General features: G+C 42.8%; 4 protein-coding genes across 7 annotated transcripts; 2 read left to right on the top strand and 2 right to left on the bottom strand.

The window, feature by feature from the left end:
• The first annotated feature begins 41,801 nt into the window (after positions 1-41,801).
• Positions 41,802-56,870, top strand: LOC139390476 (T-box transcription factor 22). The gene is made up of 8 exons (XM_071137606.1): positions 41,802-41,958; positions 42,375-42,591; positions 44,074-44,175; positions 46,742-46,916; positions 49,762-49,926; positions 55,401-55,465; positions 55,553-55,626; positions 56,320-56,870. The coding sequence occupies exons 1-8, from the start codon at positions 41,802-41,804 to the stop codon at positions 56,868-56,870; spliced, it is 1,506 nt and encodes a 501-aa protein (XP_070993707.1).
• A 45,032-nt stretch (positions 56,871-101,902) lies between these two features.
• On the bottom strand, positions 101,903-120,821 carry LOC139390553 (non-histone chromosomal protein HMG-14A-like). 2 transcript variants are annotated; one of them, XM_071137749.1, is made up of 6 exons: positions 120,675-120,821; positions 119,682-119,711; positions 119,510-119,539; positions 107,982-108,035; positions 106,664-106,783; positions 101,903-102,676 (listed from the first exon to the last, which is right to left on the bottom strand). In XM_071137749.1, exons 1-6 carry the CDS (start codon positions 120,687-120,689, stop codon positions 102,629-102,631), a joined length of 297 nt encoding a protein of 98 aa, XP_070993850.1. In that variant the 5' UTR covers positions 120,690-120,821; the 3' UTR covers positions 101,903-102,628. The 2 variants fall into 2 exon arrangements, with proteins under 2 accessions (XP_070993850.1, XP_070993851.1); XM_071137750.1 differs by having other exon boundaries at positions 119,682-119,708; positions 120,675-120,817.
• An 887-nt stretch (positions 120,822-121,708) lies between these two features.
• LOC139390552 (SH3 domain binding glutamate-rich protein like) lies at positions 121,709-167,230 on the top strand. The gene is made up of 4 exons (XM_071137747.1): positions 121,709-122,226; positions 160,385-160,570; positions 162,876-162,956; positions 165,435-167,230. The coding sequence occupies exons 1-4, from the start codon at positions 122,182-122,184 to the stop codon at positions 165,468-165,470; spliced, it is 348 nt and encodes a 115-aa protein (XP_070993848.1). The 5' UTR covers positions 121,709-122,181; the 3' UTR covers positions 165,471-167,230.
• A 15,473-nt stretch (positions 167,231-182,703) lies between these two features.
• LOC139391109 (highly divergent homeobox-like) lies at positions 182,704-213,939 on the bottom strand. 3 transcript variants are annotated; one of them, XM_071138635.1, is made up of 12 exons: positions 213,410-213,550; positions 211,913-211,948; positions 209,984-210,396; positions 206,983-207,129; positions 193,852-195,057; positions 192,439-192,492; positions 192,182-192,328; positions 188,058-188,256; positions 187,898-187,977; positions 183,447-183,545; positions 183,213-183,335; positions 182,704-183,119 (listed from the first exon to the last, which is right to left on the bottom strand). In XM_071138635.1, the coding sequence occupies exons 3-12, from the start codon at positions 210,050-210,052 to the stop codon at positions 182,859-182,861; spliced, it is 2,385 nt and encodes a 794-aa protein (XP_070994736.1). In that variant the 5' UTR covers positions 210,053-210,396; positions 211,913-211,948; positions 213,410-213,550; the 3' UTR covers positions 182,704-182,858. The 3 variants fall into 3 exon arrangements, with proteins under 3 accessions (XP_070994736.1, XP_070994737.1, XP_070994734.1); XM_071138636.1 differs by lacking the exons at positions 211,913-211,948; positions 213,410-213,550 and adding an exon at positions 213,826-213,939 and having other exon boundaries at positions 183,447-183,542; XM_071138633.1 differs by lacking the exons at positions 211,913-211,948; positions 213,410-213,550 and adding an exon at positions 213,826-213,933.
• Between the last annotated feature and the right edge of the window lie 74,419 nt (positions 213,940-288,358).

The following is a 288,358-nucleotide window of genomic DNA, read 5'->3' as shown; positions in this document are numbered from 1 at the left end:
AGGCTAGTTGAGAACACCTTTATTTAACCAGGTAGACCAGTTGAGAACACCTTTATTTAACCAGGTAGGCTAGTTGAGAACACCTTTATTTAACCAGGTAGGCTAGTTGAGAACACCTTTATTTAACCAGGTAGGCTAGTTGAGAACAAGTTCTCATTTACAACTGCGACCTGGCCAAGATAAAGCATAGCAGTGTGAACAGACAACACAGAGTTACACATGGAGTAAACAATTAAAAAGTCAATAATACAGTAGAAAAAAGAAAAAAAAGAGAGTCTATATACATTGTGTGCAAAAGGCATGAGGAGGTAGGCGAATAATTACAATTCAGCAGATTAACACTGGAGTGATACATGATCAGATGGTCATGTACATGTAGAGATACTGGTGTGCAAAAGAGCAGAAAAGTAAATAAATATAAGCAGTATGGGGATGAGGTAGGTAAATTGGGTGGGCTATTTACCGATAGACTATGTACAGCTGCAGCGATCGGTTAGCTGCTCAAATAGCAGATGTTTGAAGTTGGTGAGGGAGATAAAAGTCTCCAACTTCAGCGATTTTTTGCAATTCGTTCCAGTCACAGGCAGCAGAGAACTGGAACGAAAGGCGGCCAAATGAGGTGTTGGCTTTAGGGATGATCAGTGAGATACACCTGCTGGAGCGCGTGCTACGGGTGGGTGTTGCCATCATGACCAGTGAACTGAGATAAGGCGGAGCTTTACCTAGCATGGACTTGTAGATGACCTGGAGCCAGTGGGTCTGGCGATAAATATGTAGCGAGGGCCAGCCGACTAGAGCATACAGGTCGCAGTGGTGGGTGGTATAAGATGCTTTAGTAACAAAACGGGTGGCACTGTGATAAACTGCATCCAGTTTGCTGAGTAGAGTATTGGAAGCTATTTTGTAGATTACATCGCCGAAGTCGAGGATCGGTAGGATAGTCAGTTTTACTAGGGTCAGTTTGGCGGTGTGAGTGAAGGAGGCTTTGTTGCGGAATAGAAAGCCGACTCTAGGTTTGATTTTAGATTGGAGATGTTTGATATGAGTCTGGAAGGAGAGTTTACAGTCTGGCCTACATTTACAGATGGCCTACAAGTGTGTTATTAAGGCACATTAAGGTTCACATGTTCCAGAAGGCATTTCTGCCCAAAAACTAAAACTAAAAAACAAAAAAATATATGTTTACATTCAAATGCCTCTCTTGTGAAGTAGTGATGTTCAACATACGCCTAGCTTCCTGAAGCTTCCTGGAATGGGTTATATATAAGTAGTGATGTGCAACATATGCCTAGCTTTCTGAAGCTTCCTGGAACGGGTCACATATAAGTAGTGATGTTCAACATACACCTAGCTTCCTGAAGCTTCCTGGAACGGGTCACATATAAGTAGTGATGTTCAACATACGCCGAGCTTCCTGAAGCTTCCTGGAATGGGTTATATATAAGTAGTGATGTGCAACATATGCCTAGCTTCCTGAAGCTTCCTGGAACGGGTCACATATAAGTAGTGATGTTCAACATACGCCTAGCTTCCTGTAGCTTCCTGGAATGGGTCACATATAAGTAGTGATGTGCAACATACGCCTAGCTTCCTGAAGCTTCCTGGAATGGGTTATATATAAGTAGTGATGTGCAACATATGCCTAGCTTCCTGAAGCTTCCTGGAACGGGTCACATATAAGTAGTGATGTGCAACATATGCCTAGCTTCTTGAAGCTTCCTGGAATGGGTCACATACAAGTAGTGATGTGCAACATACGCCTAGCTTCCTGAAGCTTCCTGGAATGGGTTATATATAAGTAGTGATGTGCAACATACACCTAGCTTCCTGAAGCTTCCTGGAATGGGTTATATATAAGTAGTGATGTTCAACATACACCTAGCTTCCTGAAGCTTCCTGGAATGGGTTATATATAAGTAGTGATGTGCAACATACACCTAGCTTCCTGAAGCTTCCTGGAACGGGTCACATATAAGTAGTGATGTTCAACATACGCCTAGCGTCCTGTAGCTTCCTGGTACGGGTCACATATAAGTAGTGATGTGCAACATATGCCTAGCTTCCTGAAGCTTCCTGGAACGGGTCACATATAAGTAGTGATGTGCAACATATGCCTAGCTTCCTGAAGCTTCCTGGAACGGGTCACGTATAAGTAGTGATGTTCAACACATGCCTAGCTTCTTGAAGCTTCCTGGAATGGGTCACATATAAGTAGTGATGTTCAAAATACAACTAGCTTCCTGAAGCTTCCTGGTACGGGTCACATATAAGTAGTGATGTTCAACATACGCCTAGCTTCCTGAAGCTTCCTGGAACGGGTCACATATAAGTAGTGATGTTCAATATACGCCTAGCTTCCTGAAGCTTCCTGGAACGGGTCACATATAAGTAGTGATGTTCAACATGCAACTAGCTTCCTGAAGCTTCCTGGAACGGGTCACATATAAGTAGTGATGTTCAACATACGCCTAGCTTCCTAAAGCTTCCTGGAACAGGTCACATATAAGTAGTGATGTGCAACATATGCCTAGCTTCCTGAAGCTTCCTGGAACGGGTCACATATAAGTAGTGATGTTCAACATACAACTAGCTTCCTGAAGCTTCCTGGTACGGGTCACATATAAGTAGTGATGTTCAACATACACCTAGCTTCCTGAAGCTTCCTGGAACGGGTCACATATAAGTAGTGATGTTCAACATGCAACTAGCTTCCTGAAGCTTCCTGGAACGGGTCACATATAAGTAGTGATGTTCAACATACGCCTAGCTTCCTGTAGCTTCCTGGAACGGGTCACATATAAGTAGTGATGTGCAACATATGCCTAGCTTCCTGAAGCTTCCTGGAACGGGTCACATATAAGTAGTGATGTTCAACATACAACTAGCTTCCTGAAGCTTCCTGGTACAGGTCACATATAAGTAGTGATGTTCAACATACAACTAGCTTCCTGAAGCTTCCTGGTACGGGTCACATATAAGTAGTGATGTTCAACATACAACTAGCTTCCTGAAGCTTCCTGGTACGGGTCACATATAAGTAGTGATGTTCAACATACGCCTAGCTTCCTGAAGCTTCCCGGAACGGGTCACATATAAGTAGTGATGTGCAACATATGCCTAGCTTCCTGAAGCTTCCTGGAACGGGTCACATATAAGTAGTGATGTTCAACATGCAACTAGCTTCCTGAAGCTTCCTGGAACGGGTCACATATAAGTAGTGATGTTCAACATACAACTAGCTTCCTGAAGCTTCCTGGAACGGGTCACATATAAGTAGTGATGTTCAACATACAACTAGCTTCCTGAAGCTTCCTGGTACGGGTCACATATAAGTAGTGATGTTCAACATACAACTAGCTTCCTGAAGCTTCCTGGTACGGGTCACATATAAGTAGTGATGTTCAACATACGCCTAGCTTCCTGAAGCTTCCTGGAACGGGTCACATATAAGTAGTTATGTGCAACATATGCCTAGCTTCCTGAAGCTTCCTGGAACGGGTCACATATAAGTAGTGATGTTCAACATGCAACTAGCTTCCTGAAGCTTCCTGGAACGGGTCACATATAAGTAGTGATGTTCAACATACAACTAGCTTCCTGAAGCTTCCTGGTACGGGTCACATATAAGTAGTGATGTTCAACATACGCCTAGCTTCCTGAAGCTTCCTGGAACGGGTCACATATAAGTAGTGATGTTCAACATGCAACTTGCTTCCTGAAGCTTCCTGGAACGGGTCACATATAAGTAGTGATGTTCAACATACGCCTAGCTTCCTGTAGCTTCCTGGAACAGGTCACATATAAGTAGTGATGTTCAACATACGCCTAGCTTCCTGAAGCTTCCTGGAACGGGTCACATATAAGTAGTGATGTTCAACATATAACTCATTTCAAGCCTTGTTCCTCCAGTTTTTCTGAATAGCAAATACATAAAATAAATATTTCATATTTTCATATTTGTATCATGTTATTGACTACACCTCAGCAATTTATACAAATGTATACAGACTTTTAGCTTTCTTAATTCAGCATTACTAGTTATTTTTTTATGCCCCTCTCAAAAAAAAGTTATTAAATTGGGGATTAAGTTTTTGTTTACATTTAAGATTAAGCTGTTAATAATTTAATAATTTAGTGTGAGTCATGACTCGTCAGGCTAATAATGTATACGTTTTAAGCTGCCCAGGGCTAATCATTGTTGCGGAAGAAGTTTCCCATCCTTACAAAGCCCTTTGGGAAGGATTATCATTCCCAAACCACACCCAGAATCCCAAATGCCCAAATCACTCTGCCTTTTTATCTCTCTATCTGCCATACTGAGCTGTGAGAACCTGGAGACATGCTGCTGGACTCTGTTATATACTTAGATCCCCAGTCTCAGTCTCATTATCAATTACCAGTGTTTTTGTTGCTCTGACCACAACCATTAACCATACTGCCAGAAGGGGGGAGGGGTAACGGGGGGGAGACAGAGGGAAAGGGGGGGAGAAGGAAGGAGGGGAGGAGAGCGAGAAGGACAGAGGGAGGGAGAGGAGAGCTCAGTTGATGGAACATGGTGCCTGTCACCCCAGCGTAGTGGGTTCGATTCCCGGGACCACCCACACGTAAAATGTTTGCACACATGACTGTAAGTCACTTTGGATAAAAGCATCTGCTAAATGGAAGATGTATTATATTAGAGAAAGTTGGAGAGACAAAAGAGAGCGAGGGACAGACAGAGAGAGGGGGAAGAAGGACATTTTCATCAAAAATAATTAGCTGAAAAAACAGTTGAGAGATGGATGTGTTATTAGACTACAGACAGCCTAGTGGAAACACTGAGGACAGAAGAAGCTTAATGTCTGTTAAAGTGAGAGAAGAGAGGAAATAGAGAAAGAGGAGAGAGAGAGAGTGGATAAAGAGAGAAGTGTTGGATGTGTTATTGGACTACAGACAGCCTAGTGGAAAGAAGCTTAATGTGTGTTAAATTGAGAGAGGAGAGCTAGAGAGAGAGAGAGGGGGAGGGAGAAAGAGAGGGAGAGAGAGAGAGAGAGAGGGGGGGAGAGAGAGAGAGAGAGAGGGGAGGGAGAAAGAGAGGGAGAAAGAGAGAGAGAGAGAGAGAGGGGGAGGGAGAAAGAGGGGGAGAGAGAGAGAGAGAGAAAGAGAGAGAGGGAGAGAGAGGGAGAGAGAGATAAAGAAAGAGAGGGAGAGAGGGAGAAAGAGAGAGAGAGAGAGAGAAAGAGAGAAAGAGAGAGAGATAATTCACAACACATTTGCGGTGGGTGAATGCGTCCTGGCACTCATAGCGCCGCAGCTCAAAGATGGGCTGCTGTTTCTTCTCCTTATTTCTCCTCTACTTCCTTTTCCCTTCTCCTCTTTCCTCCTGTACTCCTCCTCTCCTCTTGTTCAGGTTGAGACGCCAGTAAAGGCTGGATGCTATGAGCCATTACCCACACTGTGGGTAGACTGGCACTACCAGGAGAGAGAAGGAGAGAAGAGACAGCAAGACAGAGAAGGAGAGAAAATCATGATATCTTCTACAAAAGGTAGGTAGACCTGAGTACTCAGACAAGGCTCAATAACATCAGGTGCCTCGGCAACATCAGGTGCCTCGGCAACATCAGGTGCCTCGGCAACATCAGGTGCCTCGGCAACATCAGTAACATCATGTCATGGCTTTCTTCTGTTGAAGTAGAGGCGGACCGGACTCCCGGGTGGCGCAGTGGTTAAGGGCGCTGTACTGCAGCGCCAGCTGTGCCATCAGAGTCCTGGGTTCGCGCCCAGGCTCTGTCGTAACCGGCCGCGACCGGGAGGTCCGTGGGGCGACGCACAATTGGCCTAGCGTCGCCTGGGTTAGGGAGGGCTTGGTCGGTAGGGGTGTCCTTGTCTCATCGCGCACCAGCGACTCCTGTGGCGGGCTGGGCGCAGTGTACGCTAGCCAAGGTGGCCAGGTGCACGGTGTTTCCTCCGGCGCATTGGTGCGGCTGGCTTCCGGGTTGGATGTGCGCTGTGTTAAAGAAGCAGCGGCTTGGTTGGTTGTGTATCGGAGGACGCATGACTTTCAACCTTCGTCTCTCCCGAGCCCGTACGGGAGTTGTAGCGATGAGACAAGATAGTAGCTACTACAACAATTGGATACTACGAAATTGGGGAGAAAAAGGGGTAAAAAAATTCAAAAAAAACAAAAAAAAAGAAGTAGAGGCAAAACGCAGCGTGGTTATTGTGATACATCTTTAATAAAGATGAAAATAGAACAATATACAAAAAAAACAAGAAAACGTGAAAAACCGAAAACAGCCCTATCTGGTGTAACAAACACAAAGACAGGAACAATCACAAACCCCAACACCAAACAGGCTACCTAAATATGGTTCCCAATCAGAGACAATGACTAACACCTGCCTCTGATTGAGAACCATATCAGGCCAAACACAGAAACAGACAAACTAGACACACAACACAGAATGCCCACTCAGATCACACCCTGACCAAACAAAACATAGAAACATACAAAGCAAACTATGGTCAGGGTGTGACACATCAGGTGTCTCAGTAACATCAGGTGTCTCGGCAACATCAGGTGTCTCGGCAACATCAGGTGTCTCGGCAACATCAGGTGTCTCGGTAACATCAGGTGTGATGTCTCCCCCAATTCTAAAATCAGTAAATCGGATAAGTGTTGTTCCTCTTCAGGCTGGTTAGAGATCAGTGGAGCAGAAGACGACAACTTTGGATGATATTTGAATAACCAATCAAAGCCAAGACGAAATTGAGTGTGACTTCCAGTTGGCTGGCACGTCCAATTAACTCCAGGGCACAGAGAGACGTGATTGGCAGCCTGTTGACTCCTCATTAGGAGGCTTGTTAAGGAGAGGCGGAAGGGTTCCAATCAGGAGAAAGGTCACTATGACTTCAAAACAACTCCCACTCTCCCTCCACTCCCTCCCCTTCCTCTCTATCCCACCCTCCCTCTAACCCCTCCACACACCCTAGAGCTGTATACTGTACCTGCCACAAAAAAAAAGTGAAAAATTGTGAATCCAACATGCCAAACAAGCTCTGTTCTGTTCTTTATTTTATTTATTTTACCTTTATTTTACTAGGCAAGTCAGTTAAGAACAAATTCTTATTTTCAATGACAGCCTAGGAACAGTGGGTTAACTGCCTGTTCAGGGGCAAAACGACAGATTTGTACCTTGTCAGCTTGGGGATTCGAACTTGCAACCTTTCAGTTACTAGTCCAACGCTCTAACCACTAGGCTACCCTGCTCTAACCTCAACCCTAGTAGAGAGAGACCAGCCAGGCACTGTGCAGATATCTCCTAAAATCAGCCCTGCTGCTAAAGAGAGAGAGAGACCAGCCAGGCACTGTGCAGGTGTGTTTTAACCTCAGCCCTACTAGAGAGAGACCAGCCAGGCACTGTGCAGGTCTGTTTTAACCTCAGCCCTGATAGAGAGAGACCAGCCAGGCACTGTGCAGGTCTGTTTTAACCTCAGCCCTGCTAGAGAGAGAGAGAGACCAGCCAGGCACTGTGCAGGTATATTCTAACCTCAGCCCTGCTGCTAGAGAGAGAGAGACCAGCCAGGCACTGTGCAAGTGTGTTCTAACATTAGCCCTGCTAGGGAGAAACCAGCCAGGCATTGGGCTGGTCTATTCTAACCTCAGCCCTGCTAGATACAGAGAGACCAGCCAGGCGCTGTGATGGTCTGTTTTAACCTCAGCCCTGCAAGATAGAGAGAGACCAGCCAGGCACTGTGCAGGTGTGTTCTAACTTCAGCCCTGCTGCTAGAGGGAGAGAGAGAGAGACCAGCCAGGCACTGTGCAGGTGTGTTTTAACCTCAGCCCTGCTAGAGAGAGACCAGCCAGGCACTGTGCAGGTGTGTTTTAACTTCAGCCCTGCTGCTAGAGAGAGAGAGACCGGCCAGGCACTGTGCGGGTGTGTTTTAACCTCAGCCCTGCTAGAGAGAGACTAGCCAGGCACTGTGCGGGTGTGTTCTAACCTCAGCCCTGCTAGAGAGAGAGAGACCAGCCAGGCACTGTGCAGGTCTGTTTTAACTTCAGCCCTGCTAGAGAGAGACCAGCCAGGCACTGTGCAGATATGTCCTAACTTCAGCCCTGCTGCTAGAGAGAGAGAGACCAGCCAGGCACTGTGCAGGTCTGTTTTAACCTCAGCCCTGCTAGAGAGAGACCAGCCAGGCACTGTGCAGGTCTATTCTTACCTCAGCCCTGCTAGATAGAGATTGACCAGCCAGGCACTGTGCAGGTGTGTTCTAACCTCAGCCCTGCTAGAGAGAGACCAGCCAGGCACTGTGCAGGTCTATTCTAACCTCAGCCCTGCTAGATAGAGAGAGACCAGCCAGGCACTGTGCAGGTCTATTCTAACCTCAGCCCTGCTATATAGAGAGAGACCAGCCAGGCACTGTGCAGGTGTGTTTTAACCTCAGCCCTGCTAGATAGAGAAAGACCAGCCAGGCACTGTGCAGGTGTGTTCTAACCTCAGCCCTGCTAGAGAGAGACCAGCCAGGCACTGTGCAGGTCTGTTTTAACCTCAGCCATGCTAGAGAGAGACAAGCCAGGCACTGTGCAGGTGTGTTCTAACCTCAGCCCTGCTAGAGAGAGACCAGCCAGGCACTGTGCAGGTCTGTTTAACCTCAGCCCTGCTAGAGAGAGACAAGCCAGGCACTGTGCAGGTCTGTTTTAACCTCAGCCCTGGTAGAGAGAGAGAGAGACCAGCCAGGAACTGTGCAGGTGTGTTCTAACCTCAGCGCTGCTAGAGAGAGACCAGCCAGGCACTGTGCAGGTGTGTTCTAACCTCATGACTGCTAGAGAGAGACCAGCCAGGCACTGTGCAGGTCTGTTTTAACCTCAGCCCTGCTAGAGAGAGACCAGCCAGGCACTGTGCAGGTCTGTTTTAACCTCAGCCCTGGTAGAGAGAGACAAGCCAGGCACTGTGCAGGTCTATTCTAACCTCAACCCTGATAAAGAGAGACCAGCCAGGCACTGTGCAGGTCTGTTTTAACCTCACTCCTGGTAGAGAGAGAGAGAGTCCAACCAGGAAATGTGCAGGTGTGTTCTAAACTCAGCGCAGCTATAGAGAGACCAGCCAGGCACTGTGCAGGTGTGTTCTAACCTCATGACTGCTAGAGAGAGACCAGCCAGGCACTGTGCAGGTCTGTTTTAACCTCAGCCCTGCTAGAGAGAGACCATCCAGGCACTGTGCAGATATGTCCTAACTTCAGCCATGCTGCTAGAGAGAGAGAGACCAGCCAAGCACTGTGCAGGTCTGTTTTAACCTCAGCCCTGCTGGAGAGAGACCAGCCAGGCACTGTGCAGGTCTATTTTAACCTCAGCCATGCTAGAGAGAGAGAGACCAGCCAGGCACTGTGCAGGTGTATTCTAACCTCAGCCCTGCTAGAGAGAGACCAGCCAGGCACTGTGCAGGTGGTTTCTAACCTCATCCCTGCTAGAGAGAGAGAGACCAGCCAGGCACTGTGCAGGTCTATTCTAACCTCAGCCCTGCTAGAGAGAGATAGACCAGCCAGGCACTGTGGCGGTCTGTTCTAACCTCAACCCTGCTAGAGAGAGAGAGACCAGCCAGGCACTGTGCAGGTCTATTCTAACCTCATCCCTGCTAGATAAAGAGAGAACAGCCAGGCACTGTGCCGGTCTGTTTTAACCTCAGCCCTGCTAGAGAGAGAGAGACCAGCCAGGCACTCTGCTGGTCTATTCTAACCTCAGACCTGCTATATAGAGAGAGACCAGCCAGGCACTGTGCCGGTCTGTTTTAACCTCAGCCCTGCTAGAGAGAGACCAGCCAGGCACTGTGCAGGTGTGTTCTAACCTCAGCCCTACTAGAGAGAGACCAGCCAGGCACTGTGCAGGTCTGTTTTAACCTCAGCCCTGCTAGAGAGAGACAAGCCAGGCACTGTGCAGTTCTGTTCTAACCTCAGCACTGCTAGAGAGAGACCAGCCAGGCACTGTGCAGGTCTGTTTTAACCTCAGCCCTGGTAGAGAGAGACAAGCCAGGCACTGTGGAGGTCTATTCTAACCTCAGCCCTGCTAGAGAGAGACCAGCCAGGCACTGTGGAGGTCTGTTTTAACCTCAGCCCTGGTAGAGAGAGAGAGAGACCAGCCAGGAACTGTGCAGGTGTGTTCTAACCTCAGCGCTGCTAGAGAGAGACCAGCCAGGCACTGTGCAGGTGTGTTCTAACCTCATGACTGCTAGAGAGAGACCAGCCAGGCGCTGTGATGGTCTGTTTTAACCTCAGCCCTGCAAGATAGAGAGAGACCAGCCAGGCACTGTGCGGGTGTGTTCTAACTTCATCCCTGCTGCTAGAGGGAGAGAGAGAGAGACCAGCCAGGGACTGTGCAGGTTTGTTTTAACCTCAGCCCTGCTAGAGAGAGACCAGCCAGGCACTGTGCAGGTGTGTTTTAACTTCAGCCCTGCTAGAGAGAGACCAGCCAGGCACTGTGCAGGTCTGTTTTAACCTCAGCCCTGCTAGAGAGAGACCAGCCAGGCACTGTGCAGGTCTATTTTAACCTCAGCCATGCTGCTAGAGAGAGAGAGACCGGCCAGGCACTGTGCGGGTGTGTTTTAACCTCAGCCCTGCTAGAGAGAGACTAGCCAGGCACTGTGCGGGTGTGTTCTAACCTCAGCCCTGCTAGAGAGAGAGAGACCAGCCAGGCACTGTGCAGGTCTGTTTTAACTTCAGCCCTGCTAGAGAGAGACCAGCCAGGCACTGTGCAGATATGTCCTAACTTCAGCCCTGCTGCTAGAGAGAGAGAGACCAGCCAGGCACTGTGCAGGTCTGTTTTAACCTCAGCCCTGCTAGAGAGAGACCAGCCAGGCACTGTGCAGGTCTATTCTTACCTCAGCCCTGCTAGATAGAGATTGACCAGCCAGGCACTGTGCAGGTGTGTTCTAACCTCAGCCCTGCTAGAGAGAGACCAGCCAGGCACTGTGCAGGTCTATTCTAACCTCAGCCCTGCTAGATAGAGAGAGACCAGCCAGGCACTGTGCAGGTCTATTCTAACCTCAGCCCTGCTATATAGAGAGAGACCAGCCAGGCACTGTGCAGGTGTGTTTTAACCTCAGCCCTGCTAGATAGAGAGAGACCAGCCAGGCACTGTGCAGGTGTGTTCTAACCTCAGCCCTGCTAGAGAGAGACCAGCCAGGCACTGTGCAGGTCTGTTTTAACCTCAGCCATGCTAGAGAGAGACAAGCCAGGCACTGTGCAGGTGTGTTCTAACCTCAGCCCTGCTAGAGAGAGACCAGCCAGGCACTGTGCAGGTCTGTTTTAACCTCAGCCCTGCTAGAGAGAGACAAGCCAGGCACTGTGCAGGTCTGTTTTAACCTCAGCCCTGGTAGAGAGAGAGAGAGACCAGCCAGGAACTGTGCAGGTGTGTTCTAACCTCAGCGCTGCTAGAGAGAGACCAGCCAGGCACTGTGCAGGTGTGTTCTAACCTCATGACTGCTAGAGAGAGACCAGCCAGGCACTGTGCAGGTCTGTTTTAACCTCAGCCCTGCTAGAGAGAGACCAGCCAGGCACTGTGCAGGTCTGTTTTAACCTCAGCCCTGGTAGAGAGAGACAAGCCAGGCACTGTGCAGGTCTATTCTAACCTCAACCCTGATAAAGAGAGACCAGCCAGGCACTGTGCAGGTCTGTTTTAACCTCACTCCTGGTAGAGAGAGAGAGAGTCCAACCAGGAAATGTGCAGGTGTGTTCTAAACTCAGCGCAGCTATAGAGAGACCAGCCAGGCACTGTGCAGGTGTGTTCTAACCTCATGACTGCTAGAGAGAGACCAGCCAGGCAATGTGCAGGTCTGTTTTAACCTCAGCCCTGCTAGAGAGAGACCATCCAGGCACTGTGCAGATATGTCCTAACTTCAGCCATGCTGCTAGAGAGAGAGAGACCAGCCAAGCACTGTGCAGGTCTGTTTTAACCTCAGCCCTGCTGGAGAGAGACCAGCCAGGCACTGTGCAGGTCTATTTTAACCTCAGCCATGCTAGAGAGAGAGAGACCAGCCAGGCACTGTGCAGGTGTATTCTAACCTCAGCCCTGCTAGAGAGAGACCAGCCAGGCACTGTGCAGGTGGTTTCTAACCTCATCCCTGCTAGAGAGAGAGAGACCAGCCAGGCACTGTGCAGGTCTATTCTAACCTCAGCCCTGCTAGAGAGAGATAGACCAGCCAGGCACTGTGGCGGTCTGTTCTAACCTCAACCCTGCTAGAGAGAGAGAGACCAGCCAGGCACTGTGCAGGTCTATTCTAACCTCATCCCTGCTAGATAAAGAGAGAACAGCCAGGCACTGTGCCGGTCTGTTTTAACCTCAGCCCTGCTAGAGAGAGAGAGACCAGCCAGGCACTCTGCTGGTCTATTCTAACCTCAGACCTGCTATATAGAGAGAGACCAGCCAGGCACTGTGCCGGTCTGTTTTAACCTCAGCCCTGCTAGAGAGAGACCAGCCAGGCACTGTGCAGGTGTGTTCTAACCTCAGCCCTACTAGAGAGAGACCAGCCAGGCACTGTGCAGGTCTGTTTTAACCTCAGCCCTGCTAGAGAGAGACAAGCCAGGCACTGTGCAGTTCTGTTCTAACCTCAGCACTGCTAGAGAGAGACCAGCCAGGCACTGTGCAGGTCTGTTTTAACCTCAGCCCTGGTAGAGAGAGACAAGCCAGGCACTGTGGAGGTCTATTCTAACCTCAGCCCTGCTAGAGAGAGACCAGCCAGGCACTGTGGAGGTCTGTTTTAACCTCAGCCCTGGTAGAGAGAGAGAGAGACCAGCCAGGAACTGTGCAGGTGTGTTCTAACCTCAGCGCTGCTAGAGAGAGACCAGCCAGGCACTGTGCAGGTGTGTTCTAACCTCATGACTGCTAGAGAGAGACCAGCCAGGCACTGTGAAGGTCTGTTTTAACCTCAGCCCTGCTAGAGAGAGACCAGCCAGGCACTGTGCAGGTCTATTTTAACCTCAGCGCTGCTAGAGAGAGAGAGACCAGCCAGGCACTGTGCTGGTCTGTTCTAACCTCAGCCCTGCTAGAGAGAGACCAGCCAGGTACTGTGCTGGCCTGTTCTAACCTCAGCCCTGCTAGAGAGAGAGAGAGTCCAACCAGGAACTGAGCAGGTGTGTTCTAAACTCAGCGCTGCTATAGAGAGACCAGCCAGGCACTGTGCAGGTGTGTTCTAACCTCATGACTGCTAGAGAGAGACCAGCCAGGCACTGTGCAGGTCTGTTTTAACCTCAGCCCTGCTAGAGAGAGACCAGCCAGGCACTATGCAGGTCTATTTTAACCTCAGCCATGCTAGAGAGAGAGAGACCAGCCAGGCACTGTGCAGGTGTATTCTAACCTCAGCCCTGCTAGAGAGAGACCAGCCAGGCACTGTGCAGGTGGTTTCTAACCTCATCCCTGCTAGAGAGAGAGAGACCAGCCAGGCACTGTGCAGGTCTATTCTAACCTCAGCCCTGCTAGAGAGAGATAGACCAGCCAGGCACTGTGGCGGTCTGTTCTAACCTCAACCCTGCTAGAGAGAGAGAGACCAGCCAGGCACTGTGCAGGTCTATTCTAACCTCAGCCCTGCTAGAGAGAGAGAGACCAGCCAGGCACTCTGCTGGTCTATTCTAACCTCAGCCCTGCTATATAGAGAGAGACCAGCCAGGCACTGTGCCGGTCTGTTTTAACCTCAGCCCTGCTAGAGAGAGAGAGACCAGCCAGGCACTCTGCTGGTCTATTCTAACCTCAGCCCTGCTATATAGAGAGAGACCAGCCAGGCACTGTGCCGGTCTGTTTTAACCTCAGCCCTGCTAGAGAGAGACAAGCCAGGCACTGTGCAGTTCTGTTCTAACCTCAGCACTGCTAGAGAGAGACCAGCCAGGCACTGTGCAGGTCTGTTTTAACCTCAGCCCTGGTAGAGAGAGACAAGCTAGGCACTGTGGAGGTCTATTCTAACCTCAGCCCTGCTAGAGAGAGACAAGCCAGGCACTGTGCAGGTCTGTTTTAACCTCAGCCCTGGTAGAGAGAGAGAGAGACCAGCCAGGAACTGTGCAGGTGTGTTCTAACCTCAGCGCTGCTAGAGAGAGACCAGCCAGGCACTGTGCAGGTGTGTTCTAACCTCATGACTGCTAGAGAGAGACCAGCCAGGCACTGTGAAGGTCTGTTTTAACCTCAGCCCTGCTAGAGAGAGACCAGCCAGGCACTGTGCAGGTGTGTTCTAACCTCAGCGCTGCTAGAGAGAGACCAGCCAGGCATTGTGCAGGTCTATTTTAACCTCAGCCCTGCTAGAGAGAGAGAGACCAGCCAGGCACTGTGCTGGTCTGTTCTAACCTCAGCCCTGCTAGAGAGAGACCAGCCAGGTACTGTGCTGGCCTGTTCTAACCTCAGCCCTGCTAGAGAGAGAACAGTCAGGCACCATGTAGGTCTGTCTATGTTATTGGATTCAGATGAGCTTGCTGAGGTTGTGCCAACCCTGGTCACTATGCCACACACTGTATATACATATATATATATATATATATATATATATATATATAGACACACACACACACACACACACAGGTCCTCAGAGCTGCGCATTTAGCAAGAAAATTACTCTGCCATGAAAACATAGCTTCTGACGGTGGGCTTTCTGGGACCTTGTGTGTGTGTGTGGGAGGGGGGGTAGAGAGAGGGTGGCATGTTTGGGGGGGGGGGGTTGAGAGTGGGTGGCACGTTAAGGGACTCCTTAGTGGTGTTCATCCTGTCCCAAGGCCCCAAAGACAGACCCAACTCTACACACACCGCTCAGCATCACTATCCAACCTAAAACAAACCATCAGGAGCTGTCAGAACCACTCAGCACTGAGACACAGGCCGCCTGCTCTGTGTTTATAAACACACACACACACACACACACACACACACACACACACACACACACACACACACACACACACACACACACACACACACACACACACACACATGGCTGCGGCAGAGAGCCTGCCTGCCCAGGGAATGCTGCTGGACATGCTCAGTCTGGGCACGAGCCTCCCTTCAGCTACACACTGCTATGGTTACACACATGCATCCACACACACATACACACACACATCCACACACAAACATGTACTACACCATCATCATCATCACCCCCATTATCTTCCTCACCTTCGTCAGAATTGTAATGATCGTCAACGACAGTCTCCCTTGTTGACTTATAAACAACATAACTAGCTTATGATTGTAGGATAGTGATTGGAGGATAGTGATTGGAGGATAGTGATTGGAGGACAGTGATTGGAGGACAGTGATTGGAGGACAGTGATTGGACGATAGTGATTGGAGGACAGTGATTGGAGGATAGTGATTGGAGGACAGTGATTGGAGGACAGTGATTGGAGGACAGTGATTGGAGGACAGTGATTGGACGATAGTGATTAGAGGACAGTCAGCAAGATCACACCAGACAGTCTTCAGTATTTGTTTGTCCAGGTCCCAGGACATCGGGAGATGTATTCGATAACGTCCACTATGGCAAACCAAGCGTTTCAGCTCCTAGGATTGCGGGTTCAATCCCAGTGCTACACATTCTGTTTTTATCCTCATTCCAAACCTTAACCCTTACCTTAACCAGTCGGTATTAATGTATAAACTTAACCATCAAGTTGTTTCATAAAGGGAAACTGGCCCTAGAACCATCTTGTCTGGTTATAAAGGGAAACTGGCCCTAGAACCATCTTGTCTGGTTATAAAGGGAAACTGGCCCTAGAACCATCTTGTCTGGTTATAAAGGGAAACTGGCCCTAGAACCATCTTGTCTGGTTATAAAGGGAAACTGGCCCTAGAACCATCTTGTCTGGTCATAAAGGGAAACTGGCCCTAGAACCATCTTGTCTGGTTATAAAGGGAAACTGGACCTAGAACCATCTTGTCTGGTTATAAAGGGAAACTGGCCCTAGAACCATTGTGTCTGGTCATAAAGGGAAACTGGCCCTAGAACCATCTTGTCTGGTTATAAAGGGAAACTGGACCTAGAACCATCTTGTCTGGTTATAAAGGGAAACTGGCCCTAGAACCATTGTGTCTGGTTATAAAGGGAAACTGGCCCTAGAACCATTTTGTCTGGTTATAAATGGAAACTGGCCCCTAGAACCATCTTGTCTGGTAATAAAGGGAAACTGGCCCTAGAACCATCTTGTCTGGTTATAAAGGGAAACTGGCCTCTAGAACCATCTTGTCTGGTTATAAAGGGAAACTGGCCCTAGAACCATCTTGTCTGGTTATAAAGGGAAACTGGCCCTAGAACCATTTTGTCTGGTTATAAATGGAAACTGGCCCCTAGAACCATCTTGTCTGGTAATAAAGGGAAACTGGCCCTAGAACCATCTTGTCTGGTCATAAATGGGAACTGGCCTCTAGAACCATCTTGTCTGGTTATAAAGGGAAACTGGCCCCTAGAACCATCTTGTCTGGTTATAAAGGACCTATGTGGCATTGATAAGTCGGAAACATTCATTCTAGTCCAGAAATGTACTACAAAGTGTAAATAGGATGATTCTGGTCATAAAGTCAGTCTCTTCATGAAGTCAGTCAGTCTCTTCATGAAGTCAGTCTCGTCCAAAACTAAATTTGGAAGTGAGTGCGTCAAGATGGGCATGGATAGGTTGGTTTTATGATAATGCAGGTTAGGTAGCTCAGGCCCTGCCGGCATTCTGTCTGGACTGGGTGCCAGTCTTTTAAACCTACATGCTACAAATACGTGTCAACAAGCATTCAACATTGTAACATTACACAGCTGGTTGCATATGGTGCTTTCAAGACAACTGCGAACTCTGAAAAAACAAGGTCAAATCATGACGTGATCTTCCGGTCAGAAAGTCGGAGCTCTAGAGTTTGATGACCGTTCAAAACCATTTTTCCCAGTCAGAGCTCTAGATTTCCAGTCCCAGTCAGAGCTCTAGAGTTGGATGATCGTACAAAACCATTTTTCCCAGTCAGAGCTCTAGAGTTTCAGTCCCAGTCAGAGCTCTAGAGGAGTTCCAGTACCAGTCAGAGCTCTAGAGTTCCAGTCCCAGTCAGAGCTCTAGAGTTGGATGACCGTTCAAAACCATTTTTCCCAGTCAGAGCTCTAGAGTTCCAGTCCCAGTCAGAGCTCTAGAGTTCCAGTCCCAGTCAGAGCTCTAGAGTTCCAGTCCCAGTCAAAGAGCTAGAGTTCCAGTCCCAGTCAGAGCTCTAGAGTTCCAGTCCCAGTCAGATCTCTAGAGTTCCAGTCCCAGTCAAAGCTTGTTTGTTTCAGAATTCCCAGTTGTCTTAAATGCACTGAAGTTGGAGATTTCCGATTTCCCAATTGATTTGAACTGACAATAGGAACAGCCCCAGGGTCACTTGGCTGAATCTATTCTGTACTTACAGTCCAGGGATTCCGTCAGGAAGAAGATGTGACCAAGAAGATTTTAATTGACCGGCCATTTGAGAAATGTATTGGACCCACATACATTGAGTGCATAATCCATTAGGGATGACAGAATTACAAAAATCATAGGGCGTCCACCCACGGTGCTTAGAATGACAGAAATCACAGGGCATCAAGAACAGAAACAATAACGCCTGGGGAAGGAACCAAAGAGAGTGACAGATATAGGGAAGTTAATCAGGGAGGTGGTGGAGTCCAGGTGAGTCTGATGACGCGCAGGTGCACGTAACGATGGTGACAGGTGTGGGCCATAACGAGCAGCCTGGTGACCTAGAGGCCAGAGAGGAAGCACACTTGACAGGTGGATAGTTTCAAATTCCAAACTTATCGGCCTGTTTGGGAAGGCCGCAATAGGGCTGAGCGCGAGGCAATATGTCTCGCTGATTATTGAGTTGGTGACTGTTAGTGAAAAGCATCTAAAATATGAAGATAATGTGTCTTGAGTATAATTTAAAATGTTGAGACAAGAAGAAGGGGAGGGGTGTGTAATGAAGATATAGGCCAGTCTCTCTCCAGAATGACTCAGCTGTCTCCCACTAATTCTTGCACATTCCTTGTTTAATTGTTTCATTGAGTGAGTTGTTTTCCCTTTAAATGTTTATTTGTATCAATTCCCCATTACATATGTCACCAGTAGTAAACATATGTAAAGGGGGATTGATCAAAAGAGTAGCTCAAGACAAGACATATAGAAAGGGAGGCTGTGAGTTCCATGCTCTCATTTCCTTAGCCGCCAGTAGATCAGTGTATCACTGTGTCCACATGGTAGAGGCTCTCGCATTAGTACAATTTGAGATTTGAGATTAACATTTTAATTCAGATTTTTTTTTACTAATCATGTGACAATGATTTTGAGAAATGAAAACATTATTATTGAACTGAAACTGTTCCACGAAAATGTGCATATGAAAATCAGCAGATCAGCAGATCGGTGTAAAAGGTAGAATAAGCTTTCCCAAACCTGAAAATTGAGGTGCCGCCTGTGAAGTCCTCACAAAAGCCTCTACGTTTCCATGGTCAGGCTACATTGGCCTTATGATATGAAGTGAAACATTTAGGTTTCAAACTATTAAGTAGGCCTATGTTTTCAAAATGCATCCTGCCTCCAGCTGACATTGTAAAGTTATGGTGACTCGCTGATATGATAGCCTGTTGCCTACAATTGAATGGTGAATGGGACTAACGACAGGTTAGTGTGTTTGATTCCCAGGACCACCCGTAGTAAATCGCCAGGGTAGTGTGTTTGATTCCCAGGACCACCCATAGTAAATCGCCAGGGTAATGTGTTTGACTCTACTTTCCGGCTACCCGGATAAAGCACTAAATAAACTTCAGTTAGTGCTAAATACGGCTGCTAGAATCCTGACTAGAACCAAAAAAAAATATCATATTACTCCAGTGCTTGCCTCTCTACACTGGCTTCCTGTCAAGGCAAGGGCTGATTTCAAGGTTTTACTGCTAACCTACAAAGCATTACATGGGCTTGCTCCTACCTATCTCTCTGATTTGGTCCTGCCATACATACCTACACGTACGCTACGGTCACAAGACGCAGGCCTCCTAATTGTCCCTAGAATTTCTAAGCAAACAGCTGGAGGCAGGGGTTTCTCCTATAGAGCTCCATTTTTATGGAATGGTCTGCCTACCCATGTGAGAGACGCAAACTCGGTCTCAACCTTTAAGTCTTTACTGAAGACTCATCTCTTCAGTGGGTCATATGATTGAGTGTAGTCTGGCCCAGGAGTGTGAAGGTGAATGGAAAGGCTCTGGAGCAAAGAACTGCCCTTGCTGTCTCTGCCTGGCCGGTTCCCCTCTTTCCACTGGGATTCTCTGCCTCTAACCCTATTACAGGGGCTGAGTCACTGGCTTACTAGGGCTCTTTCATAAGGTCCCTAGGAGGGGTGCGTCACTTGAGTGGGTTGAGTCACTGATGTGATCTTCCTGTCTGGGTTGGCGCCCCCCCCTTGGGTTGTGCCGTGGCGTTGATCTTTGTGGGCTATACTCGGCCTTGTCTCAGGATGGTAAGTTGGTGGTTGAAGATATCCCTCTAGTGGTGTGGGGGCTGTGCTTTGGCAAAGTGGGTGGGGTTATATCCTTCCTGTTTGGCCCTGTCTGGGGGTGTCATCGGATGGGGCCACAGTGTCTCCTGACCCCTCCTGTCTCAGCCTACAGTATTTATGCTGCAGTAGTTCATGTGTCGGGGGGCTAGGGTCAGTTTGTTATATCTGGAGTACTTCTCCTGTCCTATTCGGTCCTAAGTGTGCGTTCTCTAATTCTCTCCTTCTCTCTTTCTTTCTTTCTCTCGGAGGACCTGAGCCCTAGGACCATGCCCCAGGACTACCTGACATGATGACTCCTTGCTGTCCCCAGTCCACCTGGCCGTGCTGCTGCTCCAGTTTCAACTGTTCTGCCTTATTATTATTCGACCATGCTGGTCATTTATGAACATTTGAACATCTTGGCCATGTTCTGTTATAATCTCCACCCGGCACAGCCAGAAGGGGACTGGCCACCCCACATATGCTCTCTCTAATTCTCTCTTTCTTTCTCTCTCTCGGAGGACCTGAGCCCTAGGACCATGCCCCAGGACTACCTGACATGATGACTCTTTGCTGTCCCCAGTCCACCTGACCGTGCTGCTGCTCCAGTTTCAACTGTTCTGCCTTATTATTATTTGACCATGCTGGTCATTTATGAACATTTGAACATCTTGGCCATGTTTTGTTATAATCTCCACCTGGCACAGCCAGAAGAGGACTGGCCACCCCACATAGCCTGGTTCCTCTCTAGGTTTCTTCCTAGGTTTTGGCCTTTCTAGGGAGTTTTTCCTAGCCACCATGCTTCTACACCTGCATTGCTTGCTGTTTGGGGTTTTAGGCACTTTGAGATATCAGCTGATGTACGAAGGGCTATACAAATAAATTTGATTTGATTCCCAGGACCACGCATAGTAAATCGCCAGGGTAGTGTGTTTGATTCCCAGGACCACCCATAGTAAATCGCCAGGGTAGTGTGTTTGATTCCCAGGACCACCCATAGTAAATCGCCAGGGTAGTGTGTTTGATTCCCAGGACCACCCATAGTAAATCGCCAGGGTAGTGTGTTTGATTCCCAGGACCACCCATAGTAAATCGCCAGGGTAGTGTGTTTGATTCCCAGGACCACCCATAGTAAATCGCCAGGGTAGTGTGTTTGATTCCCAGGACCACCCATAGTAAATCGCCAGGGTAGTGTGTTTGATTCCCAGGACCACCCATAGTAAATCGCCAGGGTAGTGTGTTTGATTCCCAGGACCACCCATAGTAAATCGCCAGGGTAGTGTGTTTGATTCCCAGGACCACCCATAGTAAATCGCCAGGGTAGGCTGTACGCGTGTAGTAGTTGTGTTGGCGAAGTAAGATGGGCTACGTGATGACTTACGAAAATATACACACAGCAATTTAACTCCACTATAGTATGCAAATGAACCTACACACCGATAAACATGGCGGTCAAATGTACATCAACAGATTTATTTATTGGCTTTTCATTTTTTTTAATCGGTCAAAAGTCGGCAATTGTCGGCTAACAGAAACCTTGTTGTTGTCACTCTATTAGCATAATTACTTCCAAACTAGAAAAGTTATTTTTCTTACTATATTTTTATTGAGTGATGATACTGTGCCTTCACAAAGTATCCATACCCCTTGATATATTCCACATTTTGTTGTGTTACAGCCTGAAATCAAAATGGATTCAATATTGTTTTTAATCACCAATCTACACACAATATCTCATTTACTTAAGTATTCACACCCCTGAGTCAATACATGTTAGAATAACCTTTGGCAGCGATTGGCAGCAAGTCTTTCTGGGTAAATCTCTAAGAGCTTTCCACTCCTGGATTGTACAATATTTGCACATTATTCTCTTAATTTCTTCAAGCTCTGTCAAATTGGTTGTTGATCATTGCTAGACAACCTTTTCTAGTCTTAGATTTTCAAGCCGACGTAAGTCGAAACTGTAACTAGGCCACTCAGGAACATTCACTGTCATCTTGGTAAACAACTCCAGTGTAGTTTATTGTCCTGCTGCAAGGTGAATTCACCTTCCAGTGTCTGGTGGAAAGCAGACTGAACCAGGTTTTCCTCTGGATTTAACCTGTGCTTAGCTCTATTGTTTTCTTTAAATCTTAAAATAGTCCCTAATATTTGATGATGACAGCCATACCCATAACATGAAGCAGCCACCACTATGCTTGAACATATGGAAAGTGGTACTCAGTAATGTGTTTTATTGGATGTGCCCCAAACATATTCAGGACAAAAAAGTTGTTGCAAACCGGGTGCATGTTTTGGAATATTTGTATTCTGTACAGGCTTCCTTCTTTTCACTCTGTCATTTAGGTTAGTATTGTGGAGTAACTTCAATGTTGTTGATCCATCTTCAGTTTTCTCCCATCACAGCCATTTAACTCTGTAACTGTTTTAAAGACACCATTGATTTCGTTCCTCTCTGGCAACAGAGTCCCTGTAGTGACTGGGTGTATTGATACATCATCCAGAGTGTAATTATTACCTCTCTACCTGCTCAAAGGGAAATTCAATGTTTGCTTTTTTATTGTTACCAATAGGTGCCCTTCTTTTCGAGGCAAAAACCTCTGGGTCTTTGTGGTTGAATCTGCCTTTGAAATTCACTGCTCGACTGAGGGACTTAATTGGATGTGTGGGGTACAGAGATGAGGTAGTCATTCAAAAATCATGTCAAATTAAACACTATTATTGCACACATAGTGAGTCCATGCAACTTATTTATTATTTTTTACATTTTATTTCACCTTTATTCAACCAGGTTGGCCAGTTGAGAACAAGTTCTCATTTACAACTGTGACCTGGCCAAGATAAAGCAAAGCAGTGCGACAAAAACAACAACAGAGTTACACATTGGATAAACAAACATACAGTCAATAAAGCAATAGAAAATAAATCTATATACAGTGTGTGCAAATGTAGTAAGGAGGAGGAGTCAATAAATAGGCCAATAGTAGTAAGGAGGTAAGTCAATAAATAGGCCAATAGTAGTAAGGAGGTAAGTCAATAAATAGGCCAAATGTAGTAAGGAGGTAAGTCAATAAATAGGCCAATAGTAGTAAGGAGGTAAGTCAATAAATAGGCCAATAGTAGTAAGGAGGTAAGGCAATAAATAGGCCAATAGTAGTAAGGAGGTAAGGCAATAAATAGGCCAATAGTAGTAAGGAGGTAAGGCAATAAATAGGCCAATAGTAGTAAGGAGGTAAGTCAATAAATAGGCCAAATGTAGTAAGGAGGTAAGTCAATAAATAGGCCAATAGTAGTAAGGAGGTAAGTCAATAAATAGGCCAATAGTAGTAAGGAGGTAAGTCAATAAATAGGCCAATAGTAGTAAGGAGGTAAGTCAATAAATAGGCCAATAGTAGTAAGGAGGTAAGTCAATAAATAGGCCAATAGTAGTAAGGAGGTAAGTCAATAAATAGGCCAATAGTAGTAAGGAGGTAAGTCAATAAATAGGCCAATAGTAGTAAGGAGGTAAGTCAATAAATAGGCCAAATGTAGTAAGGAGGTAAGTCAATAAATAGGCCAATAGTAGTAAGGAGGTAAGTCAATAAATAGGCCAAATGTAGTAAGGAGGTAAGTCAATAAATAGGCCAATAGTAGTAAGGAGGTAAGTCAATAAATAGGCCAATAGTAGTAAGGAGGTAAGTCAATAAATAGGCCAAATGTAGTAAGGAGGTAAGTCAATAAATAGGCCAATAGTAGTAAGGAGGTAAGTCAATAAATAGGCCAATAGTAGTAAGGAGGAGGAGTCAATAAATAGGCCAATAGTAGTAAGGAGGTAAGTCAATAAATAGGCCAATAGTAGTAAGGAGGTAAGTCAATAAATAGGCCAATAGTAGTAAGGAGGTAAGTCAATAAATAGGCCAATAGTAGTAAGGAGGTAAGTCAATAAATAGGCCAATAGTAGTAAGGAGGTAAGTCAATAAATAGGCCAATAGTAGTAAGGAGGTAAGTCAATAAATAGGCCAATAGTAGTAAGGAGGTAAGTCAATAAATAGGCCAATAGTAGTAAGGAGGTAAGTCAATAAATAGGCCAATAGTAGTAAGGAGGTAAGTCAATAAATAGGCCAATAGTAGTAAGGAGGTAAGTCAATAAATAGGCCAAATGTAGTAAGGAGGTAAGTCAATAAATAGGCCAATAGTAGTAAGGAGGTAAGTCAATAAATAGGCCAAATGTAGTAAGGAGGTAAGTCAATAAATAGGCCAATAGTAGTAAGGAGGTAAGTCAATAAATAGGCCAAATGTAGTAAGGAGGTAAGTCAATAAATAGGCCAATAGTAGTAAGGAGGTAAGGCAATAAATAGGCCAATAGTAGTAAGGAGGTAAGTCAATAAATAGGCCAATAGTAGTAAGGAGGTAAGGCAATAAATAGGCCAATAGTAGTAAGGAGGTAAGGCAATAAATAGGCCAATAGTAGTAAGGAGGTAAGTCAATAAATAGGCCAATAGTAGTAAGGAGGTAAGTCAATAAATAGGCCAATAGTAGCGAAGTAATTACAATTTAGCAAATTAACATGATGTGCAAGTTATTATGTGACTTGATAAGCAAATGTTAATCCTGAACTTATTTGGGGCTTGCCATAACAAAGGGGTTGAATAGATATTGACTCAAGACATTTCAGCTTTTCATTTTTTATTCATTTGACAATTTTCAAAAAATATAATTCCTCTTTGATGTTATCGGGTACAGCGGGTAGGTGTCACGACTTCCGCCGAAGCCGGCTCTTCTCCTTGTTCGGGCGGCGTACGGCGGTCGACGTCACCGGTCTTCTAGCCATCGCCTCTCCACTTTTCATTGTTCCATTTGTTTTGTCTTGTTTCCCCGCACACCTGGTTTACATTCCCTAATCACACTACATATCTAGGGTGGCAGGGTAGCCTAGTGGTTAGAGCGTTGGACAAGTAACCGGAAGATTGCAAGTTGACCGAGCTGACAAATCAAATCAAATTTATTTGTCACATACACATGGTTAGCAGATGTTAATGCGAGTGTAGAGGGATAAAGAATATGTACATAAAGGTATTTGAATGTGTGATGGTAGAGAACGGCATAGGCAAGATGCAGTAGATGGTATCGAGTAGAGTATATACATATGAGATGAGTAATGTAGGGTATGTAAACAAAATGGCATAGTTTAAAGTGGCTAGTGATACATGCATTACATAAAGATGCAGTAGATGATATAGAGTACAGTATATACATATGAGATGAGTAATGCAGGGTATGTAAACATTATATTAAGTGGCATTGTTTAAAGTGGCTAGTGATATATTTCACATCAATTCCCATTATTAAAGTGGCTGGAGTTGAGTCAGTGTGTTGGCAGCAGCCACTCAATGTTAGTGGTGGCTGTTTAACAGTCTGATGGCCTTGAGATAGAAGCTGTTTTTCAGTCTCCCGGTCCCTGCTTTGATGCACCTGTACTGACCTCGCCATATGGATGATAGGGCAGTGGCTCGGGTGGTTGTTGTCCTTGATGATCTTTATGGCCTTCCTGTAACATCGGGCGGTGTAGGTCTGATGCGTTGTGCAGACCTCACTACCCTCTGGAGAGCCTTATGGTTGTGGGTGAAGCAGTTGCCGTACCAGGCGGTGATGCAGCCCGACATGATGCTCTCGATTGTGCATCTGTAGAAGTTTGTGAGTGCTTTTGGTAACAAGCCGAATTTCCTCAGCCTCCTGAGGTTGAAGAGGCGCTGCCGCGCCTTCTTCACGACGCTGTTTGTGTGGGTGGACCAATTCAGTTTGTCCGTGATGTGTACGCCGAGGAACTTAAAACTTACTACCCTCTCCACTACTGTCGATGTGGATAGGGGGGTGCTCCCTCTGCTGTCTCCTGAAGTCCACAATCATCTCCTTTGTTTTGTTGACATTGAGTGTGAGGTTATTTTCCTGACACCACACTCCGAGGGCCCTCACTTCCTCCCTGTAGGCCGTCTCGTCGTTGTTGGTAATCAAGCCTACCACTGTAGTGTTGTCCGCAAACTTGTTGATTGAGTTGGAGGCGTGCATGGCCACACAGTCGTGGGTGAACAGGGAGTACAGGAAAGGGCTCAGAACGCACCCTTGTGGGGCCCCAGTGTTGAGGATCAGCAGGGTGGAGATGTTGTTACCTACCCTCACCACCTGGGGCGGCCCGTCAGGAAGTCCAGTACCCAGTTGCACAGGGCGGGGTCGAGACCCAAGGTCTCGAGCTTAATGACGAATTTGGAGGGTACTATGGTGTTAAATGCTGAGCTGTAGTTGATGAACAGCATTCTCACATAGGTATTCCTCTTGTCCAGATGGGTTAGGGCAGTGTGCAGTGTGGTTGAGATTGCATCGTCTGTGGACCTATTTGGGCGGTAAGCAAATTGGAGTGGGTCTAGGGTGCATGTGGGGACCGCAGACTGGGATAAGGATTGATTGAATATGTCCGTAAACACACCAGCCAGCTGGTCTGCGCATGCTCTGAGGACGCGGCTGAGGATGCCGTCTGGGCCTGCAGCCTTGCAAGGGTTAACACGTTTAAATGTTTTACTCACGTCGGCTGCAGTGAAGGAGAGTCCACAGGTTTTGGTTGCGGGCCGTGTTAGTGACACTGTATTGTCCTCAAAGCGGGCAAAAAAGTTATTTAGTCTGCCTGGGAGCAAGACATCCTGGTCCGTGACGGGGCTGGTTTTCTTTTTGTAATCCGTGATTGACTGTAGACCCTGCCACATACCTCTTGTGTCTGAGCTGTTGAATTGTGACTCTACTTTGTCTCTATACTGTCGCTTAGCTTGTTTGATTGCCTTGCAGAGGGAATAGCTACACTGTTTGTATTCGGTCATGTTTCCTGTCACCTTTCCCTGGTTAAAAGCAGTGGTTCGGGCTTTCAGTTTCACACGAATGCTGCCATCAATCCACGGTTTCTGGTTTGGGAATGTTTTAATCGTTGCTATGGGAACGACATCATCAATGCACTTCTAATGAACTCGCTCACCGAATCAGCGTATTCGTCAATGTTGTTGTTGGACGCAATGCGGAACAGGAACATATTCCAGTCCGCGTGATCGAAGCAGTCGTGGAGTCGTGGTCAGCTTTTCCGAAAGGAGGCGGAGGGCCTTATATGCGTTGCGGAAGTTAGAATAGCAATGATCCAAGGTTTTACCAGCCCTGGTTGCACAATCGATACGCTGATACAATTTAGGGAGTCTTGTTTTCAGATTAGCCTTGTTAAAATCCCCAGCTACAATGAATGCAGCCTCAGGATATGTGGTTTCCAGTTTGCATAGAGTCAAATAAAGTTTGTTCAGGGCCATCTATGTGTCTGCTTGGGGGGGGGGAATATATACGTCTGTGATTATAATCGAAGAGAATTCCCTTGGTAGATAATGCGGACGACATTTGATTGTGAGGAATTCTAAGTCAGGTGAACAGAAGAACTTGAGTTCCTGCATGTTGTTGTGATCACACCACGTCTCGTTAATCATAAGGCATACGCCCCCCGCCCCTCTTCTTACCAGAAAGATGTTTGTTTCTGTCGGCGCGATGCGTGAAGAAACCAGCTGGCTCTACTGACTCCGATAGAGTCTCTCGAGTGAGCCATGTTTCCGTGAAGCAAAGAACGTTACAGTCTCTGATGTCTCTCTGGAATGCTACCCTTGCTCGGACTTCATCAAACTTGTTGTCAAGAGACTGGACATTGGCGAGTAGTATGCTAGGGAGTGGTGCGCAATGTGCCCGTCTCCGGAGCCTGACCAGAAGACCACTACGTTTCCCTCTTTTACAACGTCTTTGTTTTGGGTCGCAGGCTGGGATCCAATCCGTTGTCCTGGGTGAAAGGCTGAACACAGGATCCGCTTAGGGAAAGTCATATTCCTGGTCATACTGATGGTGAGTTGACTTTGCTCTTATATTCAGTAGTTCTTCCCGACTGTATGTAATGAAACCTAAGATTACCTGGGGTACCAATGTAAGAAATAACACGTAAAAAAACAAAAAACTGCCTAGTTTCCTAGGAACGCGAAGCGAGGCGGCCATCTCTGTCCTCCTGCCCCTGAACAGGCAGTTAACCCACTTTTCCTAGGCCGTCATTGAAAATAAGAATTTGTTCTTAACTGACTAGTTAAATAAAGGTAAAATAAAAATAAATATATTCCCTCTGTTCCCCCCCATGTCTTTTTATGGAATTGTTTTGTTACGTGTTTACTGTTACGTGCCAGGCTGGTTTTTCCCTGGGTACCGTGTTTAGCCAGCAGTATGTTTAATTGTTAAACATCTGCATCAACGTGACTGTTGTCACGCTTTTCACTTTTGCCATTGGCTGGAGATTTTTTGATGCAGTTGCGTCAGTCTGTTGGTTTCTCCTGCTTCATTAAAGTGTGCTCCTGATCACTCTCTGCTCTCCTGCACCTGACTTCTATACCAGTAGATCACAACTGCTCTACTGCACCTGACTTCTATACAAATAGATCACAACTCTCTGCTCTCGTGCACCTGACTTCTATACCAATAGATCACAACTCTCTGCTCTCCTGCACCTGACTTCTATACCAATAGATCACAACTCTCTGCTCTCCTGCACCTGACTTCTATACCAATAGATCACAACTCTCTGCTCTCCTGCACCTGACTTCTATACCAATAGTGTATTCTATATGGGGGGACCCTGTGTATTCTTTATGGGGGGGCTGTGTATTCTTTATGGGGGGACTGTGTATTCTTTATGGGGGGCCGGTGTATTATTTATGGGGGGCCTGTGTATTATTTATGGGGGGGGGGCCCTGTGTATTCTTTATGGGGGGGGCTGTGTATTCTTTATGGGGGGACCCTGTGTATTCTTTATGGGGGGACCCTGTGTATTTTTTATGGGGGGACCCTGTGTATTCTTTATGGGGGGGCCCTGTGTGTTCTTTATGGGGGGACCCTGTGTATTCTTTATGGGGGGACCCTGTGTATTCTTTATGGGGGGGACCCTGTGTGTTCTTTATGGGGGGGACCATGTGTGTTCTTTATGGGGGGGAACCCTGTGTATTCTTTATGGGGGGGGGCCCTGTGTATTCTTTATGGGGGGACCCTGTGTATTCTTTATCGGGGGCTGTGTATACTTTATGGGGGGACCCTGTGTATTCTTTATGGGGGGACCCTGTGTGTTCTTTATGGGGGGACCCTGTGTATTGTTTATGGGGGGACCCTGTGTATTCTTTATGGGGGGGACCCTGTGTATTCTTTATGGGGGGGACCCTGTGTATTCTTTATGGGGGGAACCTGTGTATTCTTTATGGGGGGGACCCTGTGTGTTATTTATGGGGGGACCCTGTGTGTTATTTATGGGGGGACCCTGTGTATTCTTTATGGGGGGACCCTGTGTATTCTTTATGGGGGGACCATGTGTATACTTTATGGGGGGGACCCTGTGTGTTCTTTATGGGGGGGACCCTGTGTATTCTTTATGGGGGGACCCTGTGTATTCTTTATCGGGGGCTGTGTATACTTTATGGGGGGACCCTGTGTATTCTTTATGGGGGGACCCTGTGTATTCTTTATGGGGGGACCCTGTGTATATTTATGGGGGAACCCTGTGTATTCTTTATGGGGGGGGGACCCTGTGTATTCTTTATGGGGGGGGCCCTGTGTATTCTTTATGGGGGGGACCCTGTGTATTCTTTATGGGGGGACCCTGTGTATTCTTTATGGGGGTCTGTGTATTCTTTATGGGGGGGCTGTGTATTCTTTATGGGGGACCCTGTGCATTCTTTATGGGGGGACCCTGTGTATACTTTATCGGGGGGGGACCCTGTGTATTCTTTATGGGGGGACCCTGTGTATTCTTTATGGGGGGACCCTGTGTATTCTTTATCGGGGGCTGTGTATACTTTATGGGGGGACCCTGTGTATGCTTTATGGGGGGACCCTGTGTATACTTTATGGGGGGGCTGTGTATTCTTTATGGGGGGACCCTGTGTATGCTTTATGGGGGGACCCTGTGTATACTTTATGGGGGGGACCCTGTGTATTCTTTATGGGGGGGACCCTGTGTATTCTTTATGGGGGGGACCCTGTGTATTCTTTATGGGAGGGACCCTCTGTATTCTTTATGGGGGGGACCCTGTGTGTTCTTTATGGGGGGACCCTGTGTATTCTTTATGGGGGGCTTTGTATACTTTATGGGGGGACCCTGTGTATTCTTATATGGGACACCATATGAAGGGATGATGACTAACATCTACCATCAGACAATATGTTTATAGGTACAGTATCTGTATCAATGTACCACCAGACAACATGTTGATAGGTAGAGTATCTGTATCAATGTACCACCAGACAACATGTTGATAGGTAGAGTATCTGTATCGATGTACCACCAGACAACATGTTGATAGGTAGAGTATCTGTATCGATGTACCACCAGACAACATCTTGATAGGTAGAGTATCTGTATCGATGTACCACCAGACAACATGTTGATAGGTAGAGTATCTGTATCGGCTGTGAATGACAATAGAAGATGAAAGACAAGTGTAATATTCACACATTGTTATATTAGAAACGTCTCAAGGCAAGGCATTCCGCTAGAGGGACAACTTCTGGTGAATCTGGAGGGCGCGTAATTCAAAAACATAATTTTAAATTATGGATATTAAACATTTAGGAACATACAAGTGTCTTATATCGGTTAAAAGCTTAAATTGTTGTTAATCTAACTGCACTGTCCGATTTTCAATAGGCTTTACAGCGAAAGCATGCGAAGCGATTGTTTGAGGAAGGCAGGGAACCCCCCCCCCACATTCAGCTGCAAAGGTGGCGCAGGGAATGCAAAAATATTCTTTAGAAATATTTAACCTCCACACATTAACAAGTCCAATACCTCAAATGAAAGATAAACACCTTGTTCATCTACCCAGCGTGTCAGATTTGTAAAATGTTTTACAGGGCGAAAACACAACATATATTTATGTTAGACCACCACCAAACCAAAGAAAAAACGTAGCCATTTTTTCCAGCAAAAGATAAAAATCACAAAAGCAGGATAAAAATAAAAAAATCAATCACTAACCTCTTGAAAATCTTCATCAGATGACAGTCATATGACATGTTACACAGTACATTTATGTTTTGTTCGATAATATGCATTTTATATCCATAAATCTCGGTTTACATTGACGCCATGTTCAGAAAATCCTCCAAAATATCCGGAGGAATTATAGAAAGCTACGCCAGATAACAGAAATACTCATCATAAACTTTGACTAAAGATACATGTTCTACATATAATTAAAAAGATACACTGGTTCTTAATGCAACCGCTGTGTCACATTTTTTTTTAACGTTACGGAAAAAGCCTAACATTGCAATAATCTGAGACGCCGCTCAGACGTAACAATATTTCTCCGCCATGTTGGAGTCAACAGAAATACAAAATTACAACATAAATATTCCCTTACCTTTGATGATCTTTCATCAGAATGTAGTGCAAGGAGTCCTAGTTCAACAATAAATCGTTTTGTTTCATAATGTTCAATTCTAGTGTCCAAGTAGCAGCATTTGCTATCACTTTCAGCTCACAGGGCCAAAAAATGACTTCTGGTCCTGGATAACTTTGCATCAAAACTTCCAAAACTTCCAAAAGACATATTACAGGTCGAAGAAACTGGTCAAACTAAGTGCAGAATCAATCTTCAGGATGTTATAATCATATATATCCAATAGCATTCCAACCGGATCATTTGTTTTCATCTGGGGCTGATTGGAACAGCCGTAGCAATCAAAGACAAACGCGCCACAACAAAATGGCATTATTTTGCGACACCGACTACTTTCCTTCCCATTAGGTCAAAGTTCACAGCAAATGCTCCATTACACTTTCTACTGAATGAGGACATCTAGTGGAAGACGTAGGAAGTGTTTCCAGATCCATAACTTATTGGGAAGGGAGGGGGCGATGACGTCAAAGTTGCCCCAACTTTCAGGATTTCAAAACCTGTTTGGAAGATTGCCTGCCCTGTGAGTTCTGTTATACTCACAGACATAATTCAAACAGTTTTAGAAACTTCAGAGTGTTTTCTATCCAATATTAATAATAATATGCATATATTAGCAATTTAGGACAGATTTTGATGCAGTTCACTATGGGCACGCAATTCATCCAAAGTGGAAATACTACCCCCTATCTCTAATGAACTTATTTTCCACCATAATTTGCAAAAAAAATCATTAAAAATCTTACAATGTGATATTCTGGATATTTTTTTTCCTAATTTTGTCTGTCACAGTTGAAGTGTACCTATGATGAAAATTACAGGCCTCTCTCATATTTTTAAGTGGAAGAACTTGCACAATTGGTGGCTGACTAAATACTTTTTTGCCCCACTGTATATTTATATGTACATATTCTTATTAATTTCTTTACACTTATAAGGAAGTTGATGTGAAATTGTTAGATTACATGTTAGATATTACTGCAAGGTCGGAACTAGAAGCACAAGCATTTTGCTACACTCACATTAACATCTGCTAACCATGTGTGTGACCAATACAATTTGATTTGATTTGATCTTAACACACTGCTAGCCAGCCGTGTCGGAGGAAACACCTTCCAACTGGCGATGGAATTTAGCTTGCAGGTGCCGAGCCCACCACAACGAGTCGCTAGAGCGAGATGGGACAAGGAAATCACTTCTGGTCAAACCGTCCCCTAACCCAGACAATGCTGGGCCAATTGTGCGCCACCTCATTAGACTCCAGGTCAAGGCCAGGCTGTGACACAGCCTGGGATCGAACCCAGGGCTGTAGTGATGCCTCAAGCACTGCGATGCAGTGCCTTGGAAAGCTGCGCCACTCCAGAGCTTCCATTGATCATCCTTGAGATGTTTCTACAACTTGATTGGAGTCCATGGTGATGATTTGGAAAGGCACACACCTGTCTATATAAGGTCCCACAGTTGGCAGTACGTGTCAGAGAAAAAACCAAGCAATGAGGTCAGAGCAAAATAAAAAGTAATGAGGTTGAAGGAATTGTCCATAGAGCTCCGAGACAGGATTGTGTTGAGTCACAGATCTGGGAAAGGATACCAAAAAATGTCTGCAGCATTTAATGTTCCCAAGAACACCGTGATCTCCATTATTCTTAAATTGAAGAAGTTTGTAACCACCAAGACTCTTCCTAGAGCTGCCCGCCCGGCCAAACTGAGCATTTGGGGAAGAAGAGTCTTGGTCAGAGAGGTGACCAAGAACCCAATGGTCACTCTGACAGAGCTTCAGAGTTCTTCTGTGGAGATGGGAGAACCTTCAAGAAGGACAACCATCTCTGCAGCACTCCACCAATCAGGCCTTTATGGTAGAGTGGCCATACGGAAGCCACTCCTTAGTAAAAGGCACATGACAGCCTGCTTGGAGTTTGCCAAAAGGCCAAAAGGCACCTAAAGGACTCTCAGACCATTAGAAACAAGATTCTCTAATCTGATGAAATCAAGATTAAATTATTTGGCCTGAATGCCAAGCGTCACGTCTAGGGGAAACATGATACCATCCCTAAAGTGAAGCATGGTGGTGGCAGCATCATGCTGTGGGGATGTTTTCATTGGCAGGAACTGGGATTGAGGGAAAGATGAACGGATCAAAGTACAGCAAGATCCTTGATGAAAACATGCTCCAGAGCGCTCAGGACCTCAGACTGGTGTGTGAAGGTTCACCTTCCAACAGGACAACAACCCTAAGCAGACGGCCAAGACAACGCAGGAGCGGCTTCTGGACAAGTCTCTGAATGTCCTTGAGTGGACCAGCAAGAGACCGGACTTGAACCTGATCAAACATCTTTGGAGAAACCTGAAAATAGCTGTGCAGCGACGCTCCACATCCAACCTGACAGAGCTTTACATAATCTGCAGAGAAGAACGGGAGAAACTTCCCAAATACAGGCGTGACATGCTTGTAGAGTCATACCCAAAATTCCTCAAAGCTATAATCACTGGTGCTTCAACAAAGTAAAGGGTCTGAATACTTACACTACCAGTTAAACAAACTCATTCCAGGGTTTTTCTTTATTTTTACTCATTTCTATAATTGTAGAATAATAGTGAAGACATCAAAACTATGAAATAACACATATGGAATCATATAGTAACCAAAAAAGTGTTGAACAAATCAAAATATATTTTATATTTGAGATTCTTCAAATAGCCACCATTTGCCTTGATGACAACTTTGCACACTCTTGGTCATTCTTACAACCGGCTTTATGAGGTAGTCACCTGGAAGGCATTTCAATTAACAGGTGTGCCTGTTAAGTTAAAGGGATTCATTTCCGTAAAACCTCTCTGGGATATGTGGGACGGTAGCGTCCCACTTCGCCAACAGCCAGTGAAATTGCAGGGCGCTAAATTCAAACAACAGAAATCTCATAATAAAATTCCTCAAACATCCAACCACAGTCTCTCATTTCAAAAGGCTTTACGGCGAAAGCACACTTTGCGATTATGTTAGGTTAGCACCTAGCCACAGAAAACCATACAGCCATTTTCCAACCAAGAAGAGGTGTCACAAAAGTCAGAAATAGCGTTAAAATTAATCACTTAAGTTTATCTTTATGTCCAAATACCTCCTTTTGTTCACGCGTTTAATCCAGTAATCCAAATGCACAAGGCGCTGGCACTAAGTCCAGACGGAAAGTCAAAAAAGTTCCATTACAGTTCGTAGAAACATGTCAAATGATGTATATAATCAATCTTTAGAATGTTTTTATCATAAATCTTCAATAATGTTTCAACCGGACAATTCCTTTGTCTTTAGAAATGAAAGGGAATGGAGCTTGCCCTCACGGCAAGACTTAGCTAAAGGCTTTCAGCCAGACCCCTGGTTCAAACAGCTCTTATTCGCTCTTCCTTCATAGTAGAAGTCTGTAACAACGTTTTAAAGACTGTTGACATCTAGTGGAAGCCTTAGGAAGTACAATCTGACCCCATTTACACTGTATATTAGATTGGCAATCACTTAAATAAAACAACAAAAAAAGATTTTTCTCCGGTTTTTGCCTGCCATATGAGTTCTGTTATACTCACAGACATTATTTTTACCGTTTTGGAGACTTTAGAGTGTTTTCTATCCAAATCTACTAATTATATGCATACTCTAGCTTCTGGGCCTGAGTAGCAGGCAGTTTACTCTGGGAACCTTATTCATCCAAGCTACTCAATACTGCCCCCCCGTTCCCAAATAACTTATCGTGTTTGAGCCAATCAGTTGTGTTGTGACAGGTAGGGGTGGTATACAGAAGATAGCCCTATATGGTAAAATGGTAATACGTTAAAATACCAAGTCCATATTATGGCAAGAACAGCTCAAATAAGCAAAGAGAAACGATCATTACTTTAAGGCATGAACGTCAGTCAATACGGAACATTTTAAGAAGTGCAGTCGCAAAAAACTATCAAGCGCTATGATGAAACTGACTCTCAATGGACATTAGACCGGTGGAAATTTGTCATTTGGTCTGGAGTCCAAATTAGAGATTTTTGGTTCCAAACACTGTGTCTTTGTGTGATGCTATTTTACCAAGAAGGAGAGTGAAGGAGTGCTGCATCAGATGACCTGGCCACCGCAATCCCCTAACCTCAACTAAATTGAAATGGTTTGCAATGACTCTGTTCTATTCTGCTCTAATATACTGTGTTCTGTTCTACTCTACTCTGCTCTGCTCTACTCTGTTCTGTTCTACTCTGCTCTAATATTCTGTGTTCTGTTCTACTCTACTCTGCTCTGTTTTACTCTACTCTACTCTATTCTGCTCTAATATACTGTGTTCTGTTCTACTCTACTCTATACTGCTCTAATATTCTGTGTTCTGTTCTACTCTACTCTGCTCTGTTCTACTCTGCTCTGTTCTACTCTGCTCTAATATTCTGTGTTCTGTTCTACTCTACTCTGTTCTGTTCTATTCTGCTTTAATATTCTGTGTTCTGTTCTACTCTGCTCTGCTCTGCTCTACTCTGCTCTGCTCTACTCTACTCTACTCTAATACTCTGTGTTCTGTTCAACTCTACTCTGTTCTCTTCTACTCTGCTCTAATATACTGTGTTATGTTCTGCTCTACTCTGCTCTGCTCCACTCTGCAATGCTCTACTCTGCTCTGCTCTGTTCTGTTCTACTCTGCTCTAATATACTGTGTTCTGTTCTACTCTACTCTGCTCTGCTCTACTCTGCTCTGCTCTACTCTGCTCTAATATACTGTGTTATCTTCTACTCTACTCTGTTCTGTTCTACTCTGCTTTAATATTATGTGTTCTGTTCTACTCTACTCTGCTCTGTTCTACTCTGCTCTAATCTGCTCTGCTCTGCTCTACTCTGCTCTGCTCTACTCTACTCTACTCTAATACCCTGTGTTCTGTTCAACTCTACTCTGTTCTGTTCTACTCTGCTCTAATATACTGTGTTCTGTTCTGCTCTACTCTGCTCTGCTCCACTCTGCTCTGCTCTACTCTGCTCTGCTCTGTTCTGCTCTACTTGCTCTAATATTCTGTGTTCTGTTCTACTCTGCTCTGCTCTATTCTGCTGTACTCTACTCTGCTCTACTCTGCTCTAATGTATTGTGTTCTACTCTGCTCTACTCTGTTTTACTGTACTCTGCTCTACTCTGTTCTACTCTACTCAGTTCTACTCTACTCTGCTCTACTCTGTTCTACTCTGCTCTGCTCTACTCTGCTCTAATATACTGTGTTCTGTTCTACTCTACTCTGTTCTGTTCTACTCGGATCTAATATACTGTGTTCTGTTCTACTCTACTCTACCCTGCTCTGCTCTGCTCTAATTTCTGTGTTCTACTCTACTCTACTCTGCTCTACTCTGCTCTATTCTACTCTAATCTGCTCTGCTCTACTCTGCTCTACTCTGCTCTACTCTGTTCTAGTCTGCTCTAATATTCTGTGTTCTGTTCTACTCTACTCTGTTCTGTTCTACTCTGCTTTAATATTCTGTGTTCTGTTCTACTCTACGCTGCTCTGTTCTACTCTGCTCTGCTATAATATTCTGTGTTCTGTTCTACTCTACTCTACTCTGCTCTACTCTGCTCTAATATTCTGTGTTCTGTTCTAATCTACTCTGCTCTGTTATATTCTGCTCTGCTCTACTCTGCTCTGCTCTACTCTGCTCTACTCTACTCTAATACTCTGTGTTCTGTTCAACTCTTCTCTGTTCTGTTCTACTCTGCTCTAATATACTGTGTTCTGTTCTACTCTACTCTGCTCTGCTCCACTCTGCTCTGCTCTGCTCTACTCTGCTCTGTTCTGTTCTGTTCTACTCTGCTCTAATATACTGTGTTCTGTTCTACTCTACTCTGCTCTACTCTGCTCTGCTCTACTCTGCTCTAATATACTGTGTTCTGTTCTACTCTACTCTGCTCTTCTTGCTCTAATATTCTGTGTTCTGTTCTACTCTGCTCTGCTCTATTCTGCTGTACTCTAGTCTGCTCTACTCTGCTCTAATGTATTGTGTTCTACTCTGCTCTACTCTGTTTTACTGTACTCTGCTCTACTCTGTTCTACTCTACTCGGTTCTACTCTACTCTGCTCTAATCAGCTCTGCTCTACTCTGCTCTGCTCTGTTCTACTCTGCTCTAATATACTGTGTTCTGTTCTACTCTACTCTGTTCTGTTCTACTCGGATCTAATATACTGTGTTCTGTTCTACTCTACTCTACCCTGCTCTGCTCTGCTCTAAGTTCTGTGTTCTACTCTACTCTACTCTGCTCTACTCTGCTCTATTCTACTCTAATCTGCTCTACTCTACTCTGCTCTACTCAGCTCTACTCTGCTCTGTTCTACTCTGCTCTAATATACTGTGTTCTGCTCTACTCTGCTCTACTCTACTCTATCTTACTCTATCTACTCTACCTCTGCTCTGCTCTGCTCTACTCTACTCTGCTCAACTCTGCTCTGCTCTGCTCTACTCTACTCTGCTCTGCTCTACTGTACTGTGTTCTGTTCTACTCTACTCTGCTCTGCTCTACTCTGCTCTGCTCTACTCTGCTCTAATATACTGTGTTCTGCTCTACTCTGCTCTACTCTACTCTGCTCAACTCTACTCTACCATGCTCTGCTCTGCTCTGCTCTGCCCTACTCTACTCTACCATGCTCTGCTCTACTCTACTCTGCTCTGTTCTACTCTACTCTACTCTACCATGCTCTACCATGCTCTGCTCTGCTCTACTCTGTTCTGCTCTACTCTGATCTAATGTACTGTGTTCTGTTCTACTCTACTCTGCTCTACTCTGCTCTGCTCTACTCTGCTCTAATATACTCTACTACTCTCTCTCTCTCGCTCTCTTTCTTTATCTCTCTCACTCTCTTTCTCTCTCTCTGTTCTCTCTTTCTTTCTCTATCACTCTTACTCTCACTCACTCTCACATACACACACTCTCTCTCTCTCTCTCTCACTCACACACACACACACACACACACACACACACACACACACACACACACATCTTCTCAGAGGGCAAGGACCTTCTTGAGAGGTTGTAGGCCAGTAGGCATTACTCTAGTGTCAACAGGTTATTGAAATAGAGTTGGGCTGAATTATGAAGTTGCCTAGTAGATCCCGTCAGAACTAGTCAACCTGCCATGTGCCCCTGCAGGCCGGACATGATGGGAAAGACCAATTACAGCTGATCAGCCAAGCTCCTGGGTCGATGGAAACTTGAAGCATGTCTAAATTGGATTGGAGTTTCTAGTTTCCGCCAAGAGTGTGCACATCGAGCTAAGAGCGTGCACGTCGAGCTTAATAAAAGGAAACACGTGTGCCAAACATCCCGAATCAGACAAACCATGACTTGTGTTAGATTTAGAACCATAAAACAACTAGCGCCGCTTCCTGTGAACACACACACTCCGGGCCCTATCCTGTATGGTCGTCAGTCTGTTGACAGCCACATAATGTGATCAGGAGAGTTACGATCTGAACAGCGACACAGCTTTCTGCCCCGAGGACTGACATACACACACACATACACACAACTGCACACATTACAGGACAATTCACCAGTTGTTGGCTGGAAGCTAAGGAATTAAACTAGGAGTTTATTGTGTACTAAATTGATTTTTATCAATAATGGACATTATCCGTGACAGGGTGTAGACCCTGGTTGAAGCCCACAATAAACTCCTAGCTTCCAGGCCGACAGAGGAGCAGACATAATGCCACCACGTTTGTAATGCACTTTGTCACAGTAATTTATGGATTCAAATAAAGTTAAATAAGAATATGAAAATGAATAAAAGAGCAAGTCTCCAAAACAAGCTGGAGCCTAGCTGTACCGACAGAGCCCCATCTGAGTCTGGGTCCAAAACAGGCTGGAGCCTAGCTGTACCGACAGAGCCCCATCTGAGTCTGGGTCCAAAACAGGCTGGAGCCTAGCTGTACCGACAGAGCCCCATCTGAGTCTGGGTCCAAACAGGCTGGAGCCTAGCTGTACCGACAGAGCCCCATCTGAGTCTGGGTCCAAAACAGGCTGGAGCCTAGCTGTACCGACAGAGCCCCATCTGAGTCTGGGTCCAAAACAGGCTGGAGCCTAGCTGTACCGACAGAGCCCCATCTGAGTCTGAGTCAAAACAGGCTGGAGCCTAGCTGTACCGACAGAGCCCCATCTGAGTCTGGGTCCAAAACAGGCTGGAGCCTAGCTGTACCGACAGAGCCCCATCTGAGTCTGGGTCCAAAACAGGCTGGAGCCTAGCTGTACCGACAGAGCCCCATCTGAGTCTGGGTCCAAAACAGGCTGGAGCCTAGCTGTACCGACAGAGCCCCATCTGAGTCTGGGTCCAAAACAGGCTGGAGCCTAGCTGTACCGACAGAGCCCCATCTGAGTCTGGGTCCAATACAGGCTGGAGCCTAGCTGTACCGACAGAGCCCCATCTGAGTCTGGGTCCAAAACAGGCTGGAGCCTAGCTGTACCGACAGAGCCCCATCTGAGTCTGGGTCCAAAACAAGCTGGAGCCTAGCTGTACCGACAAAGCCCCATCTGAGTCTGGGTCCAAAACAGGCTGGAGCCTAGCTGTACCGACAGAGCCCCATCTGAGTCTGGGTCCAAAACAGGCTGGAGCCTAGCTGTACCGACAGAGCCCCATCTGAGTCTGGGTCCAAAACAGGCTGGAGCCTAGCTGTACCGACAAAGCCCCATCTGAGTCTGGGTCATCATCGCTAGTTCTCTGGTTCCCTCCTGTTGTCACACCAAAGTCCCAGGGCCTCCATCAGGCACCAAACCAACCATTCACCACAACAGAGTCCCGGGGCCTCCATCAGGCACCAAACCAACCATTCACCACATCAGAGTTCCTGGGCCTCCGTCAGGCACCAAACCAACCATTCACCACATCAGAGTCTCGGGGCCTCCATCAGGCACCAAACCAACCATTCACCACATCAGAGTCCCGGGGCCTCCATCAGGCACCAAACCAACCATTCACCACATCAGAGTCCCGGTGCCTCAGTCAGGCACCAAACAACCATTCACCAGACCAGAGTCCTTGGGCCTCCATCAGGCACCAAACGAAGCATTTACCAGACCATCATAAACACAGCTAAATTTGTTTTGCCTTCTGACCAATTATTTTCTGTGATTAAAAAACATTCTGTGTTTGTGTTGAATGGATATATTTCATGTCAGAAGGTAATGTAATAATCTCCAGCTGTCATTATGGCCCCGTTTTCCCGCACGCCAAACTCCATCTGATCCCTGTTATGAGAACCAGACAGCTCTCACATAGCACCGCAGACCCTCTCCCACACCGGTGCAGCGCGAGACACAAAACCGTTTTACTTACAGAAAGCCTCCAAATTAATAACGGAAATGTCAGCTTCAACCGAGAAGGAGAGAGAGTTTCAGGGATATATATTAAATAGGCTCTCCAGATGTTCCGAGTTTGTCTCGAGTCAAATATTTGTCCCAGGATTTCCCCCTGTCCTTTAAATAACATTCTATTACCACTCTCAACATTATGTTGCCACGCAGGCTGAAAAATATAAAATAAATATGGAATATGAAAGACTACAATGGGTTCGCTTAAAAAAATATAGGCGAACTATCTCATTTATTTTATTGACAAACTAATATCTCATTTATTTTTTTGACAAACTTACGTCTCGTTTATTTTATTGACAAGCTAAAATGGCATGTATTTGATTGACAAACTAACATTGAATTTCAGAATCTTTTTTTTATAAACCTGTTATTTTAGATTAAATATCACACGTGTAAATATTCTCTAATAGGCTGTTTTATTATGTATGATCATAGTTAAAACAGAGCAGGGCTTTCTATAACGGGAAAACTGTAAATACTGTTGTTCACGTTAAAACAAAATAGTAGTGTATTAAAAACATCTTTCGTTTAGCTTAAATCAATCGTATAGTTGGGTGCCTTTTAGGAACGAGTTATTCAACAAATAGATGTTGAATGTAATTTCACTATTTTGAATAATTGACAAAATACAAATTTAGAAACTGGACATGGAGAAGATGTAATTAAACCAACACACCAAACAAATGGAGCAATAAAAATTCATTATTCACTGTTTTTTCACCATTAAAATAATTATTTTCATAACTCCAGATTGTTTTGTTACAATCTGAAATATACAAAAAAAGCTACGGTTTGTGACGGGATGAGCAATATCTTACTCAATGGTGCTTTAACAGTTCACCTAATATGGCTGTCTAAATGTTTGTTTCAGTCAAGAGATGAGTCTAAAAGCTGTCCAAAAACCCAGACAAAAGGAGAATGCAGGAGTATCAGATGCATTAATAAAATAGAATGATGACGCTATTATAAACATGCAATTACCTAAGAAATACATAATGAGAACTGATAATTGCCGTCTGTCGACGTGAGTGTAATGTTTAGTGTTTATTTACGTTGTTTATTTACCGTTTTATTTATGTTCTATTCTATTTGCTTTGGCAATGTAAACACATGTTTCCCATGCCAATAAAACCCTTTGAATTGATTTGAGAGAGAGAGAGAGAGGGGGGGGGGGAGAGGGAGATGGAGAGAGAGAGAGAGAGAGAAGGAAAGCGAGGAGAGGAACAGAGGAGCGTGAAAAGGAGGAAAGGGAGGAGAGAGGCAAGCGGAAATCGCGGGGCCGTTAACAAGGATTTAGATGCATAGTGCGCGCGCCACGGAGCCATGGGAACTCGCCGGGTCAATTAGCTGCGTCGCATAGCCACATGAACAGAAGACAGATAGACGGACCGGGGGCTCGCAGAGGCCCTGGGTGAAGCGGAAAACGGAACAGCGCACGACAAGAGTGCAGCTTTCAGGACCCCAGAGAAAGGAGACTAACCGCCTCGCTCCAGGATGCAGGGTCTGAGCTCACGAGCCCACGCTTTCTCGGTGGAAGCGTTGGTCGGTAAAACGATAAAGAGGATGAAGAGGGAGAACGGGAAGGACTCGAGCTCACCGGGAGACACAGAGACGGAGACAAGCTCTGTTCGACAGGAGACATACGAGCACGGTCGGTCAACTTTAACCCGCGCGCATCTCTCTGTTTTACACACGCATTATTCTGCGACGAACTTGAATAAAAAGTCATTTTTTTATAAGACAGAAAATGTATATAATAATGTAAAAATAAAAACAGTACAGTGTATTGGAGTGATGTCTTTGCTTCTTCTGAGAAGCACTGTCCAAGTAGTAAAATAGAAAACAACAACATGTTTTGTGGCTTTGTGTTGAGTTTGTAGGACTACACATTCCTAGCGTTTTTCACTTCAATGGTTTGTCAAATTGATGTGTTTTAATTAAAGGAAACAGCTGAAAGCTTTACACTTAAATGGAATCAAGCCAGCAGCATTCCGCATGTTCAGGATGCAACAGTTCTAATTTATCAACAACATAGAATGTCTTAAACTGTTCCTTTACACAAAAAAGATTACCCAAACGACCAGAGGAGGAAGGCTGGTAACACGCCAAGAAGGCTGGGAGAGTGCGACTCTGAGCCGGGGAGAGAAGAAAGGACAAGGACGGGAGAAAGTGACTCTAACCCGGGTAGAGAGGAGAGTGAGGTCCGGGTGGAGCTCCAGGGGTCGGATCTGTGGACCAGGTTCCATGAGATCGGGACAGAGATGATTATTACCAAAGCCGGCAGGTAAAACTGACCCTTTCACACGCCTACCAAACTGTCAAATTACAGACCTTTACACAAGCTAGCTAAACTAGGTAAAACTCAGACCTTTACACACTAACACACAGTAGCCAATACACTACACTATGGACTTAACACTAATCAAACTGTTAATTCATCTGATTTACAGTATGAGGATAATACACATTGGTCAGGAAAGAGACACAATCGTATAGGCGTATAGGTGTGTTACAACAAGTCACTGATGTTGCACTTGCAAAAACATATTTTCTATAGCCTATTATGCAGGCCTATATTATGTTATACAGGCCTATAGGCTATTATTTTTTTATTTTTTTATTTTACCTTTATTTAACTAGGCAAGCCAGTTAAGAACAAATTCTTATTTTCATTGAACAGTGGGTTAACTGCCTGTTCAGGGGCAGAACGACATATTTGTACCTTGTCAGCTCGGGGGTTTGAACTTCCGGTTACTAGTCCAACGCTCTAACCACTAGGCTACCCTGCCGCCGCTATTATACAAGCCTATATTCTATTATACAGGCCTATAGTCTATTATACAGATTTATAGCCTATTATTCGATTGATGTGTACGAAATCTTTATGTAGGCTGTATCTACAGTTCGCTAATTGTATTTTCGTTGTATAAGATGACCGCCAAATTAAATGTACAGTTTACTGCAGCCTTTGAACTATTGAATGTTTATTTAATTTCACCAATAGAAACAACGTTTTTACACAGTTAAAACAACAACAGCAGTTTGTGTAGGTGGGGGAAAAATGCTAAAGAAATTGTCGAGTATTTACTTTACAGGGTCAGTGCTACCCCGTAAAAACTACTTGGGATGCTTTTTTATAATTTTATAAAGGCCATTGGAATTTTTTCAAGTATTTTAGGGTTGTATTTTTTCATAGTATTTTAGGGTTGTATTTTTTCATAGTATTTTAGGGTTGTATTTTGTCATAGTATTTCTATAACTTTATATTCTTTGACTCTTATCATATAATTAACTATGTACACGCTTTATTCCTCAGGAATTAGAGCTCTGTTATTTTGTAATTACATTTTGGGGTAATTTTGTCATTTTAATTTCTTTGCATATTCTTTCACATTTTCATAACAGTTTCATAAAAGCACATGTTATTCTACATAGCCTAAACATTTCATGACTTGTTGTAAATTCTATTATCTCTGTTGCTGCAAAGTTCTTTTTAAACATTTGATAGTCCTTTTTATGAGATGAGTAATGCCCTCGTGGCCTCAGAGATTCACCTTGACTGAGGCCCGCATTCTCTCTTTCACTGGTGTTACATTTCCAACGAATTTAACTGACGCATCAAAACACTAGTCTCTGTTAGTTTTATTAGTTCTCCACACTAGCTGATATTTAATAACATTATGGATTGAATTAAATACGCTTATTATATGATAACCATTTTAGCTCATTTGTCCTACTTTAAACTCTTTGTGTGTGTTTTCTACAGGAGGATGTTCCCGTCCTTGCGCGTAAAGGTGCGTAACTTGGACCCGTGCCAGCAGTACTACATCGCCATGGACGTTTTGCCCGTCGACTCCAAACGATACAGGTAGACCCTAAACGTATATGTAGCCTACAATTGTAAATTGCACGAAAGGAAATTGTCTCCTATTTTAGAAACGTACTTTAAAACCAGCGCATTATTGCATCAATAGGTATTTCCTTTGTTTTAAAATTTCTCTGAATGAAGCTGCAATTATACTATATTTTTATACTATAAATCAAACATTTTACCCAATATACACAGATTTAACGAGCACAGGGTGACAGTAGCGGTGCTTGGGTAAAATCACCGGGGAAGTCAAGCTAGGGGAAAAAGCCATATTACAACCAATGTGTTGTGATAAATGCGTTGTTTGCTCTATAACCTGTTAGTTCGCTCTATAACCTGAGACACTACATTTCAAGTTTTAATGTCACGTGCACAAGTACAGTGAAATGCAAATCTAGCAAACTCAAAACCCATCAATGCAATAAAGAATAACATTTTTTTTTTAAATACAAAAATAAAGATAATTCTGAATTAGAAATATGAAATACACAATAAAGTAAGTAAGTAAGTAAGTAAGTAAGCATACTATATCCAGGAAATATGAAACAATTCAGTTCCAATACCATATTTAGAAGACACAGTGGCAGAATAAATTCCACCAAACCTTTGTTTTATTACCAAACTGGAGAGCAAAATCTGCTGGGTGAAGTCCACAAAGCATATAGCATGTAACAGTTACATGACCATAGCATGGTCAGGCAAGTTCATATTTATAACATTCTTCAACTACTAAACAACTATTGATTGAGAACACAGAAGAGTTACCACAAGTGGAAAATAAAACAGGAGCTGCCTCTATTGCAGAACCACATCAACATCATCTAATCACCTCTGCATCGTGTAATACAGCGCCAACTAAAATATTTTAAAAACCATTCAGAAATCAATGTAAGCTATGTGCCTGTCCATGGTGCTGCTTGCTGTGTGTGTTTTAGTTGAAAAAACATGTTGACTCACCCTACTTGTAGAGAAACGCCAATGCCATCCTCCTGTCTTTCATGTTGGCAAAACGGTCTATCACTCTGTCATACAGGACACCCTTTTAGTTTTTGTTGTCCTAACCTACCTGACTAAAATGCTTGCTAGCTTGCCTAACTTCCTTTCATGGGCAACAATTAGCCAACTAGTTAACATTAGCCTCCTATGGCATAGCTTTGTCAGAGGAGAACTATGTGGTCACAATTCATTATTAGTCTTTTCATCTGTTGTTAGTGAAGCCAACTTGTCAACTCTAGGTGGACAATAGAGTTGAAGGATATTCTATTCTGATATTCTATTCTGATATTGTGTTCTGATGTTCTGTTCCAATGTTCTGTTCTCATATTCTGTTTTGATATTCTGTTTTGATATTCTGTTTTGATATTCTGTTTTGATATTCTGTTCTGATATTGTGTTCTGATGTTCTGATATTCTGTTCTGATCTTCTATTCTGATATTCTATTCTGATGTTCTGTTTTGATATTGTGTTCTGATATTCTGTTCTAATGTTCTGTTCTGATATTCTGTTCTGATGTTCTGTTCTGATATTCTATTCTGATGTTCTGTTTTGATATTGTGTTCTGATATTCTGTTCTAATGTTCTGTTCTGATATTCTGTTCTGATGTTCTGTTTTGATGTAATGTTCTGATTTTCTGTTCTGATGTTCTGATATTCTGTTCTGATATTCTGTTCTGATATTCTGTTCTGATGTTCTGTTCTGATATTCTGATGTTCTGTTGTGATATTCTGATGTTCTGATATTCTGTTGTGATGTCCTTTTCTGATTTTCTTTTCTGATATTCTATTATGATATTCTGTTTTGATATTCTGTTGTATTTAGGTATGTGATGTTCTGATGTTCTGTTCTGATATTCTGATATTCTGTTCTGCTATTCTGTTTTTACCTATGTAAAAAACTATGTTTACCTACCTATTTACCTATGTGATATTCAGATTTTCTGTTCTGATATTCTGATGTTCTGTTGTATTTAGTTATGTGATATTCTGATATTCTGTTATGATGTTCTGTTATTTTAAGGTATGTGATATTCTGATATTCTGATGTTCTGTGGTATTTAGGTATGTGATATTCTGTTGTATTTAAGTATGTGATATTCTGATGTATTTAGGTATGTGATGTTGTAATGTTCTGTTGTGATGTTCTGTTTTATTTAGGTATGTGATGTTCTGATATTCTGATATTCTGATGTATTTAGGTATGTGATGTTCAGCTGTTCTGTTCTGATATTCTGATATTCTGATGTATTTAGGTATGTGATGTTCTGTTGTATTTCGTTATGTGATATTCTGATGTTCTGTTCTGATGTTCTGTTGTATTTAGGTATGTGATGTTCTTTTGTGATATTCTGTTGTTTTTAGGTATGTGATATTCTGATGTTCTGTTGTGATATTCTGTTGTATTTAGGTATGTGATATTCGGATGTTCTGTTGTGATGTTCTGTTGTATTTAGGAATGTGATGTTGTGATGTTCTGTTGTATTTAGGTATGTGATGTTCTGATATTCTGTTCTGATGTTGTTTTTAGGTATGTGATGTTCTGTTGTGATGTTCTGTCATATTTAGGTATGTGTACCACAGCTCTCAGTGGATGGTGGCAGGAAATACGGACCACTCCTGCATCGCGCCGCGCTTGTACATGCACCCGGACTCCCCGTGCGTGGGCGAGACGTGGATGCGTCAGGTGATCAGCTTCGATCGGGTCAAACTGACCAATAACGAGATGGAGGACAAGGGACACGTACGTCACATCTCTCTTTGTGATCTACAATCATTTAATCTACTGTGTTCTATAACTATCTGACTGCTAATCTATAGGACTTATTAAACATGGCTGGAATGCTGTTTTAGCCAATCATCATCCAGGATCCAAACTACCAGGTTTAAAACTACTTTTATAATCCGGGTAATGTAGGTACTGGATGCTGATTGGATGGAAGCCATGGTATATCAAACAAGTCATTCTATTATAAATTGGTTACGAACATTATAAACTGGTTTCCAACATTATTAGAACAGTAAACAAGTAATTATATTATAAACTGGTTACCAACATTATAAACTGTTTACCAACATTATAAACTGGTTACCAACATTATAAACTGGTTACCAACATTATTAGAACAGTAAACAAGTCATTCTATTATAAACTGGTTTCCAACATTATTAGAATAGTAAACAAGTAATTATATTATAAACTGGTTACAAACATTATAAATTGTTACCAACATTATAAACTGGTTACCAACATTGTAAACTGTTACCAACATTATAAACTGGTTACCAACATTATAAACTGTTACCAACATTATAAACTGGTTACCAACATTGTAAACTGTTACCAAAATTATAAACTGGTTACCAACATTATAAACTGGTTACCAACATTATTAGAACAGTAAACAAGTCATTATATTATAAAATGGTTACCAACATTATAAACTGGTTAACAACATTATAAACTGGTTACCAACATTATAACATGGTTACCAACATTATAAACTGGTTACCAACATTATAAACTGGTTATCAACATTATCAGAACAGTAAACAAGTCATTCTATTATAAACTGGTTACCAACATTATCAGAACAGTAAACAAGTCATTCTATTATAAACTGGTTACCAACATTATCAGAACAGTAAACAAGTCATTCTATTATAAACTGGTTACCAACATTATCAGAACAGTAAACAAGTCATTCTATTATAAACTGGTTACCAACATTATCAGAACAGTAAACAAGTCATTCTATTATGAACTGGTTACCAACATTATCAGAACAGTAAACAAGTCATTCTATTATAAACTGGTTACCAACATTATCAGAACAGTAAACAAGTCATTCTATTATAAACTGGTTACCAACATTATTAGAACAGTAAAGAAGTAATTCTATTATAAACTGGTTACCAACATTATAAACTGGTTACCAACATTATCAGAACAGTAAACAAGTAATTCTATTATAAACTGGTTACCAACATTATAAACTGGTTACCAACATTATTAGAACAGTAAACAAGTAATTCTATTATAAACTGGTTACCAACATTATAAACTGCTTACCAACATTATAAACTGGTTAACAACATTATCAACTGGTTACCAACATTATAAACTGGTTACCAACATTATAAACTGGTTACCAACATTATTAGAACAGTAAACAAGTCATTATATTATAAACTGGTTACCAACATTATAAACTGGTTACCAACATTATAAACTGGTTACCAACATTATCAACTGGTTACCAACATTATTAGAACAGTAAACAAGTCATTATATTATCAACTGGTTACCAACATTATAAACTGGTTACCAACATTATAAACTGGTTACCAACAATATAAACTGGTTACCAACATTTTAAACTGTTACCAACATTATTAGAACAGTAAACAAGTAATTCTATTATCAACTGGTTACCAACATTATAAACTGGTTACCAACATTATCAGAACAGTAAACAAGTCATTCTATTATAAACTGGTTACCAACATTATTAGAACAGTAAACAAGTCATTATATTATAAACTGGTTACCAACATTATAAACTGGTTACCAACATTATTAACTGTTACCAACATTATGAACTGGTTACCAACATTATAAACTGGTTACCAACATTATAAACTGGTTACCAACATTATAAACTGGTTACCAACATTATGAACTGGTTACCAACATTATAAACTGGTTACCAACATTATAAACTGGTTACCAACATTATAAACTGGTTACCAACATTATAAACTGGTTACCAACATTATTAGAACAGTAAACAAGTCATTATATTATAAACTGGTTACCAACATTATAAACTGGTTACCAACATTATTAACTGATACCAACATTATAAACTGGTTACCAACATTATAAACTGGTTACCAACATTATTAACTGATACCAACATTATAAACTGGTTACCAACATTATAAACTGGTTACCAACATTATTAGAACAGTAAACAAGTCATTATATTATAAACTGGTTACCAACATTATTAGAACAGTAAACAAGTCATTATATTATAAACTGGTTACCAACATTATAAACTGGTTAACAACAATTTAAACTGGTTACCAACATTATAAACTGGTTACCAACATTATTAGAACCGTAAACAAGTCTAATAATGACAGTAACCAATTTATAATTACAATAAGGCTCCTCTTGGGTTGGTGGTACATGGACAATATACCAGGGCTAAGGGCTGTGTGCAGGCTGTACTCCACATTGTGTTGTACATAAGAACAGCCCTTAGCCGTGGTATATCGGCCATATACCACACCTCCTTATTGCTTAATTCTATTCCATCACTGTATTTTATGGTTTAAGAATAAACAGTTTACTGAAAGAGGCTTCAAACTATCTGAGATGAGAAATGTTTTGTTAGAAAAAAGGCTAGAGTCATGATGAAAGTTAAAATGGCTACTGCATGGTGATGGTGTCCGATAAGTCACATCACCTAACCCTAACCTCCAAAACACAACATACATGTCCAAAATGCATGTAATATCTATGTTGTGCTGATGGACATCACATTGACCTTGTTCTCTAAATGACTCTCTTGGTTCAGATCATTCTACAGTCAATGCATAAGTACAAGCCTCGCGTCCATGTGATCCGCCACAACCCCCGGCTGGACCTATCAAAAATCCCCTCGCTGCCCACTGAGGGTATGGCCAGCTTCTCCTTCCCAGAGACAGAGTTCACCACCGTGACAGCCTATCAGAACCAACAGGTACTTTCTCTCAGCCAGTCAGAACCAATAGGTACTGCCTTACCAATTAGAACTAACAAGCAATTACTGCGTCAGCCAATCAGAACAGCGAATCAGAACAGTCTATCAGAACCAAAAGGTAGTTAACTCAGTTATTGAAAATATGATTTTTGTATTAATGCTAACACAGTATAATGGAACAGGGACTATGGCTTCACTGTGGTCTGAACTAGAAAATCAGTATAATGGATCAGGAGGACTGGCTTCACTGTGGTGTAAACTAGATACTCCGTAGAATTAATATGGAGGACTGGCTTCACTGTGGTGTAAACTAGATACTCAGTAGAATTAATATGGAGGACTGGCTTCATGTGTGTGTGTGTGTCCATGTGACCGTGGTGTTGCCTGTGGTCCCTGCAGTAACAGAAGACTCTCGTGGATTGGCAGCAGCTCTCTTCATCAGGGTCCACTTCACTTCTGCTGGATGCATAATAATATAGACAGGCACACGCACACACACCATCTGTTCAGGACAGAAACACACACACCATCTGTTCAGGACAGAAACACACACACCATCTGTTCAGGACAGAATCACACACACCATCTGTTCAGGACAGAAACACACACACTCTGTTCAGGACAGAAACACGCACACCATCTGTTTAAGACAGAAACACACACACCAGAATGTCTATTTTTCATGTATGATGAGAGAAAAGTGAAAAATGTCCTAAATGGATGCTCCCTACCCAGCCGTGGAACCCTTGCACCCTCCTAAAGGCATTCAAAACCATTTCAATTTTTTTTTCCTGGTAACCCGTTTCAATCACCAGGCGCACGGCTGTCCATTTGCAATATGTTTCATTGGGCATTTACCATCACGAATTTGACATGCTCAAAAATACTGCAGAAATGCAAAATTTACTGGCTCGATGAACTCGGGATGGTCGGGCATTGATAGTGGTTCCTCTCCGTCGCTCGTTGTGTTGATTTTATCATGTCCATTTGGTGATGTTTTTTCACTGTTTAAACATATTGCAAATGGACAAATGTCAGCCAGCAAGTCAGCGTCCATCATTCAATTAAATATCATTCGGACACCAAGCTGATACAGACCGACACCAAACCCACTTTTTCCATCTCGTTTAGAAGCCAACTATCACCTTTTTCAGAGCAGGCCCAAAATTCATAGCGCCTTCTGTTTAACTTGCTTCTGCTGGAAGTGGTTTTGGAGGGCCGGTAGGAGGCACTCTTTCCTCTGGTCTAAAAAAATTGGGGACACTGCCCTGTGTAGGGTGCCGTCTTTCAGATGGGACGTTAAAACGGGTGTCCTGATTGTCTGAGGTCATTAAAGATCCCATGGCACCCCGGTGTCCTGGCTAAATTCCCAATCTGGCCCTCAAATCATCATGGTCACCTAATAATCCCCAGTTTACAATTGACTCATTCATCCCCCTCCTCTCCCCTGTAACTATTCCCCAGGTCATTGCTGTAAATGAGAACGTGTTCTCAGTCAACTTACCTGGTAAAATAATGGGAAAAAAAATGCATATTTTAGAGTGTTTTCTATCCTAAGCTGTCAATTATACAGTGCCTTGCGAAAGTATTCGGCCCCCTTGAACTTTGCGACCTTTTTCCACATTTCAGGCTTCAAACATAAAGATATAAAACTGTATTTTTTTGTGAAGAATCAACAACAAGTGGGACACAATCATGAAGTGGAACGACATTTATTGGATATTTCAAACTTTTTTAACAAATCAAAAACTGAAAAATTGGGCGTGCAAAATTATTCAGCCCCCTTAAATTAATACTTTGTAGCGCCACCTTTTTCTGCGATTACAGCTGTAAGTCGCTTGGGGTATGTCTCTATCAGTTTTGCACATCGAGAGACTGAAATGTTTTCCCATTCCTCCTTGCAAAACAGCTCGAGCTCAGTGAGGTTGGATGGAGAGCATTTGTGAACAGCAGTTTTCAGTTCTTTCCACAGATTCTCGATTGGATTCAGGTCTGGACTTTGACTTGGCCATTCTAACACCTGGATATGTTTATTTTTGAACCATTCCATTGTAGATTTTGCTTTATGTTTTGGATCATTGTCTTGTTGGAAGACAAATCTCCGTCCCAGTCTCAGGTCTTTTGCAGACTCCATCAGGTTTTCTTCCAGAATGGTCCTGTATTTGGCTCCATCCATCTTCCCATCAATTTTAACCATCTTCCCTGTCCCTGCTGAAGAAAAGCAGGCCCAAACCATGATGCTGCCACCACCATGTTTGACAGTGGGGATGGTGTATTCAGGGTGATGAGCTGTGTTGCTTTTACGCCAAACATAACGTTTTGCATTGTTGCCAAAAAGTTCAATTTTGGTTTCATCTGACCAGAGCACCTTCTTCCACATGTTTGGTGTGTCTCCCAGGTGGCTTGTGGCAAACTTTAAACAACACTTTTTATGGATATCTTTAAGAAATGGCTTTCTTCTTGCCACTCTTCCATAAAGGCCAGATTTGTGCAATATACTGATTGTTGTCCTATGGACAGAGTCTCCCACCTCAGCTGTAGATCTCTGCAGTTCATCCAGAGTGATCATGGGCCTCTTGGCTGCATCTCTGATCAGTCTTCTCCTTGTATGAGCTGAAAGTTTAGAGGGACGGCCAGGTCTTGGTAGATTTGCAGTGGTCTGATACTCCTTCCATTTCAATATTATCGCTTGCACAGTGCTCCTTGGGATGTTTAAAGCTTGGGAAATCTTTTTGTATCCAAATCCGGCTTTAAACTTCTTCACAACAGTATCTCGGACCTGCCTGGTGTGTTCCTTGTTCTTCATGATGCTCTCTGCGCTTTTGACGGACCTCTGAGACTATCACAGTGCAGGTGCATTAATACGGAGACTTGATTACACACAGGTGGATTGTATTTATCATCATTAGTCATTTAGGTCAACATTGGATCATTCAGAGATCCTCACTGAACTTCTGGAGAGAGTTTGCTGCACTGAAAATAAAGGGGCTGAGTAATTTTGCACGCCAAATTTTTCATTTTTTGATTTGTTAAAAAAGTTTGAAATATCCAATAAATGTCGTTCCACTTCATGATTGTGTCCCACTTGTTGTTGATTCTTCACAAAAAAATACAGTTTTTTAACTTTATGTTTGAAGCCTGAAATGTGGCAAAAGGTCGCAAAGTTCAAGGGGGCCGAATACTTTCGCAAGGCACTGTATGTATATTCTAGCATCTTGTCCTGACAAAATATCCCGTTTAATTTGGGAACGTTATTTTTCCAAAAATGAAAATACTGCCCCCTAGTACCAACAGGTTAATTGGTGCTGAAAATCCACTTTTTCCGGGCGTTGCTACGGGGTCCTTGGATGAGCTATCGGACAGAAATGTTAGGGTCTGTCTCTATGGGCTGAGGCGGTTTCAATGCACCTAGTCTTGCAACTCTGGGACTTTTCTAAATGTTGTCATTTTCGTGATGGTCAAAATGAATTGAAGTTATTGCAAATGTACGAGGCTGTTTCTCGGTCTGAGAACCTTCTAGAGCCACATAACTCACCACGAACTATCGAGCACTAGAACAGGTTTCTAAAGTTTCAGAGCTCTAGGTCTGATGGTTCTTTGATAGTTCAAATGAAGGTAACTACACACTGTGTCATTCCGTACTTGCTGTGTGTGTGTGTGTGAGTTTTTCTTGGAAATCTGATGGGAGAAATGACTGATTTACAGTTCATGAGGGTTGCCTAATCACACATATGAAGTTTTGGAAAGATGTGACCTTTTTAACCCTTTGAAACAACCCCTACAGAATATTGAGTTTTAAGTCTTTACGTAAAGAATTGAATTATTTACAGAAGGTTGAATGAGTGTGTGTTATTACAGAAAATCACAGAAATCTCGCAGAGCTCCGAAACCCACCTTAACGGATTCTTCTGAACAAGCTGCACCTGGATCTGTAACTTTTTTGGAAAAAAAAACACATTTCTTTGAGCATCACCAATTCTACATTGTACGATTTCTCGTAAATTACGATAGATAAATGTCTGGTTCTTTTTTACCGAACTCTGTAGGTTCATGTACTTTGACGTGAAGCGGTCAAATTATCGCTCTATTTTCGTTTTTGACCTTTAATCCCAGAAAAATAGCTTTGACTCAAAAAGCGTTGAGGCCTCGACGGAATCTTGTTTCTGGGCTAACAGCCAAAGCATCAGCTACTCTTCCTAGGGTTGAGCAAAATTAAGGCAGTTTATACCATTTTAAAACATTACAATACATTCACAGATTTCTCAACACTCTGTGTGCCTAGTCAAATAATTAACATCCAATCACATTAACCGTTACTCTCTCGCGGGAATTCCACTAACGGTCCATATGTAGCCAAACGTAGCTGCTACTCATTCCCTTTGCTCGAAAATGTATAAATGGTTACAAAAAGTAAAGCCCGCATGCATAGAGACACTTACCAGCTCTACTGGTAGTACTGCTACTACCAGCAGTACTACACCTGCACCTGTCAACAACACAAGCTGTTCTGCTTCCACGAGCACATCCAATGCCTCAGTAATTCTACATTACCTTACCCTTACCCGGAAAAGCACCAAACAACAGACAGGGACATTGGACCATCGAAGAAGCGCAAAAATGATGAGGACTACATTGATTTGGGGTTGACTTACACTACCGTTCAAAAGTTTGGGGTCACTTAGAAATGTACTTGTTTTTGAACAAAAGCAAAAAAAAATGTGTCCATTAAAATAACATCAAATTGATCAGAAATACAGTGTAGACATTGTTAATGTTGTAAATGACTATTGTAGCTGGAAACAGCTGATTTTTTTATGGAATATCTACATAGATGTACAGAGGCCCATTATCAGCAACCATCACTCCTGTGTTCCAATGGCACATTGTGTTACCTAATCCAAGTCTAGCACTTTAAATAGCAAATTGATCATTAGAAAAACACTTTTGCAATTATGTTAGCACAGCTGAAAACTGTTGTTCTGATTAAAGAATCAATAAAACTGATCTGACCTTTAGACTAGTTGAGTATTTGGAGCTTCAGCATTTGTGAGTTTGATTACAGGCTCAAAATGGCCAGAAACAAAACACTTTCTTCTGAAACTCGTCAGTCTATGCGAGAAAGAAGATCTCGTACAACACTGTGTACGACTCCCTTCACAGAACAGTGCAAACTGGCCCTAACCAAAATAGAAATAGGAGTGGGAGGCCCCGGTGTACAACTGAGCAAGAGGAGAAGTACATTAGAGTGTCTAGTTTGAGAAGCAGGCGCCTCACAAGTCCTCAACTGGCAGTTTCATTAAATAGTACCCGCAAGACACCAGTCTCAACTTAGACAGTGAAGAGGCGACTCCGGGATGCTGGCCTTGTAGACAGAGTTCACAAAGCTGTGACTTTGGAAACCATAGCTCCTACTAAACCATGTAGGTTATATTCCTAACCCTCTGTCTGTCCTGATTTGTTGTTTATGCTGTCAGATCACCAAATTGAAGATTGACAGGAACCCATTCGCTAAGGGCTTCAGAGACCCAGGACGGAACAGGTAAACAAACACAGCTATAAAGTGTCTATATCACACCATATTCTCCATGTAGTTCACTTAACACTTCTGTATGCTCCCTCTGTGTAGGGGCGTGTTGGACGGCCTCATGGAGTCCTATCCCTGGAGTCTGGAGTTCAAACCATTTACTCTACAGCTACAAGGTGAATGGCTACTGACAGACAAACACAGACCTATTCCGACACTCACTTATAAAAGTAAAACTAAGAACAATTCGTCTTCGAAGACTCAATCACAGACATTTACATTATATTGTTGTTAATCTAACTCTAGTTATGGTCGTTAATCTAACTCTAGGTATGATTGTTAATATAACTCTAGGTATAGTTGTTAATCTACCTCTAGTTATGGTCGTTAATCTAACTCTAGGTATGGTTGTTAATCTAACTCTACGTATAGTTGTTAATCTACCTCTAGGTATAGTTGTTAATCTACCTCTAGGCATAGTTGTTAATCTACCTCTAGTTATGGTCGTTAATCTACCTCTTATTATGGTTGTTAATCTATCTATAGTTATGGTTGTTAATCTATCTATAGTTATGGTTGTTAGTATAACTGTTATTATGGTTGTTAATCTATCTATAGTTATGGTTGTTAATCTATCTATAGTTATGGTTGTTAATCTATCTATAGTTATGGTTGTTAGTAAAACTCTTATTATGGTTGTTAATCTATCTATAGTTATGGTTGTTAATCTATCTATAGTTATGGTTGTTAGTATAACTCTTATTATGGTTGTTAATCTAGGTGTGTTTTGGTTATTAATCTAACAATAGGTACGGTTATTCATCTTGTTTTTAAACCCCTTCTGTTGTCTTGTTGTCTTGTCTCATCAGGAGGTAGCTGTGGGTCTCCAAGCAACTGCACTTCTCCTCTGAAGAGCCTTGTCCCTCTCTCCTGTCCTCTGACCTCTCACCCCTTCACCCTCTCCTCCTTCTCCTGCCCCGACACCAGCCTGCACTCCTTTTGTCTTCCCCTCTGCTGCAAGACCTCCCCCTTCTCCCCCATTTCCCCCCTGCCGGCCAGACCTTGCCCTTCCCCCCGACGCTACTCCCCCCTGCCACCCCTCCTCTCGGCCCTGCCGGGGAAGAAGGCTCCAGGCTTCAGTGCTCTATGTCTTCAGGGGGGCATTCCCGGACATCCTCCCAGCCTGCAGCCACACCCCCTACAGGCCCCTCCCTCTCACAGCTCCCCGCGGGGACCCGGCCCTCACTACCCTCACCGCTCCCACCCAGACCCAGCTCCCCCGTACTGTCTGTATCGCTCCAGTCTACCCAGAAACGCTCACCTCGCTGCTTTCTCTTGCCACGCCAAACTGGCTGACAGCACCACAGACTGTCTGCTACGCCAGACACCCTGGAACACCACCATCAACCACTGCCTCTGACCTCTAACCCTTCCTTACCCTTACCCTAACCTAGCAATAACAAGTAGCCCTTATCCTGGAAACCATAGCGCCAGGGAGATGTATCAGACCATCATCTACTAGAGCTGTATCAGACCATCATCTACTAGAGCTGTATCAGACCATCATCTACTAGAGCTGTATCAGACCATCATCATCTACTAGAGCTGTATCAGACCATCATCTACTAGAGCTGTATCAGACCATCATCTGCTAGAGCTGTATCAGACCATCATCTACTAGAGCTGTATCAGACCATCATCTGCTAGAGCTGTATCAGACCATCATCTACTAGAGCTGTATCAGACCATCATCATCTACTAGAGCTGTATCAGACCAGCATCATCTACTAGAGCTGTATCAGACCTCCATCTACTAGAGCTGTATCATACCATCATCTACTAGAGCTGTATCAGACCATCATCTACTAGAGCTGTATCAGACCACCGTTATCTACTAGAGCTGTATCAGACCACCATCATCTACTAGAGCTGTATCAGCCCATCATCCACTAGAGATGTATCAGACCATCATCTACTAGAGCTGTATCAGACCATCATCATCTACTAGAGCTGTATCAGGCCACCATCATCTACTAGAGCTGTATCAGACCATCATCATCTACTAGAGGTGTATCAGACCATCATCTACCAGAGCTGTATCAGACCATCATCTACTAGAGCCGTATCAGACCATCATCTACTAGAGCTATATCAGACCACCGTCATCTGCTAGAGCTGTATCAGACCACCATCATCTACTAGAGCTGTATCAGACCATCATCTACTAGAGCTGTATCAGACCATCATCTACTAGAGGTGTATCAGACCATTATCATCTACTAAAGCTGTGTCAGACCACCATCATCTACTAGAGCTGTATCAGACCATCATCTACTAGAGCGGTATTAGACCACCATCATCTACTAAAGCTGTGTCAGACCACCATCATCTACTAGAGCTGTATCAGACCATCATCATCTACTAAAGCTGTATCAGACCATCATCATCTACTAGAGCTGTATCAGACGACCATCATCTACTAGAGCTGTATCAGACCATCATCTACTAGAGCTGTATTAGACCACCATAATCTACTAAAGCTGTGTCAGACCACCATCATCTACTAGAGCTGTATCAGACCATCATCTACTAGAGCTGTATCAGACCATCATCATCTACTAGAGCTGTATCAGACCATCATCATCTACTAGAGCTGTATCAGACCATCATCTACTAGAGCTGTATCAGACCACCATCATCTACTAGAGCTGTATCAGACCATCATCTACTAGAGCTGTATCAAACCACCATCATCTACTAAAGCTGTGTCAGACCACCATCATCTACTAGAGCTGTATCAGACCATCATCTACTAGAGCTGTATCAGACCATCATCATCTACTAGAGCTGTATCAGACCATCATCATCTACTAGAGCTGTATCAGACCATCATCTACTAGAGCTGTATCAGACCACCATCATCTACTAGAGCTGTATCAGACCATCATCTACTAGAGCTGTATCAGACCACCATCATCTACTAGAGCTGTATCAGACCATCATCTACTAGAGCTGTATCAAACCACCATCATCTACTAAAGCTGTGTCAGACCACCATCATCTACTAGAGCTGTATCAGACCATCATCTACTAGAGCTGTATCAGACCATCATCATCTACTAGAGCTGTATCAGACCATCATCATCTACTAGAGCTGTATCAGACCATCATCTACTAGAGCTGTATCAGACCACCATCATCTACTAGAGCTGTATCAGACCATCATCTACTAGAGCTGTATCAAACCACCATCATCTACTAAAGCTGTATCAGACCATCATCTACTAGAGCTGTATCTGACCACCATCTACTAGAGCTGTATCAGACCATCATCATATACTAGAGCTGTATCAGACCACTGTTATCTACTGTTTTATATTTTCTCTCTTTTTCTACCCTGACCCTGACCCTAACCCTAACACTGACCCTGACCCTAACCCCAACCTTATCACTGACCCTAACTCTAACCCTAACCCTTCTACTTTACCTCTGACTGATTTTTTTCAGCTGCAATCCAAATGTTGTTTTCTACAAGCAAGCATTCAGGTTCCCTCTGAGCTGTGTATAAATGTACTCTGTGTGTGTGTGTGTGTGTGCTTGAGTGTGTGTGTGTGTGTGTGTGTGTGTGTGTGTGTGTGTGTGTGTGTGTGTGTGTGTGTGTGTGTGTGTGTGTGTGTGTATATCTCAGACCTAACAAACACCAAATTATATAAGTGTGATTATTATGCCACTTCATAAAATGCTTTAAAAATACTTTCTGTTGAATTATGGAATCAAATATTATTTTACAGCGCTGTTTAGTTGAGCTGTTGGACTCACACACACACACACACACACACACACACACACACACACACACACACACACACACACACACACACACACACACACACACACACACACAGTCAATTCAGTTTATCCCAAATGCAGTGACAATTTGTTGTCAGTCAACCCACCTCTAACAAAATGCAATCCCTTGCTCAGGATCTCCTCTATGTAAACTGTCCTTCCCTGATACCAGTATGGCTGAGTCATCAGCATAAAGCAGGACTTTACTGTATCTGGCATATCATTAACATATATTAGAAATGAGAGAGGCCCTAAAATGGATCCCTGTGGTACTCCACAGGATTTTTCTTTGGCCTCTGACATCACCAACATTACGTACTTGTGTTCTGTTGGTCAGATAAGATCTAAACCAATTCACTGCTACATCATTTAGACCCATGCATTTCAGTTTCATCAATTCATAAGCTTTCATGACCATAGCTGTATAGTTTCACTTCTCACTTTCCTGCTTAATGTGGTCAAAAAGGTGGATACGGCAAGTATCAGTGGAATGAGCTGTTCTAAAGTCAGACTGGAGTTCATAAAGAAGATTGTTCTCCAGAAGGTATCCTTCAAGTTGATTAAAAACTAACAACTTTGGATGAGGTTCTGAGGATTGACACGGGCCTGTAGTTTCCTACATTTGTTTTACTGCTCTTCTTGTGGAGTGGAACCATCCGGGAGTTTTGAAATGCTTGGGAAACATACCACTAGTAATAGAAAGGTTTACAATATGAGTTATAATTTTAGCAGTGACACCACCATTATCCTTTATGAATCTTGCAGGAAGGTTATCCAGCCCAGTTGCTTTGTTGGTGCTCATTAAGCATAGCAGATTGGACATTTTGTCCTCTGTTACCATGCACATCTCAAACAAATCATTAGTGATCCTTTGCTGTGGTAAAAGTTGATAATAAAGACTGGCCATAGTGTCCAGAGCAGGTGGGTTACTTCTTAACCAGAGATGAGGCTATAGTGGTTAAAAATGGGTTAAAGTAATTAGCAACCTTTGCCTGGTCATAACATGAAACATCATCAATATCCAGGCCAATACTACAGGATTTTACCGTTTGGGGAGCTTATGAGCCAATGTCTTTGAAAATGTTCCATATTTTACGAGGCTGATGTAAGGTGTCATTCACAGTGTCTATGTAATGTTAGGATTTGGCCTTATCTATTTTGTATCTTGCCTGGTTTCTACAGTTATTTTAACCATCATAATCTTGAAGTAGATTTGTCCTTCTGAATCTGGCCAGGTGGCTATTCCCTTTTCCTTATGAGGTCTAAGATCTTCCAAGTGATCCATTTCCCTGACCGCTGTTTGATTCTAATTTGTTTAATTGGAGTCAGAGAGTTGAGTGCAGACAGAAACAGATCTTTAAAAAGATACCAAGCTTGATCAACATCAAACTTTAATTTGTCACATGGCCGAATACAACAACCGTGAAATAGTGTGTGGGGGTACAGGTTAGTTGAGGTACGTGACATCACAGTACATGAGACCAATCCAAATTTCCAAGTCCTTCTACAAAACGTTCCATTGAGTATTGTGACATAAACCGTACCTTCATGTATGTTATTACCTGGCTCAAGTAGCATTTTGGATGCCTTACGGGTACAGCAGGATACCATATACTCACTAAAACCAATAGGAACAGAGGAGGAGTAGGATTAGGGTATGGCTAAATGCTATCAAAACTGGTCGTCTACTGCGTTGGGGGCAGAGAATAGAAGGAGCAGATTTCTGGGTGTGGTAGAAAAGATTCAGGGCATAATGTACAGACAGGGGTATGTTAGGATGTGAGTACAGTGGAGGTAAAACTGGGCATTGAGTGATGATAAGAGAGGTTGCATCTCTGGAGGCACTAGTTATGCTAGGTGAGATCACCGCATGTGTGGGAGGTGGGACAAAGGGGGCATCTGAGGCATGTTGAGTGGGACTAGGGGCTCTGCAGTAAAATAAAACAATGATTACTACCCTAAACAACAGTATACAAGGCATATTGACATTTTAGAGAGACATAAAGCAAAGAATAACACAATCACAGGTGTTGATTGGGAGAGCTAGCTAAGACAACAACAGATAATCAGCTAAGACAACAACAACAACAGGTAAAATGGAGATGAATGGGCAGAGAGGGTCTGTTAACTACACAAGGGCCTGAGTTCGAGGCTGGGGCCAACAGATAAACAAAATAAACCAAATGAATTGATTAAAGAACAGTCCAGCGGGCATCAGCTATGTAGCCAAGCGATCATAGGGTCCAGTGAACAGCAATAGATGAAACAGGGACGTCGCTGGGTAGTTGTTACTACGCTAGGCAAGCGGGAGACACAGCTTTAAAAAAAAAAGTTAGCAGGCCGGGGCTAGTTGAGGGCACAATGGATGGAATTACGTTGGCAGACCCATCGTGATGGAACGGCGGGGCTCCGTGTCGACAAAAGGTCCAGGCCAGTTGGCAAAAGAGGTATTGTAGCTGGAGAAATTTTGTTTGCTAGCTGGGAGATGCGCCTGGCTCGCGGCTAACTGGTGCTAGCCACTATAGCCACTCGGTAGCAGCTAGCCAGCAGCGATGATTCGATGCAAAGGTCCAGAGCATACTGGCAGAAATCCGGTGGTGAAGCGGATTCTAGTCGTGTTCGTGAAGAGTCCGGAAGGCATCAGCTGTGTAGCCGAGTGATCATAGGGTCCACTGAGCAGGCCAGGAGATGGGCCTGGCTCAAGGCTAGCTTCGGGCCTGGGCCACTCGGTAGCAGCTAGCTAGCTGCGATGATCTGGAGTAATGGTCCAGGGCTTATGACAGGAATCCGGTGTTGTAGTGGAGAAAAACAGTCCGATATGCCGACTGGCAGGCTGGCAAGTATTATCTAGGCTAAAAGCGGCTGGTGTCTGTGCTAAAGGTAAAGTCTGCTTGCAGTGGCCAACAATGACTAAATAGCTAATAGCTAATTAGCTGGATAGCTTCTGATGGCTAGCTTCTGATGGAGGTTCTGGCTATAAGGTCTAGAAATAGCAGATCCGTATCACATTGGGTGAGGCGGGTTGCTTGAAGTTATATTTCATTTAAAAAATGGAAAAAGAGATTGAAAATATATTGAAATATATACAAAAAAGACAAAAATACTACATTTACACGGGAGAACAACAAACAGCATCTGCACTGCTATGCCATCTTGGTCAACATATGACAAATGCTGGATATCTCCACACGTTAAGTGATCAAACAAATCACAAATATTGCAAGCCACCACTTTTTATTTCTTCCTCAATAAGGTCTTATCTCAGTGATGAAGCAGCCAGACCTCTAGCCAGACTTATTCTGTCAGTTTCCACCCCTGCCCGGTGATGTGAGCTCATTCAGGTCTGAGTGAGGAAGCTGCCAGTCCTCTAGCCAGGCTCATTCAGGTCTGAGTGGTGAAGCTGCCAGTCCTCTAGCCAGTCTGGGATGAGGCAGAGGGAGGAGGCAGAGGGAGGAGGCGCAGAGTGGAGGCACAGGGAGAAAGTACGCAGGAGGCACGCAGAAGGAACACGGAGGAGGCGAAGGGAGGAAGTGCAGGGAGGAGGCGCAGGGAGGAGGTGCGCAGGAGTCACAATGAGGAGGCACAGGGAGGAGGTACGCAGGAGGCACAGGGAGGAGACGAAGGCAGGAGGTGCACAGGAGGCACAGGGATGTGGTTTAAGGAAGAGGCTCAGGGAAGAGGCACAGGAAGCAGGCACAGGGAGGAGGCGCAGGGAGGAGACACAGGGAGGTGGCACAGGGAGGTGGCACGCAGGAGGCACAGGAAGGAGGCGCAGGGAGGAGGCACGCAGGAAGGAGGTGCAGGGAGGTGGCACAGTGAGGAGGCACAGTGAGGAGTCAAGCAGGAGGCATGCAGGAGGAGGTGAAGGGAGGAGGCACAGGAAGGAGGTGCAGGGAGGAGGTGCAGGGAGGAGGCACGCAGGAGGCACGGGGAGGAGGCGCAGGGAGGAGGCACAGGGAGGAGGCACGCAGGAGGTGCAGGGAGGAGGCAGGAGGCACGCAGGAGGAGGTGAAGGGAGGAGGCGCAGGAAGGAGGTGCAGGGAGGAGGCGCATGGAGGAGGCACGCAGGAGGCACAGGGAGGAGGCGCAGGGGGAGGCGCAGGGAGGAGGCACACAGGAGGCAAGCAGGAGACGCTGGGAGGAGGCACAGGTAGGAACCACGGGGAGGAGGCATTCAGGAGGGCCAGTGGGGTGGCACGCAGGAGACGTAGGGAGGAGGCACAGTGAGGAGGTACAGTGAGGAGGTGAAGGGAGGAGGCGCAGGAAGGAGGTGACGGGAGGAGGCGCAGGGAGGAGGCGTAGGGAGGAGGCGCGCAGGAGGTGCAGGGAGGAAGTGAAGGGAGGATGCACATGGAGGAGTTGCAGGAGGCGCAGGGAGGAGGTGCAGGGAAGAGTCAAGCAGGAGGCACAGGGAGGAGGCACAGGGAGGAGGCACAGAGAAGAGGCACAGTGAGGAGTCAAGCAGGAGGCACAGGGAGGAGGCAGTGAGGAGTCAAGTAGGAGGCGCAGGGAGGAGGCACAGTGAGGAGGTGCAGGGAGGAGGCACATCAGGAGGCACAGGGAGGAAGCACGCAGGAGGGCGAATGGGGGTTTAGCCAAGCTGTGGAAATGGCCAGTTTCCCTCCAAACCAACATCCAAAACCAAACAGTGATTTAGCTGTCACAGAGGGGCTGTCATGCCAGTGAACTAACGTTCTACTGCTGCTGCCTGGGGTAGGGAAATAGCAGGAAGGAGTTAATTGATGGGAGGCCCCAGTGCGTGCGTGTGTCTCATAGGTCAGGTGTTTGAGTATCCAACAGGCCCGTCTTTGTCCAGTAATCTGACACAGTCAACTCTACGAATCGATTCTAACCTCCTTGAAGGCTCATTTCATGATTCTCCTATTAGACTAATTGCTTTCATACTGTGGTCAACCTTGCAGGGCTGTGCACCTGTCTAGTGGTGTCTCACAGTAGAACTTGCCCAGAGCGTTAGTGTGATCAATCATGGCTCCTCTCTGAGTGTCTACCTGTCATGGATCCTCTCTGAGTGTCTACCTGTCATGGCTCCTCTCTGAGTGTCTACCTGTCATGGTTCCTCTCTGGGTGTCTACCTGTCATGGCTCCTCTCTGGGTGTCTACCTGTCATGGCTCCTCTCTGGGTGTCTACCTGTCATGGCTCCTCTCTCTCTCTCTGTCTGTCTGTCTCTCTCTCTCTCTCTCTTCCCCCTGGCAGTAAATAACACAGATTAACAGATCTGCTTTTCATTACGAGTTCACTTCCCCTGTTACACACACACACACACATCTTACATCTTACACATCCAAAACGGTATTTAACCTTGTTAACATTGTTGGTAATTTCTTACAAGGGCGGAGACCTCTGTCCTTTTTCACAAAAAGAAGCCAGATTTGTTGACAGATTTTTTATTTAATACATTTTTATTTCACCTTTATTTAACCAGGTAGGCTAGTTGAGAACACCTTTATTTAACCAGGTAGGCTAGTTGAGAACAAGTTCTCATTTGCAACTGCGACCTGGCCAAGATAAAGCGTAGCAATTCGACACATACAACAACACAGAGTTACACATGGAATAAACAAAACATACAGTCAATAATACAGTAGAACAAAAGAAAACAAAAAGTCTATATACAGTGAGTGCAAATGTGGTAAGTTAAGGAAATAAATAGGCCATGGTGGCAAAGTAATTACAATATAGCAATTAAACACTGGAATGGTAGATCGGCAGAAGATGAATGTGCAGGTAGAGATACTGGGGTGCAAAGGAGCAAAATAAATAAATAAATACCAGTATGGGGATGAGGTAGGTAGATAGATGGGCTATTTACAGATGGGCTATGTACAGGTGCAGTGATCTGTAAGCTGCTCTTACAGCTGGTGCTTAAAGCTAGTGAGAGAGATGCGAGTCTCCAGCTTCAGTGATTTTTGCAATTTGTTCCAGTCATGGGCAGCAGAGAACTGGAAGGAAAGACGACCAAAGGAGGAATTGGCTTTGGGGGTAACCAGTGAGATATACCTGCTGGAGTGCGTGCTACGAGTGGGTGCTGCTACGGTGACCAGTGAGCTGAGATAAGGCGGGGCTTTACCTAGCAGAGACTTGTAGATAGCCTGTAGCCAGTGGGTTTGGCGACGAGTATGAAGCGAGGGCCAACCAACGAGAGCGTACAGGTCGCAATGGTGGGTAGTGTATGGGGCTTTGGTGACAAAACGGATGGCACTGTGATAGACTGCATCCAGTTTGTTGAGTAGCGTGATGGAGGCTATTTTATAGATGACATCACAGAAGTCAAGGATCGGTAGGATAGTCAGTTTTACGAGGGTATGTTTGGAAGCATGAGTGAAGGATGCTTTGTTGCGATATAGGAATCCTTAGGATCCTTGAGGAATCCTTCGGCCAGCACCTCCTGGATGTAGACCTCCATGGCTTCGGTCTCTGCATGTGAGAGAGGGTAGATGTGCCCCTGCAGGAGGGTAGAACCAGGCATTAGGTCGATAGTGCAGTCCCATGGCCAATGAGGGGGCAGGTACGTGGCACGAGTCTTTGATAAAGCTACCTGTAGGTCCCGGTATTATAGATAGAGACGTCGGTGGCCTGGTCCGGATCTTCCACAGAGGAGGCACAGATAGACACAGAGAAACAGCTCCCCTGACACTCCTGCAACCAACCCAACAACCTCCTCTCTGTCCACAATATTCTGGGGTTATGCAACTGCAACCAGGGGAAACCTAAACCTGCGGGTGCGCAGGAGAGTTTAAGATGAGGAAAGTGATGTGTTCATGGTGGTTGTGAACAACTGTGAGGGAAATGGGAATCGTGGTCTGGCACACCAGTCCTGTTCCTAGGGGACGGTTGTCTAGGGCATGGACTGGGATAGGGGGTTGTAAAGGGACTAGAGGAATGCGTAATGATAAGGCCACTGACTGGTCTAGGAAATTGCCTGCAGAACCAGACTCCACTAGGGCAGGACTCAGTCCAGGATAGTCCAGGAAGGTGACAGGAAGGAGGACGGGCTGGGTGGACAGAGAGGAGAAAGGCACGGCCATGCCTACCTGGGAAGGTGCAGGAGCGCTCCTCGGCCTGTCGCTTCCTCGCCTGGTTGTCCTTCTCGGACAGGTGTTCCAGGAGTGGTCCGGAGCGGTGTTGATGTTCTTCTGGGGGATGGTGTGTCGTGCCCACCTCCATGGGCTCAGTCTCGCTGGATGTTCCTGGGAACGACCCTGAAACCCCCAGGATGGGTGACGACGGGCACGCAGGAGATTATACAGGTGGATGGCCAGGGTGATGAGCTGATCCAGCATGCAGTCCTCATCACAATAGGCCAGCTCGGTCTGGACGTCCACCTGTAGCCTGCTGCTGGTGATGAGTTTGGAGGGGACTATGGTGTTGAACGCTGAGCTGTATTCTGTGAACAGCATTCTCTCATAGTTATTTCCCCTCTTGTCCAGGTGGGAAAGGGCAGCGTGAAGTGCAATTTAGATTACATCATCTGTGGATCTGTTGGGGTAGGATGCTAATTGGAGTGGTTCTAGGGTTTCTGAGATAATGGTGTTGATGTTGATGTGAGCCATGACCAGCCTTTCAAAGCACTTCATGGCTACAGACGTGAGTGCTACGGGTCGGTAGTCATTTAGGCAGCTTACCTTGGAGCTCTTGTGAACAGGGACAATGGTGGTTTGCTTGAAACATGTTGGGATTACAGACTGGGACAAGGAGATATTGAAAATGTTATCTGGTCTGTGCATGCTTTGAGAACACACCCTGATATTCCTCTCTGGCCCATCGGCTTTGAGATTGTTAACCTGTTTAAATGTTTTGCTCACATTGACCATGGAGAGTGAGATCACACAGTCATCCGGAGAAACCGGCTTAAAAGGCATTTAGCTCGTTTGGGAGGTCTGCATTGCTAGGCAGCTCACGGCTGGGTTTCCCTTTGTAATCCGTTATCATCTGCATGCCCTGCCACATACGACGAGCGTCGTAGCCGGTGTAATAGGATTCCACCTTCCTCCTATATTGTCCTTTTGTGTGTTTGATGCCTAGTCGGAGGTCGTTGCAGGCTTTCTTGTATACGTCCATGCTTGTGTCTTGTTCCTTCTAAGCGGTAGCTCTAGCCTTTAGCTCAGTGCAAATATTGCCTGTAATCCATGGTTTTTGGTTTAGATACGCTCTTATAGTCACTGTCGGGATGACATCGTCTATGCACTAATTGATGAACATATCCCAGTCTGTACTAGCAAAACAGTCTTGTAGCCTCGCGTTTGCTTCATCTGACCACTTCCGTATTGAGTGCATCACTGGTACTTCCTGTTTGAACTTTTGTTTGTAAACAGGAAGCAGGAGAATGGAGTCATGGTCAGAGTTGCCAAAGGGAGGATGAGGGAGGGCTTGTGCTGTATATGTTTCTGTGGGTAGAATTAAAGTGATCAAAACAGAAAGAAGGTGCTCTCCCAGAAGCCTGGTGCATATAACCTGCCAATTCAGACAAACAAAAAGGTGTAATGGGTACACACTCAGAAATATCTCATAAAGCGTACTTCATTATTCCATGTTTTAAGTGTTTTATTGCATCAGGGATACCGTACACAGACATTTTGGCTTTACAGTATGTAGGTATAATATTATTTCATTCAAAACAGCATTTGTTAAGAAAAACCTATGAGAAGCAGGTGCTTCTAATCAGTGTTGCCACTCATCTGCCAATCAGTGACTATGCCCCTCTGGTCTACCTGTATACAAATTAGGCACATTATTATTTAACCTTCATTTAACTAGGCAGTTAAGAACAAATTCTTATTTACAATGACAGCCTACCGGGGAACAGTGGGTTAACTGCCATGTTCAGAGGCAGAACAACATATTTTTGCCTTGTCAGCTCAGGGATTTGATCCAGCAACCTTTCAGTTACTGGTCCAACGCTCTAAGCACTAGGATACCTGCCGCCCCAAGGCAGGGTATGGGAGCGAACACGAAGGGCAACTCACAAATCAATCACCCCAGGTGTCCGCTTACCTAAATACATCAATTCATGAGATCGCCCACCACAAAGGACATCAGGCACAGCCGTCATAAATATGTTGGGCCATAAACTATATGAGAAATCTGATATGGACAGTGTTCTTGTTTAACAGTCTAAATGTGGCTGGTAGAAAGGAGGTGAAATCTAAATCTTCATTTAAACCGTGTGGAGATATAGAATTTATTTATATATCCACAGGGAATTAAAGTGGTCTATTCGCTCTGGGCAATAGTCAAACGTAGTGCACTATATAGGGAATAGGGTTCCATAGGGTTCTTGTCTATAGTAGTGCACTATATAGGGAATAGGGTTCTAAAGGGCTCTGGTCTATAGTAGTGCACTATATAGGGAATAGGGTTCCATTGACTACATGCTGGAGCAGAGACCTGCAGCAGACTGACAGAGTGTAAATATACATGTTCCTCATTAGATTAACATACACACACACACACACTGGTCCATGCCCCATGGGCATGTCTGTGTACAGGCGGTGTTAAACACTGGTTAGGGTTAGGGTGGAAATGGACACTTTTCTTTGTAACAGTTTATTTATCAGGTCAGCTTAAAGGAGGTGACTGAGGAGAGCTGAAAAGATTGGTTATTAAGAAGGCTTCAACTGGTTGATCAGCATGATAATCTCTACGGCGCTCTACTGTTCTCTACTCTACGGATCTCTACTGTTCTCTACTCTACTGTTCTCTACTCTACTGTTCTCTACTGTTCTCTACTCTACGGATCTCTACTGTTCTCTACTGTTCTCTACCCTACTGTTCTCTACTGTTCTCTACTCTACGGTTCTCTACTGTTCTCTACTCTACTCTACGGATCTCTACTGTTCTCTACTCTACTGTTCTCTACTCTACTGTTCTCTACTGTTCTCTACTCTACGGATCTCTACTGTTCTCTACTCTACTGTTCTCTACTGTTCTCTACTCTACGGATCTCTACTGTTCTCTACTGTTCTCTACCCTACTGTTCTCTACTGTTCTCTACTCTACGGATCTCTACTGTTCTCTACTCTACTGTTCTCTACTGTTCTCTACCCTACTGTTCTCTACTCTACTGTTCTCTACTCTACTGTTCTCTACTGTTCTCTGCGGCTCTCTACTCTACTGTTCTCAACGGCTCTTTACTCTACTGTTCTCTATGGCTCTCTACTCTACTGTTCTCTACGGCTCTCTACTGTTCTCTACTCTACGGATCTCTACTGTTCTCTACTCTACGGATCTCTACTGTTCTCTACTCTACGGATCTCTACTGTTCTCTACTCTACTGTTCTCTACTCTACGGCTCTCTACTGTTCTCTACGGCTCTCTACTGTTCTCTACTCTACGGATCTCTACTGTTCTCTACTCTACGGCTCTCTACTGTTCTCTACTCTCTTGTTTTCTACTCTACGGCTCTCTACTGTTCTCTACTGTTCTCTACTCTACTGTTCTCTACTCTACGGCTATCTACGGCTCTCTACTCTTCTCTACTCTATTGTTCTCTACTCTACGGATCTCTACTGTTCTCTACTCTACGGTTCTATACTGTTCTCTACTCTACGGCTCTCTACTGTTCTCTACTCTATGGATCTCTACTGTTCTCTACTCTACAGTTCTATACTGTTCTCTACTCTACGGCTCTCTACTGTTCTCTACTGTTCTCTACTCTACTGTGCTCTACTCTACGGATCTCTACTGTTCTCTACTCTACGGCTCTCTACTGTTCTCTACTCTCTTGTTTTCTACTCTACGAATCTCTACTGTTCTCTACTGTTCTCTACTCTACTGTTCTCTACACTACGGCTCTCTACGGCTCTCTACTCTTCTCTACTCTATTGTTCTCTACTCTACGGATCTCTACTGTTCTCTACTCTACGGTTCTATACTGTTCTCTACTCTACGGCTCTCTACTGTTCTCTACTCTATGGATCTCTACTGTTCTCTACTCTACTGTTCTCTACTCTACGGATCTCTACTGTACTCTACTCGCCTGTTCTCTAATATACGGCTCTCTACTGTTCTCTACTGTTCTATACTCTACTGTTCTCTACTCTACGGATCTCTACTATACGGCCCTCTACTGTTCTCTACTCTCTTGTTTTCTACTCTACGGCTCTACTGTTCTCTACGGCTCTCTACTGTTCTCTACACTACGGCTCTCTATGGCTCTCTACTCTTCTCTACTCTATTGTTCTCTACTCTACGGATCTCTACGGCTCTCTACTCTTCTCTACTCTACGGCTCTCTACTCTTCTCTACTCTACTGTTCTCTACTCTACGGATCTCTACTGTTCTCTACTCTACTGTTCTCTACTCTACTGTTCTCTACTCTACGGCTCTCTACGGCTCTCTACTCTTCTCTACTCTACGGTTCTATACTGTTCTCTACTCTATTGTTCTCTACTTTACGGATCTCTACTGTTCTCTACTCTACGGTTCTATACTGTTCTCTACTCTACTGTTCTCTACGGCTCTCTACTGTTCTCTACTCTACGGATCTCTACTGTTCTCTACTCTACTGTTCTCTACTCTACGGCTCTCTGCTGTTCTCTACTCTACTGTTCTCTACTCTACTGTTCTCTATTCTACGGCTCTCTACTGTTCTCTGCTGTTCTCTACTCTACTGTTCTCTACTCTACGGTTCTCTACTGTTCTCTACTCTACTGTTCTCTACTGTACTCTATTGTTCTCTACTGTTCTCTACTCTACTGTTCTCTACTCTACTGTTCTCTACTGTTCTCTACTCTACGGTTCTCTACTCTACGGTTCTCTACTGTTCTCTACTCTAAAGCGCTCTACTGTTCTCTACTGTTCTCTACTCTACTGTTCTCTACTTTACTGTTCTCTACTCTACTGTTCTCTACTCTACTGTTCTCTACTCTACTGTTCTCTACTGTTCTCTACTCTACTCTACTCTACTGTTCTCTACTGTTCTCTACTCTACTGTTCCCTTCTGTTCTCTACTCTACGGTTCTCTACTGTTCTTTGCTGTTCTCTACTCTACTGTTCTCTACGGTTCTCTACTGATCTCTAACATTCTCTACTCTATTGTTCTCTACTCTACTGTTTTCTACTGTTCTCTAACATGCTCTACTCTACTGTTCTCTACTCTACTGTTCTCTACTCTACGGTTCTCTACTGTTCTCTAACATTCTGTACTCTACTGTTCTCTACTCTAAGGTTCTCTACTGTTCTCTAACATTCTCTACTCTACTGTTCTCTACTCTACGGTTCTCTACTGTTCTCCAACATTCTCTACTCTACTGTTCTCTACTCTACTGTTCTCTACGGTTCTCTAACATTCTCTACTCTACTGTTCTCTACTGTTCTCTACTCTAAGGTTCTCTACTGTTCTCTAACATTCTCTACTCAACTGTTCTCTACTGTTCTCTACTCTACTGTTCTCTACTGATCTCTACTCTACGGTTCTCTACTGTTCTCTAACATTCTCTACTCTGCTGTTCTCTACTCTACTGTTCACTACTGCTCTATGCTCTACTGTTCTCTAACATTCTCTACTCTACTCAACTGTTCTCTAACATTCTCTACTCTACTGTTCTCTATTCTACTGTTCTCTACTCTACTGTTCTCTAACATTCTCTACTCTACTCTAATGTTCTCTATGCTACAGTTCTCTACTGTTCTCTACTCTACAGTTCTCTACTGTTCTCTACTGTTCTTTACTCTACGGTTCTCTAACATTCTCTACTCTGCAGTTCTCTAACATTCTCTCCTCTACTGTTCTCTAACATTCTCTACTCTACTGTTCTCTACTCAACTATTCTCAACTATTCTCTACTCTACTGTTCTCTAACATTCTCTACTCTACATTTCTCTACTCTACTGTTCTCTACTGTTCTCTACTCTAAGGTTCTCTACTGTTCTCTAACATTCTCTACTCGACTGTTCTCTACTCTACTGTTCTCTACTGATCTCTACTCTACGGTTCTCTACTGTTCTCTAACATTCTCTACTCTACTGTTCTCTATTCTACTGTTCTCTACTCTACTGTTCTCTAACATTCTCTACTCTACTCTAATGTTCTCTATGCTACAGTTCTCTACTGTTCTCTACTCTACAGTTCTCTACTGTTCTCTACTGTTCTTTACTCTACGGTTCTCTAACATTCTCTACTCTGCAGTTCCCTAACATTCTCTCCTCTACTGTTCTCTAACATTCTCTACTCTACTGTTCTCTACTCAACTATTCTCAACTATTCTCTACTCTACTGTTCTCTAACATTCTCTACTCTACTGTTCTCTACTGTTCTCTAACAATCTCTACTCTACTGTTCTCTACTATTCTCTAACATTCTCTACTCCACTGTTCTCTAACATTCTCTACTCTACTGTTCTCTACTGTTCTCTAACATTCTCTACTCTACTGTTCACTACTGTTCTCTACACTACGGTTCTCTACTGTTCTCTAACATTCTCTACTCTACGGTTCTCTAACATTCTCCACTCTACTGTTCTCTAACATTTTCTACTGTACTCTACTCTACTGTTCTCTACTCTACTGGTCTCTACTCTACTATAATGTTCTTTTCTACAAACCTGTTCTCTACTGTTCTCTACATTGCTCTAATTTTCTTTACGCTTCTTTTCTCCACTGTTCTCTACTGTTCTCTACTATAAAGTTATTTACTGTATTGTTCTCTACTACAGTGTTCTCTACTGTACTGTTATTTACTTACTCTACTGTTCTCCACTCTACTGTTCTCTACTATAGTGTTCTCTATTATAGTGTTCTCCCATCTAATGTTCTGCACTCTACTGTTATCCACTCTACTGTTCTCTACTATAGTGTTCTCTACTATAGTGTTCTCCACTCTACTGTTCTCTATTATAGTGTTCTCTACTATAGTGTTCTCCCATCTAATGTTCTGCACTCTACTGTTCTCCACTCTACTGTTCTCTACTATAATGTTCTCTACTATAGTGTTCTCCACTCTACTGTTCTCTACTATAGTGTTCTCTACTATACTGTTCTCCACTCTACTGTTCTCCACTCTACTGTTCTCCACTCTACTGTTCTCTACTATAGTGTTCGCTACTATAGTGTTCTTCACTCTACTGTTCTCCACTCTACTGTTCTCTACTATAGTGTTCGCTACTATAGTGTTCTCCACTCTAGTGTTCTCTACTCTACTGTTCTCCACTCTACTGTTCTCTACTATAGTGTTCTCTACTATACTGTTCTCCACTCTACTGTTCTCCACTCTACTGTTCTCCACTCTACTGTTCTCCACCCTACTGTTCTCTACCCTACTGTTCTCTACTCGACTGTTCTCTACCCTACTGTTCTCTACTGTTCTCTTCCCTACTGTTCTCTACTCTACTGTTCTCTACTCTACTGGTCTCTACTGTTCTCTACTCTACAGTTCTCTAGTGTACAGTTCTCTACTGTTCTCTACTCTACAGTTCTCTACTGTTCTCTACTCTACTGGTCTCTACTCTACTCTAATGTTCTCTTCTACAGACCTGATGTGGATAGTGTTTCATCGTGTTGATGAGACAGTAACTTGTTGATCAGAGCGTTTTTAATCCCGTGTTCCATCTGTGACTGGGTGTTCCGTCTAGGGTCAAGGGTTTTGTTCCGTTTAGGGTCAGAGGTGAGGGGTCAGGCAGGTGTCAGTCAGGCATGTGTCCAGGGAGCAGGGGTCACGTGAGAAGGGGGGCAGGTGAGTCTGGAGGAAACTACTTTACCAGGTGGAGGTTGGTCGGTTGGGAGGAGGGAGGGAGAGGGGAGGATAGTGTGTGTGGCCTAGTTCCCTACATCCTCTGTTGGGGCCTCACGCTGATGGCACGTCCTCCCAGTCAGGTCACTAGTGATACAAGCTGGTATTCAAAGTCCATCCATGTCTGAGAACGTCGAGAGATGGCGTGGAAACCGGCTGCTAGGGGCAAAAGTGAGTGCTGTTACCGTCAAGTAAGTTTCGGATTTGCTAGGATGTTGTGGACGGGGACATCTGCCTCTGAAGCCAAAGGTTGCATGTTTAAATCCAGCGATAGAAAGTTGTTCATTATATTTTTGCTTCAAGATTAAAAATGAATGCCTAAACTTAACTTTAATGAAGCAAGCAGCCTTCACACACACATACACAAAGTGGGTCGATAAGCCTGTCAGCACTCAGTTCTGGACCAACAAACACCCTGACCCCAGCTGTCAATCACTGCAGGGTGTGTTCTCTAACATACGGTTTATCATATATAGACATACTATTCAACTGGGTAGGGGGATGAAAAAGACCAGAGAATTCTCTTTCTCTGTCTCTCCTTCTTTCACTCTCTCTCCTTTTCTCTCTTTTTGTCTCTCTCCTCTCTCTTTCTCTCAGGAATGATAACCTGTCAAACACAGGAAGCTGGCAGAGGAGAGGAGAATCCATCCATCTGTCCGAAACAGAGAGAGATAGGAGGCTCCTAAACCTGGTATATCGGGTGTTGGATGAAGGGTGTGTGAGAGAAGGAAAAGAGAACGTGATTTAGTAGTGGCCTGTGCTCTCCTGTCCTGTCCTGGATGCCCTGGTTCATTCAACTCCGGGGCCAGGGTCGCCCGGCGCATGCCCCAGATGGTGCTGTCTGTCTGGGCTGCTGGCGCAGGATGTGCCCCTCTCACCCCCACCTCCACACACACTCTCACACAGCTAATTGATTACAGGGGGTAGGCCTTCTCACTTCCATACACACACACCGCGGACTGCTGGTCACAGAGACACACACACAAACGTGGCCGGAGCTGGTCTGTCATCGCTAATTCTATTAGAGACGCAGGAGTGTGACTGACTGCAGAGCACTTTACCATCTGCAACACACACACACACAAACACACACACACACACACACACACACACACACACACACACACACACACACACACACACACACACACACACACACACACACACACAAATCCAGGTCAGAGAATTTAACATGTAGAGACACAACAACTGTCCAGTTTTGCAAACTGGTTGTGTATTCGTTAAAAACCTCTTGAAGCTAGGGGGCAATATTTTTATATTTGGAAAAATAACGTTCCCAAAGTAAACGGCCTATTTCTCAGGACCAGATGCTAGAATATGCATGTAATTGACAGATTAGGATAGAAAACACTCTAATATCAATCAATCAATCAATCAAATTTATTTTATATAGCCCTTCGTACATCAGCTGATATCTCAAAGTGCTGTACAGAAACTCAGCCTAAAATATATATAATATTGTCTGTGAGTATAATAGAACTGATATTGCAGGCAAAACCCTGAGAAAATTCTAACCAGGAAGTGGCTTCTATTTTGAAAACTCCATGTTCCATAGCCTCCCATTGCTCCTTTTAAAGGGATATCAACCAGATTCCTTTTCCTATCGCTTCCTCAAGGTGTCGACAGTCTTCAGACATAGTTTCAGGCTTTCATTTTCAAAAATGAGCCAGAAAGATAGGTGGTCACATGAGTTTTGCTCTCGCAAAAGAGTTCAGACAGCCATTTCCTTTTCCTTTCCTACTGAACAAGACCGTTGCGGTTGATATACAGTGGGGCAAAAAAGTATTTAGTCAGCCACCAATTGTGCAAGTTCTCCCAAGAAGATTGGGAGAATGTCATATGGTCAGATGAAACCAAAATATAACTTTTTGGTAAAAACTCAACTCGTCGTGTTTGGAGGACAAAGAATGCTGAGTTGCATCCAAAGAACACCATACCTACTGTGAAGCATGGGGGTGGAAACATCATGCTTTGGGGCTGTCTTTCTGCAAAGGGACCAGGACGACTGATCCGTGTAAAGGAAAGAATGAATGGGGCCATGTATCGTGAGATTTTGAGTGAAAACCTCCTTCCATCAGCAAGGCATTGAAGATGAAACGTGGCTGGGTCTTTCAGCATGACAATGATCCCAAACACACCGCCCGGGCAACGAAGGAGTTGCAAGGTCCTGGAGTGGTCTAGCCAGTCTCCAGATCACAACCCCATAGAAAATCTTTGGAGGGAGTTGAAAGTCTGTGTTGCCCAGCAACAGCCCCAAAACATCACTGCTCTAGAGGAGTGGAGGAATGGGCCAAAATACCAGCAACAGTGTATGAAAACCTTGTGAAGACTTACAGAAAACGTTTGACCTCTGTCATTGCCAACAAAGGGTATATAACAAAGTATTGAGATAAACTTTTGTTATTGACCAAATACTTATTTTCCACCATAATTTGCAAATCAATTGATTTTCTGGATTTTTTTCCCTCAATTTGTCTGTCATAGTTGAAGTGTACCTATGATGAAAATTACAGGCCTCTCTCATATTTTTAAGTGGGAGAACTTGCACAATTGGTGGCTGACTAAATACTTTTTTGCCCCACTGTATTATCGATTATATATTTGAAAAACAACCTGAGGATTGATTATAAAAAAACGTTTTACATGTTTCTGTGGACATTACAGATATTATCAGTGTTGTCGTGACCGCTCTATCCTGTGGATTTCTAAACATAACGCGCCTAAAAAACAGAGGTATTTTGGATATAAAAATAGTCTTTATGGAACAAAAGGAACATTTAATGTGTAACTGGGAGCCTCGTGAGAGAAAACGTCCGAAGATCATCAAAGGTAAACGATTAATTTGATTGCTTTTCTGATTTTCGTGACCAAGCTACCTGATGCTAAGTGTACTTAATGTTTTGTCATGTGATCGATAAATTTACAAACGATTGGATTGCTTTCGCTGTAAAGCATAATTTCAAAATCTGAGACTACAGAAGGATTAACAAAAGGCTAAGCTGTGTTTTGCAATATTGCACTTGTGATTTCATGAATATAAATATTTTTAGTAATAATATTTGACTGTGGCGCTATGCTATTCAGCGGTTGCTGATGACAATTATCCCGCTTAAGGAATGGGTAGCGTCAACAAGTTTTAAGAACAGTCCATTAAAATAAGGAATCTCTAAATTAACTTTATTTAAAACTAAACAGCAGTAGACAAATCAGACTTGTCTGTGCTCATGGTTCTCACAGGTGAGGTAATCTGCTATCAACCCACTGAGGTGAGGTGCTCTGCTATCAACCCACTGAGGTGCTCTGCTATCAACCCGCTGAGATGAGGTGCTCTGCTATCAACCCACTGAGGTGCTCTGCTATCAACCCACTGAGGTGAGATGATCTGCTATCAACCCACTGAGGTGCTCTGCTATCAACCCACTGAGGTGAGGTTCTCTGCTATCAACCCGCTGAGGTGAGGTTCTCTGCTATCAAACCACTGAGGTGAGGTTCTCTGCTATCAACCGGCTGAGGTGCTCTGCTATCAACCCACTGAGGTGAGGTTCTCTGCTATCAACCCGCTGAGGTGCTCTGCTATAAAGCCACTGAGGTGAGGTTCTCTGCTATAAACCCGCTGAGGTGAGGTTCTCTGCTATCAAACCACTGAGGTGAGGTTCTCTGCTATCAACCGGCTGAGGTGCTCTGCTATCAACCCACTAAGGTGAGGAACTCTGATATCAACACGCTGAGGTGAGGTTCTCTGCTCTCAACCCGCTGAGATGCTCTGCTCTCAACCCACTTAGGTGAGGTGGTCTGCTTTCAACCCATTGAGCTGAGTTTCTCTGTTATCAACCCGCTGAGGTGAGGTTCTCTGCTATCAACCCACTGAGGTGAGGAGCTCTGCTGTCAACCCACTGAGGTGAAGTGCTCTGCTATCAAACCACTGAGGTTATGTGCTCTGCTATCAACCCATTGAGGTGAGGTGCTCTGCTATCTCCCCACTGTGGTCTGGTGCAGTCCTACAAACACAGTGAGGTGAGGTGCTCTGCTATCAACCCACTGAGGTGAGGTGCTCTGCTGTCAACCCACTGATGTGCTCTGTTATCAACCCACTGAGTTGAAGTGCTCTGCTATCAACCCACTGAGGTGAGGTGCTCTGCTATCAACTCACTGAGGTGAGGTGGTCTGCTATCAACCCACTGAGGTGAGAGGCTCTGCATCAACCCAGTGAGGTGCTCTGCTATCAACCCACTGAGGTGAGGTGCTCTGCTATCAACCCACTGAGGTAAGTTGCTCTGCTATGAACCCACTGAGGTGCTCTGCTATCAACCCACTGAGGTGCTCTGCTATCAACCCTCTGAGGTGAGGTGCTCTGCTATCAACCCATTGAGGTGAGGTGCTCTGCTATCTACCCACTGAGGTGCTCTGCTATCAACCCACTGAGGTGAGGTGCTCTGCTATCAACCCACTGAGGTGAGGTGCTCTGCTATCTACCCACTGAGGTGCTCTGTTTTCAACCAACTGAGGTACTCTGCTATCAACCCACTGAAGTTCTCTGTTATCAACCAACTGAGGTGAGGTGCTCTGCTATCAACCCACTGAGGTGAACTGCTATCAACCCACTGAAGTTCTCTGTTATCAACCAACTGAGGTGAGGTGCTCTGCTATCAACCCACTGAGGTGCTCTGCTGTCAACCCACTGAAGTTCTCTGATATCAACACGCTGAGGTGAGGTTCTCTGCTATCAACACGCTGAGATGCTCTGCTTTCAACCCACTTAGGTAAGGTGGTCTGCTTTCAAACCATTGAGCTGAGTTTCTCTGTTATCAACCCGCTGAGGTGAGGTGCTCTGCTATCAACCCACTGAGGTGAGATGATCTGCTATCAACCCACTGAGGTGCTCTGCTATCAACCCACTGAGGTGAGGTTCTCTGCTATCAACCCGCTGAGGTGAGGTTCTCTGCTATCAAACCACTGAGGTGAGGTTCTCTGCTATCAACCGGCTGAGGTGCTCTGCTATCAACCCACTGAGGTGAGGTTCTCTGCTATCAACCCGCTGAGGTGCTCTGCTATAAAGCCACTGAGGTGAGGTTCTCTGCTATAAACCCGCTGAGGTGAGGTTCTCTGCTATCAAACCACTGAGGTGAGGTTCTCTGCTATCAACCGGCTGAGGTGCTCTGCTATCAACCCACTAAGGTGAGGAACTCTGATATCAACACGCTGAGGTGAGGTTCTCTGCTCTCAACCCGCTGAGATGCTCTGCTCTCAACCCACTTAGGTGAGGTGGTCTGCTTTCAACCCATTGAGCTGAGTTTCTCTGTTATCAACCCGCTGAGGTGAGGTTCTCTGCTATCAACCCACTGAGGTGAGGAGCTCTGCTGTCAACCCACTGAGGTGAAGTGCTTTACTGTCAACCCACTGAGGTGAGGTGCTCTGCTATCAAACCACTGAGGTGATGTGCTCTGCTATCAACCCATTGAGGTGAGGTGCTCTGCTATCTCCCCACTGTGGTCTGGTGCTCTGCTATCAACCCACTGAGGTGAGGTGCTCTGCTATCTCCCCTCTGTGGTGAGATACTCTGCTATCAACCCACTATGTTGAGGTGCTCTGCTATCTACCCACTTCGGTGAGGTGCTCTGCTATCAACCCACTGAGGTGAGGTGCTCTGCTGTCAACCCACTGAGGTGAGGTGCTCTGCTGTCAACCCACTGAGGTGAGGTGCTCTGCTATCAACCCACTGAGGTGAGGTGCTCTGCTATCTCCCCTCTGTGGTGAGATACTCTGCTATCAACCCACTATGGTGAGATGCTCTGCTATCTACCCACTTCGGTGAGGTGCTCTGCTATCAACCCACTGAGGTGAGGTGCTCTGCTGTCTACCCCTTGACGTGAGGTGCTCTGCTATCAACCCACTGAGGTGAGGTGCTCTGCTGTCAACCCACTGATGTGCTCTGTTATCAACCCACTGAGTTGAAGTGCTCTGCTATCAACCCACTGAGGTGAGGTGCTCTGCTATCAACTCACTGAGGTGAGGTGGTCTGCTATCAACCCACTGAGGTGAGAGGCTCTGCTATCAACCCAGTGAGGTGCTCTGCTATCAACCCACTGAGGTGAGGTGCTCTGCTATCAACCCACTGAGGTAAGTTGCTCTGCTATGAACCCACTGAGGTGCTCTGCTATCAACCCACTGAGGTGCTCTGCTATCAACCCTCTGAGGTGAGGTGCTCTGCTATCAACCCATTGAGGTGAGGTGCTCTGCTATCTACCCACTGAGGTGCTCTGCTATCAACCCACTGAGGTGAGGTGCTCTGCTATCAACCCACTGAGGTGAGGTGCTCTGCTATCTACCCACTGAGGTGCTCTGTTTTCAACCAACTGAGGTACTCTGCTATCAACCCACTGAAGTTCTCTGTTATCAACCAACTGAGGTGAGGTGCTCTGCTATCAACCCACTGAGGTGAACTGCTATCAACCCACTGAAGTTCTCTGTTATCAACCAACTGAGGTGAGGTGCTCTGCTATCAACCCACTGAGGTGCTCTGCTGTCAACCCACTGAAGTTCTCTGATATCAACACGCTGAGGTGAGGTTCTCTGCTATCAACACGCTGAGATGCTCTGCTTTCAACCCACTTAGGTAAGGTGGTCTGCTTTCAAACCATTGAGCTGAGTTTCTCTGTTATCAACCCGCTGAGGTGAGGTGCTCTGCTATCAACCCACTGAGGTGAGATGATCTGCTATCAACCCACTGAGGTGCTCTGCTATCAACCCACTGAGGTGAGGTTCTCTGCTATCAACCCGCTGAGGTGAGGTTCTCTGCTATCAAACCACTGAGGTGAGGTTCTCTGCTATCAACCGGCTGAGGTGCTCTGCTATCAACCCACTGAGGTGAGGTTCTCTGCTATCAACCCGCTGAGGTGCTCTGCTATAAAGCCACTGAGGTGAGGTTCTCTGCTATAAACCCGCTGAGGTGAGGTTCTCTGCTATCAAACCACTGAGGTGAGGTTCTCTGCTATCAACCGGCTGAGGTGCTCTGCTATCAACCCACTAAGGTGAGGAACTCTGATATCAACACGCTGAGGTGAGGTTCTCTGCTCTCAACCCGCTGAGATGCTCTGCTCTCAACCCACTTAGGTGAGGTGGTCTGCTTTCAACCCATTGAGCTGAGTTTCTCTGTTATCAACCCGCTGAGGTGAGGTTCTCTGCTATCAACCCACTGAGGTGAGGAGCTCTGCTGTCAACCCACTGAGGTGAAGTGCTTTACTGTCAACCCACTGAGGTGAGGTGCTCTGCTATCAAACCACTGAGGTGATGTGCTCTGCTATCAACCCATTGAGGTGAGGTGCTCTGCTATCTCCCCACTGTGGTCTGGTGCTCTGCTATCAACCCACTGAGGTGAGGTGCTCTGCTATCTCCCCTCTGTGGTGAGATACTCTGCTATCAACCCACTATGTTGAGGTGCTCTGCTATCTACCCACTTCGGTGAGGTGCTCTGCTATCAACCCACTGAGGTGAGGTGCTCTGCTGTCAACCCACTGAGGTGAGGTGCTCTGCTGTCAACCCACTGAGGTGAGGTGCTCTGCTATCAACCCACTGAGGTGAGGTGCTCTGCTATCTCCCCTCTGTGGTGAGATACTCTGCTATCAACCCACTATGGTGAGATGCTCTGCTATCTACCCACTTCGGTGAGGTGCTCTGCTATCAACCCACTGAGGTGAGGTGCTCTGCTGTCTACCCCTTGACGTGAGGTGCTCTGCTATCAACCCACTGAGGTGAGGTGCTCTGCTGTCAACCCACTGATGTGCTCTGTTATCAACCCACTGAGTTGAAGTGCTCTGCTATCAACCCACTGAGGTGAGGTGCTCTGCTATCAACTCACTGAGGTGAGGTGGTCTGCTATCAACCCACTGAGGTGAGAGGCTCTGCTATCAACCCAGTGAGGTGCTCTGCTATCAACCCACTGAGGTGAGGTGCTCTGCTATCAACCCACTGAGGTAAGTTGCTCTGCTATGAACCCACTGAGGTGCTCTGCTATCAACCCACTGAGGTGCTCTGATATCAACCCACTGAGGTGCTCTGCTATCAACCCACTGAGGTGCTCTGCTATCAACCCACTGAGGTGAGGTGCTCTGCTATCAACCCATTGAGGTGAGGTGCTCTGCTATCAACCCATTGAGGTGAGGTGCTCTGCTATCAACCCACTGAGGTGAGGCGCTCTGCTATCTCCCCTCTGTGGTGAGGTACTCTGCTATCAACCCACTATGGTGAGGTGCTCTGCTATCAACCCACTGAGGTGAGGTGCTCTGCTATCAACCCACTGAGGTGCTCTGTTTTCAACCAACTGAGGTACTCTGCTATCAACCCACTGAAGTTCTCTGTTATCAACCAACTGAGGTGAGGTGCTCTGCTATCAACCCACTGAGGTGCTCTGCTGTCAACCCACTGAGGTGCTCTGCTATCAACCCACTGAGGTGAGGCGCTCTACTATCTACCCACTGAGATGAGGTTCTCTGCTATCAACCCACTGAGGTGCTCTGCTGTCAACCCACTGAGGTGCTCTACTATCTACCCACTGAGATGAGGTTCTCTGCTAGCAACCCACTGAGTTGAGGTTCTCTGCTATCAACCCACTGAGGTGCTCTGCTGTCAACCCACTTAGGTGAGGTGCTCTGCAATCAACCCATTGAGCTGAGGTTCTCTGCTATAAACCCACTGAGGTGAGGCGCTCTGCTATCAACCAACTGAGGTGAGGTGTTCTGCTATCAACCCACTGAGGTGCTCTGCTATCAACCCACTGAGGTGAGGTGCTCTGCTATCAACCCATTGAGGTGAGGTGCTCTGCTATCAACCCATTGAGGTGAGGTGCTCTGCTATCAACCCACTGAGGTGAGGCGCTCTGCTATCTCCCCTCTGTGGTGAGGTACTCTGCTATCAACCCACTATGGTGAGGTGCTCTGCTATCAACCCACTGAGGTGAGGTGCTCTGCTATCAACCCACTGAGGTGCTCTGTTTTCAACCAACTGAGGTACTCTGCTATCAACCCACTGAAGTTCTCTGTTATCAACCAACTGAGGTGAGGTGCTCTGCTATCAACCCACTGAGGTGCTCTGCTGTCAACCCACTGAGGTGCTCTGCTATCAACCCACTGAGGTGAGGCGCTCTACTATCTACCCACTGAGATGAGGTTCTCTGCTATCAACCCACTGAGGTGCTCTGCTGTCAACCCACTGAGGTGCTCTACTATCTACCCACTGAGATGAGGTTCTCTGCTAGCAACCCACTGAGTTGAGGTTCTCTGCTATCAACCCACTGAGGTGCTCTGCTGTCAACCCACTTAGGTGAGGTGCTCTGCAATCAACCCATTGAGCTGAGGTTCTCTGCTATAAACCCACTGAGGTGAGGCGCTCTGCTATCAACCAACTGAGGTGAGGTGTTCTGCTATCTACCCACTGAGGTTCTCTGGTATCAACCCACTGAGGTGAGGTGCTCTGCTATCAACCCACTGAGGTGAGGTGCTCTGCTGTCAACCCACTGAGGTGAGATGCTCTGCTATCAACCCACTGAGGTGATGTGCTATCAACCCACTGAGGTGCTCTGCTATCAACCCACTGAGGTGATGTGCTATCAACCCACTGAGGTGCTCTGCTATCAACCCACTGAAGTTCTCTGCTATCAACCAACTGAGGTGAGGTGCTCTGTTATCAATCAACTGAGGTGAGGCGCTCTACTATATACCCACTGAGATGAGATTCTCTGCTATCAACCCACTGAGGTGAACTGCTATCAACCCACTGAAGTTCTCTGCTATCAACCAACTGAGGTGAGGTGCTCTGCTGTCAACCCACTGAGGTGAGGCGCTCTACTATCTACCCACTGAGGTGAGGCGCTCTGCTATCAACCCACTGAGGTGAGGTGTTCTGCTATCTACCCACTGAGGTGAGGTGCTCTGCTGTCAACCCACTGAGGTGAGATGCTCTGCTATCTACCAACTTGAGGTGAGATGCTCTGCTATCTACCCACTTGAGGTGAGGCGCTCTGCTATCAACCAACTGAGGTGAGGTGCTCTGCTGTCAACCCACTGAGGTGCTCTGCTATCTACCCACTTGAGGGGCTCTGCTGTCAACCCACTGAGGTGAGGTGCTCTGCTATCAACCCACTTGAGGGGCTCTGCTGTCAACCCACTGAGGTGAGGTGCTCTACTATCTACCCACTGAGGTGAGGTGCTCTGTTATCAACCCACTGAGGGGCTCTGCTGTCAACCCACTGAGGTGCTCTGTTATCAACCCACTGAGGTGAGGTGCTCTACTATCTACCCACTGAGGTGAGGCGCTCTACTATCTACCCACTGAGGTGAGGCGCTCTGCTATCAACCCACTGAGGTGAGGTTCTCTGCTATCAACCCGCTGAGATGAGGTTCTCTGCTATCAACCCACTGAGTTGCTCTGCTGTCAACCCACTGAGGTGAGGTGGTCTGCTTTCAACCCATTGAGCTGAGGTTCTCTGCTATAAACCCACTGAGGTGAGGTGCTCTGCTATCAACCCATTTGAGGTGAGGTGCTCTGCTGTCAACCCACTGAGGTGAGGTGCTTTGCTGTCAACCCACTGAGGTGAGGTGCTCTGCTATCAACCCACTGAGGGGAGGTGCTCTGCTATCAACCCATTGAGGTGAGGTGCTCTGCTATGTCCCCATTGCGGTGAGGAAGTCTGCTATAAACACACTGAGGTGAGGTGCTCTGCTATCAACCCAATGAGGTGAGGTGCTCTGCTATCAACACACTGAGGTGAGGTGCTCTGCTCTCAACCCACTGAGGTGAGGTGCTCTGCTGTCTACCCCTTGACGTGAGGTGCTCTGCTATCAACCCACTGAGGTGAGGTGCTCTAAAATCAACCCACTGAGGTGAGGTGCTCTGCAATCAACCCACTGAGTTGAAATGCTCTGCTATCTACCCACTGAGGTGCTCTGCTATCAACCCACTGATGTTAGCTGCTCTGCTGTCAACCCACTGAGGTGCTCTGCTATCTACCCACTGAGGTGAGGCGCTCTGCTATCAACCCACTGAGATGAGGTTCTCTACTATCTACCCACTGAGGTGAGGCGCTCTGCTATCAACCCAATGAGGTGAGGTGCTCTGCTATCAACACACTGAGGTGAGGTGCTCTGCTATCTACCCACTGATGTTAGCTGCTCTGCTATCAACCCACTGAGGTGAGGTGCTCTGCTATCAACCCACTGAGTTCAGGTGCTCTGCTATCAACCCACTGAGGTGCTCTGCAATCTACCCACTGAGGTGCTCTCCTATTAACCAACTGATGTTAGCTGCTCTGCTATCAACCCACTGAGTTCAGGTGCTCTGCTATCAACCCACTGAGGTGATGTGCTATCAACCCACTGAGGTGCTCTGCTATCAACCCACTGAGGTGATGTGCTATCAACCCACTGAGGTGCTCTGCTATCAACCCACTGAGGTGCTCTGCTATCAACCCACTGAGGTGCTCTGCTATCAACCCACTGAGGTGAGGTGCTCTGCTATCAACCCATTGAGGTGCTCTGCTATCAACCCACTGAGGTGAGGTGCTCTGCTATCAACCCACTGAGGTGAGGTTCTCTGCTATCAACCCACTGAGGTGAGGTGCTCTGCTATCAACCCACTGAGGTGAGGTTCTCTGCTATCAACCCGCTGAGGTTCTCTGCTATCAAACCACTGAGGTGAGGTTCTCTGCTATCAACCGGCTGAGGTGCTCTGCTATCAACCCACTGAGGTGAGGTTCTCTGCTATCAACCGGCTGAGATGCTCTGCTATCAACCCACTAAGGTGAGGAACTCTGATATCAACACGCTGAGGTGAGGTTCTCTGCTATCAACACGCTGAGATGCTCTGCTTTCAACCCACTTAGGTAAGGTGGTCTGCTTTCAAACCATTGAGCTGAGTTTCTCTGTTATCAACCCGCTGAGGTGAGGTGCTCTGCTATCAACCCACTGAGGTGAGATGATCTGCTATCAACCCACTGAGGTTCTCTGCTATCAAACCACTGAGGTGAGGTTCTCTGCTATCAACCGGCTGAGGTGCTCTGCTATCAACCCACTGAGGTGAGGTTCTCTGCTATCAACCCGCTGAGGTGCTCTGCTATAAAGCCACTGAGGTGAGGTTCTCTGCTATAAACCCGCTGAGGTGAGGTTCTCTGCTATCAAACCACTGAGGTGAGGTTCTCTGCTATCAACCGGCTGAGGTGCTCTGCTATCAACCCACTAAGGTGAGGAACTCTGATATCAACACGCTGAGGTGAGGTTCTCTGCTCTCAACCCGCTGAGATGCTCTGCTCTCAACCCACTGAGGTGAGGAGCTCTGCTGTCAACCCACTGAGGTGAAGTGCTTTACTGTCAACCCACTGAGGTGAGGTGCTCTGCTATCAAACCACTGAGGTGATGTGCTCTGCTATCAACCCATTGAGGTGAGGTGCTCTGCTATCTCCCCACTGTGGTCTGGTGCAGTCCTACAAACACAGTGAGGTGAGGTGCTCTGCTATCAACCCACTGAGGTGAGGTGCTCTGCTATCAACCCACTGAGGTGAGGTGCTCTGCTATCTCCCCTCTGTGGTGAGATACTCTGCTATCAACCCACTATGGTGAGGTGCTCTGCTATCAACCCACTGAGGTGAGGTGCTCTGCTGTCTACCCCTTGACGTGAGGTGCTCTGCTATCAACCCACTGAGGTGAGGTGCTCTGCTGTCAACCCACTGATGTGCTCTGTTATCAACCCACTGAGTTGAAGTGCTCTGCTATCAACCCACTGAGGTGAGGTGCTCTGCTATCAACTCACTGAGGTGAGGTGGTCTGCTATCAACCCACTGAGGTGAGAGGCTCTGCTATCAACCCAGTGAGGTGCTCTGCTATCAACCCACTGAGGTGAGGTGCTCTGCTATCAACCCACTGAGGTAAGTTGCTCTGCTATGAACCCACTGAGGTGCTCTGCTATCAACCCACTGAGGTGCTCTGCTATCAACCCACTGAGGTGAGGTGCTCTGCTATCAACCCATTGAGGTGAGGTGCTCTGCTATCTACCCACTGAGGTGCTCTGCTATCAACCCACTGAGGTGAGGTGCTCTGCTATCAACCCACTGAGGTGAGGCGCTCTGCTATCTCCCCTCTGAGGTGAGGTGCTCTGCTATCAACCCACTGAGTTCAGGTGCTCTGCTATCAACCCACTGAGGTGCTCTGCAATCTACCCACTGAGGTGCTCTCCTATTAACCAACTGATGTTAGCTGCTCTGCTATCAACCCACTGAGTTCAGGTGCTCTGCTATCAACCCACTGAGGTGATGTGCTATCAACCCACTGAGGTGCTCTGCTATCAACCCACTGAGGTGATGTGCTATCAACCCACTGAGGTGCTCTGCTATCAACCCACTGAGGTGCTCTGCTATCAACCCACTGAGGTGCTCTGCTATCAACCCACTGAGGTGAGGTGCTCTGCTATCAACCCATTGAGGTGCTCTGCTATCAACCCACTGAGGTGAGGTGCTCTGCTATCAACCCACTGAGGTGAGGTTCTCTGCTATCAACCCACTGAGGTGAGGTGCTCTGCTATCAACCCACTGAGGTGAGGTTCTCTGCTATCAAACCACTGAGGTGAGGTTCTCTGCTATCAACCGGCTGAGGTGCTCTGCTATCAACCCACTGAGGTGAGGTTCTCTGCTATCAACCGGCTGAGATGCTCTGCTATCAACCCACTAAGGTGAGGAACTCTGATATCAACACGCTGAGGTGAGGTTCTCTGCTATCAACACGCTGAGATGCTCTGCTTTCAACCCACTTAGGTAAGGTGGTCTGCTTTCAAACCATTGAGCTGAGTTTCTCTGTTATCAACCCGCTGAGGTGAGGTGCTCTGCTATCAACCCACTGAGGTGAGATGATCTGCTATCAACCCACTGAGGTTCTCTGCTATCAAACCACTGAGGTGAGGTTCTCTGCTATCAACCGGCTGAGGTGCTCTGCTATCAACCCACTGAGGTGAGGTTCTCTGCTATCAACCCGCTGAGGTGCTCTGCTATAAAGCCACTGAGGTGAGGTTCTCTGCTATAAACCCGCTGAGGTGAGGTTCTCTGCTATCAAACCACTGAGGTGAGGTTCTCTGCTATCAACCGGCTGAGGTGCTCTGCTATCAACCCACTAAGGTGAGGAACTCTGATATCAACACGCTGAGGTGAGGTTCTCTGCTCTCAACCCGCTGAGATGCTCTGCTCTCAACCCACTTAGGTGAGGTGGTCTGCTTTCAACCCATTGAGCTGAGTTTCTCTGTTATCAACCCGCTGAGGTGAGGTTCTCTGCTATCAACCCACTGAGGTGAGGAGCTCTGCTGTCAACCCACTGAGGTGAAGTGCTTTACTGTCAACCCACTGAGGTGAGGTGCTCTGCTATCAAACCACTGAGGTGATGTGCTCTGCTATCAACCCATAGAGGTGAGGTGCTCTGCTATCTCCCCACTGTGGTCTGGTGCAGTCCTACAAACACAGTGAGGTGAGGTGCTCTGCTATCAACCCACTGAGGTGAGGTGCTCTGCTATCAACCCACTGAGGTGAGGTGCTCTGCTATCTCCCCTCTGTGGTGAGATACTCTGCTATCAACCCACTATGGTGAGGTGCTCTGCTATCTACCCACTTCGGTGAGGTGCTCTGCTATCAACCCACTGAGGTGAGGTGCTCTGCTGTCTACCCCTTGACGTGAGGTGCTCTGCTATCAACCCACTGAGGTGAGGTGCTCTGCTGTCAACCCACTGATGTGCTCTGTTATCAACCCACTGAGTTGAAGTGCTCTGCTATCAACCCACTGAGGTGAGGTGCTCTGCTATCAACTCACTGAGGTGAGGTGGTCTGCTATCAACCCACTGAGGTGAGAGGCTCTGCTATCAACCCAGTGAGGTGCTCTGCTATCAACCCACTGAGGTGAGGTGCTCTGCTATCAACCCACTGAGGTAAGTTGCTCTGCTATGAACCCACTGAGGTGCTCTGCTATCAACCCACTGAGGTGCTCTGCTATCAACCCACTGAGGTGAGGTGCTCTGCTATCAACCCATTGAGGTGAGGTGCTCTGCTATCTACCCACTGAGGTGCTCTGCTATCAACCCACTGAGGTGAGGTGCTCTGCTATCAACCAACTGAGGTGAGGCGCTCTGCTATCTCCCCTCTGTGGTGAGGTACTCTGCTATCAACCCACTATGGTGAGGTGCTCTGCTATCTACCCACTGAGGTGCTCTGTTTTCAACCAACTGAGGTACTCTGCTATCAACCCACTGAAGTTCTCTGTTATCAACCAACTGAGGTGAGGTGCTCTGCTATCAACCCACTGAGGTGAACTGCTATCAACCCACTGAAGTTCTCTGTTATCAACCAACTGAGGTGAGGTGCTCTGCTATCAACCCACTGAGGTGCTCTGCTGTCAACCCACTGAGGTGCTCTGCTATCAACCCACTGAGGTGAGGCGCTCTACTATCTACCCACTGAGATGAGGTTCTCTGCTATCAACCCACTGAGGTGCTCTGCTGTCAACCCACTGAGGTGCTCTACTATCTACCCACTGAGATGAGGTTCTCTGCTAGCAACCCACTGAGTTGAGGTTCTCTGCTATCAACCCACTGAGGTGCTCTGCTGTCAACCCACTTAGGTGAGGTTGTCTGCTTTCAACCCATTGAGCTGAGGTTCTCTGCTATAAACCCACTGAGGTGAGGCGCTCTGCTATCAACCAACTGAGGTGAGGTGTTCTGCTATCTACCCACTGAGGTGATGTGCTATCAACAAACTGAGGTTCTCTGGTATCAACCCACTGAGGTGAGGTGCTCTGCTATCAACCCACTGAGGTTCTCTGGTATCAACCCACTGAGGTGAGGTGCTCTACTATATACCCACTGAGGTGAGGCGCTCTGCTATCAACCCACTGAGGTGAGGTGTTCTGCTATCTACCCACTGAGGTGCTCTGCTATCAACCAACTGAGGTGAGGTGCTCTGCTATCAACCCACTGAGGTGCTCTGCTATCAACCCACTGAGGTGAGGCGCTCTACTATCTACCCACTGAGGTGAGGTGCTCTGCTATCAACCCACTGAGGTGCTCTGCTATCTACCCACTTGAGGTGAGGTGCTCTGTTATCAACCCACTGAGGGGCTCTGCTGTCAACCCACTGAGGTGCTCTGTTATCAACCCACTGAGGTGAGGTGCTCTACTATCTACCCACTGAGGTGAGGCGCTCTACTATCTACCCACTGAGGTGAGGCGCTCTGCTATCAACCCACTGAGGTGAGGTTCTCTGCTATCAACCCGCTGAGATGAGGTTCTCTGCTATCAACCCACTGAGTTGCTCTGCTGTCAACCCACTTAGGTGAGGTGGTCTGCTTTCAACCCATTGAGCTGAGGTTCTCTGCTATAAACCCACTGAGGTGAGGTGCTCTGCTATCAACCCATTTGAGGTGAGGTGCTCTGCTGTCAACCCACTGAGGTGAGGTGCTTTGCTGTCAACCCACTGAGGTGAGGTGCTCTGCTATCAACCCACTGAGGGGAGGTGCTCTGCTATCAACCCACTGAGGTGAGGCGCTCTACTATCATCCCACTGAGATGAGGTTCTCTGCTATCATCCAACTGAGGGGCTCTGCTGTCAACCAACTGAGATGAGGTGCTCTGCTATCAACCCACTGAGGTGAGGTGCTCTGCTGTCAACCCACTGAGGTGAGATGCTCTGCTATCAACCCACTGAGGTGATGTGCTATCAACCCACTGAGGTGAGGTGGTCTGCTGTCAACCCACTGAGGTGCTCTGCTGTCTACCCACTGAGGTGAGGCGCCCCACTATCTACCCACTGAGGTGAGGCGCTCTGCTATCAACCCACTGAGGTGAGGTTCTCTGCTATCAACCCGCTGAGATGAGGTTCTCTGCTATCAACCCGCTGAGATGAGGTTCTCTGCTATCATCCCACTGAGGTGAGGTGCTCTGCTATCAACCCACTGAGGTTCTCTGCTATCAACCAACTGAGGTGAGGTGCTCTGCAATCAACCCACTGAGGTGCTCTGCAATCAACCCACTGAGGTGAGGTGCTCTGCAATCAACCCACTGAGGTGAGGTGCTCTGCTATCAACCCACTGAGGTGAGGTGCTCTGTTATCAACCCATTGAGGTGAGGTGCTCTGCTATCAAGCCACTGAGGTGAGGTGCTCTGCTGTCAACCCACTGAGGTGCTCTGCTATCAACCCACTGAGGTGAGTTGCTCTGCTATCAACCCACTGAGGTGAGGTACTCTGCTATTAACCCACTTCGATAATCTGCTATCTACCCACTGAAGTGCTCTGCTATACACCCACTGAGCTGGTGCTCTGCTATCTACCCACGGAGGTGCTCTGCTATCAACCCACTGAGGTGAGGTGCTCTGCTGTCAACCCACTGAGGTGAGGTGCTCTGCTGTCAACCCACTGAGGTGAGGTGCTCTGCTGTCAACCCACTGAGGTGAGGTGCTCTGGTATCAACCCACTGAGGTGAGGTGCTCTGCTGTCAACCCACTGAGATGAGGTTCTCTGCTATCATCCAACTGAGGTGAGGTGCTCTGCTATCAACCCACTGAGGGGAGGTGCTCTGCTATCAACCCATTGAGGTGAGGTGCTCCGCTATTTCCCCATTGCGGTGAGGAAGTCTGCTATAAACACACTGAGGTGAGGTGCTCTGCTATCAACCCAATGAGGTGAGGTGCTCTGCTATCAACCCACTGAGTTCAGGTGCTCTGCTATCAACCCACTGAGGTGAGGTGCTCTGCTATCAACCCAATGAGGTGAGGTGCTCTGCTATCAACCCAATGAGGTGAGGTGCTCTGCTATCAACACACTGAGGTGAGGTGCTCTGCTATCAACCCACTGAGGTGAGGTGCTCTGCTATCAACCCACTGAGGTGAGGTGCTCTGCTATCAACCCACTGAGTTCAGGTGATCTGCTATCAACCCACTGAGGTGAGGTGCTCTGCTATCAACCCACTGATGTTAGCTGCTCTGCTATCAACCCACTGAGGTGAGGTTCTCTGCTATCAACCCACTGAGGTGAGGTGCTCTGCTATCAACCCACTGAGTTCAGGTGCTCTGCTATCAACCCACTGAGGTGCTCTGCAATCTACCCACTGAGGTGCTCTGCTATCAACCCACTGAGGTGAGGTGTTCTGCTATCTACCCACTGAGGTGCTCTGCTATCAACCCACTGAGGTGAGATGCTCTGCTATCAACCCACTGAGGTGAGGTGCTCTGCTGTCAACCCACTGAGGTGAGGTGCTCTGCTGTCAACCCACTGAGGTGAGGTGCTCTGCTGTCTACCCACTGAGGTGAGGCGCTCTACTATCAACCCATTGAGGTGAGGTTCTCTGCTATCAACCCGCTGAGATGAGGTTCTCTGCTATCAACCCACTGAGTTGCTCTGCTGTCAACCCACTTAGGTGAGGTGGTCTGCTTTCAACCCATTGAGCTGAGGTTCTCTGCTATAAACCCACTGAGGTGAGGTGCTCTGCTATGTCCCCATTGAGGTGAGGAAGTCTGCTATAAACACACTGAGGTGAGGTGCTCTGCTATCAACCCAATGAGGTGAGGTGCTCTGCTATCAACCCACTGAGGTGAGGTGCTCTGCTCTCAACCCACTGAGGTGAGGTGCTCTGCTATCAACCCACTGAGGTGAGTTGCTCTGCTATCAACCCACTGAGGTGAGGTACTCTGCTATCAACCCACTGCGATAATCTGCTATCTACCCACGGAGGTGCTCTGCTATCAACCCACTGAGGATAGGTGTTCTGCTATCTACCCACTGAGGTGAGATGCTCTGATATCAACCCACTGAGGTGCTCTGCTATCAACCCACTGAGATGAGGTGCTCTGCTATCTACCCACTGAGGTGCTCTGCTATCAACCCACTGAGGTGAGGTGCTCTGCTATCAACCCACTGAGGTGAGGTGCTCTCCTGTCAACCCACTGAGGTGAGGTGCTCTGCTATCAACCCACTGAGGTGAGGTGCTCTGCTATCTCCACTCTATATATCCCCAACAACCCTCTGGGCAACATCCTGTTTAATCAATGCCGTTTACAAGTCATTGCAAACCAATATTCAAAGCTATGATTTTGAATTTACGTTCAAATCTAATCGGATTGGCAAAAAGTCATCAACATAAGGACATTTCATATTTTTGCACCGAACTTTTAACCTAAATCCAATGACATTGAATTTGTCTATTGATTTCATGTTGATTTCACAGAAGTTGAAAACTCAACCAAATTTAAATCAAAACTATATGTTGAACTTTCGTCTGGTCCCAATGGTACATGAACTAAGTTTGTTTTAGTGACTCAATGGAGATAGACAGGTAGACAGGTAGACAGAGTGGAGATAGACAGGTAGACAGAGAAGAGATACACAGGTAGACCGAGTGGAGATAGACAGGTAGACAGCACTCTGTGAAGTGACAGGAAACAATGCTCTGTGTAGTGACAGGTAAAGATGCTCTGTGGAGTGACAGGTAATAATGCTCTGTGGAGTGACAAGTAATAATGCTCTGTGGAGTGACAAGTAATAATGCTCCTTGGAGTGACAGGTAATAATGCTCTGTGGAGTGACAGGTAATGATGCTCTGTGGAGTGACAGGTAATGATGCTCTGTGGAGTGACAGGTAATAATGCGCTGTGGAGTGACAGGTAATAATGCTCTGTGGAGTGATAGGTAATATTGCTCTGTGGAGTGACAGGTAATAATGCTCTGTGGAGTGACAGGTAATAATGCTCTGTGGAGTGAAAAGTAATAATGCTCCTTGGAGTGACAGGAAATGATGCTCTGTGGAGTGACAGGTAATAATGCTCTGTGGAGTGACAGGTAATGATGCTCTGTGGAGTGACAGGTAATAATGCTCTGTGGAGTGACAGGTAATAATGCTCTGTGGAGTGACAGGTAATGATACTCTGTGGAGTGACAGGTAATAATGCTGTGTGGAGTGACAGTTAATAATGCTCTGTGGTGTGACAGGTAATAATGCTCTGTGGAGTGACAGGTAACAACGCTCTGTGGAGTGACAGGTAAAGATGCTCTGTGGGGTGACAGGTAAAGATGCTCTGTGGAGTGACAAGTAATAATGCTCTGTGGAGTGACCGGTAACAACGCTCTGTGGAGTGACAGGTAACGATGCTCTGTGGAGTGACAGGTAACAACACTCTGTGGAGTGACAGGTAACGATGCTCTATGAGGTGACAAGTAACAACGGTCTGTGGAGTGACAGGTAATAATGCTCTGTAGAGTGACAGGTAATAATGCTCTGTGGAGTGACAAGTAATAATGCTCTGTGGAGTGACAGGTAATAATGCTCTGTGGAGTGACAAGTAATAATGCTCTGTAGAGTGACAGGTAAAGATGCTCTGTGGAGTGACAGGTAAAGATGCTCTGTGGATGACAGGTAATAATGCTCTGTGGAGTGACAAGTAATAATGATCTGTGGAGTGACAGGTAAAGATGCTCTGTGGAGTGACAAGTAACAATGCTCTGTGGAGTGACTGGCAATGATACTCTGTGACGTGAATGGAAATTATGTTTTGTGGAGTGACAGTTAACAACGCTCTGTGGAGTGGCTGGTAAAGATGCTCTGTGGAGTGACAGGTAAAGATGCTCTGTGGATGACAGGTAATAATGCTCTGTGGAGTGACAGGTAACGATGCTCTGTGGAGTGACAGGTAACAACACTCTGTGGAGTGACAGGTAACGATGCTCTGTGAGGTGACAAGTAACAACGGTCTGTGGAGTGACAGGTAATAATGCTCTGTGGAGTGACAGGTAATAATGCTCTGTGGAGTGACAGGTAAAGATGCTCTGTGGAGTGACAAGTAATAATGCTCTGTAGAGTGACAGGTAAAGATGCTCTGTGGAGTGACAGGTAAAGATGCTCTGTGGATGACAGGTAATAATGCTCTGTGGAGTGACAAGTAATAATGCTATGTGGAGTGACAGGTAAAGATGCTCTGTGGAGTGACAAGTAACAATGCTCTGTGGAGTGACTGGCAATGATACTCTGTGACGTGAATGGAAATTATGTTTTGTGGAGTGACAGCTAACAACGCTCTGTGGAGTGGCTGGTAACGATGCTCTGTGGAGTGACAGATAAAGATGCTCTGTGAGGTGACAGGAAACAAAGCTCTGTGAGGTGACAGGTAATAATGCTCTGTGAGGTGACAGGAAACAAAGCTCTGTGGAGTGACAGGTAATAATGCGCCTTGGAGTGACAGGTAATAATGCTCCTTGGAGTGACAGGTAATAATGGTCTGTGTGGTGACAGGTAAAGACGCTTTGTGGAGTGACAGGTATTAATGCTCTGTGAGGTCACAGGTAACAAAGCTCTGTGGAGTGACAGGTAATGATGCTCCTTGGAGTGACAGGTAATAATGCTCTGTGGAGTGACAGGAAACAAAGCTCTGTGGAGTGACAGGTAATGATGCTCTGTGGAGTGACAGGAACAACGCTCTGTGGATTGACAGGTAACAATGCTATATAGTGACAGGTAATAATGCTCTGTGAGGTGACAGGAAACAAAGCTCTGTGGAGTGACAGGTAATAATGCTCCTTGGAGTGACAGGTAATAATGCTCTGTGGAGTGACATGTAACAATGTTCTGTGGAGTGACAGGTAATGATACTCTGTGGAGTGATAGGTAACAATGCTATATAGTGACAGGTAATAATGATCTGTAAGGTGACAACAACGCTCTGTGGATTGACAGGTAACAATGCTATATAGTGACAGGTAATAATGCTCTGTGAGGTGACAGGAAACAAAGCTCTGTGGAGTGACAGGTAATAATGCTCCTTGGAGTGACAGGTAATAATGCTCTGTGGAGTGACATGTTACAATGTTCTGTGGAGTGACAGTTAATGATGCTCTGTTGAGTGACAAGTAACAATGCTCTGTGGAGTGACTGGCAATGATACTCTGTGACGTGAATGGAAATCATGTTTTGTGGAGTGACAGCTAACAACGCTCTGTGGAGTGGCTGGTAACAACGCTCTCTGGAGTGACAGGTAATAATGCTCCTTGGAGTGACAGGTAATAATGCTCTGTGAGGTGACAGGTAACAACACTCTGTGGAGTGACGGTAACAACGCTCTGTTGAGTGACAAGTAACAATGCTCTGTGGATTGACAGGTAACAATGCTATATAGTGACAGGTAATAATGCTCTGTGGAGTGACAGTAACAACGCTCTGTGGAGTGACATGTAACAATGTTCTGTGGAGTGACAGGTAACAATGCTCTGTGGAGTGACAGGTAACAATGCTCTGTGGAGTGACAGGTAACAATATTCTGTGGAGTGACAGGTAATGATACTCTGTGGAGTGATAGGTAACAATGCTCTGTGGAGTGACAGGTAATAATGCTCCGTGGAATGACGGTAACGATGCTCTGTGGAGTGACAGGTAACAATGCTCTGTGTAGTGACAGGTAACAACGGTCTGTGGAGTGACAGGTAACAATGCTATATAGTGACAGGTAACGGTGCTCTGTGGAGTGACAGGTAATAATGCTCTGCAGAGTGATAGGTAACAATGCTCTGTGGAGTGACAGGAAACAATGCTCTGTGGAGTGACAGGTAATGATGCTCTGTGGAGTGATAGGTAACAATGCTTTGTGGAGTGACAGGTAACAAGGCTCTGTGGATTGACAGGCAATAATGCTATATAGTGACAGGTAACGATGCTCTGTGGAGTGACAGGTAATAATGCTATGTGGAGTGACAGGTAACAATGCTAATTTAAAAAAAAATTAATACTTTTATCTTTCATCTTTGACCAACCATCCCCGGCCTGCAACTCCACTCCCTCTTGTCTCCAATTCCACATACCAACCCTCAGCCCATCCTATCTATCTCTGCTGGCCACCTCTTCGGATTTCTACACAACATATATCTTTCAACTATGCTGTAATGTTTAACGTACAGTTACAATCTAATCTAATAGAATTCACAGATTGCGAGTTGAAGATAAATACTATTACTAAGAGCATTAGTGTGTATATTAATAATTGGCTGACCCGGTCTCTCCAGATCTCCAATCAATACTATTTCCACTGTCAATTTTAGATCAATGTTATGCATTTTCAGCTATTCCTGAACCTGAGACGAGAAACAGACTACCTGAGGGCAATACCAAAATAAATGGTCTATTGATTCTGTATCCTCACAACAAAATCTGCAGAGCTTCGATGATTTTATGCCCCAAATATTCAACATTTTGTTGGTGACAAGAATTCTATATAATCATTTTAGCTGAAAAGTACAAAGTCTTGAATCTATATCAACTCATTCACCCTGTACCATGGAATCGGTACATCAAAAATCTCTTCCCAACTATTTTGCAATCTGTATGGCACAGTTATCAACATCCTGGTCCTCAAATGAAACTGCTATACTTTTCTATTTATGCTATATTTAGTTTTGATCCTTTATATTGGGCAGACAGACCAGTTCCCTACCTCCTCCAGTTTTGATCCTTTATATTGGGCAGACAGACCAGTTCCCTACCTCCTCCCGCTGCCACCTGCCTCCTCCATTTTGGGGTAATGCTGTAATCAATTGGTTGTACTCTTGGATTGAGCAGACCTTCCCGTATAATTCTGATAACTACATGAAAGACATAACGCTACCATTCCAATTTACAATATAATTTAAGAACAAAATACCATTTTCAAACATCTTTCCCATAAATTGTGGGTATTTTATCAACCAGCACATTTGAGTCTAGCCATAATATGTGTTGTAATATTTGTTCTATATTTTCAGGGGGATGAAATTGAAATTATAGCTAGCTCTGCAATGCTTGTTTGAAAAAGAGAGATACTTTGAAAAAAGTATAATCTTCAATTCATTGAAAGGCTAAAAGGCCATTTTTAAACAATGGATGAGGTTTTCTTTGTAATCTACTTGAGAACCATTTAGGGTTCAAGTAAAACTTTTGAATAAGTGAAGCTTTTAGAGAGAGGTTTAGTGCTTTTATATTTAATCATCTCAACCCAATTCATTATATAGATAAGCATGCTTTATTTTGTCTGGTGTAGCATCCCAGATAAAGCTAAATATGTTTTGCTCATATGATTTGAAAAACAAATCATCTGGAGTAGGCAGTGCCTTAAGTGAGTAAACTGAGATATGACTAAGGAGTTAATCAGGGCAATTTTCCATAAATATACAGGTATTTACCTCTTTTGCAGGATCTTGTCTATTTTTACAAGTTTCTATTGAAATTCATTGTGGAGAGCTCATTTATATCTTTATGACATGATTACCAAGTATGTCTACTTCACCGTCAGCCCATTTTATAGGTAAACTGCAGGGTAATGTAAAAGTTGTATTTTTTAAAGATCCAATACGTAATATTGTACACTTATCATAATTTGGTTTTAGTCCAGAGTCCAGAAAAGTTATCTAGATCTTTAATGAGACATTGCAGGGATCTAGCTTGCAGACTTAATATAAAACTTGAGTCATCGTCATACATGGACACCTTTGGTTTTAAGCCTTGGATTTCTAATCCTATAATGTTGTAACTGGATCTGATTTTAATAGCTAGCATTTCGTTGACCATAACGAATAGCTATGTTGACAGCGGACACCCTTGTTTAACTCCTCTTGACAATTCAAAACTCTGAGAAGTAGCTGCTATTTACTATTTTACACCTGAGGTTGCTATACATACCTTTTCATAATCCACTACACCAGGCCTGGCTTCTTAGCTGTTTCATGGTGTTCTATTATTTCTAGTAGTTGTCGTATATCATCTCCAATGTATCGTCCATGTAAAAAACCTGTCTGAGCAGGATGAACAACAATAGGTAAAACTATTTTAATTCTGAGTGCTATGCATTTCGCTTGTATTTTTGCATCACAACATTGAAGTGTAAGGGGCCTCTAGTTTTTTTTACATAGACTTGGTCTTTATATTTGCCATCTGGGTCTTGTTTTAAAACTTGAGTCATCGTCATACATGGACACCTTTGTTTTTAAGCCTTGGATTTCTAGTCCTATAATGTTGTAACTGGATCTGATTTTAATAGCTAGCATTTTGTCCTGCTGAGTACCTGACAGACTACCATTTATTTTTGTATGAGTAGTTAAAACAATCTAACAATGGAGCTTTAAGTATATATATAAAAAAAAGGCTTCATATACCTCTACCGGTATGCCATCAAGCCCTGGGGGTTTTCCAGACTGAAAGTTCAAGTTCTTTTTGTTTTCCCTGTAACATATTTTGTATCTCTGTAGTATCGTATTTATTGCTATCTACCTGTACTATTAGTTAATGTATTTCCCTTGTCATTCTTCTTCTCTTTCTCTCTGCTTTTTAATTATTGATTAATATTGAATTGAATGACCTCGGAAGGTACATTTAAAGGTATCCCAAACATTAACAGGATTTGCTGAAACTATATTATACTGGAAAAATTGTTTGGGTCACCTAGCAGGACAAATTCAGACTTAGTATAAGGGGCCAGGAGAGAACTTAGGGCAGGTAGGGTACAGGCCAGTGCTGGAGGGTGATAGCACCCAGGGTGCTGGAGGGTGATAGCACCCAGCAACAGTTAACCTGTCTAGGACAGGTTAGCGGAACCCCTCGCCAACAGCCAATGAAATTGCAGGGCGCCAAATACAAATCAACAGAAATATCAATAATCTAATTTCTCAAACATACAAGTATTATGCCCCATTTTAAAGAAAAAATTCTCGTTAATCCAGCCACAGTGTCTGATTTAAAAAATGCTTTACAGCAAAAGCTCCACAAACGATTATGTTAGGTCACCACCAACTCACAGAAAAACCCAGCAATTTTTCCAGCCAAAGAGAGGAGTCACAAAAAGCACAAATAGAGATAAAATGAATCACTAACCTTTGATGATCTTCATCAGATGACACTCATAGGACTTCATGTTACACAATACATGTATGTTTTGTTTGGTGAAGTTCATATTTATATCCAAAAATCTTATTTTACATTGGTGTGTTATGTTCAGTAGTTCCAAAACATGCAGAGATATTACAGAGAGCCACATGAATTCACAGAAATACTCATTATAAATGTTGATGAAAATTCAAGTGTTATGCATGGAACTTTAGATAAACTTCTCCTTAATGCAACCGCTGTCAGATTTCAAAAGAACTTTACGGAAAAAGCATAATCTGAGAACTCTCAGAGCCCAAACCAGCCAAAATAAATATCTGCCATGTTGCGCAGTCAACATTAGTCATAAATAGCATTCCAAATATTCACTTACCTTTGATGATCTTCATCAGAATGCACTCCCAGGAATCGCAGTTCCACAATAAATGTTTTTTTGTTCGATAATGTCCATCATTTATGTCCATTTATGTCCAAATAGCTTCTTTTGTTAGCGCGTTTGGTAAACAAATCCAAAAGTGTGTTCAGGTCAAGTGAGACAAAAAGTTCAAAACGTTATATTACAGGTCAAAAAAACTTGTCAAACTAAGTATAGAATCAATCTTTAGGATGTTTTTATCATAAATGTTCAATAATGTTCCAACCAGGGAATTCCATTGTCTGTAGAAAAGCAATGGAACGAGAGATACCTCTCATGTGAAATGCGGTTGACTGAGAACGAGGCTGCTGGCTGACCCCTTAGTCAAACAGTTCTCATCCGGCCCCCCTTCACAGCAGAAGCCTGAAACAACATTCTAAAGACAGTTGACATCTAGTGGAAGCCTTAGAAAGTGCAAAATAACACGTCCCACTGTGAATTTGATAGGGGCTGAGTTCAAAAACTACAAACCTCAGATTTACCACTTCCTGTTTGGATTTTTTCTCTGGTTTCTGCCTTCCATATGAGTTGTTATACTCACATACATCATTCAAACAGTTTTAAATACTTCAGTGTTTTCTATCCAATACTAATAATAACATGCATATATTAGCATCTGGGACTGAGTAGGGGGCAGTTTACTCTGGGCACCTTATTCATCCAAGCTACTATATACTGCCCCCAAGCCATAAGAAGTTAACCAAGAGCTGCAGTTAGTTTCGGAATTGGAAGTAACGAATAAGTTAGTCCTAAATATTTCCTTTTCAGAGTAGCTTCACCAACTCTACCAACTAGTAATTCTATGTATATGGTTTCCTCATTCTAACTCACCCGCGTCAGTGTGGGTGCAGTGTGGGTACAGTGTGGGTGCAGTGTGGGTACAACTAATATATTCCTCATTGATGAACAGGATTTGATGATTAGTTAAATCAGGTGTCATTGCTTGTTTGGCCTGCTGCCACACTAATTCTTAGCCCTCTGCAGAGAAGACTGGCACTGTTCTCACAGCTAGCTGATACAGGACAATGCTGACACCTAGTGATCATAAACATAACTACACTCTTCACAAACAAGAGACAAAATGGAGCCTGTTCTTCAAATAATCGTTTACAATGCAATACTTCCTTCAGTTTCTTCTTCCTTCCCTCTTTGTATTTATTTTGTCAAAGGTATCACTTGGTAGATTTATCTCAGAGGTAAAGTATTCATGTTAAAAATGCGTTGAGCCTGCGACCCAGGCTTTTCTGTGTCTATACACTGCCATAGAGCATTTTAACTAACAGAGCAGCTGTGAGGAAAAATGGGGTTAACATTAACACTGTCGGGCCTAGTCCTGGACTAAACAGCATGATCAATGGAGAATCCAAGAGTAGGATTAATGTATTTCCTGCTGGACTGGTCAGGAGCTGAAGCCACAACAGAACTACAATATAACTGAAACATAACTGCAACAGCCTTCACACATAATAAAAACTAGAATTAAGACCCAACTAGACCGGGGGATGTAATAATGACAACAACGTTTTGAGGAAAATTCACAGGACTTGTTTTATTGGAGAATTCCAGAACATCAGACATGTCAGAGAACCGCTCATCTAAAAAAAAAACATGTGTTTAAAAAACCAGCAAGATGGAGAGCTGTCACACACTACTGCGGTCGCCTAGGAGACACGCATGTCACTGTTACAGGGTCGCCTAGGAGACACATGCATGTCACTGTTACAGGGTCGCCTAGGAGACACACACGTCACTCTGTCCAGAATGTTTCTCATGATCCTCTTCCTCTTTCTTATTGGACAACACACTTTCAACAAGCTTAGAACATGTTTCATGTAAAAACAGGAACATTTAGACAAAGCAAGGGAACGCCAGGGAGAACCGTTAATAAACCAGGACTAAAGGTAGAACCCTAGGAGAACCAACTGTGGAGGAGGGTGGGCACAGGAACACAACTCACTATGGGACGGGACGCGCTTTGCTTCCTACACAATCATGAAATGCTGTTTAATTAAAAAAGATTTTAGTGTGTTCATCTTGCCTGCAGACACTTTGTTGATATGACCACTGCAGATCTGCATTATATTACTCAGCTTTGCTTTGTGCTAAAAATCTGTACGGATAGTAGATAGTATACTTATAAAATCACTGATAAAAATATTCCTCTGTTAACAATATGCCTTGGAGGGGGACCACGAACACTGGGGCAGGCTGGGGGGGGGGGGTCGGAGGTCAGGGGTCGGCAGTGTTGCTACTCAGACTTGGCTTCCTCCTTCTCCGCCTCGGGAGCATCTTCCATCTGCAGGGTCAGAGGTTAGAGGTCAGTAGAACAACCTGACATTCCTGTTGGTAGTTTCTCATCCTGAAACAGGAGCTTATCTCTGCCATCAAGCTGACCAATGTCTTCTAATGTCCCTTTATGACCAGCCTCATGTCCTCTACAGTCCATTATGTCTTTATGACCAGCCTCATGTCCTCTACAGTCCATGATGTATTTCTAGTTCCTCCTAGTAGTGTACATAAGCAATAAGGCCCGAGGGGGTGTGATGTACGGCCAATATACCACAGCTAAGGGCTGTTTGTACGCACAAGGCATCGCAGAGTGCCTGGATACAGCCCGTAGCCGTGGTATATTGGCCATATATCACAAACCCCAGAGGTGCCTTATTGCTATTATAAACTGGTTACCAACATAATTAGAGTATAAATAAATGTTCTTATACCCGTGGTATAGGTCTGATATACCACGGATGTCAGCCAATCAGCATTCAAATGTCAAAACACCCAGTTTATAAAGTAGTGTATAGTAATGTATAGTATAGCAGTGTAAAGATGTGAATAGTACAGCAGAGTATAGTACAGTAGTGTATAGCAGCGTGTAGTATAGTAGTGCATATAATAGAAGTGTATAGTAGTGATTAGCATAGAGGTTTGTAGTTTAGTAGTGTATGGTTTAGTAGTGATTAGCATAGAGATTTATAGTTTAGTAGTGTATAGAAGTGTACAGTATAGAAGTGTATAGTAAATTAGAGCAGTGTATAGTATAGGAGTGTATAGTATACAGTAGCGTATAGTATAGTCGCGTATAGCATAGTCGTGTATAGTATAGTAGGGTATAGTATAGTAGTGTATAGTATAGTAGGGTATAGTATAGTAGTGTATAGTATAGTAGGGTATAGTATAGTAGTGTATAGTATAGTAGTGTATAGTATAGTAGTGTATAGTATAGTAGTGTATAGTATAGTAGTGTATAGTATAGTAGTGTATAGTATTGGAGTGTATAGTTTAGTAGTGTATAGTATAGTAGTATATAGTATAGTAGTGTATAGTATAGATGTGTATAGTATAGTAGTGTATAGTATAGTAGTGTATAGTATAGGAGTGTATAGCATACAGTGGCATATAGTATAGTAGTGTATAGCATAGAAGTGTATAGTAGTGTATAGTATAGGAGTGTATAGTATAGAAGTGTATAGTAGTGTATAGTATAGGAGTGTATAGTATAGAAGTGTATAGTAGTGTATAGTATAGGAGTGTATAATATAGAAGTGTATAGCATACAGTGGCATATAGTATAGTAGTGTATAGTATAGAAGTGTATAGAAGTGTATAGTATAGAAGTGTATAGTAGTGTATAGTATAGGAGTGTATAGTATAGAAGTGTATAGTAGTGTATAGTATAGGAGTGTATAATATAGTAATGTATAGTATAGGAGTGTATAGCATACCGTGGCATATAGTATAGTAGTGTATAGTATAGAAGTGTATAGTAGAGGAGTGTATAATATAGTAGTGTATAGTATAGAAGTGTATAGTAGTGTATAGTATAGGGGTGTATAATATAGTAGTGTATAGTATACCGTAGCATATAGTATAGAAGCGTATATTATAGTAGTGTATAGTATAGTAGTGTATAGTATAGGAGTGTATAGTATAGGAGTGTATAGGAGTGTATAGTATAATAGTGTATAGTATAGGAGTGTATAGGAGTGTATAGTATAGTAATGTATAGTATTGGAGTGTATAATAGTGTATAGTATAGTAGTGTATAGTATAGAAGTGTATAGAATAGAAGTGTATAGTATAGTAGTGTATAGTATAGTAGTGTATATTAGTGTACAGTATAATAGTGTACAATATAGTAGTGTATAGTAGTGTACAGTATAGAAGTGTATAGCATAGCAGTGTACATTATAGTAGTGTAAAGTATAGAGGTCGACCGATTAATCGGAATGGCCGATTAATTAGGGCCGATTTCAAGTTTTAATAACAATCGGAAATCTGTATTTTTGGACACCGATCTGGATGTTTTTTTTTTACAACTTTATTTAACTAGGCAAGTCAGTTAAGAATACATTTTTATTTACAATGACGGCCTAGGAACGGTGGGTTAACTGCCTCGTTCAGGGGCAGAACAACAGATTTTTACCTTGTCAGCTCGGGATTCAATCTGGCAACCTTACAGTTAACTAGTCCAACGCTCTAACCACCTGCCTCCCATTGCACTCCACGAGGAGCCTGCCTGTTATGCGAATGCAGTAAGAAGCCAAGGTAAGTTGCTAGCTAGCATTAAACTTATCTTAGAAAAAATCAATCAATCATAATCACTAGTTAACATGGTTGATGATATTACTAGTTTATCTAGCGTGTCCTGCGTTGCATATAATCGATGCAGTGCTCATTTGTGAAAAAGGACTGTCGTTGCTCCAACGTGTACCTAACCATAAACATCAATGCCTTTCTTAAAATCAATACACAAGTATATATTTTTAAACCTGCATATTTAGCTAAAAGAAATCCAGGTTAGCAGGCAATATTAACCAGGTGAAATTGTGTCACCTCTTGCGTTCATTGCACGCAGAGTCAGGGTATATTCAACAGCCTGGCTCGTTGTGAACAAATTTGACAGAATTGTACGTAATTATGACATAACATTGAAGGTTGTACAATGTAACAGCAATATTTAGACTTATGGATGCCACCCGTTAGATAAAATACGAAACGGTTCCGTATTTCACTGAAAGAATAAATGTTTTGTTTTCGAAATGATAGTTTCCGGATTCGACCATATGAATGACCAAAGGCTCGTATTTCTGTGTGTTATTATGTTATAATTAAGTCTATGATTTGATAGAGCAGTCTGACTGAGCGATGGTAGGCACTAGCAGGCTTGTAAGCATTCATTCAAACAGCACTTTAGTGCCGGATTGAAGTGGCCCCCATTGCTTTAAGACACGGTCAGTCAATCCAGAAAATTTCAGAAACTTGAAACTTTCTTCAAATGCAGTCACGAAAACCATCAAGCGCTATGATGAAACTGGCTCTCATGAGGACAGCGACAGGAAAGGAAGACCCAGAGTTACCTCCGCTGCAGAGGATAAGTTCATTAAAGTTACCAGCCAGAAGTTGCAACCCAAATAAATGCTTCACAGAGTTCAAGTAGCAGACACATCTCAACATCGACTGTTCAGAGACGTGAATCAGGCCTTCATGGTCGAATTGCTGAAAAGAAACCACTACTAAAGGACACCAATAAGAAGAAGAGACTTGCTTGGGTCAAGAAACATGAGCGAAGGACATTAGATCGCTCTAAATCTGTCCTTCGGTCTGATGAGTCCAAATTTGAGATTTTTGGTTCCAGCCGCCGTGTCTTTGTAAGACGCAGAGGTGAACGGATGATCTCCGTATGTGTGGTTCCCACCATGAAGCATGGAGGTGTGATAGTGCTTTGCTGGTGACACTGTCTGAGATATATTTACAATTCAAGGCACACTTAACCAGCATGGCTACCACAGCATTCTGCAGTGATACGCCATCCTATCTGGTTTGGGCTTAGTGGGACTACAATTAGTTTTTCAACAGGACAATGACCCAACACACCTCCATGCTGTGTAAGGGCTATTTGATCATGAAGGAGAGTGATGGAGTGCTGCATCACATGACCTGGCCTCCACAATCACCCAACCTCAACCCAAATGTGATGGTTTGGGATGAGTTGGACCGCAGGTGGCTACTTAAACAAATCAACATATATTTTAGATTCTTCTAACACTCTTTTGGTTACTACATGATTGCTTATGTGTTATTTAATAGTTTATGTCTTTACTATTATTCTACAATGTAGAAAATAATTAAAAGAAAGAAAAACCCTTGAATGATTAGGTGTCCAAACTTTAGTGTACAGTACAGTATGGCAGTGTACAGTATATAGTACAGTAGTATGCAGTACAGTATGGCAGTGTACAGAATATAGTACAGTAGTGTACAGTAGTGTACAGTATATTACCTGGTTGGTCTTGGCATCTCCGTTCTCAGAGTGGTTCTCCTCAGCGGCCTCTGAGTTCTCCTTCGCTGCTGCCTTCTTAGTTTTCTTCTCCTCCTTCTTGTCGTTCACAGCCTTCTCTTTCTGGATGGGGGGATGACAGACATTATCCTTCACATTATCCTCATCTATACTGGGCTCCCGAGTGGCACAGCGGTCTAAGGCACTGTATCTCAGTGCTTGAGGCGTCACTACAGACCCAGGATCGATTCCAGTCTGTATCACATCCGGCCGTGATTGGGAGTCCCATAGGGCGGCGCATAATTGATCCAGCGTCGTCCAGGTTTGGCCGGTGGAGGCCGTCATTGTAAATGAGAAATTGTTCTTAACTGACTTGCCTAGTTAAACAAAGGTTACACTTAAAAATGTGAAAAATATATACCATGCCTGCTCTTTCTAGAGAGTGGGCTTATAGTTCTGTTTTTTTGTGATGCTTCTGGGATTTGTAGTTCTGTAATGTGATTGCTCTAGAGTTCTATACTGAACAAAAATATAAACACAACATGTAAAGTGTTGGTCCCATGTTTCATGAGCTGAAATAAAATATCCCAGAAATGTTCCATACACACAAAACATTTTTTTTTCTCTCAAAACAGCATGATAATTACACAGGTGAGCCTTGTGCTTGTGACAATAAAGGAAACCTTTTTATTTTGGTCACACAACAATGCCACAGATGTCTCAAGTTGAGGGAGCATGCAAATGGCATGCTGAGTCCAGGAATGTCCAACAGAGTTGTTGCCAGAGAATTGAATGAGAATTTCTCTACCATAAGCCGCCTCCAAAGTCACTTTAGAGAATTTGGCAGTACGCCCAACCGGCCTCACAACCCCATGTAACCACATCAGCCCAGGACCTCCACATCCGGCTTCGTCACCTGCGGGATCATCTGAGGAGTGGAACGGGGTACTGAGGAGTATTTCTGTCTGTAATAAAGACCTTTTGGGGGAAAAACAAATTCTGATTGGCTGGGCCTGACTCCCGAGTGGGTGGACCTAGCTCCCAAGTGGGTGGGCATATGCTCTCCCAGGCCCACCCACAGCTGCGCCACTGCCCAGTCATGTGAAATCAATAGATTAGGGCATAATGAATTTATTTCAATTGACTGATTTCCTTCTATGAACTAGAACTGTAAAATCTTTGAAATTGTTGCATGTTGTGTTTATATTTTGGTTCAGTACATTATGTACAACCCTGGAGTTTGAAGTTCTGTAATGTGAATGCTCTAGCGTTTGTAGTTCTATTATGCGCAACCCTGGGGTTTGTAGTTCTGTTCTCTTGCCTTTGCTGGTTTCTCCTTCTTGGCCTTGGGTTCAGTCTTGGCTGGGGCTGGTTTCTGGAGACAGAGAGAACAAACATCAGCCTCATGTGTTCTACAACCACTGATCATTCCTAGTTCTACTGCCCAATAGGCGCTAGGGCTTCAGATCTACTGACCAGTAGGAGCTAGGGCTTCAGTGGGACTTTACTGAGATGTATCAACTGGTTCAGAGTTCTGTAACCTGCTAAATATGTAATACATGTGGAATTAGCAGTCATGTCCAAAAAATTTTGTTTGTCACATGCGCCGAATACAACAGGTAGACCTTACAGTGAAATGCTTACTAACCAACAACGCTTTAAGAAGTTAAGAAAAAATAGAAAATAAAAGTAACAAATAATTCAACAGCAGCAGTAAAATAATAATAGCGAGCCTATACACAGGGGGTAACGGTACAGAGTCAATGTGGAGGCTATATGCAGGGGGTACCGGTACAGAGTCAATGTGGAGGCTATATGCAGGGGGTACACGTTAGTGAGGTTAGTTGAGGTAATATGTACAGTGCCTTCCGAAAGTATTCGGCCCCCTTGAACTTTGCGACCTTTTGCCACATTTCAGGCTTCAAACATAAAGATATAAAACTGTATGTTTTTGTGAAGAATCAACAACAAGTGGGACACAATCATGAAGTGGAACGACATTTATTGGATATTTAAAACTTTTTTAACAAATCAAAAACTGAAAAATTGGGCGTGCAAAATTATTCAGCCCCTTTACTTTCAGTACAGCAAACTCTCTCCAGAAGTTCAGTGAGGATCTCTGAATGATCCAATGTTGACCTAAATGACTAATGATGATAAATACAATCCACCTGTGTGTAATCAAGTCTCCGTATAAATGCACCTGCACTGTGATAGTCTCAGAGGTCCGTTAAAAGCGCAGAGAGCATCATGAAGAACAAGGAACACACCAGGCAGGTCCGAGATACTGTTGTGAAGAAGTTTAAAGCCGGATTTGGATACAAAAAGATTTCCCAAGCTTTAAACATCCCAAGGAGCACTGTGCAAGCGATAATATTGAAATGGAAGGAGTATCAGACCACTGCAAATCTACCAAGACCTGGCCGTCCCTCTAAACTTTCAGCTCATACAAGGAGAAGACTGATCAGAGATGCAGCCAAGAGGCCCATGGTCACTCTGGATGAACTGCAGAGATCTACAGCTGAGGTGGGAGACTCTGTCCATAGGACAACAATCAGTCGCATATTGCACAAATCTGGCCTTTATGGAAGAGTGGCAAGAAGAAAGCCATTTCTTAAAGATATCCATAAAAAGTGTAGTTTAAAGTTTGCCACAAACCACCTGGGAGACACACCAAACATGTGGAAGAAGGTGCTCTGGTCAAATGAAACCAAAATTGAACTTTTTGGCAACAATGCAAGACGTTATGTTTGGCGTAAAAGCAACACAGCTCATCACCCTGAACACACCATCCCCACTGTCAAACATGGTGGTGGCAGCATCATGGTTTGGGCCTGCTTTTCTTCAGCAGGGACAGGGAAGATGGTTAAAATTGATGGGAAGATGGATGGAGCCAAATACAGGACCATTCTGGAAGAAAACCTGATGGAGTCTGCAAAAGACCTGAGACTGGGACGGAGATTTGTCTTCCAACAAGACAATAATCCAAAACATAAAGCAAAATTTACAATGGAATGGTTCAAAAATAAACATATCCAGGTGTTAGAATGGCCAAGTCAAAGTCCAGACCTGAATCCAATCGAGAATCTGTGGAAAGAACTGAAAACTGCTGTTCACAAATGCTCTCCATCCAACCTCACTGAGCTCGAGCTGTTTTGCAAGGAGGAATGGGAAAAAATTTCAGTCTCTCGATGTGCAAAACTGATAGAGACATACCCCAAGCAACTTACAGCTGTAATCGCAGCAAAAGGTGGCGCTACAAAGTATTAACTTAAAGGGGCTGAATAATTTTGCACGCCCAATTTTTCAGTTTTTGATTTGTTAAAAAAGTTTGAAATATCCAATAAATGTCGTTCCACTTCATGATTGTGTCCCACTTGTTGTTGATTCTTCACAAAAAAATACAGTTTTATATCTTTATGTTTGAAGCCTGAAATGTGGCAAAAGGTCGCAAAGTTCAAGGGGGCCGAATACTTTCGCAAGGCACTGTACATGTAGGTAGAGTTAAAGTGGCTATGCATAGATAATAAACAGAGAGTAGCAGCAGCGTAAAAGAGGGGTCTGGGTAGCCCTTTGATTAGCTGTTCAGGAGTCTTGTAACCTGAAGCTGTTTAGAAACCTCTTGGTCCTAGACTTGGCGCTCCGGTACTGCTTGCCGTGCGTTAGCAGAGAGAACAGTCTATGACTGGGGTGGCTGGAGCCTTTGAAAGTTTTAGGGCTCTGACACCGCCTGGTATAGAGGTCCTGGATGGCAGGAAGCTTGGCCCCAGTGATGTACTGGGCCGTACGCACTACCCTCTGTTGTGCCTTGAGGACGGAGGCCGAGCAGTTGCCATACCAGGCAGTGATGCAACCAGTCAGGATGCTCTTGATGGTGCAGCTGTAGAACCTATTGAGGATCTGAGGACCCATGCCAAATCTTTTCAGTCTCCTGAGGGAGAATAGGCTTTGTCGTGCCCTCTTCATGACTGTCTTAGTGTGTTTGGACCATGATAGTTTGTTGGTGATGTGGACACCAAGGAAAATGAAGCTCTCAATCTGCTCCACAGCAGCCACATCGTGGACTCCTTTTCCTGTAGTCCACAATCATCTCCTTTGTATTGCTCACATTGAGGGAGAAGTTGTCCTTGCACTATGCGATCAGGTCTCCGACCTCCTCCCTATAGGCTGTCTCATCATTGTCGGTGATCAGGCCTCCACTGTTGTGTCATCTGCAAACTTAATGATGGTGTTGTAGTCGTGTCTGGCCATGCAGTCATGAGTGAACAGGGAGTACAGGAGGGGACTGAGCACACACCTCTGAGGGGCCCCTGTGTTGAGGATCAGCATGGCAGATGTGTTGTTTCTGAGTTTCCCTGTATTAAAGTCCCCGGCCACTAGGAGCGCCACCTCTGGATGAGAGTTTCCCTGTATTAAAGTCCCCGGCCACTAGGAGCGCCACCTCTGGATGAGAGTTTCCCTGTATTAAAGTCCCCGGCCACTAGGAGCGCCACCTCTGGATGAGAGTTTCCCTGTATTAAAGTCCCCGGCCACTAGGAGCGCCACCTCTGGATGAGAGTTTCCCTGTATTAAAGTCCCCGGCCACTAGGAGCGCCACCTCTGGATGAGAGTTTCCCTGTATTAAAGTCCCCGGCCACTAGGAGCGCCACCTCTGGATGAGAGTTTCCCTGTATTAAAGTCCCCGGCCACTAGGAGCGCCACCTTTGGATGAGAGTTTCCCTGTATTAAAGTCCCCGGCCACTAGGAGCGCCACCTCTGGATGAGAGTTTCCCTGTATTAAAGTCCCCGGCCACTAGGAGCGCCACCTCTGGATGAGAGTTTCCCTGTATTAAAGTCCCCAGGCACTAGGAGCGCCTTACACAGATCATGAAGCAGGTCTACAGTGGTAGAGGAGGTCTACATTATGTGGTTTAGTGATTGTAGCATAGATTATTACGGTTTAATAAAATGGATATTAGCTGGTTGTAGCTGAATTTGGTTTATATTGATAGATGTTATGAAGTTATACATGTGTAATACCAGGGTGTAGTATAGTATCAGGTTATAAAGGTTATAAGCTAGTACATGGCAAATAGATGCATAATAAGTTATCAGTATATCATACCCCGGGGTATAGTTATTAAACATGTGTAATACCCCGGGGTATAGTTATTAAACATGTCTAATACCCCGGGGTATAGTTATTAAACATGTGTAATACCCCGGGGTATAGTTATTAAACATGTGTAATACCCCGGGGTATAGTTATTAAACATGTGTAATAATATGGTATAGTTATTAAACATGTGTAATACCCCGGGGTATAGTTATTAAACATGTGTAATACCCCGGGGTATAGTTATTAAACATGTGTAATACCCCGGGGTATAGTTATTAAACATGTGTAATACCCCGGGGTATAGTTATTAAACATGTGTAATACCCCGGGGTATAGTTATTAAACATGTGTAATACCCCGGGGTATAGTTATTAAACATGTGTAATACCCCGGGGTATAGTTATTAAACATGTGTAATACCCCGGGGTATAGTTATTAAACATGTGTAATACCCCGGGGTATAGTTATTAAACATGTGTAATACCCCGGAGTATAGTTATTAAACATGTGTAATACCCCGGGGGTATAGTTATTAAACATGTGTAATACCCCGGGGTATAGTTATTAAACATGTGTAATACCCCGGGGTATAGTTATTAAACATGGCTAATACCCCGGGGTATAGTTATTAAACATGTGTAATACCCCGGGGTATAGTTATTAAACATGTGTAATACCCCGGGGGTATAGTTATTAAACATGTGTAATACCCCGGGGTATAGTTATTAAACATGTGTAATACCCCGGGGGTATAGTTATTAAACATGTGTAATACCCCGGGATATAGTTATTAAACATGGCTAATACCCCGGGGTATAGTTATTAAACATGTGTAATACCCCGGGATATAGTTATTAAACATGTGTAATACCCCAGGGTATAGTTATTAAACATGTGTAATACCCCGGGGTATAGTTATTAAACATGTGTAATACCCCGGGGGTATAGTTATTAAACATGTGTAATACCCAGGGGTATAGTTATTAAACATGTGTAATACCCCGGGGTATAGTTATTAAACATGTGTAATACCCCGGGGTATAGTTATTAAACATGTGTAATACCCCGGGGTATAGTTATTAAACATGGCTAATACCCCGGGGTATAGTTATTAAACATGTGTAATACCCCGGGGTATAGTTATTAAACATGTGTAATACCCCGGGGTATAGTTATTAAACATGGCTAATACCCCGGGGTATAGTTATTAAACATGTCTAATACCCCGGGGTATAGTTATTAAACATGGCTAATACCCCGGGGTATAGTTATTAAACATGTGTAATACCCCGGGGTATAGTTATTAAACATGTGTAATACCCCAGGGTATAGTTATTAAACATGTGTAATACCCCGGGGTATAGTTATTAAACATGTGTAATACCCCGGGGGTATAGTTATTAAACATGTGTAATACCCCGGGGTATAGTTATTAAACATGTGTAATAATATGGTATAGTTATTAAACATGTGTAATAATATGGTATAGTTATTAAACATGTCTAATACCCCGGGGTATAGTTATTAAACATGTGTAATACCCCGGGGTATAGTTATTAAACATGTGTAATACCCCGGGGTATAGTTATTAAACATGTGTAATAATATGGTATAGTTATTAAACATGTCTAATACCCCGGGGTATAGTTATTAAACATGTGTAATACCCCGGGGTATAGTTATTAAACATGTGTAATACCCCGGGGGTATAGTTATTAAACATGTGTAATACCCCGGGGTATAGTTATTAAACATGTGTAATACCCCGGGGTATAGTTATTAAACATGTGTAATACCCCGGGGTATAGTTATTAAACATGTGTAATACCCCGGGGTATAGTTATTAAACATGTGTAATACCCCGGGGTATAGTTATTAAACATGTGTAATACCCCGGGGTATAGTTATTAAACATGTGTAATACCCCGGGGTATAGTTATTAAACATGTGTAATACCCCGGGGTATAGTTATTAAACATGTGTAATACCCCGGGGTAGAGTTATTAAACATGTGTAATACCCCGGGGTATAGTTATTAAACATGTGTAATACCCCGGGGGTATAGTTATTAAACATGTGTAATACCCCGGGGTATAGTTATTAAACATGTGTAATACCCCGGGGGTATAGTTATTAAACATGGCTAATACCCCGGGGTATAGTTATTAAACATGTGTAATACCCCGGGGTATAGTTATTAAACATGTGTAATACCCCGGGGTATAGTTATTAAACATGTGTAATACCCCAGGGTATAGTTATTAAACATGTCTAATACCCCGGGGTATAGTTATTAAACATGTGTAATACCCCGGGGTATAGTTATTAAACATGTGTAATACCCCGGGGTATAGTTATAAACATGTGTAATACCCCGGGGTATAGTTATTAAACATGGCTAATACCCCGGGGTATAGTTATTAAACATGTGTAATACCCCGGGGTATAGTTATTAAACATGTGTAATACCCCAGGGTATAGTTATTAAACATGTGTAATACCCCGGGGTATAGTTATTAAACATGTGTAATAATATGGTATAGTTATTAAACATGTGTAATACCCCGGGGTATAGTTATTAAACATGTGTAATACCCCGGGATATAGTTATTAAACATGTGTAATACCCCAGGGTATAGTTATTAAACATGTGTAATAATAGGGTATAGTTATTAAACATGTGTAATAATATGGTATAGTTATTAAACATGTGTAATACCCCGGGGTATAGTTATTAAACATGTGTAATACCCCGGGGTATAGTTATTAAACATGTGTAATACCCCGGGGTATAGTTATTAAACATGTGTAATACCCCGGGGTATAGTTATTAAACATGTGTAATACCCCGGGGTATAGTTATTAAACATGTGTAATACCCCGGGGTATAGTTATTAAACATGTGTAATACCCCGGGGTATAGTTATTAAACATGTGTAATAATATGGTATAGTTATTAAACATGTGTAATACCCCGGGGTATAGTTATTAAACATGTGTAATACCCCGGGGTATAGTTATTAAACATGTGTAATACCCCGGGGTATAGTTATTAAACATGGCTAATACCCCGGGGTATAGTTATTAAACATGTGTAATACCCCGGGGTATAGTTATTAAACATGTGTAATACCCCGGGGTATAGTTATTAAACATGTGTAATACCCCGGGGTATAGTTATTAAACATGTGTAATACCCCGGGGTATAGTTATTAAACATGTGTAATACCCCGGGGTATAGTTATTAAACATGTGTAATAATATGGTATAGTTATTAAACATGTGTAATACCCCGGGGTATAGTTATTAAACATGTGTAATACCCCGGGGTATAGTTATTAAACATGGCTAATACCCCGGGGTATAGTTATTAAACATGTGTAATACCCCGGGGTATAGTTATTAAACATGTCTAATACCCCGGGGTATAGTTATTAAACATGTGTAATACCCCGGGGTATAGTTATTAAACATGTGTAATACCCCGGGGTATAGTTATTAAACATGTGTAATACCCAGGGGTATAGTTATTAAACATGTGTAATACCCCAGGGTATAGTTATTAAACATGTCTAATACCCCGGGGTATAGTTATTAAACATGTGTAATACCCCGGGGTATAGTTATTAAACATGTGTAATACCCCGGGGTATAGTTATTAAACATGTGTAATACCCCGGGGTATAGTTATTAAACATGGCTAATACCCCGGGGTATAGTTATTAAACATGGCTAATACCCCGGGGTATAGTTATTAAACATGGCTAATACCCCGGGGTATAGTTATTAAACATGTGTAATACCCCGGGGTATAGTTATTAAACATGGCTAATACCCCGGGGTATAGTTATTAAACATGTCTAATACCCCGGGGTATAGTTATTAAACATGGCTAATACCCCGGGGTATAGTTATTAAACATGTCTAATACCCCGGGGTATAGTTATTAAACATGTCTAATACCCCGGGGTATAGTTATTAAACATGGCTAATACCCCGGGGTATAGTTATTAAACATGTGTAATACCCCGGGGTATAGTTATTAAACATGTGTAATACCCCGGGGTATAGTTATTAAACATGTGTAATAATATGGTATAGTTATTAAACATGTCTAATACCCCGGGGTATAGTTATTAAACATGGCTAATACCCCGGGGTATAGTTATTAAACATGGCTAATACCCCGGGGTATAGTTATTAAACATGTGTAATACCCCGGGGTATAGTTATTAAACATGGCTAATACCCCGGGGTATAGTTATTAAACATGTGTAATACCCCGGGGTATAGTTATTAAACATGTGTAATACCCCGGGGTATAGTTATTAAACATGTCTAATACCCCGGGGTATAGTTATTAAACATGTGTAATACCCCGGGGTATAGTTATTAAACATGTGTAATACCCCGGGGTATAGTTATTAAACATGTGTAATAATATGGTATAGTTATTAAACATGGCTAATACCCCGGGGTATAGTTATTAAACATGTGTAATACCCCGGGGTATAGTTATTAAACACGTGTAATACCCCGGGGTATAGTTATTAAACATGTGTAATAATATGGTATAGTTATTAAACATGTGTAATACCCCGGGGTATAGTTATTAAACATGTGTAATACCCCGGGGTATAGTTATTAAACATGTGTAATACCCCGGGGTATAGTTATTAAACATGTGTAATACCCCGGGGTATAGTTATTAAACATGTGTAATAATATGGTATAGTTATTAAACATGGCTAATACCCCGGGGTATAGTTATTAAACATGTCTAATACCCTGGGGTATAGTTATTAAACATGTATAATAATATGGTCTAGTTATTGTAGCAGATATTATTCAGGTGTACATGCTGTTGGAGCTGAGTTTAATTTAGCATGTGCAATTACCTGCTATATAGTGGCCTCCAACTGCTCTTAAATGCTAGTAAAACCAAATGCATGCTTTTCAACCGTTCGCTGCCCGCACCGGCCCGCCCATCTAGCATCACCACCCTGGACGGTTCCGACCTAGAATATGTGGACTATAAACTATAAATACCAAGGTGTCTGGCTAGACTGTAAACTCTCCTTCCAGACTCATATTAAACATCTCCAATCCAAAATCAAATCTAGAATAGGCTTTTCTATTTCGCAACAAAGCCTCCTTCACTCATGCTGCCAAACATACCCTCGTAAAACTGACTATCCTACCGATCCTCGACTTCGGCGATGTTATCTACAAAATTGCTTCCAACACTCTACTCAGCAAACTGGATGCAGTTTATCACAGTGCCATCCGTTTTGTTACCAAATCACCTTATACCACCCACCACTGCGACCTGTATGCTCTAGTCGGCTGGCCCTCGCTACATATTCGTCGCCAGACCCACTGGCTCCAGGTCATCTATAAGTCTTTGTTAGGTAAAGCTCCGCAATATATCAGTTCACTGGTCACGATAACAACACCCACCCGTAGCACACGCTCCAGCAGGTATATCTCACTGACCATCCCCAAAGCCAACACCTCATTTGGCCGCCTTTCCTTCCAGTTCTCTGCTGCCTGTGACTGGAACGAATTGCAAAAATCGCTGAAGTTGGAGACTTTTATCTCCCTCACCAACTTCAAACATCTGCTATCTGAGCAGCTAACCGATCGCTGCAGCTGTACATAGTCCATCTGTAAATAGCCCACCCAATCTACCTACCTCATCCCCATACTGTTTTTATTTTATTTATTTTCTGCTCTTTTGCACACCAGTATTTCTACTTGCACATCATCTGCTCATTTATAACACCAGTGTTAATCTGCTAAATTGTAATTATTCGCTCCTATGGCCTATTTATTGCCTACCTCCTCATGCCTTTTGCACACACTGTATATATACTTTATTTTCTCTACTGTGTCATTGACTTGTTTATTGTGTTATTGGCTTGTTTATTGTTTACTCCATGTGTAACTCTGTGTTGTTGTCTGTCACAATGCTTTGCTTTATCTTGGCCAGGTCACAGTTGTAAATGAGAACTTGTTCTCAACTAGCTTACCTGGTTAAATAAAGGTGTTCTCAACTGGCCTACCTGGTTAAATAAAGGTGTTCTCAACTAGCCTACCTGGTTAAATAAAGGTGTTCTCAACTAGCCTACCTGGTGAAATAAAGGTCAATTAATAAAATAAAAAATAGTAATACATGTGTAATTACCCGGTAGAGACCATACATGTGTAATTACCCGGTAGAGACCATACATGTGTAATTACCCGGTAGAGACCATACATGTGTAATTACCCGGTAGAGACCATACATGTGTAATTATCCGGTAGAGACCATACATGTGTAATTACCCGGTAGAGACCATACATGTGTAATTACCCGGTAGAGACCATACATGTGTAATTACCCGGTAGAGACCATACATGTGTAATTACCCGGTAGAGACCATACATGTGTAATTACCCGGTAGAGACCATACATGTGTAATTACCCGGTAGAGACCATACATGTGTAATTACCCGGTAGAGACCATACATGTGTAATTACCCGGTAGAGACCATACATGTGTAATTACCCGGTAGAGACCATACATGTGTAATTACCCGGTAGAGACCATACATGTGTAATTATCCGGTAGAGACCATACATGTGTAATTATCCGGTAGAGACCATACATGTGTAATTACCCGGTAGAGACCATACATGTGTAATTACCCGGTAGAGACCATACATGTGTAATTATCCGGTAGAGACCATACATGTGTAATTATCCGGTAGAGACCATACATGTGTAATTACCCGGTAGAGACCATACATGTGTAATTACCCGGTAGAGACCATACATGTGTAATTACCCAGTAGAGACCATACATGTGTAATTACCCAGTAGAGACCATACATGTGTAATTACCCGGTAGAGACCATACATGTGTAATTACCCGGTAGAGACCATACATGTGTAATTATCCGGTAGAGACCATACATGTGTAATTACCCGGTAGAGACCATACATGTGTAATTACCCGGTAGAGACCATACATGTGTAATTACCCGGTAGAGACCATACATGTGTAATTACCCGGTAGAGACCATACATGTGTAATTACCCGGTAGAGACCATACATGTGTAATTACCCGGTAGAGACCATACATGTGTAATTACCCGGTAGAGACCATACATGTGTAATTACCTGCTGTATATATACAGACAACACATGTAATTAATTACCTGCTGTACCTGTGTCAAAAGGTAGTGTACAGGTTATATGACGCGTCATAAGGTAGTGTACAGGTTATATGACGCATCATAAGGTAGTGCACAGGTTATATGACGCGTCATAAGGTAGTGTACAGGTTATATGACACGTCATAAGGTAGTGTACAGGTTATATGACGCGTCATAAGGTAGTGTACAGGATATATGACGCGTCATAAGGTAGTGTACAGGTTATATGACGCGTCATAAGGTAGTGTACAGGTTATATGACGCGTCATAAGGTAGTGTAAAGGTTATATGACGCGTCATAAGGTAGTGTACAGGTTATATGACGCGTCATAAGGTAGTGTACAGGTTATATGAGGCGTCATAAGGTAGTGTACAGGTTATATGACGCGTCATAAGGTAGTGTACAGGTTATATGACGCGTCATAAGGTAGTACAGGTTATATGACGTGTCATAAGGTAGTACAGGTTATATGACGTGTCATAAGGTAGTACAGGTTATATGACGTGTCATAAGGTAGTGTATAATGTCTGTATCGTAGCTGGTCTCACCGCTGATAACCGGGCGGATCTCCTCTGGGGCTGCAACAGGAAGAGAAAGAGAAAACATGTCAACACACACGCTGTCAGAGATCAACTATGATGAAACTGAGCTGACAATATGAGTTCATTTATTGAATATTAATTATAGGGGATGAGTTGTAGTCGAGGATCTCGGTCTTACCTCCTCCTTAGTGTCCCCAGCGGCTCCCTGCTGAGGGCAAACACAAACAACGACAAATAAACAACTTTTATCACAACAACAACACTTTATTGGCCTTTATAAGAGCAGGCAACAGTCTACGGTGGCTCAAATTACATATTTCTTCACTGTCAGGGAAGACCCCAGATAACTTTTCAATTTCAAGAAAAAAGTAAAAATGTCATAGATAATGTAAAAATAAAGGTGTTTTTAGACCCATTAGATGGAAGTGTAATGTAATACTTGAGTTTTGTTAACAGTTTATATGTTTTGGGACCAGTAACACTGAAAGTTGGGGTCCTAAAGTATCTGTCTCTCTTTCTCCACTCTCTCCATCTCTCTCTTCTTTCTATGAGCTCAGGCAGGATTTGAAAACTCGCGCGGGACGGAATAAGCAAGAGGGAGGAGCAGAGTTAAGCCTCCGCAGCGCCGCCCGGCGGTAGAGGCACGACACTGCAGCCACCTGGGACCATGAACAAAGACAAAAAATATACATTTTTATCGAAATACGACGACGATTGCATCTTTTAACGATCAGAATTTAAACTAGAGATACGAACGAATATTCTCGGGGCCATTTTGGGCGGATTGAGGGGAAAATGTCTGTAACTGAAGCGTTTCTGTTCGGTAGGTCGAAGAAGAGAGGAAGACTTGGGCTGCAAAGCATGGCTGCTGGTTGTGCTTTAACTACATGGAGACAGACTTCTGGCTTCCCAAAGGACAACGACTGCCGGGGGGAAAGCAGCCTTTTAAGCCCACAAGCAATCAGAAAAAATATTCATTTAAAACACACAAAAAATACATATTTTTAGAAAATACCCTCCAAATAAATACCATAAATTCTCAAAAGAAATAGGTTTATAATTAACTAATCGTTGGAGAAGCGATGGCTCTCTACATTCATTTGCACGCTATCAATAGCTACCTGCTTTTCTTATTTCACAATCCTCTCTAAATAGTCACCAAACTACGTACCTTTCTCTTGGGCATGTTGGATTATTGGAGATTCTCTTTCAGATGGAACTATAAAGTATTTAGCTAGCTAGCTGTTGTGAGTTAGGTGCATGTGAAACCAAGTGTCTGCTGCTGCCTGGTCCGTGTAGTAAACACACAGGAACAGCCACCAGACTGGCTGAATGGGGGGAGGGGTGCGGCTAAACGCAGGATTGATGTGCTCTCCGCCAATTACGGAGCGCTATTCGCAGCTGCAGAACACGGAGAATTTGGGAACCGGTGATGTTCTTTACGCGCGAAGTGCTTCTAGCAAAGCGAGGGAAGAAAAGCCTTGCTAAAATCAAGAACATCTCCATGAAATAATAGAGAGCGCATGATTAGTACGTGCCCCTGCGAACAGAGAACATGATTTGATAGAGGTTGTGTTTAATTTATGTCTTATTTCAATGGAACTCAAAGAAAATAATCTCCCTCTATTCCAAGCATCATAGAACGACTGTCTTTTTTATATATTTTATTTTTATTTAACCTTTATTTACCTAGGCAAGTCACCATCTACTACACAATTTTAACTTCTGCCCAAAATAAGACGAAAAATACATCAACATTTGGCTTCGTGCTTGTGGCCAACATGGCGCCCTTCTTGCTCGACACATTTTTGTTTGTCGGCTTTTCTAAATGAATCTGAGGAGAGGGAACGTTTACGTCGCATCGTCCGGGCGCCTGTAGGTGGCTTCAGCTACAAAGCCCAGTGTGAATGAATGAGCAGTTCTCCCTGCACCCCTGGCGGCCGAGGACAGACGGCACACCTCACCAAAACATCCTCAGTCTTCCTCTCTTATCTAGTCAGACACACCGAATAGAGATAGAAAGGGCGGAATATGAATGATCACCTTCAAATGTGACCAACTAGCCTTGCATTGCGTACTTCTATTAGCTATTGTAATTCATAGCCATTAATTTACTGGACTAAAATCCCCCAAAAGGCCGGATGTACCGGTATTGTAGTGGGGATGCAGTGTTTCATGTATGCCACTGGGGGGCGCTCTGAGACGCCCTTTAACCGCAACCTGGTGCGACATTGTAACCAACTGTAACTGGGTTCGATTATGACGTCATTCTAATGGATGCTACTTCTCGATACATTGTTGCATTCAGACACAAAGTGGAGCTAATGAGGGAATTCAATCAGAAGGTGAAAATAGACATAACATTGACTGGACAGACTAGAACTAGAAGGTTATATTTCTTCTTGAAAGTTACAGTTCCTGACTCTTTACGTCCAGGCATTTAGGCTGTTGAGTCTGTGGCCGAATGTTTGCCACTGATCAAGTCACTGTGACATGATTCAACGAGAAACGGACGGTGTGAAATAATAGAAAGAGAAGAGGGGCGGATCGTTCAGACCAGGACTGGAGGAAGTTGTTTTGTGAGTCATCGCTGTGAAACTCACATTATTACTATTGGAACAGAGCAGAGCAAAGCATCAATCTGCCTGACTGGAGCCTCGGCGACAACGCACTCTAACATGGTGATCAAGGTCTATATAGCAACCTCTTCCGGTTCCACCTCGGTAAGAACTGAACGACTTTTACACTTTTCATACGATTTGCAGGGGTCGGGGGTTCTGGTGATGATGGTTTACTACATGTGGGGGGTCTGGTATAGAGAAGGAAGTCTGCCACAGCTGTAGCTCCTAGCTGGGCTGTTTCTTTACCAGGCGGAGCTACTGTATATAATAACGATGTGCAGATACAGTATGTATTTCTAATCAGCAATAAGACAATATTCTCTGACGAGCCTCAGTTGGTCACCCACCCAGTTTGAACTGACACACTGGAGAGCTGGAGACATGACTCCATTCAAATGTGTTTTAGCCAATAGCAGCCAGTACAGTAGAAGGGTGTAGGCCATACCAGAAAGTTATATGTAGGCTATACCAGACAGTTATATGTAGGCCATACCAGAAAGTTACATGTAGACCATACCAGACAGTTTTATATGTAGGCTATATGTAGGCTATATGTAGGATATATGTAGGCCATACCAGACAGTTATATGTAGGCTATACAAGACAGTTTTTATGTAGGCTATACCAGACAGTTATATGTAGGCTATATGTAGGCCATAGCAGACAGTTATATGTAGGCTATATGTAGGCTATATGTAGGCTATAGCAGACAGTTATATATGTAGGCTATACCAGACAGTTATTTGTAGGCCATACCAGACAGTTATATGTAGGCTATACCAGACAGTTATATGTAGGCTATACCAGACAGTTATATGTAGGCTATACCAGACAGTTTTTATGTAGGCTATACCAGACAGTTATATGTAGGCTATACCAGACATTTACATGTAGACCATACCAGACAGTTATATTTAGGCTATATGTAGGACATTCCAGACAGTTATATGTAGGCTATACCAGACAGTTATATGTAGGCTATATGTAGGCTATACCAGAGTTATATGTAGGCTATATGTAGGCCATACCAGACAGTTATATGTAGGCTATATGTAGGCTATACCAGACATTTATATGTAGGCCGTACCCGACAGTTATATGTAGGCTATACCAGACAGTTATATGTAGGCTATACCAGACAGTTATATTTAGGCTATATGTAGGACATACCAGACAGTTATATGTAGGCTATACCAGACAGTTATATGTAGGCTATACCAGACAGTTATATGTAGGCTATACCAGACAGTTATATGTAGGCCATACCAGACAGTTATATGTAGGCTATACCAGACAGTTATATGTAGGCTATACCAGACAGTTATATGTAGGCCATACCAGACAGTTATATGTAGGCCATACCTGACAGTTATATGTAGGCTATACCAGACAGTTATATGTAGGCTATACCAGACAGTTATATGTAGGCTATACCAGACAGTTATATGTAGGCCATACCAGACAGTTATATGTAGGCTATACCAGACAGTTATATGTAGGCTATACCAGACAGTTATATGTAGGCTATACCAGACAGTTATATGTAGGACATACCAGACAGTTATATGTAGGCCATACCAGACAGTTATATGTAGGCTATACCAGACAGTTATATGTAGGCTATACCAGACAGTTATATATAGGCCATACCAGACAGTTATATGTAGGCCATACCTGACAGTTATATGTAGGCCATACCAGACAGTTATATTTAGGCTATACCAGACAGTTATATGTAGGCTATACCAGACAGTTATATGTAGGCTATATGTAGGCTATACCAGACAGTTATTTGTAGGCCATACCAGAAAGTTATATATAGGCCATACCAGACAGTTATATGTAGGCCATACCTGACAGTTATATGTAGGCCATACCAGACAGTTTTTATGTAGGCTATACCAGACAGTTATATGTAGGCCATACCAGACAGTTTTTATGTAGGCTATACCAGACAGTTATATGTAGGCTATACCAGACAGTTATATGTAGGCTATATGTAGGCTATACCAGACAGTTATATGTAGGCTATATGTAGGCTATACCAGACATTTATATGTAGACCATACCAGACAGTTATATTTAGGCTATATGTAGGACATTCCAGACAGTTATATGTAGGCTATACCAGACAGTTATATGTAGGCCATACCAGACAGTTATATGTAGGCTATACCAGACAGTTATATGTAGGCTATATGTAGACTATACCAGAGTTATATGTAGGCTATATGTAGGCCATACCAGACAGTTATATGTAGGCTATATGTAGGCTATACCAGACAGTTATTTGTAGGCCATACCAGACAGTTATATGTAGGCCATACCAGACAGTTATATGTAGGCTATACCAGACAGTTATATGTAGGCTATATGTAGGCTATACCAGACAGTTATATGTAGGCCATACCAGACAGTTATATGTAGGCTATACCAGACAGTTATATGTAGGCTATACCAGACAGTTATATGTAGGCTATACCAGACAGTTATTTGTAGGCCATACCAGACAGTTATATATAGGCCATACCAGACAGTTATATGTAGGCCATACCAGACAGTTTTTATGTAGGCTATACCAGACAGTTATATGTAGGCTATACCAGACAGTTATATGTAGGCTATATGTAGTCTATACCAGACAGTTATATGTAGGCTATACCAGACATTTATATGTAGACCATACCAGACAGTTATATTTAGGCTATATGTAGGACATTCCAGACAGTTATATGTAGGCTATACCAGACAGTTATATGTAGGCTATATGTAGGCTATACCAGAGTTATATGTAGGCTATATGTAGGCCATACCAGACAGTTATATGTAGGCTATATGTAGGCTATACCAGACAGTTATTTGTAGGCCATACCAGACAGTTATATGTAGGCCATACCAGACAGTTATATATAGGCCATACCAGACAGTTATATGTAGGCCATACCAGACAGTTATATGTAGGCTATACCAGACAGTTATATGTAGGCTATATGTAGGCTATACCAGACATTTATATGTAGACCATACCAGACAGTTATATGTAGGCTATATGTAGGCTATACCAGACAGTTATATGTAGGCTATACCAGACAGTTATATATAGGCCATACCAGACAGTTATATGTAGGCCATACCTGACAGTTATATGTAGGCCATACCAGACAGTTATATGTAGGCTATACCAGACAGTTATATGTAGGCTATACCAGACAGTTATATGTAGGCTATACCAGACAGTTATATGTAGGCTATACCAGACATTTATATGTAGACCATACCAGACAGTTATATTTAGGCTATATGTAGGACATTCCAGACAGTTATATGTAGGCTATACCAGACAGTTATATGTAGGCTATATGTAGGCTATACCAGACTCATATGTAGGCTATATGTAGGCCATACCAGACAGTTATATGTAGGCTATACCAGACAGTTATATGTAGGCTATATGTAGGCTATAGCAGACATTTATATGTAGACCATACCAGACAGTTATATGTAGGCTATATGTAGGCTATACCAGACAGTTATATGTAGGCCATACCAGACAGTTATATGTAGGCTATACCAGACAGTTATATGTAGGCTATACCAGACAGTTATATATAGGCCATACCAGACAGTTATATGTAGGCCATACCTGACAGTTATATGTAGGCCATACCAGACAGTTATATGTAGGCTATACCAGACAGTTATATGTAGGCTATACCAGACAGTTATATGTAGGCTATACCAGACAGTTATATGTAGGCTATATGTAGGCTATACCAGACAGTTATTTGTAGGCCATACCAGACAGTTATATGTAGGCTATACCAGACAGTTATATATAGGCCATACCAGACAGTTATATGTAGGCCATACCTGACAGTTATATGTAGGCCATACCAGACAGTTATATGTAGGCTATACCAGACAGTTATATGTAGACTATACCAGACAGTTATATGTAGGCTATACCAGACAGTTATATGTAGGCTATATGTAGGCTATACCAGACAGTTATTTGTAGGCCATACCAGACAGTTATATATAGGCCATACCAGACAGTTATATGTAGGCCATACCAGACAGTTATATGTAGGCCATACCAGACAGTTATATGTAGGCCATACCTGACAGTTATATGTAGGCCATACCAGACAGTTTTTATGTAGGCTATACCAGACAGTTATATGTAGGCCATACCTGACAGTTATATGTAGGCCATACCAGACAGTTTTTATGTAGGCTATATGTAGGCTATACCAGACAGTTATATGTATGCTATATGTAGGCTATACCAGACATTTATATGTAGACCATACCAGACAGTTATATTTAGGCTATATGTAGGACATTCCAGACAGTTATATGTAGGCTATACCAGACAGTTATATGTAGGCTATATGTAGACTATACCAGAGTTATATGTAGGCTATATGTAGGCCATACCAGACAGTTATATGTAGGCTATATGTAGGCTATACCAGACAGTTATATGTAGGCTATACCAGACAGTTATTTGTAGGCCATACCAGACAGTTTTATGTAGGCCATACCAGACAGTTATATATAGGCCATACCAGACAGTTATATGCAGGCCATACCAGACAGTTATATGTAGGCTATACCAGACAGTTATATGTAGGCTATATGTAGGCTATACCAGACATTTATATGTAGACCATACCAGACAGTTATATGTAGGCTATACCAGACAGTTATATGTAGGCTATACCAGACAGTTATATGTAGGCTATACCAGACAGTTATTTTTAGGCCATACCAGACAGTTATATATAGGCCATACCAGACAGTTATATGTAGGACCTACCAGACAGTTTTTATGTAGGCTATACCAGACAGTTATATGTAGGCTATACCAGACATTTATATGTAGACCATACCAGAAAGTTATATGTAGGCTATATGTAGGCTATACCAGACAGTTATATGTAGGCTATATGTAGGCTATACCAGACAGTTATATGTAGGCTATATGTAGGCTATACCAGACAGTTATTTGTAGGCTATATGTAGGCTATACCAGACAGTTATTTGTAGGCTATATGTAGGCTATACCAGACAGTTATATTTATGCTATATGTAGGACATACCAGACAGTTATCTGTAGGCTATATGTAGGCTATACCAGACAGTTATACGTAGACCATACCAGACAGTTATATGTAGGCCATACCAGACAGTTATATGTAGGCTATACCAGACAGTTATATGTAGGCTATATGTAGGCTATACCAGACAGTTATATATAGGCTATACCAGACAGTTATATGTAGGCTATATGTAGGCTATACCAGACAGTTATATGTAGGCTATATGTAGGCTGTACCAGGCATTTATATGTAGGCTATACCAGACAGTTATATGTAGGCTATACCAGACAGTTATATGTAGGCTATATGTAGGCTATACCTGACAGTTATATGTAGGCTATACCAGACAGTTATATGTAGGCCATACCCAACAGTTATATGTAGACCATACCAGACAGTTATATGTAGGCTATATGTAGGCTATACCAGACAGTTATATGTAGGCTATATGTAGGCCATACCAGACAGTTTAATGTAGGCTATACCAGACAGTTATATGTAGGCTATATGTAGGCTATACCAGACATTTATATGTAGACCATACCAGACAGTTATATGTAGGCTATATGTAGGCCGTACCCGACAGTTATATTTAGGCTATATGTAGGACATACCAGACAGTTATATGTAGGCTATACCAGACAGTTATATGTAGGCCATACCAGACATTTATATGTAGGCCATACCAGACAGTTATATATAGGCCATTCCAGACAGTTATATGTAGGCCACACCTGACAGTTATATGTAGGCCATACCAGACAGTTTTTATGTAGGCTATACCAGACAGTTATATGTAGGCTATACCAGACATTTATATGTAGACCATACCAGAAAGTTATATGTAGGCTATATGTAGGCTATACCAGACAGTTATATGTAGGCTATATGTAGGCTATACCAGACAGTTATATATAGGCTATACCAGACAGTTATATGTAGGCTATATGTAGGCTATACCAGACAGTTATATGTAGGCTATATGTAGGCTATATGTAGGCTATACCAGACAGTTATATGTAGGCCATACCAGACAGTTATATGTAGGCTATACCAGACAGTTATATGTAGGCTATATGTAGGCTATACCAGACAGTTATATTTAGGCTATATGTAGGACATACCAGACAGTTATATGTAGGCTATACCAGACAGTTATACGTAGACCATACCAGACAGTTATATGTAGGCCATACCAGACAGTTATATGTAGGCTATACCAGACAGTTATATGTAGGCTATATGTAGGCTATACCAGACAGTGATATGTAGGCTATACCAGACAGTTATATGTAGGCTATATGTAGGCTATACCATACAGTTATATATAGGCTATACCAGACAGTTATATGTAGGCTATATGTAGGCTATACCAGACAGTTATATGTAGGCTATATGTAGGCTATACCAGGCATTTATATGTAGGCTATACCAGACAGTTATATGTAGGCCATACCCAACAGTTATATGTAGACCATACCAGACAGTTATATGTAGGCTATATGTAGGCTATACCAGACAGTTATATGTAGGCTATATGTAGGCTATACCAGACAGTTATATGTAGGCTATACCAGACAGTTATATGTAGGTCATACCAGACAGTTATATGTAGGCTATATGTAGGCTATACCAGACAGTTATATGTAGGCCATACCAGACAGTTATATGTAGGCTATATGTAGGCTATACCAGACAGTTATATGTAGGCTATACCAGACTGTTTTTATGTAGGCTATACCAGACAGTTATATGTAGGCTATATGTAGGCTATATGTAGGCTATATGTAGGCTATACCAGACAGTTTTTATGTAGGCTATACCAGACAGTTATATGTAGGCTATATGTAGGCTATACCAGACATTTATATGTAGGCTATATGTAGGCTATATGTAGGCTATACCAGACAGTTATATGTAGGCCATACCGACAGTTATATGTAGGCTATACCAGACAGTTATATGTAGGCCATTCCAGACATTTATATGTAGACCATACCGACAGTTATATGTAGGTTATACCAGACAGTTATATGTAGGCTATATGTAGGCTATACCAGACAGTTATATGTAGGCTATACCAGACAGTTATATGTAGGCTATATGTAGGCCATACCAGACAGTTATATGTAGGCCATACCAGACAGTTATATGTAGGCTATATGTAGGCTATACCAGACAGTTATATGTAGGCTATATGTAGGCCATACCAGACAGTTTAATGTAGGCTATACCAGACAGTTATATGTAGACTATACCGGACAGTTATATGTAGGCTATACCAGACAGTTATATGTAGGCTATACCAGACAGTTATATGTAGGCCATTCCAGACATTTATATGTAGACCATACCAGACAGTTATATGTAGGCCATACCATACAGTTATATGTAGGCTATACCAGACAGTTATATGTAGGCCATATGTAGGCTATACCAGACAGTTATATGTAGGCCATACCGACAGTTATATGTAGGCTATACCAGACAGTTATATGTAGGCTATATGTAGGCTATTCCAGACAGTTATATGTAGGCTATACCAGACAGTTATATGTAGGCTATATGTAGGCCATACCAGATAGTTATATGTAGGCCATACCAGACTGTTATATGTAGACTATACCAGACAGTTATATGTAGGCTATACCAGACAGTTATATGTAGGCTATACCAGACAGTTATATGTAGGCCATTCCAGACATTTATATGTAGACCATACCAGACAGTTATATGTAGGCTATACCAGACAGTTATATGTAGGCTATATGTAGGCTATACCAGACAGTTATATTTAGGCTATATGTTGGACATACCAGACAGTTATATGTAGGCTATATGTAGGCTATTCCAGACAGTTATATGTAGGCTATACCAGACAGTTATATTTAGGCTATATGTAGGACATACCAGACAGTTATATGTAGGCTATATGTAGGCTATTCCAGACAGTTATATGTAGGCTATACCAGACAGTTATATGTAGGCTATACCAGACAGTTATATGTAGGCCATACCAGACAGTTATATGTAGGCTATATGTAGGCTATACCAGACAGTTATATGTAGGCTATACCAGACAGTTATATGTAGGATATACCAGACAGTTATATGTAGGCTATACCAGACAGTTATATGTAGGCTATACTAGACAGTTATATGTAGGCTATACCAGACAGTTATATGTAGGCTATATATGTAGGCCATACCAGACAGTTATATTTAGGCTATATGTAGGACATACCAGACAGTTATATGTAGGCTATATGTAGGCTATTCCAGACAGTTATATGTAGGCTATACCAGACAGTTATATGTAGGCTATATGTAGGCTATACCAGACAGTTATATGTAGGCTATATGTAGGCCATACCAGACAGTTATATGTAGGCTATATGTAGGCTATACCAGACAGTTATATGTAGGCTATACCAGACAGTTATATTTAGGCTATATGTAGGACATACCAGACAGTTATATGTAGGCTATATGTAGGCTATACCAGACAGTTATATGTAGGCTATACCAGACAGTTATATGTAGGCTATACCAGACAGTTATATGTAGGCTATATATGTAGGCCATACCAGACAGTTATATTTAGGCTATATGTAGGACATACCAGACAGTTATATGTAGGCTATATGTAGGCTATTCCAGACAGTTATATGTAGGCTATACCAGACAGTTATATGTAGGCTATATGTAGGCTATACCAGACAGTTATATGTAGGCCATACCAGACAGTTATATGTAGGCTATACCAGACAGTTATATGTAGGCCATTCCAGACAGTTATATGTAGACCATACCAGACAGTTATATTTAGGCTATACCAGACAGTTATATGTAGGCTATATGTAGGCTATACCAGACAGTTATATGTAGACCATACCAGACAGTTATATGTAGGCTATATGTAGGCTATACCAGACAGTTATATGTAGGCTATATGTAGGCTATACCAGACAGTTATATGTAGGCTATATGTAGGCTATACCAGACAGTTATATGTAGGCTATACCAGACAGTTATATGTAGGCTATATGTAGGCTATACCAGACAGTTATATGTAGGCTATATGTAGGCTATACCAGACAGTTATATGTAGGCTATAAATATGTCAATAGAGTTTTAGTTGAGTTTTAGTAGTGTCAGTAGAGTTTTTGTTGAGTGTCAGTAGAGTTTTATTTGAGTTTTAGTATAGTGTCAGTAGAGTTTTAGTTGAGGTTTAGTAGAGTGTCAGTAGAGTTTTTGTAGAGTGTCAGTTGAGTTTTAGTTGAGTGTCAGCAGATTGTCAGCAGTGTCAGTAGTGTCAGTAGAGTGTTAGTAGACTGTCAGCAGAGTGTCAGCAGTGTCAGTAGTGTCAGTAGAGTTTTAGTTGAGTTTTAGTATAGTGTCAGTAGAGTTTTAGTAGAGTGTCTGTAGAGTTTTAGTTGAGGTTTAGTAGAGTGTCAGTTGAGTTTTAGTTGAGTGTCAGCAGTGTCAGTAGAGTTTTAGTAGAATGTCAGTAGAATGTCAGTAGAGTGTCAGTAGAATGTCAGTAGAGTGTCAGTAGAGTGTCAGTAGAATGTTAGTAGAGTGTCAGCAGAGTGTCATTAGAATGTTAGTAGAGTGTCAGCAGAGTGTCAGTAGAATGTTAGTGTCAGTAGAGTTTTAGTTGAGTTTTAGTAGTGTCAGCAGAGTATCAGTAGAGTGTCAGTAGAGTTTTAGTTGAGTTTTAGTAGAGTGTCAGCAGTATCAGCAGAGTGTCAGTAGAGTGTCAGTAGAGTTTTAATGGTATCAGTAGAGTCAGTAGAGTGTTAGTAGAGTTTTAATAGTGTTAGTAGAGTGTCAGTAGAGTATCAGCAGAGTGTCAGCAGAGTGCCAGGAGAGTGTCAGTTTAGTGTCAGCAGAGTGTCAGTAGAGTGTCAGCAGAGTGTCAGCAGAGTGTCAGTAGACTGTCGGTAGAGTGTCAGTAGAGTGTCAGTAAGTAGAGTTTTAGTAGAGTGTCAGTAGAGTGTCAGTAAGTAGAGTTTTAGTAGAGTGTCAGTAGAGTGTCAGTAAGTAGAGTTTTAGTAGAATGTCAGTAGAGTGTCAGCAGAGTGTCAGTAAGTAGAGTTTTAGTAGAATGTCAGTAGAGTGTCAGTAGAGTGTCAGTAAGTAGAGTTTTAGTAGAATGTCAGTAGAGTGTCAGCAGAGTGTCAGTAGACTGTCGGTAGAGTGTCAGTAGAGTGTCAGTAAGTAGAGTTTTAGTAGAGTGTCAGTAGAGTGTCAGTAAGTAGAGTTTTAGTAGAGTGTCAGTAAGTAGAGTTTTAGTAGAGTGTCAGTAGAGTGTCAGCAGAGTGTCAGTGGAGTGTTTGTTGCGTCAGTTTAGTGTTAGCTGAGTCTCAAAGCAGTGTTGTTAACAGAGTGTCCCTATACTGCTGACTGACTGAAGAGAGGAGGAGAGCCTGAGAGGAACTGACATAGAGTCACTGCAGCATGCAGGAACCCACCATGAGAACTATCTGGCAAGAGTAGAGAGAGAGAGAACACTATTGTAAATACAACCTATATATTTTTTATGTTGATTTATTTCCCCTTTTGTACTTTAACTATTTGCACATTGTTACAACACTGTATATAGCCATAATACAACATTTGAAATGGCTCTATTCCTTTGGAACTTTTGTGAGTGTAATCTTTACTGTTATTTTTTGTTTATTTAAAAAATATATATTATCTTCTTCACTTGCTTTGACAATGTTTCCTATGCCAATAAAGCCCTTTGAATTTAATTGAATTAATTTGAGAGCGAGAGAGAACAGAGCGACTGAGAAAGAGAGCGAGGGAACAGAGAACAGACTGACTCCATTATTTAGAGTTACTTCCTCTAGTACAGTTCCTCTTTCTATAACTGACTGGTATAATACTGAGAGAGGGGGGGGGGGGGGGGGGTGCTCACAGTTACATTATGGAGTTATAAGACTAATGGACTGAATAGATTAGAGACCCACATTAGATGTTTGCACTCTTTTCTGTAATGTATATAGTCCACACACCTCCCCTATCTCCTCCCTCCCTCCCTCTCTCCACTCCACATCTCACCTTCCTCCACTACTCTCCTCCACTCCATACCTCACCTTCCTCCACTCCTGTCCTCCCCTCCCTCCCTCCCTCCCTCCCTCCCTCCCTCCCTCCCTCCCTCCCTCCCTCCACTCCTCTCTCCACACCTCTCCACTCCTCTCCACACCTCTACTCCCTCCACTCTAGTCCTCTCCACACCTCTCCCCCTTCAGTCCCTACACACCTCTCCACACCTCTACTCCCTCCACTCCTCTCCAGTCTTCTCCACACATCTCCCTCCACTCCTCTGCACAATTTTCCTCCCTCCACTCCTCTTTTCCCTCCTTTCTCCACTCCTCTCCTATCTCTAACCCTCCTTCCACACCTCTCCTCCACTCCTCTTCTCCTCTCTCTTCCCCTTCCTCCACTCCTCTCCTCTCCGCTGCTCCACTTCTCTTGCCTCCCTCCACTCTTCTCCTATCTCCACACCTCCCCCCCTTCACTCCCTCCACACCTCTCCTCCACTCCTCTCCTCTCTCCACACCTCTCCACACCCTCCACTCTAGTCCTCTCCACTCCTCTCCACACCTCTACTCCCTCCACTCCTCTCCAGTCCTCTCCACACATCTCCCTCCACTCCTCTGCATAATTCTCCTCCCTCCACTCCTCTTCTCCCTCCTTTCTCCACTCCTCTCCTATCTCTTCCCCTCCCTCCACTCCTCTCCGCTGCTCCACTCCTCTCACCTCCCTCCACTCTTCTCCTATCTCCTCTCCTCCCTCCACACCTCTCCTCTCCTCCACTCTTCTGGTCTTCTCATCTCTCCACTTCACTGAGCAGGTAGCCTAGGGGTTAGAGCGTTGGGCCAGTAACCGAAAGGATCCTGGATCGAATCCCTGAGGTGGCAAGGTAAAAATCTGCCGTTCTGCCCCTGAACAAGGCAGTTAACCCACTGTTCCCCGGTAGGCCGTCATTGTAAATAAGAATTTGTTCTTAACTGACTTGCCTTGTTAAATAAAGGCTAAATAAAAAATGCACTCCTCTCTTCTCCTCTGTCCACTCTTATCTCTCCTTCCTCCCATCTAGTTGGGGAAGACCACCCCCCCTTTCTACTGTTTAGCTGACCGGCTGACTGGCTGACTGACGGACTAGGCTTGGGCAGTATACCGTAAATACTGTGTACTGGGGTATTTTGAAATACAGCCGATATGATTTACTCACAAAAATATAATTGATCCAGTCACATGGTAAGTTTATTTAAAAAGAGCACATGGAGCAAACAGAAGATCTACTGTTGAGCAGCACAAGAGAGGTTATCAAGTTACACTTGAAATTTACTACTAATGTTTTCCAGCTAAATATTCTATAACTATAAGTTAACTATTTAATGTGCCAAATACATTTTCTCCAGCTTTTGGTTTGCTAACTTGCTAGCTATAAGTGGCTAGCTTTCAATATCAAATCAAAATCAAATGTATTTATATAGCCCTTCGTACATCAGCTGATATCTCAAAGTGCTGTACAGAAACCCAGCCTAAAACCCCAAACAGCAAGCAATGCAGGTGTAGAAGCACGGTGGCTAGGAAAAACTCCCTAGCAAGAACAAAACCTAGGAAGAAACCTAGAGAGGAACCAGGCTATGAGGGGTGGCCAGTCCTCCTCTGGCTGTGCCGGGTGGAGATTATAACAGAACATGGCCAAGATGTTCAAATGTTCATAAATGACCAGCATGGTCAAATAATAATAATCACAGGCAGAACAGTTGAAACTGGAGCAGCAGCACGGCCAGATGGACTGGGGACAGCAAGGAGTCATCATGCCAGGTAGTCCTGAGGCATGGTCCTAGGGCTCAGGTCCTCCGAGAGAGAGAAAGAAAGAGAGAAAGAGAGAATTAGAGAGAGCATACTTAAATTCACCCAGGACACCGGATAGGACAGGAGAAGTACTCCAGATATAACAAACTGACCCTAGCCCCCGACACATAAACTACTCCAGCATAAATACTGGAGGCTGAGACAGGAGGCATCAGGAGACACTGTGGCTCCATCCGATGATACCCCCGGACAGGGCCAAACAGGAAGGATATAAGGCCGAGTATAGCCCACAAAGATCTCCGCCACGGCACAACCCGAGGGGGGGCGCCAATCAAGTTCCCTTGTTTACAGCAGAGACAATTAATCCCCTCCAGGATCAAGCTCCCTTGTTTACAGCAAAGACAATCAATGCCCTCCGGGATCAAGTTCCCTTGTTTACAGGAGAGACAATCAATCCCCTCTGGGATCAAGTTCCCTTGTTTACAGCAGAGACAATCAATCCCCTCCGGGATCAAGCTCCCTTGTTTACAGCAGAGACAATCAATCCCCTCCGGGATCAAGTTCTCTTGTTTACAGCAGAGACAATCAATCCCCTCCGGGATCAAGCTCCCTTGTTTACAGCAGAGACAATCAATCCCCTCCGGGATCAAGCTCCCTTGTTTACAGCAGAGACAATCAATCCCTTCCGGGATCAAGTTCTCTTGTTTACAGCAGAGACAATCAATCCCCTCCGGGATCAAGCTCCCTTGTTTACAGCAGAGACAATCAATCCCCTCCGGGATCAAGCTCCCTTGTTTACAGCAGAGACAATCAATCCCCTCCGGGATCAAGTTCTCTTGTTTACAGCAGAGACAATCAATCCTCCGGGATCAAGTTCTCTTGTTTACAGCAGAGACAATCAATCCTCCGGGATCAAGCTCCCTTGTTTACAGCAGAGACAATCAATCCTCCGGGATCAAGCTCCCTTGTTTACAGCAGAGACAATCAATCCCCTCCTGGATCAAGTTCTCTTGTTTACAGCAGAGACAATCAATCCTCCGGGATCAAGCTCCCTTGTTTACAGCAGAGACAATCAATCCCCTCCTGGATCAAGTTCTCTTGTTTACAGCAGAGACAATCAATCCTCCGGGATCAAGCTCCCTTGTTTACAGCAGAGACAATCAATCCCCTCCGGGATCAAGCTCCCTTGTTTACAGCAGAGACAATCAATCCCCTCCGGGATCAAGCTCCCTTGTTTACAGCAGAGACAATCAATCCCCTCCGGGATCAAGCTCCCTTGTTTACAGCAGAGACAATCAATCCCCTCCTGGATCAAGTATGACTAGCCTTTTGAGATTGTTGTATAACTTTATGAGCTGGGTTGTCTGTCCTTGCGTTTAGTTTATTTTCACTTGCCTTGATATTACTTAGCCAGCATCCACTATGGCTGACTGGCTGGCTGTCTGACTGACCGGCTGACTGGCTGGCAGGCTGACTGACTGGCTGGCTGGCTGACCAGCTGGCTGGCTGGCTGACTGGCTGGCTGACTGACCGGCTGGCTGGCTGACTGACTGGCTGGCTGACCGGCTGACTGGGTGGCTGACTGAACGGCTGGCTGGCTGACTGGCTGGCTGATTGGCTGACCGGCTGGCTGGCTGACTGGCTGGCTGGCTGGCTGACTTGCTGGCTGACCGGCTGGCTGGCTGACTGGCAGGCTGACTGAACGGCTGGCTGACCGGCTGACTGGCTGGCTGACTGACTGGCTGGCTGGCTGGCTGACTGACTGACTGACTGACTGGCAGGCTGACTGGCTGGCTGACTGACTGGCTGACTGGCTGGCTGACTGGCTGGCTTGCTGACCGGCTGCCTGACTGGCTGACCGACTGGCTGGTTGACCGGCTGGCTGACTGACCGGCTGGCTGACCTGGTAACAACCTATTTACCTAACCTACCCTAACCTGCTCTAACCCTAACATGACTATAATGTCATCTATAATAACCTGGTAACACACCCTGTTTACCTAACCTGTCCTAACCCTAAACTACCCTAACCCACCCTAACCCTAACCTGGCCTAACCCTAATCCTATCAGGAGTATCATGTCATCTATAATACCCTGGTAACTAACCCTAACTCCAACCTGCCCTAACCCAAACCTGCCCTAACCCTAACCTTAACCCTAACTTTCCCTAATCTGCCCTAACACTAACCTGTCCTAACCCTAACCCCAACCTGCCCTAACCTTCCCTAACCCTAACCTGCCCTAACCCTAACCTAACCTGCTGTAACCCTAACCCTAACCTAACCTGCCCTAACTAACCCTAACCCTATCAGGACTATTATGTAATCTATGATAACCTGGTAACTAACCCTAACCTAACCTGCCATAACCTTCCCTAACCCTAACCTGCCCTAACCCTAATCTAACCTGCCCTAACCTTCCCTAACCCTAACCTGCCCTAACCCTAATCTAACCTGCCCTAACCTTCCCTAACCCTAACCTGCCCTAACCCTAACCTAACCTGCTAACTTTAACCCGCCCTAACCCTAACCTGCCCTAACCCTAACCTGCCCTAACCCTAACCCACCCTAACCCTATTCCTCACCTGCCCTAACCCTAACCTGCCCTAACCGTAACCCTAACCTGCCCTAACCCCAACCTGCCCTAACCATAACCCTAACCTGCCCTTACCCTAACCTGCCCTAACCCTAACCTGCCCTAACCGTAACCCTAACCTACCCAAACCCGCCCTAACCCTAACCTACCCTAACCCTATTCCTCACCTGCCCTAACCCTAACCTGCCCTAACCGTAACCCTAACATGACCTAACCCTAACCTGCCCTAACCGTAACCCAACCTGCCCTAACCTGCCCTAACCCAACCTGCCCTAACCTGCCTTAACCCAACCTGCCCTAACCTGCCCTAATCCTAACCTAACCTGCCCTAACCGTAACCCAACCTGCCCTAACCTTCCCTAACCCTAACCTGCCCTAACCGTAACCCTAACCTACCCTAACCTGCCCTAACCCTAACCTGCCCTAACCTGCCGTAACCCTAACCTGCCCTAACCGTAACCCAACCTGCCCTAACCTGCCCTAACGGTAACCCAACCTGCCCTAACCCTAACCTGCCCTAACCCTAACCTACCCTAACCGTAACCCAACCTGCCCTAACCGTAACCCAACCTGCCCTAACCTGCCCTAACCCTACCAGGACTATAATATAATCTACTGGATAATATGACATTCTGCAGAGAGAGAGAGAAGGGGGGGTGGTAAAAAAAAAATTGAGCAGAAAAAGAGTGAATGTTCAGTCTTCTCTCCCCAGGGCTCTGAACAGGAAGCTTACCCCAGGGCTCTGAACAGGAAGTGATCACAAGTCTTCAAGTTTTAGGGAGAGAGTGGGAGAGGAGGGGCAGAGAGAAGGGAGCGAAACGAAAGAAGGAGAACGGTGAGGGAGAGCGAGAGAGAGGAAGGGAGGGAGGGAGAGAGGGTTTATAAATATGCCCGATTGAAGTAAAAGTTTGTTGACAGTTGAGTTGGCCAGTGGAGTGCTGCTTCAGATGAAACTGTCAACTCAACGGACCCAGCAACCCACCAGGACAACAGAACAGCGTTGCAACAGGGTTTATAGCTGGAATATCAACCCACTAGATACTATAGGACCTCACACTCAACCCCCTGATCTCTCACCTCTGAACTCTGACCCCTCTCCTCTAACCTCAAGAGGAGCTAGAGAGCAGTCTGGTGGAGTGATGTTATCTGTCTCTTTAGGTGTTGTTCTGGTGTGTCCTCTCCTCTGTCTCCAGAGACCTGACTACTACTACAGCTGACGATGATGTCATCAGACAGGGACACACCTCAAGAAAATGAACCTGCCTTCCACTATGCCCGTTAGGCACCTGTTCAATAGGTTGTTTTCAATAAACAAGACAGCGAGACCCACAGCGCCGCTAAAACCATTGACAACTGATTGTTAAATACATCTGAACTATTTGGCTGTAGAATCATCACCTCTTGAAGAGCATAGTGACACCTACACCATTATTCCATGTAAAACAATAGCACACATTTAGCTTTATCATCAGAGGTATACAGAAAGTGATTGCTGTATAAGACTCATGGGATTTGTAGTCTAACGTTTTGAATCAAACCTTTAGCTCATCAGGCTTCTATTCTCCTGCTGCCTTTTCCTTCATTAGATTACTCTGGCAGTGTTAGACAGTCAGCAAAAGCAATAAAACTGGCCTTCTTTAGACTAGTTGAGTATCTGGAGCATCAGCATTTGTAGGTTCGATTATAGGAACAAAATGGCCAGAAACAAAGAACTTTCTTCTGAAACTCGTCATTCTATACTTCTATACTTATGCTGTGTACTACTCCCTTCACAGAACAGTGCAAACTGGCTCTACCCAGAATAGAAAGAGGAGTGGGAGGCCCTGGTGCACAACTGAGAAAGAGGACAAGTACATTACTGTCTAGTTTGAGAAACAGACGCCTCACAAGTCCTCAACTGGCAGCTTCATTAAATAGTACCCGCAAAACACCATATCTCAGAATGGCCAATAAAAAGAAAAGATTAAGATGGGCAAAAGAAAGACACTGGACAGAGGAAGATTGGAGAAAAGTGTGGGAGATTTGTACAGGGTAAAAGGGATCTTGAAGATGAAATGCTAATACTCCATTTTGTAACGCCATGCCATACCCTGTGGACGGTCCTTAATTGGAGACAATTTCCTCATACAGGACAATGACCCAAAGCACTGCTCCAAACTAGTCAGCTGGTATTCTGTCTATAATGGAGTGGCCAGCACAGTCACCGGATCTCAACCCTATTGAGCTGTTGTGAGCAGCTTGACCGTATGGTATGTAGGAAGTGCCCATCAAGCCAATCCAACTTGTGGGAGGTGCTTCAGGAAGCATGGGGTGAAATCTCTTCAGATTACCTCAAATTGACAACTAATTGACAACTAGAATGCCAAAGGTCAACAAGGCTGTAATTTCTGCAAATGGAGGATTCTTTGACGAATGCAAAGTTTGAAGGACACAATTATTATTTCAATTAAAAGTCATTATTTATAACCTTGTCAACGTCTTGACTATATTTCCTATTCATTTTGCAACTCATTTCATGTATGTTTTCATGGAAAACAAGGACATTTCTAAGTGACCCCAAACTTTTGAACGGTAGTTTAGTTATTAAAGTGACAGTGCATAGGTAACAACAAAGAGTAGCAGCAGCGTAAAGGGGGAAATGTGAATAGTCTGGGTGGCCATTTGATTAGATGTTCAGGAGTCTTATGGCTTGGGGGGTAGAAGCTGTTTAGAAACCTCTTGGTCCTAGACTTGGCGCTCCGGTACTGCTTGCCGTGCGGTAGCAGAGAGAACAGTCTATGACTGGGGTGGCTGGAGTCTTTGACAATTTTTAGGACCTTTCTCTGACACCGCCTGATATAGAGGTCCTGGATGGCAGGAAGCTTGGCCCCAGTGATGTACTGGGCCGTACGCACTACACTCTGTAATGCCTTGAGGACGGAGGCTGAGCAGTTGCCATACCAGGCAGCGATGCAACCCGTCAGGAGGCTCTCGATGGTGCAGCTGAGGATCTGAGGACCCATGGCAAAATTGTATGTCTCCTGAGGGGCATAGGTTTTGTCGTGCCCTCTTCACAACTGTCTTGGTGTGCTTGGACCATGTTAATTTGTTGGTGATGTGGACGCCAAGGAACATGAAGCTCTCAACCTGCTCCACTACATCGATGAGAATGGGGGCGTGCTCAGTCCTCCTTTTCCTGTAGTCCACAATCATCTCCTTTGTCTTGGTTACGTTGAGGGAGAAGTTGTTCTTCTGGCACCACCCGGCCAGGTCTCTGACCTCCTCTCTATAGGCTGTCTCGTCGTCGTCGGTGATCAGGCCTACTACTGTTGTGTCGTCGGAAAACTTAATGATGGTGTTGGAGTCGTGTCTGGCCATGCAGTCATGAGTGAACAGGGAGTACAGGAGGGGACTGAGCACGCACCCCTGAGGGGTCCCCGTGTTGAGGATCAGCATGGCGGATGTGTTGTTTCCTACCCTTACCACCTGGGGGCGACCCGTCAGGAAGTCCAGGATCCAGTTGCAGAGGGAGGTGTTTAGTCCCAGAGTCCTTAGCTTATTGGTGAGTTTTGAGCGCACTATGGTGGTGTTGAATGCTGAGCTGTAGTCAATGAATAGTATTCTCACATAGGTGTTCCTTTTATCCAGGTAGGAAACGGCAGTGTGGAGTGCAATAGAGTTCGCATCATCTGTAGATCTGTTGGGGCGGTATGCAAATTGGAGTCGGTCTAGGGTTTCTGGGATAGTGGTGTTGATGTCAGCCATGACCAGCCTTTCAAAGCACTTCATGGTTACAGACGTCTTACGTAGTCATTTAGGCAGGTTACCTTATTGTTCTTGAGCACAGGGACTATTGTGGTCTGCTTGAAACATGTTGGTATTACAGACTCAGTCAGGGAGAGGTTGAAAATGTCAGTGAAGACACTTGCCAGTTGGTCAGCGCATGCTCGCAGTACACATCCTGGTAATCCAGTGCATGCTTCTGAAGCTAAGCAGGGTTGGTCCTGGTTGGTCCCTGGATGGGAGACCAGATGCTGCTGGAAGTGGTGTTGGAGGGCCAGTAGGAGGCACTCTTTCCTCTGGCCTAAAAAAATATTCCAATGCCCCAGGGCAGTGATTGGGGACATTGCTTTGTGTAGGGCGCCGTCTTTCAGATGGGACGTTAAACGGGTGTCCTGACTCTCTGAGGTTATTAAAGATCCCATGGCACTTATCGCAAGAGTAGGGGTGTTAACCCCGGTGTCCTGGCTAAATTCCCAAGCTGTCCCTCATACTATCATGGTCACCTAATCATCCCCAGCTTACAATACGTTCATTCATCCCCCTCCTCTCCCCTGTAACTATTCCCCAGGCCGTTGCTGTAAATGAGAATGTGTTCTCAGTCTCCTCTCCCCTGTAACTATTCCCCAGGCCGTTGCTGTAAATGAGAATGTGTTCTCAGTCAACTGACCTGGTAAAATAACAGTAAAAGAAAAAAGACAATTTCAAAAATCTGCCTGGTAATCCTCTTCCCCCTCTCTCCCTCTCTCACTCTCTCTGAGAGAGAGAGAGAGGAAGGAGAGAAATAGAGAGAGAGGAAGAAAGACAGGGACAGTGAGAGGGAGAGGAAGAGAGAGAGGGGAATAGGGAGAAATGGAGAGGAGAGAGTGAGGGAGGAAGAGGGAGATAGGGAGAGGAAGTGGGAGAGATCAGAAAAGAGAGTGGAGAAAGAGAGAGAGAGGAAGAGGAACCTGAGAGAGAAAGGGAGAGAGGGAGGAAGAGGGAGAGAGAGAGGGAGGGAAAGGAAGAGGGAGAAAGAGAGGGATAGAAAGAGGGAGAAAGAGAGGGAAAGAGAGAGAGAGATGGAGAGGAAGAGAGAGAGATGGGGAGGGAGGAAGAGGGAGAGGGAGTAAGAGGGACAGAGAGAGAGGGAGGGAGGAAGAGGGAGAGGGAGGAAGAGGGACAGAGAGAGAGGGAGGGATAGGAAGAGGGAGAGGGAGGAAGAGGGACAGAGAGAGGGAGGGAAAGGAAGAGGGAGAAAGAGAGGGATAGAAAGAGGGAGAAAGAGAGGGAAAGAGAGAGAGAGAGATGGAGAGGAAGAGAGAGATAGATGGGGAGGGAGGAAGAGGGAGAGGGAGGAAGAGGGACAGAGAGAGAGGGAGGAAGAGGGACAGAGAGAGAGGGAGGGATAGGAAGAGGGAGAGGGAGGAAGAGGGACAGAGAGAGATGGAGAGGAAGAGGGAGAGGGAGGAAGAGGGACAGAGAGAGAGGGAGGGAGGAGGAAGAGGGAGAGGTAGAATGAGGAAGAGCTAGAGAGGGAGGGATAGGAAGAGAGAGAGAGAGGAAGGAATAGGGAGAGAGAAGGAGAGAGGTAGGAGAGAGGGAGGAAAAGGGACAGAGAGAGTGGGAGGGATAGGAAGAGGGAGAGAGTGAACGGGAAGGAGAGGAAGAGGGAGAAAGAGGAAGAGAGAGAGAGGGAGGGATAGGAAGAGAGAGAGAGGAAGGAATAGGGAGATAGAGGGATAGAGAGGGAGAGAGGAAGAGGACGAGAGACAGGTAGGAAGTGGGAAAGCAAGAGATGGAGGGAGGTAGAGGGAGAGAGAGGGATATAGAGCGGGAGAAAGGGAAAGCGAGAGGGAGAGAGAGGGGGGAGGTGTGGTTGGTAATGGAATAATGAACCTATGGAGAAAGAGTACGTCATCTTGGTAACCACGACAACCAGCCTGTGAAAATATGGGACAAAGTCCTTCACAACATCACTACTTTACTGCCTCATTTACCTATAATAAAATGTGTGTCTGTGTTAAGGGAGGGGTTATGTGTTTGTCTGAGTCAGCTCTAAGGCTGCTATTTGGTCTGACAATCTGTTCAGTATACTGGTCCTGTGTTTAGAAGAGACCATGTGTGTATCTCTGTGTGTGTTATGGGTTTTAAGAGATACGGTTAAAACAAAACAAGTGTCCACCACTCAGATTGAACCCACGACCTTCCCCTAACCCTTGAATAACTAGTACGGTGAGTCCCACGACCTTCCCCTAACCCTTGAATAACTAGTATGGTGAGTCCCACGACCTTCCCCTAACCCTTGAATAACTAGTATGGTGAGTCCCACGACCTTCCCCTAACCCTTGAATAACTAGTATGGTGAGTCCCACAACCTTCCTCTAACCCTTGAATAACTAGTATGGTGAGTCCCACGACCTTCCCCTAACCCTTGAATAACTAGTATGGTGAGTCCCACGACCTTCCCCTAACCCTTGAATAACTAGTACTGTGAGTCCCACAACCTTCCCCTAACCCTTGAATAACTAGTATGGTGAGTCCCACGACCTTCCTCTAACCCTTGAATAACTAGTACTGTGAGTCCCACGACCTTCCCCTAACCCTTGAATAACTAGTACTGTGAGTCCTACGACCTTCCCCTAACCCTTGAATAACTAGTACTGTGAGTCCCACGACCTTCCCCTAACCCTTGAATAACTAGTACTGTGAGTCCCACGACCTTCCCCTAACCCTTGAATAACTAGTATGGTGAGTCCCACGACCTTCCCCTAACCCTTGAATAACTAGTACTGTGAGTCCCACGACCTTCCCCTAACCCTTGAATAACTAGTATGGCGAGTCCCACGACCTTTCCCTAACCCTTGAATAACTAGTATGGTGAGTCCCACGACCTTCCTCTAATCCTTGAATAACTAGTATGGTGAGTCCCACAACCTTCCCCTAACCCTTGAATAACTAGTATGGTGAGTCCCACGACCTTCCCCTAACCCTTGATCACAGGAGTCATGAAGAGAGTCAGTCTGCTAGAGAGAGTTGAGTGTTGTGGAGTCATGAAACCTTTGCCTCTACCCACTACTGTTACAGCAGCATGATCATGTCAAGGCAGGCTGCAGCTCCAGGAGTTGAGAAAATGTGTGAGAAAAGGCAGCTCTTCAGAGAAAATGTGTGAGAAAATAAATGAATGTATTTATAAAGCCCTTTTTACATCAGCCGATGTCACAAAGTGCTGTACAGAAACCCAGCCTAAAACACCCAAACAGCAAGCAACGCAGATGTAGAAGTACGGTGGCTAGGAAAAACTCCCTAGAAAGGCCAAAACCTAGGAAGAAACCTAGAGAGGAACCAGGCTATGAGGGGTGGCCAGTCTTCTTCTGGCTGTACTGGTGGAGATTATAACAGAACATGGCCAAGATGTTCAAATGTTCATAAATGACCAGCATGGTCAAATAATAATAATCACAGTAGTTGTCGAGGGTGCAGCAAGTCAGCACCTCAGGAGTAAATGTCAGTTGGCTTTTCATAGCCGATCATTAAGAGTATCTCTACCGCTCCTGCTGTCTCTAGAGAGTTGAAAACAGCAGGTAGCACTGCTGGGACAGGTAGCACGTCCGGTGAACAGGTCAGGGTTCCATAGCCGCAGGCAGAACAGTTGAAACTGGGGCAGCAGCACGACCAGGTGGACTGGGGACAAGGCCAGGCCAGGTAGTCACCAGGCCAGGTAGTCCTGAAGCATGGTCCGAGGGCTCAGGTCCTCTGAGAGAAGAGAGAGAGAAAGTGAGAGAATTAGGAGGGGTCTGGAGACACTGTGGCCCCTTCTGACGATACCCCCGGACAAGGCCAACTAGGCAGGATATAACCCCACCCACTTTGCCAAAGCAAAGTCCCCACACCACTAGAGGGATATCTTCAACCACCATCCTGAGACAAGGCCGAGTATAGCCCACAAAGATCTCCGCCAAGGCACGAACCCGAGGGGGGCGCCTACCCGGACTGGAAGATCACATCAGTGACTCAACCCACTCAAGTGACGCACCCCTCCTAGGGACGGTATGAAAGAGCCCTAGTAAGCCAGTGACTCAACCCCCGTAATAGGCTTAGAGGCCAGTGGAGAGAGGGGAACCTGCCAGGCAGAGACAGCAAGGGTGGTTCGTTGCTCCAGAGCCTTTCCGTTCACCAAGCCCATGTAACGCTTTGTAGTTTAGCAGTAAAACCTTGAAATCAGCCCTTGCCTTAAAACCTCTAGTGACTCCCCATCCCGCATGCGGGAGCGTAATCATCGACTGACACTAATTAGCATAACACAACGGACATAAATATTTCTAGAAAATATTCCTATTCATGAAAATCACAAGTGAAATATATTGAGACACAGCTTAGCCTTTTGTTAATCACCCTGTCATCTCAGATTTTCAAAATATGCTTTACAGCCAAAGCTAGACAAGCATTTGTGTAAGTTTATTGATAGCCTAGCATAGCATTTTGTCCAGCTAGCAGCAGATAACTTGGTCACGGAAATCAGAAAAGCAATCAAATTAAATTGTTTACCTTTGATGAGCTTCGGATGTTTTCACTCACGAGACTCCCAGTTAGATAGCCAATGTTCCTTTTTTCCAAAAATATCATTTTTGTAGGCAAAATAGCTCCGTTTGTTCTTCACGTTTGGCTGAGAAATCGCCCGGAAATTGCAGTCACGAAAACTCTGAAAAATATTCCAAATTAGCTCCATAATATCGACAGAAACATGGCAAACGTTGTTTATAATCAATCCTCAAGGTGTTTTTCAAATATCTATTCGATAATATATCCATCGGGACAATTCGTTTTTCAGTAGGACCGATTGGAATAATGGCTACCTCTGTATTTTACGCGAGAATCACTCTGAGAGCATCAGGTGACCAGTTGCGCAATGAAGCCGCCTACGGGTATTCTTCAACATAAATGCGTAAAACTACGTCACAATGCTGTAGACACCTTGGGGAATACGTAGAAAAAGTAATCTGGTTGATAGCCCATTCACTGCTCAATAGGGACGCATTGGAACGCAGAGCTTTCAAAAGATGAGTCACTTCCAGATTCGATTTTTCTCAGGCTTTTGCCTGCAATATCAGTTCTGTTATACTCACAGACAATATTTTTTACAGTTTGGGAAACTTTAGAGTGTTTTCTATAATAAGCTGTCAATTATATGCATATTCTAGCATCTTGTCCTGGCAAAATATCCCGTTTACTATGGGAACGTTATTTTTCCAAAAATGAAAATACTGCCCTTTAGTCAATACTGCCCCCTAGTTATTAATTAACAGGAAGCCATTGTAGAAAGGCTAGCACTGGAGCAATATGATACAATTTTTTGGTTCTAGTCAGGATTCTAGCAGCCGTATTTAGCACTAACTGAAGTTTGTTTAGTGCTTTATCCGGGTAGCCGGAAAGTAGAGCATTGCAGTATTCTAACCTAGAAGTGACAAAAGCATGGATTAATTTTTCTGCATCATTTTTGGACAGAAAGCTTCAGATTTTTGCAATGTTACATAGATGGAAAAAAGCTGTCCTTGAAACAGTCTTGATATGTTCATCAAAAGAGAAATCAGGGTCCAGAGTAGCGCCAAGATCTTTGGTTACAGGACATACATTACCCTTCTGTTACAGTCTGGTGACAGGAAATAAATTACCCTTCTGTTACAGTCTGGTTACAGGACATACATTACCCTTCTGTTACAGTCTGGTGACAGGACATACATTACCCTTCTGTTACAGTCTGGTTACAGGAAATACCCTAGACCTTACCCTTCTGTTACAGTCTGGTGACAGGAAATACCCCAGACCTTACCCTTCTGTTACAGTCTGGTGACAGGAAATACATTACCCTTCTGTTACAGTCTGGTGACAGGACATACATTACCCTTCTGTTACAGTCTGGTTACAGGACATACATTACCCTTCTGTTACAGTCTGGTGACAGGAAATACCCCAGACCTTACCCTTCTGTTACAGTCTAGTGACAGGACATACATTACCCTTCTGTTACAGTCTGGTTACAGGAAATACCCCAGACCTTACCCTTCTGTTACAGTCTGGTTACAGGACATACATTACCCTTCTATTACAGTCTGGTTACAGGACATACATTACCCTTCTATTACAGTCTGGTTACAGGACATACATTACCCTTCTGTTACAGTCTGGTTACAGGACATACATTACCCTTCTGTTACAGTCTGGTTACAGGACATACATTACCCTTCTGTTACAGTCTGGTGACAGGAAATACCCCAGACCTTACCCTTCTGTTACAGTCTAGTGACAGGACATACATTACCCTTCTGTTACAGTCTGGTTACAGGAAATACCCCAGACCTTACCCTTCTGTTACAGTCTGGTTACAGGACATACATTACCCTTCTATTACAGTCTGGTTACAGGACATACATTACCCTTCTATTACAGTCTGGTTACAGGACATACATTACCCTTCTGTTACAGTCTGGTTACAGGACATACATTACCCTTCTATTACAGTCTGGTTAAAGGACATTACTCTTCTGTTAAAGTCTGGTTAGAGTCTATTTAAAAGCACACCCAGAGAAAATGGTTTTGTGTAAAGTTGCTGACTAGTGGCAAATAAACAGTAATCTATCAAATAAATAAAAAAAGATTGTTGCACGCTGTGTATAAATAAATATATTACGTTACTGTATGGTTACAGCGAGAATGTTCCAGTTGTAGTTGTGTAATTAGTGTAGTGGAGCAGATGGAGACTGGAGATCTCATCTAACTTAATTTTGTTTGTCGTCTGCACAATAGAGCTTTGTTAACATTGAGAGGAGAGAAGAGAGGGAAGAGAAGAGGAGAAGGAGAGGAAAAAAGAAAGAAAGAAAGGGTAGGAAGGGTGGGAGTTTGTTACTGCTGTGCAGGTTTTCCCAGCATACTCTCTGGTTGTGGAGGTTGTTCCACATGACTGCTACTTCTCTCTCTCTCTCTCTCTCTCTCTCTCTTCCCCTGTCACCCTTCTCTCTCTCTCTCTCTCACTCTCTCTCTCTCTCTCTCTCTCTCTCTCTCTCTTCCCCTGTCACCCCCCTCTCTCTCTCTCTCTCTCTCTCTCTCTCTCTCTCTCTCTCTTCCCTCCCTCCCTCCCTCCCTCCCTCCCCCTATCTCTCCCACCCTCTCCCCTCGCTCAACTCCATCCTCTGGTCACACCCCCTGTCCTCCATCTCCCCTCCCTCCCTCCCTCTCCCTCGGCCTTCCCTCAACTCTCTCCCCCTGTCCTCCCTCACCCTGTCCTCCCTCCATCTCCCCTCCCTCTGCCCTCCCTCGACTCTCTCTCTCCCCCTGTCCTCCCTCACCCTGTCCTCCCTCCATCTCCCCTCCCTCAACTATCTCTCTCCCCCTGTCCTCCCTCACCCTGTCCTCCCTCCATCTCCCCTCCCTCTCCCTCAACTCTCTCTCTTCCCCTGGATTGGCTTTGGCCCAATAATACGAACAATCATGTAATGATTAAAACAGCAGAACTGTTCATTTAGAACTCACTCAGCTGAACCAATACTGGATGGAGGGACATTAGCTGTTATTCTCCTGGTGTGTGGTTTGCGTGTGTATGTGTGTGTGGGTGTGTGTGCATGCCTGTTTTTTTTTGTGTGCATGTGTGTGTTGCAGTAGAGTATCAGTGTGTAACAGCTGTACCAGGCCATATATGGTGTGTGTCTGACCGACAAACTGGTTCCTCTAAAGCCCTTAGCTTCCTGACTCCTTATAGGGCCATCCTTTCTCCCTAGCCCCACCGACACCGCCCAGGGCTGCTCTGATAGGACCACAGCCTCAGGACCAGCCACTAACCACACCCCAAAACACACACGTATTTCTCAGTCTGGGATGTTGAAGTGTGGCTTGAGGTCAGTTGTCATGTGTGTGCTTACCAGAGACGGTAATGCGAAGAACAACATGATCTGCACCAAATTCAAATTAGGATATAACATTACGCCAACGAGACAGTGCCCAAGTTCTACAATTTTCCAGCTCTGCTTTTATTTGGTCACACTCACAACCCTAAGCTATTTTCTGTAATTAGCTCACCATCAACTTGGAAATAATGATCTTTTTGTGAGTTTATTTTCCTGTAATAATTAATAAAAATGAGCTAAAGTTAAGACGCTGTCAGCTATGATATGGTCATTATTTGAACTGGCTAGCCGGCTAACTTAATGTTAGCTAGCTAACAAGCTAGAAACAAACCAAAACATTGTTTAGAAAGTTGCTTTTAGGTGCCTGGTTTGCTAGATTGACAAATCCTAAATTCATTTTTAACAGGGTTACTTGGTGTTAAAATACATCAGTTATGCTATTTTGAACCACCAGGCTGCTGATGTCGAAATTGTTGCAACCCCTATTACTAGCCTGTTCAACCTCGCTTTCGTATTGTCTGAGATTCCCAAAGATTGGAAAGATGCTGCAGTCATCCCCCTCTTCAAAGGGGGAGACACTTTAGACCCAAACTGCTACAGACCTATATCTATCCTACCCTGCCTTTCTAAGGTCTTCGAAAGCCAAGTTAACAAACAGATTACCAACCATTTAGAATCCCACCGTACCTTCTCCGCTATGCAATCTGGTTTCAGAGCTGGTCATGGGTGCACCTCAGCCACGCTCAAGGTCAAATCAAATCAAATCAAATTTATTTATATAGCCCTTCGTACATCAGCTGATATCTCAAAGTGCTGTACAGAAACCCAGCCTAAAACCCCAAACAGCAAGCAATGCAGGTGTAGAAGCACGGTGGCTAGGAAAAACTCCCTAGAAAGGCCAAAACCTAGGAAGAAACCTAGAGAGGAACCAGGCTATGTGGGGTGGACAGTCCTCTTCAGGTCCTAAATGATATCATAACCACCATTGATAAGAGACATTACTGTGCAGCCATATTCATCCACCTGGCCAAGGCTTTCGACTGTCAATCACCACATTCTTATCGGAAGACTCAACAGCCTTGGTTTCTCAAGTGATTGCCTCACCTGGTTCACCAACTGCTTCTCTAATATAGTTCAGTGTGTCAAATCGGAGGGCCTGTTGTCCAGACCTCTGGCATTCTCTATGGGGGTGCAACAGGGTTCAATTCTCGGGCAGACTCTCTTCTCTGTATACATCAATGATGTCATTCTTGCTGCTGGTGATTCTCTGATCCACCTCTACGCAGACGACACCATTCTGTATACGTCTGGCCCTTCTTTGGACACTGTTTTAACTAACCTCCAGACGAGCTTCAATGCCATACACCTCTCCTTCCGTGGCCTCCAATTGCTCTTAAATGCAAGTAAAACTAAATGCATGCTTTTCAACCGATCGCTTCCCGCACCCGACCGCCCGTCCAGCATCACTACTCTGGACGGTTCTGACTAAGAATATGTGGACAACTACAAATAGCTGGGTGTTTGGTTAGACTGTAAACTCTCCTTCCAGACTCACATTAAGCATATCCAATCCAAAATCAAATCTAGAATCGGCTTCCTACTTCGCAACAAAGCAACCTTCACCCATGCTGCCAAACATACCCTCATAAAACTGACCATCCTACCAATCCTCGACTTCTGCGATGTCATTTAAAAATTAGCCTCCAACACTCTACTCAACAAATTGAATGCAGTATATCACAGTGCCATCCGTTTTGTCACCAAAGCCCCATATACTACCCACCATTGCGACCTCTACGCTCTCGTTGGCTGGCCCTCGCTTCATACTCATTGCCAAACCGACTGGCTCCAGGTCATCTTCAAGTCTTTGCTAGGTAAAGCCCCGCCTTATCTCAGCTCACTGGTCACCATAGCAGCACCCACGCGTAGCACGCGCTCCAGCAGGTACATCTCACAGGTCACCCCCAAAGCCAATTCTTCCTTTGGCCGCCTTTCCTTACAGTTCTCTGCTGCCATTGACTGGAACGAATTGCAAAAATCACTGAAGCTGGAGACACATCTCCCTCACCAGCTTTAAGCACCAGCTGTCAGAGCAGCTCCCAGACCACTGCACCTGTACATAGCCCATCTGTAAATAGCCCATCCAACTACCTCATCCCCATACTGTATTTATTTAATTATTTTGCTCCTTTGCATCCCAGTATCTCTTCTTGCACATTCATCTTCTGTACATTCTACCATTCCAGTGTTTAATTGCTATATTGTATTTACTTTGCCACCATGGCCTATTTATTGCCTTACCTCCCTTATCCTACCTCATTTGCACACACTGTATATAGACTTTTCTACTGAATTATATACTGTATGTTTGTTTATTCCATGTGTAACTCTGTGTTGTTGTTTGTGTCGAACTGCTTTGCTTTATCTTGGCCAGGTCGCAGTTGTAATAGAGAACTTGTTTTCAACTAGCCTTCCTGGTTAACTTAAAGGTGAAATAAAAAAAATAACAAAATAAAAACTGAGGAGTATTTCTGCCAAAAATAGAGCCCTTTTGGCGTTGAAAAACTCAGTTTGATTGGCTAGCCCTGGCTCCCCAGTGGGTGAGCCTATGCCCTCCCAGGTCCACCTAAGGCTGCGCCCCTGCCCAATCATTTGAAATCCATAGATTAGGGCCTAATTCATTTATTTCAATTGACTGATTTCCTTATATGAACTGTAACTCTGTAAAATCGTTGAAATTGTTGCATGTTGTGTTTATTTCCGTTCAGTATAGTTGCCAGGATCCTAAATACAAATTCCACCTCGACACTGCTATCAGGGATAGAGTGGTATAGGGCCATAATAACATGTTGTATCAGGGATGTTGTGTTTACCCTACCTCACCTGAACCCTACCTCACCTCAAACTACACACAGCAATCCTAGCACCCATCATCATTTACCTGCATATGCTACAATGTGCAAATCTCATTATGAAATGTTTTGTTAATACAATGATCTACTATGGACTCATAGAAAAAAAGGTGCTATCTAGAACCTAAATTATTATTTGCCAACTAACTTAGTCAACTAACCCAGTCAATACAGTACTAACCATAACCCTGTCAATACAGTACTAACACTAACCCAGTCAATACAGCGCTAACACTAACCCAGTCAATATAGCACTAACACTAACCCAGTCAATACAGTAATAACCCAGTCAATACAGCACGAACCCAGTCAATACAGCACTAACACTAGCCCAGTCAATACAGCACTAACCCAGTCAATACAGCACTAACCCAGTCAATACAGTACTAACACTAACCCAGTCAATACAGTACTAACCCCGTCAATACAGTACTAACACTAACCCAGTCAATACAGTACTAACACTAACCCAGTCAATACAGCACTAACACTAACCCAGTCAATACAGCACTAACCCAGTCAATACAGTACTAACCATAACCCAGTCAATACAGTACTAACACTAACCCAGTCAATACAGCGCTAACACTAACCCAGTCAATATTGCACTAACACTAACCCAGTCAATACAGTAATAACCCAGTCAATACAGCACGAACCCAGTCAATACAGCACTAACACTATCCCAGTCAATACAGCACTAACCCAGTCAATACAGCACTAACCCAGTCAATACAGTACTAACACTAACCCAGTCAATACAGTACTAACCCAGTCAATACAGTACTAACACTAACCCAGTCAATACAGTACTAACCCTAACCCAGTCAATACAGTACTAACACTAACCCAGTCAATACAGCACTAACCCAGTCAATACAGCACTAACACTAACCCAGTCAATACAGTACTAACACTAACCCAGTCAATACAGTACTAACCCAGTCAATACAGTACTAACACTAACCCAGTCAATACAGTACTAACCCTAACCCAGTCAATACAGTACTAACACTAACCCAGTCAATACAGCACTAACCCAGTCAATACAGCACTAACACTAACCCAGTCAATACAGTACTAACACTAACCCAGTCAATACAGCACTAACACTAACCCAGTCAATACAGCACTAACACGAACCCAGTCAATACAGCACTAACCCAGTCAATACAGTACTAACACTAACCCAGTCAATACAGTACTAACACTAACCCAGTCAATACAGTACTAACCCAGTCAATACAGTACTAACACTAACCCAGTCAATACAGCACTAACACTAACCCAGTCAATACAGTACTAACCCAGTCAATACAGCACTAACACTAACCCAGTAAATACAGTACTAACACTAACCCAGTCAATACAGCGCTAACACTAACCCAGTCAATACAGTACTAACCCAGTCAATACAGCACTAACACTAACCCAGTCAATACAGCGCTAACACTAACCCAGTCAATACAGCACTAACACTAACCCAGTCAATACAGCACTAACACTAACCCAGTCAATACAGTACTAACACTAACCCAGTCAATACAGCGCTAACACTAACCCAGTCAATATAGCACTAACACTAACCCAGTCAATACAGTAATAACCCAGTCAATACAGCACGAACCCAGTCAATACAGCACTAACACTAGCCCAGTCAATACAGCACTAACCCAGTCAATACAGCACTAACCCAGTCAATACAGTACTAACACTAACCCAGTCAATACAGTACTAACCCAGTCAATACAGTACTAACACTAACCCAGTCAATACAGTACTAACACTAACCCAGTCAATACAGCACTAACACTAACCCAGTCAATACAGTACTAACCCAGTCAATACAGTACTAACACTAACCCAGTCAATACAGTACTAACCCAGTCAATACAGTACTAACACTAACCCAGTCAATACAGAACTAACACTAACCCAGTCAATACAGCACTAATCCAGTCAATACAGTACTAACCCAGTCAATACAGTACTAACCCAGTCAATACAGTACTAACACTAACCCAGTCAATACAGTACTAACACTAACCCAGTCAATACAGCACTAATCCAGTCAATACAGCACTAACACTAACCCAGTCAATACAGTACTAACCCAGTCAATACAGTACTAACACTAACCCAGTCAATACAGTACTAACCCAGTCAATACAGTACTAACACTAACCCAGTCAATACAGCACTAACCCAGTCAATACAGTACTAACCCAGTCAATACAGTACTAACCCAGTCAATACAGTACTAACACTAACCCAGTCAATACAGTACTAACACTAACCCAGTCAATACAGCACTAACACTAACCCAGTCAATAGAGTTCTAACCCAGTCAATACAGTACTAACCCTAACCCAGTCAATACAGCACTAACACTAACCCAGTCAATAGAGTACTAACCCAGTCAATACAGTACTAACCCTAACCCAGTCAATACAGTACTAACCCTAACCCAGTCACGGCCGAAACATCAGCACCACAGGTACCTTCCACAAAGCTGTGAACGACCTGAGAGACAAGGCAAGAAGGGCCTTCTACGATATAAAAGGAACATAAAATTCAACATACCAATTAGGATCTGGCTAAAAATACTTGTATCAGTTATAGAACCCATTGACCTTTATGGTTGTGAGGTCTGGGGTCCGCTCACCAACCAAGAATTCACAAAACGGTACAAACACCAAATTGAGACTCTGCATGCAGAACTCTTTAAAAAATATCCTCTGTGCAAAACGTAAAACAATAAATAATGCATGCAGAGCAGAATTAGGCCGATACCCACTAATTATCAAAATCCAGAAAAGAGCTGTTAAATTCTACAACCACCTAAAAGGAAGCGATTCCCAAACCTTCCATAACAAAGCCATCACCTACAGAGAGATGAACCTGGAGAAGAGTCCCCTAAGCAAGCTGGTCCTGGGGCTCTGTTCACAAACAGACCCCACAGAGCACCAGGACAGCAACACAATTAGACCCAACCAAATCATGAGAAAACAAAATGATAATTGCCTGACACATAAGAAAGAATTAACAAAAAAACTGAGCGAACTAGAATGCTATTTGGCCCTAAACAGAGAGTAAACAGTGGCAGAATACCTGACCACTATGACTGACCCAAACTTAAGGATAGCTTTGACAGTGTACAGACTCAGTGAGCATAGCCTTGCTATTGAGAAAGGCTGCCGTAGGCAGACCTGGCTCTCAAGAGAAGACAGGCTATGTGCTCACTGCCCACAAAATGAGGTGGGAACTGAGATGCACTTCCTAACCTCCTGCCAAATGTATGACAGTATTAGAGAGACATATTTCCCTCAGATTACACAGATCCACAAAGAATTTGAAAACAAATACAATTTTGATAAACTCTCATATGTACTGGGTGAAATACCACAGTGTGACATCACAGCAGCAAGATGTGTGACCTGTTCGCACAAGAAAAGGGCAACCAGTGAAGAACAAACACCATTGTAAATATAACCCATATTTATGTTTACTAAATGTCCCTGGTTATGGTTATAACACTGTATATATACATAATATTACATTTGTTAATTATCTACTTCAAAATCTTTTGCATGCCAATAAAACCTTTTGAATTTAATTAGGAGAGAGAGAATACTATATTGACTGGGTTAGTGTTAGTACTGTATTGACTGGGTTAGTACTGTATTGACTGGGTTAGTGCTGTATTGACTGGGTTAGTACTGTATTGACTGGGTTAGTGTTGGTACTGTATTGACTGGGTTAGTACTGTATTGACTGGGTTAGTACTGTATTGACTGGGTTAGTACTGTATTGACTGGGTTAGTGCTGTATTGACTGGGTTAGTGTTAGTGCTGTATTGACTGGGTTAGTACTGTATTGGCTGGGTTAGTGTTAGTGCTGTATTGACTGGGTTAGTGCTGTATTGACTGGGTTAGTGTTAGTACTGTATTGACTGGGTTAGTACTGTATTGACTGGGTTAGTGTTAGTGCTGTATTGACTGGGTTAGTGTTAGTGCTGTATTGACTGGGTTAGTGCTGTATTGACTGGGTTAGTACTGTATTGACTGGGTTAGTGTTAGTACTGTATTGACTGGGTAAGTGTTAGTACTGTATTGACTGGGTTAGTAATGTATTGACTGGGTTAGTGCTGTATTGACTGGGTTAGTGTTAGTGTTGTATTGAGTGGGTTAGTGTTAGTACTGTATTGACTGGGTTAGTGTTAGTGCTGTATTGACTGGGTTAGTGCTGTATTGACTGGGTTAGTGTTAGTACTGTATTGACTGGGTAAGTGTTAGTGCTGTATTGACTGGGTTAGTGTTAGTACTGTATTGACTGGGTTAGTGTTAGTACTATATTGACTGGGTTAGTGTTAGTACTGTATTGACTGGGTTAGTGCTGTATTGACTGGGTTCGTGTTAGTGCTGTATTGACTGGGTTAGTGTTAGTGCTGTATTGACTGGGTTAGTGCTGTATTGACTGGGTTAGTGTTAGTACTGTATTGACTGGGTTAGTGTTAGTGCTGTATTGACTGGGTTAATGTTAGTACTGTATTGACTTGGGTTAGTGTTACTACTGTATTGCCTGGGTTATTGTTAGTACTGTATTGACTGGGTTAGTGTTAGTACTGTATTGACTGGGTTAGTGTTAGTACTGTATTGACTGGGTTAGTGTTAGTGCTGTATTGACTGGGTTAGTGTTAGTGCTGTATTGATATTGACTGGGTTAGTGTTAGTGCTGTATTGGTATGTATAGTTTGGTGTGCTCCAGGGCAACGGTCTCTAGATGGAGTTTGTATTTGTTGTCTTGACAATTGGAAACCATTATCTTCGTCTTCCTGAGATCTCCTTCCAGGAGGAAATGGCCCTTGAATATTTTGTTACAGCTGTTGGAGAGCATATCTTAGTCGACACCCGTTCAGCATCGTTCACACCCTGAGAGGGTTTAACCCGTCTCTTTAAGGATTCACATGTGATGCCATGTGATAAACACACACTATGTCAAATCAAATGTAAGTTTATTTGTCACATGCACAGGATACGGAAGGTGTACACGGTACACTGAAATGGTTACTATAGTAGCAATATCAAAAACAGAAAGTGTCCAGATAAAAAAGATTTGATATATTTTTTATTATATTTTATGATTATCAGATTACGCTTACCCGACACACTTGTCTAAATTGAAGGAAATGCTATAACCACCAGACACATCTAGCTAACTCTCTATTGTCTAGACATGTTCACATGTTCATGAAATACAATAGATGTACATAATCACCCCCAGACACACCTGGCTAACTTGATGGGTCATGTAATCATCTGGTGAAGTGAAGTCTTTTGTTTAGACATGTAGCTAGCTAGCTAACATTAGGCTAAAACTAGCAATGCAAATGGGTTTCTGATTAGAATAATAATCCTACACAGATCATACACGTGACGTTATCTAGCGAACCAGCAAGCTGACATTTGCTAGCTAACTAACAGTACGCTTTAACTTGAAATAAAAATGAATTTCTGACAAAATTAGAAATGTATATCAGAAAATGTAGCTAGACTCTAACTCATATACATGGATGAACGCTTCACGGCAGACTGGAACCATTTAACGACCTTCTGTTTGTAGCTACATCTTGTTTGGTCAGTGTTGTGTCAAGTCACTCCAGTTCACACTGTGTCAAGTCACTCCAGTTCACACTGTGTCAAGTCACTCCAGTTCACACTGTGTCAAGTCACTCCAGTTCACACTGTGTCAAGTCACTCCAGTTGACAATGTGTCAAGTCACTCCAGTTCACACTGTGTCAAGTCACTCCAGTTCACACTGACCGTGGAAGTAGACCATCAGTTTTTCCAACTCATCTGTTGATAGCACCTGATAAATTCAGGGTATCAATGTTGTTGAGAAAAGTAGAAAACTTTTGTAGTTGTCAATGGCTAATGTTATAACTTTAAAAAATGGTACTGTAGAAAGAACTATCAACACATATATATTTGGATAAAAAAACAAGTCACATGTACTGTATATTATGAAGAGGGTGGGGCTCAAGCTGTATCCCTGTCTCACCCCATGACCCTGTGGAAATAAATGTGTGTTTTTTTTGCCAATTTTAACTGCACACTTGTTGTTTGTGTACATGGATTTTATAGCTTCATATATTTTTCCCCCAACACCGCTTTCCATCAATTTGTATAGCAGACCCTCGTGCCAAATTGAGTCAAAAGCTTTTTGAAATTAACAATGCATGAGAACACTTTTCCTTTGTTTTGGTGTGTTTGTCAATTAGGGTGTGCAGAGGGTGGCAGGTAGCCTAGTGGTTAGAGCGTTGGGAGAGAGAGATAAAACCCTTATAAACCCTATAGCGGCAGATAGCCTAGTGGTTTCGAGCGTTGGGCCAGTAACCTACTTAATGTAGTGACAGTGTGGGGCGGCAGGTAGCCTAGTGGTTAGAGCATTGGGCTAGTAACCTACTTAATGTAGTGACAGTGTGGGGCGGAAGGTAGCCAAGTGGTTAGAGCATTGGGCCAGGTTGCTAGATCGAATCCCTGAGCTGACAAGGTAAAAATCTGTCGTTCTGCCCCTGAACAAGGCAGTTCCTAGGCCTTCATTGTAAATAAGAATCTGTTCTTAACTGACTTGCCTAGTTAAATAAAATGAATATGTGGTCTGTTGTACGGTAATTTGTTATATTTGACATTTGCTCAGTACATTGTTTTCACTGAGGAAATGTTCGAGTCTGCTGTTAATGATAATGCAGAGGATTTTCCCAAGGTTGCTGTTGACACATATGCCATGGTACAGTAGTTATTGGGGTCAAATTTCCCTCCACTTTTGTGGATTGGGGTTGGTTCCAAATATTGGGGAAGATGCCCAAACTGAGGATGATGTTAAAGAGTTTAAGAATAGCCCATTTGAATTTGTGGTCTGTATATTTTATCATTTTGTTTAGGATGGCATCAACACCACAGGCCTTTTTGGGTTAGAGGGTTTGTATTTTGGCCTGAAGTTCATTCAATGTAATTGGAGAATCCAGTGGGTTTCTGTTCTTTAATAGTTGATTCTAAGATTTGTATTTGATCATGTTTTTTCTGTTCTCAGTACAGCTGACTCTAGACAGCTCTCAGTACAGCTGACTCTACACAGTTCTCAGTACAGCTGACTCTACACAGTTCTCAGTACAGCTGACTCTACACAGCTCTCAGTACAGCTGACTCTACACAGCTCTCAGTACAGCTGACTCTACACAGCTCTCAGTACAGCTGACTCTACACAGCTCTCAGTACAGCTGACTCTACACAGCTCTCAGTACAGCTGACTCTACACAGTTCTCAGTACAGCTGACTCTACACAGTTCTCAGTACAGCTGACTCTACACAGTTCTCAGTACAGCTGACTCTACACTGTTCTCAGTACAGCTGACTCTACACAGTTCTCAGTAGAGTTGACTCTACACAGTTCTCAGTACAGCTGACTCTACACTGTTCTCAGTACAGCTGACTCTAGACAGCTCTCAGTACAGCTGACTCTAGACAGCTCTCAGTACAGCTGACTCTACACAGTTCTCAGTACAGTTGACTCTAGACAGCTCTCAGTACAGCTGACTCTAGACAGCTCTCAGTACAGCTGACCCTAGACAGCTCTCAGTACAGCTGACTCTACACAGTTCTCAGTACAGCTGACTCTACACAGTTCTCAGTACAGCTGACTCTACACTGTTCTCAGTACAGCTGACTCTAGACAGCTCTCAGTACAGCTGACTCTAGACAGCTCTCAGTACAGCTGACTCTACACAGCTCTCAGTACAGCTGACTCTACACAGTTCTCAGTACAGCTGACTCTACACAGTTCTCAGTACAGCTGACTCTACACAGTTCTCAGTACAGCTGACTCTAGACAGCTCTCAGTACAGCTGACTCTACACTGTTCTCAGTACAGCTGACTCTAGACAGTTCTCAGTACAGCTGACTCTACACAGTTCTCAGTACAGCTGACTCTACACTGTTCTCAGTACAGCTGACTCTACACAGTTCTCAGTACAGCTGACTCTACACTGTTCTCAGTACAGCTGACTCTACACAGTTCTCAGTACAGCTGACTTCAGTTCCTCACAGAAGAGATAACAAAAAGAAAGACAATATGAATATGAAATGAACACATCCCTCCTCCCCTTCTTACAGATAAAGAAACAGCAGCAGGATGTGATGGGCTTCCTGTCAGCCAATAAGATTGAGTTTGAGGAGTGTGACATCGCTGCCAATGAGGACAACAGGAAGTGGATGAGAGAGAATGTTCCGGAGGAGGCTCGACCCGCTGCAGGGAACCCTCTACCTCCGCAGATCTTCAACCAGGACAGATACTGCGGGGTGGGTGCAGGATAATGAGCGATAGTGAATTCTAATGGATTGGTATCATGCTTGGTATCACTCACTCAGCAGGTGTACGAGCATCATTCTGTTTCTATGTTAGTCTGTAACAGCCCTACTAGAGTTTTCATTAGATTGACCCAGTTTTTCTGTCCAGGTTTAGAGAGTTGAATGTGGGTTCAGCTCAGTCAGTCAGGCATCATGTTGACTAATAGGATGTAGTAGAGGGGTGATGAGGTTATGGTATAAATGACCATAACCTCATCACCTCATCAGTAGAGGGGTGATGAGGTTTTGGTATAAAGGACTAATAGAGGATGTAGTAGAGGGGTGATGAGGTTATGGTATAAAGGGCTAATAGAGGATGTAGTAGAGGGGTGATGGGGTTATGGTATAAAGGACTAATAGAGGATGTAGTAGAGGGGTGATGAGGTTATGGTATAAAGGACTAATAGAGGATGTAGCAGAGGGGTGATGAGGTTATGGTATAAAGGACTAATAGAGGATGTAGTAGAGGGGTGATGAGGTTATGGTATAAAGGACTAATAGAGGATGTAGTAGAGGGGTGATGAGGTTATGGTATAAAGGACTAATAGAGGATGTAGTAGAGGGTTCAATAACACATAAGACAGAGGAGATGACATGAAGCTTCAGTAAAGTTTGTGCTCTGTAGTAAAGTGTGTGTGTGTGTGTGTGTGTGTGTGTGTGTGTGTGTGTGTGTGTGTGTGTGTGTTGTAACGTAACTGTTTTTGCTGTTGGGTGTGAAGCCAGCTTGTCCTGTGAGATAATAAAATAAGCTGGACTTGCTATTATTGAATAGCTCCTGTTAACCTTCTCTCTCTCCTTCAGAACTACGAGGCTGTAGGGTTTATAAGGGATTTATCTCTCTCTCCTTCAGAACTACGAGGCTGTAGGGTTTATAAGGGGGTTATCTCTCTCTCCTTCAGAACTACGAGGCTGTAGGGTTTATAAGGGGTTTATCTCTCTCCTTCAGAACTACATGGCTGTAGGGTTTATAAGGGGTTTATCTCTCTCTCCTTCAGAACTACGAGGCTGTAGGGTTTATAAGGGGTTTATCTCTCTCCTTCAGAACTACATGGCTGTAGGGTTTATAAGGGGGTTATCTCTCTCTCCTTCAGAACTACGAGGCTGTAGGGTTTATAAGGGGTTTATCTCTCTCCTTCAGAACTACATGGCTGTAGGGTTTATAAGGGGTTTATCTCTCTCCTTCAGAACTACGAGGCTGTAGGGTTTATAAGGGGTTTATCTCTCTCCTTCAGAACTACATGGCTGTAGGGTTTATAAGGGGTTTATCTCTCTCCTTCAGAACTACGAGGCTGTAGGGTTTATAAGGGGGTTATCTCTCTCTCCTTCAGAACTACATGGCTGTAGGGTTTATAAGGGGTTTATCTCTCTCCTTCAGAACTACGAGGCTGTAGGGTTTATAAGGGGTTTATCTCTCTCCTTCAGAACTACATGGCTGTAGGGTTTATAAGGGGTTTATCTCTCTCCTTCAGAACTACGAGGCTGTAGGGTTTATAAGGGGGTTATCTCTCTCTCCTTCAGAACTACATGGCTGTAGGGTTTATAAGGGGGTTATCTCTCTCTCCTTCAGAACTACATGGCTGTAGGGTTTATCTCTCTCTCCTTCAGAACTACATGGCTGTAGGGTTTATCTCTCTCTCCTTCAGAACTACGAGGCTGTAGGGTTTATAAGGGGTTTATCTCTCTCCTTCAGAACTACATGGCTGTAGGGTTCATCTCTCTCTCCTTCAGAACTACGAGGCTGTAGGGTTTATAAGGGGTTTATCTCTCTCTCCTTCAGAACTACATGGCTGTAGGGTTTATAAGGGTTTTTATCTCTCTCTCCTTCAGAACTACATGGCTGTAGGGTTTATCTCTCTCTCCTTCAGAACTACGAGGCTGTAGGGTTTATAAGGGATTTATCTCTCTCTCCTTCAGAACTACATGGCTGTAGGGTTTATAAGGGATTTATCTCTCTCTCCTTCAGAACTACGAGGCTGTAGGGTTTATAAGGGGTTTATCTCTCTCTCCTTCAGAACTACATGGCTGTAGGGTTTATAAGGGATTTATCTCTCTCTCCTTCAGAACTACGAGGCTGTAGGGTTTATAAGGGGTTCATCTCTCTCTCCTTCAGAACTACATGGCTGTAGGGTTTATAAGGGATTTATCTCTCTCTCCTTCAGAACTACGAGGCGGTAGGGTTTATAAGGGGTTCATCTCTCTCTCCTTCAGAACTACATGGCTGTAGGGTTTATAAGGGATTTATCTCTCTCTCCTTCAGAACTACGAGGCGTTCTTTGATGCCAGAGAAGACAATATTGTCTACGCTTTCCTGGGTCTCACCGCTCCCCCTGGATCTAAGGTACCCTAACCTCTACACCCAAATCCCTAACTCTTCCTGGGTCTGGTAGAGGCAGAATCAGATAACCCACTCGCCGCCCAATTCTTGCAAGGCACCTTGATCTCCGCCCCCTGTAGTTCCTTATGTTCTTCATGTGAATGATGGGGATTTGGGACTTGTCTGAGAGCAACGTTATATCCTTCTTGTCAGACTCATTAAAGAAATAATCAACATTATGTACAAAATAAGTTACAAACAATGCGAAAAAACACAAAAAATAGTGCAATTGGTTAGGAGCCTGTAAAATGTCAGCCATCCCCTCCGGTGCCATTCTGTATCATTTTACTGCAAGACATTATTATTATATTAGGCTACATGAGCATTCTAGGCCTACAGTCAGTTACTATAGTAGGCTAAAACCTCAGAGGGTTGGAAGTCCCACCCACATCCTCTGTCTGAGGCTGATGAGCACCCCACCAGGCTCTAAGGTAACACACTCTAACTTTAGTCATCAACTTTAGTCCAAGGTACACTTAACAAAGAGCTGCAGTTAGTTTCAGAATGGGTGGCAAGGAATAAGTTAGAACTAAATTTTTCTAAAACTAAAAGCATTGTATTTGGGACAAATCATTCACTAAACCCTAAACCTCAACTGTATCTTGTAATGAATAATGTGGAAATTGAGCAAGTTGAGGTAACTAAACTGCTTGGAGTAACCCTCGATTGTAAACTGTCATGGTCAAAGCATATTGATACAACAGTAGCTAAGATGGGGAGAAGTCTGTCTATAATAAAGTGCTGCGCTACCTTCTTAACAGCACTATCAACAAGGCAGGTCCTACAGGCTCTAGTTTCTACCTTCTTAACAACACTATCAACAAGGCAGATCCTACAGGCCCTAATTTCTACCTTCTTAACAACACTATCAACAAGGCAGGTCCTACAGGCCCTAGTTTCTACCTTCTTAACAACACTATCAACAAGGCAGATCCTACAGGCCCTAATTTCTACCTTCTTAACAACACTATCAACAAGGCAGGTCCTACAGGCCCTAGTTTCTACCTTCTTAACAACACTATCAACAAGGCAGGTCCTACAGGCCCTAGTTTCTACCTTCTTAACAACACTATCAACAAGGCAGGTCCTACAGGCCCTAGTTTCTACCTTCTTAACAACACTATCAACAAGGCAGGTCCTACAGGCCCTAGTTTCTACCCTCTTAGCAACACTATCAACAAGGCAGGTCCTACAGGCCCTAGTTTCTAACTTCTTAACAACACTATCAACAAGGCAGATCCTACAGGTCCTAGTTTCTACCTTCTTAACAACACTATCAACAAGGCAGATCCTACAGGCCCTAGTTTTGACGTACCTGGACTACTGTTCAGTCGTCTGGTCAAGTGCCACAATGAGGTGCCACAACTGGCTCAGAACAGGGCAGCATAGTAATCAAACTGCCTTACTGTGTTTGTGAACTGTACTAAAAGAATAGCCTCTTTTTACCTTGGATGTACACAGAGAGCTAATATTAATAATATGCATGTCAATCTCTCCTGGCTCAAAGTGGAAGAGAGATTGACTTCATCACAACTTGTATTTGTCAGAGTTATTGACATGTTGAATGCACCGAGCTGTCTGTCTAAAATACTACATAGAGCCATGACTACATGGAACTCTATTCCACATCAGGTAACTGATGCAGCAGGAGAATTAGATTAAAAAACAGATACAAATACACTTTATGGAAGCGAGGACTGTGAAGCAACACAAACATACGCACAGACACATGCATACACACACACACGATAACATATGCACTATACACACACGTACACATGGATTTTGTGTTGTAGATATGTGGCAGTAGAGTAGGGGCCTGAGGGCACAAATTTAATGTGTTGTGAAATCTGTTCTGAATGTATGTGTGTTGCTGGACCCCAGGAAGAATAGCTGCTGCCTTGACAGGAACTAATGGGGATCCATAATAAATGCAAATACCTCACACTTAACCATAACCACACACCCCTCACATTTATTAACACTTAACCATAACCACACCTGTCACATTCTGTCTTCTATCAGTTACACATATTACCAAACCCAACTTCATCCTGTATATACATACCCCTTTGTCTGTCTGTCTCTGCACCCTGGCTCCCCCTCTCTGCCACTCAGGGAACTTCAGGGAGGTGTGTCTATCACCATGGAGATACAGGGGCTTTCTTTGGTCACACTGAAGCTGTTAAAACCAACAGACCTTACTACTAAAATTCACCACACCTCTGTCCCCCTCCTCACTCTCCCTCTCTCTCTCCCGCCCCACTCTCTCTCTCCCCTTTTCCACTCTACACCTCTCTCTCTCCCCTTCCCCATTCTCTATACCTCTCTCTCTCTCCCCCTCCCTCTTCCTCTCTCTCGCTCTCCCCCCTCCCAATCTCACTCTCCCTTTTCCCACCTCTCTCTCTCCCTCCCGCTCTCTCTTCATATTTCTCTCTGTAGGAGGCTGAGGCCCTAGCCAAGAGAGAGCAGCAATAGTTCCACAGTGCTCCTTCCTCCAACCACAGACCAGACCAGACCATGACCAAGCCAGAGCCTGCTGGGCATATTATTCTCACTTTGTTAGAGGTCAGGGGGTTCTTTCCAGATGTTTAGTTTAGTTTTGTTGTTGTTGTGTCTCATGCTTCAGCTGTGCCTTATCAGCTGGGTGTGAGGAGGTACTGAAGCAGAGCATGCTGGGTACCCATGAGTCCATCCGCTGGCCTTAAAGCCTGTTGTCTGAATGTCTCCACACCTGATGTCATGATGTCCCAGTCAGTCTGAATGCATGTCCTCTAGAAGACAGGATGTACTATCAGAGTAGCACTTCTCTCTAATGTTAAACACAAAATGTTGCCTTCCTCCTCTCTCCAAATGTCCCAGCTGTCCTCCTGTCTACTTCTTCCTCTCCCTCCACTATTCTCAGCAATCTGACCATCTTCTGTTCTACAGAGAACACGGCACCTAGATGCTAGTTGTTTTATGCCTGAGGCCCTGTGACTTAATGTTTCGATAGAGATGAAATGTGATAAAGATAACATGAAGTAATACAAATATAACATGCCAAAATATACATCTGTAACGGAAGCAGAGAGATGATGTATTATTGTAAACATGTCTGTATACCGCTAACTACTCAATTCAGATTCACACATATACTGGTCAGAATGTTTGTTCAGCTTGGTGCCATAGTATAATATGATCCATATAATCTCTCCTCTCTTCTCTGCCTCACCATAATAGTCTTATTTGTATGTACAATAAAGATCTGAGAGTTGTTTTACTGGTTATAACAGCGTTGTGCATTGATGTTATCACACATTGACTGTCTAGAAACTGTATAGGCTAGTGGCAAGGCCTCCACATTTCTTTTTAGATAACCTTACCCGAGGTGGAACAAAACACAACCATGTCTTTTCACATCTCTAATGTCTCCTCCCATTTGTCAAATGGATGGTTGAATGATGTTGTGACAGAAACTCATGGAACCCAATATTGCAACTGATATTGCAAAAATGTGGAATACAAGTAATCTGCTGTCTTACATACTTTTAATGCATCTTGTAAATATAGACCTGTAAACACATTTACAATAGGCGTAAATATCAACTATGAATTTTTATGATGAATTTAAGTTTTACTTTTTGGTAGCTGATTAATAGATAAGTCAAATGTTCTCTCATTCAGTGCTGTATGGTCCTGTCTGACAACAATACACACAGTTACACATGTCTTTTGGTGCAGTGGCTATTGTAATCATCTCTAAGGAAAACAAGTGTGCTCAGAGATCGAAATTACATTTTTGGGGGGCCAAGGCTCCTTTTGGGGTCCATACAGGCTGGTCCAGCATAGGAGCTGGTTTGGCTGGTGACCAGCCTTAGCAGTGTTTTCGTGGTGCCTTAGCAGCGTTTTCGTGGTGCCTTAGCAGCGTTTTCGTGGTGCCTTAGCAGCGTTTTCGCGGTGCCTTAGCAGCGTTTTCGCGGTGCCTTAGCAGCGTTTTCGCGGTGCCTTAGCAGCGTTTTCGCGGTGCCTTAGCAGTGTTTTCATGGTGCCTTAGCAGTGTTTTCATGGTGCCTTAGCAGTGTTTTAGCAGTCAGAAAGATTAATAAATTAGATGACCTAAACCATCTGGAACAACCATTTCAGTAATGGATGCAATAGTTGAGAAAAATGTATATTATGTATCTTTCGCCTCTAGATTTGTCTTTGTGTTGCATAAGATTCATTAATCAGTCAATGCAAAAACACTAACAAAAAAAGATATTGAAACAATTACAATAGAGCATTCTGGGAAATATAATAATGATGGGCGTGGTAAGAACAGTTTGACCAGCATGGACCAGTTTGGTCACCATTATACGAGCATCCCCAATATGGACCAGTTTGGTCACCATACCAGCATCCCCAATATGGACCGTTTGGTCACCATCATACCAGCATCCCCAATATGGACCAGTTTGGTCACCATCATACCAGCAACCCCAATATGGACCAGTTTGGTCACCATCATACCAGCATCCACAATATGGACCAGTTTGGTCACTATCATACCAGCATCCACAACACGCACCAGTTTGGTCACTATCCTACCAGCATCCCCAACACGCACCCGTTTGGTCACCATCATACCAGCATCCCCAACACGCACCTGTTTGGTCACCATCATACCAGCATCCCCAATATGGACCAGTTTGGTCACTATCATACCAGCATCCCCAATACGGACCAGTTTGGTCACTATTATACCAGCATCCCCAACATGCACCAGTTTGGTCACCATCATACCAGCATCCCCAATATGGACCAGTTTGGTCACTATCATACCAGCATCCCCAATATGGACCAGTTTGGTCACCATCATACCAGCAACCCCAATATGGACCAGTTTGGTCACCATCATACCAGCAACCCCAATATGGACCAGTTTGGTCACCATCATACCAGCATCCCCAATATGGACCAGTTTGGTCACTATCATACCAGCATCCACAACACACACCAGTTTGGTCACTATCCTACCAGCATCCCCAACACGCACCCGTTTGGCCACCATCATACCAGCATCCCCAACACGCACCTGTTTGGTCACCATCATACCAGCATCCCCAATATGGACCAGTTTGGTCACTATCATACCAGCATCCCCAATATGGACCAGTTTGGTCACCATCATACCAGCATCCCCAATACGGACCAGTTTGGTCACCATCATACCAGCAACCCCAACATGGACCAGTTGGGTCACCATCATACCAGCATCCCCAATATGGACCAGTTTAGTCACTATCATACCAGCATCCCCAACATGGACCAGTTTGGTCACCATCATACCAGCATCCCCAACATGACGCTTGGCATTCATTCAAGTCAAAGAGTTGAATCTTGCTTTTATCTGAGAGTCTTTATGAGCCTTTAGGTGCCTTTTGCCAAACTCCAAGCAGGCTGTCATGTGCCTTTTACTGAGGAGTGGCTTCCGTCTGGCCACTCTACCATAAAAGCCTGATTGATGGAGTGCTGCAGAGACCTCCTTGACCAAGGCTCTTCTCCCCGATTGCTCAGTTTGGCCGGGCGGCCAGCTCTAGGAAGAGTGTTGGTGGTTCCAAACTTCTTCCATTTAAGAATGATGGAGGCCACTGTTCTTGGGGACCTTCAATGCTGCAGACATTTTTTGGTACCCTTCTTAGATCTGTGCCTCCACACAATCCTGTCTCGGAGCTCTACGGACAATTCCTTTGACCTCGTGGCTTGATTTCTGCTCTGACATACACTGTCAACTGTGGGACCTTATATAGACAAGTGTGTGCCTTTCCAAATCATGTCCAATCAATTGAATTTACCGCAGGTGGACTCCAATCAACCTGTAGAAACATCTCAATGATGATCAATGGAAACAGGATGCACCTGAGCTCAATTTCAAATCTCATAGTAAAGTGTCTGAATACTTATGTAAATAAGGTATCTGTTTTTTTATTTTTAATACATTTGCAAACATTTCTAAAAACCTGTTTTCGCTTTGTCATTATGGGGTATTGTGCGTAGATTTGTATTTATTCAATCCATTTTAGAATAAGGCTGTAACGTAACAACATGTGGAAAAAGGTCAAGGGGTCTGAATACTTTCTGAATGCAAAGTATGCCAATATCCATGCAAACAGAGGAAAAAACTAAATCTGAAAGTTCTAGGGCTCGATTCAATCACATTAGCGTTGACACCGTATGGCGTTTGTTTTGTCGGAAGTGGATCTGCATTAGAGCTGTCAAATCCACAAGCAGCACCTTGTGTAACCTTATCGCCTACACTACCTTTGAATGCAACGAAATCCAGCAGCTTTATATCTGACAAATCCCATGCAACCGCATTAGAAGTCCATGCAGCCACGTCAGAAGTTCATGCAGCCGCGTTAGAAGTTCATGCAGCCGAGTTAGAAGTCCATGCAGCCGAGTTAGAAGTTCACGCAGCCGCGTTAGAAGTTCATGCAGCCGCGTTAGAAGTTCACGCAGCCGCGTTAGAAGTTCACGCAGCCGCGTTAGAAGTTCACGCAGCCGCGTTAGAAGTTCATGCAGCCGAGTTAGAAGTTCACGCAGCCGCGTCAGAAGTTCATGCAGCCGAGTTAGAAGTTCATGCAGCGGCGTTAGAAGTCCATGCAGCCGAGTTAGAAGTTCACGCAGCCGAGTTAGAAGTTCACGCAGCCGCGTTAGAAGTTCATGCAGCCGAGTTAGAAGTCCATGCAGCCGAGTTAGAAGTTCATGCAGCCGAGTTAGAAGTTCATGCAGCCGCGTTAGAAGTTCATGCAGCCGAGTTAGAAGTTCATGCAGCGGCGTTAGAAGTTCATGCAGCCGAGTTAGAAGTTGATGCAGCCGAGTTAGAAGTTCATGCAGCCGAGTTAGAAGTTCATGCAGCCGAGTTAGAAGTTGATGCAGCCGAGTTAGAAGTTCATGCAGCGGCGTTAGAAGTTCACGCAGCCACGTCAGAAGTTCACGCAGCCGAGTTAGAAGTTCATGCAGCGGCGTTAGAAGTTCATGCAGCCGAGTTAGAAGTTCATGCAGCCGAGTTAGAAGTTCACGCAGCCGCGTTAGAAGTTCATGCAGCCGAGTTAGAAGTCCATGCAGCCGAGTTAGAAGTTCATGCAGCCGAGTTAGAAGTTCATGCAGCCGCGTTAGAAGTTCATGCAGCCGAGTTAGAAGTTCATGCAGCGGCGTTAGAAGTTCATGCAGCCGAGTTAAAGTTCATGCAGCCGAGTTAGAAGTTGATGCAGCCGAGTTAGAAGTTCATGCAGCCGAGTTAGAAGTTCATGCAGCCGAGTTAGAAGTTGATGCAGCCGAGTTAGAAGTTCACGCAGCCGCGTCAGAAGTTCATGCAGCCGAGTTAGAAGTTCATGCAGCGGCGTTAGAAGTTCACGCAGCCACGTCAGAAGTTCACGCAGCCGAGTTAGAAGTTCATGCAGCGGCGTTAGAAGTCCATGCAGCCGAGTTAGAAGTTCATGCAGCCGAGTTAGAAGTTCACGCAGCCGCGTCAGAAGTTCATGCAGCCGAGTTAGAAGTTCATGCAGCGGCGTTAGAAGTTCACGCAGCCGAGTTAGAAGTTCACGCAGCCGCGTTAGAAGTTCATGCAGCCGCGTTAGAAGTTCACGCAGCCGCGTTAGAAGTTCACGCAGCCGAGTTAGAAGTTCACGCAGCCGCGTTAGAAGTTCATGCAGCCGAGTTAGAAGTTCATGCAGCCGCGTTAGAAGTTCACGCAGCCGAGTTAGAAGTTCACGCAGCCGCGTTAGAAGTTCATGCAGCCACGTCAGAAGTTCATGCAGCCGAGTTAGAAGTTCATGCAGCCGCGTTAGAAGTTCACGCAGCCGAGTTAGAAGTTCACGCAGCCGCGTTAGAAGTTCATGCAGCCGCGTTAGAAGGTCACGCAGCCGAGTTAGAAGTTCATGCAGCCGCGTTAGAAGGTCACGCAGCCGAGTTAGAAGTTCATGCAGCCGAGTTAGAAGTTCACGCAGCCGCGTTAGAAGTTCATGCAGCCGAGTTAGAAGTTCACGCAGCCGCGTTAGAAGTTTACGCAGCCGAGTTAGAAGTTCATGCAGCCGCGTTAGAAGTTCATGCAGCCGAGTTAGAAGTTCATGCAGCCGCGTTAGAAGTCCATGCAGCCGAGTTAGAAGTCCATGCAGCCGAGTTAGAAGTTCATGCAGCCGCGTTAGAAGTCCATGCAGCCGCGTTAGAAGTCCATGCAGCCGAGTTAGAAGTCCATGCAGCCGAGTTAGAAGTTCATGCAGCCGAGTTAGAAGTTCACGCAGCCGCGTTAGAAGTTCATGCAGCCGCGTTAGAAGTTCACGCAGCCGAGTTAGAAGTTCACGCAGCCGAGTTAGAAGTCCATGCAGCCGAGTTAGAAGTTCACGCAGCCGAGTTAGAAGTTCACGCAGCGGCGTTAGAAGTTCATGCAGCCGAGTTAGAAGTTCATGCAGCCGAGTTAGAAGTTCATGCAGCCGAGTTAGAAGTTCATGCAGCCGAGTTAGAAGTTCATGCAGCGGCGTTAGAAGTCCATGCAGCCGAGTTAGAAGTTCATGCAGCCGAGTTAGAAGTCCATGCAGCCGAGTTAGAAGTTCACGCAGCCACGTCAGAAGTTGAATGCATGATGCTCTATTGTAGGGTATAGGCCCCACCCCTACAGTGAGCAGCACTACAATAGGCCCCACTCCTAACCCCAACCCTAACCCCACCCCTACAGTGAGTATAACTACCATAGGCCCCACCCCTAAACCCGCCCCTACAATGAGCTGCACTACCACCAGTCAGGGATTTAGGGTCAGCTGATGTTAACAGTAACCCTAAATCCCTCTACATATCGAAAGAGGATAGAACGGGAGTTGAACCAGCACCTACAGCCAATAACTCCAAATGGCCTGAATGAGAAGTTCTAGAAAATGGATTTTAACAGACAGGACGATGGAATAGAACATGGTTTTATTAAATTTGATATATCATGTTTTATTTTGCCTTTCCTTTGCTCTCCTTTTTAACATAATAAAACAATAAAACCAAGTCAATGCATAATGTTTGTTTATTATTCATATCATCAAACAACACTATGGTTGAATATACAGTCTCTTACCATATCTGATCCTGTACTGGGTTAGGGTTAGACTAACCCTAACCTTACCCTAACCTAACCCTAACCTATCCCTAACCTATCCCTAACCTAAAACCTCCCAGATAGATGGTAAAATCAGAAGACTAATCAGGAGAGATAAGAACACACTCCACAACTATCAAATTCTATGTGTGTGAGGATAACCTCACACACATAGAACAACTGGCAAAACAACTGTAAAATAACCCAAACATAATCATCATACCAGCAGATAAAGGTTCAGAAATAGTAATAATAGATAAACATTGATACATACAGTATATGAAGCCAATTGATCATTGTCTAACATTTTAAACCAATAGAAAACAGTATACAACAAAAGACAGAGTTAAGGACAATAATAAAAAGACTCTATAACCAACATTTACATCACAGCAAAACAACGGGACTTTCTCTACGGTACAGACACCCCACGACCTAGACTATTCTACTTACTGTTAAAGATACACAAAGAACCGGGGACATGGACAATTCCCTTTGAAATTCCTCCATTGTATCGGATTGTAATAGTGAATCCTATAACATCTCAAGGTATATAGACCATTATATTAACCCTCTCACCACCAGGCACCCCAGCTTTCTCAGGGACACTTACCACTTCATGGAGAGGATTGGAACCACAGTTGTTCCCGCCCAAACCCACATATTCACAATAGATATTTATAGCCTATACACTAATATAAATACAGCAACAGGAATACAAGCAGTCAGAAACATTTGAAGAATTGGAGATTCTTCAAAGTAGCCACCTTTTGTCTTGATGACAGCTTTGCACACTCTTCGTATTCTCTCAACCAGCTTCACCTGGAATGCTTTTTCAACTGTCTGGAAGGAGTTCCCACATATACTGAGCACCTGTTGGCTGCTTTTCCTTCACTCTGCAGAATACTGTGGTAGCCATGCTGGTTAAGTGTGCCTTGAATTCTAAATAAATCACTGACAGTGAAGCACCCCCACACCATCACACCTCCTTTTCCATGCTTCACGGTGGGAATCACACATGCAGAGATTATCCATTCACCTACTCTGCACCCCACACCATAACCTAGACTCATCAGACAAAAGGACAGATTTTCACTGGTTTAATGTCCATTGCTTATGATTCTTGGACCAAGAAAGTCTCTTCTAATTATGGTTGTCCTTTAGTAGTGATTTCTTTGCAGCAATTCGACCATGAAGGCCTGATTCACGCAGTCTCCTCTGAACAGTTGATGTTGAAATGTGTCTGTTACTTGAACTCTGTGAAGAATTTATTTGGGCTGTAATCTGAGGCTGGTAACTCTAATGAATTTATCCTCTGCAGCGGAGGTAACTCTGGGTCTTCCTTTCCTGTGGCAGTCCTCATGAGAGCCAGTTTCATCATAACGTTTGATGGCTTTGCGACTGCACTTGAAGAAACTTCCAAAGTTCTTGAGTGACTTCATGTCTTAAAGTAATGATGGACTGTCGTTTCTCTTTGCTTATTTGAGCTGTTCTTGCCATAATATGGACTTGATCTTTTACCAAGTAGGGCTATCTTCTGTATACCAAATCAAAGTTTATTTGTCACGTGTGCCTTACGCCTTCACCTTACAGTGAAATGCTTACTTACAGGCTCTAACCAATGGTGCAAAAAAAAGGTGTGTGTGTGTAGGTAAGTAAAGAAATAAAACAACAGTAAAAAGACATTTGAAAAAAGAGTAGCAAGGCTATATACAGACACCTGTTAGTCAGGCTTATTGAGGTAGTATGTACATGTAGGTATCGTTAAAGTGACTATGCATATATGATGAACAGAGAGTAGCAGAAGGGTAAAAAGAGGGGTTGGCGGGTGGTGGGACACAATGCAGATAGCCTGGTTGGCCAATGTGCGGGAGCACTGGTTGGTCGGGCCAATTTAGGTAGTATGTACATGAATGTATAGTTAAAGTGACTATGCATACAACATAAACAGAGAGTAGCAGCAGTGTAAAAGAGGGGTTGGGAGAGGGCACACAATGCAAATAGTCCGGGTAACCATTTGGTTACCTGTTCAGGAGTCTTATGGCTTGGGGGTAAAAACTGTTGAGAAGCCTTTTTGTCCGAGACTTGGCACTCCGGTGCCGCTTGCCATGCGGTAGTAGAGAGAACAGTCTATGACTGGGGTCTTTGACAATTTTTAGGGCCTTCCTCTGACACCGCCTGGTGTAGAGGTCCTGGATGGCAGACAGCTTTGCCCCAGTGATGTACTGGGCCATACGCACTACCCTCTCAACTCACCATCATTACGACCAGGAATACGACTTTCCCAAAGCAGAACCTGTGTTTTGCCCCCCACCCGGGACAATGGATCGGATCCCAGCCGGCGAACAAAAACAACGACGCCGTAAAAGGGGCAGACGAAGCGGTCTTCGTCTCCGGAGACGGGCACATCGCGCACCACTCCCTAGGATACTACTCGCCAATGTCCAGTCTCTTGACAACAAGGTTGATGAAACCCGAGCAAGGGTAGCATTCCAGAGAGACATCATAGACTGTAAAGTTCTTTGCTTCAAGGAAACATGGCTCACTCGAGACACGCTATTGGAATCGATACAGCCAGCTGGTTTCTTCACGCATCGCACCGACAGAAACAAACATCTTTCTGGTAAGAAGAGGGGCGGGGGGGTATGCCTTATGATTAACGAGACGTGGTGTGATCATAACAACATACAGTAACTCCAGTCCTTCTGTTCACCTGACTTAGAATTCCTCACAATCAAATGTCGATCACATTATCTACCAAGAGAATTCTCTTTGATTATAACCACAGCGCGCATATATTCCCCCCCAAGCAGACACATCGATGGCCCTGAACGAACTTTATTTGACTCTATGTAAACTGGAAACCACATATCCTGAGGTTGCATTCATTGTAGCTGGGGATTTTAACAAGGCTAATCTGAAAACAAGACTCCCTAAATTCTATCAGCATAGAATTTATCAGCATTGTGCTACCAGGGCTGGTAAAACCCTGGATCATTGTTATTCTAACTTCCGCGATGCATATAAGGAGCTCCCCCACCCTCCTTTCGGAAAAGCTGACCACGACTCCATTTGGTTGCTTCCAGCCTATAGGCAGAAACTAAAACAGGAAGCTCCCGCTCTCAGGTCTGTTCAACGCTGGTCCGACCAATCTGATTCCACGCTTCAAGATTGCTTCGATCACGTGGATTGGGAAATGTTCCGCATTGCGTCAAACAATAACATTGACGAATACGCTGATTCGGTGAGCGAGTTCATTAGCAAGTGCATTGGCGATGTCGTACCCACAGTAACTATTAAAACATTCCCCAACCAGAAACTGTGAACTGATGGCAGCATTCGCGCGAAACTGAAAGCACAAACCACTGCTTTTCACCAGGGCAAGGTGACCGGAAACATGAGCGAATACAAACAGTGTAGCTATTCCTCCGCAAGGCAATCAAACAAGCTAAGCGTCAGGATAGAGACAAAGTAGAGTCGCAATTCAACGGCTCAGAAACAAGAGGCATGTGGCAGGGTCTACAGTCAATCACGGATTACAAAAAGAAAACCAGCCCTGTCGCGGACCAAGATGTCTTGATCCCAGACAGACTAAACAACTTCTTTGCTCGCATTGAGGACAATACAGTGCCACTGACACAGCCCGCTACCAAAACCTGCGGACTCTCCTTCACTGCAGCCGACGTAAGTAAAACATTTAAATGTGTTCACCCTCGCAAGGTTGCAGGCCCAGACGGCATCCCCAGCCGCGTCCTCAGAGCATGCGCAGACCAGCTGGCTGGTGTGTTTACGGATATATTCAATCAATCCTTATCCCAGTATGCTGTTCCAACATGCTTCAAGAGGGCCACCATTGTTCCTGTTCCCAAGAAAGCTAAGATAACTGAGCAAAACGACTACCGCCCCGTAGAACTCACTTCCGTCATCATGAAGTGCTTTGAGAGACTAGTCAAGGACTATATCACCTCCACCCTACCTGACACCCTAGACCCACTCCAATATGCTTACCGCCCTAATAGGTCCACTCTGGGTCTCGACCCCGCCCTGTGCAACTGGGTACTGGACTTCCTGATGGGCCGCCCCCAGGTGGTGAGGGTAGGTAACAACATCTCCACCCCGCTGATCCTCAACACTGGGTCCCCACAAGGGTTCGTTCTGAGCCCTCTCCTGTACTCCCTGTTCACCCACAACTGCGTGGCCATGCACGCTTCCAACTCAATCATCAAGTTTGCGGACGACACTACAGTGGTAGGCTTGATTACCAACAACGACGAGACAGCCTACAGGGAGGAAGTGAGGGCCCTCGGAGTGTGGTGTCAGGAAAATAACCTCACACTCAACGTCAACAAAACAAAGGAGATGATCGTGGATTTCAGGAAACAGCAGAGGGAGCCACTGCCTGTTCACCTCCGCTATCATCCAGAAGGCGAGGTCAGTACAGGTGCATCAAAGCAGGGACCGAGAGACTGAACAACAGCTTCTATCTCAAGGCCATCAGACTGTTAAACAGCCATCACTAACATTGAGTGGCTGCTGCCATACATGTAAAAAAAATTGTATCACTAGCCACTTTAAACAATGCCACTTAATATAATGTTTACATACCCTACATTACTCATCTCATATGTATATACTGTACTCGATACCATCTACTGCATCTTGCCTATGCCGTTCTGTACCATCACTCATTCATATATCTTTATGTACATATTCTTCATCCCTTTACACTTGTGTGTATAAGGTAGCTGTTGTGAAATTGTTAGGTTAGATTACTCGTTGGTTATTACTGCATTGTCGGAACTAGAAGCACAAGCATTTCGCTACAGTCGCATTAACATCTGCTAACCATGTGTATGTGACAAATAAAATTGGTTTTGATTTGATTTGTTGATGTGGACACCAAGGAATTTGAAGCTCTCAACCTGCTCCACTACAGCCCCGTCGATGAGAATGGGGGCGTGCTCAGTGCTCCTTTTCCTGTAGTCCACAATCAGCTCCTTAGTCTTGGTTACGTTGAGGGATAGGTTGTTATTCTGGCACCACCCGACCAGGTCTCTGATCTCCTCCCTATAGGCTGTCTCGTCGTTGTCGGTGATCAGGCCTATCACTGTTGTGTCGTCAGCAAACTTAATGATGGTGTTGGAGTCGTGCCTCAGTCGTGGGTGAACAGGGAGTACAGGAGGGGACTGAGCACGCACCCCTGGGGAGCTCCAGTGTTGAGGATCAGCGTGGCAGATGTTTTGCTACCTAACCTCACCACCTGCGGGTGGCCTGTCAGGAAGTCCAGGATCCAGTTGCAGATGGAGGTGTTTAGTCCCAGGATCCTTAGCTTGGAGATGAGCTTTGAGGGCTCTATGGTGTTGAACGCTGAGCTGTAGTCAATGAACAGCATTCTCACATAGGTGTTCCTTTCGTCCAGGTGGGAAAGGGCAGTGTGGAGTGTAATAGAGATTGCATCATCTGTGGATATGTTGGGGCGGTATGCAAATTGGAGTGGGTCTAGGGTTTCTGGGATAATGGTGTTGATGTGAGCCATTACCAGCCTTTCAAAGCACTTCATGGCTACGGACGTGAGTGCTATGGGTCTGTAGTCATTTAGGCAGGTTACCTTTGTGTTCTTGGGCACAGGGACTATGGTGGTCTGCTTGAAGCATGTTGGTATTACAGACTCAATCAGGGACATGTTGAAAATGTTAGTGAAGATACCTGCCAGTTGGTCAGCACATGCCCGGAGCACACGTCCTGGTAATCCGTCTGGCTCCGCAGCCTTGTGTATGTTGACCTGTTTAAAGGGCTTACTCACGTCGGCTACGTAGAGCGTGATCACACAGTCGTCCAGAACAGCTGATGCTCTCATGCATGCCTCAGTGTTGCTTGCCTCGAAGCGAGCATAGAAGTGATTTAGCTCGTCTGGTAGGCTCGTGTCACTGGGCAGCTCACGGCTGTGCTTCCCTTTGTACTCTGTAATAGTTTGCAAGCCCTGCCACATCCGACGAGCGTCGGAGCCGGTGTAGTATGATTCAATCTTAGCCCTGTATTGACGCTTTGCCTGTTTGATGGTTCGTCGCAGGGCATAGCGGTATTTCTTGTAAGCTTCCGGGTTAGAGTCCCGCATCTTGAAAGCGGAAGCTCTACCCTTTATCTCAGTGCGAATGTTGCCTGAAATCCATGGCTTCTGGTTGGGGTATGTACGCACAGTCACTGTGGGGACGACGTCCTCAATGCACAAATTGATAAAGCCAGGGACTGATATGGTGTACTCCTCAATGACATCGGAAGAATCCCGGAACATGTTCCAGTCTGTGATAGCAAAACAGTCCTGTAGTTTAGCATCTGCTTCATCTGACCACTTTTTTATAGACCGAGTCACTGGTGCTTCCTGCTTTAATTTTAGCTTGTAAGCAGGAATCAAGAGGATAGAGTTGTGGTCGGATTTACCAAATGGAGGGAAGGGGGAGAGCTTTGTATGCGTCTCTGTGTGTGGAGTACAGGTGATCTAGATTTTTTTTCCCTCTGGTTGCACATTTAACATGTTGATAGAGATTTGGTAGAACTGATTTAAGTTTCCCTGCATTAAAGTCTCCGGCCACTAGGAGCACCGCCTCTGGGTGAATGGTTTCCTGCTTGCTTATTTCCTAAAACAGCTGACGGAGTGCAGTCTTAGTGCCAGCATCTGTCTGTGGTGGTAAATAAACAGCCACTAAAAGTATAGCTGAGAACTCTCTAGGCAAGTAGTGTGGCCTGCAATTTAACACAATATACTCTACTTCAGGCGAGCAAAATCTAGAGACTTCCTTAGATTTTGTGCACCAGCTGTTGTTTACAAATATGCACAGACCGCCCCCCCTCGTCTTACCGGAGTGTGCTGTTCTATCCTGCCCATGCAGCGTGTATCCCGCTAACTGAATATCCATGTCGTCATTCAGCCACGATTCCGTGAAACATAGGACATTACAGTTTTTGATGTCCCGTTGGTAGGATATTCGTGATCTTACCTCGTCTAGTTTATTGTCCAATGATTGCACGTTGGCGATTAATATTGACGGTAACGGCAGCTTTCCTAGTTGTCTTCTGCCGGTCCGGACGAGGCATCCAACTCTTCTTCTTCTGCGTCGCTTCCTTTTGCGAATAATTGGGATGTCTGCCCTGTGGGGTGTTTGGAGAATATCGTGTGAGTCCTGCTTGTTGTTGTTGTTGTTGAAGAAATCTTTGTCTAATCCGAGGTGAGTGATCCCTGTCCTGATATCCAAAAGCTATTTTCTTCTGTAAGATACGGTTGCAGAAACATTATGTACAAAATAATTTACATATATCGCAAAAAAACAAACACATGATAGCACAATTGGTTAGGAGACCGTAAAACGGTGGCCATCTCCTTCGGCGCCATTTACCACCCTTACCTTGTCACGACACAATTGATTGGCTCAAATTTATTAAATTAACTTTTAACAAGGTACACATGTTAATTGAAATGCATTCTAGGTGACTACCTCATGAAACTGGTTGAGAGAATGCCAAGAGTGAGCAAAGCTGTGTCCTGTGTGAATATAAGTATGCTCTCTCTCTCTCTCCCCTCCCGGAGGACCTGAGCCCTATGACCATGTCTCCTTGCTGTCCCCAGTCCACCTGGCTGTGCTGCTGCTCCAGTTTCAACTATTCTGCCTGCGGCTATGGAACCCTGACCTGTTCATCGGACGTGCTACCTGTCCCAGACCTGCTGTTTTTGACTCTCTCTCTCTACCGCACCTGCTATCTCTGACTCTGAATGATCGGCTATGAAAAGCCAACTGACATTTACTCCTGAGATGCTGACCTTGATGTGCTGACCTTGCAACCTACAACCACTGTGATTATTATTGTTAGTTGACCCTGCTGGTCATCTATGAACGTTTGAACATCTTGGCCATGTACTGTTATAATCTCCACCCGGCACAGCCAGAAGAGGACTGGCCACCCCTCAGAGCCTGGTTCCTCTCTAGGTTTCTTCCTAGGTTTTGGCCTTTCTAGGGAGTTTTTCCTAGCCACCGTGCTTCTACATCTGCATTGCTTACTGTTTAGGGTTTTAGGCTGGGTTTCTGTATAGCACTTTGTGACGTTGTTTAATGTAAAAAGGGCTTTATAAATACATTTGATTGATTAATGCAAAGGGTGGCTACTTTGAAGGATCTCAAATATAAAATATATTTCGATTTTTGTAACACTTTTTTGGTTACTACATGATTCCATGTTTTATTTCATAGTTTAATGTTTTCACTATTATTCTACAATGTATAAAATAGTAAAAATAAAGAAAAAACCCTGAATTAGTAGGTGTGTCCAAACTTTTGACTGGTACTGTATCTTATGTCCAATGGGCACTGTCCATCAGCACAATTTTGACAATGGACACTGTCCATTTGCAGTAGAACATGTTAATACTGGGAATGTCTTATGTGTAATGGACACTGGCCATTAACAATATATTACAATGGGCATTTACCATCACGAATTGGACATGTTGTTACATTGCTGAAAGGCCCAATTGTCTGGCTTGTTGAACTCAGGACTGCCTAGCAGTGATAGTGGTTCCTAATCCCTCGCTCGTTAGTGTTGATTTCAGCCTGTCCATTTGGTAATGGTAAATCACTACCTAAATATATTGGAAATGGACAGTGTCCATTGGCCATATGATATACTGCCAGTGCCAATATTTGCAGTATGAAATGTTGGCACAGGGAATATATCATATGGACACTGTCCATTGGCAATATATTACAATGGGCATTTACCATCACGAATTGGACATGCAGTTAAAGGGTTTAAACTAACAAAGTCCACTACTGGAACACTACTGTACAAATACAACTCAAATGTGCTGTCCTATAACTGTTTATAATGATTTTAAGCAATGAGATGGCTGAATTGATTCCTGTCCAAATGCCATATCTTACAATGGCATTGGCCATATGATATATTGTAAGTTCATACATCCCTTTAAAGGCCCTTCTTACTCTCATAATATCGATATATTGAGGGGTACCGGTGGCCCTGCACACGAGGCAAAAGGAATTTTGCAAATCGCATGCCTGAAACCAATGTTATCCTTTGGGAGCAACTCGGATGTCAAACCACATGAACAGCCGCACACAGCTAGAAAAACTTTGTGGCTGATCCACCCCAACCTCCCCATGAACTATCCCACCACATAACTCTCCTATAGAACTCTCCCACCACATAACTCTCCTATAGAACTATCCCACCACATAACTCTCCTATAGAACTCTCCCACCACATAACTCTCCTATAGAACTCTCCTATATAACTCTCCAATAACATACAACAGAGAGTAACAGACATTCTGGATGTTAACAGAGAGTAACAGACATGCTGGATGGTAAAAGAGAGTAACAGACATTCTGGATGGTAAAAGAGAGTAACAGACATTATGGATGGCAACAGAGAGTAACAGACATTCTGGATGGTAACAGACAGTCAATAGAGTAACAGACATTCTGGATGGTAACAGAGAGTAACAGACATTCTGGATGGCAACAGACAGTAACAGACATTCTGGATGGTAACAGACAGTCACAGACATTCTGGATGGTAACAGAGAGTAACAGACATTCTGGATGGTAACAGAGAGTAACAGACATTCTGGATGGTAACAGAGAGTAACAGACATTCTGGCTGGTAACAGACATTCTGGCTGGTAACAGACAGTCAATAGAGTAACAGACATTCTGGATGGTAACAGACAGCCAACAGAGTAACAGACATTCTGGATGGTAACAGACAGCCAACAGAGTAACAGACATTCTGGATGGTAACAGACAGTCAATAGAGTAACAGACATTCTGGATGGTACCAGACAGCCAACAGAGCAACATACATTCTGGATGGTAACAGAGAGTAACAGACATTCTGGATGGTAACAGACAGCCAACAGAGTAACATACATTCTGGATGGTAACAGACAGCCAACAGAGTAACAGACATTCTGGATGGTAACAGACAGCCAACAGAGCAACATACATTCTGGATGGTACCAGACAGCCAACAAAGCAACAGACATTCTGGATGGTAACAGACAGTCAATAGAGTAACAGACATTCTGGATGGTAACAGACAGTCAATAGAGTAACAGACATTCAGGATGGTAACAGACAGCCAACAGAGCAACAGACATTCTGGATGGTAACAGACAGCCAACAGAGAACAGACATGCTGGATGGTAACAGAGAGTAACATACATTCTGGATGGTAACAGACAGTAACAGACATTCTGGATGGTAACAGACAGCCAACAGAGTAACAGACATTCTGGATGGTAACAGACAGCCAACAGAGTAACATACATTCTGGATGGTAACAGACAGCCAACAGAGTAACATACATTCTGGATGGTAACAGACAGTCAATAGAGTAACAGACATTCTGGATGGTAACAGACAGTAACAGACATTCTGGATGGTAACAGAGAGTAACAGACATTCTGGATGGTAACAGACAGCCAACAGAGTAACATACATTCTGGATGGTAACAGACAGTCAATAGAGTAACAGACATTCTGGATGGTAACAGACAGTAACAGACATTCTGGGCAGAGTAACAACAGACGGAGTCGTCAGGTCAGTTATTATGGAGTCTGTTTATTGTTGTGTCTGATACTAGACCAGACAAGGCGTAGTGATAAGTAATAGAAAAGGCATTGTGAGCCCAGCACAGTTAGTTTAGGATCCTTCCACAGGCACAGGGTGTGGAGTGGTTGTGTGTGTCAGTACAGTCACTCTGGTCCGGTCTCAGTCTCTAGTTCCTCTGATACAGACGACTCGTTGAGCTCAGCAATCAATGAACCGTCTTCGTTTACAGTGACCAATGGGAGGTCCTTGTTGGGGTTGACCAATGGTGTCTCGTCATTGCTCCCGGCCAACGGGGACTCGTGATTGGATGCAGAGTTTGTTGTTATGGAGATGGGGTTGGCTCCTCCCTCTGGACTCATGTCCCAGTCCTGATCTGCAGGCTGAGGTAGACTGGCTAGAAGTTCCTACACACACACACACACACACACACAGTCAGAGACACACTATGCTGTTTCGAAATGAAATTATGTTGTGTAAGTGTGGTTGTGTGTGTGTACCTGTTGTCTGTCCAGGTTGTTGGTCCTTACAGCAGTCAGAAGACTCTTGGTGAAGGTCTCCAACTCATAATATCTCTGATTCTGATTCTCTAGTTGGCTCTCCAGATACTGCACCTCCTCAAGCTGAAACACACACAGACAACATGACATACTGGCATATACACATCATGGTATGGTTGTGTGTGTGTGTGTGTGTGTGTGTGTGTGTGTGTGTGTGTGTGTGTGTCCCATCACCTTAAACTCCAGGAGGTTCTGCATGTTTTCCATATCAGATCCGACCATCTCAACACCATCATCATCATCATCATCATCATCATCAATCACCTCTATCTTCTGTCAGGAAACACAACCCTATATAATCAGTGACTAAATCTGTCAGGAAACACAACCCTATATAATCAGTGACTAAATCTGTCAGGAAACACAACCCTATATAGTCAGTGACTAAATCTGTCAGGAAACACAACCCTATATAATCAGTGACTAAATCTGTCAGGAAACACAACCCTATATAGTCAGTGACTAAATCTGTCAGGAAACACAACCCTATATAATCAGTGGCTAAATCTGTCAGGAAACACAACCCTATATAATCAGTGGCTAAATCTGTCAGGAAACACAACCCTATATAATCAGTGGCTAAATCTGTCAGGAAACACAACCCTATATAGTCAGTGGCTAAATCTGTCAGGAAACACAACCCTATATAGTCAGTGACTAAATCTGTCAGGAAACACAACCCTATATAATCAGTGGCTAAATCTGTCAGGAAACACAACCCTATATAATCAGTGGCTAAATCTGTCAGGAAACACAACCCTATATAGTCAGTGGCTAAATCTGTCAGGAAACACAACCCTATATAATCAGTGACTAAATCTGTCAGGAAACACAACCCTATATAGTCAGTGGCTAAATCTGTCAGGAAACACAACCCTATATAATGAGTGACTAAATCTGTCAGGAAACACAACCCTATATAATCAGTGACTAAATCTGTCAGGAAACACAACCCTATATAATCAGTGACTAAATCTGTCAGGAAACACAACCCTATATAGTCAGTGACTAAATCTGTCAGGAAACACAACCCTATATAATCAGTGGCTAAATCTGTCAGGAAACACAACCCTATATAATCAGTGGCTAAATCTGTCAGGAAACACAACCCTATATAATCAGTGGCTAAATCTGTCAGGAAACACAACCCTATATAGTCAGTGGCTAAATCTGTCAGGAAACACAACCCTATATAGTCAGTGACTAAATCTGTCAGGAAACACAACCCTATATAATCAGTGGCTAAATCTGTCAGGAAACACAACCCTATATAATCAGTGGCTAAATCTGTCAGGAAACACAACCCTATATAGTCAGTGGCTAAATCTGTCAGGAAACACAACCCTATATAATCAGTGACTAAATCTGTCAGGAAACACAACCCTATATAGTCAGTGGCTAAATCTGTCAGGAAACACAACCCTATATAATCAGTGACTAAATCTGTCAGGAAACACAACCCTATATAATCAGTGGCTAAATCTGTCAGGAAACACAACCCTATATAATCAGTGGCTAAATCTGTCAGGAAACACAACCCTATATAGTCAGTGGCTAAATCTGTCAGGAAACACAACCCTATATAATCTGACTAAATCTGTCAGGAAACACAACCCTATATAATCAGTGGCTAAATCTGTCAGGAAACACAACCCTATATAATCAGTGGCTAAATCTGTCAGGAAACACAACCCTATATAATCAGTGGCTAAATCTGTCAGGAAACACAACCCTATATAATCAGTGGCTAAATCTGTCAGGAAACACAACCCTATATAGTCAGTGGCTAAATCTCAACGCTCTTCTTTACATTCCCATGTTTACAGTGTAAAGTAACAGTCCCTCTAGTGTCATAACAGGGTCTCTAGTCTCTCTAGTGTCATAACAGGGTCTCTAGTCTCTCTAGTGTCATAACAGGGTCTCTAGTCTCTCTAGTGTCATAACAGGGTCTCTAGTGTCTCTAGCATCATAACAGGGTCTCTCTAGTGTCATAACAGGGTCATTCTAGTGTCATAACAGGGTCTTTCTAGTATCATAACAGGGTCTCTCTAGTGTCATAACAGGGTCTCTCTAGTATCATAACAGGGTCTCTAGTATCATAACAGGGTCTCTATAGTCTCTAGTATCATAACAGGGTCACTCTAGTCTCTATAGTATCATAACAGGGTCTCTATAGTCTCTAGTATCATAACAGGGTCACTAGTCTCTCTAGTATCATAACAGGGTCTCTATAGTCTCTAGTATCATAACAGGGTCACTCTAGTCTCTCTAGTATCATAACAGGGTCTCTATAGTCTCTAGTATCATAACAGGGTCTCTCTAGTGCCTCTAGTGTCATAACAGGGTCTCTCTAGTGTCATAACAGGGTCTCTCTAGTGACATAACAGGGTCTCTCTAGTGACATAACAGGGTCTCTCTAGTGTCATAACACGGTCTCTCTAGTGTCATAACACGGTCTCTCTAGTGTCATAACAGTCTCTCTAGTGTCATAACAGTGTCTCTAGTCTCTCTAGTGTCATAACAGGGTCTCTAGTGTCTCTAACATCATAACAGGGTCTTTCTAGTATCATAACAGGGTCTCTAGTTTCTCTAGTGTCATAACAGGGTCTCTCTAGTTTATCTAGTGTCATAACAGGGTCTCTCTAGTTTCTCTAGTGTCATAACAGGGTCTCTATAGTCTCTAGTATCATAACAGGGTCTCTAGTTTCTCTAGTGTCATAACAGGGTCTCTCTAGTTTATCTAGTGTCATAACAGGGTCTCTAGTTTCTCTAGTGTCATAACAGGGTCTCTCTAGTGTCATAACAGGGTCTCTCTAGTGTCATAACAGGGTCTCTCTAGTTTCTCTAGTGTCATAACAGGGTCTCTCTAGTGTCATAACAGGGTATCTAGTGTCATAACAGGGTCTCTCTAGTGTCATAACAGGGTCTCTCTAGTGTCATAACAGGGTCTCTCTAGTGTCATAACAGGGTCTCTCTAGTGTCATAACAGGGTCTCTAGTGTCATAACAGGTTCTCTAGTGTCATAACAGGGTCTCTCTAGTGTCATAACAGGGTCTCTCTAGTGTCATAACAGGGTCTCTCTAGTGTCATAACAGGGTCTCTCTAGTGTCATAACAGGGTCTCTCTAGTGTCATAACAGGGTCTCTCTAGTGTCATAACAGGGTCTCTCTAGTGTCATAACAGGGACTCTCTAGTGTCATAACAGGGACTCTCTAGTGTCATAACAGTGTCTCTCTTGTGTCTCTAGTGTCATAACAGTGTCCCTCTAGTGTCATAACAGTGTCTCTAGTCTCTCTAGTGTCATAACAGGGTCTCTAGTGTCTCTAACATCATAACAGGGTCTTTCTAGTGTCATAACAGGGTATCTAGTGTCATAACATGGTCTCTAGTGTCATAACAGGGTCTCTCTAGTATCATAACAGGGTATCTCTAGTGTCATAACAGGGTCATTCTAGTGTCTCTAGTGTCATAACAGGGTCATTCTAGTGCCTCTAGTGTCATAAAAGGGTCATTCTAGTGTCATAACAGGGTCTCTCTAGTGTCATTAACAGGGTCTCTCTAGTGTCATAACAGGGTCTCTCTAGTGTCATAACAGGGTCTCTCTAGTGTCATAACAGGGTCTCTCTAGTGTCATAACAGGGTCTCTCTAGTGTCATAACAGGGTCTCTCTAGTGTCATAACAGGGTCTCTCTAGTGTCATAACAGGGTCTCTCTAGTGTCATAACAGGGTCTCTCTAGTGTCATAACAGGGTCTCTCTAGTGTCATAACAGGGTCTCTCTAGTGTCATAACAGGGTCTCTCTAGTGTCATAACAGGGACTCTCTAGTGTCATAACAGGGACTCTCTAGTGTCATAACAGTGTCTCTCTTGTGTCTCTAGTGTCATAACAGTGTCCCTCTAGTGTCATAACAGTGTCTCTAGTCTCTCTAGTGTCATAACAGTGTCTCTAGTCTCTCTAGTGTCATAACAGTGTCTCTAGTCTCTCTAGTGTCATAACAGTGTCTCTAGTCTCTCTAGTGTCATAACAGTGTCCCTCTAGTGTCATAACAGTGTCTCTAGTCTCTCTAGTGTCATAACAGGGTCTCTAGTGTCTCTAACATCATAACAGGGTCTTTCTAGTGTCATAACAGGGTATCTAGTGTCATAACAGGGTCTCTCTAGTATCATAACAGGGTATCTCTAGTGTCATAACAGGGTCATTCTAGTGTCTCTAGTGTCATAACAGGGTCATTCTAGTGCCTCTAGTGTCATAAAAGGGTCATTCTAGTGTCATAACAGGGTCTCTCTAGTGTCATTAACAGGGTCTCTCTAGTGTCATTAACAGGGTCTCTCTAGTGTCATAACAGGGTCTCTCTAGTGTCATAACAGGGTCTCTCTAGTGTCATAACAGGGTCTCTCTAGTGTCATAACAGGGTCTCTCTAGTGTCATAACAGGGTCTCTCTAGTGTCATAACAGGGTCTCTCTAGTGTCATAACAGGGTCTCTCTAGTGTCATAACAGGGTCTCTCTAGTGTCATAACAGGGACTCTCTAGTGTCATAACAGGGTCTCTCTCGTGTCTCTAGTGTCATAACAGTGTCCCTCTAGTGTAATAACAGTGTAGTGTACTAGTGTATACTGCAGTACCACGTCGTGAACCATGGGAGCGCTGCTGCTGTCCTCTACTCCATTCTCTTCTTCTCTCTGGTACGAATCACTGGTCCCATCTAAAACAACAACACTGTTACACTGGACACTGCTACTGGGGGTGGTTGTGTGTGTGTGTGTGTGCGCGCGCGCGTCTCACCCTCGGACAGACAGAAGGATGCTCCATCGTTTAGGTTGTCTCCCAACTCTGGTGTTCCAAGCCCCTCCCCATCGGAACTCAGCGCAGAGGGAGACTCCTCCCCTTCCTGTGATGTCAGGAACACGGCCGGCCCACATTTAGGGAACGGGATCTCGATGCCCATCAGACGGTACTTCCTCCTCCGGTTCCCGATCCACGTCTGTCAAACAAACACATAGCCCAACATACTGTTAAGATCCACGTCTGTCAAACATATACATCACTTTAAAAAATGAAGGACAGCCACACACTCTAGGAGCTCAGACGCAAAATATTTACAGTTGAAGTCGGAAGTTTACATACACAGCAAAATACATTTAAAGTCAGTTTTTCACAATTCCTGACATTTAATCTTAGTAAAAATTCCCTGTCTTAGGTCAGTTAGATCACCACTTTATTTAAAGAATGTGAAATGTCAGAATAATAGTAGAGAGAATGATTTATTTCAGCTTTTATTACATTCATCACATTCCCAGCGGGTCAGAAGTTAACATACAAAAGTTTTGAGAATGACACAAATATTAATTTTCACAAAGTCTGCTGCCTCAGTTTGAATGATGGCAATTTGCATACACTCCAGAATGTTATGAAGAGTGATCAGATGAATTGCAATTAATTGCAAAGTCCCTCTGTGCCATGCAAATTAACTGAATTCCCCCAAAAATGTTTCCACTACATTTCAGCCCTGCCACAAAAGGACCAGCTAACATCATGTCAGTGATTCTCTCGTTAACACAGGTGTGAGTGCTGACGAGGACAAGGCTAGAGATCACTCTGTCATGCTGATTGAGTTCGAATAACAGACTGGAAGCTTCAAAAGGAGGGTGGTGCTTGGAATCATTGTTCTTCCTCTGTCAACCATGGTTACCTGCAAGGAAACACGTGCCGTCATCATTGCTTTGCACAAAAAGGGCTTCAAAGGCAAGGATATTGCTGCCAGTAAGATTGCAATTAAATCAACAATTTATCGGATCATCAAGAACTTCAAGGAGAGCGGTTCAATTGTTGTGAAGAAGGCTTCAAGGTGCCCAAGAAAGTCCAGCAAGCGCCAGGACCGTCTCCTAAAGTTGATTCAGCTGTGGGATCGGGGCACCACCAGTACAGAGCTTGCTCAGGATTGGCAGCAGGCAGGAGGAGGTGCATCTGCACGCACAGTGAGGCAAAGACTTTTGGAGGATGGCCTGGTGTCAAGAAGGGCAGCAAAGAAGCCACTTCTCTCCAGGAAAAACATCAGGGACAGACTGATATTCTGCAAAAGGTACAGGGATTGGACTGCTGAGGACTGGGGTAAAGTCATTTTCTCTGATGAATCCCCTTTCCGATTGTTTGGGGCATCCGGAAAAAAGCTTGTCGGAGAAGACAAGGTGAGCGCTACCATCAGTCCTGTGTCATGCCAACAGTAAAGCATCCTGAGACCATTCATGTGTGGGGTTGCTTATCAGCCAAGGGAGTGGGCTCAACTCACAATTTTGCCTAAGAACACAGCCATGAATATCGAATGGTACCAACCTCATCCTCCGAGAGCAACTTCTCCCAACCATCCAGGAACAGTTTGGTGACAAACAATGCCTTTTCCAGCATGATGGAGCACCTTGCCATAAGGCAAAAGTGATAACTAAGTGGCTCGGGGAACATAACATCGATATTTTGGGTCCATGGCCAGGAAACTCCCCAGACCTTAATCCCATTGAGAACTTGTGGTCAATCCTCAAGAGGTGGATGGACAAACAAAAACCAACAAATTCTGACAAACTCCAAGCATTGATTATGCAAGAATGGGCTGCCATCAGTCAGGATATGGCCCAGAAGTTAATTGACTGCATGCCAGGGCGGTTTGCAGAGGTCTTGAAAAAGAAGGGTCAACACTGCAAATATTGACTCTTTGCATCAACTTCATGTAACTGTCAATAAAAGCCTTTGACACTTATGAAATGCTCGTAATTATACTTCAGTATTCCATAGTAACATCTGACACAAACATTTAAAGACACTGAAGAAGCAAACTTTGTGTAAATTAATATTTGTGTCATTCTCAAAACATTTGACCAGGACTGTACACGCAATTAGTATTTGGTAGCATTGCCTTTAAATTGTTTAACTTGGGTCAAACGTTTCGGGTAGCCTTCCACAAGCTTCCCACAATAAGTTGGGTGAATTTTGGCCCATTTCTCCTGACAGAGCTGGTGTAACTGAGTCAGGTTTATAGGCCTCCATGCTCGCACACACTTTTTCAGTTCTTCCCAAAAATGTTCTATAGGATTGAGGTCAGGGCTTTGTGATGGCCACTCCAATACATTGACTTGTCCTTAAGCCATTTTGCCACAACTTTGGAAGTATGCTTGGGGTCATTGTCCATTTGGAAGACCCGTTTGAGACCAAGCTTTAACTTCCTGACTGATGACTTGAGATGTTGCTTCAATATATCCACAAAAATTCTCTTTCCTCATGATGACATTTATTTTGTGAAGTGCACCAGTCCCTCCTGCAGCAACGCACCCCCACAACATCATGCTGCCCCCCCCGTGCTGCCCCCACGGTTGGGATGGTGTTCTTCGGCTTGCAAGCCTCCCCATTTTACCTCCAAACATAACGATGGTCATTATGGCCAAACAGTTCTATTTTTGTTTCATCAGACCAGAGGAAATTTCTCCAAAAAGTACGATCTTTGTCCCCATGTACAGTTGCAGTTGCAAACCGTAGTCTGGCTTTTTTATGGCGGTTTTGGAGCAGTGGCTTCTTCATTTCTGAGCGGCCTTTCAGGTTATGTCGATATAGGACTCGTTTTACTGTGGATATAGATACTGTTGTACTTGTTTCCTCCAGCATCTTCACAAGGTCTTTTGCTGTTGTTCTGGGATTGATTTGCACTTTTCACACCAAAGTAAGCTCATCTCTAGGAGACAGAACGCGTCTCTTTCCTGTGCGGTATGACGGCTGTGTGGTCCCATGATGTTTATACTTGCGTACAAACGTGGTATCTTCAGGCGTGTGGATTGCTCCCAAGGATGAACCAGATGTGTGGAGGTCTACAATTTTTATTCTGAGGTCTTGGCTGATTCCTTTGGATTTTCCCATGATGTCAAACAAAGAGGCACTGAGTTTGAAGGTAGGCCTTGAAATACATCCACAGGTACACTTCCAATTGACACAAATTATGTCAATCAGCCTATCAGAAGCTTCTAAAGCCATGACATTTTCTGGAATTTTCCAAGCTGTTTAAAGGCACAGTCTTTAGTGTATAGTGTATATAAACTTCTGACCCACTGGAATTGTGATACAGTGAATTATAAGTGAAATAATCTGTCTGTAAACAATTTTAGTAAAACTTACTTGTGTTATGCACAAAGTAGATGTCCTTACCGACTTGCCAAAACTATAGTTTGTTAAAAATAAATTTGTGGAGTGGTTGAAAAACAAGTTTTAATGACTCCAACCTCAGTGTATGTAAACTCCCCACTGTAGGTCCAACGCGTCATCAGGGTACAATGACAAACACAGTGGGGTGACTCATTATGTCGTGTCAAAGGACACACAGGTGTCTGTGGTCATGGCCGGGTGTGGCCTGATATCATTGGTTTATTCTCATATATTAAATATTAAAATAGCATACAAAAAAACAAATGGATTGCGTACGATCATAGATCAATTTGGCTGCATAAGCAGACAGACATTTAGAATAGCAAAATCACAATAATCACAAGAATGGCTTCAGATCAAAGTCTACGTTGAGACCGAAGGGAGCAATGGGTCTTTAAATTAAAGATCCAGGCAGCCTCTCGTTTTAACAATGAATTGTCTAGGTCACCACCGTCTGTCGAAACATTGGACATCATTATTTTTGTATCTGAGCTCCTAGAGAGTGTGGCTCTCCTGTATTTTTTAAGTGTTCCACTCCTCTAGCCAGCACCTCGCCTAAATAGGCGTGCGTTTCTTTCGCCTCTAAATCAAACACATCACAAAATATAATATACGGTTAAGATCCACATCTGTCAATCAAACACAACTAATGTTAATACTGTACAACACTCAAAGGGAGTGTGTGATTGGCTGATACAACTGAGAGGAAGCCTCTGATTGGTTGCTACCTTGACTATCTCAGTGTCTACGTTGAGCTGATTGGCTGCTGCGTTGATCTTCTCTCTGCAGACAGAACCCAGACTGGTCATCCCTCGATCCCAGTACCGCTTCAACTGGCCCAGGTCCACATCACTGAACTGGGTCCTGTCCTGTAGCTACACAAACACACTATACATTATAGACACATGACATATTATGGAACAGTATAGATGGTCTGATGGTGACAGTGCTCTAATCTCCTAAAGACTGCTAGATGAAGACTTACAGTTCTCTTCCTGGAGTTACTGATGAGCCACGGAGCAGAGGGACTGACTGGAACCTAGACAGGGGAGGAGACGAGAGGAGGATAGAGGAGGAGAGGGGAGGAGACGAGAAGAGGAAAGAGGAGGAGAGGGGAGAAGACAAGAGGTGGAAAGAGGAGAAGATGAGAAAGGAGGAGACGAGAAGAGGAAAGAGGAGGAGAGGGGAGGAGACGAGAAGAGGAAAGAGGAGGAGAGGGGAGAAGACAAGAGGTGGAAAGAGGAGAAGATGAGAAAGGAGGAGACGAGAAGAGGAAAGAGGAGACGAGGTGGAAAGAGGAGAAGAGAGAGGAGGAAAGAGGAGGAGAGTTACTGATGAGCAATGGAAAGGCTGACTGGAACCTAGACAGATAACAGGAGAGGACTGCATGTACAGAACAGTAGTACACTTTCAGTTTAAAATGATTCCTATCCCCTATCTGTATGCTGGGTTATGCAATAGGTGAGATCTGTAGGGTTGTAGTAACTGGGTAGTAGTAGTAGTAGTAGTAACAGTAATCCCTACATGTATACTAGGGGAGGTCTGTAGGGTTGTAGTAACTGGGTAGTAATAGTAGTAGTAGTAGTAACAGTAACCCCTACCTGTATACTAGGGGAGGTCTGTAGTGTTGTAGTAACTGGGTAGTAGTAGTAGTAGTAGTAACAGTAACCCCTACCTGTATAATAGGGGAGGTCTGTAGTGTTGTAGTAACTGGGTAGTAGTAGTAGTAGTAGTAACAGTAATCCCTACATGTATACTAGGGGAGGTCTGTAGTGTTGTAGTAACTGGGTAGTAGTAGTAGTAGTAGTAGTAACAGTAACCCCTACCTGTATACTAGGGGAGGTCTGTAGTGTTGTAGTAACTGGGTAGTAGTAGTAGTAGTAGTAGTAGTAACAGTAACCCCTACCTGTATACTAGGGGAGGTATGTAGTGTTGTAGTAACTGGGTAGTAGTAGTAGTAGTAGTAGTAACAGTAACCCCTACCTGTATACTAGGGGAGGTCTGTAGTGTTGTAGTAACTGGGTAGTAGTAGTAGTAGTAGTAGTAGTAGTAGTAGTAGTAGTAGTAACAGTAATCCCTACCCGTATACTAGGGGAGGTCTGTAGTGTTGTAGTAACTGGGTAGTAGTAGTAGTAGTAGTAGTAGTAGTAGTAACAGTAACCCCTACCTGTATACTAGGGGAGGTCTGTAGTGTTGTAGTAACTGGGTAGTAATAGTAGTAGTAGTAGTAACAGTAACCCCTACCTGTATACTAGGGGAGGTCTGTAGTGTTGTAGTAACTGGGTAGTAGTAGTAGTAGTAGCAGTAGTAGTTACAGTAACCCCTACCTGTATACTAGGGGAGGTCTGTAGTGTTGTAGTAACTGGGTAGTAGTAGTAGTAGTAACAGTAACCCCTACCTGTATACTAGGGGAGGTCTGTAGTGTTGTAGTAACTGGGTAGCTGTCCCGAGGATATGGACCAGGCCTGGAGCTGCTGAGGACCAGTGAGGGGGATGTGAGGACTCTCTCCCCAGATCCCTCTCCCCTGCTGGGGCTGTCCCTCACCCCCTGGCCTCTCTGGAGGTCCCCATGGGCCGTGGCAGCCATGTTGGATAACTCTTCCTCCCTCCGCCACTCATCCTCTTCATCACCCGTCTCCATGGCGATAGAGAGGCAACCAATAATGTCCGAGGGGTGGGGAGTCGGTCTGTGTTTATCCAGCCTGCTCTTATCAGAAGGCTGTCCTTGTCCTAATCCCTCCCCTTCCCCCCTCTCTGATAGGCTGAAGACCTGATGAATGCGGGGGGAGTGGTCTGAAGGGGGAGGGATGGGGTGAGGAGAGGGGGAGGGACGGGGCCTGGGGGGATGAGGTGGGAGAGTCTGGTGGTTGGATTGAGGCCTGGTCTGGGGCTGGGAGGGAGAGGGCCAGGGGCCAGACTGGAGAGAACCATACTGTCTAGCCCAGCTCCGAGGTACCCCCCCTCCTACCCCGGCCACTCCTGCTGCCCCCCCGGCCCTGGCCCCACTTGTGGGGAAACCCACCCTCTTGGACATGCTGTTGATTGGGGGGCCGGGGGGTGAGGAGGAGGGGGGTGAGGAGAAGGAGGGGGAAGAGGAGAGGGAGGGGGTTTTATAGTGAGGAAGTGACAAGGTACCCAATCTGGAGTGGAGCTGGAGAGGGGAGGAGACAGAACTGTTACTCCTGTGCTGTGATTGGTTAAGCAGAGTTTGATGGACATGTGCAGGCAGCTCAGAGTCAGAAGGGAGGGGCTTAACAGTGGGCCGGGAACTAGAGGCGGAGCCTAGAGAGTAAATCCCAGTCAGGATGACATCATTGTTGTTGTTGACAGAGCTAAGCGGAGAGGAAGAAGAAGAGGAGGAGGAGGAAGGGAGGAGATGGGAGGAGCCTCTCTGGATGTTCCGAGCCGCCGCCATCTCTGCTGTCAGCATGGCGCCCACGACTAAAGCCCCGCCTGCTAGTGTGTGATTGGACAGAGCTACCCCAGCCACGCCGTGATTGGACAGAGCTCCCCCAACCATGCTGTGATTCGATAAGGAGTGGGATACGCCCGCATTCTGGTCATTCCTCGAGGCCAGCTTCCGTCTCTTGTTCCCCACCCAGGTCTGGAGAGAGACAGACACATAGTTAACACTACCACTGCTACAACATCACCCAGGTCTGGAGAGACAGACAGACGCATGGTGGTAGTAGTAGTAGTAGTAGTCTAGTAGTAGTAGTAGTAGTAGTATCAGCAGTAGTAACAGTAACAGTAGTAGTAGTAGTACTATAGTAGTAGTACTATAGGAGTAGTAGTAGTAGTACTATAGTAGTAGTAGTAGTAGTAGTATTAGTAGCAGTAGTAACAGTAACAGTAGTAGTAGTAGTAGCAGTAGTAACAGTAGTAGTAGTATTAGTAGCTGTAGTAACAGTAGTATTAGTAGCAGTAGTAACAGTAGTAGTATTAGTAGTAGTTTTGTTAACTATGTGCCTCTCTCCAGAACTGGGTGATGTTATTGTAGTAGTATTAGTAGTGTTAACTATGTGTCTGTCTGTCTCGCTCCAGAATTGGGTGATGTTGTTGTAGTAGTAATAGTAGTGGTAGTTTTGTTAACTATGTGTCTCTCTCCAGACTGAGTGAGGGTAAATGGTTGGCATGTTCAGAGCTATCTACCCACTGGCCACACACTGGTTGAATCAACATTGTTTCCATGTCATTTCAACTAAATAAGGTTGAACCAACGTGGATTAGACATTGAATTGACGTGTGTGCCCATTGGGTACTTTATGTTTTAAGGATTTATCTGGGTAGAAGGAACGTCACGTGAAAATATATTTCACTTGAGGAAAGTTATTTGGTATTTTATTAGGATCCCCATTAGCTGTTGCAAAAGCAGCAGCTACTCTTCCTGGGGTCCACACAAAACATGACATAATACAGAACATTAATAGACAAGAACAGCTCAAGGACAGAACTACATTAATTTTAAAAAGGCACACGTGGCCTACATATCAATACATACACACAAACTATCTAGGTCCAATAGGGGAGAGGCGTTGTGCCGTGAGGTGTTACTTTATCTGATTTTTGAAACCACGTTTGCTGTTTATTTGAGCAATATGAGACGGAAGGAAGTTCCATGCAATAAAGAGTTTTATATAATACTGTATGCTTTGTTGGATCTGCTCTGGATTTGGGGACTGTGAAAAGACCCCTGGTGACATGTCTGGTGGGGTAAGTGTGTGTGTGTCAGAGCTGTGTGTAAGTTGACTATGCAAACAAGTTGGGATCAAATCAAAGTTTATTTGTCACGTGGCCCAAATACAACCTTACAGTGAAATGCTTACTTACAGGCTCTAACCAATGGTGCGGGGGAAAAAGGTGTGTGTGTGTGTGTAGGTAAGTAAAGAAATAAAACAACAGTAAAAATACATTTGAAAAAAAGAGTAGCAAGGCTCTATACAGACACCTGTTAGTCAGGCTTATTGAGGTAGTATGTACATGTAGCTATCGTTATTTTCAACACACGTTATCTCCAACACATTAACGTTTCTTATAAAAACAAGAAGTGGTGCAGTCAGTCTCTCCTCAACTCTCAGCCAAGAGAGACTGGCAGCATAGTATTAATATCAGCCCTCTGATTACAATGAAGAGGAGAACATGCCGCTCTGTTCTGGACCAGCTGCAGCTTAACTAGGTCTTTCCTTGCAGCACTGGACCACACGACTGGACAATAATCAAGATTAGACAAAACTAGAGCCTGCAGGGCCTGTTTTCTGGAGTGTGGTGTCAAAAAAGAAAAGCAGAGCATCTCTTTATTACGGACAGACCTCTCCCCATCTCTATATTACTGACAGACCTCTCCCCATCTCTATATTACAGACAGACCTCTCCCCATCTCTATATTACTGACAGACCTCTCCCCATCTCTATATTACTGACAGACCTCTCCCCATCTCTATATTACAGACAGACCTCTCCCCATCTCTATATTACTGACAGACCTCTCCCCATCTCTATATTACTGACAGACCTCTCCCCATCTCTATATTACTGACAGACCTCTCCCCATCTCTATATTACTGACAGACCTCTCCCCATCTCTTTATTACAGACAGACCTCTCCCCATCTCTATATTACAGACAGACCTCTCCCCATCTCTACTGACAGACCTCTCCCCATCTCTATATTAGACAGACCTCTCCCCATCTCTATATTACTGACAGACCTCTCCCCATCTCTATATTACAGACAGACCTCTCCCCATCTCTATATTACAGACAGACCTCTCCCCATCTCTATATTACAGACAGACCTCTCCCCATCTCTATATTACAGACAGACCTCTCCCCATCTCTATATTACAGACAGACCTCTCCCCATCTCTATATTACTGACAGACCTCTCCCCATCTCTATATTACTGACAGACCTCTCCCCATCTCTATATTACTGACAGACCTCTCCCCATCTCTATATTACTGACAGACCTCTCCCCATCTCTTTATTACAGTGAGACCTCTCCCCATCTCTATATTACAGACAGACCTCTCCCCATCTCTATATTACAGACAGACCTCTCCCCATCTCTATATTACTGACAGACCTCTCCCCATCTCTATATTACTGACAGACCTCTCCCCATCTCTTTATTACAGTGAGACCTCTCCCCATCTCTTTATTACAGTGAGACCTCTCCCCATCTCTATATTACTGACAGACCTCTCCCCATCTCTATATTACTGACAGACCTCTCCCCATCTCTATATTACAGACAGACCTCTCCCCATCTCTATATTATAGACAGACCTCTCCCCATCTCTATATTACTGACAGACCTCTCCCCATCTCTATATTACTGACAGACCTCTCCCCATCTCTATATTACAGACAGACCTCTCCCCATCTCTATATTACAGACAGACCTCTCCCCATCTCTATATTACTGACAGACCTCTCCCCATCTCTTTATTACAGACAGACCTCTCCCCATCTCTATATTACTGACAGACCTCTCCCCATCTCTATATTACTGACAGACCTCTCCCCATCTCTATATTACTGACAGACCTCTCCCCATCTCTATATTACAGACAGACCTCTCCCCATCTCTATATTACTGACAGACCTCTCCCCATCTCTATATTACAGACAGACCTCTCCCCATCTCTATATTACAGACAGACCTCTCCCCATCTCTATATTACAGACAGACCTCTCCCCATCTCTATATTACAGACAGACCTCTCCCCATCTCTATATTACTGACAGACCTCTCCCCATCTCTATATTACTGACAGACCTCTCCCCATCTCTATATTACTGACAGACCTCTCCCCATCTCTATATTACTGACAGACCTCTCCCCATCTCTTTATTACAGTGAGACCTCTCCCCATCTCTATATTACAGACAGACCTCTCCCCATCTCTATATTACAGACAGACCTCTCCCCATCTCTATATTACTGACAGACCTCTCCCCATCTCTATATTACTGACAGACCTCTCCCCATCTCTTTATTACAGTGAGACCTCTCCCCATCTCTTTATTACAGTGAGACCTCTCCCCATCTCTATATTACTGACAGACCTCTCCCCATCTCTATATTACTGACAGACCTCTCCCCATCTCTATATTACAGACAGACCTCTCCCCATCTCTATATTATAGACAGACCTCTCCCCATCTCTATATTACTGACAGACCTCTCCCCATCTCTATATTACTGACAGACCTCTCCCCATCTCTATATTACAAACAGACCTCTCCCCATCTCTATATTACAGACAGACCTCTCCCCATCTCTTTATTACAGACAGACCTCTCCCCATCTCTATATTACAGACAGACCTCTCCCCATCTCTATATTACAAACAGACCTCTCCCCATCTCTATATTACAAACAGACCTCTCCCCATCTCTTTATTACAGACAGACCTCTCCCCATCTCTATATTACAGACAGACCTCTCCCCATCTCTTTATTACAGTGAGACCTCTCCCCATCTCTTTATTACAGTGAGACCTCTCCCCATCTCTATATTACTGACAGACCTCTCCCCATCTCTATATTACAGACAGACCTCTCCCCATCTCTATATTATAGACAGACCTCTCCCCATCTCTATATTACTGACAGACCTCTCCCCATCTCTATATTACTGACAGACCTCTCCCCATCTCTATATTACTGACAGACCTCTCCCCATCTCTATATTACAGTGAGACCTCTCCCCATCTCTATATTACTGACAGACCTCTCCCCATCTCTATATTACAGTGAGACCTCTCCCCATCTCTATATTACTGACAGACCTCTCCCCATCTCTATATTACTGACAGACCTCTCCCCATCTCTATATTACTGACAGACCTCTCCCCATCTCTATATTACTGACAGACCTCTCCCCATCTCTATATTACTGACAGACCTCTCCCCATCTCTATATTACTGACAGACCTCTCCCCATCTCTATATTACAGTGAGACCTCTCCCCATCTCTATATTACTGACAGACCTCTCCCCATCTCTATATTACTGACAGACCTCTCCCCATCTCTATATTACTGACAGAGCTCTCCCCATCTCTTTATTACTGACAGACCTCTCCCCATCTCTTTATTACGGACAGACCTCTCCCCATCTCTATATTACAGACAGACCTCTCCCCATCTCTATATTACAGACAGACCTCTCCCCATCTCTTTATTACAGACAGACCTCTCCCCATCTCTATATTACTGACAGACCTCTCCCCATCTCTTCATTACAGACAGACCTCTCCCCATCTCTATATTACAGTGAGACCTCTCCCCATCTCTATATTACAGTGAGACCTCTCCCCATCTCTATATTACAGTGAGACCTCTCCCCATCTCTATATTACAGTGAGACCTCTCCCCATCTCTATATTACTGACAGACCTCTCCCCATCTCTTTATTACGGACAGACCTCTCCCCATCTCTATATTACTGACAGACCTCTCCCCATCTCTATATTACTGACAGACCTCTCCCCATCTCTTTATTACGGACAGACCTCTCCCCATCTCTATATTACTGACAGACCTCTCCCCATCTCTATATTACAGACAGACCTCTCCCCATCTCTATATTACAGACAGACCTCTCCCCATCTCTATATTACAGTGAGACCTCTCCCCATCTCTATATTACAGTGAGACCTCTCCCCATCTCTATATTACAGTGAGACCTCTCCCCATCTCTATATTACAGTGAGACCTCTCCCCATCTCTATATTACAGTGAGACCTCTCCCCATCTCTATATTACTGACAGACCTCTCCCCATCTCTTTATTACGGACAGACCTCTCCCCATCTCTATATTACTGACAGACCTCTCCCCATCTCTATATTACTGACAGACCTCTCCCCATCTCTTTATTACGGACAGACCTCTCCCCATCTCTATATTACTGACAGACCTCTCCCCATCTCTATATTACTGACAGACCTCTCCCCATCTCTTTATTACAGACAGACCTCTCCCCATCTCTATATTACAGACAGACCTCTCCCCATCTCTATATTACTGACAGACCTCTCCCCATCTCTTTATTACAGTGAGACCTCTCCCCATCTCTATATTACTGACAGACCTCTCCCCATCTCTATATTACTGACAGACCTCTCCCCATCTCTATATTACAGACAGACCTCTCCCCATCTCTATATTACTGACAGACCTCTCCCCATCTCTATATTACAGACAGACCTCTCCCCATCTCTTTATTACAGTGAGACCTCTCCCCATCTCTATATTACTGACAGACCTCTCCCCATCTCTATATTACTGACAGACCTCTCCCCATCTCTATATTACTGACAGACCTCTCCCCATCTCTATATTACGGACAGACCTCTCCCCATCTCTATATTACGGACAGACCTCTCCCCATCTCTTTATTACGGACAGACCTCTCCCCATCTCTATATTACTGACAGACCTCTCCCCATCTCTATATTACTGACAGACCTCTCCCCATCTCTTTATTACTGACAGACCTCTCCCCATCTCTATATTACTGACAGACCTCTCCCCATCTCTATATTACAGTGAGACCTCTCCCCATCTCTTTATTACTGACAGACCTCTCCCCATCTCTATATTACAAACAGACCTCTCCCCATCTCTATATTACTGACAGACCTCTCCCCATCTCTTTATTACAGTGAGACCTCTCCCCATCTCTTTATTACTGACAGACCTCTCCCCATCTCTATATTACAGTGAGACCTCTCCCCATCTCTATATTACTGACAGACCTCTCCCCATCTCTATATTACTGACAGACCTCTCCCCATCTCTATATTACTGACAGACCTCTCCCCATCTCTATATTACTGACAGACCTCTCCCCATCTCTATATTACTGACAGACCTCTCCCCATCTCTTTATTACAGTGAGACCTCTCCCCATCTCTTTATTACAGTGAGACCTCTCCCCATCTCTTTATTACTGACAGACCTCTCCCCATCTCTTTATTACAGTGAGACCTCTCCCCATCTCTTTATTACAGTGAGACCTCTCCACATCTCTTTATTACTGACAGACCTCTCCCCATCTCTTTATTACAGTGAGACCTCTCCCCATCTCTTTATTACAGTGAGACCTCTCCCCATCTCTTTATTACTGACAGACCTCTCCCCATCTCTATATTACAGTGAGACCTCTCCCCATCTCTTTATTACAGTGAGACCTCTCCCCATCTCTTTATTACAGACAGACCTCTCCCCATCTCTTTATTACAGTGAGACCTCTCCCCATCTCTTTATTACAGTGAGACCTCTCCCCATCTCTATATTACAGACAGACCTCTCCCCATCTCTTTATTACAGTGAGACCTCTCCCCATCTCTTTATTACAGTGAGACCTCTCCCCATCTCTATATTATAGACAGACCTCTCCCCATCTCTATATTACTGACAGACCTCTCCCCATCTCTATATTATAGACAGACCTCTCCCCATCTCTATATTACAGTGAGACCTCTCCCCATCTCTTTATTACAGTGAGACCTCTCCCCATCTCTATATTATAGACAGACCTCTCCCCATCTCTATATTACTGACAGACCTCTCCCCATCTCTTTATTACAGTGAGACCTCTCCCCATCTCTTTATTACAGTGAGACCTCTCCCCATCTCTATATTACTGACAGACCTCTCCCCATCTCTATATTACAGTGAGACCTCTCCCCATCTCTTTATTACAGTGAGACCTCTCCCCATCTCTATATTACTGACAGACCTCTCCCCATCTCTATATTACTGACAGACCTCTCCCCATCTCTATATTACAGTGAGACCTCTCCCCATCTCTATATTACTGACAGACCTCTCCCCATCTCTATATTACAGTGAGACCTCTCCCCATCTCTATATTACAGTGAGACCTCTCCCCATCTCTATATTACTGACAGACCTCTCCCCATCTCTTTATTACGGACAGACCTCTCCCCATCTCTATATTACAGACAGACCTCTCCCCATCTCTATATTACTGACAGACCTCTCCCCATCTCTTTATTACGGACAGACCTCTCCCCATCTCTATATTACAGACAGACCTCTCCCCATCTCTATATTACTGACAGACCTCTCCCCATCTCTTTATTACAAACAGACCTCTCCCCATCTCTTTATTACAGACAGACCTCTCCCCATCTCTATATTACAAACAGACCTCTCCCCATCTCTATATTACTGACAGACCTCTCCCCATCTCTTTATTACAAACAGACCTCTCCCCATCTCTTTATTACAGACAGACCTCTCCCCATCTCTATATTACAAACAGACCTCTCCCCATCTCTATATTACAAACAGACCTCTCCCCATCTCTTTATTACAGACAGACCTCTCCCCATCTCTATATTACAGACAGACCTCTCCCCATCTCTATATTACAAACAGACCTCTCCCCATCTCTATATTACAAACAGACCTCTCCCCATCTCTTTATTACAGACAGACCTCTCCCCATCTCTATATTACTGACAGACCTCTCCCCATCTCTTTATTACAAACAGACCTCTCCCCATCTCTTTATTACAGACAGACCTCTCCCCATCTCTATATTACAAACAGACCTCTCCCCATCTCTTTATTACAGACAGACCTCTCCCCATCTCTATATTACAGACAGACCTCTCCCCATCTCTATATTACAAACAGACCTCTCCCCATCTCTTTATTACAGACAGACCTCTCCCCATCTCTATATTACTGACAGACCTCTCCCCATCTCTTTATTACAAACAGACCTCTCCCCATCTCTTTATTACAGACAGACCTCTCCCCATCTCTATATTACGGACAGACCTCTCCCCATCTCTATATTACTGACAGACCTCTCCCCATCTCTATATTACGGACAGACCTCTCCCCATCTCTATATTACTGACAGACCTCTCCCCATCTCTATATTATAGACAGACCTCTCCCCATCTCTATATTACTGACAGACCTCTCCCCATCTCTATATTATAGACAGACCTCTCCCCATCTCTATATTATAGACAGACCTCTCCCCATCTCTATATTATAGACAGACCTCTCCCCATCTCTATATTATAGACAGACCTCTCCCCATCTCTATATTACAGTGAGACCTCTCCCCATCTCTTTATTACAGACAGACCTCTCCCCATCTCTATATTACTGACAGACCTCTCCCCATCTCTTTATTACGGACAGACCTCTCCCCATCTCTTTATTACAGTGAGACCTCTCCCCATCTCTTTATTACAGACAGACCTCTCCCCATCTCTTTATTACAGACAGACCTCTCCCCATCTCTATATTATAGACAGACCTCTCCCCATCTCTATATTACAGTGAGACCTCTCCCCATCTCTTTATTACAGACAGACCTCTCCCCATCTCTATATTATGACAGACCTCTCCCCATCTCTTTATTACAGTGAGACCTCTCCCCATCTCTTTATTACAGACAGACCTCTCCCCATCTCTATATTACTGACAGACCTCTCCCCATCTCTTTATTACTGACAGACCTCTCCCCATCTCTTTATTACTGACAGACCTCTCCCCATCTCTTTATTATGACAGACCTCTCCCCATCTCTTCATTACGGCTAGACCTCTCCCCATCTCTTTATTACAGACAGACCTCTCCCCATCTCTATATTACAGACAGACCTCTCCCCATCTCTTTATTATGACAGACCTCTCCCCATCTCTTTATTATGACAGACCTCTCCCCATCTCTTTATTACAGACAGACCTCTCCCCATCTCTTTATTACAGACAGACCTCTCCCCATCTCTATATTACAGACAGACCTCTCCCCATCTCTTTATTATGACAGACCTCTCCCCATCTCTTTATTACAGACAAACCTCTCCCCATCTCTTTATTACAGACAGACCTCTCCCCATCTCTATATTACAGACAGACCTCTCCCCATCTCTTTATTACAGACAGACCTCTCCCCATCTCTTTATTACAGTGAGACCTCTCCCCATCTCTATATTACGGACAGACCTCTCCCCATCTCTTTATTACAGTGAGACCTCTCCCCATCTTTACAACCATTGAATCTATATATTTTGATCATGACAGTTTACAATCTAAGGTAACGTCAAGTAATTTAGTCTCCTCAACTTGTTCAACGGCCACACCATTCATTACCAGATTCAGCTGAGGTCTAGAACTTAGGGAATTATTTGTACCAAATACAATGCTCTTAGTTTTAGAGATGTTCAGGACCAGTTTATTACTGGCCACCCATTCCAAAACAGACTGGAACTCTTTGTTAAGGGTTTCAGTGACTTCTTTAGCTGTGGTTGCTGATGTGTATATGGTTGAATTATCAGCATACATAGACACACATGCTTTGTTTAATGCCAGTGGCAGGTCATTGGTAAAAATAGAAAAGAGTAGAGGGCCTAGAGAGCTGCCCTGCGGTACACCAAACTTTACATGTTTGACATTAGAGAAGCTTCCATTAATGGAATATCGTGGATTTAGAGCTGAGGTTGAAAAGCCATAAGACATATGTTTTTTTCAACAACAGGTTATGGTCAATAATATCAAAAGACTGCACTGAAATCTAACAGTACCGCTCCCACAATCGTCTTATTATCAATTCCTTTCAACCAATCATCAGTCATTTGTGTCAGTGCAGTACATGTTGAGTCACCTTCTCTATAAGCATGCTGAAAGTCTGTTGTTCATTTGTTTACAGAGAAATAGCATTGTATTTGGTCCCCAAAAAATTCCATCAGTTTGCTAAGAGCTGGCAGCAAGCTTAAAGGTCTCCTGTCTTTCCTGGATATTGCCACTATATTGTGATCACTGCATCCCATGGGTACGGATACAGCTTTAGAGCAGATTTCTGGAGCATTAGTAAAAATGTGATCAATACATGTGGATGATGTAGTTCCTGTAGTGTTTGTAAACACCCTGGAAGGTTGATTAATAACCTGAACCAGATTACAGGCACTGGTTACAAGGTGAAGCTTCCTCTTGAGCAGACAGCTTGATGAAAATCAGTCAATATTCAGTAGTGTTAACTATGTGATGAATGGATCTGTCTCCAGACCCCCCCCCCCCCATTTGTTTTTACACTGCTGCTACTCGCTGTTTATTATCTATGCATAGTCACTTTACCCCTACCTACATGAACAAATTACCTTGAATTACCTGTACCCCTGCACATTATCTCTGTACCCCCTGTATATAGCCTCATTATTGTTATTTTATTGTGTTACTTTTTATTATTTGGTAAATATTTTCTTAACTATTTCTGGAACTGCATTGTTAGTTCAGGGCTAAGTAGGAAGGTCTACACCTGATGTATTCAGCACATGTGACAAATAAAGTTTGATTTGATGTTAGTTGTAGTAGTGTTAACTATGTGTCTCTCTGTCTCTGCAGACCTGGGTGATGCTGTAATAGTAGTAGTGCTAACTATTTGTCTCAGCTCGTGGGTTACTGAATGTTTTTCTATTGACTGCCATAGTCCAATTGGCTGTAAAAAATGTTTTACATTGTTGATTTTTCAGATATCAAAATTGGGTTGTGGGCTGAAAAAGGTGTGGGAAACCTGCACTAGAAGATAACAGCTGATGGATAAATACCCTGCACTAGAGGATAACAGCTGATGGATAAATACCCTGCACTAGAGGATAACAGCTGATGGATAAATACCCTGCACTAGAGGATAACAGCTGATGGATAAATACCCTGCACTAGAGGATAACAGCTGATGGATAAATACCCTGCACCAGAGGATAACAGCTGATGGATAAATACCCTGCACCAGAGGATAACAGCTGATGGATAAATACCCTGCACTAGAGGATAACAGCTGATGGATAAATACCTTGCACTAGAGGATAACAGCTGATGGATAAATACCCTGCACTAGAAGATAACAGCTGATGGATAAATACCCTGCACTAGAGGATAACAGCTGATGGATAAATACCCTGCACTAGAGGATAACAGCTGATAGATAAATACCCTGCACTAGAGGATAACAGCTGATGGATAAATACCCTGCACTAGAGGATAACAGCTGATAGATAAATACCCTGCACTAGAGGATAACAGCTGATGGATAAATACCCTGCACTAGAGGATAACAGCTGATGGATAAATACCCTGCACTAGAGGATAACAGCTGATAGATATATATACCCTGCACTAGAGGATAACAGCTGATGGATAAATACCCTGCACTAGAGGATAACAGCTGATGGATAAATACCCTGCACTAGAGGATAACAGCTGATGGATAAATACCCTGCACTAGAGGATAACAGCTGATGGATAAATACCCTGCACTAGAGGATAACAGCTGATAGATAAATAATAATAGGAGTGTATAGATAGAGGTCATAGATCGTACTGGCATCATGCTGAATGTATAGATAGAGTATAGATATAGAGAATAGATCGTACCTAGGACCTTAGAAAATCCACGATGCAGAGAACACAGAAAAAAAGTGGTCTCAAAGTAGCAAAACATTTAGCGATTTTCTATTTCCCTACATACCCGCACCACACTGAAGTCCAGCTTGGTCTCCTGAGCACACTGAAGGATCAGCTGAAAGCAGCTCTTGCTCTGATTGGTCATCCCGTTGTCATAGTAGCTCTCCAGGACTCGCTGCTGCTCCAATGTGAACACAGACCGCAGGTTCATCTGACGGAGACACAGCATTGGTCAATAAACTATCCAATAAAAACAACAGACAACATTGAGTTCACTATGTAGACCTAAATTCACTGTTGACAAAACATTGACATTGACTGACCAGGTGAAAGCTATGATCCCTTATTGATGTCACTTCTTAAACCCACTTAAAATCAGTGTAGGAGAGGAGACAGGTTAAATAATGATTTTTAAGCCTTGAGACATAGAACACCTTCGTAATATTGAGAAGCACACCGTTTGCCCTCAGAACAGCCTCAATTCATCTGGGGTCGGACTCTACAAGGTGTCGAAAGCGTTCCACAGGGATGCTGGCCCATGTTGATTACAATCCTACCCATAGTTGTGTCAAGTTGGCTGGATGGCCTTTGGGTGGTGCACCATTCTTGATACACACGGGAAACTGTTTAGCATGAAAAACCCAGCAACATTGCAGTTCTTGACAAAAACCGGTGCACCTGGCACCTACTACCATACCCCATTGAAAGGCACTTAAATATTTTGTCTTGTTCATTCACCCTGTGAATGTGACAATCCATGTCTCAAGACTTCTTCAACCCGTCTCCTCCCCTTCATCTACACTGATATAAGTGAAAATACAAGTGACATCAAAAAGAATCATAGCTTTCACCTTTTCATGGAAGGAGCAGTTCTGTACACTCAGTGTGTATATAATAGGTATATTAGAATATAAAGGCTAACTCATAGTCCAGCTGGTCTGGTTTCTCTGGCCACAGTCTGTATGTATCCAAACAGTATATAATAGATACACTACCCTTAAAAAGTTTGGGGTCACTTAGAAATGTCCTTGTTTTTGAAAGAAAAGCAAATTTTTTGTCCATTAAAATAACATTAAATTGATAAGAAATACAGCGCAAAGAAAAGGCCATATCTCAGACTGGCCAATAAAAAGATTCAGATGGAAAAAAGAACAGACACTGGACAGAGGAACTCTGCCTAGAAGGCGATTATACCGGAGTCTCCTCTTCACTGTTGATGTTGAGACTGGACAGAGGAACTCTGCTAGAAGGCCAGCATCCCGGAGTCTTCTTTTCACTGTTGATGTTGAGACTGGACAGAGGAACTCTGCCTAGAAGGCGAGCATCCCGGCGAGCATCCCGGAGTCTCCTCTTCACTGTTGACGTTGAGACTGGACAGAGGAACTCTGCCTAGAAGGCCAGCATCCCGGAGTCTCCTCTTCACTGTTGACGTTGAGACTGGACAGAGGAACTCTGCCTAGAAGGCCAGCATCCCGGAGCCGCCTCTTCACTGTTGACGTTGAGACTGGACAGAGGAACTCTGCCTAGAAGGTGATTATACCGGAGTCTCCTCTTCACTGTTGACGTTGAGACTGGACAGAGGAACTCTGCCTAGAAGTGCCTAGAAGGCCAGCATCCCGGAGTCGCCTCTTCACTGTTGATGTTGAGACTGGACAGAGGAACTCTGCCTAGAAGGCCAACATCCCGGAGTCGCCTCTTCACTGTTGACGTTGAGACTGGACAGAAGAACTCTGCCTAGAAGGCCAGCATCCCGGAGCCGCCTCTTCACTGTTGACGTTGAGACTGGACAGAGGAACTCTGCCTAGAAGGCGATTATACCGGAGTCTCCTCTTCACTGTTGACGTTGAGACTGGACAGAGGAACTCTGCCTAGAAGGCCAGCATCCCGGAGTCTCCTCCTCCTCCTAGAAGGCCAGCATCCCGGAGTCTCCTCTTCACTGTTGACGTTGAGACTGGACAGAGGAACTCTGCCTAGAAGGCCAACATCCCGGAGTCTCCTCTTCACTGTTGACGTTGAGACTGGTGTTTTGTGGGTACTATTTAATGAAGCTGCCAGTTGAGGACTTGTGAGGCATCGGTTTCTCAAACTAGACACTAATGTACTTGTCCACTTGCTCAGTTGTGCACCGGGGCCTCCCACTCCTCTTTCTATTCTGGTTAGGGCCAGTTTGCTCTGTTCTGTGAAGGGAGTAGTACACAGTGTTGTACGAGATCTTCAGTTTCTTGGCAATTTCTCACATGGAATAGCCTTCATTTCTCAGAAAAGTATAGACTGATGAGTTTCAGAAGAAAGTTATTTATTTCTGGCCATTTTGAGCCTGTAATTGAACCCACAAACGCCGATGCTCCTGATTCTCAACTAGTCTAAAGAAACCCAGTTTTATTGCTTCTTTAATCAGAACAACAGTTTTCAGCTGTGCTAACATAATTGCAAAAGGGTTTTCCAATGATCAATTATACTTTTAAAATGATAAACTTTGATTAGTTAACACAACGTGCCATTGGAACACAGGAGTGATGGTTGCTGATAATGGGCCTCTCTACACCTATGTAGATATTCCACAGAAAACAAAAAAATCTGCAATTTTCAGCTACAATAGTCATTTACAACATTAACAATGTCTACACTGTATTTCTGATCAACTTGATGTTATTTTAAATGGACAAAAAAACTAACTTTCTTTCAAAAACAAGGACATTTCTAAGTGTCCCCAACCTTTTTAATGGCAGTGTATATTAGAATATAAAGGCTAACTCATAGTCCAGCTGGTCTGGTTTCTCTGGCCACAGTCTGTATGTATCCAAACAGTATATAATAGATAAATTAGGCAAAGCGGAGTGCCTGGATACACCCGTTGGCCATAAATCACCAACCCCCGAGGTGCCTTATTGCTTATAAACTGGTTACCGACGTAATTAGAGCAGTAAAAATAAATGTTTTGTCCTACCCGTGGTATACGGTCTGATATACCACGGCTTTCAGCATTCAGGGCTTGAACCACCCAGTTTATAATAGAATATAAAGGCTCATTGTCCAGGTGGTCTGGTAGTGGTTTCTCTACTTACCGTCTGCAGGCCTCGTTTCTCCTGCCATTCCTCCATACTGCTGCTACTGCAGGGGGGCAGATCAGCCATACAGCAGGACCACGAGCAGGGCCAGACCGGGGTGAGGTCTAGGCAGCAGGGCCAGGCCGGGGTGAGGTCTAGGCAGCAGGGCCGGGCCGGGGTGAGGTCTAGGCAGCAGGGCCGGGCCGGGGTGAGGTCTAGGCAGCAGGGCCAGACCGGGGTGAGGTCTAGGCAGCAGGGCCAGACCGGGGTGAGGTCTAGGCAGCAGGGCCAGACAGCAGATACCTCTGTGCGTCCGTCTGTCCGGGGGTTATGGTGGTCTGGCTGCAGTACTGGTCATGCTAGCTCAGTCTCCTGGGCTGCAGGGTGCAGAGGCTGTGACATGGTTCCGGCGTCTTTGTCTCCCTGAGGTTCTGCAAGACAAGAAAGTGTCATCAGTTAGAGTGGAATCAATGGAAACTTTATTAATCAGAACATCTCATTTCAGCCTTTCCATCTTAGACTGCTTTATATGTTTATATTTATAGTTGTCATATTTTTATAACATCACACTTCTTCTATGGTGGTGTGTTTTAAACATAGAGAATGATAGAGGACTCCTCTTTCATCTGTCCCATAATGGCGTCTGTGTGGGCATGGGAAGCACCATTAAGGCCATCTCCATTTTGAAGTGGTACATTTTTTGCTTCTACTACGTCTATGAGTTGGTAAACAAATCAAATCTATTTATTAAGCCCTTCTTACATCAGCTGATATCTCAAAGTGTTTTTCAGAAACCCAGCCTAAAACCCCAAACAGCAAGCAATGCAGGTTTAGAAGCACGGTGGCAAGGAAAAACTACATAGAAAGGCCAAAACCTATGAAGAAACCTGGAGAGAAACCAGGCTATGAGGGGTGACCAGTCCTCTTCTGGCTGTGCCGGGTGGAGATTATAAACCTAGAGAGGAACCAGGCTATGAGGGGTGACCAGTCTTCTTCTGGCTGTGCCGGGTGGAGATTATAAACCTAGAGAGGAACCAGGCTATGAGGGGTGGCCAGTCCTCTTCTGGCTGTGCCGGGTGGAGATTATAAACCTAGAGAGGAACCAGGCTATGAGGGGTGGCCAGTCCTCTTCTGGCTGTGCCAGGTGGAGATTATAAACCTAGAGAGGAACCAGGCTCTGAGGGGTGGCCAGTCCTCTTCTGGCTGTGCCAGGTGGAGATTATAAACCTAGAGAGGAACCAGGCTATGAGGGGTGACCAGTCCTCTTCTGGCTGTGCCAGGTGGAGATTATAAACCTAGAGAGGAACCAGGCTATGAGGGGTGACCAGTCCTCTTCTGGCTGTGCCAGGTGGAGATTATAAACCTAGAGAGGAACCAGGCTATGAGGGGTGGCCAGTCCTCTTCTGGCTGTGCCAGGTGGAGATTAGAACAGAAATATAACTGAAAGGGTGCATACTGTCGCCTAGAGTATGTTGTTTGAATTAGGTATAAAGCCAAGGTTGGCGATTTACCTGCAGTTATGCAAAGTTTGCTCACCACTATAATTAATTGGCTGATCCCTCCTGATGACCTAAATGGAATTATGTGATCCTTCCTTAACCGATAGGAAGTCCCACCCAGTTGACTACTTAAAAATGGTGGAAGTCCTCAAATCAAATCAAAATCAAATAAAATTTTATTTGTCACATACACATGGTTAAAGGCACTGCCCATGCAAAACTGGCTTTTGGGCATTTGTGAGCTCTATCAATTAAATTTCAAACTAAGGGCTTTTATTGGCATGGGAAACATATGTTTACATTGCCAAAGCAAGTGAAATAGATAAACAAAAGTGAAATAAACAAAACATGTACAGTAAACATTACACTCACAAAAGATCCAAAAGAATAAAGACATTTAAAATCTATGGTTTTAATAGACTGGAAGAGAGCTGTCACATGAGCTCACCTGGTCAGATGACATGAAGTTGGACAGGTAACACAACTGTGGACATTTCATACACTCAGATTATACAACCATAGTAGTAGAGCAGAACTAGCAAATTGACTGGGCTCTGGATCAGAGCTAGCTATGTGAATGGGACCTGGATCAGAGCTAGCTGGCTGAGTGGGACCTGAATCAAAGGTAGCTAGCTATGTGAATGGGACCTGGATCAGAGTTAGCTGAGTGAACGGGACCTAGATCAGAGCTAGCTATTTGAATGGGACCTGGATCAGAGCTAGCTGGCTGAGTGGGACCTGCATCAGAGCTAGCTGGCTGAGTGGGACCTGGATCAGAGCTAGCTGCCTGAGTGGGTTGTGTATCAGAGCTAGCTATGTGAATGGGACCTGGATCAGAGCTAACTGGCTGAGTGGAACCTGGATCAGAGCTAGCTGGCTGAGTGGGACCTGGATCAGAGCTAGCTGGCTGAGTGAATGTGAACTGGATCAGAGCTAGCTGACTGAGTGGGACATGGATCAGAGCTAGCTGGCGGAGTGGGACCTGGATCAGAGCTAGCTATGCGAATAGGACCTGGATCAGAGCTAGCTGGCTGGGTGGGACCTGTATCAGAGCTAGCTACGTGAATGGGACCTGGATCAGAGCTAGCTGGCTGGGTGGGACCTGTTTCAGAGCTAGCTACGTGAATGGGACCTGGATCAGAGCTAACTGGCTGAGTGGGACCTGGATCAGAGCTAGCTGGCTGAGTGGGACCTGGATCAGAGCTAGTTGGCTGAGTGGGACCTGGATCAGAGCTAGCTGGCTGAGTGGGACCTGGATCAGAGCTAACTATTTGAATGGGACCTGGATCAGAGGTAGCTATTTGAATGGGACCTGGATCAGAGCTAGCTGGCTGAATGGAACCTGGATCAGAGCTAGCTGGCTGAGTGGGACCTGGATCAGAGCTAGCTGGCTGAATGGAACCTGGATCAGAGCTAGTTGGCTGAGTGGGACCTGGATCAGAGCTAGCTATTTGAATGGGACCTGGATCAGAGCTAGCTGGCTGAATGGGACCTGGATCAGAGCTAGCTGGCTGAATGGGACCTGGATCAGAGCTAGCTGGCTGAATGGGACCCGTTCAAGCCTTCCTTGTGTCTGGCCTCCATTACCAATACAGCGTATCGATTATGTGGAGCCACGTAAGTACTGTTATGCATTATAACTTGGGAGATTGCAGTAACTCAGCGCAAATATTGCTAACTAGCAATCTAGCAAGTTATCAAGTCAGTAGCTAGCTATAGCTAACGTTAGCCCATCTCAATCAACAGAAGCTAATGCTAGCTAAGTGTCAGCATCCCAAATATATCTACCTACTAGTTAGCTAGCTAAGCAGTACCAAAGTCATAGAGGAAAATAGTCTAGACGCGTTGTTGAAAAGCTATTTGTTTTGATGATGATGCAAATTAGCCGGCCAGACAGTCTCTTCTAACCCAACAGCAGCGGGGCTAGTGGCTTTCCCATCCTCACCCTCCGGTTTCAGCATTTTGGCAAAGCTCGCTGCGCATGGCCACTGAATGGAAAACATTGGGAAAAACATTGCAAAGCGAATTGATGTATAAAACGCACATCCACCCATTCAGCCACAAGGGCAGAGACAGAGAGAGAGCGGCAGAAATAAGATTCCCACACAGGAAGCGGAATGATCTAACTTTCCGACAGCTAGTTTACAGACAGTCAACAACCCGCTGAAAGCAACACAACAATAACGCGGAGAACACGCCATACTAGCAAGACAGGCCGTGGCAGCCATAGCCAGGCCACTGGATAAACTTTTCCTTTAAATCCCGTCCTAACACGGTCTCTCTGACCCCCTGCCTACAGCGAACTGAAGCCGGAACTCGTCGAAATCCGGCAGCGAAGTGTGAAGTCATTTTGGAATGTACCTGTTTTTTTTTTGTCGTCAAATCAAACGACTGCTCGAATTCATCAGATTTCTTCAGCAGTCCCCTTTTAGCCAGACAATGAAATCAGAACGTCCGATCATCAATTCTAATCATGATCGTGACGTATACGCAGACAGGAGCCAATTAGATCTCGAAATCAGGGCTGTGACATTCAACCCAGTGATGTCCCGCCCAGCGATGACTATGAGGGGAGGAGAGAGAAAACATTTATACCGAACAAAAATATAAATGCAACATGCAAAGTGTTGATCCCATATTTCATTAACTGAAATAAAAGATTCCAGAAGTGTTCCATACCCACAAAAAAGCGTATTTATCTTTTTTTTTTTTACCAAATTTGTTTACATCCCTGTTAGTGAGCAAATCTCACTAACAGGGATTTGCCAAAATAATCCATCCACTTGACATGTGTGGCATATCAAGAAGCTGATTAAAGAGCATGGTAATTACACAGGTGCACCTTGTGCTGGGGACAATAAAAAAAAACACACTCTGAAATGAGACTCGTTTCAGGAAACTAGGCGTATGTCACACGTCACTACTTCACAGGAGGCATTTGAACGTAAACATTTTTTTTTTTCCAAATGCATTGATTGACAGAAATGCCTTCTGGAACATTTGAACTTTCATGTGCCTTAATAACAAACTTACATGCCATCTGTAAATCCAAATACAATTGCTGAATTACATGATGATTACAATTACTAGATGGTTTGCCATGGGGAAAAGACAGGAACCTTCCCGCTAGCCATGATTGGCTGAGATAATGAATGGGCTAGACATGTCAAGAGATGAGTTCAGATTGGTCTGATAGGCTAGACATGCCCGAGAGATGAGTTCGGATTGGTCTGATAGGCTAGACATGCCGAGAGATGAGTTTGGATTGGTCTGATAGGCTAGACATGCCCGAGAGATGAGTTCGGATTGGTCTGATAGGCTAGACATGCCGAGAGATGAATTCGGATTGGTCTGATGGGCTAGAGATGCCGAGAGATGAGTTCGGATTGGTCTGATAGGCTAGACATGCCGAGAGATGTGTTCGGATTGGTCTGATAGGCTAGACATGCCGAGAGATGAGTTCGGATTGGTCTGCAATGTATCATGCTTTTGTCTATTACATGATTTGCTCAGTATGTGTCGGTAATCCTTTCTAACGCTGCTTTTTTTAAAGATATCATGAAGAACTCCAACGTGGAAGTTGGGTTTTAAAATTAGTTGTCCAGTGGAAGCAGAGTATGATAGCTAAGGAGATGGAGAAATTCTGCCATTGCAAATGTTATGCGCAGGGAGTCGAAAAGAGAACACCTCTCTCCGGATTACATCTTCAAACTATGGGTAACCATGGCATCCGTGACAGAGAAGCATTCATCCATGTATATCGGTAAAAGAGTCTAGCTAGCGACATTTTCAGATATTATATGTTTCTAATTTTGTCACAAAGACATTTTCATTGCAAGTTAATTAAAGCGTACTGTTAGCTAGCTAGCTAACATTAGCTGACAGGCTTGCTAGCTAATGTTACATGTATGATCTGTGTAGTAATAGTATTCGTATCTCAGAAAGTGATTTGCATTGCTAGTTGTAGCCTAATGTTAGCTAGCTAGCTACCATTGAACCTAGTTGGTTAAATTCAGTTACCTGCAGATACATGCATGGTAGTAACATTATGAATTGGGATGATGGTTCATTGTTTAGCTAGTAGGCTAGCTACATGTATAAACAAAAGACTACTATGCAAGTAACCATTTCACTGTACCATTTACATCTTCTGTATCCTGTGCATGTGACAAATAAATATTGATTTTATTTGATATAGTGTGTTTACCAGAGACGGTAATGCGAAGAACAACATGATCTGCACCAAATTCAAATTAGGATATAACATTACGCCAACGAGACAGTGCCCAAGTTCTACAATTTTCCAGCTCTGCTTTTATTTGGTCACACTCACAACCCTAAGCTATTTTCTGTAATTAGCTCACCATCAACTTGGAAATAATGATATTTTTGTGAGTTTATTTTCCTGTAATAATTAATAAAAATGAGCTAAAGTTAAGACGCTGTCAGCTATGATATGGTCATTATTTGAACTGGCTAGCCGGCTAACTTAATGTTAGCTAGCTAACAAGCTAGAAACAAACCAAAACATTGTTTAGAAAGTTGCTTTTAGGTGCCTGGTTTGCTAGATTGACAAATCATAAATTCATTTTTAACAGGGTTACTTGGTGTTAAAATACATCAGTTATGCTATTTTGAACCACCAGGCTGCTGATGTCGAAATTGTTGCAACCCCTATTACTAGCCTGTTCAACCTCGCTTTCGTATTGTCTGAGATTCCCAAAGATTGGAAAGATGCTGCAGTCATCCCCCTCTTCAAAGGGGGAGACACTTTAGACCCAAACTGCTACAGACCTATATCTATCCTACCCTGCCTTTCTAAGGTCTTCGAAAGCCAAGTTAACAAACAGATTACCAACCATTTAGAATCCCACCGTACCTTCTCCGCTATGCAATCTGGTTTCAGAGCTGGTCATGGGTGCACCTCAGCCACGCTCAAGGTCAAATCAAATCAAATTTATTTATATAGCCCTTCGTACATCAGCTGATATCTCAAAGTGCTGTACAGAAACCCAGCCTAAGACCCCAAACAGCAAGCAATGCAGGTGTAGAAGCACGGTGGCTAGGAAAAACTCCCTAGAAAGGCCAAAACCTAGGAAGAAACCTAGAGAGGAACCAGGCTATGTGGGGTGGACAGTCCTCTTCAGGTCCTAAATGATATCATAACCACCATAAGAGACATTACTGTGCAGCCATATTCATCCACCTGGCCAAGGCTTTCGACTGTCAATCACCACATTCTTATCGGAAGACTCAACAGCCTTGGTTTCTCAAGTGATTGCCTCACCTGGTTCACCAACTGCTTCTCTAATATAGTTCAGTGTGTCAAATCGGAGGGCCTGTTGTCCAGACCTCTGGCATTCTCTATGGGGGTGCAACAGGGTTCAATTCTCGGGCAGACTCTCTTCTCTGTATACATCAATGATGTCATTCTTGCTGCTGGTGATTCTCTGATCCACCTCTACGTAGACGACACCATTCTGTATACGTCTGGCCCTTCTTTGGACACTGTTTTAACTAACCTCCAGACGAGCTTCAATGCCATACACCTCTCCTTCCGTGGCCTCCAATTGCTCTTAAATGCAAGTAAAACTAAATGCATGCTTTTCAACCGATCGCTTCCCGCACCCGACCGCCCGTCCAGCATCACTACTCTGGACGGTTCTGACTAAGAATATGTGGACAACTACAAATAGCTGGGTGTTTGGTTAGACTGTAAACTCTCCTTCCAGACTCACATTAAGCATATCCAATCCAAAATCAAATCTAGAATCGGCTTCCTACTTCGCAACAAAGCAACCTTCACCCATGCTGCCAAACATACCCTCATAAAACTGACCATCCTACCAATCCTCGACTTCTGCGATGTCATTTAAAAATTAGCCTCCAACACTCTACTCAACAAATTGAATGCAGTATATCACAGTGCCATCCGTTTTGTCACCAAAGCCCCATATACTACCCACCATTGCGACCTCTACGCTCTCGTTGGCTGGCCCTCGCTTCATACTCATTGCCAAACCGACTGGCTCCAGGTCATCTTCAAGTCTTTGCTAGGTAAAGCCCCGCCTTATCTCAGCTCACTGGTCATCATAGCAGCACCCACGCGTAGCACGCGCTCCAGCAGGTACATCTCACAAGTCACCCCCAAAGCCAATTCTTCCTTTGGCCGCCTTTCCTTACAGTTCTCTGCTGCCATTGACTGGAACGAATTGCAAAAATCACTGAAGCTGGAGACACATCTCCCTCACCAGCTTTAAGCACCAGCTGTCAGAGCAGCTCCCAGACCACTGCACCTGTACATAGCCCATCTGTAAATAGCCCATCCAACTACCTCATCCCCATACTGTATTTATTTAATTATTTTGCTCCTTTGCATCCCAGTATCTCTTCTTGCACATTCATCTTCTGTACATTCTACCATTCCAGTGTTTAATTGCTATATTGTATTTACTTTGCCACCATGGCCTATTTATTGCCTTACCTCCCTTATCCTACCTCATTTGCACACACTGTATATAGACTTTTCTACTGAATTATATACTGTATGTTTGTTTATTCCATGTGTAACTCTGTGTTGTTGTATGTGTCGAACTGCTTTGCTTTATCTTGGCCAGGTCGCAGTTGTAATAGAGAACTTGTTTTCAACTAGCCTTCCTGGTTAACTTAAAGGTGAAATAAAAAAAATAACAAAATAAAAACTGAGGAGTATTTCTGCCAAAAATAGAGCCCTTTTGGTGTTGAAAAACTCAGTTTGATTGGCTAGCCCTGGCTCCCCAGTGGGTGAGCCTATGCCCTCCCAGGTCCACCTAAGGCTGCGCCCCTGCCCAATCATTTGAAATCCATAGATTAGGGCCTAATTCATTTATTTCAATTGACTGATTTCCTTATATGAACTGTAACTCTTGTAAAATCGTTGAAATTGTTGCATGTTGTGTTTATTTCCGTTCAGTATAGTTGCCAGGATCCTAAATACAAATTCCACCTCGACACTGCTATCAGGGATAGAGTGGTATAGGGCCATAATAACATGTTGTATCAGGGATGTTGTGTTTACCCTACCTCACCTGAACCCTACCTCACCTCAAACTACACACAGCAATCCTAGCACCCATCATCATTTACCTGCATATGCTACAATGTGCAAATCTCATTATGAAATGTTTTGTTAATACAATGATCTACTAATCAAATCAAATCAAATCAAATTTTATTTGTCACATACACATGGTTAGCAGATGTTAATGCGAGTGTAGCGAAATGCTTGTGCTTCTAGTTCCGACAATGCAGTAATAACAAGTAATCTAACTAACAATTCCAAAACTACTGTCTTGTACACAGTGTAAGGGGATAAAGAATATGTACATAAGGATATATGAATGAGTGATGGTACAGAGCAGCATAGGCAAGATACAGTAGATGGTATCGGGTACAGTATGTACAAATGAGATGAGTATGTAAACAAAGTGGCATAGTATAGTATAAAGTGGCTAGTGATACATGTATTACATAAGGATACCGTCGATGATATAGAGTACAGTATATACGTATGCGTATGAGATGAATAATGTAGGGTAAGTAACATTTATATAAGGTAGCATTGTTTAAAGTGGCTAGTGATATATTTACATCATTTCCCATCAATTCCCATTATTAAAGTGGCTGGAGTTGAGTCAGTGTCAGTGTGTTGGCAGCAGCCACTCAGTGTTAGTGGTGGCTGTTTAACAGTCTGATGGCCTTGAGATAGAAGCTGTTTTTCAGTCTCTCGGTCCCAGCTTTGATGCACCTGTACTGACCTCGCCTTCTGGATGATAGCGGGGTGAACAGGCAGTGGCTCGGGTGGTTGATGTCCTTGATGATCTTTATGGCCTTCCTGTGACATCGGGTGGTGTAGGTGTCCTGGAGGGCAGGTAGTTTGCCCCCGGTGATGCGTTGTGCAGACCTCACTACCCTCTGGAGAGCCTTACGGTTGAGGGCGGTGCAGTTGCCATACCAGGTGGTGATACAGCCCGCCAGGATGCTCTCGATTGTGCATCTGTAGAAGTTTGTGAGTGCTTTTGGTGACAAGCCGAATTTCTTCAGCCTCCTGAGGTTGAAGAGGCGCTGCTGCGCCTTCTTCACGATGCTGTCTGTGTGAGTGGACCAATTCAGTTTGTCTGTGATGTGTATGCCGAGGAACTTAAAACTTGCTACCCTCTCCACTACTGTTCCATCGATGTGGATAGGGGGGTGTTCCCTCTGCTGTTTCCTGAAGTCCACAATCATCTCCTTAGTTTTGTTGACGTTGAGTGTGAGGTTGTTTTCCTGACACCACACTCCGAGGGCCCTCACCTCCTCCCTGTAGGCCGTCTCATCGTTGTTGGTAATCAAGCCTACCACTGTTGTGTCGTCCGCAAACTTGATGATTGAGTTGGAGGCGTGCGTGGCCACGCAGTCATGGGTGAACAGGGAGTACAGGAGAGGGCTCAGAACGCAACCTTGTGGGGCCCCAGTGTTGAGGATCAGCGGGGAGGAGATGTTGTTGCCTACCCTCACCACCTGGGGGCGGCCCGTCAGGAAGTCCAGTACCCAGTTGCACAGGGCGGGGTCGAGACCCAGGGTCTCGAGCTTGATGACGAGCTTGGAGGGTACTATGGTGTTGAATGCCAAGCTGTAGTCGATGAACAGCATTCTCACATAGGTATTCCTCTTGTCCAGATGGGTTAGGGCAGTGTGCAGTGTGGTTGAGATTGCATCGTCTGTGGACCTATTTGGGCGGTAAGCAAATTGGAGTGGGTCTAGGGTGTCAGGTAGGGTGGAGGTGATATGGTCCTTGACTAGTCTCTCAAAGCACTTCATGATGACGGATGTGAGTGCTACGGGGCGGTAGTCATTTAGCTCAGTTACCTTAGCTTTCTTGGGAACAGGAACAATGGTGGCCCTCTTGAAGCATGTGGGAACAGCAGACTGGTATAGGGATTGATTGAATATGTCCGTAAACACACCGGCCAGCTGGTCTGCGCATGCTCTGAGGGCGCGGCTGGGGATGCCATCTGGGCCTGCAGCCTTGCGAGGGTTAACACGTTTAAATGTCTTACTCACCTCGGCTGCAGTGAGGGAGAGACCGCATGTTTTCGTTGCAGGCCGTGTCAGTGGCACTGTATTGTCCTCAAAGCGGGCAAAAAAGTTATTTAGTCTGCCTGGGAGCAAGACATCCTGGTCCGTGACTGGGCTGGGTTTCTTCCTGTAGTCCGTGATTGACTGTAGACCCTGCCACATGCCTCTTGTGTCTGAGCCGTTGAATTGAGATTCTACTTTGTCTCTGTACTGGCGCTTAGCTTGTTTGATAGCCTTGCGGAGGGAATAGCTGCACTGTTTGTATTCAGTCATGTTACCAGACACCTTGCCCTGATTAAAAGCAGTGGTTCGCGCTTTCAGTTTCACACGAATGCTGCCATCAATCCACGGTTTCTGGTTAGGGAATGTTTTAATCGTTGCTATGGGAACGACATCTTCAACGCACGTTCTAATGAACTCGCACACCGAATCAGCGTATTCGTCAATGTTGTTATCTGACGCAATACGAAACATCTCCCAGTCCACGTGATGGAAGCAGTCTTGGAGTGTGGAGTCAGCTTGGTCGGACCAGCGTTGGACAGACCTCAGCGTGGGAGCCTCTTGTTTTAGTTTCTGTCTGTAGGCAGGGATCAACAAAATGGAGTCGTGGTCAGCTTTTCCGAAAGGGGGGCGGGGCAGGGCCTTATATGCGTCGCGGAAGTTAGAGTAACAATGGTCCAAGGTCTTTCCTCCCCTGGTTGCGCAATCGATATGCTGATAAAATTTGGGGAGTCTTGTTTTCAGATTAGCCTTGTTAAAATCCCCAGCTACAATGAATGCAGCCTCCGGATAAATTGTTTCCAGTTTGCAGAGAGTTAAATAAAGTTCGTTCAGAGCCATCGATGTGTCTGCTTGGGGGGGGATATATACGGCTGTGATTATAATCGAAGAGAATTCTCTTGGTAGATAATGCGGACTACATTTGATTGTGAGGAATTCTAAATCAGGTGAACAGAAGGATTTGAGTTCCTGTATGTTTCTTTCATCGCACCATGTCACGTTAGTCATAAGGCATACGCCCCCGCCCCTCTTTTTACCAGAAAGATGTTTTTTCCTGTCTGCGCGATGCGTGGAGAAACCTGTTGGCTGCACCGCTTCGGATTGCGTCTCTCCAGTAAGCCACGTTTCCGTGAAGCAAAGAACGTTACAGTCTCTGATGTCCCTCTGGAATGCTACCCTTGCTCGGATTTCATCAACCTTGTTGTCAAGAGACTGGACATTGGCAAGAAGAATGCTAGGGAGTGGTGCGCGCTGTGCCCGTCTCCGGAGTCTGACCAGAAGACCGCCTCGTTTCCCTCTCTTTCGGAGTCGTTTTTTTGGGTCGCTGCATGGAATCCACTCCGTTGTCCTGTTTGTAAGGCAGAACACAGGATCCGCGTCGCGAAAAACATATTCTTGGTCGTACTGATGGTGAGTTGATGCTGATCTTATATTCAGTAGTTCTTCTCGACTGTATGTAATGAAACCTAAGATGACCTGGGGTACTAATGTAAGAAATAACACGTAAAAAAACAAAAAACTGCATAGTTTCCTAGGAACGCGAAGCGAGGCGGCCATCTCTGTCGGCGCCGGAAGTACACGCAATGGACTCATAGAAAAAAAGGTGCTATCTAGAACCTAAATTATTATTTGCCTGTTCCCATAGGAGAACTCTTTGAAAAAACCTTTTTGGTTCCAGGTAGAATCCTTTTGGGTTCCATGTAATACCCTTTCATCAGAGGGTTCTACCTGGAACCAAAAAGGGTTCTCCTATGGGGACCGATGAAGAAACCTTTTGGAACCCCTTTTTTTAAGAATGTAGACTATCCTAACTTGGCTTTTACATTAGGGTTAGGGTTAGGGTTAGGGGGTTAGGGTTAGGGGGTTAGGGTTAGGGTTAGGGTTAGGGGATTAGGGTTAGGGGGTTAGGGTTAAGGGGTTAGGGTTAGGGGATTAGGGTTAGGGGGTTAGGGTTAAGGGGTTAGGGTTAGGGTTAGGGGTTAGGGTTAGGGGGTTAGGGGGTTAGGGTTAGGGGGTAGGGTTAGGGGTTAGGGTTGGGGGTTAGGGGTTAGGGGGTTAGGGATTAGGGTTAGGGGTTAGGGTTAGGGGGTTAGGGTTAGGGGTTAGGGGTTAGGGATTAGGGGGTTAGGGTTAGGGGGTTAGGGTTAGGGGTTAGGGTTAGAGGTTAGAGATTAGTGTTTAGGGGTTAGGGTTAGGGGGTTAGGGTTAGTGGTGGGGTTATTGGTGGGGTTAAGGTTAGGATTAGGGGTGGGGTTAGGGGTGGGGTTAGTGGTGGGGTTAGTGGTGGGGTTAGGATTAGGGGTGGGGTTAGGGTTAGTGGTGGAGTTAGCGGTGGGGTTAGGGTTAGCGGTGGGGTTAGGGGTCGGGTTAGGAGTAGGAGTAGGGTTAGGATTAGGATTAGGGTTAGGGTTAGTGGTGGGATTAGTGGTGGGGTTAGGGTTAGGATTAGGGGTGGGGTTAGGGTTAGTGGTAGGGTTAGGATTAGGGGTGGGGTTAGGATTAGTGGTGGGGTTAGGATTAGGGTTATGGTTAGGAGTAGGGTTAGGATTGGGGTTAGTGGTGGGGTTAGGGTTAGGGGTGGGGTTAAAGTTAGGGTTAGAGTTAGGAGTAGGGTTAGGATTAGGGTTAGTGGTGGGGTTAGGGTTAGTGGTGGGGTTAAGGTTAGGGTTAGAGTTAGGAGTAGGGTTAGGATTAGGGTTAGTGGTGGGGTTAGGGTTAGTGGTGTGGTTAGGATTAGGGTTATGGTTAGGAGTAGTTTGGGTTTAGGGGTTAGGGTTAGGGATAGGGGGGTTAGGGTTTAGGGTTAGGGTTTAGGGTTAGGGGTTAGGGTTAGGGGGTTAGGGTTAGGGGTTAGGGTTGTGGGGGGTTTAGGGTTAGGTTTAAGAGGGTTTATTTTTGTATTGGTGTCAAACCTTGGGTTGCACGGGCCTATTGCACCTCTGACCGGTCTGGAGAAAGTGGGAGGACATGAGAGGCCGAGAGCTCTGAGGGGGTCACCCACAACAATTCTAAAGCAGGAGGAAGACAATCATAAAACACAACCTGGGAGTGAAAGGTTTAACCTTTAACCAAATCTCATATAAAATCACATTACAACATGCATACCGCATACAAAAATTAAATAAATAATCAAGTAAATAATTAGAAATCCCCCTCCCCAAAAAAGGGGGTTGGATGAAAATGAAGGGATCACATGCCATGCTAAAATGTATAAAATAATCAAATTCAGCACAAAATACAGAAAAGACATCACCAGGTTGAGCAATCAAATGCTTTCTTAAATGTTTAAAAAAATGTTTAAATGAACTTCCTCCTTGTTTCCGTGGCCCCTCCAGCCCTCCTCATTAGGCCTCCACCCACTCCAACTGTTAGTGTTTTCTGTTATTCTTTTATATTAATTCCCAGTGGAGCCAAAGTATTCGGTTTTGAAATCCACCTGGATTCGGCTGTTTTTCTCTGGCCTGTGGTCTAGGAGGATTTAGTCTCCAGACCGGTAATGCAGAGGGAGGTTGATGGGTGGATTTGAAAGTGTTGGACCAGGTGTGTTTGTAATCTGTTTTTTCCAATTGTGTAGAGGTGCTGTTTGAGGCGGTTTCTCCTATATAAATGTAATGGCATAGACAATATTGGTGCTTTGAATGGTCATGAGTTGTGAGATAGGACTAGAGGTTTGCGCATTTGGATTTTGAATGTATGAAAGTTGTCTATGGTACTGTTTTTCAATGGGTAGGTTAGGAGTGGGTTTATTGGAATATTTTGCACAAATTAAGAGATCCCTTAAATTGGGGTTTCTGCAGAAAGCTGGTATGGGTCTGAATTCCTGAAGTGGGGGGAATGTGCGTTGTGTTTGGGTGAAAGAGACTGAGTCTGGAATGAAGGAGTCTGTTTATGTCTGAGAAGGTGCTGATAATGGGTATAATCTGGGGTTCTGTGTCTGTTGGGGGAATAGGAACAGGGGGTCTGGGAAAGGTCTGAGGGTGGAGGACAGGGATAGGATGGGGGGGATTGGGATACGGACCCAGAATCGGGAAAAGGATAAGAATAGGTGTGGGCTGTTTGCCAAGGTCAGGAGTCAGTACCTGGTCCAGAGTTCTACCGGGAGAGTTATGGAGGTTAAGGTTAGGGTTAAGGTTAGGGTTATGGGTTAGGGTTAAGGTTAGGGTTAGGGGGGTTAGGGTTAAGGTTAGGGTTAGGGGTTAGGGTTAAGGTTAGGGTTAGGGGGGTTAGGGTTAGGGGTTAGGTGTTAGGGTTAGGTGTTAGGGTTAGGGTTAGGGGGGTTAGGGGTTAGGGTTAGGGGTTAAGGGTTAGGGGTTAAGGGTTAGGGGGGGTTAGGGTTAGGGTTAAGGGTTAGGGGTTAGGGTTAGGGGGGTTAGGGTTAGGGGTTAGGGTTAAGGTTAGGGTGGGTTAGGGGTCAGGGTTAGGATTAGGGGTTAGGGGTTATGGTTAGTGTTAGGGATAGGGGTAGAGGTAGGGGTTAGGGTTAGGGTTAGGGTTGGGGTTAGGGTTAGGGGGTTGGGGGTTAGGGTTGGGGTTAGGGTTGGGGTTAGGGTTAGGGATAAGGTTAAGGTTAGGGTTAGGGGGTTGGGGGTTAGGGTTAGGGCTGTTTTTTGAGGTTTAGCACCTTGCGTTGCACTGGCCTATTGTGATCTCTGTTTCCATTCTGGGTTTATTGGGAGGTTTGTGTGTGTGAAAATATGAGATGCATGAATAATTTACCTACACTTACATTTTGCCATTCAATCCAAGTGGAGCCAAAGATCTAAGAGTGGCTATCCACTTGGATTCTGCAGCCTTTCTCTGGGCTACGGTCCAGGTGGAGACAGTTTCTATCCCAGTGATGTTCAGGTGTATAGTAGGGTGTGTTTGGAAATGTGTGACTAGATGTGTACTAGATGTGACAATTTATTATTAGTGATTGTATACAGATGTTGTTTGAGACGTGTTAAAATTGTGGATCCAGTTTCCCTCACATACATTTTTTGACATAATGCACAGGTGATTGCATAGACGATGTTGGTGCTGTTTATGTTCATCAGTTGTTTGATTGGGCTAAAGGTGTGTGGGTTGTGTATGTTTGTCAGTTGTCTGTAGTAGTGATTTTCCATGGGTACTGGTGGATAGGACCTGCATGGACTAAGAGGTCCTTCAGATTGGGATTCCTCCTGTATGCTGAGATGGGTCGGAATGGTTGTAGTGGGGGGAAGGCATGTTGTGTATTTAAAAATGCGCTTTTTAGTCATAAGTGTATGCGTTGGTTTGTGTGTGAGTAGGTGCTGATGATAGGTAACCTCTGGGGTTCAGACCCTGTACCCAAGATGGGAGTGGGGTTAGGGTTGGGGTTAAGGTTAGGGTTCGGGTTGGTGTCAGGAACAGTGCCACCTGTGTTAAGGTTAGGAGGGAGAGGTAATTGATTTTGGATGATGCTTGCTAGTGTGTCAGCTTAGGGTTAGGGTTAGTACCTCAGTGACCGCTTTGAGTACCCCCTCCTCCTCAATGCCTCAAATAATATGTGTGTAGGTGTATTGAAATCCTGCTGTTGAGTGCATAGTCTGTAGAATCGGATGAGTTGTGATTTGACAATCCCCCTAAAGGTATGTTTGGGGTGGAAACTGGATCGGTGGAGTAATGCATATGTGTCTGTTTCTTTGAAATTAACTTTAGTGATAAACTATGGTTTCTTCAGTGTCTGGAAAGAAAACGTTGGTGTCTAAGAAATGTATTATATGTGGGTGCATGACATATTTAACTGTAATGGTGAGATGGTGATTGTTCAAGATGTCTATGAATGTGGTGAAGTCCTGTAGGTTGTGTTGCCACACTCCGAAGATATCATCCAGGTAGCGTTTGTAAAACAAGGGAAGCAGTGGGCATTTTTCCAAAGCTGTTGTCTGCCAGTCCGCCATGTATATGTTTGCTTATGCTGGAGCGAACATTTTGCCCATTGCTGTCCCATGAATCTGTAGATAGTATTAGTTGTTAAATTTAAAGTCATTATTTCTCAGCCCCAGTTCAAGTAGCTGTAATATGTGTTTGTCTGGTCTATGTCTATCTGGATATCTTCGGAGTGTGGCTTCCACTGCTGCCATCCCTGAGGGGATGGCTATGTTTGTATAAAGAGAGTCTATGTCTAGGGTGAAAAGGTATGCCTGTGCTGGGACTGGGATTTTACAAAGTGTGTCTATGAAGTGATATGTGTCCTTAATGTAACTGGCATGTTTTTGTGAGATGGGGTTAAGAAAATGATCTATGAATTCAGCTGCTGGAAATGACTTTTTTATAAAGGTCCGCTATAGTCTGTCTCACTAGTGTCTGTGTCTGCATCTGTGTGGAAGTGGGGATGGGAGCGTAGTGTTGTGTATTGTAAAGTTGGCGATTGGCTTCCAAGAGATATTGCTGATTATCCATTATCACAATCATGGAGCCTTTGTCTGCTGGTTTAATTGTTATATGTTTGTTTTGTCTTAGCCTGGTTATAGCTAGTCTTTCGTCTTGTGTAATGTTATGTGAAGTTGTAATGGTAGAGCTATGTAAGTCTCTAATAATCTGTGTATTGGTTTTAATAAGTTTTCTAATTGGTTGTGATAGTTTGTTTAGTGGGGGTTCCCATTTATATCTTTCAGTGAATGGTTGGGTAATAAAATCAGTAGTGTAGTCAAAATGGTCTAATAACTTGAGGTTTCTATGTAACCTATGGATGTGCCTTTGCAGGTCCCCATAGTCCGACCGCATCGGTGTCGGGACAAACGCCGTCATGATTGTCAGTGATGAATTCTGAATTGTCTATTTCCAGTATGGCATTGTAATGTGTAGTGATGTTTGTGTTGATATGTTTATGCATGTCCTTCTGTTGGCGTGTGAGGTTGGGTGAGAAGTTGATGATTGGCCAGTAGATGGTGGCATTGGGGTACATGACTGTGGCTTTGTTGTGGAGTATCTGTAGTTGGCTTATGGGTGTTGATTTCCTTTCCTGGTCTTTGTTATTTATTGGTTAGGGGGGTTAGGGTTAGGGGGGGTAGGGTTAGGGTGGTTAGGGTTAGGGTTAGGGGGATTAGGGGGGTGAGGGTTAGGGGTTAGGGGGGTTAGGGGGTTAGGGTTAGGGGGGTTAGGGGGTTAGGGTTAGGGGGGTTATGGTTAGGGTCAGGGGTTAAGGTTAGGGGGGTTAGGGTTAGGGGGGTTAGGGTTAGGGGGGTTAGGGGTTAGGGGGGTTAGGGGTTAGGGTTAGGGGGGTTATGGTTAGGGTCAGGGGTTAAGGTTAGGGGGTTAGGGTTAGGGGGTTAGGGGGGTTAGGGTTAGGGGGTTAGGGTTAGGGTTTAGGGTTCAGGTTAGGGTCAGGGTTAGGGTTTAGGGTTAGGGTTAGGGTTAGGGTTAGGGTTAGGTTGTTTGGTGGAGCAAACAAAGAGACACACCGGAAGGCAGGATAGAGAAGCTGTGAACAGCAGACAAAGACGTGACTGTGGGCTTTGTTCCAAGCTGAATATCGTGCGGATAGACCGACATTTCAAGTCTGTCCATGCACTTTGGTCCGGTACTATCGAATGGAAGCATGCTCTGCAGTGTAGCCGGGTTTCGACTGAGAGACAGCAGCCCGAGGGCAGTATATGCAGCCTAAGAACGGTGTTGAACCACGGCTGGAGCCCTGGGAGAACCCTGGGTTTTTGAATTGTGTTGAAAGTGAGTGGTCCGTGGATCAGCAGCTGGGGGACGAGAGTGAGCAGGCGGCGGCATCGGCGGCGGTGCAGCCAACCAGTCATATCGGTGGTGAACCATGCTCGGAACCGAGGGAGCAAGGCTGCGTCGTGGCGACTTCCATGGAGAGCGAGAGTGATGAAGGCGGTGGTGTGTCGTCCAGAATTGAAGGCTGAATATGAACACTTTATTCTGGGTAAAAACCCTTTCAGTTAATTAAACTAATTGACAATAGTGTTTCCCGAGTACGTGAATTCCTCCGCATTATGTCAGAGGACTGTGTTCTCTGGATAACTACAGACGTGTGTCTGAGTGGTATGGCCACTGTGAAGGCTGTGGTTTGGCACCATCCACGTAAAAATAAATTACAGAGCCGATGTTCGAAGTTTCCTGAAATATCTTATTCAGTTCCGGCCGAATAGTCTGCAAGCTAAAGTCTGTGGAATTCGAAAGTTGTTACTCTGCTTGGTAAAGATGGACAGGGATTCGCAGGAGAGCCAGGCAACGCACAGGGCGAAATTTCGCAAACGCTGCAGGGACGAGGTGCTCAGCGGTTTGTCGAGCTAAGTAAACAAGCTATTCCTTCGGTTCTCAGTAGGCTGGAGGTCCAAGCCACCTGCTCTGACAGACGTAGGTTTGCGGCTCTCATGTCCAGCCGGTTGGCCATACTGGAAACGCAGGCACGGTACTACCGGTACCATAATTGACCTCGTAACGCCAGCCGGGCGCGGTCACTAATTCAGGCACAAATCAATCCATGATTCACTGATAAATAAAGAACATTTATTTGAAATTCACCCTTGTCTTCGTGTGTCATTTGAGAATGTATGAAGGCCTGGGGATCTGAATGACCGGGTGTTATGGGGTACCAGGTGCACAGAGCTGAAGTGACAGGCCGAGATAGAGGGCATGCAGGTGGGCAGGCAGGGTAGAGAGAGTAAGCCCAAAGGCATGGAGATATGGAGCTCCCTTGGTAACCAATTCAATCACCAGGTACACATGCTGGACTTAGTCCAATGAGAGAGAAGTATGACTCTGTCATTGAATTACATTGGGTTACCAGGTGACCTTGGTGGCGGGTGTGGGGCCCCCCTATGGACACCCAGTCCAGCCCTGGTGGCACCAGGAGCCACCCCCATCGTCAACTGGTAACGCGTTCAATCACCAGGTCCACAGCCAAACATAATGTGAAGTTTGGACTTAGTCGTTTTTCAGAACTTTAAGAAAAACTCCATAAATTGACCATTGGCGCCCTCCAGTGACTTTTCCCAGTAGGTGGGTGCTCCCATAGCGAGCATGGAGGTCTGGATGCCCCCTAAAATAATTTTCAACCGTTTTGAAAATCGTGCCTGGTAATCCAAAATAATACCAGGCCCACAGTTGAACTTAGTCTCTGGAGCGAAAGGAAAAGGGTGCAATCTGTCACATTTTCAACCATTTTCTGAAATGTTCAAAAAATGATTAAAAATACTTCCTGATGGGCTAGAGGTCCCAAATGTTGGCTCATACCCTCTCTTGTGATGGGCAACAATTATCAAATGTTTGCATCCATAGCAAGCTATGGGCCCCGCCAATTCCACTTTTTTTCCACAAATGTAAAACATGATTTTCTATTATACATTTTTATTGAATAAATTAGATGGAAGTGCTGATCTATGTGTGCCCTTTCGTGCAGAAAAACCCCATCCAGATTGGAGTTGTACTTTTTGAGTTATTAAAGTTGAAAGTATATTTTGGTGTGCCGGAATTTGACCCCTGACGGTGGAACACACTAAAGCCCTGTGAGTGCCAGTGCTTATATCGATAATTCGGCCTGTCCGGGGTTTACACACTTAGGCCCGGGTTGACCAGACATGTACCTGCGCGATATCAGAAACCTGGTTTTCGACAACAAGAGTTCCATGTCCTAGAGAGGCGGGGAAAGTTCCAAACTACTCAGCCTGTATTGAAAATGAGAAACAGGCACTTTTGAGGGAAGTGAGCCCCTCAGAACCATGGTACATAGGACTTTAACCCTCCGGTGACCGATTTTATGATTTGACCAGCCATTCGGAGGCCGATTTGTCCTAACTTTTGATCCAAGCTTCCCAGCTTGGTGGTGGGAGGATATGGAGCTCTGTCCTGGGCAGGTGCTCTATCCCAGCTATCACCTTGTGGGTTTGGTTCATCAATGATCATGGTTCTAGTCCTATGAAAGAGCCCGTCCCTTCGGCGACCGATTTGGTGGTTGTTTAGCCCCGGTAAGGGCTGACTCTCCAGCCCCGTCCCCACGTTGCGTCTCCATGGTCTGTCCTCTGTTTTCCAGCGAGTTTAATTTCTTCTGACCGATTTGCATTTGTTTTCCACCTGGGAGGGCCCCTGTAGGCCGGCCTTTGGCTGGTGTTCAGACGGTCGGTTCATCCCGCCCCATGTGGATTTGCCTCTATTGGGGGAGCCCCTTTCGGAGACTGTTTAACCAGTATTTCGATACTCTCCAGCCGCGCCCCGTCCGTGCGAGACCCAGCCGACCTGTCTGACCGAGTAGCCCAACATTGGTGTTCCGTTGCGGGGAGTGACACACCCAGGCAGCAATGCATGTGGTGATGGTCACCCCGAAACGCACCGGTGCCAGAGACACATATTCTCAAACCCTGTCTTTAATAAGTACCTACCCGGCTGACCCCAGTGGTCAGGTTGTGTTTGTGGTTCTGCTGGCCTGTTGATGGCGTTCCGAATTAACCCTCTAGCTGTCTCTATTATAATATGACAGACTAATTAGATCTACTGCCTCTATTATATTATGGTAGACCAGCTAGACCTACTGTCTCTATTATATTATGACAGAACAACTAGATCTACTGTCTCTATTATAATATGACAGACCAGCTTGATCTACTGTCTCTATTATAATATGACAGACCAGCTAGATCTCTGGTCTCTATTATAATATGACAGACCAGCTAGATCTACTGTCTCTATTATATTATGACAGACCAGCTAGATCTACCGTCTCTATTATATTATGACAGACCAGCTATATCTACTGTCTCTATTATGTTATGTCAGACCAGCTAGATCTACTGTATCTATTATATTATGACAGACCGCCTAGATCTACTGTCTCTATTATACTATGACAGACCAGCTAGATCTACTGTCTCTATTATATTATGACAGACCAGCTAGATCTACTGTTTCTATTATATTATGACAGACCAGCTAGATCTGCTGTCTCTATTATATTATGACAGACAAGCTATATATACTGTCTCTATTATATTATGATAGACAATGCTAGACCTACTGTCTCTAGATCTACTGTCTCTATTATATTATGCCAGACAAGCTAGATATTCTGTCTCTATTTTATTTTGACAGACAAGCTAGATCTACTGTCTCTATTATGTTATGACAGACCAGCAATATCTACCAACTCTATATTATATCAGACCTGCTAGATCTACTGTCTCTATTATACTATGACAGACCAGCTAGATCTACGGCCTCTATTATATTATGACAGACCAGCTAGATCTACTGTCTATTATATTATGACAGACCAGCTATATCTACTGCTCTATTATATTATGACAGACCATCTAGATCTACTGTCTCTATTATATTATGACAGAGCAGCTATATCTACTGTCTCTATTATATTATGACAGACCAGCTAGATCTACTGTCTCTATTATATTACGACAGAACAGCTAGATCTACTGTCTCTATTATATTATGACACCCGAGCTAGATCTACTGTCTCCATTATGTTATGACAGACCAGCTTGATCTACCGTTTCTGTTATGTTATGACAGACCAGCTAGATCTACTGTCTCTATTATATTATGACAGACAAGCTAGATCTACTGTCTCTATTATATCATGACAGAATAGCTATATCTACTGTCTCTATTATATTATGACACACCAGCAAGATCTACTGTCTCTATTATATTATGACAGACCAGCTAGAATCCTGTCTCTATTATGTTATGAAAAACCAGCTAGATCTACTGCCTCTAATATATTATGGCAGACCAGCTATATCTACTGTCTCTATTATATTATGATAGACCAGCTAGATCTACTGTCTCTATTATATTATGACAGAACAGCTAGAACTACTGTCTCTAATATATTATGACACCCCAGCTAGATCTACTGTCTTCATTATATTGTGACAGACCAGCAATATCTACTGTCTCCATTATGTTATGACAGACCAGCTATATCTACCGTCTCTATTATGTTATGACAGACCAGCTTGATCTACCGTTTCTATTATAATATGACAGACCAGCTAGATCTACTGTCTCTATTATAATATGACAGACCAGCTAGATCTAATGTCTCTATTATATTTTGACAGACCAGCTATATCTACTGTCTCTATTATATTATGTCAGACCAGCTGTATCTACTGTCTCTATTATATTATGACAGACAAGCTAGATCTACTGCCTCTATTATATCATGACAGACCAGCTATATCTACGGTCTCTATTTTATTATGACAGACAAGCTAGACCTACTGTCTCTAGATCTACTGTCTCTACTATATTATGCCAGACAAGCTAGACATAATGTCTCTCTTTTATTATGACAGACATGCTAGATCTATAGTCTCCATTATATTATGATTGACCAGCTAGATCTACTGTCTCTATTATAATATGACAGACCAGCTAGACCTAATATCTCTATTATATTTTGACAGACCAGCTATATCTACTGTCTCTATTATATTATGTCAGACCAGCTTATCTACTGTCTCTATTATATTATGACAGACAAGCTAGATCTACTGTCTCTATTATATCATGACAGACCAGCTATATCTACTGTCTCCATTATGTTATGACAGACCACCTAGATCTACTGTCTCCATTATGTTATTACAGACCAGCTAGATCTACTGCCTCTAATATATTATGGCAGACCAGCTATATCTACTGTCTCTATTATATTATGACAGAAAAGCTAGATATACTATCTCTATTTTATTATGACGGACAAGCTAGATCTACTGTCTCTATTATATCATGACTGAGCAGATATATCTACTGTCTATATTATATTATGATAGACCAGCTAGATCTACTGTCTCTATTATATTATGACAGAACAGCTAGATCTACTGTCTCTAATATATTATGACACCCCAGCTAGATCTACTGTCTTCATTATATTGTGACAGACCAGCAATATCTACTGTCTCCATTATGTTATGACAGACCAGCTATATCTACCGTCTCCATTATGTTATTACAGACCAGCTAGATCTACTGCCTCTAATATATTATGGCAGACCAGCTAGATCTACTGTTTCTATTATATTATGACAGACCAGCTAGATCTGCTGTCTCTATTATATTATGACAGACAAGCTATATATACTGTCTCTATTATATTATGATAGACAATGCTAGACCTACTGTCTCTAGATCTACTGTCTCTATTATATTATGCCAGACAAGCTAGATATTCTGTCTCTATTTTATTTTGACAGACAAGCTAGATCTACTGTCTCTATTATGTTATGACAGACCAGCAATATCTACCAACTCTATATTATATCAGACCTGCTAGATCTACTGTCTCTATTATACTATGACAGACCAGCTAGATCTACGGCCTCTATTATATTATGACAGACCAGTTAGATCTACTGTCTATTATATTATGACAGACCAGCTATATCTACTGCTCTATTATAATATGACAGACCATCTAGATCTACTGTCTCTATTATATTATGACAGAGCAGCTATATCTACTGTCTCTATTATATTATGACAGACAAGCTAGATCTACTGTCTCTATTATATCATGACTGAGCAGATATGACTACAGTCTCTATTATATTATGACAGACCAGCTAGATCTACTGTCTCTAGTATATTACGACAGAACAGCTAGATCTACTGTCTCTAATATATTATGACACCCGAGCTAGATCTACTGTCTCCATTATGTTATGACAGACCAGCTTGATCTACCGTTTCTGTTATGTTATGACAGACCAGCTAGATCTACTGTCTCTATTATATTATGACAGACAAGCTAGATCTACTGTCTCTATTATATCATGACAGAATAGCTATATCTACTGTCTCTATTATATTATGACACACCAGCAAGATCTACTGTCTCTATTATATTATGACAGACCAGCTAGAATCCTGTCTCTATTATATTATGACAGACCAGCTAGATCTACTGTCTCCATTATGTTATGAAAAACCAGCTAGATCTACTGCCTCTAATATATTATGGCAGACCAGCTATATCTACTGTCTCTATTATATTATGATAGACCAGCTAGATCTACTGTCTCTATTATATTATGACAGAACAGCTAGAACTACTGTCTCTAATATATTATGACACCCCAGCTAGATCTACTGTCTTCATTATATTGTGACAGACCAGCAATATCTACTGTCTCCATTATGTTATGACAGACCAGCTATATCTACCGTCTCTATTATGTTATGACAGACCAGCTTGATCTACCGTTTCTATTATAATATGACAGACCAGCTAGATCTACTGTCTCTATTATAATATGACAGACCAGCTAGATCTAATGTCTCTATTATATTTTGACAGACCAGCTATATCTACTGTCTCTATTATATTATGTCAGACCAGCTGTATCTACTGTCTCTATTATATTATGACAGACAAGCTAGATCTACTGCCTCTATTATATCATGACAGACCAGCTATATCTACGGTCTCTATTTTATTATGACAGACAAGCTAGACCTACTGTCTCTAGATCTACTGTCTCTACTATATTATGCCAGACAAGCTAGACATAATGTCTCTCTTTTATTATGACAGACATGCTAGATCTATAGTCTCCATTATATTATGATTGACCAGCTAGATCTACTGTCTCTATTATAATATGACAGACCAGCTAGACCTAATATCTCTATTATATTTTGACAGACCAGCTATATCTACTGTCTCTATTATATTATGTCAGACCAGCTTATCTACTGTCTCTATTATATTATGACAGACAAGCTAGATCTACTGTCTCTATTATATCATGACAGACCAGCTATATCTACTGTCTCCATTATGTTATGACAGACCACCTAGATCTACTGTCTCCATTATGTTATTACAGACCAGCTAGATCTACTGCCTCTAATATATTATGGCAGACCAGCTATATCTACTGTCTCTATTATATTATGACAGAAAAGCTAGATATACTATCTCTATTTTATTATGACGGACAAGCTAGATCTACTGTCTCTATTATATCATGACTGAGCAGATATATCTACTGTCTATATTATATTATGATAGACCAGCTAGATCTACTGTCTCTATTATATTATGACAGAACAGCTAGATCTACTGTCTCTAATATATTATGACACCCCAGCTAGATCTACTGTCTTCATTATATTGTGACAGACCAGCAATATCTACTGTCTCCATTATGTTATGACAGACCAGCTATATCTACCGTCTCCATTATGTTATTACAGACCAGCTAGATCTACTGCCTCTAATATATTATGGCAGACCAGCTAGATCTACTGTTTCTATTATATTATGACAGACCAGCTAGATCTGCTGTCTCTATTATATTATGACAGACAAGCTATATATACTGTCTCTATTATATTATGATAGACAATGCTAGACCTACTGTCTCTAGATCTACTGTCTCTATTATATTATGCCAGACAAGCTAGATATTCTGTCTCTATTTTATTTTGACAGACAAGCTAGATCTACTGTCTCTATTATGTTATGACAGACCAGCAATATCTACCAACTCTATATTATATCAGACCTGCTAGATCTACTGTCTCTATTATACTATGACAGACCAGCTAGATCTACGGCCTCTATTATATTATGACAGACCAGTTAGATCTACTGTCTATTATATTATGACAGACCAGCTATATCTACTGCTCTATTATAATATGACAGACCATCTAGATCTACTGTCTCTATTATATTATGACAGAGCAGCTATATCTACTGTCTCTATTATATTATGACAGACAAGCTAGATCTACTGTCTCTATTATATCATGACTGAGCAGATATGACTACAGTCTCTATTATATTATGACAGACCAGCTAGATCTACTGTCTCTAGTATATTACGACAGAACAGCTAGATCTACTGTCTCTAATATATTATGACACCCGAGCTAGATCTACTGTCTCCATTATGTTATGACAGACCAGCTTGATCTACCGTTTCTGTTATGTTATGACAGACCAGCTAGATCTACTGTCTCTATTATATTATGACAGACAAGCTAGATCTACTGTCTCTATTATATCATGACAGAATAGCTATATCTACTGTCTCTATTATATTATGACACACCAGCAAGATCTACTGTCTCTATTATATTATGACAGACCAGCTAGAATCCTGTCTCTATTATATTATGACAGACCAGCTAGATCTACTGTCTCCATTATGTTATGAAAAACCAGCTAGATCTACTGCCTCTAATATATTATGGCAGACCAGCTATATCTACTGTCTCTATTATATTATGATAGACCAGCTAGATCTACTGTCTCTATTATATTATGACAGAACAGCTAGAACTACTGTCTCTAATATATTATGACACCCCAGCTAGATCTACTGTCTTCATTATATTGTGACAGACCAGCAATATCTACTGTCTCCATTATGTTATGACAGACCAGCTATATCTACCGTCTCTATTATGTTATGACAGACCAGCTTGATCTACCGTTTCTATTATAATATGACAGACCAGCTAGATCTACTGTCTCTATTATAATATGACAGACCAGCTAGATCTAATGTCTCTATTATATTTTGACAGACCAGCTATATCTACTGTCTCTATTATATTATGTCAGACCAGCTGTATCTACTGTCTCTATTATATTATGACAGACAAGCTAGATCTACTGCCTCTATTATATCATGACAGACCAGCTATATCTACGGTCTCTATTTTATTATGACAGACAAGCTAGACCTACTGTCTCTAGATCTACTGTCTCTACTATATTATGCCAGACAAGCTAGACATAATGTCTCTCTTTTATTATGACAGACATGCTAGATCTATAGTCTCCATTATATTATGATTGACCAGCTAGATCTACTGTCTCTATTATAATATGACAGACCAGCTAGACCTAATATCTCTATTATATTTTGACAGACCAGCTATATCTACTGTCTCTATTATATTATGTCAGACCAGCTTATCTACTGTCTCTATTATATTATGACAGACAAGCTAGATCTACTGTCTCTATTATATCATGACAGACCAGCTATATCTACTGTCTCCATTATGTTATGACAGACCACCTAGATCTACTGTCTCCATTATGTTATTACAGACCAGCTAGATCTACTGCCTCTAATATATTATGGCAGACCAGCTATATCTACTGTCTCTATTATATTATGACAGAAAAGCTAGATATACTATCTCTATTTTATTATGACGGACAAGCTAGATCTACTGTCTCTATTATATCATGACTGAGCAGATATATCTACTGTCTATATTATATTATGATAGACCAGCTAGATCTACTGTCTCTATTATATTATGACAGAACAGCTAGATCTACTGTCTCTAATATATTATGACACCCCAGCTAGATCTACTGTCTTCATTATATTGTGACAGACCAGCAATATCTACTGTCTCCATTATGTTATGACAGACCAGCTATATCTACCGTCTCCATTATGTTATTACAGACCAGCTAGATCTACTGCCTCTAATATATTATGGCAGACCAGCTATATCTACTGTCTCTATTATATTATGACAGAAAAGCTAGATATACTATCTCTATTTTATTATGACGGACAAGCTAGATCTACTGTCTCTATTATATCATGACTGAGCAGATATATCTACTGTCTATATTATATTATGATAGACCAGCTAGATCTACTGTCTCTATTATATTATGACAGAACAGCTAGATCTACTGTCTCTAATATATTATGACACCCCAGCTAGATCTACTGTCTTCATTATATTGTGACAGACCAGCAATATCTACTGTCTCCATTATGTTATGACAGACCAGCTATATCTACCGTCTCTATTATGTTATGACAGACCAGCTTGATCTACCGTTTCTATTATATTATGTCAGACCAGCTGTATCTACTGTCTCTATTATATTATGACAGACAAGCTAGATATACTGTCTCTATTATATTATGACAGACAAGCTAGATCTACTGCCTCTATTATATCATGACAGACCAGCTATATCTACAGTCTCTATTTTATTATGACAGACAAGCTAGACCTACTGTCTCTAGATCTACTGTCTCTACTATATTATGCCAGACAAGCTAGATATAATGTCTCTCTTTTATTATGACAGACAAGCTAGATCTACAGTCTCCATTATATTATGATTGACCAGCTAGATCTACTGTCTCTATTATAATATGACAGACCAGCTAGATCTAATGTCTCTATTATATTTTGACAGACCAGCTATATCTACTGTCTCTATTATATTATGTCAGACCAGCTTATCTACTGTCTCTATTATATTATGACAGACAAGCTAGATCTACTGTCTCTATTATATCATGACAGACCAGCTATATATACTGTCTCCATTATGTTATGACAGACTAGCTAGTTCTACTGCCTCTAATATATTATGACAGACCAGCTAGATCTACTGTCTCTATTATATTATGACAGAGCAGCTAGATCTACTGTCTCTATTATATTAAGACAGACCAGCTAGATCTACTGTCTCTATTATATTATGACAGAGCAGCTAGATCTACTGTCTCTATTATATTAAGACAGACCAGCTAGATCTGTCTCTAATATATTATGACAGACCAGCTAGATCTCTGGTCTCTATTATAATATGACAGACCAGCTAGATCTACTGTCTCTATTTTATTATGACAGACCAGCTAGATCTATGGTCTCTTTTATTTTATGACAGACCAGCTAGAACTACTGTGTCTATTATATTATGACAGAACCAGCTAGATCTACTGCCTCTAATATATTATGACAGCCCAGCTAGATCTACTGTCTTTATTATTTTATGACAGACCAGCTAGATCTACTGTCTCTATTATAATATGACAGACCAGCTATATCTACTCTCTCTATTATATTATGTCAGACCAGCTATATCTACTGTCTCTATTATATTATGACAGATCAGTTAGATCTATGGTCTCTTATTTTATGACAGACCAGCTAGAACTACTGTGTATATTATATTATGACTGACCAGCTAGATCTACTGCCTCTAATATATTATGACAGCCCAGCTAGATCTACTGTCTTTATTATTTTATGACAGACCAGCTAGATCTACTGTCTCTATTATAATATGACAGACCAGCTATATCTACTCTCTCTATTATATTATGTCAGACCAGCTATATCTACTTTCTCTATTATATTATGACAGACCAGCTAGATCTACTGTCTCTATTATATCATGACAGAGCAGCTAGATCTACTGTCTCTATTATATTAAGACAGACCAGCTAGATCTACTGTCTCTATTACATTATGACAGACCAGCTAGATCTACTGCCTCTAATATATTATGACAGACCGCTAGATGTACTGTCTCTATTATATTTTGACACACCAGCTAGATATACTGTCTCTATTTTATTATGACAGACAAGCTAGACCTACTGTCTCTAGATCTACTGTCTCTACTATTTTATGCCAGACAAGCAATATATACTGTCTCTCTTTTATTATGACAGACAAGCTAGATCTACGGTCTCCATTATATTATGATTGACCAGCTAGATCTACTGTCTCTATTATATTATGTCAGAACAGCTTATCTACTGTCTCTATTATATTATGACAGACCAGCTAGATCTACTGTCTCTAATATATCATGACAGACCAGCTATATCTACTGTCTCCATTTACTGATCTACTGTCTCTAATATATTATGACAGACCAGCTAGATCTACTGTCTCTATTATATTATGACAGACAAGCTATATCTACTGTCTCTATTATGTTATGTCAGACCAGCTAGATCTACTGTCTATATTATATGAAGACAGACCAGCTAGATCAACGTTCTCTATTATATTATGACAGACCAGCTAGATCTACTTTCTCTATTATATCATGACAGACCAGCTAGATCTACTGTCTCTATTTTATTTTGACAGACAAGCTAGATCTACTGTCTCTATTATATCATGACTGAGCAGCTATATCTACTGTCTCTATTATATTATGACAGACCAGCTAGATCTACTGTCTCTATTATATTATGACAGAACAGCTAGATCTACTGTCTCTAATATATTATGGCACCCCAGCAAGATCTACTGTCTTCATTATATTGTGACAGACCAGCAATATCTACTGTCTCCATTATGTTATGACAGACCAGCTATATCTACCGTCTCTATTATGTTATGACAGACCATCTTGATCTACCGTTTCTATTATAATATGACAGACCAGCTAGATCTACTGTCTCTATTATATTATGACAGACCAGCTAATCTACTGTCTCTATTATAATATGACAGACCAGCTAGATCTAATGTCTCTATTATATTTTGACAGACCAGCTATATCTACTGTCTCTATTATATTATGTCAGACCAGCTATATCTACTGTCTCTATTATGTTACGACAGACGAGCTAGATCTACTGTCTCCATTATGTTATGACAGACCAGCTAGATCTACTGCCTCTAATATATTATGACAGACCAGCTAGATCTACTGTCTCTATTATATTATGACAGTGCAGCTATATCTACTGTCTCTATTATATTAAGACATACCAGCTAGATCTACTGTCTCTATTAAATTATGACAGACCAGCTAGAACTACTGCCTCTAATATATTATGACAGACCGCTAGATCTACTGTCTCTATTATATTTTGACACACCAGCTAGATATACTGTCTCTATTTTATTATGACAGACAAGCTAGACCTACTGTCTCTTGATCTACTGTCTCTCTTTTATTATGACAGACAAGCTAGATCTACTGTCTCCATTACATTATGATTGACCAGCTAGATCTACTGTCTCTATTATAATATGACAGACCAGCTAGATCTAATGTCTCTATTATATTTTGACACACCAGCTATATCTACTGTCTCTATTTTATTATGACAGACCAGCTAGATCTGTCTCTAATATATTATGACAGACCAGCTAGATCTCTGGTCTCTATTATAATATGACAGACCAGCTAGATCTACTGTCTCTATTTTATTATGACAGACCAGCTAGATCTACTGTCCTCATTATGTTATGACAGACCAGCTAGATCTACTGCCTCTAATATATTATGACAGACCAGCTAGATCTACTGTCTCTATTATATTATGACAGAGCAGCTATATCTACTCTCTCTATTATATTATGTCAGACCAGCTATATCTACTGTCTCTATTATATTATGACAGATCAGTTAGATCTATGGTCTCTTATTTTATGACAGACCAGCTAGAACTACTGTGTATATTATATTATGACTGACCAGCTAGATCTACTGTCTCTATTTTATTATGACAGACCAGCTAGATCTATGGTCTCTTTTTTTTATGACAGACCAGCTAGAACTACTGTGTCTATTATATTATGACAGACCAGCTAGATCTACTGCCTCTAATATATTATGACAGCCCAGCTAGATCTACTGTCTTTATTATTTTATGACAGACCAGCTGATCTACTGTCTCTATTATAATATGACAGACCAGCTATATCTACTCTCTCTATTATATTATGTCAGACCAGCTATATCTACTGTCTCTATTTTATTATGACAGATCAGTTAGATCTACTGTCTCTATTATATTATGACAGCCCAGCTAGATCTACTGTCTTTATTATTTTATGACAGACCAGCTGATCTACTGTCTCTATTATAATATGACAGACCAGCTATATCTACTCTCTCTATTATATTATGACAGACCAGCTAGATCTACTGTCTCTATTATATTATGACAGAGCAGCTAGATCTACTGTCTCTAATATATTAAGACAGACCAGCTAGATCTACTGTCTCTATTACATTATGACAGACCAGCTAGATCTACTGCCTCTAATATATTATGACAGACCGCTAGATGTACTGTCTCTATTATATTATGACAGGCCAGCTAGATCTACTGCCTCTAATATATTATGACAGACCGCTAGATGTACTGTCTCTATTATATTTTCACACACCAGCTAGATATACTGTCTCTATTTTATTATGTTAGACAAGCTAGACCTACTGTCTCTAGATCTACTGTCTCTACTATTTTATGCCAGACAAGCAAGATATACTGTCTCTATTATATTATGACAGAGCAGCTAGATCTACTGTCTCTATTATATTATGATTGACCAGCTAGATCTACTGTCTCTATTATATTATGACAGACCAGTTAGATCTAATGTCTCTTTTACATTTTGACAGACCAGCTATATCTACTGTCTCTATTATATTATGTCAGACCAGCTTATCTACTGTCTCTATTATATTATGACAGACAAGCTAGATCTACTGTCTCTATTATATCATGACAGACCAGCTATATCTACTGCCTCCATTATGTTATGACAGACCAGCTAGATCTACTGCCTCTAATATATTATGACAGACCAGCTAGATCTACTGTCTCTATTATATTATGACAGACCAGCTATATCTACTGTCTCTATTATGTTATGTCAGACCAGCTAGATCTACTGTCTATATTATATTAAGACAGACCAGCTAGATCAACGTTCTCTATTATATTATGACAGACCAGCTAGAACTACTGTGTATATTATGTTATGACAGACCAGCTAGATCTACTGCCTCTAATATATTATGACAGCCCAGCTAGATCTACTGTCTTTATTATTTTATGACAGACCAGCTAGATCTACTGTCTCTATTATAATATGACAGACCAGCTACATCTACTGCCTCTAATATATTATGACAGACCAGCTATATCTACTGTCTATTATATTATGACAGAAAAGCTAGATATACTATCTCTATTATATTATGACAGACCAGCTAGATCTACTGCCTCTAATATATTATGACAGACCGGCTAGATCTACTGTCTCTATTATATTATGACAGAGCAGCTAGATCTACTGTCTCTATTATATTAAGACAGACCAGCTAGATCTACTGTCTCTATTATATTATGACAGAGCAGCTAGATCTACTGTCTCTATTATATTAAGACAGACCAGCTAGATCTACTGTCTCTATTACATTATGACAGACCAGCTAGATCTACTGCCTCTAATATATTATGACAGACCGCTAGATGTACTGTCTCTATTATATTTTGACACACCAGCTAGATATACTGTCTCTATTTTATTATGACAGACAACCGGCTAGATCTACTGTCTCTATTATATTATGACAGAGCAGCTAGATCTACTGTCTCTATTATATTAAGACAGACCTACCGCTAGATGTACTGTCTCTATTATATTTTGACACACCAGCTAGATATACTGTCTCTATTTTATTATGACAGACAAGCTAGACCTACTGTCTCTAGATCTACTGTCTCTACTATTTTATGCCAGACAAGCAATATATACTGTCTCTCTTTTATTATGACAGACAAGCTAGATCTACGGTCTCCATTATATTATGATTGACCAGCTAGATCTACTGTCTCTATTATATTATGTCAGAACAGCTTATCTACTGTCTCTATTATATTATGACAGACCAGCTAGATCTACTGTCTCTAATATATCATGACAGACCAGCTATATCTACTGTCTCCATTATGTTATGACAGACCAGCTAGATCTACTGTCTCTAATATATTATGACAGACCAGCTAGATCTACTGTCTCTATTATATTATGACAGACAAGCTATATCTACTGTCTCTATTATGTTATGTCAGACCAGCTAGATCTACTGTCTATATTATATTAAGACAGACCAGCTAGATCAACGTTCTCTATTATATTATGACAGACCAGCTAGATCTACTTTCTCTATTATATCATGACAGACCAGCTAGATCTACTGTCTCTATTTTATTTTGACAGACAAGCTAGATCTACTGTCTCTATTATATCATGACTGAGCAGCTATATCTACTGTCTCTATTATATTATGACAGACCAGCTAGATCTACTGTCTCTATTATATTATGACAGAACAGCTAGATCTACTGTCTCTAATATATTATGGCACCCCAGCAAGATCTACTGTCTTCATTATATTGTGACAGACCAGCAATATCTACTGTCTCCATTATGTTATGACAGACCAGCTATATCTACCGTCTCTATTATGTTATGACAGACCATCTTGATCTACCGTTTCTATTATAATATGACAGACCAGCTAGATCTACTGTCTCTATTATATTATGACAGACCAGCTAATCTACTGTCTCTATTATAATATGACAGACCAGCTAGATCTAATGTCTCTATTATATTTTGACAGACCAGCTATATCTACTGTCTCTATTATATTATGTCAGACCAGCTATATCTACTGTCTCTATTATGTTACGACAGACGAGCTAGATCTACTGTCTCCATTATGTTATGACAGACCAGCTAGATCTACTGCCTCTAATATATTATGACAGACCAGCTAGATCTACTGTCTCTATTATATTATGACAGTGCAGCTATATCTACTGTCTCTATTATATTAAGACATACCAGCTAGATCTACTGTCTCTATTAAATTATGACAGACCAGCTAGAACTACTGCCTCTAATATATTATGACAGACCGCTAGATCTACTGTCTCTATTATATTTTGACACACCAGCTAGATATACTGTCTCTATTTTATTATGACAGACAAGCTAGACCTACTGTCTCTTGATCTACTGTCTCTCTTTTATTATGACAGACAAGCTAGATCTACTGTCTCCATTACATTATGATTGACCAGCTAGATCTACTGTCTCTATTATAATATGACAGACCAGCTAGATCTAATGTCTCTATTATATTTTGACACACCAGCTATATCTACTGTCTCTATTTTATTATGACAGACCAGCTAGATCTGTCTCTAATATATTATGACAGACCAGCTAGATCTCTGGTCTCTATTATAATATGACAGACCAGCTAGATCTACTGTCTCTATTTTATTATGACAGACCAGCTAGATCTACTGTCCTCATTATGTTATGACAGACCAGCTAGATCTACTGCCTCTAATATATTATGACAGACCAGCTAGATCTACTGTCTCTATTATATTATGACAGAGCAGCTATATCTACTCTCTCTATTATATTATGTCAGACCAGCTATATCTACTGTCTCTATTATATTATGACAGATCAGTTAGATCTATGGTCTCTTATTTTATGACAGACCAGCTAGAACTACTGTGTATATTATATTATGACTGACCAGCTAGATCTACTGTCTCTATTTTATTATGACAGACCAGCTAGATCTATGGTCTCTTTTTTTTATGACAGACCAGCTAGAACTACTGTGTCTATTATATTATGACAGACCAGCTAGATCTACTGCCTCTAATATATTATGACAGCCCAGCTAGATCTACTGTCTTTATTATTTTATGACAGACCAGCTGATCTACTGTCTCTATTATAATATGACAGACCAGCTATATCTACTCTCTCTATTATATTATGTCAGACCAGCTATATCTACTGTCTCTATTTTATTATGACAGATCAGTTAGATCTACTGTCTCTATTATATTATGACAGCCCAGCTAGATCTACTGTCTTTATTATTTTATGACAGACCAGCTGATCTACTGTCTCTATTATAATATGACAGACCAGCTATATCTACTCTCTCTATTATATTATGACAGACCAGCTAGATCTACTGTCTCTATTATATTATGACAGAGCAGCTAGATCTACTGTCTCTAATATATTAAGACAGACCAGCTAGATCTACTGTCTCTATTACATTATGACAGACCAGCTAGATCTACTGCCTCTAATATATTATGACAGACCGCTAGATGTACTGTCTCTATTATATTATGACAGGCCAGCTAGATCTACTGCCTCTAATATATTATGACAGACCGCTAGATGTACTGTCTCTATTATATTTTCACACACCAGCTAGATATACTGTCTCTATTTTATTATGTTAGACAAGCTAGACCTACTGTCTCTAGATCTACTGTCTCTACTATTTTATGCCAGACAAGCAAGATATACTGTCTCTATTATATTAATGACAGAGCAGCTAGATCTACTGTCTCTATTATATTATGATTGACCAGCTAGATCTACTGTCTCTATTATATTATGACAGACCAGTTAGATCTAATGTCTCTTTTATATTTTGACAGACCAGCTATATCTACTGTCTCTATTATATTATGTCAGACCAGCTTATCTACTGTCTCTATTATATTATGACAGACAAGCTAGATCTACTGTCTCTATTATATCATGACAGACCAGCTATATCTACTGCCTCCATTATGTTATGACAGACCAGCTAGATCTACTGCCTCTAATATATTATGACAGACCAGCTAGATCTACTGTCTCTATTATATTATGACAGACCAGCTATATCTACTGTCTCTATTATGTTATGTCAGACCAGCTAGATCTACTGTCTATATTATATTAAGACAGACCAGCTAGATCAACGTTCTCTATTATATTATGAGAGACCAGCTAGAACTACTGTGTATATTATGTTATGACAGACCAGCTAGATCTACTGCCTCTAATATATTATGACAGCCCAGCTAGATCTACTGTCTTTATTATTTTATGACAGACCAGCTAGATCTACTGTCTCTATTATAATATGACAGACCAGCTACATCTACTGCCTCTAATATATTATGACAGACCGGCTAGATCTACTGTCTCTATTATATTATGACAGAGCAGCTAGATCTACTGTCTCTATTATATTAAGACAGACCAGCTAGATCTACTGTCTCTATTATATTATGACAGTGCAGCTATATCTACTGTCTCTATTATATTAAGACAGACCAGCTAGATCTACTGTCTCTATTACATTATGACAGACCAGCTAGAACTACTGCCTCTAATATATTATGACAGACCGCTAGATCTACTGTCTCTATTATATTTTGACACACCAGCTAGATATACTGTCTCTATTTTATTATGACAGACAAGCTAGACCTACTGTCTCTTGATCTACTGTCTCAACTATATTATGCCAGACAAGCTAGATATACTGTCTCTTTTATTATGACAGACAAGCTAGATCTACTGTCTCCATTACATTATGATTGACCAGCTAGATCTACTGTCTCTATTATAATATGACAGACCAGCTAGATCTAATGTCTCTATTATATTTTGACAGACCAGCTATATCTACTGTCTCTATTATATTATGTCAGACCAGCTTATCTACTGTCTCTATTTTATTATGACAGACAATCTAGATCTACTGTCTCTATTATATCATGGCAGACCAGCTATATCTACTGTCCTCATTATGTTATGACAGACCAGCTAGATCTACTGCCTCTAATATATTATGACAGACCAGCTAGATCTACTGTCTCTATTATATTATGACAGAGCAGCTAGATCTACTGTCTCTATTATATTAAGACACACCAGCTACATCTACTGTCTCTATTATATTATGACAGAGCAGCTAGATCTACTGTCTCTATTATATTAAGACAGACCAGCTAGATCTGTCTCTAATATATTATGACAGACCAGCTAGATCTCTGGTCTCTATTATAATATGACAGACCAGCTAGATCTACTGTGTCTATTATATTATGACAGACCAGCTAGATCTACTGCCTCTAATATATTATGACAGACCAGCTGATCTACTGTCTCTATTATAATATGACAGACCAGCTATATCTACTCTCTCTATTATATTATGACAGACCAGCTAGATCTACTGTCTCTATTATATTATGACAGAGCAGCTAGATCTACTGTCTCTAATATATTAAGACAGACCAGCTAGATCTACTGTCTCTATTACAATATGACAGACCAGCTAGATCTACTGCCTCTAATATATTATGACAGACAAGCTAGACCTACTGTCTCTAGATCTCCTGTTTCTACTATTTTATGCCAGACAAGCAAGATATACTGTCTCTCTTTTATTATGACAGACAAGCTAGATCTACTGTCTACATTATATTATGATTGACCAGCTAGATCTACTGTCTCTATTATGTTATGACAGAGCAGCTAGATCTACTGTCTCTATTATATTAAGACAGACCAGCTAGATCTACTGTCTTTATTATATTATGACAGAGCAGCTAGATCTACTGTCTCTATTATATTAAGACAGACCAGCTAGATCTGTCTCTAATATATTATGACAGACCAGCTAGATCTCTGGTCTCTATTATAATATGACAGACCAGCTAGATCTACTGTCTCTATTTTATTATGACAGACCAGCTAGATCTACTGTCTCTATTATATTATGACAGACCAGCTAGATCTACTGCCTCTAATATATTATGACAGACCAGCTAGATCTACTGTCTCTATTATAATATGACAGACCAGCTATATCTACTCTCTCTATTATATTCTGTCAGACCAGCTATATCTACTGTCTCTATTATATTATGACAGATCAGTTAGATCTATGGTCTCTTTTATTTTATGACAGACCAGCTAGAACTACTGTGTATATTATATTATGACAGACCAGCTAGATCTACTGCCTCTAATATATTATGACAGCCCAGCTATATCTACTGTCTATTATATTATGACAGAAAAGCTAGATCTACTGCCTCTAATATATTATGACAGACCAGCTAGATCTACTGTCTCTATTATATTATGACAGAGCAGCTAGATCTACTGTCTCTATTATATTAAGACAGACCAGCTAGATCTACTGTCTCTATTACATTATGACAGACCAGCTAGATCTACTGCCTCTAATATATTATGACAGACCGCTAGATGTACTGTCTCTATTTTATTTTCACACACCAGCTAGATATACTGTCTCTATTTTATTATGTTAGACAAGCTAGACCTACTGTCTCTAGATCTACTGTCTCTACTATTTTATGCCAGACAAGCAAGATATACTGTCTCTCTTTTATTATGACAGACAAGCTAGATCTACTGTCTCTATTATATTATGATTGACCAGCTAGATCTACTGTCTCTATTATATTATGACAGACCAGTTAGATCTAATGTCTCTTTTATATTTTGACAGACCAGCTATATCTACTGTCTCTATTATATTATGTCAGACCAGCTTATCTACTGTCTCTATTATATTATGACAGACAAGCTAGATCTACTGTCTCTATTATATCATGACAGACCAGCTATATCTACTGTCTCCATTATGTTATGACAGACCAGCTAGATCTACTGCCTCTAATATATTATGACAGACCAGCTAGATCAACGTTCTCTATTATATTATGACAGACCAGCTAGAACTACTGTGTATATTATGTTATGACAGACCAGCTAGATCTACTGCCTCTAATATATTATGACAGCCCAGCTAGATCTACTGTCTTTATTATTTTATGACAGACCAGCTAGATCTACTGTCTCTATTATAATATGACAGACCAGCTACATCTACTGCCTCTAATATATTATGACAGACCAGCTATATCTACTGTCTATTATATTATGACAGAAAAGCTAGATATACTGTCTCTATTATATTATGACAGACCAGCTAGATCTACTGCCTCTAATATATTATGACAGACCGGCTAGATCTACTGTCTCTATTATATTATGACAGAGCAGCTAGATCTACTGTCTCTATTATATTAAGACAGACCAGCTAGATCTACTGTCTCTATTATATTATGACAGTGCAGCTATATCTACTGTCTCTATTATGTTAAGACAGACCAGCTAGATCTACTGTCTCTATTATGTTAAGACAGACCAGCTAGATCTACTGTCTCTATTTTCTTATGACAGACAAGCTAGATCTACTGCCTCTATTATATCATGACTGAGCAGCTATATCTACTGTCTCTATTATATTATGACAGACCAGCTAGATCCACTGCCTCTGATATATTATGACAGACCAGCTAGATCTACTGTCTCTATTATATTATGACAGACCGCTAGATGTACTGTCTCTATTATATTTTGATACACCAGCTAGATATACTGTCTCTATTTTATTATGACAGACAAGCTAGACCTACTGTCTCTAGATCTACTGTCTCTAATATTTTATGCCAGACAAGCAAGATTGTAGCGGTATTTATTAGAGAGGGGTAAAGAAAGCTTTTGTTCGGGCGCCAGGCAGGTATTAACCATGCCGAAAGGAAAAGGGTAGACTAGAGAGAACCACTACCAGACCCACACACATCAGCAGAAGAGACTGCCTAGAGTGTAGCCTGTTTACCAGATAGCCAGTGGAGAGAAAAGAGAATACACACCATATAAAACCCACATCACAGCACAGGGGTAACCCAAACAAGAATACCTCATACAATAATACTAATAATGGCATAGCAATTCAACAGCAACTTCATACAAGAACGAACCCAGTCATCAACATAGGATTTGCAATAATCTGTATTATTTTCTAGTGGATGAGTGCAGAGGGTATGAATGTGGGGGGGTGTTCATCGACACAACAAAGGCCTTAAAAATGTCCAGTCTTCTCGGCCACATGTCATTAGTACATCTCAATACAGTTCACATAACAATACACAATTTGCAAGCAACCTCCCTTTTAACTGAAATGTCCAAATACTTCTGGCAGGGCAATAATAGTCCAGCTCTAATGAACTTCAATGGGAAGTGCATTGGAAAAATAGAGTCTGTTGCAGGGTAAAGCACTGGAACGATAGAGGGAAGAGAAAAAGAGAACAAGAGAGATCTTAGCTGTGGTCTTCAGGCGTGCAGGTGTACTGTCTGACTGTCCGATGGTTTGTATGTTAAAGCTTCGCAACAATGTTGCTACTAATCCATGCGATCCATAACGGGCGCGGTCCCAAACGAAAACAACCACGACCTAGAGCAATTACACCGATGATTGAGTTAAACACTCTATAAACTACACACGCTGAAAACAAACAACACTTCTGCAGCACAGCACACACAATCAAACTGTCGCGCCACCAAAGAGCCCCTCCCCAAAGAGCTGAACGAGCTCTCTTTATTTTCTCCTTCCTTACTGCTCATGCGCTCTTAAAGTGGCAGTGCACGGTGAAGGCTCCGTGCAGATTTCGCCACACTCCTCCCCCCATGAAAAAACAATGCCTGTAGAAACAGAGAGGATGCAGGCTTTGACAGGCTCATGTTCCTGCTACACAAAACCAGGGAAGTCCTCCTCTTCAGAGTCCTCCACAAAGAGGTCCTGCAGGTGTTGCTTTTGCCTGCGATCCAGCTCTTCTGCCGTAGGGTAGCAGGGCTTTAGGTCAACAACATGCACTGTCCTGACATCTTCCCCAGTGTCCTCCAAACAGACCAAGTAGTTCACTGGTCCCAACTGCTGCACTACACGGTATGGACCTTTCCATCTCGAAGCTAGCTTGGCAGTGAACTTCTTAGATGCCTTTGACAGATGATGTGAACGTACCCAGACACGAGACTGGGGTGGAAAACACACGTCTCGTCTATGTTTGTCATAGTTTCTCAGCTGTCGTTGTTTGGCTTTGGTTTTGCTGGCCTCCACTCTGGCTAGCAAGGTGTGGTGGTGTTGTACGGCATCAAACGCTGGGCAGTCAGGTGAAACATTTGAACTTTGCAAGACCCTGTCCATCGGACCTTTTAGTGGTCTTCCCAGGTGGAGTTCGGCGGGAGTGACCCCAGAAGTCTCCTGCAATGCAGAGTTCAGTGCAAAGCGAAATTCTGGAAGATGCTGATCCCACCTTGTGTGCTGATCCCCCACGAATGAAGCAATCATCCCCTTCAGGGTTCGGTTTACCCTCTCGGTCAGGTTGGTCTGAGGATGGTAGGCTGTGGTCAGCTTGGCAATTACACCCCAGTAGGTACAGAGCTTTTTGTATATTCCTGATATGAACTGCGGACCTCGGTCAGAGAGGATTTGGTCCGGAATTCCGAATCTGGTAAAAACCTCCCTTCGCAGAATTAGAGCAATGGCTGATGCAGTGGCTTTGCGGAGGGGAAACAACTCCACCCAGTGTGTGTAGTATTCCACTACCACCAATAAAAATTCATTCCGTGTCCCCCGGCTGGGAGGAAAAGGTCCCATGAGGTCAATTCCCAACATTTCATTTGGATGGTTCACCACGGTCTGCTGCATTTTCCCAGCAGGTCTGCCAATGTCTGGTTTGTATTTCTGGCAGACTTCACACTGCTGTACAAACTTCCGGGTATCAACCCACATGCCTGGCCAGTAAACCACCTCTTGTAGTCTTCGATAAGTTTTAAAAACTCCAAGATGGCCACTCATGGGATTGGCATGATAAACTTGGATTATCTGGTCACACAATGTAGAGGGAATGAAGACGCGATAATGGGTGCTGTGTATTCCATCTCCTCTTGGAGTTTTTCGATACACTTTATCCTGAATTATGCTATACTTATCATTGAAGCGACTCTTGGAGTCTTCTTCAGACAGACTCTTGTGGATCGCCATGATGGCAGCATCCTTCTGCTGTGCTCTCCATACACTCTCATCATCCAGAGGAAAGGAATCATCCAGACATTTAGCGGTAGTATAGGTACTGCACAAGGGAGGACAAACATTGGCAGTCTCTGTAATCCGAGAAAGGGCATCTGGTACAACGTTCAGTTTTCCTTTGCGATACTCAATGATGAAGTCAAACTTCTGCAGTCTGATAGACCAGCGAATAAGACGGCTGTTGGTCTTGCCTGATGCCAGAACCCACTGCAGAGCAGCATGGTCTGTGACAACGGTGAAGAGCTTTGCCTCCAAGTAGTAGCTCCATTTCTCCAAAGCCCAGACCACAGCGAGGCATTCCCTTTCAGTCGTTGAATAATTCCTCTCGGCTGAATTAAGGGTGCGACTTGCATAGGCAAGAACTTCTTCTGTTCCAAGTCCTGTTTGTTGAGCCAAGACTGCTCCAAGTCCTGTTTGACTTGCATCCGTGTACACGATGAAATGAGCATTCAGGTTAGGATGTCCAAGCACTGGAGGAGTAATTAGACTGTTTTTGAGTGCTTCAAATGCACCTTGGCATGCAGGGGTCCATTGGAATTTCACACCTTTCTTCAAGGTGATTGAGGGGTTTGGCTACCTTTGAAAAGTCAGGCACAAAACCTGTGGTACCATCCAGCCATACCCAGAAACCGCTGAACAGCCTTGAGGGATGTGGGAATTGGGAATTCCTGCACGGCTGCAACTTTGGCTGGATCTGCATGGATACCTTCAGCATTAACCACATGACCAAGGAACTTGAGTTCTGGCAGACAGAAACGACACTTCAAGTTCAAGGTCAAACCTGCAGCCTTTAGTCTGTCGAAGACGGACTGAATGTCTTGCAGATGATCCGCGACAGAGGAGGAGTAGATTATGATGTCATCCAGATACACAAGACAATTTCTACCCCTCAGATCTCCCAGGACAGTCTCCATCAACCTTTGGAAGGTTGCTGGAGCATTCTTCAAACCAAAAGGCATGACTTTGAAGGAGTACAAACCAGCAGGGGTGACAAAGGCAGTCTTGTCCTGACTAGCGGGATCCATTGACACCTGCCAATAGCCACTGTTCAGATCCAGATTACTAAAGATGGATGCTCCTGCCAGAGATTCCAGTATGTCATTTATGTTTGGTAGAGGGTAGGCATCGCTTTCTGTTATGGCATTCGGCTTCCTGTAGTCCACACAGAATCGATATCCACCATCTTTCTTAGGAATCAGGACAACCGGAGAAGCCCATCCGGAAAAAGAAGGTTCCACAATTCCATTCTCCAACATGCTTTTGAGCTGTTCATTGAGAATGGCCAGTTTGGCGGGGGACAGCCTGTAGGGACGCTGCTTAATGGGGACCTCATGCCGGGTATAGATTTTGTGTTTGAAGACGGTTGTACGGCCGAGTGTAAGAGTGCACACCTCACTGTTCACGTCCAACATCTGGGATAGCTGCCACCTTTCCTCATCCGACACACATGCCTGTTCCACCGCTTGTTTGATGTAGAAATCAGCATCAGGTTCGCTTTTGCTCTCGGATAGAAGGGGGGGTACGGCGGTAATCAGGGTGATAGTTGGGTTCTCAGACTTCACTGGTGGAACATGTTTTTGTCTTTGTCTCCTTATATTTTCTCTGTCTCTGACTTGACCTTGTCCGGACTCTGCATAATGTAGCAGGCTCCAACCTGAAATCAGTGCATTACCAGGTTGAAATGGATGAGGCTGAGAATAGTCAGAGTGCAGCAGATAGGAGGGTTCGGACATCGAGATGGTCAGTCCACTGAAGAACAGGAAGTCTAGGCCAAGGACTACAGCAAATGCAAGGCTTGAATCTGCAAGAATAGCCACAGGAAGGTTAACAGTCTCACCATGCAGTTGTATTATTATACTAATCCAGCCCAAGGGAGTGGTAGGTTCTCCATTGGCCAAGTACAATGGTCCCTCCTCCCATGTTCGTAGCTCCTCATGAGGTAATGCCATGTTCTGCCACAGGGCCTCTTGCATCAGGGTGTAAGATGCCCCTGTGTCGATTATGGCCTTCCCTCTCCAGTTCCTAACAGTCAGAGGAACCAATAGTTGTTGCGGAATAGGAATAAGACCGCTAGCTGTGCTGTCTAAAGGCTTCATGGTGGGCATTAAGGCTGACCCAATTGTATGCAAGCCACCACGCCTGTCTAGACTTTCAGTCTTTGGTCCTTTCCGACCTTTTTCTGAATCCTGATGCTGGACATAGAGCGGGCAAGAATCTGGAGGATGTTGGACTTTACACCTCCAACACATAACTGGACTTTTGTCCTGGATCTTGGGTACAAATATCTGAGACGGTTTAGCCCCAGGAGAGTTATTGGTATACTGGGATGAGGGAACCGGGTATTTAGTTTGGAGGTGGCGCTTCCAGTCCTTCTCAAACTGAGTCCCAAGACGCACCAGATCATCCACATTTTGCACACGTTCTCGAAGTTGACTAGCAAGGCGGGGAACCATGTTCTTAAGAAGGAGTTTGACCATCTCCTGCTCAGTAATATCAGCCTTCCATCTCCTACATAGAACTCGATAGGAGAAGGCAAAGTCCCGTATTGGCTCTGCTTCACCCTGGACTCTGTTACGAACACGTTCCGCCAGTTCATCCCCATAGTCCTCTGAGAGGAAGGCTAAGAGGAATATTTTTTGAAACTCCTCCCAGGTTGACACATGTTCACGGGCTATCTCCCACCAGTCTCTTGCTGTACCATGGAGAACACTGCGGAGGGTGGCAAGAACCTCCAAGTCAGTAAGGGGCCGGATAGAAAGAAAATCATTACACTTAGATAAGAAAAACAGTGGATCAACATCATCTTCTGGGCTGCCAAAAGTGGGGAAAAGTAATTTGATTGGGAGGGAGCGCTCTAGAGCAGGCATGACAGTGGCAGCGGGAGTTCTGTTGTTTAACAGTATCTTCAGAGGGGTTTTTGTAGTACTACCTGTTCCTATTACCTTACTGGCCAAGCCAGTGGCAGAGGTAAAACCTGAGGGAGGTGCAGAAGATTTGTCCAGAAGGGAAAAGCACTGCATTACCTCCTGGTGCAGCCCTTCCAGTTGAAGGTCTGTGGCCTTCTGTGCTTTTTCCATCTCATTAACGGTGTCCTTTTGAGTCTGTTCAATCAAAAATCGTAGTTCCCCTGTGAGAGAGTTCTTCATGTCCTCCATAACTTCCTTCAGATAAGAACACACTCCCTTCACAACAGAGGCTGACTCCTCTGCTCTCTGTTTTTGTTTGTCCTCAAGAAAGAGTATGACTTGATGATGGTTAGTTTCCATTTGTGTTTTGAACCGGTGGAGTTTTCCTTGAATATCCTGCTTCAGAGAATCTTGTAAATATTTCTGTCTCTGAACAATTTGTTGTTGGTTTTCCTCCATTTGACAGGGAAGGTAATCCAACCTCCTCTGCACATCTGTCTGATGAGCCTCCACACATTCACTGAGTTTGCGAATGGCATTCTCCTGCATTGTCAAACTATGATTGGTGTGTGTCCATTGATGTTCCAATTGTCCAGGGATCACAGAGACACCTCTCCCAGTCTCTCTGGACAGGGTAACCGGAAGGGTTTGAGGAGAAGGTAAGGGTGGAGATGTTATAGGTGAGCCAGAAACCTGGGGATTAGAGTCAGTGCTATCCAACTCCATTAGTTCATCAAGTCCTTCCACAATGAAAGAATCCCGAACATGATTACCATCAGGTGTGTCCACATTGACACAGTATGGGGTTCCAACAAAAGACATGATTCAACCTTGTGTGGATGGTGTCATGGGTGTTCCACTTCAAGTCCCTGTTTGGGCGCCAATTCTGTAGCGGTATTTATTAGAGAGGGGTAAAGAAAGCTTTTGTTCGGGCGCCAGGAAGGTATTAACCATGCCGAAAGGAAAAGGGTAGACTAGAGAGAACCACTACCAGACCCACACACATCAGCAGAAGAGACTGCCTAGAGTGTAGCCTGTTTACCAGATAGCCAGTGGAGAGAAAAGAGAATACACACCATATAAAACCCATATCACAGCACAGGGGTAACCCAAACAAGAATACCTCATACAATAATACTAATAATGGCATAGCAATTCAACAGCAACTTCATACAAGAACGAACCCAGTCATCAACATAGGATTTGCAATAATCTGTATTATTTTCTAGTGGATGAGTGCAGAGGGTATGAATGTGGGGGGGTGTTCATCGACACAACAAAGGCCTTAAAAATGTCCAGTCTTCTCGGCCACATGTCATTAGTACATCTCAATACAGTTCACATAACAATACACAATTTGCAAGCAACCTCCCTTTTAACTGAAATGTCCAAATACTTCTGGCAGGGCAATAATAGTCCAGCTCTAATGAACTTCAATGGGAAGTGCATTGGAAAAATAGAGTCTGTTGCAGGGTAAAGCACTGGAACGATAGAGGGAAGAGAAAAAGAGAAAAAGAACAAGAGAGATCTTAGCTGTGGTCTTCAGGCGTGCAGGTGTACTGTCTGACTGTCCGATGGTTTGTATGTTAAAGCTTCGCAACAATGTTGCTACTTATCCATGCGATCCATAACGGGCGCGGTCCCAAACGAAAACAACCACGACCTAGAGCAATTACACCGATGATTGAGTTAAACACTCTATAAACTACACACGCTGAAAACAAACAACACTTCTGCAGCACAGCACACACAATCAAACTGTCGCGCCACCAAAGAGCCCCTCCCCAAAGAGCTGAACGAGCTCTCTTTATTTTCTCCTTCCTTACTGCTCATGCGCTCTTAAAGTGGCAGTGCACGGTGAAGGCTCCGTGCAGATTTCGCCACAAGATATACTGTCTCTCTTTTATTATGACAGACAAGCTAGATCTACTGTCTCCATTATATTATGATTGACCAGCTAGATCTACTGTCTCTATTATATTATGTCAGACCAGCTTATCTACTGTCTCTATTATATTATGACAGACAAGCTAGATCTACTATCTCTATTATATCATGACAGACCAGCTATATCTACTGTCTCCATTATGTTATGACAGACCAGCTAGATCTACTGCCTCTAATATATTATGACAGACCAGCTAGATCTACTGTCTCTATTATATTATGACAGAACAGCTATATCTACTGTCTCTATTATGTTACGTCAGACCAGCTAGATCTACTGTCTATAATATATTAAGACAGACCAGCTAGATCAACGTTCTCTATTATATTATGACAGACCAGCTAGATCTACTTTCTCTATTATATTATGACAGACCAGCTAGATCTACTGTCTCTATTTTATTATGACAGACAAGCTAGATATACTGTCTCTATTATATCATTACTGAGCAGTTATATCTACTGTCTCTATTATATTATGACAGACCAGCTAGATCTACTGTCTCTATTATATTATGACAGAACAGCTAGATCTACTGTCTCTAATATATTATGGCACCCCAGCAAAATCATTATATTGTGACAGACCAGCAATATCTACTGTCTCCATTATGTTATCACAGACCAGCTATATCGACCGTCTCTATTATGTTATGACAGACCAGCTTGATCTACCGTTTCTATTATAATATGACAGACCAGCTAGATCTACTGTCTCTATTATATTATGACAGACCAGCTAGATCTACTGTCTCCATTATGTTATGACAGACCAGCTAGATCTACTGCCTCTAATATATTATGACAGACCAGCTAGATCTACTGCCTTCTAATATATTATGACAGACCGCTAGATCTACTGTCTCTATTATATTTTGACACACCAGCTAGATATACTGTCTCTATTTTATTATGACAGACAAGCTAGACCTACTGTCTCTTGATCTACTGTCTCTACTATATTATGCCAGACAAGCTAGATATACTGCTCTCTTTTATTATGACAGACAAGCTAGATCTACTGTCTCCATTATATTATGATTGACCAGCTAGATCTACTGTCTCTATTAGAATATGACAGACCAGCTAGATCTAATGTCTCTATTATAGTTTGACAGACCAGCTATATCTACTGTCTCTATTATATTTTGTCAGACCAGCTTATCTACTGTCTCTATTATATTATGACAGACAAGCTAGATCTACTGTTTCTATTATATCATGACAGACCAGCTATATCTACTGTCCTCATTATTTTATGACAGACCAGCTAGATCTACTGCCTCTAATATATTATGACAGACCAGCTAGATCTACTGTCTCTATTATATTATGACAGAGCAGCTAGATCTACTGTCTCTATTATATTAAGACAGACCAGCTAGATCTACTGTCTCTATTACATTATGACAGACCAGCTAGATCTACTGCCTCTTATATATTATGACAGACCGCTAGATCTACTGTCATTATTATATTATGAGAGACCAGCTAGATCTACTGTCTCTATTTTATTATGTCAGACCAGCTAGATCTACTGTCTCTATTATATTATGACAGAGCAGCTAGATCTACTGTCTCTATTATATTAAGACAGACCAGCTAGATCTACTGTCTCTATTACATTATGACAGACCAGCTAGATCTACTGCCTCTAATATATTATGACAGACCGCTAGAGCTACTGTCTTTATTATATTATGAGAGACCAGCTAGATCTACTGTCTCTATTTTATTATGTCAGACCAGCTAGATCTACTGTCTCTATTATATTATGACAGACCAGCTAGATCTACTCTCTCTATTATAATACGACAGACCAGCTAGATCTAATGTCTCTATTATATTATGACAGACCAGCTATATCTACTCTCTCTATGATATTATGACAGAGCAGCTAGACCTACTGTCTCTATTATATTAAGACAGACCAGCTAGATCTACTGTGTATATTATATTATGACAGATCAGTTAGATCTATGGTCTCTTTTATTTTATGACAGACCAGCTAGAACTACTGTGTCTATTGTATTATGACAGACCAGCTAGATCTACTGCCTCTAATATATTATGACAGACCAGCTAGATCTACTTTCTCTATCATATTATGACAGAAAAGCTAGATATACTGTCTCTATTTTATTATGACAGACAAGCTAGATCTACTGTCTCTATTATATAATGACTGAGCAGCTATATCTACTGTCTCTATTATATTATGACAGACCAGCTAGATCTACTGCCTCTAATATATTATGACAGACCAGCTAGATCTACTGTCTCTATTATATTAAGACAGACCAGCTAGATCTACTGTCTCTATTACATTATGACAGACCAGCTAGATCTACTGCCTCTAATATATTATGACAGACCGCTAGATCTACTGTCTCTATTATATTTTGACACACCAGCTAGATATACTGTCTCTATTTTATTATGACAGACAAGCTAGACCTACTATCTCTAGATATACTGTCTCTACTATATTATGCCAGACAAGCTAGATATACTGTCTCTCTTTTATCATGACAGACAAGCTAGATCTACTGTCTCCATTATATTATGATTGACCAGCTAGATCTACTTTCTCTATTATATTTTGACAGACCAGCTATATCTACTGTCTCTATTATATTATGTCAGACCAGCTTATCTACTGTCTCTATTATATTATGACAGATCAGCTAGATCTACTCTCTCTATTATATTATGACACACCACTTAGATCTACTGTCTCTAATATATTATGACAGACCAGCTAGATTCCTGTCTCTATTATATTATGACAGACCAGCTAGATCTACCATCTCTATTATGTTATGACAGACCAGCTTGACTTACCGTCTCTATTATATTATGACAGAGAAGCTAGATCTACTGTCTCAATTATATTATGACAGACCAGCTAGATCTACTGTCTCTGTTGTAGTATGACAGATCAGATAGATCTACAGTCTGTAATATATTATGACAGACCAGCTAGATCTACTGTCTTTAATATATTATGACAGACCAGCTAGATCTTCTGTCTCTAATATATTAGAACAGACCAGCTAGATCGACCGTCTCTGTTATGACAGACCAGCTATATCTACTGTCTCTATTATATTCTGTCAGACCAGCTAGATCTATCGTCTCTATTATATTATGACAGACCAGCTAGATTCCTGTATCTATTATATTATGACAGACTAGCAAAATCTACCGTCTCTATTATATTCTGTCAGACCAGCTGGATCTACCGTCTCTATTATATTATGACAGACCAGCTAGATCTACTGTCTCTATTATATTTTGACAGACCAGCTATATCTACAGTCTCTATTATATTAAGACAGAGCAGCTATATCTAATGTCTCTATTATAGTATGACAGATCAGCTAGATCTACTGTCTCTATTATATTATGACAGACCAGCTAGATCTACTGTCTTTATTATATTATGACAGACCAGCTATATCTACTGTCTCAAATATATTATAACAGACCAGCTATATCTACTGTCTCTATTATATTATGACCCAGCAGCTAGATCTACTGTCTTTATTATATTATGACAGACCAGCTAGATCTACTGTCTCTATTATATCATGACAGACCAGCTAGATCTACTGTCTCTGTTATGACAGACCAGCTATATCTACTGTCTCTATTATATTAAGACAGACCAGCTAGATCTACTGTCTCTATTATATTATGACAGTCCAGCTAGATTATTGTCTCTATTATATTATGACAGACCAGCAAAATCTACCGTCTCTATTATATTCTGTCAGACCAGCTAGATCTACTGTCTCTATTATATTATGACAGACCAGCAAAATCTACCATCTCTATTATATTCTGTCAGACCAGCTAGATCTACTGTCTCTATTATATTAAGACAGACCAGCTAGATCTACTGTCTCTATTATAGTATGACTGATCAGCTAGATCTACTGTCTCTATTATATTATGACAGACCAGCTAGATCTACTGTCTTTATTATATTATGACAGACCAGCTAGATCTACTTTCTCAAATAATATATAACAGACTGCTGTATCTACTGTCTTTATTATATTATGACAGACCAGCTATATCTACCGTCTCTATTATATTATGACAGAGCAGCTAGATCTACTGTCTCTATTATAATATGACAGATCAGCTAGATCTAATGTCTTTTTTATATTATGACAGACCAGCTATGTCTACTGTCTCTATTATACTATGACAGAGCAGCTAGATCTACTGTCTCTATTATATTAAGACAGACCAGCTAGATCTACTGTCTCTATTATTGTATGACAGATCAGCTAGATCTATGGTCTCTGTTATTTTATGACAGAACAGCTAGATCTACTGTCTCTAATATATTATAACAGACCAGCTAGATCTACTGTCTTTATTATATTATGACAGACCAGCTAGATCTAGCGTCTCTATTATATTATGGCAGGCCAGCTATATCTACTGTCTCTATTATATTATGACAGACCATCTAGATCTACTGTCTCTAATATATTATGACAGACCAGCTAGATCTACTGTCTTCATTATATTGTGACTGAACAGCAATATCTACTGTCTCTATTATGTTATGACAGACCAGCTTGATATACCGTCTCTATTATATTATGACAGACCAGCTAGATCTACTGTCTCTATTATATCATAAAAGACCAGCTAGATCTACTGTCTATATTATAATCTGACAGACGTGCTAGATCTAATTTCTCTATTATATTATGACAGATCAGTTAGATCTACTCTCTCTATTATGTTATGACACACCACTTAGATCTACTGTCTCTAATATATTATGACAGACCAGCTAGATCTACTGCCTCTAATATATTATGACAGACCAGCTAGATCTACTGTCTCTATTATATTATGACAGAGCAGCTAGATCTACTGTCTCTATTATATTAAGACAGACCAGCTAGATCTACTGTCTCTATTATAGTATGACTGATCAGCGAGATCTACTGTCTCTATTATATTATGACAGACCAGCTAGATCTACTGTCTCTATTATATTATGACAGTCCAGCGAGATCCTTTCTCTATTATAGTATGACAGACCAGCTAGATCTACTGTCTCTATTATATTATGACAGACCAGCTAGATCTACTGTCTTGATTATTTTATGACAGACCAGCTAGATCTACTGTCTCTATTATATTATGACAGACAAGCTAGATCTACTGTCTCTATTATATTTTGACAGACCAGCAAAATCTACTGTCTCTATTATATTATGACAGAGCAGCTAGATCTACTGTCTATATTTTATTATGACAGACAAGCTAGATCTACTGTCTCTATTATATTTTGACAGACCAGCAAAATCTACTGTCTCTATTATGTTATGACAGACCAGCTATATCTACTGTCTCTATTATATTATGACAGAGCAGCTAGATCTACTGTCTCTATTATATTAAGACAGACCAGCTAGATCTGCTGTCTCAAATATATTATAACAGACTGCTGGATCTACTGTCTTTATTATATTATGACAGAGCAGCTAGATCTACTATCTCTATTATAATATGACAGACCAGCTAGATCTAATGTCTCTATTATATTATGACAGACCAGCTAAATCTACTGTCTCTATTATATTATGACACACCAGCTAGATCTACTGTCTCTTTTATATTATGACACACCAGCTAGATCTACTGTCTCTATTATAGTATGACTGATCAGCGAGATCTACTGTCTCTATTATATTATGACAGACCAGCTAGATCTACTGTCTTTATTTTATTATGACAGACCAGCTACATTCCTGTCTCTATTATATTATGACAGAACAGCTAGATCTACTATCTCTATTATAATATGACAGACCAGCTAGTTCTAATGTCTCTATTATATTATGCCAGACCAGCTAGATCTACTGTCTTTATTAAATTAGGACAGACCAGCTAGATCTACTGTCTCTATTATATTATGACAGTCCAGCGAGATCCTTTCTCTATTATATTATGACAGACCAGCTTGATCTGCTGTCTCTATTATATTATGACAGACCAGCTAGATCTACTGTCTCTATTATATAGTGACAGACCAGCTAGATCTACTGTCTATATTATAATATGACAGACCAGCTAGATCTACTGTCTCTATTATATTATGACAGACCAGCTAGATCTACTGTCTCTATTATAATATGACAGACCAGCTAGATCTAATGTCTCTATTACATTTTGACAGACCAGCTATATCTACTGTCTCTATTATATTATGTCAGACCAGCTATATCTACTGTCTCTATTATATTATGACAGAGCAGCTAGATCTACTGTCTCTATTATATTATGTCAGACCAGCTTATCTACTGTCTCTATTATATTATGACAGATCAGCTAGATCTACTCTCTCTATTATATTATGACACACCACTTAGATCTACTGTCTCTAATATATTATGACAGACCAGCTAGATTCCTGTCTCTATTATATTATGACAGACCAGCTAGATCTACCATCTCTATTATGTTATGACAGACCAGCTTGACTTACCGTCTCTATTATATTATGACAGAGAAGCTAGATCTACTGTCTCAATTATATTATGACAGACCAGCTAGATCTACTGTCTCTGTTGTAGTATGACAGATCAGATAGATCTACAGTCTGTAATATATTATGACAGACCAGCTAGATCTACTGTCTTTAATATATTATGACAGACCAGCTAGATCGACCGTCTCTGTTATGACAGACCAGCTATATCTACTGTCTCTATTATATTCTGTCAGACCAGCTAGATCTATCGTCTCTATTATATTATGACAGACCAGCTAGATTCCTGTATCTATTATATTATGACAGACCAGCAAAATCTACCATCTCTATTATATTCTGTCAGACCAGCTGGATCTACCGTCTCTATTATATTATGACAGACCAGCTAGATCTACTGTCTCTATTATATTTTGACAGACCAGCTATATCTACAGTCTCTATTATATTAAGACAGAGCAGCTATATCTAATTTCTCTATTATAGAATGACAGATCAGCTAGATCTACTGTCTCTATTATATTATGACAGACCAGCTAGATCTACTGTCTTTATTATATTATGACAGACCAGCTATATCTACTGTCTCAAATATATTATAACAGACCAGCTATATCTACTGTCTCTATTATATTATGACCCAGCAGCTAGATCTACTGTCTTTATTATATTATGACAGACCAGCTAGATCTACTGTCTCTATTATATCATGACAGACCAGCTAGATCTACTGTCTCTGTTATGACAGACCAGCTATATCTACTGTCTCTATTATATTAAGACAGACCAGCTAGATCTACTGTCTCTATTATATTATGACAGTCCAGCTAGATTATTGTCTCTATTATATTATGACAGACCAGCAAAATCTACCGTCTCTATTATATTCTGTCAGACCAGCTAGATCTACTGTCTCTATTATATTATGACAGACCAGCAAAATCTACCATCTCTATTATATTCTGTCAGACCAGCTAGATCTACTGTCTCTATTATAGTATGACTGATAAGCTAGATCTACTGTCTCTATTATATTATGACAGACCAGCTAGATCTACTGTCTTTATTATATTATGACAGACCAGCTAGATCTACTGTCTTTATTATATTATGACAGACCAGCTATATCTACCGTCTCTATTATATTATGACAGAGCAGCTAGATCTACTGTCTCTATTATAATATGACAGATCAGCTAGATCTAATGTCTTTTTTATATTATGACAGACCAGCTATATCTACTGTCTCTATTATACTATGACAGAGCAGCTAGATCTACTGTCTCTATTATATTAAGACAGACCAGCTAGATCTACTGTCTCTATTATTGTATGACAGATCAGCTAGATCTATGGTCTCTGTTATTTTATGACAGAACAGCTAGATCTACTGTCTCTAATATATTATAACAGACCAGCTAGATCTACTGTCTTTATTATATTATGACAGACCAGCTAGATCTAGCGTCTCTATTATATTATGGCATGCCAGCTATATCTACTGTCTCTATTATATTATGACAGACCATCTAGATCTACTGTCTCTAATATATTATGACAGACCAGCTAGATCTACTGTCTTCATTATATTGTGACAGAACAGCAATATCTACTGTCTCTATTATGTTATGACAGACCAGCTTGATATACCGTCTCTATTATATTATGACAGACCAGCTAGATCTACTGTCTCTATTATATCATAAAAGACCAGCTAGATCTACTGTCTATATTATAATCTGACAGACGTGCTAGATCTAATTTCTCTATTATATTATGACAGATCAGTTAGATCTACTCTCTCTATTATGTTATGACACACCACTTAGATCTACTGTCTCTAATATATTATGACAGACCAGCTAGATCTACTGCCTCTAATATATTATGACAGACCAGCTAGATCTACTGTCTCTATTATATCATAAAAGACCAGCTAGATCTACTGTCTCTATTATATTAAGACAGACCAGCTAGATCTACTGTCTCTATTATAGCATGACTGATCAGCGAGATCTACTGTCTCTATTATATTATGACAGACCAGCTAGATCTACTGTCTCTATTATATTATGACAGTCCAGCGAGATCCTTTCTCTATTATAGTATGACAGACCAGCTAGATCTACTGTCTCTATTATATTATGACAGACCAGCTAGATCTACTGTCTTTATTATTTTATGACAGACCAGCTAGATCTACTGTCTCTATTATATTATGACAGACAAGCTAGATCTACTGTCTCTATTATATTTTGACAGACCAGCAAAATCTACTGTCTCTATTATGTTATGACAGACCAGCTATATCTACTGTCTCTATTATATTATGACAGAGCAGCTAGATCTACTGTCTATATTTTATTATGACAGACAAGCTAGATCTACTGTCTCTATTATATTTTGACAGACCAGCAAAATCTACTGTCTCTATTATGTTATGACAGACCAGCTATATCTACTGTCTCTATTATATTATGACAGAGCAGCTAGATCTACTGTCTCTATTATATTAAGACAGACCAGCTAGATCTGCTGTCTCAAATATATTATAACAGACTGCTGGATCTACTGTCTTTATTATATTATGACAGAGCAGCTAGATCTACTATCTCTATTATAATATGACAGACCAGCTAGATCTAATGTCTCTATTATATTATGACAGACCAGCTAAATCTACTGTCTCTATTATATTATGACACACCAGCTAGATCTACTGTCTCTTTTATATTATGACACACCAGCTAGATCTACTGTCTCTATTATAGTATGACTGATCAGCGAGATCTACTGTCTCTATTATATTATGACAGACCAGCTAGATCTACTGTCTTTATTTTATTATGACAGACCAGCTACATTCCTGTCTCTATTATATTATGACAGAACAGCTAGATCTACTATCTCTATTATAATATGACAGACCAGCTAGTTCTAATGTCTCTATTATATTATGCCAGACCAGCTAGATCTACTGTCTTTATTAAATTAGGACAGACCAGCTAGATCTACTGTCTCTATTATATTATGACAGTCCAGCGAGATCCTTTCTCTATTATATTATGACAGACCAGCTAGATCTGCTGTCTCTATTATATTATGACAGACCAGCTAGATCTACTGTCTCTATTATATAGTGACAGACCAGCTAGATCTACTGTCTATATTATAATATGACAGACCAGCTAGATCTACTGTCTCTATTATATTATGACAGACCAGCTAGATCTACTGTCTCTATTATAATATGACAGACCAGCTAGATCTAATGTCTCTATTACATTTTGACAGACCAGCTATATCTACTGTCTCTATTATATTATGTCAGACCAGCTATATCTACTGTCTCTATTATATTATGACAGAGCAGCTAGATCTACTGTCTCTATTATATTAAGTCAGACCAGCTAGATCTACTGTCTCTATTATAATATGACAGATCAGCCTGATCTATGGTCTCTTTTATTTTATGACACACCAGCTAGATCTACTGTCTCTATTATATTATGACAGTCCAGCTAGATTCCTGTCTCTATTATATTATGACAGACCAGCAAAATCTACCGTCTCTATTATATTCTGTCAGACCAGCTACAGTCTCTATTATATTATGACAGACAAGCTAGATCTACTGTCTCTATTATATTTTGACAGACCAGCTATATATACAGTCTCTATTATATTAAGACAGACCAGCTAGATCTACTGTCTCTTTTATAGTATGACAGATCAGCTAGATCTACTGTTTCTATTATATTATGACAGACCAGCTAGATCTACCCACTCTTTTATAGTATGACTGATCAGCGAGATCTACTGTCTCTATTATATTACGACAGACCAGCTAGATCTACTGTCTTTATTTTATTATGACAGTCCAGCGAGATCCTTTCTCTATTATATTATGACAGACCTGCTTGATCAACTGTCTCTATTATATTATGACAGAGCAGCTAGATCTACTCTCTATTATAATATGACAGACCAGCTAGATCTACTGTCTCTATTATAATATGACAAACCAGCTAGATCTACTGTCTCTGTCTCTATTATATTATGACAGATCAGCTAGATCTGCTGTCTCTATTATATTATTAAAGACCAGCTAGATCTACTGTCTCTATTATAATATGACAAACCAAATATATCTACTGTCTCTATGTCTCTATTATATTATGACAGACCAGCAAGATCACTGTCTCTATTATGTTATGACAGAGCATCTAGATCTACTGTCCCTATTATGACAGACCAACTAGATCTATTTTCTCTATAGAATATGACAGACCAGCTAGATCTACTGTCTCTATTATAATATGACAGACCAGGTAGAGCTACTGTCTCTATGTCTCTATTGTATTATGACAGACCAGCTAGATCTACTGTCTCTATTATATTATGACAGAAGAGCTAGATCTGCTGTCTCTATTATATTATGACAGAGCAGCTAGATCTACTGTCTCTATTATAATATGACAAACCATCTAGATCTACTGTCTCTACTATATTATGACAGACCAGCTAGATCTACTGTCTCTATTATATTATGACAGACCAGCTAGATCAACAGTCTCAGTTATATTATGACAGACCAGCAAGATCTACTGTCTCTATTATAATATGCCAAACCAGCTAGATCTACTGTCTCTATTATATTATGACAGAAGAGCTAGATCTGCTGTCTCTATTATATTATGACAGAGCAGCTAGATCTACTGTCTCTATTATAATATGACAAACCATCTAGATCTACTGTCTCTACTATATTATGACAGACCAGCTAGATCTACTGTCTCTATTATAATATGACAAACCATCTAGATCTACTGTCTCTACTATATTATGACAGACCAGCTAGATCTACTGTCTCTATTATATTATGACAGACCAGCTAGATCAACAGTCTCAGTTATATTATGACAGACCAGCAAGATCTACTGTCTCTATTATAATATGCCAAACCAGCTAGATCTACTGCCTCTATTAAACTATGACAGACCAGCTAGATCTACTGTCTCTGTTATAATATGACAGACAAGCTAGATCTCCTGCATCTATTATATTATGACAGACCAGCTAGATCTAATGTCTCTATTATATTATGACAGACCAGCTAGATCTGCTGTCTCTATTATATTATGACAGACCAGCTAGATCTACTGTCTCTATTATAATATGACAGACCAGCTAGATCTCCTGCCTCTAGTATAATATGACAGACCGGGTAGATCTACTCTCTCTATGTCTCTATTATATACTCAGACCAGCTAGATCTACCCACTCTTTTATAGTATGACTGATCAGCGAGATCTACTGTCTCTATTATATTACGACAGACCAGCTAGATCTACTGTCTTTATTTTATTATGACAGTCCAGCGAGATCCTTTCTCTATTATATTATGACAGACCTGCTTGATCAACTGTCTCTATTATATTATGACAGAGCTGCTAGATCTACTCTCTATTATAATATGACAGACCAGCTAGATCTACTGTCTCTATTATAATATGACAAACCAGCTAGATCTACTGTCTCTGTCTCTATTATATTATGACAGATCAGCTAGATCTGCTGTCTCTATTATATTATTAAAGACCAGCTAGATCTACTGTCTCTATTATAATATGACAAACCAAATATATCTACTGCCTCTATGTCTCTATTATATTATGACAGACCAGCAAGATCACTGTCTCTATTATGTTATGACAGAGCATCTAGATCTTCTGTCCCTATTATATTATGACAGACCAACTAGATCTATTTTCTCTATAGAATATGACAGACCAGCTAGATCTACTGTCTCTATTATAATATGACAGACCAGGTAGATCTACTGTCTCTATGTCTCTATTGTATTATGACAGACCAGCTAGATCTACTGTCTCTATTATATTATGACAGACCAGCTAGATCTGCTGTCTCTATTATATTATGACAGAGCAGCTAGATCTACTGTCTCTATTATAATATGACAAACCATCTAGATCTACTGTCTCTACTATATTATGACAGACCAGCTAGATCTACTGTCTCTATTATATTATGACAGACCAGCTAGATCAACAGTCTCAGTTATATTATGACAGAGCAGCTAGATCTACTGTCTCTATTATAATATGACAAACCATCTAGATCTACTGTCTCTACTATATTATGACAGACCAGCTAGATCTACTGTCTCTATTATAATATGCCAAACCAGCTAGATCTACTGTCTCTATGTCTCTATTATATTACGACAAACCAGCTAGATCTACTGCCTCTATTAAACTATGACAGACCAGCTAGATCTACTGTCTCTATTATAATATGACAGACAAGCTAGATCTCCTGCATCTATTATATTATGACAGACCAGCTAGATCTAATGTCTCTATTATATTATGACAGACCAGCTAGATCTGCTGTCTCTATTATATTATGACAGACCAGCTAGATCTACTGTCTCTATTATAATATGAGAGACCAGCTAGATCTACTGTCTCTACTATAATATGACAGCACAGCTAGATCTACTGTCTCTATTATATTATGACAGACCAGCTAGATCTGTTGTCTCTATTCTATTATGACAGACCAGCTAGATCTACTGTCTCTATTATAATATGACAGACCAGCTAGATCTCCTGCCTCTAGTATAATATGACAGACCGGGTAGATCTACTCTCTCTATGTCTCTATTATATTATGACAGACCAGCTAGATTTATTCTCTCTATTATAGACCAGCTAGATCGACAGTCTCAAACATATTATGACAGACCAGCAAGATCTACTGTCTCTATTATATTATGACAGAGCATCTAGATCTACTGTCTCTATTATATTATGACAGACCAGCTAGATCTACTGTCTCTATTATATTATGAGAAACCAGCTAGATCTACTGTCTCTACTATATTATGACAGACCAGCTAGATCTACTGTCTCTATTATAATATGACAGACCAGCTAGATCTACTGTCTCTATTATATTATGACAGACCAGCTAGATCTACTGTCTCTATTATAATATGACAAACCAGCTAGATCTACTGTCTCTATTATATTATGACAAACCAGCTAGATCTACTGTCTCTACTATATTATGACAGACCAGCTAGATCTACTGTCTCTATTATAATATGACAGACCAGCTAGATCTACTGTCTCTATTATATTATGACAGACCAGCTAGATCTACTGTCTATATTATAATATGACAAACCAGCTAGATCTACTGTCTCTACTATATTATGACAGACCAGCTAGATCTACTGTCTCTATTATAATATGACAGACCAGCTAGATCTACTGTCTCTATTATAGACCAGCTAGATCGAAAGTCTCAATTATATTATGACAGACCAGCAAGATCTACTGTCTCTATTATAATATGACAGACCAGATAGATCTACTGTCTATATATTATAATGTGACAAACCAGCTAGATCTACTGTCTATATTATATTACGACAAACCAGCTAGATCTACTGCCTCTATTAAATTATGACAGACCAGCTAGATCTACTGTCTCTATTATATTATTACAGACAAGCTAGATATATGGTGTCTATTATATTATGACAGACCAGCTAGATCTACATTCTCTATTATATTATTACAGACCAGCTAGTTCTCCTGCCTCTATTATATGATGACAGACCAGCTAGATCTACTGTCTCTATTATAATATGACAGACCAGCTAGATCTCCTGCCTCTATTATAATATGACAGACCGGGTAGATCTACTCTCTCTATGTCTCTATTATATTATGACAGACCAGCTAGATTTATTCTCTCTATTATAGACCATCTACATCGACAGTCTCAAACATATTATGACAGACCAGCAAGATCTACTGTCTCTATTATATTATGACAGAGCATCTAGATCTACTGTCTCTATTATATTATGACAGACCAGCTAGATCTACTGTCTCTATTATATTATGACAGACCAGCTAGATCTACTGTCTCTATTATATTATGACAAACCAGCTAGATCTACTGTCTCTATTGTAATATGACAGACCAGCTAGATCTACTGTCTCTATTATATTATGACAGACCAGCTAGATCTACTGTCTCTATTATAATATGACAAACCAGCTAGATCTACTGTCTCTACTATATTATGACAGACCAGCTAGATCTACTGTCTCTATTATAATATGACAGACCAGCTAGATCTACTGTCTCTATTATAGACCAGCTAGATCGACAGTCTCAATTATATTATGACAGACCTGCAAGATCTACTGTCTCTATTATAATATGACAGACCAGATAGATCTACTGTCTATATATTATAATGTGACAAACCAGCTAGATCTACTGTCTCTATTATATTACGACAAACCAGCTAGATCTACTGCCTCTATTAAATTATGACAGACCAGCTAGATCTACTGTCTCTATTATATTATTACAGACAAGCTAGATATATGGTGTCTATTATATTATGACAGACCAGCTAGATCTAATGTCTCTATTATATTATGACAGACCAGCTAGATCTGCTGTCTCTATTATATTATGACAGAGCAGCTAGATCTACTATCTCTATTATAATATGACAGACCAGCTAGATCTAATGTCTCTATTATATTATGACAGACCAGCTAAATCTACTGTCTCTATTATATTATGACACACCAGCTAGATCTACTGTCTCTATTATATTATGACACACCAGCTAGATCTACTGTCTCTATTATATTATGACAGTCCAGCGAGATCCTTTCTCTATTATATTATGACAGACCAGCTAGATCTACTGTCTCTATTATATTATGACAGACCAGCTAGAGCTACTGTCTCTATTATATAGTGACAGACCAGCTAGATCTACTGTCTATATGATAATATGACAGACCAGCTAGATATACTGTCTCTATTATATTATGACAGACCAGTTAGATCTACTGTCTCTATTATAATATGACAGACCAGCTAGATCTACTGTCTATATGATAATATGACAGACCAGCTAGATATACTGTCTCTATTACATTTTGACAGACCAGCTATATCTACTGTCTCTATTATATTATGTCAGACCAGCTATATCTACTGTCTCTATTATATTATGACAGAGCAGCTAGATCTACTGTCTCTATTATATTAAGTCAGACCAGCTAGATCTACTGTCTCTATTATAATATGACAGATCAGCCTGATCTATGGTCTCTTTTATTTTATGACACACCAGCTAGATCTACTGTCTCTATTATATTATGAAAGTCCAGCTAGATTCCTGTCTCTATTATATTATGACAGACCAGCAAAATCTACCGTCTCTATTATATTCTGTCAGACCAGCTAGATCTACATTCTCTATTATATTATTACAGACCAGCTAGTTCTCCTGCCTCTATTATATGATGACAGACCAGCTAGATCTACTGTCTCTATTATATTATGACAGACCAGCTAAATCTAATGTCTCTATTATATTATGACAGACCAGCTAGATCTGCTGTCTCTATTATATTATGACAGACCAGCTAGATTTGCTGTCTCTATTATAGTATGACAGACCAGCTAGATATAATGCCTCTATTATAATATGACAGACCAGCTAGATCTACTGTCTCTATTCTATTATGACAGACCAGCTAGATCTACTGTCTCTATTATAATATGACAGACCAGCTAGATCTCCTGCCTCTATTATAATATGACAGACCGGGTAGATCTACTCTCTCTATGTCTCTATTATATTATGACAGACCAGCTAGATGTATTGTCTCTATTATAGACCAGCTAGATCGACAGTCTAAAACATATTATGACAGACCAGCAAGATCTACTGTCTCTATTATATTATGACAGAGCATCTAGATCTACTGTCTCTATTATATTATGACAGACCAGCTAGATCTACTGTCTCTATTATATTATCACATACCAGCTAGATCTACAGTCTCTATTATATTATGACATAGCAGCTAGATCTGCTGTCTCTATTATATTATGACATACCAGCTAGATCTACTGTCTCAATTATAATATGACAGACCAGCTAGATCTACTGTCTCTATTATAATATGACAGACCAGCTAGATCTACTGTCTCTATTATAATATGACAAACCAAATAGACCTACTGTCTCTATGTCTCTATTATATTATGAGAGACCAGCTAGATCTACTGCCTCTATTATATTATGACAGACCAGCTAGATCTACTGTATTATAATATGACAGACCAGCTAGATCTCCTGCCTCTATTATAATATGACAGACCAGCTAGATTTACTGTCTCTATTATAGACCAGCTAGATCGACAGTCTCTGTTATATTATGAGAGACCAGGTAGATCTACTGTCTCTACTATAATATGAGAGACCAGGTAGATCTACTGTCTCTACTATAATATGACAGCCCAGCTAGATCTACTGTCTCTATTATATTATGACAGACCAGCTAGATCTACTGTCTCTATTCTATTATGACAGACCAGCTAGATCTACTGTCTCTATTATAATATGACAGACCAGCTAGATCTCCTGCCTCTATTATAATATGACTGACCGGGTAGATCTACTCTCTCTATGTCTCTATTATATTATGACAGACCAGCTAGATGTATTGTCTCTATTATAGACCAGGTAGATAGACAGTCTCAAACATATTATGACAGACCAGCAAGATCTACTGTCTCTATTATAATATTACAGACCAGCTAGATCTACTGTCTCTATTCTATTATGACAGACCAGCTAGATCTACTGTCTCTATTATAATATGACAGACCAGCTAGATCTCCTGCCTCTATTATAATATGACAGACCGTGTAGATCTACTCTCTCTATGTCTCTATTATATTATGACAGACCAGCTAGATGTATTGTCTCTATTATAGACCAGCTAGATCGACAGTCTAAAACATATTATGACAGACCAGCAAGATCTACTGTCTCTATGATATTATGACAGAGCATCTAGATCTACTGTCTCTATTATATTATGACAGACCAGCTAGATCTACTGTCTCTATTATATTATCACAGACCAGCTAGATCTACAGTCTCTATTATATTATGACATAGCAGCTAGATCTGCTGTCTCTATTATATTATGACATACCAGCTAGATCTACTGTCTCTATTATAATATGACAGACCAGCTAGATTTACTGTTTCTATTATAATATGACAAACCAAATAGACCTACTGTCTCTATGTCTCTATTATATTATGAGAGACCAGCTAGATCTACTGCCTAAAATTATATTATGACAGACCAGCTAGATCTACTGTATTATAATATGACAGACCAGCTAGATCTCCTGCCTCTATTATAATATGACAGACCAGCTAGATTTACTGTCTATATTATAGACCAGCTAGATCGACAGTCTCTAATATATTATGACAGATCAGCTAGATCTGCTTTCTCTATTATATTATTACAGACCAGCTAGATCTACTGTCTCAATTATATTATGACAGACCAGCTAGATCTACTGTCTCTATTATAATATGAGAGACCAGGTAGATCTACTGTCTCTACTATAATATGACAGCCCAGCTAGATCTACTGTCTCTATTATATTATGACAGACCAGCTAGATTTGCTGTCTCTATTATAGTATGACAGACCAGCTAGATCTACTGCCTCTATTATAATATGACAGACCAGCTAGATCTACTGTCTCTATTCTATTATGACAGACCAGCTAGATCTACTGTCTCTATTATAATATGACAGACCAGCTAGATCTCCTGCCTCTATTATAATATGACTGACCGGGTAGATCTACTCTCTCTATGTCTCTATTATATTATGACAGACCAGCTAGATGTATTGTCTCTATTATAGACCAGCTAGATCGACAGTCTCAAACATATTATGACAGACCAGCAAGATCTACTGTCTCTATTATATTATGACAGAGCATCTAGATCTACTGTCTCTATTATATTATGACAGACCAGCTAGATCTACTGTCTCTATTATATTATGACAGACCAGCTAGATCTACTGTCTCTATTATATTATGACAGAGCCTCTAGATCTGCTGTCTCTATTGTATTTTGACAGACCAGCTAGATCTACTGTCTCTATTATATTATGACAGACCAGCTAGATCTACAGTCTCTATTATATTATGACATAGCAGCTAGATCTGCTGTCTCTATTATATTATGACATACCAGCTAGATCTACTGTCTCTATTATAATATGACAGACCAGCTAGATCTACTGTCTCTATTATAATATGACAGACCAGCTAGATCTACTGTCTCTATTATAATATGACAAACCAAATAGACCTACTGTCTCTATGTCTCTATTATATTATGACAGACCAGCTAGATCTACTGTATTATAATATGACAGACCAGCTAGATCTCCTGCCTCTATTATAATATGACAGACCAGCTAGATTTACTGTCTCTATTATAGACCAGCTAGATCGACAGTCTCAAACATATTATGACAGACCAGCAAGATCTACTGTCTCTATTATATTATGACAGACCAGCTAGATCTACTGTCTCTATTATATTATGACAGACCAGCTAGATCTACTGTCTCTATTATAAAATGACAGACCAGCTAGATCTACTGTCTCTATTATAATATGACAGACCAGCTAGATCTACTGTCTCTATTATAATATGACAAACCAAATAGACCTACTGTCTCTATTATATTATGACAGACCAGCTAGATCTACTGCCTCTATTCTAATATGACAGACCAGCTAGATCTACTGTCTCTATTCTATTATGACAGACCAGCTAGATCTACTGTCTCTATTATAATATGACAGACCAGCTAGATCTACTGTCTCTATTATAATATGACAAACCAAATAGACCTAATGTCTCTATGTCTCTATTATATTATGAGAGACCAGCTAGATCTACTGCCTCTATTATATTATGACAGACCAGCTAGATCTACTGTATTATAATATGACAGACCAGCTAGATCTCCTGCCTCTATTATAATATGACAGACCAGCTAGATTGACTGTCTCTATTATAGGCCAGCTAGATCGACAGTCTCTATTATATTATGACAGATCAGCTAGATCTGCTTTCTCTATTATATTATTACAGACCAGCTAGATCTACTGTCTATATTAAAATATGACAGACCAGCTAGATCTACTGTCTCAATTATATTATGACAGACCAGCTAGATCTACTGTCTCTATTATAGTATGAGAGACCAGGTAGATCTACTGTCTCTACTATAATATGACAGCCCAGCTAGATCTACTGTCTCTATTATATTATGACAGACCAGCTAGATCTACTGCTTCTATTATAATATGACAGACCAGCTAGATCTACTGTCTCTATTCTATTATGACAGACCAGCTAGATCTACTGTCTCTATTATAATATGACAGACCAGCTAGATCTCCTGCCTCTATTATAATATGACTGACCGGGTAGATCTACTCTCTCTATGTCTCTATTATATTATGACAGACCAGCTAGATGTATTGTCTCTATTATAGACCAGCTAGATCGACAGTCTCAAACATATTATGACAGACCAGCAAGATCTACTGTCTCTATTATATTATGACAGAGCATCTAGATCTACTGTCTCTAATATATTATGACAGACCAGCTAGATCTACTGTCTCTATTATAATATGACAGACCAGCTAGATCTACTGTTTCTATTATATTATGACAGAGCCTCTAGATCTAATGTCTCTATTGTATTTTGACAGACCAGCTAGATCTACTGTCTCTATTATATTATGACAGACCAGCTAGATCTACAGTCTCTATTATATTATGACAGACCAGCTAGATCTGCTGTCTCTATTATATTATGACATACCAGCTAGATCTACTGTCTCTATTATAATATGACAGACCAGCTAGATCTACTGTCTCTATTATAATATGAGAGACCAGCTAGATCTACTGCCTCTATTATATTATGACAGACCAGCTAGATCTACTGTATTATAATATGACAGACCAGCTAGATCTCCTGCCTCTATTATAATATGACAGACCAGCTAGATTTACTGTCTCTATTATAGACCAGCTAGATCGACAGTCTCAAACATATTATGACAGACCAGCAAGATCTACTGTCTCTATTATATTATGACAGACCAGCTAGATCTACTGTCTCTATTATATTATGACAGACCAGCTAGTTCTCCTGCCTCTATTATATGATGACAGAAAAGCTAGATCTACTGTCTGTAATATATTATGACAGACCAGCTAGATCTACTGTCTATATTATAATATGACAGACCAGCTAGATCTACTGTCTCTATTATATTATGACAGACCAGCTAGATCTACTGTCTCTATTATAATATGAGAGACCAGGTAGATCTACTGTTTCTACTATAATATGACAGCCCAGATAAATCTACTGTCTCTATTATATTATGACAGACCAGCTAGATATGCTGTCTCTATTATAGTATGACAGACCAGCTAGATCTACTGCCTCTATCATAATATGACAGACCAGCTAGATCTACTGTCTCTATTCTATTATGACAGACCAGCTAGATCTACTGTCTCTATTATAATATGACAGACTAGCTAGATCTCCTGCCTTTATTATAATATGACTGACCGGGTAGATCTACTCTCTCTATGTCTCTATTATATTATGACAGACCAGCTAGATGTATTGTCTCTATTATAGACCAGCTAGATCGATAGTCTCAAACATATTATGACAGACCAGCAAGATCTACTGTCTCTATTATATTATGACAGAGCATCTAGATCTACTGTCTCTATTATATTATGACAGACCAGCTAGATCTACTGTCTCTAATATATTATGACAGACCAGCTAGATCTACTGTCTCTTTTATATTATGACAGAGCCTCTAGATCTGCTGTCTCTATTGTATTTTGACAGACCAGCTAGATCTACTGTCTCTATTATATTATGAGAGACCAGCTAGATCTACAGTCTCTATTATATTATGACATAGCAGCTAGATCTGCTGTCTCTATTATATTATGACATACCAGCTAGATCTACTGTCTCTATTATAATATGACAGACCAGCTAGATCTACTGTCTCTATTATATCATGACAGACCAGCTAGATCTACTGGCTCTATTATATTATGACAGACCAGCTAGATCTGCTGTCTCTATTATATTATGACATACCAGCTAGATCTACTGTCTCTATTATAATATGACAGACCAGCTAGATCTACTGTCTCTATTATAATATGACACACCAGCTAGATCTACTGGCTCTATTATAATATAACAAACCAAATAGACCTACTGTCTCTATGTCTCTATTATATTATGAGAGACCAGCTAGATCTACTACCTCTATTATATTATGACAGACCAGCTAGATCTACTGTATTATAATATGACAGACCAGCTAGATCTCCTGCCTCTATTATAATATGACAGACCAGCTAGATTTACTGTCTCTATTATAGACCAGCTAGATCGACAGTCTCTATTATATTATGACAGATCAGCTAGATCTGCTGTCTCTATTATATTATTACAGACCAGCTAGATCTACTGTCTATATTATAATATGACAGACCAGCTAGATCTACTGTCTCTATGATATTATGACAGACCAGCTAGATCTACTGTCTCCATTATATTATGATAAATCAGCTAGTTCTCCTGCCTCTATTATATGATGACAGAAAAGCAAGATCTACTGTCTCTAATATATTATGACAGACGAGCTAGATCTAATGTCTCTTTTATATTATGACAGACCAGCTAGATCTGCTGTCTCTATTATATTATGACAGACCAGCTAGATCTACTGTCTCTATTATAATATGAGAGACCAGCTATATCTACTGTCTCTACTATAATATGACAGCCCAGCTAGATCTACTGTCTCTATTATATTATGACAGACCAGCTAGATCTGCTGTCTCTATTCTATTATGACAGACCAGCTAGATCTACTGTCTCTATTATAATATGACAGATCAGCTAGATCTCCTGCCTCTATTATAATATGACAGACCGGGTAGATCTACTCTCTCTATGTCTCTATTATATTATGACAGACCAGCTAGATTTATTCTCTCTATTATAGACCAGCTAGATCGACAGTCTCAAACATATTATGACAGACCAGCTAGATCTGCTGTCTCTATTATATTATGACAGACCAGCTAGATCTACTGTCTCTATTATATTATGACAAACCAGCTAGATCTACTGTCTCTACTATATTATGACAGACTAGCTAGATCTACTGTCTCTATTATAATATGACAGACCAGCTAGATCTACTGTCTCTATTATATTATGACAGACCAGCTAGATCTACTGTCTCTATTATATTATGACAGAGCAGCTAGATCTACTGTCTCTATTATATTATAAGAGACCAGCTAGATCTACTGCCTCTATTATATTATGACAGACCAGCTAGATCTACTGTCTCTGTTATATTATGACAGACCAGCTAGTTCTACTGTCTCTATTATAATATGACAAACCAGCTAGATCTACTGTCTCTACTATATTATGACAGACCAGCTAGATCTACTGTCTCTATTATAATATGACCGACCAGCTAGATCTACTGTCTCTATTATAGACCAGCTAGATCGACGGTCTCAATTATATTATGACAGACCAGCAAGATCTACTGTCTCTATTATAATATGACAGACCAGATATATCTACTGTCTATATATTATAATGTGACAAACCAGCTAGATCTACTGTCTCTATTATATTACGACAAACCAGCTAGATCTACTGCCTGTATTAAATTATGACAGACCAGCTAGATCTACTGTCTCTATTATATTATTACAGACCAGCTAGATATATGGTGTCTATTATATTATGACAGACCAGCTAGATCTACATTCTCTATTATATTATGACAGACCAGCTAGTTCTCCTGCCTCTATTATATGATGACAGACCAGCTAGATCTACTGTCTCTATTATATTCTGACAGACCAGCTAGATCTAATGTCTCTATTATATTATGACAGACCAGCTAGATCTGCTGTCTCTATTATATTATGACAGACCAGCTAGATCTACTGTCTCTATTATAATATGAGAGACCAGGTAGATCTACTGTCTCTATTATAATATGACAGACCAGCTAGATCTACTGTCTCTATTCTATTATGACAGACCAGCTAGATCTACTGTCTCTATTATAATATGACAGACCAGCTAGATCTCCTGCCTCTATTATAATATGACAGACCGGGTAGATCTACTCTCTCTATGTCTCTATTATATTATGACAGACCAGCTAGATGTATTGTCTCTATTATAGACCAGCTAGATCGACAGTCTCAAACATATTATGACAGACCAGCAAGATCTACTGTCTCTATTATATTATGACAGAGCATCTAGATCTACTGTCTCTATTATAATATGACAGACCAGCTAGATCTACTGTCTCTATTATATTATGACAGACCAGCTAGATCTACTGTCTCTATTATAATATGACAGACCAGCTAGATCTACTGTCTCTATTATATTATGACAGACCAGCTAGATCTACTGTCTCTGTTATATTATGACAGAGCAGCTAGATCTACTGTCTCTATTATATTATGAGAGACCAGCTAGATCTACTGCCTCTATTATATTATGACAGACCAGCTAGATATATGGTGTCTGTTATATTATGACAGACCAGCTACATCTACATTCTCTATTATATTTTGACAGACCAGCTAGATCTACTGTCTACTATATTATGTTATGTCTTTTTTATAATGACAGACCAGCTAGATCTCCTTCCTCTTTTATAATATGACAGACCAGGTAGATCTACTCTCTCTAAGTCTCTATTATATTATGACAGACCAGCTAGATCGACAGTCTCTATTAAATTATGACAGACAAGCTAGATCTACTGCCTATATTATAATATGAAAGACCAGCTAGATCACCTGTCTCTATTCTATTATGACAGACCAGCTATATCTACTGTCTCTATTATAGTATGACAGATCAGCTAGATCTAATGTCTCTATTATATTATGACAGACCAGCTAGATCGACATTCTCTATTAAATTATGACAGACCAGCTAGATCTACTGCCTACATTATAAAATGACAGACCAGCTAGATCACCTGTCTCTATTCTATTATGACAGACCAGCTATATCTACTGTCTCTATTATATTATGACAGACCAGCTAGATCGACAGTCTCTATTAAATTATGACAGACCAGCTAGATCTACTGCCTATATTATAATATGACAGACTAGCTAGATCACCTGTCTCTATTCTATTATGAGAGACCAGGTAGATCTACTGTCTCTATTATAATATGACAGACCAGCTAGATCTACTGTCTCTATTATATTATGACAGACCAGCTAGATCTATTGTCTCTATTATATTATGACAGAGCAGCTAGATCTACTGTCTCTATTATATTATGAGAGACCAGCTAGATCTACTGCCTCTATTATATTATGACAGACCAGCTAGATCTACTGTCTCTGTTATATTATGACAGACCAGCTAGTTCTACTGTCTCTATTATAATATGACAAACCAGCTAGATCTACTGTCTCTACTATATTATGACAGACCAGCTAGATCTACTGTCTCTATTATAATATGACAGACCAGCTAGATCTACTGTCTCTATTATAGACCAGCTAGATCGACGGTCTCAATTATATTATGACAGACCAGCAAGATCTACTGTCTCTATTATAATATGACAGATCAGATATATCTACTGTCTATATATTATAATATGACAAACCAGCTAGATCTAATGTCTCTATTATATTATGACAGACCAGCTAGATCTGCTGTCTCTATTATATTATGACAGACCAGCTAGATCTACTGTCTCTATTATAATATGAGAGACCAGGTAGATCTACTGTCTCTATTATAATATGACAGCCCAGCTAGATCTACTGTCTCTATTATATTATGACAGACCAGCTAGATATGCTGTCTCTATTGTAGTATGACAGACCAGCTAGATCTACTGCCTCTATTATAATATGACAGACCATCTAGATCTACTGTCTCTATTCTATTATGACAGACCAGCTAGATCTACTGTCTCTATTATAATATGACAGACCAGCTAGATCTCCTGCCTCTATTATAATATGACAGACCGGGTAGATCTACTCTCTCTATGTCTCTATTATATTATGACAGACCAGCTAGATGTATTGTCTCTATTATAGACCAGCTAGATCGACAGTCTCAAACATATTATGACAGACCAGCAAGATCTACTGTCTCTATTATATTATGACAGAGCATCTAGATCTACTGTCTCTATTATATTATGACAGACCAGCTAGATCTACTGTCTCTATTATATTATGACAGACCAGCTAGATCTACTGTCTCTATTATAATATGACAGACCAGCTAGATCTACTGTCTCTATTATATTATGACAGACCAGCTAGATCTACTGTCTCTATTATATTATGACAGAGCAGCTAGATCTACTGTCTCTATTATATTATGAGAGACCAGCTAGATCTACTGCCTCTAATATATTATGACAGACCAGCTAGATCTACTGTCTCTGTTATATTATGACAGACCAGCTAGTTCTACTGTCTCTATTATAATATGACAGACCAGCTAGATCTACTGTCTCTACTATATTATGACAGACCAGCTAGATCTACTGTCTCTATTATAATATGACAGACCAGCTAGATCTACTGTCTCTATTATAGACCAGCTAGATCGACGGTCTCAATTATATTATGACAGACCAGCAAGATCTACTGTCTCTATTATAATATGACAGATCAGATATATCTACTGTCTATATATTATAATGTGACAAACCAGCTAGATCTACTGCCTCTATTATATTATTACAGACCAGCTAGATCTACTGTCTCTATTATATTATGACAGAGCCTCTAGATTTACTGTCTCTATTGTATTTTGACAGACCAGATAGATCTACTGTCTATATATTATAATGTGACAAACCAGCTAGATCTACTGTCTCTATTATATTACGACAAACCAGCTAGATCTACTGCCTCTATTAAATTATGACAGACCAGCTAGATCTACTGTCTCTATTATATTATTACAGACAAGCTAGATATATGGTGTCTATTATATTATGACAGACCAGCTAGATCTACATTCTCTATTATATTATTACAGACCAGCTAGTTCTCCTGCCTCTATTATATGATGACAGACCAGCTAGATCTACTGTCTCTATTATAATATGACAGACCAGCTAGATCTCCTGCCTCTATTATAATATGACAGAACGGGTAGATCTACTCTCTCTATGTCTCTATTATATTATGACAGACCAGCTAGATTTATTCTCTCTATTATAGACCAGCTACATCGACAGTCTCAAACATATTATGACAGACCAGCAAGATCTACTGTCTCTATTATATTATGACAGAGCATCTAGATCTACTGTCTCTATTATATTATGACAGACCAGCTAGATCTACTGTCTCTATTATATTATGACAGACCAGCTAGATCTACTGTCTCTATTATATTATGACAAACCAGCTAGATCTACTGTCTCTATTGTAATATGACAGACCAGCTAGATCTACTGTCTCTATTATATTATGACAGACCAGCTAGATCTACTGTCTCTATTATAATATGACAAACCAGCTAGATCTACTGTCTCTACTATATTATGACAGACCAGCTAGATCTACTGTCTCTATTATAATATGACAGACCAGCTAGATCTACTGTCTCTATTATAGACCAGCTAGATCGACAGTCTCAATTATATTATGACAGACCTGCAAGATCTACTGTCTCTATTATAATATGACAGACCAGATAGATCTACTGTCTATATATTATAATGTGACAAACCAGCTAGATCTACTGTCTCTATTATATTACGACAAACCAGCTAGATCTACTGCCTCTATTAAATTATGACAGATCAGCTAGATCTACTGTCTCTATTATATTATTACAGACAAGCTAGATATATGGTGTCTATTATATTATGACAGACCAGCTAGATCTAATGTCTCTATTATATTATGACAGACCAGCTAGATCTGCTGTCTCTATTATATTATGACAGAGCAGCTAGATCTACTATCTCTATTATAATATGACAGACCAGCTAGATCTAATGTCTCTATTATATTATGACAGACCAGCTAAATCTACTGTCTCTATTATATTATGACAGACCAGCTAGAGCTACTGTCTCTATTATATAGTGACAGACCAGCTAGATCTACTGTCTATATTATAATATGACAGACCAGCTAGATATACTGTCTCTATTATATTATGACAGACCAGTTAGATCTACTGTCTCTATTATAATATGACAGACCAGCTAGATCTAATGTCTCTATTACATTTTGACAGACCAGCTATATCTACTGTCTCTATTATATTATGTCAGACCAGCTATATCTACTGTCTCTATTATATTATGACAGAGCAGCTAGATCTACTGTCTCTATTATGTTAAGTCAGACCAGCTAGATCTACTGTCTCTATTATAATATGACAGATCAGCCTGATCTATGGTCTCTTTTATTTTATGACACACCAGCTAGATCTACTGTCTCTATTATATTATGACAGTCCAGCTAGATTCCTGTCTCTATTATATTATGACAGACCAGCAAAATCTACCGTCTCTATTATATTCTGTCAGACCAGCTAGATCTACATTCTCTATTATATTATTACAGACCAGCTAGTTCTCCTGCCTCTATTATATGATGACAGACCAGCTAGATCTACTGTCTCTATTATATTATGGCAGACCAGCTAAATCTAATGTCTCTATTATATTATGACAGACCAGCTAGATCTGCTGTCTCTATTATATTATGACAGACCAGCTAGATTTGCTGTCTCTATTATAGTATGACAGACCAGCTAGATCTACTGCCTCTATTATAATATGACAGACCAGCTAGATCTACTGTCTCTATTCTATTATGACAGACCAGCTAGATCTACTGTCTCTATTATAATATGACAGACCAGCTAGATCTCCTGCCTCTATTATAATATGACAGACCGGGTAGATCTACTCTCTCTATGTCTCTATTATATTATGACAGACCAGCTAGATGTATTGTCTCTATTATAGACCAGCTAGATCGACAGTCTAAAACATATTATGACAGACCAGCAAGATCTACTGTCTCTATTATATTATGACAGAGCATCTAGATCTACTGTCTCTATTATATTATGACAGACCAGCTAGATCTACTGTCTCTATTATATTATCACATACCAGCTAGATCTACAGTCTCTATTATATTATGACGTAGCAGCTAGATCTGCTGTCTCTATTATATTATGACATACCAGCTAGATCTACTGTCTCTATTATAATATGACAGACCAGCTAGATCTACTGTCTCTATTATAATATGACAGACCAGCTAGATCTACTGTCTCTATTATAATATGACAAACCAAATAGACCTACTGTCTCTATGTCTCTATTATATTATGAGAGACCAGCTAGATCTACTGCCTCTATTATATTATGACAGACCAGCTAGATCTACTGTATTATAATATGACAGACCAGCTAGATCTCCTGCCTCTATTATAATATGACAGACCAGCTAGATTTACTGTCTCTATTATAGACCAGCTAGATCGACAGTCTCTATTATATTATGACAGATCAGCTAGATCTGCTTTCTCTATTATATTATTACAGACCAGCTAGATCTACTGTCTCAATTATATTATGACAGACCAGCTAGATCTACTGTCTCTATTATAATATGAGAGACCAGGTAGATCTACTGTCTCTACTATAATATGACAGCCCAGCTAGATCTACTGTCTCTATTATATTATGACAGACCAGCTAGATCTACTGTCTCTATTCTATTATGACAGACCAGCTAGATCTACTGTCTCTATTATAATATGACAGACCAGCTAGATCTCCTGCCTCTATTATAATATGACTGACCGGGTAGATCTACTCTCTCTATGTCTCTATTATATTATGACAGACCAGCTAGATGTATTGTCTCTATTATAGACCAGCTAGATAGACAGTCTCAAACATATTATGACAGACCAGCAAGATCTACTGTCTCTATTATAATATGACAGACCAGCTAGATCTACTGTCTCTATTCTATTATGACAGACCAGCTAGATCTACTGTCTCTATTATAATATGACAGACCAGCTAGATCTCCTGCCTCTATTATAATATGACAGACCGGGTAGATCTACTCTCTCTATGTCTCTATTATATTATGACAGACCAGCTAGATGTATTGTCTCTATTATAGACCAGCTAGATCGACAGTCTAAAACATATTATGACAGACCAGCAAGATCTACTGTCTCTATTATATTATGACAGAGCATCTAGATCTACTGTCTCTATTATATTATGACAGACCAGCTAGATCTACTGTCTCTATTATATTATCACAGACCAGCTAGATCTACAGTCTCTATTATATTATGACATAGCAGCTAGATCTGCTGTCTCTATTATATTATGACATAACAGCTAGATCTACTGTCTCTATTATAATATGACAGACCAGCTAGATCTACTGTCTCTATTATAATATGACAGACCAGCTAGATTTACTGTCTCTATTATAATATGACAAACCAAATAGACCTACTGTCTCTATGTCTCTATTATATTATGAGAGACCAGCTAGATCTACTGCCTCTATTATATTATGACAGACCAGCTAGATCTACTGTATTATAATATGACAGACCAGCTAGATCTCCTGCCTCTATTATAATATGACAGACCAGCTAGATTTACTGTCTCTATTATAGACCAGCTAGATCGACAGTCTCTATTATATTATGACAGATCAGCTAGATCTGCTTTCTCTATTATATTATTACAGACCAGCTAGATCTACTGTCTCAATTATATTATGACAGACCAGCTAGATCTACTGTCTCTATTATAATATGAGAGACCAGGTAGATCTACTGTCTCTACTATAATATGACAGCCCAGCTAGATCTACTGTCTCTATTATATTATGACAGACCAGCTAGATTTGCTGTCTCTATTATAGTATGACAGACCAGCTAGATCTACTGCCTCTATTATAATATGACAGACCAGCTAGATCTA

The sequence above is a fragment of the Oncorhynchus clarkii genome, chromosome 31 (assembly GCF_045791955.1).
Source record: "Oncorhynchus clarkii lewisi isolate Uvic-CL-2024 chromosome 31, UVic_Ocla_1.0, whole genome shotgun sequence".
NCBI classification, from domain to species: domain Eukaryota; kingdom Metazoa; phylum Chordata; class Actinopteri; order Salmoniformes; family Salmonidae; genus Oncorhynchus; species Oncorhynchus clarkii.
Note: the sequence above shows the minus strand (reverse complement) of the source record. Positions and strands in the feature narration are given on the sequence as shown.

Coding starts and splice junctions, on each gene's coding strand:
- LOC139390476 (XM_071137606.1), top strand. CDS start 41,802: ATGCAGGGTCTGAGCTCACGAGCCCACGCTTTCTCGGTGGAAGCGTTG. Junction 44,176..46,741: donor GTCGACTCCAAACGATACAG/GTAGACCCTAAA, acceptor TGTCATATTTAG/GTATGTGTACCACAGCTCTC. Junction 55,466..55,552: donor AGAGACCCAGGACGGAACAG/GTAAACAAACAC, acceptor CCCTCTGTGTAG/GGGCGTGTTGGACGGCCTCA.
- LOC139391109 (XM_071138633.1), bottom strand. CDS start 210,052: ATGGCTGATCTGCCCCCCTGCAGTAGCAGCAGTATGGAGGAATGGCAG. Junction 195,058..206,982: donor TGGACTTCAGTGTGGTGCGG/GTATGTAGGGAA, acceptor GTCTCTCTCCAG/ACCTGGGTGGGGAACAAGAG. Junction 183,336..183,446: donor AGAACCTCCTGGAGTTTAAG/GTGATGGGACAC, acceptor TGTGTGTTTCAG/CTTGAGGAGGTGCAGTATCT.
- LOC139390552 (XM_071137747.1), top strand. CDS start 122,182: ATGGTGATCAAGGTCTATATAGCAACCTCTTCCGGTTCCACCTCG. Junction 122,227..160,384: donor CCTCTTCCGGTTCCACCTCG/GTAAGAACTGAA, acceptor CCCTTCTTACAG/ATAAAGAAACAGCAGCAGGA. Junction 160,571..162,875: donor ACCAGGACAGATACTGCGGG/GTGGGTGCAGGA, acceptor TCTCTCCTTCAG/AACTACGAGGCGTTCTTTGA.
- LOC139390553 (XM_071137749.1), bottom strand. Junction 106,784..107,981: donor AGAAGGAGAAACCAGCAAAG/GCAAGAGAACAG, acceptor CCCCCCATCCAG/AAAGAGAAGGCTGTGAACGA. Junction 102,677..106,663: donor GAGATGCCAAGACCAACCAG/GTAATATACTGT, acceptor CTGACCCTGCAG/ATGGAAGATGCTCCCGAGGC.